Genomic DNA, 288,358 nt, shown 5'->3' with positions numbered 1-288,358 from the left:
CACATAACTGTTCATATTAACCTTGTTCACATTTGCATACAAATCATATATATGAATGAGTTAATGGATGGCTGATATGCAACAGAATGCAATATATAATCAGATGAGATGAAATGACGATCCATAGTGCTCTATTTTTATCATTGAGCTTTAAAATGTTGTAAGAATATACAAGCAACTTGACATAATGATTCAAGATGACCTGAGTAATTCTTACATGGATTTTGATATAGCAAGTTAATACAAATGACTTGATATAAGGGTCAAGTCGACCAGAGTATTGCTTGCGGAACGGACAAGGATCATCCTCCTTGATCTTGAATTGATCATATCCTAAGACAAGTTCATACCTTAATATGGGACAAAAACCTTTATCCAAATTGGATGAGGAGGAACCAAAGAAGGAGCATTGTTCGTGTAAGCAAACAGTATGTACATAGAGAATAAATAATATGGATCCTTGGTAATGGTTCATGCTCATATGGTCGAGGTATACACTGTAGTCAGCAAGCCGTAGTGATCTATGACTTCATTTTGCATAAGATCATGTAGCTTAGTGAGCTTCCCACGTAGACACCATTAGGACATGCCCTAGAACTTCATTAGAATAATGCGCCAAAGATACACAAACAATGTTGTAAGAACCTAATACAGATAAACGAATGAATTAATCACAAATCAACCAAGTATTTGATAGCTTAACACAATTTTCTTGTCAAAGAAAACGTCATTTTGTCTTTGTTTTGGTAAGGAAGGATGCATCCTTGTTGAAGACAGTTTGATTGTTGATATTGATTGTTTTAGTCAATTTGAGAACTGATCATCGTGCGAGTATTTTTCAATGCTTGTTTGGTATCTGCGCGGATGAGTATGTACAAGGTGTTGCCATGTTTTTGTTTGATTTTTGATGTTTTTTGATGTTTTTCGATTTTGTGATGATTGGTTTTGAATGTTTTTTGGATTTTGTGAGATAGTTTTCCAATATTGATTTCAATGAATCATATGACAATGTAGAATCCACTTCCATCAATAGGTTAAGGGCATTGCCCCCAGTTTAGACATGACTATGCAAAAGTGGGATGCAAGACACATGGAGTACTTTCTCAATTGCAGATTAATAACAAGCCATGGTTTTGGACGTATGGACGTATGTATGTAATGAATGTGATCGCAACAAATCTGAAAGACAATGGAGCCATAGCCTTTACGAGTGGTTCCTGTTTGCCAGGTTTTCACCATCGTACTTACCCAAGGTGCCATCGGAGTGGTTGTTCACTGTTTGGATGCATGATTTTTCTTTACTATTTTGATGTTTTTGTATTTTCTTCAGGACATTTATCTAAATGTTTTTGGTATTTTTGCCAGTATATGTGGGAGCCTGATGCTCTGTGCAGCTTATGTATAAAACCATTTGAGGTGCATGCTATTGACCAGATCTGCTAGTGGTTCGCCTTCTAACGTAGCCAACTGATATGCCCCAGACCCAAATACAGTAGTGACAACATATGGACCCAGCCAATTTGATTCAAACTTTCCTTGATGATCTCGGTTGGGTTAGTTATGAGGATTTTCTCGAAGAACAAGATCACCTACCTCGAATGTACGAGGCCTAACTCGATGATTATAACTTCTGCTCATGCGTTGTTGATAGGTTTTGAGGTGGTTGTATGCAACTTGTCACTTTTCATCAAGTAGCTCTAAGTCCTGAAGACGGGATACTCTGTATGCTTCATCATTGATGAGATTGTGCAAGGAAACCCGTAGGGATGGTATCTTGACCTCAATAGGTAGAATAGCTTCTGCACCATAGATCAATTAGTATGGAGTTGCACCTGTAGGGGTTTGAATGCTAGTTCGATATGCCTATAGTGCTGGATTCAATTGAACGTGCCAATCATGACCGACATCATTGACTGTCTTCTTTAGGATTCTTAATATGTTCTTGTTTGATGCTTCGACCTACCCATTGCCTTGTGGGTAATAGGGAGTGGAAAAGCGGTGTTGGATGTGAAATTTCTCACAGAGTTCACAGACATCTTATATTTTGAAAGGAAGACTGTTATCTGTGATGATGGACATGGGTACACCATACTAGCAGATGATGTAATTGAGGATGAATGAGGCAATTTGCTTGCTGGTAACTTGGGTAAGTGGAACAACTTCGATCCACTTTGTGAAGTATTTGGTGGTGGTAATAATGAATTTATGGCCATTGGATGAAGATGGATGGATTTTACCCACAAGGTCAGGGTCCCATTGACAAAAAGGCCATGGTGTTGTGATTGGTTGCAATTCTTATGCTGGTGCATGTATTAGGTCTCCATGAATTTGGCATTTCTTGCACTTCCTGACAAAGTAGTAGGAGTCTTTTTCCATAGATGGCCAATAGTATCCATTGCGTGGGAGTTTCTTGGCTAGTGACAGACTGCTTGCATGAGTTCCACAAATTCCTTCATGTACCTCTTCCAAGGCCTTTGTTATCTCATCTTGTTCCAGACATCAAAGGAGAGTACCATCAAGACTGCGTCGGTATAGGGTTTCGGCAATAATGGTATATCGAGCAGTTTGGCGAATGAAGGTTTTACGTTGGTTTTTCAATTGGTTAGGAGGAAGGGTGTGATCGCGGAGATAGGTGTAGAACTCTCCTTACCATGGGGATTTGGAACTGACAAGGCGATATATCATCTCGGATTCAGGGATATCATAAGCAAGGATCCAAAGCTGTTCAACCAAGAACTTGTAGCGTGTTGAATTCTGTGGAAGATCTAGGAGAGATGCAATAGTAGCCATAGCATCAGCAGCTCGATTTTGATCTCTTGGTATCTGCTCAAAGGTAATTGTAGTAAATGATGCCTTTAGACTATCCACCATTTGCTTCTATGGCATGAGTTTATCATCCTTGGTCTGATATTCATCTGTTGCTTGTCGAATGACTAGTTGGGAGTCGCCATAGACTTGTAGTTTTTGTAATTTCCATTGTACGACTAGCCTGAGTCCTATGATCAAGGCCTCATACTTTGCTATGTTGTTGGTGCATGGAAATGTGAGCCTATAAGACTTCGGGATGCCGTCACCTTGAGGTGTGATAAACAAAATGCCTGCCCTCGAGCCATGCCTAGTGTATGAACCATCAAAGTATAGTTTTCATGGTTGTGTTGTTGTGATCATGAATATCTCTTCATCTGGAAAATTGGAAATGAGAGGATGATCACCTATGAGTGGTGCATCGGCCAACTAATCTGCAATAACTTGACCTTTGATGGCCTTACGATCTACATACTCGATGTCAAATTCACTTAGAATCATCACCCATTTGGCTAAGCGACCTGTCAATGCTGCTTTGCTAAGTAAATACTTGAGTGGATCAATCTTTGCAATGAGCTGTACCTTGTGTGTTAACAAATAGTGCCTCAGTTTAGTGGCTGCCAAGATTACTGCTAGGCAAGCTCACTCAATAGGTGTGTAATTGAGTTCATAGCCCACCAGTGTACGAGAGATGTAGTAAACAGCGCACTCTTTCCCTTCTACATTATGCTGTGCTAATAGTACACCCAATGCTGTACTTGTTGCTGATATATAGAGTAGTAGAGGCTGACTTGGATCTGGTGGGATTAGCAATGGTGTATTCATGAGATAGTATTTGAGCATTTGGAATGCTTGCTGGCATCTGGCATCCCATTGAAAGCGGATGTTCTTGTGTAACAGGTGTGTAAAAGGATGACACTTATCTACCAGTTGTGCAATGAATCTTCAAATGGATTGTAGTCGTCCTTGTAATGTCCTTAGCTGACTGATATTCTTTGGTGGTGGCATGTCCATGATTGCTTTGACCTTTGCTGGGTCGACCTCAATACCTTTGCTTGAGACAATGTATCCTAGAATCTTCCCGGAGGTTACTCCAAAGACACATTTCTTTGGGTTGAGTCGAACATGGTATTATTCCAGTCTATCAAAGATTTTATCTAATATGTTGAGAAGCCCTTCTCTAGTGAGTGATTGGGCTAGTAAGTCATCAACATAATCTTCCATCATAGTATGCATCATGTCATGGAAGATGGTGGCCATTGCTCGTTGATAGGTTGCTCCTGCATTCTTTAGACTGAAAGGAATTACATTCCAACAATATGTGCCCCATGGACATGTGAAGGTTGTCTTATGTTGATCCTCTGGTACGATTTTTATCTGATTGTATCCTGAAAAGCCATCCATGGGTGAAAGCATGGCATGTCCTGCTGTCAGATCTACTATGATGTCGATATTTGGTAGGGGGAAGTCATCCTTAGGACATGCCTTATTCAAATCTCCGAAGTTAGTACAAATGCAGATGCCCCCTTTTGGTTTGCCGACAGTAACAATGTTGGAGATCCAATTTGCATAATCAATTGGTCTAATGAAACCAACATCTAGGAGTTTCTTGAGTTCTGTTTTGACTAGTACTGCAATCTGAGGATGAATCTTGCGAAGCTTCTGCTTGACAGGTTTGGCTCCTTCTGCTATGGTGAGGTGATGCATGACTAAATCAGGATCAAGTCCAGGCATGTCCGCATATGACCATGCAAAGTTGATCTGACGCTTTTGAAAGAACTCTACAAATTTAGGCTGTTCCTCTGGAGTGAGAAGAGATGCCAGATGTATGAGGTGAGGAGTTTCAGGAGTCCCCACATTGTATTCTTTGGTTTCTTCAATGAGAATCGTTGATCATTCCCACTATATGCTATAGGGAAAGATGTCAAACCTTTCATCCTCAGGCGCCTCAGAGAGGTTTTCACCATTGGATACGCTCTTTCTTTTTACTTTTGTTGAATCAAACAGTGCCACGGTGTGGTTTTCACTGGAAGATCCATGTTTTATTGTTATATTTTTGCAGCTAAAAGGTTTGGCATCCACCTCGAAGTATGTTGCGCTATTAAGTTCTATGGTGAATCCAACTTTGTGATCCTTGCTTGGCAGGTTATCCCTTAATTCCAAAAAGTCAATGATGGCCTCGTCGTTTTGGAACAGGTCAAGACATGGGGGATTTGGTTGGTTCCATTCGATGAGTTCAAGATGGATAATGGGCATTACTTCATCAATTAGGTTAAGTTCGTTAGATGTATTAGTGAGGGTTAAGACGTTATGGTGAAGGTCATTGATGGTACTCTCCCTGTCAAAATCAAGTGTAGGATGAGACGTAGGGTCTGTGGAAGATGTTTCCAGCTCAGGAACCCAAGAAGTCTTTATATGTGCTTCTTCGTAAACAGGGATGTCTTTGCGGGGTGGAGGTGGTGCTATGTCTTCCTCATCGGAAGTGTTAAGCTGTATGGAATCAAATTCCCATTCATGTGAGTCAGTTTTTGAATCACTTTCCAGCATCCGATTACTATACCATACTGGGATGTCCTTTGTGTTAAATACTGCAGGTGTGATCGGTTGATGTACCTTTGTAGAAGAAATGACCGGTGTTGTAGGAAGGATGATGGGGATCAATGAATCCGATACGGGGAGTATCGATAGTGTTGACTCAATTGCTTCTGCTGGAACTGCTAGTGTTGTAGATGTTGTTGTTGGTTCGGATGTAGTTGTTGCTGCTAATGGTGCTATTGATGTTATTGCTGCTGCTAATGGGATGACTGGTTTGATCGGTGGGATGAGTGGCATTGTAGATGGTTGTGTTGGGATTTTGAGCCTTGGTGGGGCAGTTGTGATGGTGTTTGATGTTGCTTTGATAATAAAAGGTGTCTTCTTTGCAATAGGTTGATATAGTGGTTTGCTGGGTTTTCCTTTGAATCGGAGCTTAGGAAAGATCTCATTTTCAAAGCCTAGGCCTGTATTACCTTTGGGCTTTAATTCTGGCCGCAGTGGTTCATGTCTTCCTTGTTTGCAAGATCTCAAAGCACTCTGACCATCATAACCCATTCTTTGCATAATGAGTAGGCCTTTGCCATATTGATCCGTGGGAAGTGTAGCTTGCGGCATATCAGTGGTGATAGGATCTTTATAGATCCATTCCGCTAAGTCCTCATCTTTGGTTTCTTCTTCTTGACTCTTCCCAAGGATGAAAGGCATCAAAGCACATGTTGGCATGATCAGTGGTTGCTGAAGTAACTGTTGCGGTTTGCCATGTGTTCTAAGAGAAGTGGGCATATGTCCCACACAAAAGAGTTGACTCAAATTGTATTCCCCAAGACCTTCCTTTGCTATTTTCATTTTAAGATTTTCTTGCTTGGTTATAGGGGTGTTTGAATTGGCAAGAGAGGCTGGACTTATATATGATGTATTATTAGGAATGGTAATCTCTGGTTGATGGCTAATATTATGACAATATGCAAAGGGATTTGCATCACCCAGGATTGTGATCTCTACACCGTTATGTGGGAACTTGATACATTGATGGTAGGTAGATGAAATGGCTTGCATGGCATGTATCCAAGGTCTTCCTAACAATAGATTATATGGTAGAGGAAGGTCCAAAACCTGACATATGATGTGCTTCACCACAAGGCCCACTCAGATTGGTAGTACAATAGCTCCTTTGGATGAATGCTTTGCATCAACATAAGCTTTGATTGTGATCTTCTTGTGAGGATCCACTGATTCAATGGAATGTCCTAAAGTTGTAACCAATTGCAGTGTACAAATATTTAAGCCTGCTCCATTGTTGATCAAGACTCGCTTGATCCTATATTGGTTGATAAAGCCTTCAATGTGTAGCGAAGCGTTATGAGGTTGCTGGAAGGAAGAGTTGTCGCTTTCGGAAAAAGTGAGACAAGGTGATGACTTTAGACTTCCAACCATGGCTTGAAATTGGTTTGTATTCAAGTTAGCAGGGACTAACACTTCTTGGAGAGCTTGATCCAAGATTGTTTTATGAGATGGAGACAGGTGCAATAGCTCTAAAATGTATATAAGTGCAGGTGTTTTATCTAATTGTTCCACAAGATTGTACTATATGGAGGTGGTGCCTTGTGGAGCTGCTTTTATGGTAACCTTACCGCGACGTGTAACAACATTGCAATTGGAGTTGGGATTTGTGATGGTTATAGTTGCAATTTGTTCACTGGCATCATACAGGTGATTTACAGTATAATTATACGCAGCCTGCGTATAATCAGTGGTATCAGTGCCTCTCCTAGAAGTAGAAGGACCCCTTTGATCTTGTGATGGAAGTGGATTTTTGAACATCAGATGATCATTGTTTGTTGTTTTTGGGTCATGCCCTTCAATTTCAATTTCACCTCGGTCAATAAGATCTTGAATAAGATCTTTTAATCTGTAACAATTACTTGTCTTGTGTCCTCTCCCTTGATGGAAATCACAATGTTTGGTATCCCTGCACCATGCAGGTTTGACTTGAGGCTCATAGTTTGATGTTTTAGGTAGAGTTACCAAATTTTGATAAACCAGTTGCTGCAACACTATTTCGATGGGTTCCCCTAAGGGAGTGTATGTTCATTTTTGTTTTTGTTGACAAGGTCTAGGTTCATCATGAGATGTGATACGACCTTGATTTGAATGAACAATTGTGTTAGTCTGAGGTGGAGAATTCTGCACTACAAATCGAACCACAGGTTGTGCACTTTTGATAGTTCTGGCATCCACAACCCCATCGTTGACGATATTCTTGTTTTTGTTCCAGAAGCTTGGTTTGTCACTATTGAAGCATGGGCGAGGACCATCCTTTGGTTCATTATAGATTTTGATAAGTCCTTTCTTGATGAGGGCCCGCTCACATTTCAAACCCTTAGTGATCATGTCATTAAAAGAGTCTGTGTCTTTGACATCCAGGTGAAACTCCATTTCTTCGTTTAAGTTAGAAATGAATATTTCCACTAGTTCTCGTTCAGGTAACTGAAGAGAACGTTTGCTAGACATTTGACGCCATCGTTGCAGGAATACTGAGAATAGTTCACCTGGTTTTTGTTTAGTGTTGCACAAATCAACCATGGTGATGTCGCGTTCAATGTTATGAGAGTAATGTGCCAAGAACTTCTGAATTAGTTCTTCAAAGGTCCTAATGCCACCTGGTAGCCAGGAAAACCATGATGTGGTTGTTCCTCCCAAGCTTTAGGGAAAAATTCACATTAGGTATGTGTCCTCATATGCCACTTCGAGGCAAGCTGAATGAAATTCTCTAACATGATTGCGACGATCTCCCTTTCCTCTATATTTTTTGAATTTGGGTGTTTCGAATCCTCATGGAAAGGGTGGCATATAAAGATTCCTATCAAAGGGATAGGGACAGATGTCATTGAGTGAGAATTGGTTAGTCTTTACACCACTATGAAGTTGTTGGGCGATATTTTCAACTTGTTGCCGCAACATCTCCATTTCATTTGGAGGAGGAGGTGGTGGGTTACCTCGAGGAATGTTATATCTAATGGGATCTCTACCTCTTTCTTCTTCATGGCGACTTTGTCGTTCTGATGCTTGTCTTAATTGGGCAAGATCAAAGTCAGAGGGGAGTTTGGCTCGTTCTTGAGTGAGCTTTAAAAAGTGAGCATCCGCATTGCTCCTGAGTATTTCGTCAAAAAGTCTGTTAAAGAGAGGGTTATGCTGGGCCCTTTCTATTGTTGCAGGAGTAGGAGTACTTGGGTTTTCATCATTTTCATTTCCTCCAAGTGCTTCTTGAAATTCATTGATATTTTCCTCCTCTTCTTCTTCAATTTCTACTTCTCGTTGCCTTGAGTGTGATCGGGTGTGAGCCATTTTGTTTACAAGTTTTTGTTGAAGTTGGGCGAAAATGATGATGAGTTGTTGACAAAATGAAAGATTGATGTTTGGTGAATTGTGTTGCATGTGGATCTCTAGCACTTTAAAGGTAGATGCGACCGAAATTATTTCTTTGAATTGCTTGTTTGTTTTTTATAAGGTTTGATGTGATAAGGTGTAGAGAAATCTGAGATGTGTTACAGATTTAACTACCTAGTAATGAGAGGATTCACTCATGAACTAGTTTTAACCTGCGGAGATGTGTCTCTTAGGATGAGCTTATCCCAGATGGAGAAACAATCTAAAAAGTGATGTGATGTGTTTGATTCAAGCAATATCTAAAAAGAGAACTTTAGGACAAGAACCTCTTAATGTTTTGAGAGTTGGAACAGATTGATGATGAAGTGATGATGTATGAATGAGGTAATGGATGAAATGTTTTAACTTCAATAAAAGCTTTGTGTCACAAATGGAACAAATTATACCTCTTCCCTTTCGGGTGTTGGTGGCATTTCTCGAGCTATGTTGTATTTGATACAGACGTTTGGGAAGAAGTTGGGATTAATCTTGCCTCCTTGGTTTTTGTGATAACTCAAAGCTCTATATTGCATAAAAGCTCTGCAGTTTAATGATTCTGAATCAAATTCATTTGTTTTGCCTTGAAGGTAGAGACGCATGTGATGTAGAAAAACTCTATGAGAGACAAAGATTTGTCTATTTAGATAGAAGAATTTCCTCCTTTTAATCAAAGCCTTTGAGCTCAATGGTCTTCTTTTCAAGTTGATGTTCTAATGACAATTCTTCTTTTGCAAGGTGTGAAGAATGGTCATAAAATTTGATACTTTTCTTTGTGTTTTTATCTTTTTGGTTGTTTTGAAGAATGTTTGGTTGAATGAATACTTGTTTTTGGAATTGATTTTTTGATTCTTCTTTGACAAGAAAACAAAGCAAACACAAGAATGTTGCCTTAGAGACACAAATGAGTATGGGTCTAGATAAACCCAATCTTTGGACTTTTTATGACCCTTTCCTTTAAGTGTATTTTAGGTGCTTTTCTTTCCAAAGCCTGAAGTTGGCTCAAATTTGTACTTGGTCTTGATTAAAACAAAGACAACTCAAACACTTTGTATCCCTAAGGTCAAATGGCTAGTTGTGATAAATTCAGCCCACATCTTGATATTTCTTCGACTTTGGTACTACATACCTTATGAATCCTGTCGTGGTAGGTAAGGATGTGATATACTAAGTCTTGCATGAGTATAACAAATAGATGATCCCTATGATGGGGGAGTCACCACTTTTATCAAGCCATAAGTGACTTTTCAAAAAGCTATGTTTCTAGTCAAGGAAATATGTATGGTATCTTGGGAGCAAAACCATTTATGCTCTTGCACTTAATTATATTGCAAATATTCTCAATCAATAGAATGTGTGGGCTACTACTTAAATGTGATTAGTCATTTTCGATGTCTTTGGACATAAGTTCATTCTGCAGTGACTCACTTAAGAGCCTTGTAACTTGTGGTGGGGCCCATTTGTCCTTTCGACAAGTTACACTGTAGGAACAACTATACCCAATGCTACAGCTTTTGCTCTCACCTGATTTCTATAGTGGCTCGAAGGATTTACCGCGCGAGGTCATTCCCAAGAGTGATGTGTCTCTTGGCAGGCCTCTCTTAAAAAGATAAAAATTTGAGTGTTACTAACACTTTTCTCTTGCACCTAGGACCATGAAAGCCAAGGGAGAGGATAGTGTGTGTTAGAAGTAAGACCACTCGACCAACTTTTTGCACAAGTGTGCCAAGCACGAAAAACACTTGTTCTTTTTAACTTGCCATTGCAATGTGTTCTAACTATTTGGAGATGTTGCTTCAACAATCATGGTGTTCTTTTTAACCTCAAATGCAGAATTTTAAGTAAACTAGAACTTTGAAAATCCTGGTCAACTTAATTTGGAGCATGTATGAAGGAAAAATTGCTTTGCAAAAATTTTGAAACAAGTGGATTGTAAGTTTTAATTGCACCAAAAATTGAAGTGTGGATTGTAAATTTTTGCTTAAGTTTTTGATGCTAGAAATGAATTTGTTTTGTTGATTTTAAGCACCAAATGAAAAGTTAAGCCTAAACTTGCAATAAACAAAGTTGTTTTGTTCAATTTTAGAGAACCAAACACAAATTTTGATCCTAAGCTTGCAAGAAAGCAAATTTTGTGTTGTTCAATTTTAAAACACCAAAAAGAAGTTTTTGATTTTTAAGGAGGTTGGTTTTTAGACCTACACAAGAGACAAATAGTTAGTAAAAACCGAACCTAGGGTGGGCTTCCACAAGCCTAAGAATTTTTCTTTTTTCGGTTACAGGGTCATTTTTACAACGTTCTATTACAATAGCACTACTCTGTGTTTAAACAAAAGTGCTATTTAACACAAACACGCTAAAAGAAGAAAAATGACAGGGAAAGCAAAAGCACTCAAACATGGTCAATAGCGCCAAAACAAGGTCAAAAGCGCTCAAACAATGTCAATAGCGCTAAACTTGGTACAATAGCGCTATTGTAAGAACAATAACACTAGAACAACAAGTTGCAATAGTGCTACAACATGATCAATAGCACTAAAGCGCAACCTGTGTGTCAAATTCAACATTCAAACATGTTATTGGGAAAAAATAAATAGTTTTTGGGTGTTTGGATTCACGTCGGGTTCACCAAATGATTCTTTGCAAAAAGGGAAGGTTAGTCAATGATAACAAAACACAAACAAGAAGTAAAGCCAAACTGTTAGTGTCAGAAATCACAAACAAAATACTTTCCTACACAAACATATCAAAAGAGATATCAAAAGCATGACAAAATATCTAACTAAGACGCTAAATATGATGAGGCATCGCCAAATGCCTCCTAACATGCTCTTGGTTTCTTCTCCTTTGTTCCTCTCCTCTCCAAGTTCCAAAATAGTGTAGCTCTCAGCAGCTTTTTGCATTATGGATGCTTATGGAGGTTTGAGATTGAAGTATTTGCTCTAAATATGAATAAAAAGCTAATACTATACTATTGATACTAAAATGATTTATTTTATCCAAAATGACAAGATATTAGTTGATTATGCTAAAATGCTCTCTTAAAATGCCTAGAGCTTAAATGCATACAAGTTTTCAAGATCTGGATTATGAAGAAATGAGCTCTATTTATAGGAAAAATGGAGCAATGGATGGTTGAGATTGAGTAATCTCAACAAGGGTCAGGATTGAACGATTTGAGATCCATGTGAGGGCTTTCAACCCAATGCCAAGATGACAATTGTCAATGTGAGATAGGTTGAGAGGAGAGGGAATAAGAATTAAATGCTTGACATGACCTTGGGAGTTAAGGTCAAGGTTAGGTTGAGTGAATAAACTCTTTATTCAAAGAATAAAGCTTTTATCCAATGGATTGATCCACTCAATTATTTACTCAACAAAGCAGCATTGATAGGCCGCTTGGCCAAATGGGTGATGATTCTAAGTGAATTTGACATCGAGTACGTAGACTGTAAAGCTATCAAAGGACAAGTTATTGTAGATCAGTTGGCCGATGCACCACTCATAGGCAATCATCCTCTCATTTCCAATTTTCCAGATGAAGAGATATTCATGATAACAACAACACAACCATGGAAACTATACTTTGATGGTTCATACACTAGGCATGGCTTGCGGGCAGGCATTCTGTTTATCACACCTCAAGGTGACAGCATCCCAAAGTCTTACAGGCTCACATTTCCCTGCACCAACAACATAGCAGAGTATGAGGCCTTGATCACAGAACTCAGGCTAGTCGTACAATGGAAATTACAAGAACTACAAGTATATGGCGACTCCCAATTGGTCATTCGACAAGAAACAGATGAATATCAGACCAAGGATGATAAACTCATGCCATAGAAGCAAATGGTGGACAGTCTAAAGGCATCATTTACTACAATTACCTTTGAGCAGATACCAATAGATCAGAATCGAGCTGCTAACGCTATGGCTACCATGACATCTCTCCTAGATCTTCCACAGAATTCAACACGCTACGAGTTCTTGGTAGAATAGCTTTGGATCCCCGCTTATGATATCACTAAATCTGAGATGATATGTCACCTTGTCGGTTCTGAATCCCCATGGTACAGTGAATTCTACACCTATCTCCATGATCACACCCTTCCTCCCAACCAATCGAATAACCAACGTAAAACCTTCATTCGCCAAACTGCTTGATATACCATTATTGCCGAAACCCTATACCGACGTAGTCTTGATGGTACTCTTCTTTGATGTCTAGAACAAGATGAGATAACAAAGGCCTTGGAAGAGGTACATGAAGGAATTTGTGGAACTCATGCAAGTGGTCCATCACTAGCCAAGAAACTCCTACGCACTGGATACTATTGGCCATCTATGGAAAAAGATTCCTACTACTTTGTCAGAAAATGCAAGAAATGTCAAGTTCATGGCGACTTGATACATGCACTAGCACAGGAACTGCAACCAATCATGACACCATGGCCTTTTTGTCAATGGGGCCTTAACCTTGTGGGTAAAATCCATCCATCTTCATCCAACGGCCACAAATTCATTATTACCATCACCGAATATTTGACAAAGTGGATCGAAGCTATACCACTTACCCAAGTCACCGGCAAGAAGATCGCCTCATTCATCCTCAATTACATCATCCACCGGTATGGTGTACCCATGTCCATCATCACAGATAACGGTCTTCCTTTCCAAAATCAGGATGTCTATGAACTTTGTGAGAAATTTCATATCCAACACCACTTTTCCACTCCCTATTACCCACAAGGCAATGGTCAGGCTGAAGAATCGAATAAGAACATATTAAGGATCCTCAAGAAGACAGTCAATGATGCTAGCCATGATTGGCATGTTCAACTGAATCCAGCGCTATGGGCATATCGAACTAGCATTCGAACCCCTACAGGTGCAACTCCTTATTCATTGGTCTATGGTGCAGAAGCTATCTTGCCTATTGAGGTCAAGATACCATCACTACGGGTTTCCTTGCATAATCTCATTGATGATGAAGCCTATAGAGTATCCCCTCTTCAGGACTTAGAGTTACTTGATGAGAAACGACAAGCTGCATACAATCATCTCAAGGCCTATCAACAACGCATGAGCAGAAGTTATAATCATCGAGTTAAACCTCGTACATTTGAGGTAGGTGATCTTGTTCTTCAAGAGAATCCTCGCAACCAACCAAACAAAGAACATCAGGGCAAGTTTGAATCAAACTAGCTAGGCCCATATGTTGTCACTGCTGTATTTGGGTCTGGGGCATATCAGTTGGCTACATCAGAAGGAGAACCGCTCGCAGATCCAATCAACAACATGCACCTCAAACAGTTTTATACCTAAGTTGTACATCAGGCTCCCTTACATACCGACAAAAATACCAAAAACATCCAGATAAATGACCTGAAGAAAACACACAAACGTCAAAAGAATAAAGAAAAATCATGCATCCAAACGGTGAACAAAAACTCCGGTGGCACCTTGGGTAAGTGCGATGGTGAAAACCTGGCAAAACAAGCGCCACTCGTAAAGACTATGGCTCCATTATCTTTCAGGCTCGTTGCAATCACATTCATACATACACACATCCATCCATCCAAACCATGGCTTGTTATTTAATCTGTAATCAAAGAAAGTACTTCATGCGTCTTGCATCCCGCTTTTTCATAGTCATGTCTAAAACTTGGGGGCAATGCCCTTAAATCTAGTTGATGGAAGTGGATTCTACATTATTGGTGATTCATTGGGTAAAACATTCAAAACTATCTCACAAAATCCAAAAACATTCAAAAATGTCTCACAAAATCCAAAACATTCAAAAATGTCTCACAAAAATCCAAAAACATTCAAAACAATACAAAAATCCAAAAACAACGGAAAACATCGGAAATCACACAAAAACATGGCAACACCTTGTAAATACTCATCCACGCAGATACAAAACAAACATTGACAAATACTCGCACAAATGATCACTTATCAAAATTGACCAAAACAATCGACATCAACAATCAAACTATCTTCAAAAAGGATGCATCTTTCCTTACCAAAAACAAAGACAAAAATGACGTTTTCTTTGACAAGAAAATTATGTTAAGTTATCAAATACTTGGTTGATTTATGAGTAATTCATTCGTTTATCTGTATCAGGATCTTTCAGCATTATTTTGTATCGTCTGCGCATTAATTGTCGATGAAGTACTAGGGCATGTACTAATGGTGTCTATGTGGGAAGTTCACCAAGCTACGTGATCTTATGCAAAATGCAGTCATAGATCATTACGGCTTGTTGACTACAACGTATACTTTGACCATATGAGCATGAACCATTACCAAGGATCCCTATTCTTTATTCTTTATGTATATACTATTTGTTTGCAGGTACAATGCTCTTCCTTTGGTTCCTTCCCCCTCATCCAAAATTGGATAAAGGGTTTTATCTCTTATTACAGTATGAACTTGTCTCAGGATATGATCAGCCTAAGATCAAGGAGGACGATCCAAGTCATGCATGAACAAAGATGATCCTTTTCTGTTCCGCAAGCAATACTCTGGTCGACTTGACCCTTATATCAAGTCGTTTGTATTAATTTACTATATAAAATCCATGTAAGGAATACTCAGGTCATCTTGAATCATTATGTCAAGATGCTTGTATTCTCTTCCAACATTTTAAAGCTCAATGATGAAAATAGAGCACTATGGATCGACATTTCATCTCATCTATTTATATATTGCATTCCATTGCATATCACCCATCCATTCACTCATTCATATGTAGGATTTATATGCGAATTTGACCATTAAGCTGGTCTTGGATACAATCGAGACCGAGTACTCTAATACATCATTAATGCATCATGCAAAGTCTCAAAAACCTTGCATTCCTCATGGTCATATTATCATTACATTTAGTTGCATTTTGCATTAAGTACATTCATGTCATTTTTAAATTAACATTGCATATAGTTCATTTTTGACATTAGTCTTCATTAATTATTTGCATCCTTGCATAATCATAAATAATTAGATTCATTCATGAGATCAAATTGTCCTTGAGTATATTAAGCCATTTACTATACATTCATTTAGTGTCAATTATCCATTATCATTTTATCATCCTTTATCATCCTTTATCATTTCATACATTCCTTTATCTATTCATTAGTTAAAAGGTGCATTCATTCATCCATTATTAAGTATCTTATTATGCTCATTTTAGGATTCATTCACATTGCATTCATTATCCTTTTTTAATTGCATTAAGGTGCGGTTATTAAACCATGAGTTGCATTATCATCACATCAATCATTTTTACTTAATCATATTTAAGCATTTAGAATCATAAAACCATTTGTTTCCAAAACACATTGGTTCATGTTATTTATATATCCATTATACATAGGCATTCACCTAGACATAATCATATAAACATTTGTACTTTACATTTTGTTTATCCATATTACATTCATCTAAAAACATCTAGATACATATCCATACATAACATCATTTATTCACACATTGCATTAACATCATCGCATAAATTATCTCATCATTTTATCAAAATAGGAAACACCAAAATCCTATTCATAAATCATCATAAGCATACATCATCATCATGGTATTACGTACATAAAGTATTACATCAAAATCAAACAAATCATACATATATAAACCTGCATTCATATGTCAGTATCCAACATCATAAATCATCATTTAAACATGCATATAAGAAACATCTCATCAATGCATACATATACACGTATCCATCTAAGCAATAACTCATCATCCTGTATAAACATCCATACATATCAAATGCATATCATCAAAATAGGGGATCTCCTCATATATCATCTCATATATCAGAGTACAATGAAGTCTACAAAATCGGCTACCAAGAGCCATCTAAGATACAGTCCAAAAATAAACAATAATACAATACATATATGCAAAAATGCTCTCTCAGATGCCACTCTGGCCAGATGCTGTACCACCATCGCCACCTACTCCCCCACTGGTCCCCGCACCATCCGATTTATCTCTCTGTGAAGGCTCCATCAAACCCCCACTCACTCCCACATCCCTTGATCTCTCCCTCCGTAGAGGACCCATCACGCCCCCACTTCTCTACACCCTCTATGATCGCTCTGATCTGGCCTGCCGCATCTATGAATAGCTAAGTGCTCACTGACTAGCTAGCACCACCTGCTCATATAATCCCCGCCAATAGTCTATCTCAGCCTGTGCTCATCGCCTCTCCCTCATCACCTCCCCCGTAGGCCCCTGTGCTCCTACTCCAACCCAGACTCTCTCCTGCAGCTCTACTAATCTCTCCACCGCACTATCCCTCTCCTGCAGTACTATAGCCAGCTTTGACTCCCGTGCACATAGCTACACATCTCTAGCCGCCACCTCCGCCTCCAAATCCTCTACTCGGGTCTACAAATGTGCTATCATATGATCCCTAAGATCTCCAATGGCTCCCTCCCCGGTATCCATAGCAGCCTCACCTATACCACCCTCTACAGTAGCTCTCTCCCCTCTGTCCATCGGGATCTCCCTCTCCATACCTCTACCACCCAGTCTAACTCCTCCCTGTATTAGCGGTCCCTGTGATATCCGTAGTGGCAGTCCACCTCTCCCTCTCCGCTGAATCTGAATCCCCAACCCACCACCTCCTCCACCACCTCCTCCTCCGTCTCCCCCATCTCCTCTCCCTCCTCCACCTGCCCTCAGTCCTCGACCTCCTCCCCTCCTCCGTCTTCATCCCCTCTCATCCTCAAAATCGAGCACCGACTTTGCTAGATCGGATATCCGTAGAATTGTATGCATCGCCTGGTACTGCCTATACTCATCTAATACCCCTGCATCCACGACCCTCGGTCATATGTCCTAAGGTCTCACTTGCAGCGTCCAAAACTCTGCTAGTGCCTAGTCATACGGTAGCACTGGCCCCCATGCATATCTCTCCCATATCACCCGAGCATACTCCCCTGATCCACTAGGCAGTCCCTGCTGCCGTCCAAACTGCCTCATCAGTCTCCCTGACACCTATCTCTCTACATGGTACGAGGTCCTCCCAATGAGAAATCAGGTCATGAACACATAGGGCAGTGCCCCTGCATCATCATCACAAGGCTCGCACTCTAGGTATGGTCGCCATATGACTGCATCCAGATCATCTAATGCCCGTCGCCACCACTCTAACTTCCCTAGGTGGTGCTGGCTCATCATACCGCTATACATAAACATATACGGCTGATCCACTGCGTGGAACCTAAGACTCACTGGTCGAGTCATTGGTAGGTGCTCCTAGGCCAAAATATGAAGCAGCATCACTCCCACTACTAAGGAACAAATCCCTCGGTAAACCACCTCATGAAGCTCCTGATACAGGTGCACCAGCATGCACGGCCCCCAAGCAAATTGGGTCCCCTCAGTAATCATCATCTCGATTACCTGCCCCCACCCCACGGCCAAACCATGTGATCGCCTGTCTGGACACAGTAGTCCTCCCACAATGCTTGATAGAACTGCTGGTAGAGGCTCGTATAATGCAGCTATCTCCTCCCACGCAATGGAGCCATCATCAATGAACACATCCTCATCAAAGAACCTCTAAACTGCTAGAGTCCCCCATGATCTGTCATACGTGACCAGCTCCCCCCAAATTGGAATACGCAAGATGCACCACACATCCTCTAGGGTCACTGTCATCTCCCCTGTGCCAGATGAAAGGTGCACGTCTCGCTGTGCCACCGCTCTGCTAATGCCGTAATCAATCCGTGATTCATCTAAATCACAAGCATGTGCATCACATCATATAATCTAGTTGCGGCAATACAATCGATCTCTGCCTCTGTCAACCAATTCTGCAACCCCTGTGTCACTGAATGTCTCTCGCGTAACTGCAACACGCCTAGATCTTCCTGCCCATGGGCATCCATCGATCATCATCAGTTGTTTTGTTTTAAACTTTCTTAAGTTTAAACCTAGATTATCAACAGATACTTTGATCAAGTATCTTCGGGTCTCAACAGGTAAGCAATCATGGCAACCTAGACTTCAAATAGGCATTTATCCTAGAAATGACCTAAGTCTCATCAGGCTACTATGGTTCAAAACAACTCCCACTTCACATCGCCATCCATCCATCCTTGGCATCAGAAGATTTTATTCACACAAACTGGGACATTTATTTATCCTAAAACAAAAGCGCTATTTTGCCAACAAAAGCGCTAGTTTATCAACAATAGCGCTAAACCCCTAACAAAAGCGTTCAATCAGCTATCCAACAACACTCAAACTACAAACGCACTAGAACAACCACACAATAGCGCTAATTCAGAACAATAGCATTCAATTAAGCACTTAATAATGCTTATTAATCAATAGGGCCTAAACATGAATGCAATAGCGCTAAAACATTTCAACAGCGTTCAAACAATAGGACAATAGCGCCATTGCGGCACAGTAGCGCTAGTTAATTGGGCAATAACGCCAAAACATAGTTTCAGTGCTATTGTTCTGACTCAACTTGGACTCAGCAAAAAGCGTATCAAAAATGCATAAAAATTCAAATTTCAAATTTGCATACCGATGGTCCATAGTCGTTTGGCCGTTGGAATCGACAGACTCGTTCAAATCGGTGCTCTGTAATAGGTACCGGCATCCTGACTGCTGCTCACTCCTCCAAAATGTCACTATCAGAGCTCTGGTTTCATACTGGTCGTAGTAACAAATGATCCTATTTTCACCCCTTTCACCCCATTTAAACCCTTCGTCGTCACCATAACTTCCCCCCCACTCACCGCCGTGGTCCCCGTGAACTTCCTGAGCCTCCCATTTCTCCATTTTCCCCCCGATTTCTTCTATTTTTCACCAGTATTGCTAACTTCTCCTCTTCTAACACCCTGCCAATTTTCATTCTTTTTGGAGAGATCGCCCGATTTTTCAAAAAAAATTGGCCCATCTCTCGAGGGGGCATACCACTTGATGCTCTGCAAAAAGGATTAGAAAATCTGTTTGATGACAACACACACAAGAGCACAAGAAACAAACATTAGTGTTAGCAACAAAAGATTATCCTAAACAGACATATCAAGAGAGATATTAAGCATGAAATAGAAAGCATATAAACAGAATAAAATAGCTAATCAAGATGCTCATAGTTGCTCCTCCCTTGTTCCTCTCCTCTCCAAGTTCCAAATGAGTGTAGCTCTCAGCTTTTAGCACTAGCCATGGATGCCATATGGAGATTCAAGATGGTTGAATATGATAAGCAAATGCTATGCAAGTGTAGATAGTGATGCTATGAAAAAGCTCTATGCTAATGCCAGTATAACAACAATACTCTAATGCTTCTCTTTTTTGCTTGAGGAGAAGGGTTCTATTTATAGAAGAAATGGGGAAATGAAGGGTTAAGATTGAGTAATCTTAACAAGGGTTAGGATTGAAAGATATTCAATCCATGTGAGACTTTCAACCCAATCCTATGTTGACAAGTGTCACTATGAGGAGGCTTGAGAGGAGTGATAAGGAGAATTAAATGCTTGAGGGGACATGATGGTTACCCTAGTCAAAGAAATAAATGCTTTGAAGAGACACATGGGTTACATGAGGGTTAAGTTAGGGGTCAAAGTCTTTAACCATGGGTGCAAGTGGAATTAACCATTAATGGTCATGTAAGAGCCATAAGTGGTTTGGAAGACTTTAGAGGTTAATTTATTGAACACACAAAGCATTAATTGCTTTTCAAAGACTTTGGAGTCTTTGAGAAGTGACTCCAATTTGCTTAGGAATGTGACAATATTTAGGGGATGGATTTAGGTTAATTAGGAAAGGTTTAGAAGAATCTAGAAGGGGTTTAGGCATGCAAGTGGATTTTGTAGGAAAATGCAAGTGGGAGGAATTTTGGTATTTTCAATTAAAATAAAATTATTTATTTCAATTACATGGTGTAATTTGCATTTGGATAAATATTCAAATAAATATTAATTTATTTAAATGAGAAAAAGGAAGATAAAGTATTAAAATGCTTGAAGACTTTGAGGGAAACCATTAAAGGCTTGAAGACTTTAAGGGAAGCAATTAAAGTCTTAAGAAGACTTTAAGGGAAGCCATTAAAGGCTTAAGAAGACTATAGAAGGAAGCCATCAAGTTTGAAAACTTTAAAGCCATCAAGTTTTGAAGACTTTAAGGGAAACCATTAAAGGTTTCAAGTGGGTGAGGATAAATAGGATTTTAAATGAATAATTTATTTAAAATAGTTGTGCAACTTGCTTTTGTAGGAAAATACAAGTGGGTGGAGGATAAAGGTCATTTAAATAAATTATTTATTTAAAATAATTGTGCAACTTGCTTTTGTAGGAAAATACAAGTGGGTAGAGGATAAAGGTGATTTAAATAAATGTTAATTTATTTAAATGTGAGAGGTGGGATTTTGGGGGATTTAAATAAATATTAATTTATTTAAATGTGAGAGAAGATTTAATTAAACAAATATGATTTATTTATTTAATTAATGGTCTGAATTTGGTTAAGTGAATTAAATCAAATAAATTGAATAATTTATTTAATTAATAAGAGAAGAAGGTTAAGATGAATTAATTAAATATTAATTTAATTAATTCATTAATTGATGGTTAAATAATCAAATAAATACTAAGTATTCATTTAATTAAGTGGACAGATTTATGTGACTACACCACCCATTAAATTAATATTTTATGGGGCATTTCTTCACACCAGTTTTTCTTTTTTTGAAACGACGCAATAAACCGCACCGTCTCAAAGAGGGGCAAATGTAGTCACACAAATCTTTCTAGCTTAATTAAATAAATATTTGCTATTTATTTGATTAAAAATCCACTAGCCATGAGTTAATTAATTAATATTTAATTACTTCATCTTCAAACATTCTCCTATTAATTAAGTAAATCATTCAATTTATTTTAATTAATTCATTAAACCAAATTCACAAATCAATTAAATAAATAAAATCTATTTATTTAATTAAATCCCCCTATTCCTCTTTTAAATAAATTAAATTAAACATTTATTTAAATCATTATACCCTCCACTTGCATTTTCCTACAAATGCAACTTGCACACATTTATTGAAATAAAATGAATTTTTATTTTTAATAAAATCCTATTTTCCCTCACCCACCAAATCCACTTGCAAATCTAATCCCCTTGTAGATTCTTCTAAACCCCTTCTTAATTAGCTTAATCCATCCCCTAATTATTGTCACATTCCTAAGCAAAATGGAGTCACTTCTCAAAGACTTCAAAAAGTCTTTGAAAAGCATTTAATGCTTTGCGTGTTCAACAATTTGACCTCCAAAGTCTTCCAAAAACCGCTAATGGCTCTTACATGACCATTAATGGCTCTTACATAACCATTTATAGTTATTTCAACTTGTCTCCTCAAACATTTATTGCTTTAACCATGTTTATCCCTCTTGCCTTTTGTACAAGAGTTTATCTATTGGATAAAAGCTTTATTCTTTGAATAAAGAGTTTATTCATTCAACTAACTTTGACCTTAACTCTCAAGGTCATGTCAAGCATTTAATGCTTATTCCCTCTCCTCTCAATCTATCTCATATTGACACTTGTCATCCTGGGATTGGGTTGAAAGCCCTCACATGGATTTGAAATCATTCAATCCTGACCCTTGTTGAGATTGTTCAATCTCAACCATCCATTGCTCCATTTTTCCTATAAATAGAGCTCATTTCTTCATAATCCAAATCTTGAAAACTTGTATGCATTTAACCTATAGGCATTTTAGAGAACATTTAGCATAGCAAACTAATATCTTGTTATTTTGGTTAAAATCAATCATTTTTAATAGCATCTAGTATTTTAGCTTTTCATTTTACATTTGGAGCAAAATACTCAAATCTCAATCCTCCATAAGCATCCATAGTGCAAAAAGCTGCTGAAAGCTACACTATTTTGGAACTTGGAGAGGAGAGGAACAAAGGAGAAGGAGCCAAGAGCATGTTAGGATGCATTTGGAGATGCCTTATCATATTTACTTTTGTAGTTAAATATTCTCTCATGTTTTTGGCATCTCTTTTGATATGCCTGTTTAGATTAGCTTTTGGTTAACTAACACTAACGATTTCTTGTGTCTTGTGTTGTTTGTCATTTGCTAACCTTGTCCATTTTCCAGAGCATCAGTTTGAATATTCACTTGATTGTTTGTAGAGCTTGATCCTGAAAATTTTTTTTGGGTCATACTATATTGGCATCAATAACACCATCGTTGACTGTGTTCTTGTTTTTATTCCAAAATCTTGGTTTATCTTTTCCTTTAAAGTCCTCTTTGTTTTCTTTGAATATCTTAATTACTACTTGTTCAATTAGGACCTTCTCTGTTGCTAAGTCTTTCTCAATGATGTCCTTAAAAGTAGACAAACAAGCTTTTCTTAGGTCATAACCAATGTCTTTGTTAACATTTTGGGTGAACATCTCTACCATTTGTTTTTTTGGAATTTCACAAGAGCATCTACTAGCTAGATTCCTCCATCTTTGTAAAAATGATGAAAAAGATTCTCCATCCTTTTGCTTAGTGTTGCACAAAGTAGTGATTGATATATCTATCTCTATATTGTATGAGAAATGTTGGATAAATGCCTATGCTAAGTCACCCCATGACTTAATTCCAGAAGGGAGTTGAGAGAACCATTCCATAGCTTGATCACCTAAGCTCCATGGGAATAATCTCATCAGATATTTCTCTTCTGCTGCTACCTCAATGCAGGCTATGAAAAATTATCTTATGTGTGCCTTAGGATCCCCTTTTCCTCTGTACTTATCAAACTTAGGTGTCATGAAATGTGTAGGAAATGGAGGCATTAGAATGCTTTTGTCAAATGGATAGGGACATATGTCTCTCATTGTGTAAGTTGGCTTCAGTGTATATATGTCCTCCATTTTCTTTTGTAAGTCCTTGATTTGTTGTTTCAAATTATTCTTAGGTGGAGACTGACTTCTTGGACCATACCCCATGCCTGAACCACAGGGTGGAGGAGGAGCATGTTGCATATATGGATGGTATTGATCATACACATGTTCATATGGAGGAGGTCTATAGTGATGTTGCGTATATGGAACACTTGGTATAGAGTCATGATGAGGAACGAAATATCTGCTTTGTCCATGCATACCATACTCTATAGGCATGTCATGAGTTTGTTCTAATGTGTTGCCCCCAAATTTGATGCGGGGTTTCCTTGTGTCCAAATTTTGATCATGCCTTTGGATATCCAATTGCTTTGGTGGCTGGTCCTTAGCATTGGCATGTGATTGAGTATATTTTTCTGCATAAGACCTCCATAATGGTCTGCAAAGGTGAGCATCATATGCTTGACCTTGTGTATGTAGGACCTCAGGTTTTTGAAACAAAGATGATGGTGATTCAAGAATAATATGTGGTCCTCCATTTCCTCCACTATTAGGCCTCCTTTGATCCATGTTGAGGTGAGGTTGTTGCAAAGGTTGATTTTCCATTATTTGAGACATGTCAAAATCATGAGGGATCTTGGCTCCACTTTGTGCCATCACTTGTAAGAAATATTGTCCATCTCTCCTCATTATTTCTTCAACCAATCGATTGAAACGGGGATCCATAATGGAGTGTTCCACTTCTATTGAATGTACATAAAATTTGTCCATATTGTCATTGTGTGTATCATTGTTGTTTGTAATGTCCATGTTCTCAATATTTGGAATGTTTCTATAGGCATCCATATCAGGTAATGTAGTATGATCAGAATTGAAAAAGACATCATTGTCATACTCATAGGTACTCATGTTTGCGGACTCTTGAGCCTCTTTAGCTTCTCTCCTAGATTTTTGGGAATGAGTTTCAACCATGAACTAGGTCTTGACCAAGATGTGTGAGACTAGATGAAAATGGAAAGAGTATGGAAGACCAAGAGTTGGATGGAATGTAAATGAATCTAAGGTTTACTTGCAATGTCCAAAGTGTAAGACCAAGTATGTATGTAGTAGAGTAGGTGTGACTTCCAAAGAGATAATAGTTTCTCTTGATGAGGTAAGTTGACTTTGACTCTAAGTAAGACCAAATGAGACCCAAAGGTGATAGACCTTGATGAGGGACCACTTAGAAAAAAGTTGTTGTATGTAGTGTGTTGAAAAAGTATGATGAGGACAAGCAAGTGATCTTTCAACTCCAGTTTAGACAAATGTTAATGTAATGCAAGATGTAAAGCAATGATGGACTTTGTGAGACCCAAAAATAGGCTAAATGCTATATGAAAATCTAGAGAAATAACTTAGGAAGTTCAAGAATTCTGAAACTGATTGCTCTTGTTTGTTGGACTGTAAATTTTTTCAATTTGTGAAGTTGTTTGTTGTGACCAAATTTGAATTTGTGACTATTTTTCTGTGACGAGATGACACAATGTTGATGAAGACTCAATGTTTGCAAGTGTTTAGACTCAAAATGACTCAAAGAAAAGTGTGATGTTTGATGTATAAATGTTTTGCAAACACTTGAAGACACAAAAGACACAATGTTTTGATGTTTGATTGTTTAAAATAAGACAAGCACAATTCTTATGGCTAGCCAGGACAATAGTTGTTGATCCCACATGAGGCTACGCTATTCAGAGTGGATACTTAGATGCTTGACCCCACTGGCTCCACCCTCGACACTCACTTTTTGGGGCAGCCAAGCGTCAGTCCCCATGAAAAGTCCCCATGGTGAACTTTGTATCTCTACTAAGAACCGTATGTGTGTGGGTCGCTCCAGAGGTCCGACCTCCTGCCCCAACAACTAGAAGAATTTTGGCTTCTAAAACAAAAAGGTGCTAGTAAGGGCATCTGCTTGTGTGACCATACATGCGGCCCTATCAGCTCTGTAAATACAAAAGGCTCCTAGCCGGTAGGGGTTATGCCCTACAACTGATCAAACAGGTTTATGGGGAGACATAGTGTCGATATGAACTAATCAGCACACATTATCCATAGTTTTCACCATGGATATAGTTGTTTATAATGGTTCAGAAAAGGTGGGTTTTCCTCTCTACCACTTGGGTCGTTCTCTCCTCACTAGTAGTCCTAATGACCACATGTGGAGACATGCCCTCTAAAGATTAAATAAAAAGAGCCTATTGCTCAAGACACAAAAGACACTGGTTCAATTTTCGTGCACCAATTGAAGTGTTTGCTAGTCTATGAAAACAAGGCACACAATAAAAATCAAAAACCCTTGCCAAGGTCCTGCAACAAAGATCTAAATTAGTAGTTTGGATTGTTTCAAATGATCACCCCTTCCTACAAGCATACAAGTTAGGTAAATTTTACATCCAAAAGACTTTGTGAAATAGAGACCTTCAACAAAACTATTTTGCTTTCAAGACAAACTCCACCAATTTTGTTAGCTAGATCAGAAGATGTTAGCTCAAAATAAACTAGATCTGAAGTCTGAATAACGAAATAAAACCCTAAAACTGGATAAAAGACCGAAATGCAAAAGCTGAAACACGGACGCACTTTTGCCCTACATAGACGTGATTTTGCAACACAGACACGTTTAAACACCGCACAGATGCATTTCTGCACAAAATGCAAAACAGTAAAATTTACAAAACACAAACGCAATTAAAATGATCATAGACGCAACTAAATATCGCAGACACGATTAAATTGCCCACAGACGCGTCTACAATGAAAACCTGCAATCTGAAAAATGAAAATACTGTCGGAAACACAGACGTGCTTCAGAGGTTCCCAGATGCGACAGGAAATCGAAAACGCGATCTCAAAATACGCAAATGCGGAAATTGTCGAAATGTTGTCAGAAATGTTAGATCTGTAACTTCAAAAACACAAAATTTGCAACAAAAGATGTTAAATGCAAAAGGGACAAGAGTCCCACTGGGCGTGCCAAAATGTTTATGGTGAAAATGGATAACAACAATATTGAAAGACTAAATGAATTCAACCACAAAACCCTAGCCTAACAACAACAAAGATCCACCATAACATATGAAGATTACCTAAGACAATGCAAATCAAATGAAATCACAAAGATTATACCATCACATGTCCAATAGGGTTTGAATCTCCATTCTTCTTATCTCCATTGATCTTGCTTGATATATTTGCTCTCAGATTTAATGTGTGCACAAGAGCTCAACAAAGAACGGAAATGTGGTTGCAAGTAGGCTTGATCGCATATGCAAGTTCTAAAGTGTAATGTAGTCGAGAAGTCAACTGATCAGGGTTGATAGTGAAGGAAGACACTATATGAAATGGAGGGATAAGATTAAGAGGTGTAAAAGATAAATGGTCGGCTATGATTAGAGGGTAGGTAGAGGGAATAAGAAAATAATGAGAGGGTAGATAGTGTAGGAATTAAGAGATGAATGACATGTGTCATGGGTAGAAAAGGTTAATGAATTAATTAATTAATTAAATAATTAATAGAAGAAGTGGGATCAATTAAATAAATAAGATATTTATTTAATTTAGGAAAAGGATAATTTAAATAAATTAAAGTATTTATTTAAATAAGAAATAAGGCTAGAAGAGGATAAATGAATGAATTAAATAAATAATGATTTATTTAATTAATAGAAGAATTAGGCTAAAAATATTAAATAAATAAAATATTTATTTAATTAGATAGGATAATTTTAGGTGTCTACAAATACAATTCAAAGGAGTAATCAACTCTAAATAAAGTCATTATCCTTTTTAAAACTCAAGGTTGAAAACACAATCATTCACAACGACAAGAGTTCTGACAACAAAATTTAGAAAATAAAAACATTGAATTGCAATTTCCCCCCAATCACTTTCCTTTACAATAAGAAATTTAAATTATGCAAATCTTGATTCCAAATTTCCCCAAAACATTTCAAGCAATATCAATCCACAATTTCATAGTCGCAGAGAATACAATCTTTTCGAAAACCAAAAATTTGAAGGAGAAATTCAAACTGACCCAATCCATAATTGGTTGAAAATCTGAAGTAGAAAATTCCTCAACAATCCAAAGCTCCAATCTAATCCTCAAATCGAAATCTCAATCTGAATCCAATCCCAGAAAACTGTCGAATGCTTCACTCGAGAAAATTTTGCACAAATTCCAATAAATAAAATCAAACATAAAACTATAGTGTAAGGTCGACTAATAAAAAAATTCCCAAAACCATATAATTTACCTATCTCGCATAGTTTCAATAAATATATTATTTACCCAATATAATTTACCTGCCAAATAAAAATCGACCAATCAGACGCAAGGGTAGGTAAACTATATTACATATGCAATCACCGATAATATAATATTTATATAAACACATTAAATAATAATCCATCAACCAATAAAATCAATTAAAGAAATTAAATGATAAGGCCTTAAAAATAGGATCCTCAAATAAAAATATAGAATCAAATCATTAACAATAATAAATAATTTAATAAAGCCAATAAATCAAAAACCAATAATAATTATCAATTAAATAAAGCAAAACAACAATAATTAAATAAATCATTCAACAATAAATAAATTATAAATCAAATAATAGATAAATCATTAAATAGATAATAAATAAACCATTAAACATCATACCAACATAATTCAATCTCAACAATAATTAATTAAATAAATAAATCATCAATAAATAAATAGATGATTAATAATTCGGAAATGTATAATGATTAAGTCAATTAATAAATCAATAAACCAACTAAATTAATCACAATTGGTTAAATACAATCTCACAATAACCATCATCCAAAAATAATCAAATAAATATCTATAATCAAATAATTAAACAATAACCACACTACACCAAATAAATAATCATCTTACGTCAAGGAAACGAACACAACACAACACTACACTCTAACCTCAACTTAGCCTTAGAGTATGCGAGGGAAACTATGTCATCTTTGACAACTTACCATTGGGATAAAGACACGTTCAAACTTATGAAGCTAAGTGGAGTTGATGCCTAGTACTTGCAAACCTGCATCAAACCCTAAACACAACATATATAATATATACATAATAATAAACAGACATGTGATAGAGAATCACGATGACATATCATGCTTGCAGTAAGTGATATGACATCGCCTCTACTCACGAAGACAGTCACACAATATAATGTCAAAACATCACATTGGTTCATATTCATGAAATAGGGTTAGTACCATCATACATCATAAGTCATATATTCCATATATGAATAATGAACACATAAGAATTTAGAAATCATATAAATCATCAGACATCATGAGTCATATCAAATAACATAAGTCCGCATAGAGTAACTAGCATCATCAATAGCATCTAAGATGGCAATAGAGTTGTAAGTAACCATCTAAGCATCATCTGTATGTCTAAATAGGTCTAGGTGTATATCAAAATGAAAGTTTAGGAGGGGCACTACACCTTAGGTGCTGACAAAACTGCTAAATATGGACTTGCCCTTCGTCCTTGAATCCACCAAATGACAAATGTCATTCTTGGGTGAAGTATCAGACAAAAGAATGTTGGCTATCTTAACTATGAGGCACCCACTGGTGTTGCATGTTGTTAAGGCAGTCATGGGACAAGAATTTATTAGGGCTTATCAAAGGCTCAAAGTTAATATTGATATCACAACAATGTTTCTTGCCATGATGTTATATATGGGTCTGTCGAAGGCTAGAGTAAAGATGTGCCAAATTCTCTTTAAGCATGTCGTCTTGGGGGAAATTGATGTTGCCTTAGACAATGTAGATTAAAACTTGTTTCTCCCTCTACCTTAAAATTATTATATTTATCGAGGCAAAGATGGGGGTGTGAAGAAATACCTAGTGGTTTGAACCTTGGAGCCAGATACATTGCAAGGAATATGTAACGACGTCGACTAGAGCCTCATATTCCTGCGAAGTTTGGTCGGGATCATGGTAGCCCTAATTGAGGGATGGGTGAAATAATACATGGAAATGGAAGGCCTATTGGAGGGGGATGGGGATGAGAGTGGAGAAGAGAGATGGGATTGAGGACTTGAACCTAGTGCTTGTGGTGTAGGGCAAAGAATGGCTAGAAAATGATGCACAAGATATTGATGAAGTTGCAATGAGCTTCACTCATGATGCCTGTGGCTCTAAATGTTTGATGTTGGCTAAGGCCTTGGCATTTCAAAAATTGAGAATGTTAGGTGAGGACTAGTTATGAATGCTCTTAGGTCATTATGTTAGGTTTTTCTCTATTTTTTATATGTATTTCTGCAAAACGACATCTTTTGTCACCATTTTCCTCTATGGTGACATAGACATGATATGGTCATGGTCTCCCATTTTTCTTAGAGGAGATGAGCATTAGAAGTATGAGTCTAGCTATATGTAGATATGTATGGAAGGTTGGGTTCACCTTTTGGAACCTGGTGAAAGTATCTAGTAGCCTAGAATAGAAGCATGGATGAAGAACATTGTCTAAAAGTGGCAATGAATTTAAAATCTTTTATAATTAATACAATGGGTGCTACCCCTTAGCAGCTATTTCATTATAAAAAAAAATTAATAATAACATATTATTATTATGTCGAAGGGATATTATACTCACATATGGAGGGAAAAATGTCTGTTAATAAAAATTAGAACCATTTAATTTGACAAGTTTTTTACACTTAAATGCATTAAAAGAAATCAATTTATGATTTTTTAATTTTATATTATTTTATCTTCACTTCCACCTTTCAAATTCCACTCACTTTAAGTGCAATTGATTAATCAATTTTGTCTATCTCCATCGGGGAATCTGTTAACTTCATAATTATCACAATCAATTCATCTCATAGAATCTTCTCATCGGATCTCCACCATTGATTGATATCAAATAATCTATAAAATTGTAGTATAATATTATATTGGAAATATTATTATTAATTATGAGGAATTGAAAGTGTCCCTACATAAAATCCACCCTTTTTTCAATGATAAGGATAAGAACGAATATAAAATAGAATATAATGATATGATAATATAATAATAATGATGATGATGTAGCCTTTGGTCAATAATTTAATAGAAATATAACAAGTGTCATGTAGTGGCGAGTACTTGCCTTCATAGTATTAGAATACAAACATTTGCTTAGTTCTTAAATATTGTAATTTCGAATTATTGTTATTTTTAAATTATATTATTTTAATTATATTTATGTAATATTAAAATTATAACTCTCACTTAAATAGAATAGTATTAATAATTATAATATAAATGTTTCTAAGAACATAGACCTAATTTAATTATAAATTTTATATAATTATAGTTATAATAATAAAACTAGCATACCTATATTTTATAAATAAGAGATATCAAATTTAAAAAATCTTTACCTTTAGCATAGATTCATATTTGCATGTAAAAAGAAAATAGAAGTTTCTTTTAAATCTATATTTAAAAACATAATTTCTTAAATTAGAAGTTTCGTTTAAATTACATTTAAAAATATAATTTTTTAAATTAGATGTTTTTTAAAAATCTACATTTAAAATATAATTTTTTCACATTTAATATATAATAATAATAGAAAGTCATTTTTTAATTTAAATTTGTTTCTTTCAAATGTAAATTTAATAAATAGATTTTTGTATTTAATAAATAATAAAAATAGAAAAGTTCTTTTTAATTTAGATTATAGTTTTAAACTTAATTTTAAATTATCCGTTCATAAATATTAATAATAATAAAAAGTTGATTTTTAATTTAGATTTTAGTCTATAGCTTATTTTTAAAGTATCCGCTCTTTATTATTAAAATTACATGGATAAAAAAGTTGGGTGGGTGCCATTGTAGTGTTACAATCTTAAATTTTAATTTTATTAATTATTAGTTTAAGATTATATGATTTTCTAAATGTATTAACAAATAGAATGATGTCAAAATTGTTTTATACAAATTGTTTTAATTATATTTATGTAATATTAAAATTATAACGCTCACTTCAATAGAATAGTACTAATACTATAATGTACATGTTTCTAAAGACATAGTCCTAATTTAGTTAAAAAATTTATATAACTATAGTTATAGTTGGTATGGATTCTTTGTCCTTTAATAGGCTTAAATTTTTGAAAGCTCAGCTTGATGAGGTTTTGGCTTGTGAGGAATCTTATTGGAGACAGAAGTCTAGGGATTTGTGGTTGTCAGAAGGTGATAGGAATACTAAGTTTTTTCACTCCTCAACCAAATTAAGGAGGTTGCGTAATAGGATATCTTGCATTCATGATTCTAATGGGAATTGTCTGTCTGATGAGGGTGAAATTGCCTATGAGGCTATTAGATTTTTTAAGTCCTTGCTTTCTGTTGATACAGTGGATTCAGATAGTAATTTTGTTAATTCAATTCCTCCTCTTGTTAAGGAGGAAGATAATAAGATGCTTATGGCTCCTTTTACCAGTCTTGAGTTAAGAGAGGTGGTCTTTTCCATGTCCCCGGAGAAGGCTTCGGGGCCTGATGGGTTCACTGCTTTGTTTTTTCAAAAATGTTGGGATTTTGTGGGGAATGATGTCCTATTAGCTCTTGAGGAGTCTAGGCGTAATAGAACCATACTTAAAGAGCTTAATACAACTCTTATTGCTATTATCCCTAAGGTGGAGAATCCTAATTCTTTTTCTGATTTCCATCCAATTGCTTTATGTAACACCTTGTAAAAAATCATCACTAAGGCAATTTCAGTTAGGCTGGCTAAACTCATTCCTAAGATTATTTCTGTTGGTCGGGGTGGTTTTGTACCTAGGAGAGAAACTTCAGAGGGTGCTATTGTTGCACATGAGGTTTTGCATTCCATCTCTTTACATAAGACTTCGACTATGATTCTTAAACTTGCAATAATCAAAGCTTATGATCAGGTGGACTGGCCCTCATTATTTTATGTTCTAAATCATTTTGGTTTTACTCATAGTTCGATTAAATGAGTTTTTTCCTACATCTCTTTTGCTCGATTTTCAGTATTACTTAATGGTTTCCCTTCTGGTTTTTTTGCTTCCTCTCGAGGTGTTAGGCAAGCTGATCCTTTGTCCCCTTTTCTGTTTATTCTTTTAGTTGAGGCTTTTAGTAGGGCTACTCATGCTACTAGATCATCAGGCATTTAGAAAGGAATGAAGATTGATGGTATCCGATATCCCAATCCCATTGTCTTTTTGCAGATGATACTTTTTTGTTTGGATTTGCTTCATTGGTAAAGGCAAAAGTCATCAAGAAAATTATTGTAGATTACTCTTCTTTTTCTGGTCAGAAAGTTAATAGCTCCAAATCTAAGATTTTTTTTCTGAATGTTCCCCCTTTAGTTCATAATAGGTTGACTCAATTTTGGGGTTTTGAGGTGGGATCTTTTCCTTGTAAGTATCCAGGCATTCCCTTTTTTGTTGGTTTGGATAAGACAATATTTTGGGACAAGGTGGTTCATGCGGTGTCTTCCAGAATTTCTTCTTGGAACCATAAATGATTTACTTTAGCTAGTAAGATTCTTCTGATCAAGTCAGTTCTTAATGCTATTCCTATTTATTTTATGTCTATTTTGAAAACTCCTCCCATGGTTGTTCATGAGCTTAAGTTGTCTTTAAGATCCTTCCTTTGGGATGACAATATTGGAGGCAAGGAGAAGATCCCTCTCTTGGCCTGGGATAAGGTTTGTCTTCCTAAGGATTTAGGGGGATCGGGTATCAGAGATTTAGTTTTTTAGAATAGAGCTTTGGGGGTGAAGTTAGTATGGTAGCTCTATAAGGATCCCTCAAGTAAATGGGCTTCACTTATGTTTGCTAAGTATTTGAGGGGGGCTCCTAGAGAGTGGTTATTCACAGCTTCATCTCTTCCAAAAGGGTCAGTTTTTTGGAATTTTATTACTAGTTGTAGATTGGTTATTCTTCCACACCTTTCTTGGGTAATTCATAATGGGAGAAAGGCTCTATTTTGGGATGAAGTTTGGAATGGCCATGCTGCCATGACTAGTATTCAGGATTACTCTCCTTTATTAGATATCCTCAAAGGTCATTGGGGTGTGTTTGTTACTGATTACTGTTATGTTGATGTTTCAGGTCCCTATCCTATTTTTCGTTGGAAATCCATAGATTCTGTGTTGGTAGACCAAGAACTTAAAGATGCATATGTGCGGGAACTTAAGAAGAGATTGCTAGTATTTCAGGACATGGAGGATGATTTAGTCTGGACTAAGAATGTGCCAGGTTCTTATACAGTAAAGGATGGCTATAAATTTGTCTCATCCCTCTTCTTTCTCCTCTCGGCCTTCTCAGCTCTTTTGGCATTCAGTTTGTCTTCCTAAAGCTGGTTCTTTTGCCTGGTTAGCAGTTTAAGATAGAGTTCTTACAAGGATGAGATTAGATAGACTTGGGATTACAATGGTGTTTCCTTGTGTGTTTTGTGGCTTCTTCAAGGAAACTTTGGATCATGTGTTTTTATATTGTCCTTTTGCATTGGATTGCTGGTATTGGCTATTTGGTAAGCTTGGATGGACATCTGCTATTTGTCCTAGTTTATTGTCTCAATTCTTGGCTTGGCCTATGTTGTATTTGACTTCGTTCTATTTATGTCTCTCGATGGTTGCTCTGTCTATTGTTATTTGGAATATCTGGCTTGAGAGGAATCATAGGATTTTCAAACAAAAATATGCTTCCTTGGTGGATGTGATAGGCATGATTGAATCTTCCATCTCTGAAGTGGTGCTCTCCTTTATTTATAAAAATTTGGATCATTTGCATTCCTTTTCTCATTGGGATAATTGGGTGACATGGAATTGGGAGGCTCTTCGAGTCATTCCCTCACATGGGGTTGTATCATTAGGTTTATCTTCTGTTGTCAAACGTAGGCTTGCTAAATGGTCCCCTCCTCCACAATTCTCTTTTAATTAAATTTTGATGGGGCTGCTAATGGAAATCCTGGCAAATCTAGGATTGGAGTTGTCATTTTATTTTATCATAGTTCAAAAATTGTCAAGGCTGCTTGTAAATATATTGGTATTGGTTGTAACAATTTTGCAGAATTCCATGCTTTATCATTTGGTCTAGATTTAGGTATTTCTCTGAACATTAAGGATATTGTAATTGAAGGTGATTCTATGTTGGCTTTTCATTTGGTCTCCAATAAGAAACGTGCCTCCTGGCAGTTACAATACCTTTTAGATCGAATTCTTGCTCAATTAAAGTTTTTTAGATCCTTTACAATCTCTCATTGTTATAGGAAAATTAAGTGTATTGCTGATTTTCTTTCTAACAAGGCAACAATCGAGCTTTTGGAGTACTTGGAGGTCTCTCCTACAGATATTCCCTCCTCTTGCATAATCATTTTATATTAACTTGGTTTGGTCGACATTTCTTGTTTGTTTTGTTGGCTAGTGGTCAAGGGGGTGCTTTTCAATTTTGAACTGATATGACATGTGTTTTGTAGTTCTTGAAGGTGTGACATTATGAGCTTAGACAATATGGTTTAATCATTAGGATTGATGGTGTCCTTTCAGAAAGGTTTAATGTCTTTATCCCTTCTTTCAAGTTTTTGCTCATGAAGTAATGACTATTCTATGTTGAGTATTTTTGTATTGGTTTTCTCTAATTATTTGTATGCTCTGTAATCATGACAGTTGATGGTTTGATATTTTTGCCATGCGTCCTTTTAGTAGTTGAAAATACTTGTATGTGTTACATTAGGGAGGGTGTTGTCCACTTGTTTACTTTGTGGTAACATTTTTGTCGATGCCATACATTCCAAGTGTTTTCTGTACGAAAGGTGTTGTCTTGTATGATCTTCCTATGATGGAGTTTATTTGTGCGGTCTGTCTTTTTCATGATTTCTCTGTCCTCATTCTTTTTCATTTGGATCGGGTTTTTGTGGTTGCATATTGGTAATTGATTGCTTATCATGCGTGATCTATTTCCTTCTCCATTTGGTACTACTGCAATCATTTTTGTTAATCGACTTCACTCATTAGTGTGGATCATGTCTTAGGAGCTTTGTTTTGTTAATTATGAATATGTGTGTTCTTTATCTCGACTACTGATCATATCTTGGGCTCATTGGTTTAATAATTATGATTGTGCGAGTTTTTTATCTTGGCTTCTGTGAGATTTCAAGCATCTCTTCAAGCTATACTTGTTATGATGCCATCTTTCATTTGGTTTGCGATATATACGAGTTTTTCATATCTCTAATCTTAGCATTTCATCCTCTTGTTGATTATTTCCTTCCAGGGGTTGTCATTCTCATGCCTTCTAAGATGAGGAACTTGGGTGGGATTGTAATCTACTTCATTTAGATGATTTTCATGAGGCTTGGAAGATGGTGGTTGAGTTTTGGATCATGGAAATTGCAGGTGTTACAGTATATGTTGTGGTTTCTTGTTTTTGTTTTGTTTGCATGTCTCTTCTTATGTTTACTCTTTTGGCTCAGCATCTTGTTGATTCCATCAGGGTTTCAACATCCTTCTATCCTTCTTATTTGGGTTATTCTCTATTTGATCACGATTTTAATTATGGCATGCTCCCTTACAATGGTTTCATTTCTTTTCTTGAGTTTTATGCTAATAAATGGATTGGAGAATTGTTCTGTGTAGCCAAGGGTGGTGCGAGGATGTTCAATTTTTTGCAGTTTCAAAGTTGTAATTGGCAATTGGTCTTCTATTCCATTGTTGCGGTGTTCTTCACAGTGAGCTAAAAGGATGAGCATTCATCTGATATCTTTTTGTATGCTATATATGGCAGCTTCTTTTGTATCTAATGGAATTGCTATGTAATATGAGTTTTTTTTTTTTGGATTATGCCTAGGAGGCCTCTTTGTAATGGGTAGGTAGGCCTTAAGTTTTTTGGAGCAATACTGGAGGGTTTTCTTACTGACTCTTTCCCTCCAGTGCTCATTGAACCAGACACCATGTAAAAATTAAAATATTAATATAATTTAGTGGTAAATCCACTTTTATAAAAAAAACAAAAACAAATAGAATGTTGTCAAAATTGTTTTATACAAAATTATAATTAAAAAGAATACATACAATAATTGAGTTTATTTATTTTTAATAGAAATATTTTTTGTGCAATAGTTAATTTTTTATTCAATAACTTAATTTAAAGAGTGAATCAAATCCCTTAACACTTTATTTACAATTGATATTATAAATAAATTTAAAATTTAAAATAGACATTTCTTTTATAAATATAAAGAATTTTTATTTTTTTTAATCATTTCTAATCATTTACTTCTATAACACCAATTTTTTAAAATATATCATAATGCAATATTTGGTTGGTACTTATTGTATTTGTATTGTTGTTTCTTCTTTTTTATTCAATTAAATTTTATCCCTTTTTTTCAAAATAAAATTGAAACTATTGTGATAGATTATGGGAATGTGCATTTTTGGTGAAGTTGTTGCTTGCGCGTGCTAGGGTTTGACCCTAGCCGTGTTTTCTCTCTGCTTCAGGGGTTTGTGGGGTTTGTTTTGGGCGTGTGTGGGGGATATTTGACACGTGGGATCTTCTGGGGTGTGGCGCTCAGATTTTGGGCTCTTTTGGGGTGTGCTACAATGCTTAGGGTTTGTGGTATAGGGTGGGGGTGTTTCGAGTTTGTGAGGAGTGTGGCATTCGTGTTGGTGTGGGGCTTGTGCAGGTTGTGAATGGTGAATATTATTATGGTTGGGCAAGCTTACTCTTCCAATTTGGTGATTGTTGATGTTGGGAGGCGCAATGGCTCCTCTTCGGGTGTGCATGTGAGTCCTCTAGAGTAATTTTATGTGGGGGAGGGGTCCAAGCTCAAGAAAGTGAATGGTTATTTGCCGCGATGTCAAGATCAACCAGTGCTGGTGATTCCTTTGGAATATGTGGTGGAGGATGTTTCATATTTGATCAACCATGCTTTGATCTGTAAATTTCTTGGGATTCACATTTCTCTCTTTGCTTTGAATTCATGGATTTGTCACTGTAGACACCTAAAATTGTCATGTCTAATTAAATAAATATTGTTATTTATTTAATTACTTTAGCCTAATTCTTCTATTAATTAAAATAAATCTTTATTTATTTAATTAATTCATTTATCCTCTTCTAGCCTTATTTCTTATTTAAATAAATACCTTTATTTATTTAAATTATCCTTTTCCTAAATTAAATAAATATTTTATTTATTTAATTAACCCCACTTCTTCTATTGATTAAATAAATCTTTATTTATTTAATTAATTCATTAACCTTTTCTACCTATGACACATGTCATTCATCTCTTAATTCATACACTACCTACCCTCTTATTATTTTCTTATTTCTTTTACCTACCCTCTAATCATAGCCGACCATTTATCTTTTACACCTCTCAATCTTATCCCTCCATTTCATATAGTGTTTTCTATATAAGGAGATGCTTCCTTCATTAACAACTTTAACTATTTACTTGATCAATTGACTACACTACGCCTTTGCACTTTCATATGCGATCCTACTTGCAACCACATTTCCGTTCTTTGCTGAGCTCTTGTGCACAGATAAAATCTGAGAGCAAATATATCAAGCAACATCAATGGAGATAGGAAGAATGGAGATTCAAACCCTGTTGGACATGTGATGGTATAATCTTTGTGATTTCATTTGATTTGCATTGCCTTAGGTAATCTTCATATGTTATGGTGGATCTTTGTTGTTGTTAGGCTAGGGTTTTGTGGTTGAATCTACTTAGTCTTTCAACATTGTTGTTATCCATTTTCACCGTATACATTTTAGCACGCCTGGTGGGACTCTTGTCCCTTTTGCATTTAACATCTTTTGTTGCAGATTTTGTGTTTTGAAGTTGCAGATCTAACATTTTCGACAAACTTTTGATATTTTCGTGTCTATGTGCTTTCGGATCGCATTTTTGGTTTTCTATCGCGTCTGTGACATCTGGAATCGCGTCTGCGCCCTCGACAGTATTTTTTTTTTTTTGTAGATTCTAGGAAACACGTCTATGTTCCCTAGTCGCATCTGTGAAGTCTTCAAAGACGTCTGTGTCCAGAAGCAACGTCTGTGTTCTGGAATGGCATCTGTGTTGGATCTAAGCGCGTCTGCGAAGTTATAAAGTGTTTGTGTCTCTGATAACCACACCTGTGTGAAATTGTTACATTTTGGGTTTCTTTGATTCGGTTTTTTGTCATTTGGGTTTTCTGATCTGGTTTATATTGAGCTAACATTTTCAGATCTAACTAACAAAAGTGGTGCAGCTTGTCTTGAAAGCAAAATCATTTTGTTGAAGGCCCCTATTTCACAAAGTCTTTTGGATCTAAAATTTACCTAACTTGTGTGCTTGCAGGAAGGGGTGATCATTTGAAACAATCCAAACTACTAATAGATCTTTGTTGTAGGACCTTAGCAAGGGTTTTTGATTTTTATTGTGTGCCTTATTTTTATAGATTATCAAACACTTCAATTGGTGCACTAAAATTGAACTAGTGTCTTTTGTGTCTTGAGCAATAGGCTCATTTTGTTTAATCTTTAGAGGCCTGTCTCCCCATGTGGTCATTAGGACTACTAGTGAGGAGAGAACGACCCAAGTGGTAGCAAGAAAAACCCACCTGTTTCGAACCACTATAAACAACTATATCCATGGTGAAAACTATAGATAACGTGTGCTAATTAGTTCATACCAACACTATGTCTCCCCATAAACCCGTTTGATCAAATTTATTTGATCAGTTGTAGGGTGTAACCCCTAACGGCTGGGAGCCTTCTATATTTACAAAGTTGAAAGTGCCGCATGTATGGCCACATGAACAGATGCCCTTACTAGCACCTTTTTGTTTTAGAAGCCAAAATCCTTCTAGTTGTTGGGGCAGGAGGTTGGACCTCTGGTAGTGGCCCACACACATACGGTTCTTACTAGAGATACAAAGTTTGCCACAAGGAGTTTTCATGGGAACTGATGCTTGGCTGCCCCGAGAAGTGAGTGCCGAGGATGGAGCCAGTGGGGTCAAGCATCTAAGTATCTGCTCTGAATAGCGTAGCCTCGGTGGAAACTTCATGTGGGATCAACAACTATTGTCTTTGTCAGCCATAAGAATTGTGCTTGACTTATTTTAAACAATCAAACATTCAAGACCAAACACCAAAACATTGTGTCTTTTGTGTCTTCAAGTGTATGCAAAACAATTTTATATCAAACAACACACTTTTCTTTGAGTCATTTTGAGTCTAAACACTTGCAAACATTGAGTCCTCATCAACACTGTGTTCTCTTGTCACGAAAAATAGTCAAACATTCATATTTGGTCACAACAAAACAACTTCACAGATTGGAAAAATTGCACAAAGTTTTCGGAAACGTGTCTATGTCTGACAGAACCGCGTCTGTGTCATCTAAACTCGTATGTGAAGGGCAGAAACACGTCTGTGTCTTTTGAGCAATATTACATTTACAACATCTTAGAAACGCGTCTGTGTCTGACAGAACCGCTTCTATGTCATTTAAACGTGTCTGTGTCCTTTAAGCACATCTGTGAAGTATACAGACACGTCTATGTTCAGAATTGAAAACTTTTATAATCCAGCAAACAAGGAACAATCAGTTTTAGACTTATTGAGCTTCCTAGGTATCTCTCTGAGTTTTCATCTAGAATTCAACCTGTCTTTTGGGTCTCACAAAGTCCATCATTGCTTTACACCTTACATTACATTCACATTTGTCTAAACTTGAGTCAAAAGGTCACTTGCTTGTCCTCATCATACTTTGGCAGCACATTACATCCAACAACATTTTACTGAGTGGTCCCTCATCAAGGTCTATCACCTTTGGGTCCCATTTGGTCTTACTTAGAGTTAAGGTTAACTTACCTCATCAAGAGAAACTATCATCTCTTTGGAAGCCACACCTACTCTAGTACATACATACTTGGTCTTACACTTTGGACATTGCAAGTACACTTCAGATTCATTTGCATTCCATCCAACTCTTGGTCTTCCACACTCTTTCCATTTTCATCTAATCTCACACATCTTGGTCAATACCTAGTTCATGGTTGAAACCCATTCCCAAAAATATAGGAGAGAAACTAAAGAGGCTCAAGAGTCTGCAAACATGAGTTCTTATGAATATGACAATGATATCTTTTTCAATTCTGATCATAACACATTACCTGACATGGATGCTTATAGAAACATTCCAAATGTTGAGAACATGGACAACACAAACCATAATGATACACAGAATGATAATATGGACAACTTTTCCATACATTCAACAGAAGTGGAAGACACTATTATGGATCCCCGTTTCAATAGATTGGTTGAGGAAAAAATGAAGAGAGATAGACAATATTTCTTACAAGTGATGGCACATAGTGGAGCCAAGATCCCTCATGATTTTGACATGTCTCAAATAATGGAAAATCGACCTTTGCAACAATCTCACTCCAACATGGATCAAAGGAGGCCTAATAGTGGAGGCAATAGAGGACCATATCTTGTGCCTGAATCACCATCATCTTTGTTTCAAAAACCAGAGGTCCCATACACACATGGTCAAGAATATGATACTCACCTTCGCAGACTATTATGGAGGTCTTATGCAGAAAAATATACTCAATCACATACCAATGCTAAGGACCAACCACCAAAGCAATTGGATATCCAAAGGCATGATCAAAATTTGGGCACAAGGAGACCCCGTGTCAAATTTGGGGGCAACACCCTAGAACAAACTCATGACATTCCTGTAGAGTATGGTATACATGGACAAAGCAGATATTCCATTCCTCATCATGACTCTATACCAAGTGGTCCATATACATAGCATCATTATAGACCTCCTCCATATGAACATGTGTATGATCAATACCATCCATATATGCAACATGCTCCTCCTCCACCTGGTGGTTCAGGCATGGGGTATGGTCCAAGAAGTTGATTTCCACCTAAGAACAATTTGGAACAACAAATTAAGGATTTACAAAAGAAAATGGAGGACATAAATACACCGAAGCCAACTTATACAATGAGAGACATATGTCCCTATCCATTTGACAAAAGCATTCCAATGCCTCCATTTCCTACACACTTTGTGACACCTAAGTTTGATAAGTACAGAGGAAAAGGGGTTCCTAAGGCACATATAAGACAATTTTTCATAGCTTGCATTGAGGTAGCAGCAGAAGAGACATATTTGATGAGATTATTCCCACAAAGCTTAGGTGATCAAGCTATGGAATGGTTCTCCCAACTCCCACCTGGAATTAAGTCTTGGGGTGACTTAGTAGAGGCATTTATCCAACATTTCTCATACAACATAGAGACAGACATATCAGTCACTACTTTGTGCAACACCAAGCAAAAGAATGGAGAATCTTTTTCATCATTTTTACAAAGATGGAGGAATTTAGCCAGCATATGCTCTTGTGAAATTCCATAAAAACAAATGATAGAAATGTTCACCCAAAATGTTAACAAAGACATTGGTTATGACTTAAGAAAAGCTTGTTTGTTTACCTTCAAGGACGTCATTGAAAAAGGCTTAGTGATAGAAAAGGTCCTAATTGAACAAGGAGTCATAAAGATATTCAAAGAAAACAAAGAGGACTTTAAAGGAAAAGACAAGCCAAGATTTTGGAATAAAAACAAGAACACAGTCAATGATGGTGTTGTGGATGCCAATACAGTATGACCCAAAATCATTTTTTCTGGATCAAGCTCTACAAACAATTAGGTGAATACTCAAACAACTTCCAAGTCACGAAGGAAGTACACTCCATTGGGAGAACCACTTGAGTCCATTTTCAAAAAGCTAGTGGCAAACAAGATAATCACAATTCCAGATTTTCCTCCACATGAGCCAAAGGTTAAACCAAATTGGTGGAATGATGATGAGTATTGTGAATTTCATAAGAGCAAGGGTCATAAGATAGGTAATTGTCATCGACTAAAGAACATCATACAAGATCTTATTGATAGAGGTGACATTGAGATTGAAGGACACTCATCCAATCAAGAACATGAAATGTTTAAGGAACCATTCCCAAAGCATGACAAGGGAAAAGCTACAGCCACAGATGACCAAACGAACTATACCAAAGCATCTTATAACTATGATTCAACTATCAATCACATCTTGATGGACAATTATGTCTCTACCATTATCATCAAGGACAAAACGCCTGAGAATTCTACCCAGAGACCCAAGATTGTCCTGAAAGGAATCAGCTCTTCTTCCGAACCTACCTCTAAATGTAATGTTACAACTTGTCGAGGTAAATTCACTTTGCAAGGTGCTCCAGCTAAAAACACCACTTCCTCATCAACCAAACCTGAATATGACCTTGTAGAATAGTTAGGGAAGACACCCGCGCTCATCTCCATCCTTGAGCTCTTACGCATATCCCCCGCGCATAAAGCTATCCTTGACAAAATCTTGAGAGACACTGTTGTCCCTACTGATCTGAATGTGGACCAGTTTCAAGCCATGGTGGGATACCTTTCTATTCCACACTCCCTTACATTCACAGAAGTTGATGACGCCTTTGTATGTTAGCCACATAATGCACCTTTACACATTGAAGCCTTCATACAGAAACATCAAATAAAACGAGTCCTGATAGATGGAGGAGAAGGTCTAAACATTTGTACATTGAGCAGTATTAAACAATTGGGATATTCTAATAAAGGTGTGAATTCTACAAACAAAATTACCATCACGACATATGATGAAGAAGAGCGTTCATCCAAAGGCACAATCACCTTGCCTCTTAGAGTTGGGCCAGTTACAAAGGATGTGGTTTGTCAAGTCCTAGACCTGGATCTCACATACAATATATTACAAGGACATCCTTGGATTAATGAAATGAGAGCAGTCCCATCTACATATCACCAATGCATTAAGTTTCCTCACAATGGAGTTGAGATAACAGTTAATGGTGATCCTAATCCATTCATATACTGCAATAACTTGAGACCAAAAACTGAGATGATTATTCCAAGTAATAGGGAAGTTGTCCCTTCTTCTGCATATGATCATCCTGGATCATTAAAACCTTTGACCTCAAAACAAGGTGAGCTTAAAGGGAAATTTCAGGACAAGGGCATGGGTGAATACACTTTGAATCAAACCGTGTGCTTACAACAAGTTATGAGTTCACCAAAAGAATATGGAAGACCACATCCTAATAAGCAGGTATCTATCATTATACTCAAATGAGACCCTACTATCTTTCAAAGGGGGTGAACTGGAAGAAGAAGACTTATACAAAATGCTTTACAAAGACCCTGAAAATGATACACAAGATCACATCAGCTTACCATGTGAAAAGTATGGCAAAGGATTCAAGATCCTACAAAAATTTGGGTATGATGGCAAAAGTCCCCTTGGCTTAAGAAAGGAAGGCATCATTGAACCTTTACAACCTGAATTGACATTCAAAAAGGAACACTCGAAAGGACTTGGTTTCATGACTTCCAAGGTAAACACTCAAAAGACAAGAGAAGCATTACAAATCAAAGCTGCCAATATTCAACAAGAAAATCGCTATTCTACAGACTCCAATGAATGGGAATGGGGTTCAGACAAATCCTCCAGTGACTATGAACTCACCGAGACATTTAGAGAACCAGGTGAACCCACAGAAGAAGAGGAATTTTATAGAAAATTCAAAGTTGGTCAAGAAACAACCCCTAAGGACCCCATACAGTCCTTGCCTCTAGGTTCTAGGTCGAAATCACATTGAATGAGAACACCTGTCCCAAAATGAGCTACTAGTGATGATAATTTGGATTCATTCACGATCAAGACAGATGAGGAGAGTGCCAATGATGAACTTGATGACTACCTCGACATACCTGAATATAACTACATTTTCATTCTTAGCCCTGCTAACTTCGAAGACATCAAAGGCCTTCCCCTTGTTCACCACCAACTCATTGACTGGGACCATGAAGGACCTGCACAGTTCGATACATTCCAAAATGATGAAGCCTTTATTGATTATCTAGGCATACGAGATGATCTTCCCCTTGGGGACCATAAGGCAGGATACACTATAGAACTCAACAGTGTGGCATATTTTGGCGAGGGTGTCGGGCCTTCCAATCGCAAAAACATAAAAATAAAAACAAATCAAGGGTCTTATGGCGAAAACCACGTTGTGGCGCTGTCTGACCCCAAAAAGTAAAAATAAAGGACGCATCTGAGGGCGAAAACCTCTCTGAGGCACCCAAAGATGGAAGGCTCGACATTCTCCCAGCATAATATGAGGAAAGGTCATCCATGTTGGTGGAGGAGACCATCAAAACAAACATTGGTACAGAAGAAATTCCACATAACATATTCCTGGCACAATCTCTGACAGAGACAAAAAGATCAAAGTTCATAAGTTTCTTCACAGAGCGACAAATCAATTTTGCATGGTCATATGCTAATATGCCTGGATTAGAAATGGATTTGGTAATGCATCATTTGACAGTTAAACCGGGGGCAAAACCAGTGAAACAAAAATTAAGAAAGATGCATCCACAAGTGGCATTATTAGTCAAGGCAGAGCTTGAAAAATTATTGGATGTCAGATTCATACGCCCAATTGATTATCCCGAGTGGATCTCCAACTTAGTGCCTGTCAGTAAACCAGATCGTAGCATCAAGATATGTATAGACTTCAGAGACATCAACAAAGCTTGTCCTAAGGATGACTTCCCATTACCAAACATAGATTTGATTGTAGATCTCACAACAGGTCATGAAATGTTATCTTTGATGGATGGATTCTCTGGTTACAATCAAATAAAATTCACATCCGAGGATCAGCACAAAAAAACATTCACTTGTCCTTGGGGAAATTTCTGTTGGAATGTCATGCCGTTTGGGTTAAAAAATGCAGGCGCTACATATCAAAGAGCTATGACTACTATCTTTCATGATCTCATGCACGTTACTGTGGAAGATTATGTTGACGACCTCTTGGGTAAATTAGTAGACAGAGATACACATTTGGACATACTTTCAGTCATCTTTGATCGGTTGGAAAAATATAAAGTAAGATTAAACCCCAAGAAATGTGTCTTTGGAGTAACCTCCGGGAAGCTCCTAGGATTCATTGTGTCAAAAAAAGGAATCAAAGCCGATCCAGCAAAAGTCAAGGCCATCCTAGAGATGCAACCACCATGAAACATCAGTCAACTTTGATCTTTGCAAGGGAGACTCCAGTCCATACGAAGATTCATAGCACAACTTGTAGATAAGTGTAATCCTTTTCAGCACTTGCTATATAAAAACATCAAATTCAAATGAGATGATAACTGCCAACAGGCTTTCTAGATACTGAAAGATTATCTTCTGAATCCACCAGTTTTGATGCCACCAGTTCCAGATCAACCTCTATTACTATACATATCAGCTACTTCAACAACACTGGGGGCAATCTTAGCATAACAGGTTGCTAAGGGCAAAGAAAAGGCAGTCTACTACATCCATCGCACCTTGGTGGGATATGAGCTAAATTACACACCAATTGAGTGTGCATGTCTCGCTGTGGTCTTTGATTCGCAAAAATTATGACATTACATGCTAACTCATAAAACTAAGTTGGTTGCAAGGATCGATCCATTGAAATACCTTCTCAATAAAGCAACACTTACTGGGCGACTAGCCAAATGGGTGATGCTCCTGAGTGAATTCGACATCGAGTATGTGGACAAAAAAACAATAAAAGGACAAGCTATCATAGATCAGTTAACAAATGCTCCCATGTTAGATGATGTTCCTCTAATTTCAAAATTTCCAGATGAATCCATTTTAACAGTGTCACATGCAAAGCCCTGGCAACTATACTTTTACAGCTCATACACACAGCATGGGGCAGGAGCTAGTATCTTCTTCATAACTCCTCAAGGGGATTCTATACCAAAATCGTATCCATTATCATTTCCCTGCACTAATAACATAGCAGAATATGAGGCATTAACAATTGGATTACGGATTGCAGTTCAGTGGAAGATCCAAGAACTTCATGTTTTTGGGGACTCTCAACTTGTAATTCGTCAAGCAAATAATGACTACAAAACAAAGGACAAGAAATTAATGCCCTATAAAAGAATGGTGGATGACTTGAAACAACATTTCACAAAGATAGACTTTGAGCGATACCAAGAGAGCAAAATAGAGTCGCGGATGCCATGGCTACAATTGCCTCACTAATTGATCTACAACAAGATGAGACCCGCTATGAGTTCTTGGTGGATAACCTTTTGGTTCCCTCATACGAAATCACTCCTAGTGAGATGATAGGTGTCGTCGGTCCCGAGTCCCAGTCATATGGTTCCATTTTCACATACCTTCATGACAATACCCTTCCTCCCGACCTATCCAATAACCAACGTCGCACTTTCATTCGCCAATCTTCTCGATACGTCATTTTAGCTGATATCCTATACCGTCGAGGTCTAGATGGCACTCTTCTTAGATGTTTAGAAAGAGACGAAGCTCAGATTGCATTACATAAGGTACATGAAGGGATATGTGGTCCACATTCTAGTGGTCCTACCTTAGCCAAGAAACTCATCAGGACTGGATATTACTGGCCCAACATGGAAAAAGACTCATATCAGTTTGTCAAGAAATGTAAGCAGTGTCAACTTAATGGAGACCTCATTCATGCACCAACGCAGGAACTTCAACCAATTGTGACTCCTTGGCCCTTTTGTCAGTGGGGACTCGATCTTATAGGCAAGATTCACCCTCCTTCTTCCAACGGTCATAAGTTTATTATCACTACCACAAAGTATTTCACAAAATGGATTGAAGTGGTGCCTCTTACACAAGTCACTGGAAAACAAATTGCTACATTCATTCTCAACTATATCATTTGTCGATACGGTATTCCTGTTTCCATCATCACAGATAATCGGCGTCCCTTAAAAAATCAGGATGTTCATGAACTCTGTGATCGCTTCCATATTACCCATCATTTTTCCACACCTTATTATCCCCAAGGTAACGGTCAAGCTGAGGCGTCTAATAAAACAATCCTTAAAATCTTGAAAAAGACAGTCGATGAGGTTGGCCACAATTGGCATATCCAACTTAATCCCACACTTTGGGCTTACCGCACAAGCGTCCGAACACCTATAGGAGCTACACCCTATTCACTTGTCTACGGCACTGAAGATATCTTGCCTATTGAGGTTGAGTTACCCTCTTTACTAGTCTCTTTGCAAAACATTATCAGTGATGAAGACTATAGGGTCTCTCGCTTACAAGAACTTGAACTATTCGATGAACGAAGACAAACTGCTTTTAATCATCTCAAGGCTTATCAACAACGAATGAGTCATAGCTACAATCATAAAGTCAAGCCTCACATATTTGAGGTAGGTGACTTAGTTCTCAGAGAAAATCCTAAAAATCAGCAAGACAAAGAGAGGAAGGGCAAGTTCGAATTGAACTAGCTTGGTCCTTACATCATCACAACAACATATGGATCTGGTGCATATCAACTCATAACCATAGAGGGAAAACCTTTGGATGATCCTATCAACAACATGCACCTTCACAGGTTTTACACATAGCTCTTCAGAGTATCCCAAATTTAAAAATTAAAAAAAAAAAAAAATCAATCAAAAAAAAAAAAAGTAAAGAAAAAACATTTCGTCCAACAGTGAAAACCACTTTGGTGGCGCCCTGGGCAAGTACCATGGTGAAAACCGGGTCACCGGTGCCATGTGTAGAGACATTGCTCCTCCCTCCTTCAGGATTCCATTTCATCCTTTCACTTTGCACACACTCACAACCTATCCATTCATAATAAACTTACCCATTCCCATCATGGCTTGTTATCGATCTACCCAAGATTGGTTAGCCATTCATAATAAACATTCATTTCCATCCCTTTCCATCCATAATAAATCAGATCCTATATGTGGCTAAGGCTAATCCTAAGTCTAGTAATGGGTGTGGAACTAAGAGCATCACATGTTTCGAGGAGTACAGTTTCTTCTACTTTTCTTCAGTCTATCTGCACACAATCCGCAATAAAGCAGCATTTGTATCATAGATCCACAATAAAGTTTTGTCTTCTTCGCAATAAAGTATCAGTTTCATGGATTCAGTCAATTTCAGGTGAGACACAACAGCAACAATGAGTTTCAACAAATCAAATATTTCAATAGACTCTAACAACATTATGGTTTAGTGCTATCTATCCGTTTGTGAAAGTAAACATTGTGACCACAATCAAATAGACTTATACAAGTGACAAGAGACACTAAATTTGAGGACTACAATGAATGCTTGTGTCGAGTCTTGGTTTTCTTTTGATTTTATCTTTTGGTGACATGTCTTTTAGCTTTTCCAGGATGTCTCTGACTAGAGATTCTATCTCCAGGATGTCTTTGACTAGAAAGGCGAGGATGGGGTATCGTCACCTATTTTTCTTTTTGCTGTCTATGGATTGTCTCTTAGTAATGCTATGACTTGTCCAAGGATATGAGGACACTGAGAGTCTCGTGTGAACTAGGGCATTCCTTGTTTAAGACTTTCTTATCTCCATGCAAACAGGTACAATGACTTTCTGGGTCAAACATATGCCTCGATTGTCATAACCTATTTTGTCATAATAAAGCTCAATGATGATAACGCACAAGAAGCTCTTTCACTTTCATATCTTCTATCTTCCATCCCCCGTTCTTGATTGACTTTCATCATCCTTCCTGAGTCCGTGTAGCCTGCTCTCACACGACTGAGTATAATGAAACGCCAAAAATATTTGCATTTCATACATACATATCGATATCACAATTGCATCACATCTTGCACACAACACATGTTAGCACATTTTACAGTTTCATCATGTAAATAATTATTTGCATTATCATATTCATCTGCATTTCATACATTCACATTTTCATTTTCATAACATATAAAACATAAAAGAACAAAAATATTGCATTTCCTCATGTACATATTTGCATCCATAACATAAACATCACATAGAAACATCTCATCACATAGATGCACATGCATATAGCTGCTGCAAGGATGAATAATCTCATATATATATAATCATAAGTGTCATAATACAATAATGTCAAAATCATATGGCTACAATCACCTGAAGGTGTCTACATCATCATACAAAATGGTACAAAACTGATAGAAAGGGAGCCCTCTAAGGCTATGATGAACTCCCTCCCTCAGAGCCGCCTAGCCTCAACAGAGTCTGAGCCCTGGAAGGACCCACCCTAGGATCATCTCTAATGTCCTCTCTATCTGGTGGTGGTGGAGGACCCATGACCCCACCACTAGACACCTATCTCTTGTGACTCCCTCCAGTGGTCGTTGCTATCCGTGATGGTCTGTGAAAGCTCCTAGCTCGCTGCTCTGATGGCATTGCCCCGTAGTATAGGTCTCACCAATAACCTATCTCCTCCCTTGCCAGCATAACATAGGTGTATCCAGCCCCTATGTCCTCTGTCGCCTGCCTCCTAGCTCTCAGTGTTGTCTCAGCCTCAGTGTAGCGTTGGATAGCCTGATCTCATTCCCACTCAGTATCCCTCAGCCGTCTCCTGAGCCTAGCTGTCTCCCTCTCCAGATCCAAGATCTCATCTTCTTGTCCCTAGAAGATCTCCCTCAGCTCTAATAGCTCATCCTCCTCCTCCTCGACCCCCTGTACCTATGGCTCTACCTGTCCCTGCCCCTGTACTAGTGGTTGTACCTATGCCAGTACCTGTGACTGCTCATGTGGATGTCCCTGTCCCTGCCCCTGTCTGGGACCCTGTGCTACTGGCACCTGTAATGGCAACCCACCGTGACCCCTCACCACCTAAGCCTATCTCTCCTCTCCACCCTCTCTCCGTGAAGCCACCCTCTTCTCTCCTACTGCACCCTACCTCCTCCGTTGGCCTCTACCCCCACCATCTCCATCATCATCCTCATCCCCTCCACCATCTCCATCTATCAGCTCTCTTGGATCTGTCAGGCATGGAAATGGATGCTCTACCCAATATGCAGTATACTCTGCATCCATCCCTGCATCCTCAATCTCAGGCCACATATCCAATGGCATGGGCACCATCTCTACCAGCTACATCACTGCCTGATCATATGATAACAAAGGCCCAAAGTGTGTCTGGTCTCTCACTGTCCGTGCATACATACCAAAACCCCGTGGCATCCACTGGATCCTGCCAAACTGCTTGCATACCCTGTCAACCAACTACCTCTCTAGTACATAGGGCATCCACCCAATCAGATATCTGCTCCTGAAGGTGTATGGCAGATCCAATGCATCATCCTCCCTCTACTCACACTCTCGATATGGCCTCCATATCACAGTGTCAACCTCATCAAGGACTCGACGCCAGTGCTCCAACCTGTCAATTCGTGGCTGTGAGGTAATCATATCATACAAGTGCACAAAGTTGCGTCCATGACCCCTGCCTCTGAAATGTATCGGTCGTGTCACTGGTAGATGCTCATATGCCCACACCTGAAATAATGTCACTCCGCAGCCCAATCCTACAGATCCATGATATACAAACTGATGAAACTCATAGTACAAGTGTGTCAACATACATAGTCCCCATGCATATCTGGTATGCTTTGTCACCAGTGTCTCCAAGGTGCTCCCCCAGCCCATAGCCAACCCTCGTGTTACCCTATCTAGACACAAGAACCCACTGATCACTCCTCCTAGCACTGCTAGTAGCGCCAATCCTATTGTTGTCATGGTGTCCCAGGCGACATGTCCTGCCCTCATCTCCTGTCCCGGATCCCGAAACACTCGTCTCAATGCCTCCCTGTCTCCATCTCGATCATAGGGTATCAAATCCCCATCGATCAGTATCCTCAGAATCCTATATACATCCTCTAAGGTGACTATCATCTCACCCATTGGCAAATGGAATGTGCATGTCTCAGAATGCCATCTCTCAGCAAGTGTAGTCAGCAAACCCATGTTCACCCGAAACTCAGGCACATACAAAATGTATCTCAAACCCATAACCTCAATAGTAGCTCGATCCTCAAATGTCAGCTCTAGTCATAACCTCTGAGTCGATGGGAATCTCTCTCGTGACTCCAGGATAGGTAGATACTCCTACAGTCAAGCAAATCAATATGTCAGTCATAGTGGCATTCCCTGTTCATCACAAAATGCTGTTTTTTATCCTGGTGCTTATATTTATCATATGGCACTCTATCCTAGTGACACTCGCTGTTCATCACAAAGTGTTGTTTTTTATCCTAGTGACATTCCCTGTTCATCACAAAATGCTGCTTATTATCCTAGTGACACTCACTGTTCATTACAAAGTGTTGCTTCTATCCTAGTGACACTCACTGTTCATCACAAAGTGTTGCTATGGATCCTAGTGGTACTCCCTGTTCATCACAAAGTGCTACGTGTTTTGCACTCCTTGTTCATCACAAAGTGCTGCTCTTTTTAGTACTCCCTATTCATCACAAAGTACTATGCCTTGGTACTCCCTGTTCATCACAAAGTGCCTCGATCTATCTTATCCTAGGGCTATACTTGAGTGTATCCTCTTGAGTAGTTTCCTAATTGGCAACGTATGTTCTAACACAGAATTCTCAATCCTAGCCCTATCTACTATTCTAGTCTTCCCTAGAGGACCTGCTTGAGTGTATCCTCTCAGCAACTTATCCAATCGACAGCGTATGTTCATCACAGAACTGCTGATTTTCCCTAGAAGACATAAATACACATTTTTGACACAAACGTGCCTTCATAACACAAACACGCTTACATACTGCATAAACGCGCCTGCTCTGCACAGACGCACCTGAAATACACAGACGTGCCTATGCTCTGCACAGACGCACCTGCTCTACACAGACGCGCCTACTCTACACAGACGTGCCCACATAGCACAGATGTGCCTGCACAATGCAGACGCACTCGCATTTGGCATAAATGCTTTTTTCGGCACAGACGTGCCTGAAACAAACACAAAGGTACCTAGCCAACCTAGACGCGTCTGGTACCAGCACAGACACGCCTCGACATTTTTGACCTTGTTTGACATATTCTAAAATGCATTTATTGCACTACCTAAGATGCATTAATGACAACATTTAATGCGATAAAGTACAAGGAGGTTTTGTGGTACTCACCGGCTCTCCTGCATCTGCTGGCCTCTGAAATCGGCGAATGCGATCGAATCTATGCACCAATGCCATCGCTGCTGACTGCTGCTGCTCTATTCTCGCTCTACACTCTAATCTCTTAGGTGTGTGGATGACAATGAGGATGTATTCCCCTCGTGGTCTATTTTATAGACTGCCCTAGCCCTAGCCCTAGCCCTTGTCTCCTGAGCCAGTCTTCGTTATCCCGTGACTCTATCACTCTATCCTATCCGGTCAGTCCATTCTAGCCTTTCTTTCTTATCGAGAGATTTTCTGCGATCTTTCTAGACATTTTCATCCAATCTCTTGAGGGGGCATATCATTCCCATCTTGGGGCAACTTTGTATCAGTTTATCTTATCTTCTTTGTAACAACGCGACAAGCTGCATTGTCTCAAAGAGGGGCAAAATGTAGACACCTAAATTTGTCATGTCTAATTAAATAAATATTGTTATTTATTTAATTGTTTTAGCTTAATTCTTCTATTAATTAAAATAAATCTTTATTTATTTAATTAATTCATTTATCCTCTTCTAGCCTTATTTCTTATTTAAATAAATACCTTTATTTATTTAAATTATCCTTTTCCTAAATTAAATAAAGATTTTATTTATTTAATTAACCCCACTTCTTCTATTAATTAAATAAATCTTTATTTATTTAATTAATTCATTAACCTTTTCTACCTATGACACATGTCATTCATCTCTTAATTCATACACTACCTACCCTCTTATTATATTCTTATTTCTTTTACCTACCCTCTAATCATAGCCGACCATTTATCTTTTACACCTCTCAATCCTATCCCTCCATTTCATATAGTGTCTTCTATATAAGGAGATGATTCCTTCATTATCAACCCTAACTATTTACTTGATCAATTGACTACACTACGCCTTTGCACTTTCATATGCGATCCTACTTGCAACCACATTTCCGTTCTTTGTTGAGCTCTTGTGCACACATAAAATCTGAGAGCAAATATATCAAGCAACATCAATGGAGATAGGAAGAATGGAGATTCAAACCCTATTGGACATGTGATGGTATAATCTTTGTGATTTCATTTGATTTGCATTGTCTTAGGTAATCTTCATATGTTATGGTGGATCTTTGTTGTCATTAGGCTAGGGTTTTTGTGGTTGAATCTATTTAATCTTTCAACTTTGTTGTTATCCATTTTCACCGTATACAGTCACACTTGGAAGATTGAGGGGGAAATGGAGCTCATGTTGGTGGCTAACAATTACTTTATGGTTGTTTTTTTCCAATATGGCTGATAGGAACCATGTTTTTTAGGGAAGAACATACTTTTATAATCATGTTGGTTTGTTCATTAGACCATGGCTCATGGGTTTTAATTCTATGGAGGATTTTCTCTTGAGGGTTCCTATTTGGGTACGTCTTTCGCATTTGTCTTTGGAATTTTGGCGAGATGATATCTTGCGACAAATTGTTGCATTACTTGGCAAGCCGGATGCAATTTCTCAACAAACCCTAGACAAAAGGAAATTTCATTCGCTTGTATTTGTGTTGAGGTTGATTTAAATAACCCTTTACCAAATTCATTGGAGATTTGTTTAGGGTCTGCGTCTTGGGTTCAACAGCTGGACTATGAATCTCTCCCTTTTAAGTGTAGAGTTTTTCATGAATATGGTCATCTTCAGCATCAGTGTCCCCGAGTTTCTAGACCTGTTGTTGATAATAATTCCTCTAGACCTACGATTTGTAATAATTCCTTTATTCCTCTGCATGCGTCGGGTGATAAAAAAGGCAAATGTATTGCTCATGTATCAGATGGGGGTTCTGCAAGGGATGGTTTTGAGCTAGTTAAACCTCGCACTAAGGGTCGGGAGCAAAAGAGGTCCTTAAAGGATTGATAAAATGAAGAGGATTTTAATCGTTTTGAGGTTTTAGCTTTGGAGAAAGCAATTCCACTGGAGGTATCTTTTGGGGCTATGGAGATGACTTTGCCGAAGGGGGTTGGTTAGGATATTCTGATCTCTCAGGCCCCTCAGATCCCCTAGGATAATTCTTCAAGTTAGATGGTGCAAGAGCCACCTGTTTATGATGTCATGCATGATGATGTGGTTTTGGCAGAATTAGCCAAACAGGTTTTGGTGTATGGCAAGGGTAGGGGTTCTTCCCAAGTTTTGGGTATAAGCTATCAACTTCATAAGAAAAGTTCATTGGATACTTCCAAAGGTGGTCTTAAAAAGGATCAAGAGAAGCTACAGTTAGCTAGGGATTTGTTGGTGGTGTCGGGGTTGGTGAAAGCAATTGACTCCCACTTTTCATAATCCCTCAAATGATCATTCTTTCATGGAATGTACGAGGGCTAAATGGCCCCTCCAAACAAAAAGCTATTCGTGAGTTGGCTGATGCTCATTCTTCGGATATTTTTGGTATCTAGGAGACTAAGATTTTGGTTGATCTTATGCTTTAGCGTGCTCTGGTTGTGTGGTGCCATGGCCAGTGTCAGTGTATTGGCTCTCTGGGTTGCTCAGGTGGATTGGCTCTCTTTTGGGACCCCACCAAGATTGTTCCTCTTTGATGGCTCTCTTTTCAGTCGTGTCTCTCTTTCGTTGCCTCTAGTCTGGAATCTGGTGAGATTATTTTAGTTACAAATGTCTATTCTCTCATTGATATTCGAGGTAAAGCCCAACTTTGATCACATCTTAGGTATGTTCGGTCATGTTCTCTTTACCTTCCTTGGGTCTTGCTTGTGACTTTAATCAATATCCCGAGCTTGGTTGAGAAGAGGGGAGGGCTAGCTAAATTGGGTCCTTCTTCTGTTCTCTTTTGAAGATAATGTGTATTTTCTTGGCCTGGTTGATGTCAAGCCATCTAATGGAGTCTTCCCTTGAACTAATTGAAGGTCTGGTGAGGATGCTATTTTAGAGAGATTGGACAGATTTTTGGTCTCAAGATACTAGGTTGGAGATAGGTTGCTTTCTATTTCAAAGATCCTTGACTGGCGAGGTTTTGATCATTGGCTAATCGATGAGTTTTTTGTTGGGCTGGTTAGAGGTCCTAAGAATCCTCCTTTCAGATTTCAACTCATGTGGCTTTGAGATAAATCTCTTCACGGTCTCATGGCTTAGTGTTGGCATGATGGGGACCCTGCCTATAGTACGACAATGTATACCTTTGTTAAGAAGTTGCTGTTTGTGAAATCCCGACTTAAAAAATGGAATAGGTTATGTTTTGGAAATCTTTCTCGAAGGAAACAAAGTGCTCAAGAGTGCTTGGATGTTATTACTCACAGAATTTGGGACTTTGGCTTCTCTAACGGGTTGGGAAAAGTTGAGTCCCAAGCCTTGAAGGATTTAGAGGAGTGGGAGCTTAGGGAAGAGATCTTCTAGAAACAAAATGCTCGGATAGATTGGCTTCAGGCAGAGGACCGTAATACAACTTTTCTCCATATGTTTATTCAAGCTTGTTGTCAAAAGAGTGTTATTTCTTCTTTGGTTAATCCTCAAGGTATTCAGTTGACCTCTCTCCAGACAATGATAGATGAGGCGATTCAGTTTTATTCTGCCCTTTTTTTTATGACGTGCCCCCTACTTCTGTGGAGGATAACCAAATTCTAGCATGCATCCCTTCTTTAGTCACTAATATGATAAATGAATCTCTCCTTCATTCGGTGACTATTTGAACTTGAAGAGGTTGTTTTTAGGATGGCCAAAGGCAAAGCTCCTGGACCAGATGGTTTTCCAATTGAATTTTTTTAAGAATTTTGGGAAATTATCAAGTTGAATTTGCTTGTGGTTGTTCAAGAATCTCATAATAACAAGTAGATGCTTCGAGCCTTGAATTCCACCTTCCTAGTTCTTATCCCCAAAAAGGAGGGTGCAAATCAACTGGATTTCTTTAGACCCATTGCCTTGTACAATGTTGTGTATAAAATTATCACTAAATTGATTGCATAAAGACTTAAAATTTGGCTTCCTTCATTGATCTCTAATGAGAAAGGGGGTTTTGTGGCTAACAGACAAATCTTGGATGGGGTTGTTATTGCTTCTGAAGTTATTCATTCCATGGTAGTGCCTAAGGAGAGATCTATGTTTATCAAATTGGACATGGCTAAATCTTACTATAGGGTTCAGTGGGTTTTTATGCATAAGATTCTCTTGGTCTTTGGGTTCAGATTGGAGTGGGTCAGTTGGGTAATGAGCTGTGTGACCTATGCTTCTTTCTCTTTTCTTATCAATGGCGAGCCTTCCCAGTTACTTGGAGCTTCCAAGGGTCTGTGACAAGGGGACCCTCTTTCTCCTCATTTGTTTATTATTATGGCTAAAAGCTTAGGTCAATTCATTAAGTCCTAGGTTTCTCAAGGCGTGATTTGAGGACGAAATTGGGGCATTGGATTACCCATAATTTCACATCTTCAGTTTGTGTATGATACTGCTCTTCTTGGGTTAGCTCGCCTTCATGAAGCTGAATCCTTTAGGCATATGCTAAATGTCTATTTAGCTACATCAAGACAATGGGTGAATGAGCACAATTCCTCTATCTATTTTTTAAATACCCCTGAAGCTCTTTAGAGAAGAATTGCCAGTATTCTGAGGTTTCAAATAGGATCTCTCCCTTTCATCTTTTTGGGTATTCCTCTTGTTGTTAGTCGACATATTAGGCCTTTCTGGCAGGACTTATTGGATAAGTTGTGTCCAAAGGTCAACCATTGGACTTATAGGTAGCTTTTTACAGCTGCTCGAGTTACTCTCCTTCAATCTGTGATTCAAGCTCTTCCTATTTACAGGGGTTTTGTTCAGGCTGCTCCAAGGTATTTCCTTGAGGAATTTGTTATTTTGTCTTGCCAATTCCTTTGGAGTTGAAACTTGCATTATTCCAAGTGGAGCTTGGTTAAATGGGATTCAGTTTACAGACTAAAACTGAGGGTGGCCTTGGCCTTCGATCTGTGATCTTGAATAGCCAGGTTCTTGCGGCTAAGATATACTGGTAGTGGTGTACCAACCAGCACTAGGTGTGGGCTCGTATTCTTACTCATAAATATTTGGGTTCCTTTAATAGTTGGAATGTTCCTCGATGTTAGCTGGAGGTCAGGGGCTCGGAGATCTAGCATACTTTGAAAATTAGAGCGCAACTTATTAAGGACAGGCTCTTTTGGATTTGTAATAAAGGCTCAAAGGCTCTTTTCTAGTTGGCCTCTTGGGATGGTAATCCTCATATTCTTTATATGTATCCTCATTTACAACCTCTTTATGATATCTTTGTGACTGCTGGTTGGACTAAGGTTGGTCATTACAAAATTATTCAGGAAATTTGGGGTTAGTTGTTGGGTATAGATGAAAGGGTCTTGGTGAGTGGCCACCTGGGGGTTTAGAGGACTCTCGACTAGAGTGGGCTCATATTCTTGCTTCTCGAGAGTGTAACTCCTTGGAGGGATATGATATTTGAGCTTGGGGTAGTGATTCTTTTGGGAAATATTCAGTTGTTGCAGGCTACATGAAGCTTGTTTGTAAAATTCATGGTGGTGAAGAGGTGCCTTGTTTGTCAAAATGTAACTTTTTTCTGTGGTTGGTGATTTGGAACCAGTGTCTTACTTGGGATAATTTGTGTAAGTGAGGTTTCTATGGGCCTTCTAGGTATGTTTTGTGGGATAATAGTGAGGAGATTGCCTCCCATATTTTCTTCCAGTGCTCCTTTGCTAGGTGGATTTGTCACTCTTGGTGGGATTGTTGGAACTGTACCTATTTGCATGCTTCTTCTCTTGTTGAGTTTTGGGGTCGTTGGGGCAAGGCTCCTGTGCACACTCATTTTCTTTAGGTTACTTAGTCTTTAGGACCCACTTTTATTATTTGGCACATTTGGTTGGAATGAAATCGTCAAATTCTCCATGATGTCAGGTTTGATGTTCAACACGTGTGGTTGAAAATTTTGTATTTGCTTCGGGAGACTGTTTTAGCTAAGCGTGACCTTGCTAAGGGTGTGGCTCCTGGGGAGATTGATATATATAACCGGTTTAATTTTTCTCTTTAGGGGGATGCTCCTGGTCCTAATGCGTAGGTGGCTCGACAACTTATGAGGAATAGGTTTTGCCATCCTTTACGAAGGATTTCTAGAATGGGTCATTGGAACCCTCCTCCTCTTAGTGTTTTGAGAATTAATACAGATGGGTCTTCTAGGGGCAATCTTGGGCATGCTAGTATTGGTGGAGTGAGGCGCGATAGTTCTAAGCAAGTTCATTTTCTTTTTCTATCTACAAAGGTTTTCATACGAATAACTATATGGAAGCCCTTGCTATTTTGATTGCGTTGGAGCGTTGTTATTCTCTTCCCTGGCAGTAGATTGTTGTTGAATCCGACTTTCAAGTAGTAGTGTCTTTGTTGAATCGACAACATTTTTGATGGTGTTAGTTGGCAGTTGTAGTTGGTTATTCGACAAGTTATTTTGTTTTGTGATTCTTTTGAGTTAGTCACTTTCCTTCATATTCCCAAAGAATGGAATGGGGTGGTTGATTGTCTTTCCAAATGGGCCTCTGAATTTATGAAGGGTTGGTCTATTGAGAATAGGGCTCAACTATCTCCTGAGTTGTCTCATATGCTGGATCAACTTATTAATCTAGATAACTCTGTGTAGTTCTCTTTGCTAGGCGGTTCGCCTTCTTTTGTTGTATTTCTTTTTTTGTTCTGAATAAATTTTTACCCTTCTTTATTGTTAAAAAATTCCTATAATATATTAAGTTTAAAAATATTAAAAATATAAATCTCAACTTTATAAAAATCAAGTTTATTTTGAAAATAAAAATAATAATCATTTTGAATGATACAAAACAATTCATTAATTAGGCTTGAGTGAATGCAATAGTATTGTCCACGACAATAATAATATAATAATATATATATATTTTAAGGAAAATAATAAACAAATATGATATCTTAATTGACCTATATTCCTCAAAAATAAATATACTAGTTTAAATAATATTAAGTGATTATTAAATATATTATATAATATTAATTATTAATTAAAATTATTTAATAATTATTAAATCATAGTTTAAATTATGAGATCACGATGCTCAATCTAGTCAATATATGGTTATTCAAATGGACCCCACTAAATGAACCCTTTTTAAGTTTTTGCATCATATCCATTTTTGAAGATGCATGGATTCAGTTAGATTCATATTAAAAAAAACTTTCCCAATTTCAATGTTCATATTTTTCATTATTAATGTGTTAGAAAACAATTATAACTATTTAACACTACTCAACAAATATAATATATGGACGAGGAACGAGCTCTGCAACCAAGGCCTTGCTGCACATGTGGAGCCTGCGGTGTAACCCTTGCTTGTTGAGGAGGTGGTAAGGCCTCCTCCACGAGGGTAATACTTTGTTGTTCATGTTTCTTTTTTATTTTTTCTACATTTATTACTTTGTGGTTTTGTGGCTCCCGTCTGCTCAGGTGAAGCGTGTGTGGGTTTATGCCCCGCCATGGGAGAGTCCTCTGCATGATGGGCACTTATTTCAAATATCCTGTCGACCTCGATGAATGGGACGTCAATTATCAATGATAAATCTTTGAAAAACGCCCTCATTGATTTGACTTTTCCTATATTTGGTGATGCAAAGTTTAATGTGATGAGTACTTTTGGTCCTGCAACTCATGGAGACGACGAAGAGCGAGTTAAGTCCCTGGACATATCCCTACCTAATTTATGTATCGTTCTCATTGATTTGACTTTTCCTATGTTTGGTGATGCAAAGTTTAATGTGATGAGTACTTTTGGTCCTGCAACTATGGAGACGACGAAGAGCGAGTTAAGTCCCTGGACATATCCCTACCTACTTTATCTATCGTTCCTAATGATTCTATGGTTAAAGGACTTAGAGCTTGAGAAAAATAGGTTGAAAGATAGTGGCAATTTTTCTTACGTCTGTGGACGTATCTAAGTGCCTGACCAAAAAATTCTTGGATGAATGGATTAAATATGTTTGGATAAATAAATTAGGGTTTCCTGTTTCCTTTTGTAGAATGGTTCAAAAAGTATTATATGTTATATTTTTTAAGGACGTCAAATCTCAGGTGGCAGTGGTTAAAAAGTAGTTTTGGTCTATCGGTAGTTGCTCGTTTAGAGCCATAAACTGGTCTTTCGATGTTGTCCATGATGAGATTCTTGCTTTGTCTTGCCCTAGGTGGGTTGAGATAAAAATCTCCCGCCTATCCTGTGGAATTTCATCCTGCAAATCCTTGAACCCATTGGGAAGGTTGTTAGGATTGACAACCCGTAATCTCTTGTTCCGCATCTTGATGCCCACGTTGTTGTGTCTCTCAATCTTGATCAAGATTTGCCAAGGTTCCTATAAATTAATATTGACGAGTCTTCTATTTGCTATCTGCATGAGCCCCTTGGCGGAATGAATGCATACTTTTTATGCAAGCGTGAAGGGCACGTCCGGAGGAATTGCCCTATTCTCGCTACTCGCAAGGCCATCGACTCAGTGAGAGATCAATCGACTAAGGATGTCGTTGTGAAGAACTATGAGAAATAGAACCCTCACTCAGTTGATGTTAGTTACCATAAAGGGGCTCCTATGTTAGAGAATCTTGAGGCCCTCTGTTCGACTGTCAAGAAGGCTCCTGCGACCATGGCCTCCAACCCGGGTTGTGATCTTCCTAAATTTGACCACTCTCTTGAGATTGGGCCCTTTATGGCGAAATCCCCCCCTCATTCGGTTGTTGTTGAGGCTATGGCCCAAATGTGAGAATCTCGTAACAAGAATGATCAATTTGTGGCTCCTAAATCTCGTAAGACTAGGAGGAACACCCAACAATTGGCTTTAGACAAGATTAAAGAAACCATAAGTTTAAATAGAGACAAGCATGGTTCTTTCTCTGTCCCAATGTAGGACGATTCTAGGGACGCCCCGCCTGAGATTAGGTTTGCCAGCTCTAAAAAAAGTTCATTTGTTAAAAATATTGTTAGAGGCTTCGAAGACAAGGAGAAGGCTATCAATAATGTGGCTGAGACCAAAGGAAGGCTCTCCCCCCCTTCTCTTGGGGTTGCAAATCCTGTTGTCATTTCTAATGCTTTTGATGCTCTGTTTGATAAGCAGAGCGAAGACCAAGCTCCAAGTAAAGTGACTAGGGATGTGGTCCCCCAAGGAGGAAGTTCTTCCCACCCTCCCTCCCAGATTATTGTTGATCATGCTTCTTGTTTATCTAGGCCCCAGGCTGTGGAGAATAAAGATTTTGCATTCTTTGAAATCACTACTGCTAATCCTAAATTTGTAGCCCCTTCCTCTGATCCCTGCCCAAAGCTTTCCATAGTACCACCAGGTACCATAATGGTTAAGAATGACAAGGAGCTATCTGAAGACCCTTGCCCTGAATCTAAAGGGGAGGCGGAGTTGGATTTCAATTACTGTCTCGAGTGGGGAACATGATTGTGATATTGATAGTTAAGTAGATCTTATATCTAGGGATGGAGAGGTTGTTATACCTAATGATGGAAGCTAAGCCAACAAACCCAGACAGAAGAGAGGTAGACCTAAGGGCTCGAAAGGGAAGATTTATCCTCTCCCTAGGAAGATGGATTCTAAAGTTGATCTACCCAAATGCTTCAACAACTTTAAAGCTGCCAAGAACTCATAATTTCCTAGTCTTGGATGATGGATTGCATTTCATGGAACATAAGGGGACTTGAGTCCCCTGATAGAAAACATGTTGTGAAAAGGTTCCTCTGTCAGCACAGAGATGTTGACCTGGTTATGCTCCAAGAGGTTAAAGAAATTAACTTCACATTGGAAGTAAATCTTAAATTTATATGGAAAGAGGCTCACCAAATTGTTACTCAGCATGAGAAAGGGAAAGGGGGAGCGGTGTTGCTCATTAATGGCAGAGGGAAAAAATTCATTGTGGACAGTGGGTCTTCACCATGCAACAAGGTAGTCTGGGCAACTCTTAATCTGAATAATACACTGATAGGGGTGTATTTGATTTACGCATTGAATGACTATAGGAAGAGAGTGGAATTATGGAAGTGGATGTCCTCTCTTTCGGATATCACGTGGTTCATTAGTGGTGATTTCAATCTGATTGAGCAACTGGAGGACAAGGTGGTTGGGATGAACATGGATTGAAAGGGGGAGGAGAAGATGCATTGGAGTAGGATGAAAAGCAAGTTGAGGTTGTTTGACCCTCTTGATGGGCGTAAAAGGGATTATAAGGGGATATGGTATACTTGGTGCAACTTTGAAAAGGGGCACAAGAGAATCTATTGTAGACTTGACATATTCTATGCTAACAAAGACTCACTCATTCAAGCAAGATATTAACGAGGTCTCTGTCAAAGTTTTTCCATTCACTCTAATTGATCATCACCCGATTCTAGCACAAGTGTATCTCAAGGACAGGGCCCCTGTGGTTAGGAAAAAGGAGGATAAGTTTATTCTTAACACCAGACTATTGGATGACCCCGATGTCTTAACTACTATCTATATGATCAATCAATTAAATAAATGGAACAATGGTCCTAGGTCTTGAATTAGTAGATGGATTTTAAATGTTTCTAGTTGGAGATGCCTGTTTAAAACTATTAGGAGGAAAAAAGATAAGGATTATAGGAGAATTGAAAGAGATCTCATTGATAATCTTCAGAGTATGGAGGAAGAGGTTTAGAAGAACTCGAGCAATCTCTCAAGTACACTCAGAATATGACTCTTTCTAGGGACCTCCTGAGGAATATTCAACATCATGGGATATCGGGAGCCAAAATTAGGGCTAGAATGAATTGGTTGTAGCTAGGGGACAAGGGCTCCAAGTTCTTCTTCAATATGTTATGCAGAAGGAATTTAAGGAGAAGATAGACAGATTATGGGTTGAGGGGAAAGAGGTGTTAAAGGAGGAGGAGATTAAGGGAGAATTCTTGAATTACTATCAGGAGTTGTTTGAGTCAGAAGATTGCCCTACTAGTGACTTTGCTAGGAATAAGTGTAAAGCATTGATTCCAAGACTAATATCCCCAAAGGATGCCCAAGCCCTGAGGAGGTCATTGTCCATTGATGAAACTAAGAATGTTGTTGATTCTGTGTGCAATGACAAGGCCTTAGAGCCTAATGGACTACCTACGAAATTCTATAAAACCAATATTGATTGGATTTGTGAAGACCTACACTCGACGCATTTGGAAGCGATTGATATGGGTTCTTTAGGTTCTGAGATAAATAAAGGTATCATTAAATTGTTGTATAAAGAAGGTGACAAATCTTTGATTAAAAATTGGAGACCTATCACCTTACTTAATGTCTCCTATAGGATCTTAGCTAAGTTGATGGCTCTCAAACTTGTGAGCTTTCTTCCAAGATTTATCTGCTCTATACAAACTAGGTTTATTAAGGGAAGATACATCCTTGAGAACCTCATCACGAGCTGGGAGGCCATGCACTGGGCTAATGTTAAAAGCAAAATGTGGCTATGTTCCTTCTTGATTTTGAGAAAGCATATGACTGGGTTGAGTGGAAGTTCCTTATTACGATGCTTGAAGCCTTTGGCTTCCCTAAGGAATTCTATCACATGGTTCAAATACTTCTTAAGGACTGGTTACTACATCCGCAGGGGGTGACGCAGCCCTCTGAAGCGCCTTACTACTCGGAGAACTCCCCTCCTCGAGATCAATGATATCTAAGGAATGCATGGCCCTGCCTGGAGATAGAGCTGCCTCCCCCACCGATGCCAGGAGTGCAAGCTGGTAATGGCTCAACCAGGCATTGAGGTCATCATGGAGAGCGCTTGCTTCCATCATTGCTTCCTACATATAACCTGGCACACCCGACACATCCGACACATCCTGACTTGGCACATCCGGCACTTCATGCACAACCTGCTCCATGGGAGCCCCTGCACTCGCCGAGATACCCGACCCATCCTAAACGGTCACCACTCCAAAGTTTATCCCTGCTGTGGTCTCGACCCTCGATGGTGCCATAGCTATCATCACACAAGGCTACCCAAAGCTAGGTACTAGCACCGTGGTGACTACACGGATCGTCCCGAATGACCGCGACACCGCCAACTGACAAGTCTGCGGCAGACGTGCTGGTGTAAAGTGGACTTGGTGCGACGCTAAAACGGACCCTTTTGCACCTGCCGATTCCACTACCTCTTCTTCAAGCAACTGGTCACTCCCTCTTCCTACCAACCGAAAGCTCCCTCCGCTCACCTGGGAGGTGTTTGCAGATTCCTCCCTACCGCTATCAACATCTTCCTCTGCGTCAGACTCTTCTGTGTCCGACTCTGTTTATGACATGGCGGGCTTCTTCCTTTTTGTGCCGAGACGTGCCTCCGCGCCATGTGCCAAGACATCCAAGTGAGACCAGTAGAATATGGGCGGTTGGTCCAGTGCACCACGTTGTTGTGGCTCCAATGGCTGTGAGCCTGGGGTGATCTGTGTGTGGACTGCATCGAGAAATAACCCAATGGCGTGATGCGGCATGTAAATTTCTTGTACTGTAGCGTCATGAACTCGTCCATCCTATCCGCCAACAGTGATGCCCAATCATACACCACCCCATTGTGCAGCCCATTCATCAACACTATTTGTGTGATAGCTATGTCAGACGCACGTCTGACACCTGTGAGGTGACTCTTCACCACGGACAACAGGCATCGCCATACTCCCTTGGCCAAAAATGTTTTCTTGACCCCCCTACTCTTGCCTGCACTTTTGAGGCTATCTCTTTCTCCCTGGGTGAGGTTATCGCGCAACATCAACTATAGCAATGTGGCACGATTTTCTGGAGTGGTTTTCTGTGAAGTGTCGATTTTTTTCCCTTTCAACCTCGGTATGCCAAACACCCTGCTGAACTCACATGTCGTGAAAGAAATAGTTATTAGCTGGTGCTAATAGTCAAATACAGACTGGTGGCTATGTCTATCATAACTGCCAATCATGGCACGCAAAACCACCTCAAAATCCTTTATGCAAAAAACTGGCATCTGGACGACCCAGTGTACTTGTGCCTGGCGAAGGTTTTTCTTTATCAGGTCATCGTGAGGTGTCTTCGCCCACCAGTTCCTACAGTCTATTCCATTAAGACCTTCGAACACAATATTATATGTTGTTACCTCGTCCCTGTCCTTTGTCGAGAGGGGTTTTGGACGATGCTTCTTGCTTTTCTGGGTGCTGCTCATCCCGAGGTTGCCTGCAATACGCACACCAGATAGCAAAAATCGTTTGCCTGCGTCTGCACTTGATTCTGAAGTTCTTCGCCCTCCCTGTAACTTATCTTCTAATGGCTGTAACCGTTTTCTCCAATCCGCCTTGTTCCTATTTGTGTCCACTGATTCTCAATTAATTTCTTTAATCGGCTTTTATAGCTTTAACCTTCTTGCACGTGCTGCCCTTCCTTCCAGATGTCAATTATGGTGTATGACTTGCGTGCGGTGTTCTTAGCATGCGGGTGTACTTGGGGTGCGGGTGTGCAATCTCCTTCCTCGCGATTTTACCTTGGCTTGTAATCTTCCTATGTCTTTTTTTGTTGTCCTCTTTGCTGCTGCGTGCGGTTATATACCCACCACACGATGGGCACACAGTGTCACCGCACGATGGACCTGCAGTGCCACCGCACGGTGACCCCACGGTTCCGCTGCACGGTGACACGCGGTGCCGCCGCACGGTGACCCCACAATGCCACCGCACGATGGTCTCGCGGTGCCACCACCATACAACGAGTGCCACTGTACGGTGTCTCCGTCGTATGCACACATTTTTTATTTATTTTTTAAAAAAATTTCAATCGTACGGTCAACTATCGTATGGAGCCGTGCGACCATACGATTTTTTTTTTTTTAATTGTTATTTCTTCTAGAGGGTCCGGGATCGGTCGCCCGTCTCTGTTCATGGTACTATTTTAATTTTGACCCATTGATGATGTCCGATATCTCCTTCCCGTCGAGCGTCCACAACTTAATCACTCCGTTTGCCTCGACTTTGAGAATTTTAAACCGACCCAGCCACTTTACCTTGAACTTGCCAGGCTTGATTTCATTGCGTCTGTTAAACTTCAGCACAAGTTGTCCAGGAGTAAACTGCATTCTTCACAGGTGTTTGTCATGCCACATTTTCCGCCTCTGTTGTACCGTCTCTATCGCCCACTGGGCCATCATTCGTTGCTCATCCAATTTGTTCAAGGCGTGCAACCTCTCTTGGAGGCTCTCCATGTCGCCTAATCTGTTGTCAATGGCAATGTGAAGGCTCAACACCATGAATTCTACTAGCACCACCGCTTCCTGCCCGAACATTAACTAGTAGGGGGTCTGTCTTGTGGTGACCTTATACGTAGTCCGATACGCCCATAGTACCGATGGTAGGCATTCCTCCCGATCTTCCTTCTCCACTCCGCAAGACTTGTAAATCACGGAGATGATTATTTTGTTCGTCGCCTCGACTTGCCTGTTTGCCCGAGGATAGTAGGGGCTTGATAAGGAGTGGAATATCTTGAACTCCGTCGTGAGCAACTGGATTATGTGATTGACAAAATGTCCTTCGTGGTCACTCGTCAATTGGATTGGAATCTCGTACCGTGTAATGATTTGCTCATAGATAAACCTTGCGGTACTGACGACCGAATTGTCCGGCAGAGCCCGTGCCTCGACCCATTTGGTCAAGTATTATGTGGCTACCACGATGTATCTGCACCGTCGGGTTCGACTTTCCTTCAAAGGTCCGATGAAATCCAGCCCCCATCGTTCAAACAATTCCTGAGCATTGGACGGGTTGAGGGGCATAAAATCTCTCTTCAGCAGCATCCTCGCCCATTGGCACATGTCACAACTAGTCACCCACTCCCAGGCGTCATTGTCCAGTGTTGGCCACCATAACCTTGCCAATAGAACTTTCCTAGCCATGGTGTCGGGCCCCATGTGCCCTCCTGTCGGGCCTTCATACGCTTCCCACAAAACACCTTCAATTTCTTCCTCTAGGACACATCGCCGTAGGACCTAGTCCGGTCCAATTTTATACAAAAGGCCATTAATGAGTTGAAACGTCCTACTCCTTAGTACAAGCTTCCTTTGCTCCCCTGGTGGCATCTCTCTAGGAAATTGTGATGTCGACAGATATTCCCTGATGCTTGTATACCACGTAGGAAGAATGACAATGCAAAATAAGTGGGCGTCCGAGAAGTCTTCATTTACTCCTTCCGCTAGTTCCCCTGACTTGATTCTGGATAGTTGGTTGGCTATCACATGGCTTTTCCTAGGTCATATAATAATGTTGAATGTGAACTCTTGTAGCAGCAGCAGCCATTGGCTGATTCGCCCCTAAATGATTGGCTTATTCACCAGGTACATTAACGCCAGGTGGTCCACATAGAATGTGAACGGTGTGGCCAGTAAGTAATGTCTGAACTTCTAGACGGAGTACACCATCCCGAGAGCTTCCCTTTTTGTCGTACTATAGTTTTTTTCTTCCTTCGACAGGAGTCTTCTCGCGAAGTACACCGGGTGATCCAACCCGTGATTGCCAACCTGCGCCAGTGTGGCCCCTATGACAAAATTTGATGCATCGACGTGTACATGGAACTCTTTGTCCCAATTCGGATATGTCAGGATTGGCGCACCTACCAACTGTGACTTCAGTTCTTAGAAGGCTTCTTCCTGAGCCGTCCCCCATACGTATCGTTCACCTCTCCTCGTCAGCTTGTCCAGAGGGCAGGATACTTGACCAAAATTTTTGATAAACCTCCTGTAATACCCTATTTGTCCTAGGAAGGATTTGACTCCCGTGACATCTGTGGGTGCCTCCATTTCCACTATCACCTGAATCTTGTCTGGGTCAGTCTTGAGTCCAACCTTACACACTATGTGTCCTAACAACTTCCCTTGAGGCACCATGATTCTGCATTTTTTGGGATTGAGTGCTAGGCGGGCTCGCTTGCATCTCTCCATGCATTCGCCAAGTGCAGCCAGATGTGTATCCTGGTTACTGTATATGGACCAATTGTCAAGGAATGCCCTGAAGTTCCCTACTGACATCTTGTCAAATATGTCGAGGATTATCCATTGGAATGTCGCTGGCGCATTGCATAACTCGAATGACATTCGGTTATACGCGTACACACCATCTTCCACTATGAAGGTCGTTTTTAATTTGTCCTCTTCGGCAATGGATATTTGGTTATACCTGAAAAATCCATCCATAAATGAATAAATTTCATGATCGACCACTTCCTCCAAAATACTATCTGTGAATGGTATTGGAAACGGGTCCTTTATGGTGACCGCATTAAGGCATCTGAAATCCATGCAAATTCGGATCTGGTTTGCCTCCTTTTTAAGGGATATCACTATGGGCAACACCCACTCGCTGGTCTGCACTTTAAAAATAATCCCCGCTTCGAGCATACACTCGATTTCATCATTCACTCTTGCAACATAGTTTTTGTTCATTCTATACGGCCTCTTCCGTACAGGTACGACCCCAGGTATGAGTGAAATTCTATGTACGCACAGTTTTGGCGACACCCCTTTGAGGTCCTTGTACGTCCAAGCGAATACATCCTTGTATTCCATGAATATTTTAAACGCAGTGGTTTTCAGGGCTGGATTCCAATCGTCGCCAACCAGGATGTTCCTTGACTCTGCTTCTGTGCCGAGGTTTGTAGGTTTTACGAACTCTTCGTACCGGATTGGTTTCGTCATGTCAAACCTATAGCCTGGTGTCTAGTTGGCAAGAGCATCCCCTTTCGTGTACTCCCCGTACGCTAGTGGAAATTCATTTTCATCCGGCTCCTCATCAACTTGCAACATGTTGCACCCATACAACAGCTTGTAGTCTTCCATTTGCCAGTGGAAGAGCCCGTTAAGGGAATCGGTCTCATCTTTCGAACATCCTTGGATTCTGAGGACGCCTTCCTCATCCGGCTCCCTTTTGTACTTTCCTTCGTCAACTCCGCCTTCGTCGTCTGATTCTGATTCTAACGCGAGTTCTTCACTCACGAGTTGTGTTTTCAGGTCGATAATGAATTTTCACCCCGCTTTCTCCATAGATAGCGTGTTACGCTTCCAGTTGTGATTCGCTCTGGCCGCCACCAACCACCCTCTGCCAAGAATGGCGTCGTATCCTTTCTTGGCAAGCGAAATCACCACGAAGTCGAGGACAAATGGTTGTATCCCGATGGTCACTTGTTGCACCATGAGCGTTCCAAGAGGTTTCATACCATGTTGATCCGCTCCGAGTAAGTTGAAGGTTGACGACCACAGTGTCTGCTTGCCCAGCTTCTTCCAAGTTTCTTTTGGAAGCACATTCACTCCCGACCCGTCATCGACAATGGTGTCAGTCAAAATGGTGCCAAGTATTCCCATTTCTATCACCACGAGGTGCCGCCCACTGTATAGTGTCAGGACCAATGGGTCTGTGGGTGTTCCGCTAGGAACATCCGTATTCCGGGTCATCCGACTCTGTGGGGTTACTTGCACCATACGTAGGAGTGTCGTACGTAATTATGGCATCGTTTCCAAGAGGTCCTTTATCTTCATAGGTACTTCAATCTGCAACATTTGATTAAGGATATTTTCCTCAGCCTCAGAGCAGAAAGTACTTGCCGCTTCCTGAGTGTTTCCTTGTGCCAACATTTCGTTCACCACTGCAGCGTTTGCCTCCAACACTTGTTGCTTCTCCGTGCAAGGGTATGGGTATGTGGCCTTCATTGACTGAGACTGTGCGAATGCCAATACCCATTCCTCCGTCCTGTTAATGATGAGGAGGTTCACTCCAGACTTTGGGCAAGTTCCATCATCGTGGTCTCCAAGCCCACACCACTTGCATAGTTTTTGTGGAGTTTCTTCTAAGGTGCATTCCCTGGCAAAGTGGCCCCATTGATTGCAGGCTCGACACTAGATCATTGGGCATCTCTTCACATCATACTAGATCCGACTCTTATTATTATTGGTCTTCCCTCCTCGTCGGTTGTTCCGGTATCCGCCAGATGATGCATTATTGTTGGTGGTTTGCGAAGTTCCGGTGGCCGGCTGCTCTTGCGTGAAGAGAACTTGTTGGCTCTTGGTTTTCATGTTGTAGGAACATTCCTTTGTCAAATGTCTGGCAAACTAACAAATGTCGCAGAAAGCCTTCTTGGGGCAGGACCCTTTGGTGTGTTCGTCACTCCTACACTCCGTACACCACGCGTCGTTTTCTTCAGTCTTACTTGTACTCCCCTTCATGGCTTTGAATTCCTTCACCATTCGCTCCATATCCTTTTGAAGTGTGTGCACCTTCTTACTCGATTCGCCATCACTGTTGCTTTCCTCGGCAAAGTCTTCATCATCGTCGGATGAGGATTTATTACTTTTCTTCTTATTTGACGACGTTTTGTGTTCGCTCTCCAGGTCCATCGCCCTATTATAGGCGTTGTCATATGATGTTCGGGGTACAATTTTCAATTTCTTCCATAAGGAGGATTTCAACCCTTCAACGAACCATCGTTTCTTCAGTCCATCTGTCGGTTGGCTTTCCATTTTACCTAGCAATTATTTCAGCCTCCAACTGTATGCCCGTACTGTCTCCCTGGTACCTTGTTTGGTACTGTATATCTCGGTTACGATTTCATTGTCATCACAGAGCAACCGAAACTCCTCCTTGAATTCCTTCTGTAGATTGGCCCATGTGGCCACTCTTTGCTTGTCAATACGGAGTACCAATCTATGGCAACTCCGCATAACGTGGCTGGGAACTGCTGCACCCAGTCATCCTGGTTGGTAACACCATTCGCTGACCATATGGTTTTGCAAGTGTGGCAATGGCGGATAGGATCTTCCTTTCCGTCGTCGTTGAACTTTGGTAGCTTCTGTTTACTTGCCATTAGTGGGGGTCGTGTCCCTGGAGGTGGTTGTCGTGCACCTGCGCCACTCCCTCCCCCGCTTCCTCCTTGAGTGGCTGGGGGTATGGTGTTTTGAACCCGTGTGTTTGGTGTGTTGGGTCCCAAAAGGTGGTCCGGTGTGGCGTGTGTACGTGCCTCCTCTACACGTACGGTCATACGGTTGCCCTCCCCTTCGTTCTCACCCGCGTCCTCCCTTCGATGGTCCTTCGTGCATGGCATAAGGGATAAGTTCTTGAATTGGTCCCTAGTCTCTTCGACCAGATTCCTTCGTAGCCTAGTTTCCTCGAAAAACTCTTCGTGGCTTCGCACCCTACGGTGTTCTGGCGACGCATAGAACTGATCTACGACTTCTGCACCCTCTATGACACCTCCTTGGATCCCTTCGGGCAACCCTTCGGCAGGTCATCCTTCGGCAAGTTGTCTCAGCCTCCGTCTACGTTCTACTTGCTGTTCCAGAATCAAGGCCCTCTGGGCGGCCTCCCACTCCTCACTTTTTGCTTTCTTATTTCTATCTTTGTTTAATAGGTTGGGCATTAATTCCCGTGCATTTCCATAAATAACAACACATAAAAACAGAACACTCCTTTATTAATTCATCTCATCAGATACAACTTGTGTAAATTTTATGACACCTTTATTCAATATAGAATGTTCTTTTCTCCCTCTAGGATTCAAAGTTCAATTTCCTCTTGGCCTCGTGCCATCTCGCTCGGCTTCCCCAGTGACGACTGTTTTCTTCGTACTGTTGGAGGACTTGTTGGCGTCGCTCCTCACGACCAATCTCCTCCAAGCGAGTTCGTTGGGCCAGTGATGCCTATGCAAGCAACCGGGGGAGGTGGTTCCTCAACCGATTCACTGCGGGGCTAACTTCCAGTGCGCTCCACACGGTACTTGTTGGAACTTTAGCCTCTGTGGCCTCTCTTCGAATGTAGGTCTCGATGGCTACCTAGAGCAAGATTGAAAATTCCCTCGTCGCAATGTCTTCTCCATCGTAGAGCTCTGTTTGCACGTCGTCGGCCTCTAGGTTAATCTCACCAACGGGTAGGTCCATCGTGTCCGTACGCCATCCGCTCCTTCCTTTCTCGAGTATGTCTAGGCAATGGTGCCAAATGTTTGCCACAGATGGGTAAACGATTAAACGCGGAAAGTAAATGCATAGAACATAATTGAAATATATTAAAAACCAGTTTCTGTATTAATTCAAAAGTCTATATATTAAGTGCTTACAACATCACATTACGACTATCATAATCATATGTGTCTTACAAGTTACCTTCTAAGGTATATAAAGGTACCCAGGGGGTGCAAGGGCCAACCGTCGCACCCGTAACTACCATCCTTCGGTTACCGAACTAACAAAGACAATTACAACTTAATTAACTAGTTTTATTCGTGTACAATATTGTTGCCAACCGATCTCTCACTAAGTCTTTCAAGCTTGGGAGATCCATTAGACAGGGGTGCCCCCTGGTGCCAACACTTTTTGTCATTGCCTCAGATGTTATCTTTTACTTGCTTGGGGATGAATCTTTGTCACTAAAAGTTAAAGGTATTAGCCTCCCTAACAAAGCCGACCTCCTTAACATTCAATTTGCGGAAGACACAACTCTTTTCTTAGAATTACATGAAGATAACATGGAGTCTCTAATGTTCAAACTCCGGATTTTTAGTGAAGCTTCTAGGGCCAAGATCTCGCAGGCCAAATCTATATTATTAGGGTGGAAAGACGACCCTCCTAGCTGGCTTTGTAAATTTGGGTATCAACGGGGTGGTTCAACCAAGCAAGTTAGATATTTGGGGATACCCTTTTCTATCTCCCCATGATTGAAGGATGTGGTTGTAGATTAAAGGAAAACTGGATTCTAAACTAAGTAAATGGAATAGACAATATCTCTCTCTTGCAAGGAGAGTGCAGGTTTGTCAAAAGATCTTATCGTCCTATAGCATATATTATGCTTTGGTCTGGATGTTCAACAAGTACCAAATCAATGACATACAAAAAAGTATTAGGCAGTTTATGTGGTTAGATGGGAAAGGAAGCAGAAAGAGGCACTCGGTTAAATGGGGGTGGTGTTGTATGGACAAGAGCCTGGGAGGCCTAGGCTTAAAGGGCCTCAGACTTCAAGGTATTTCTCTTGCTGCGAAATGGATTTTCCATGCTTTGAGTGGAAATGAACCTTGGAAAGTCCTTATTAGGAATAATATCAAGTTGGTTGTCCCTAAACAAACTAAAGCATGGAAAGATATCCCCTTTTGTGACCTAGTAGTTGGGACCTTCCCTATCTCCCCCTCAGGTTCAACTGTATTTAAAACCATATGGAAGGCGTGGGAAGTGATTAGGGCTTGGGTTTCCAATTGTAGGATCAACAACTGTGATTTTATCTGTGGTGAGAGATCTATATGGTGGAATCTCTTCCACAAGGGTAAACCTCTTGCTCTCACTCAAGGTTGCTGAGCTAAAAATTGGGTCGGTAAAGGTATTTGTTGTTTTAATGATATTATTGTTAATGAGCATCTTATTTCTTGAAATGATCTTTCTAAGAATTACAATATCCCGGCCTCCCATTGGAGGGCGTACTCTTTGATTAGGAATGCTTGTAATCTATTGCATCTCCCTAAGCAATGCATTGTTAATTATGATAGATTTCTTGCCTTCACATAGACGGATGGTACTCCCCTTGCGAATACTAAAGCTAAGATTATTTACAGTGTTTTGTCTCTAATAATGATATTATGATTCATATGAACTCAACTTAACACTGTGATTTTTCTTTCTAGCAATGGCAATCTACTCTTGACAAACTATGGAGTAGTATGATTCCACCAAAGATGAAATGTTTTAAATGCTTGTTTATTCTTAACAAGCTGCCTCTCAAGAATGAGAAGCAAGATGAGGATTTTTTTGCAATGTATGTAAAGTCACTGAAGATGCTAATCATTTGTTTTTCAAATGTCTGATTGCCAAGGAAATATGGTTAATGTTTGGAATTAGCATTCATGGTAATGTGAGTATTATGGATATTGTTACAGGCTCTATACTTGGTTTAAAAAAAGATAGTAAGATGTTTTGGCTTATTTTAGCTTGTGAAATCTTGTGGTTTATATGGAAAAAAAAAAAATGAGGATAAATATAAGGGTAATGTTAGGGTACTTACTGAGTCTTTTAGACGACTCACACTTCATCATGTTTAAATGCAGGTTACAATTGTGATGAGATTAGCAAAAATGAAATTTGGAAGGTTCCTTGAAGACGGGGTATACAAGGGTGTTCACTTCAGAAATCTCCCATGAATATACTTGGAGCAGACCCACCCAAGAAAGAACCCCCATTTGTTAACGCACTGACATCACTCATGAGTGAGATTAATTAAGGCAGAAAGATGGAAAGGGGGTACATGGCCCAACTGGTAGCACATGGAGCTATCTCGATTAGAGAAACTAAACAACTAATATGGATGGATGGCCCCCTGGGGTGAACTGCATGGATTGACCAGTGATCCCTTTGTTGCATTAGAGTGTCTTTTGTGCTTATCTTGCATATTGTAGACTCTATCTAGGATCAGTGAATATGTTATAGACTCTATGGTACAGTCTCCGACTGTTACTTGGTTTTTTTCTTTTTTGTTATGGTTTTGCATCAAACTGCTGTGAAAGCTGTTGATTATCCTTTTGTAATGTTTTCTTTTTATATTTAATATGTGTGTGTGTGCATGCACTCTTGAAAGAGAGGTCACAAGTTCAACAATTCCACAAAAAAGTAAAGTATGTATATCTCATTGGCTTTGGCCCATTACCATTAAAATATTAATAGTACATAATATTAATTGTTAGTCTATTTATATAATAATACATAAGTTATTTAATTTAAATATAATAATTTTATATTATTTAACTACTTATATTTTATAATTATTATTCAATAAATAAAATTTATATAATATTAATTTTTAATAATAATATATTATATATTATTAATTATTATAAATATTATTATTATTTTTTTTTTAAAACTATGTCTGGTAAACTTTTTAATGTGACCGGCGACGCTGGCACGACACACCCTCTAGCTCCATGTGAATGCTTTTGACCCGGAGCTATGAACCGGTGAGGCCACAAAGGGGGGACCTCATCCCCACACTTCACTTGTTCAAATCCGAGAGCACAATGACCCAGCGAAGGCACAAGGCCTTGCAACGAAGTGTTAAACCGCGACACTACATGTCCGAAGACCTATTATAAATATAATATAAATAGTAATGTCAGATAAAGTTTGCATGGATATCACTTCATTATCATGCACAATTTTAGTTTTAGATAACTTGTGTTAAATTAAAGTTTTAGATATCTATGGTGTTATAATGCACTTGTGGTGATCATAATAATGGATACTTATGAAGCATTTCATGATGACCAAGAATGTGATGCAAAATTTACAATTCTATTTTTATATTTGAAAATAAGACTTTGGATACTTATTAATATCTAGCATTTGACTATAACTAGACTTTGGAGGATCTACTCTTCACACACTTACGCAAGTTGTTCAATCATGTTGATATGTAGGAAAGGGCTTGATGTAGATTTAAATATTTTGGTTTTTGGGTGTTCTATATTTGTTTCCATTAGCATCGATCTATAATAATCAAATCACATTGTAATCAACAAAATCTTGAAGCTTATGTTTTAGTGCTACACGTACCTACATGTATATTTTATAATTGATAGTAGTCATTTGAACTTTACGAAGAATCTTTGTGACTAAAATAATATTATTTATTGTTGAAGTTGATGCACCTATCTTATTTAATCTTGTAAATTTTGTGAAATTATACTTAATATTTAGAAGATTGCGCTATTCTAAATTAAATTACAATGGTTGTGACATACTTGAAGTGGGTATCTTTATATCCTATCTTATAATCTTGAAAATATCTCAACTCGTTATTTCAATTTTTTTTTTAATAATATTGCAGTTCGCTTGGAGTGAGGATTTTGAAAAATATATAGTCATCAAAATTTCAATTTCCTTTTTAAAAAGTAAGGTCAAAAGGTTATCTAATTAGGCATGAAAATGTACTCATGCATTGATTTCAAAAATGATAAGCTCCTAGAACTAAAATTATAAAGTATTTTAAGGTTAAAAAGTAGGACATGTGACCATGATATTATGATGTATAGTTTAAATAAAATGTAACCAATTTTAGATTAATTAAAAAGGTACATGGCCATGACATTATAATACATAGGCTAGTTGTATTAGTAAGGCATAGAGATGATTTCATATTATTCAAGTAACATAAAATCTTATGCTAGTTGTAATAATACTAGACTTATTTATTTATTATTGGTCAATAAAGAATTATTGACTCTTCAGCCACAATATATTAATTCAACAAGAACTTGCCTAACAGTTCTTGATAGAATCAAACCTTGATCTTTGTTAACACGGACCAATTGCCACTGCACCAAAAGCTTGAATTATTAGTGAAATCACCACTGGAGAGGTTAGGGTGTTGAGAAGGGTTGAGGGTCTCACGTGACAACAGTTTAGCCCCTGTACTGGACACTGTCAACCACGAGGCAAGTAAGTTGTCACCATGGGAGTTGAACTCTCCCTAGGAGACTCGCCAATTTTGTTAACATATACCAGCTGCCACTACACCAAAAGCTCAAAGTGGTAGTGAGAGCACCATTAGAGAAGTTAAGGTGTCGAGAAGGGTTGCGGGTCCCACGTGACAACAATCTTCATGATGTTAATATTCCATCTTTACCACTCAATCATGCCCTCTAAACTAGATTATATATTATAACTCGAGAAGGAACAATATCATTTTTAATCATTACATGAAGAAATATAAGGTATTTTATTGAAGCATTTGCCTCCATGCCAGAGAATATAAGGAGCAGTTTATTTCACTAGAGATCATTGTATGTTTTCTGAGCTCAAGGGCATTGTTGAAGGTATTCAACATTTAGGTATAAAATGGACCTTTTTATATTGTTTTCGTGTATTTTCTTTCTATTTTCTGTCATGTACTCATCATTGATATGAAAGCAGCAATTCGGGTAAGACGATAGAATTTGTTAGTGACTCAAAAAGTTGCCCAGAGTTTTTAGTAAAAAACATCACAGCATTTGTAAATTCCTAATAAACCTAAACGATTTACTATCATTAAAGTGTTGAATGCATTCAATCAACCTCTGCTCAGGCCAACCCTACCCCCCAATAAGGTTATTCTCTTTCTCCCATTGAATAAGATTATAAGTGCAAAAATAAACAATCAAAAGAGACATTTCAGCAATCAAAAAACATAATTTACCAAATTAACATAATAAAATGATGCAAAAAGAATTTGGCCCATCTAATTCACTTTTATTGTTGGATTTTGAAGTATTGCAAGGTATCCAGTTTGCAAAACTACAGAGAGAACCTGTGGAGAAGAAAAACAGTCCACCGCATGTATATATAAAAACTACAAAAAAACACCATTTTAAGCATAATAAAGGTAATATTTTTGCTCATTTACTCCACATAAACAAAAGCAATAAAAGGAAATTTTACAATGTAACTGTTGTGCTTCTTGACTTTGACCATTTGCACCATTTGCTCATGAACAAAAACTTCTTTGGGTGCAGATATATTGAAATATTTGAATGTCCAAGCCGATTTTTTATGTAGTTCAAACTCAACGGAAGAAGAGTTTCCATGAAAAATACTAGATCAAATCTAGCCAAAAAACTATGAAACACCAAACTTTTCCAATGCCGATTGGAACAATACAGCAAAATCTTGTGACAACCTAGCTTCATCTGCTTTTACTTTTACATGGGCCTTTGAAGAGGAAGTATTTACAAGGCACTCAACAAGGAAAAAACCTGCACCAGAAGGTGCCTCCGAATTCTGTGCAAAGAAAAAGAATTTGAAGTTTGGAGGTTGACCTCCAGACGCAATGCATTGTATTAAATGCCCCTGCATATGGCGCAGGAGAACCTGAGGTGAAGTTAATGAAGCAACCCCTTGAGCTGTCAAAGAATAGTCCTGTACATGATACTTAAAGGGTTTAATATTTTGCAAATAAGTTCACACGTTGACAAGCATTCATATGCCTATGATTTATATACATGTCACATTGAAATAAAAGGAATCCAAGGACTAATTGAATTTTAATATATTTACTTATTTTCATGGTAATGCAAGTAAAGGACCAAGTTAAAATTTAAAAAGGTAGACAACAAAATAATCTGCAAAACTATGTTGCCAGTCCTGGTACGGCTACAGGTACAGGTTGGAGGTTTGGGTATGCCATTATGGCATTATGGCATTATTATTTTCCCATAGGTACAGGTTCACTCACGTACACATAATATTGTTTTTATATATATTAAAGTTATAAAAAACAGTGATACTCAAAATATTTAAATAGGTCATAATTTGTAAAAAAGACCATAAATTCATAATTCAGTGATTTGTCAAATGTTAAATACACACAGAAAATTACAATCTATATTCAATAATCTTTATATTGCTCTTCCTCAAGTACATCAAAGTAAATATTTGGTTCAATTTTATTTGAACCACAATGAGTTACAATGCCACTTCCACTGGCCATGACAAACGTAAAAGCTGCCTCGTCTAAGGAGATTTGGCAAGTTTTTCAACAACGACGCCTAAGTAAGCAGTCAAGAGTTAGATCCCAATTCCTCATCAGCCCCTCATTCTAACCAAATTTTTTGAAAATGATTTTTTTATTTTTTCTTTTGAGCACTTGGTTCCACTTGGGTTCGCCCAAATCCACTCTGAGTTCTCTGTGGGACCTTCCACAGGGAACCCAAGGTGCCTCTGGTGGACCTAGGTGAACCCCAGGCCATCTGAGACCTGGACAAGGCCCTCAACCAAACCCATAGGGTAAGGCAGGGATGGGTGGGGGTTGGGAGGGGTGGATGGTGTTGGATGCAAGAAATATGGAAGATCAGCAATGAAGATTTGAGTTTATTGTGAATATATTTCCATTCCAAGATGGAAAGCAATGAGCTCTAGGATAATTTAGCAAGAATTGCATATATACAGGATTTGAAATATTCATGGAGTTCTAAGACCAACCAAGCAAGTTCTTCAAACAAACAATTGAAATTGGATAATAGCTCCAACTAGGAGAAGAATACTTCAAGATTAATCACACAAAATGAGTACAAGAATACACAAGAGCATAACGAGTAATAATAACACTTTTTATGGGTTTTTAAAAGATTTTTAGTTAAGAAAATATTTCAATGGCTTATGGCTTGTATAAAAAGTAAAACAAACCCCAAGACAACTATGTTTTATATCTTGAGGGTAAGTAGGAATTTTCATCATGCTACATCCTCAATAAGGTTCTAGTAAGGTTGCAGTCCACACAATTCATCAAAATGGCTTGACATTGGCTAAAAGATATAATTGTTTTTATTACAATGTATATGCTTCCTATTTTATCCAAATAAAGAAAAAATAAATAAAATGTTTGATGTTGGATAGGTAAAATAATGAAAAATTCAACTGGCTGTGGGTTATAATTATAGTAAATTGAAATAGAACAAAAAAATCAAGCAAATACAATAATCAAGAAATGGATGGAGTTGCATGGCCACCAAATTAAAATTTCAATGTTTTTATAAAATTAATGGGATAGAACACCCCTTTGCTTGGAATGAGCACAATATGAATTTAATAGGACAGAAACACAGATTCTGAAAGGAAAGAAGTAATAATGAAATATGGAACATGCTGCATTCAGAAGGGATTGAGTGCTGATGCCTATGAAATCATGAATGGTAGCTTAAACTTCCTGTTACAATCTATCTCATCCAATCAGGTCTGCCACTATTTTTCAACTATTACCATGGGTTTCTGATGTAAAGGTGCTGGAAATGTGCAGGGAGAGGACAAAGGCTCTGGGAAGGGGGTGGAGGGGTAGTGTCCTATTTTCACCTTCTTTCTTCTCTTAATTCTTGAATGTGTTATAGGTTAACCTTACAGCCTTCAAATAAGAAACTAAGCTTGTGTACAATGTGCCAATGAAACCACAAGAAAACATTTTGAAAGATTTCTTAGGCCGCTTCCAAGGATTAGGCATGGGAATTTCCATCTAGATTCTGTTTTTATCATCAATGGGCTTAGTAACATTAAGTTTAAATGTACTACAAGAAGACTAAAGTGGGAAGGATGCCACCAAATTGTTCTTTGAGAATGTATCAGTACATTTTTGTTAGCTGTAATTTATTGTTTTCAATTGTGTCAGCAGATTTTATAGTTGCTTTTAGTTTTGAAAAAATTTCCTGGGAATGATGGACGTCAAGCTGAAACATCCTAGGAATTTTACCCACAGATCAGCCGGTGGCAGCAGTATATCAAATGCTAGTCCATCTACAAACAGGAGATAAAAATATACATTAAAAGGTTTGGTATGAGAATTAACCATATCTGCAATATTGCTACAATCAAACAATGTGTTGTTCAACCAACCAATACTTTTGATGCATGTTAGGATTTGTGCTTAAAGAACCGTTTAATTGGGAACATCGAGTGTAAAGGCACAACTAATTTTTAGGCTCCTGATAACCAACAAGAAGTGGCTAATATGTTCAAAATTGGTGGTATGGCTATAATTGAATAAGGAACAGTTCAAGGACAAATATTGGAAGTCGAGATCAATGTGGTCTATTCAATATCATACACTGGATTGAAAAGAATGCTTATAAGATTGATTTATCAAACTCAATGGGACTACAAATGATAGAAAATGCAAACAACATTACATTGTTTGAACATATGATGCTGAAAGGCAAAGATAAGTCTACCACCAGTTCTGATGCAATCCTGAAGCAGGATGTTAGAACTACCTGGCAGAGACTGATCAAGTCATACTAAATTGGGAGAATGGGAAAGTTTCCAATTATTGCATGATGGAATTTAAGATCAAGTTGAAAAAATGTTTTTTTATCTAAATGTGCATTTGAGATCCAATCAAATATATCCCTTCAAGACCAGCTATCTCTAACTACAGAACTGATTGTGAGCCAACCACACTAAAGAGGAGAGGTCTTAACCATAAAGGAATCCTAGGAAAATTCAATGTATTTGAGGCTTGGATAATTCTGTGTCAATAATGACATGGGTTTAAAACCAAAAACCATGGAAAGAACTAGCAATAAAAACCCAATCATAGCCTAATTGTTTAGGAAGACATCAATACCAAAGGCAATGTATGTAATAAAGGGAAAGTAAAACAAATCCATTGCCAAGAGAGGACCTACAACAAAAGACCATTGAGTGCAGGATCTGAAAGTATCTCCAAGAAAATGTTCCGCAATTTTTAATGACTGATTCCAATAAGTAATTCTCCACCAGAAATTGAACACTCATTGGGTCATAATCTCTTCCAAATTGTTTATACAGTCACGGTGCCAACTGTAATTGTAAATGTAGGAAGTTTACCTGCTACTGATACACAGTTAGGATCCAGTCCTTTTACAGAGATTTTTTTAAACAAAAAACTCTATAAAACGATAACAATATTTTTTGTGCAGGAAAAAAATTTAGTTTATTCCATGTTCATGTCTAATTATTATTTTTTATTATAAACTAGATTCAATCAAGTGAAAAAGAACATAAGTGCCAAAGTAGAAGACACGGGAATAGTGCAGTAAAGTTCTGTGGCTGGCTTGACCCTAATATACAGTTCATGATATTGTTAATTGCATATCGACTACTAATGAATCACTGAATTGTCATTATCTAGTTATTTTCTACTGACATTATCATTGTAGAAAGAAAAAAAAAATTATCAACTGGACCATCAATTAATGCTATCTTGCTATCATACAGAATTGGTTCAGCTTCCATGAACAGCCTAGAATTTGGTTATATTTTAAATTGCCAATCTTGTACAAATTATAGCTCAGAAAAGCTAAATATTATGGTTCAAACGATATAAGGATCAAATCATGTTGCGTTCTGATTGACTATATATTTAAAGTTTTACATAGGTAAAACGCAATGTCCCAGCATATAAATAAAAATCAATCCAAATTCCAAGTAATCAGTCTCAAAAAAAACGATAATTGCACTGCCTGAATTTTGGCTATTAAGTGTCAAAACAAAGCCTAAATTGGAATTAAAAGTAGAAAAAGCAAGTTATGATGGTATCAACTTCAACACCTGACAAAACAGAAGTCAACTGATCTGGAAATTAGTATTAACAAACATGCCATAGACTCAACGGATTGCAAAAACATTGGCTACCTTGTCTGACACTGGAAGTTTGACAGAGCCAAGAAGTTTTAATTGCTTTAACAGTTGTAGTAGAAAAATAGATAGGTATGCAAACAGGTATCATATAAAAAATGTTGTGCAGACAACTGCCAGGGATGATGCATATTTTGACAGATGACTGCATGCAAATGTAGAGTCTCTATAACAATAATTCCTAAGTTTATATACATACAATGCACACTATAAATGGCATAATACATAATAGAATTTTATCAGTCTGGTATGCAGCTAAGACTTGCAAGAAAACGAATATATTCAAATATGGAATGTATTGCTACTTTCTCTAGAGTATAAAATTAGTTAGATTTAATATATCAGAGTTAATTTGTATGACAGCCAATTTGTTATTGTCATTATGTAAGTTTAAAGACTATCGAGTTTCTCAAAATTAACTAGTTTAAGAATTTAGCACATTAATATCACCATCAACAATATATATAAAATATTCCAACAATATGAACATTATTGAAAGGAAACAAATAACATCTTTTGAGAATTTAATTAAATTAACTCCATCACATTTATTTATAATTCAGAATATCATTGATGATAATAAGTTTGGTACTTATTTGAATCAAAGCACTTGGAAAAGTCAATCTCACCCTAGAAAGATTGAGCGATCTTGGCCCTCATAGCTATGACACAGTCTAGGAGATAACAATCCTTACTTAGAACACAGCATGTAAAACATACACAACAGAGCAACCACTCAACAAGCCCTGGCTAGAACAATCCTGAGTGTACTATGTACCCTGAGTTGGACACACTCCATATGCCCCTTCTCAAATCTCCATACCACACCAAAACCACCACCTTCCTTGGGTTATCTCCATTCTCTTTCCAAGTCTCACTAAATTCTTTATATAATCCTTTAAGGGGTGGTTTTCAAACCATCACACCCTTTCACAAAGGGTTTTTTAAGTTTATTTAATAATCACTATTATTCCTCTCTTAAGAAATGGAATCAAGTATAAATATTCATTATTACCCCCTTTTAAGGAAAGGGTCATAATAACCTCCTTTTCTATCTCCATTTTAATTCTGAAGGGTTATTCATAGAAAAAATATTATTCCTCTCTTAAAAAAGGGAATCAAGTATAAATATTCATTATTACCCCCTTTTAAGGAAAGGGTCATAATAACCTCTTTTTCTATCTCCATTTTCATTCTGAAGGGTTATTCATAGAAAAAATAACTTCCTTTCACTTTGGCAAAAAGGTCCCATGACAGGGAAGATCACAGAATTCAAGAATTAGCCATCTAGAAATACAGAACATCTCATTCATCTGAGTGATTACTCATAGGTTATCCAGTTTGCACCAGAGCATATTTCTCTGTTGCTTCATCTCAATCAACATCATAGAGCAAAAGCAATTCCTTGGAAAGATGTGCATTATAATATGGATATTGGTATGAATTTTATGATAGAGATTACTATAGAAAAAACAAATCATTTAAAAAGTTCAAAATTTTAAAACTATTTTAAAGAAATAATAACACTGAAAAATGAAAACATGCATGTGTAGCTGACAGTAAACAGCAGCTGAATAAAAGGATTAAACAGCAAACCTGTGTTAAAGCAATTGGAAGTTGACCCCACTTCCGCTGAAATGTGGCAGGATCAAGTACTGTTTTGGAGTTAAGCTTTAATGCAGGAGTTGGTGTTGTAGTCATAACAGGGCCCAAGCCAAGTAAATCATCAATCTCTATAATTGGTTGTGAAATAGATGCTGTGGGCGGTGCACCTGATACTGCAGCAGTATTGACTGTAGAAGATGGAGAATGCGACACAAGTGCAGTGGAACTGCCATTGTAATCAGGAGCACTATAAGAAAGGGAACCATTTGTTGCAGTGCCTCTATTGTCCTCCTTCTCTGATGCACTTAGCAATAGATCATTGTCAGATGCTTCAACTCTTTGACTGGGGAGGACACTGTTATCAGGTGATGCTCCACTTGCCAGAGCTCCAATATCTTCAGAAAACTCAAATGGTCCACGATGTTCCTTATCAATAAACATGTATGAAGGCTGAATAGTGTCAAAGAACTCCAAGTTAGTGACCTATAACATTACCGCAAATAAATGGCTTGCATAAAGTCACACTACAAAAAATTTAGAATAATTATAAGTTATAACAATGAAGAGGAGAAAACCTTTTGAGAACTGCATTTCATAAAGAATTATGACGGAAACTAAACATTAAAGGAAGGGCATGTAACAGTTTAAGGCTTTGTTAATGATATATCAATTGGGGATAAAAATGAATATAAAATGACAACCATCTGACCAGTGAAAACATGGAAAAGGTATTCGCAAGTTGGTGCACTCCTTGAATTTACCTGTTAAATTCTCAAAATAATTCAAATTGCAGCAAACAGGCAAAGAACAGCATCCATATTACAATGCTGGATATGGTTTCTACCAGAAACAATAAATGCATGGACAAGTATAGAATGAAAGAATCTGCCAACTGAACTGGTACAACTGCAAGCAATGTAGTCGAACTGAACTTTGTATTTATGGTACTAGTGGCATCACATAACCCATCCTTAAAAACAGTATACCAAAAGATTAATGAAAACAAGGAATCGCAGTGTACCATAATCACTCATTCAAGTTAGCAAACAGAACATGTTATGTCCTATGACATCTCTGGTCATCTTCGTGGTATTGCAGCTTTCTACTTGGCCTATTTTGCCACATTTATGCATTGATGTATTCACAGCATCACAACTTGAAGCAACTTTCTTCATCAACTTTTTAGTGCTGAGTACAACCTAAGCCATCCATTGCAATGCATCTTACAATCTTTATTAGTCAATCTGATTCCTCAACTCCTCAGAATTGTTTTTTCAACAGTCAATCAAATACCATATCACGTATCCAAAATGGTCAAGCTTCATTAATATCATTCCACCTCAAGATAAGTCAATGAGAAAAAAAATGACGACTTCAAGCTTCTGGAAAAAATGCATTAAAATGATGGAAAATTTAATGTTTCAAACCACATTGTGGTTTGTCATCAGGATGAATGATAGGAAAGTGGATCTGGACTTTTTATGGAGATAAGCCTATTACAATGAAGAGCAGAGGTCATTAATTAGTTCTTCCAATCAAATTTACTATCCCCCAATAATTAAGGCTTATTACAGTATTAAATAAATGCATACAAAGGCATTGATTAGAATTATATTATTATTATTATTTTATTATATAGTGAGAGAACTATAGGGGCCCTTGCCTAGGTAAAGATAAAAGAATACAAAAACAAGAGTGAAAGGTCAGACTACAAAACAAAAGCTATCCAACAAAAAACTACCAGGTCACCACCACAAACACTTAGAAACAATCCAACAAGAAACATTGAACACAAAGTACCCCAACCAGTCAAATCACTAACTAGCAGCCATTTCCTCCCTTCCACCCAAACCACCCCCCAAGTTGAACCAGCACACACCTTATCCAAAACAGTGATTTGACACCAAGGAAAACATCCATCCATTGCTTCATGTGCACCAGACAACCTGAGTCCAATGATGGCATGGGGTAGGCACTCAAAACTTCCACAACCCAGCTCAATTGTGCAATAATAGTTCAGCTCATGATGAGCTCAGTAAGCCATACGTATTTCCTTTTAGACCAAGCTAACATCTTTGAAAGAAGCAGGAGATTTTGGCTCTATGGCCACTCAGCTAGTGATCCCTTCAACAAAAACATCAGCCCAAACTACATGGGTAGAAACATCTTGTGCAACCATAACCTTTGTTTTGTTGCCGACACCACCAAAGCAACTTTCAAAGTCATCCAAAGTAGTTGTAAAGACCCAGCACCACCAAATTAGAGCAATGAAAAAACAAAGCCAAATGTTTGGCAGAAACCTTGCCTTGTTAAAGGTGTCATAGGGTTTCAAAGTGTACTACTGCCCAGCCATCATTAAAACACTCCAAGCCAGCAAGAAACCACCCACTCAAACTCTCACACCCACCAGTAAAATCTATAAACCCAACTGTGCCACAAAAACTTGAAGGAATGGTGGCAACAACAAGCATTTCAATGGAAATAGCCACATTCCCATGCCACAGTAGTAAGTACGTGCTAGAATTCACACATACCACAATAATTAAAAAACTAGGCTAGTCCGACTACCACCTTTGAACACCGAAATGGAGATACAATAATCATGACAAGATATAAGCCAAAAGAGCTGCCAACAAGGGGGCAACATGTGGCCCAAAGAGAAGGCAGCATGAAGAGTTTGAGGCTTAAAAGCCAGGTGTTTCTTTAAACCCAACCAAAAACCAATTTGCTCACTGCACAGTGGCATAAGAAGATCTTGATCAACCCCCTTATTAGCTGAAAGATCCATCACTAAATTAACTTTTATAGCAGTACAAATGCATACCTCAACAAAAAAAAGAGATTAACTTACAAGCTTCTAAAAAACTCTGATAAAAAGGCTATTGATGATCAAAAGCAAATTTACTTCCAATATGGGTCATTTGCATCCAAGAGAAGAGGCTAGAGCCATCCCAGAAACAACTTCCCATTCAGCCTTGTAATTAGTTTGGTAACCAAGAAAAAGGGAGCCACATGACCAAACTCACCCTCTACAACCGATCACTGCACTAGCTCCTACTGAACTGTGATTGCCTCTAGACACTCCATCAAAATTCAACTTAAATAACTTCATCAGAGGTCACAACCAGACTTCCTTTTTCCTTCCAAACTATTTGTCTCTCAAACATTTAATTGGACCAAGAATATCATATTATTATTAAATAATATATCAATTAATCTAAGTTGCAGAGTTCGCCCCCCTAAACCCCTGGTACTGGTCTGGGGTCTTGGTTCGGTCCGCCTGTGGTCCGAACAGGGTCCGTGATTCACAGGCCTGGTTCAGACCAGGTCGAACCCGGGGGTCTGACGGCCCAAAAATGGTGTTTTTTTTGCAGAATTTAATTGTTTTTGAAATCCACCACATAAAAAATTAAAATATAACCCTAAAAGTGAGTTTTAAAACATTAACTTAGCTCATTTCATACAAGCAACATGACTACAAGCAAGGGGAAACGAAGATTTGGGATATAGAGCCAGAGCATACTGATTTGGATGCTTTCACTTCTCAGCTTGTTGCATTTGACGACTCAGATAGCGAGCAAACTTATAGTGCAAGTGAAAGTGTAACATTGGCATTGGTTCATCTAATGTCAATGTCAATGTCAATGATGAGGAGGAGAATGAGGATGATGAATTAGAGAATCCATTTGATGATCAAACTTTAAATTGTTGAAAGTTGATGCTATGTGACATGCTAATCTTAATTCATGCTTATAGGCTGTATATATATATATATATAATTTACATGTTTTTGTGCTAACGAACCCAAACCCCTTTTCAAAATTTTGCCGTACCGGCATACCAGTTCTTCAAACCCGAACCGGTGCCTGAACCCAAACCAGCAACTTAGCAATTAATCAATTTGCAATTCTGTGTTTTGACCATATAAATAATGGATAACCATAGAGCTGTCATGGCCCTGCCATGATTAGATTTAAGAACAAATCACAGCATAACTGCAAGCCTTGAATAGTGGCCTCCACTGCCCTTGTGAAACTGCATAGCAAACAAAAAATTGCCAGAAAACGTAATTGCAGTCCTTAGCAAATCACAGCACTAATTTCTGCCCACTATCTTGGACGGAGGAAATTAAAGGCCAGCGAAGCATTGAAAGGATTGTTAACAAAAGACTAGTGGGCAGCTATCCCTAAACAAAGATAATTAATTAATAGTGATTAGCATCACAATATCATTTAGAATATAAATATAATTATCTTGTTTAGTCAACAGCAGAGGTTGAAGAGGCAGTGGTTCTGTAGAGGAGATGCATCTTTTGAGAAGGGTTATCTTTGGCAAGGGTTGTGACTGTTTGTCCCCTCTTGAAGGTTTTACAAGGCAGATCCTCACTTGGAAAAAGGTAACGAACAAGATGAGACAAGAAATTCTGGAAACTGAGTTAAAATTCAGGAAAGGTATCTATAATAGATCATCAAATAGAAGAAGCATTTAATCTATAATCAGAATTGCAGATCTGATTTGAATGATAAGGCAATGTTAGTTTATTGTAACTTAGTGAGGAAAATAAATAAGGATTTGAATCCTTATAGGGCTGGGCCCTTCTTCTTGATGTAATGTGGAGACTCAGCTGGGTCCTATTCCCATGTAACGTGTAGATTAAGCAATTGATGTCTATAGGGCTGGGCCCAAATGTAACGTGTGGACAAGCAATAGGGCTGGGTCCAAAAGGTAACGTGGCACAAATTGCAAGTTATGTAGGCCCCGAATTGGGCGCCAAAGTGCAAAGTAAAATATGTAAAATAAAGAGAATTGGTTAAGGCAGACTTAGAAGACTTGAACATGAATCTTGTATATAAACAAGATTTATTCTACACAATAGATATTCATTTCTTATTCATTGCTAGCCTTATGTGAATAAGCCTTCAAAGAGAACCGAACTATCTTCTTGTGTCAGCGATTCATTCCTAGGAACAGCAAATTGTCTCAGTGGCAGCGAATCATATCCACAGTCAGCAAATTCACTCCTATGCTCTGTGAATGATCTGCATGACAACAAACAGCAAATCTCAATACTGCAGATAAGTCTATCAAGCTATTCCTTGTGCCCTAGTTTGGAATCTTCATTCTGTTGTTCTTATTTATATGTTGCTTCAAGTGCAGTAAGCAAAGTTGTATGCTGATATTGTCTAATATAAACTTGGATCTTGTTGCTGGGTTTTTCACCTCCAAGAGGGAGGTTTTCCCAGGGCAAACTTGTGTTGTGTGCCCTTTCTATTTGTGTGCTTTGATTCTTGTGACTACATTATTATTTCCTTCTCATTATTATTAATCTGATCTCGAAAATCAACAAGCAAGGAGGAGATATGATCCTTTGAATGAATGTCTCTTTCCAAAGAGATGTGTCTCCTCAATAAAATATTAAAGTATAAAAGAAATGGAATGAAAAAGGAAGATTATCTATCCATACAAGAGCAGATCTAGATCAAAGGAGATCAGATCATATATAAGTAATATGCATTCAGAAAACAGTAGTCTTGTGATCTAGCAAGTGTTGTGGTATGCAATATGATGATATTGATATTGTTTATCATATAATCTCTTATGTATTTTTAATCTAGTTAATAATGGGAATTACTAAATTATCTAGACTCTTATAATTATTTATTTAATCTATTTATTCTCCTACAAACAATCATGTAAGGGTTAGTAAGGAGAAGCGATTAGGAGAGGCAGTAGATGGGTTCCCCAATCTAAGTAGCCCACCCATGTTGGATGGATGAGGGTTCTTGCCAGTTGTGGGCCAAGGGGTGTTATATCATGTCCTTAGGCTTAGTTGCGGCGAATGATTTCCGGCCACCCTATTGTGCTTTCCTCCCCAATCCCTACAATGGTTGATTGTTGGAAGTGAAACAAAAGAATAGAAGCAATCATGTATAGGTTAGTAAAGAGACATGATTGGGAGGGCAGTAGACAGGTGCCCCAATCTAAGTAGCCCACCCCATGTTGGATGGATGAGAGTTCCTACCACTTGTGGGCCAAGGAGTGTTATATCACGCCCTTGGGCTTAGTTGCAGCGAATGATTTCTGGGCACCCTATCATGCTCTCCTCTCCAATCCCTACTAGGGTTGATTATTGGAAATGAAATTATAGATTAGATCCAAATAGGTGATGTAATTTAACTTGATTGCTTATTTATTTTAAAAAGTTCAATAGTATTATATGATTTAATTATAGAATACTATTTGTAATCAAATTATGTTGTAGAATTGTTACTTTGAGCAAAAATCAGGTATACCCCAATCAGGGGACATTACATGAGCTTTGTGCTTTGATCTTAATTGAGATTATTAGGATGTCTACAAATCTCAATAGCATCCCTTGTTTACTTTTTTGAATATGTAATATCCCCTTATAATTAAAACTTATGTAGGCCCAATTGTTATAAGTTATAACCCAATAAGCATAGGAAAATATTTTAATGATGAGGCCTTTAAACATTGGAAATTTGTAGTACAAATAAATAATAACAAAATAATGACTTAGTGGGTTGTGGGATGCTAGAAGTGGGTGATTGTAAAAACCCCAGGACACCTGCAGCTTCCTTGTGACAAATTTCTATGACAGCTTATTAATGAGGAGTTACAAGTTGGTATTCATGGCAAAGTAGGCATTATTTTGGGGATAGAATTTCATTAGTATTTTTCATTGCTATCTTTAAGAGGGAAAGTGGGTGTTGGAATTCGTGCCCTGCTAATGATACATATTGAGGTACTTGGTTGCCTTTGTGACATTTGCCAATTCATTTAGTTTTTTTCTGTCATAGTTTGAGCCTTGTGTTCAGCCATAGGATTTGAGGACCAAAAGCCCTTCTTTTCTAGAGATTAGAAAACAAAATCCCTTTGGTTTCCTAGAGATTGGAGGAATGCAAACCCTTTGATTTCCTGAAGGCAATCTCACACAAAGGATATATATGTACTTCAAAGCTTTGATTGGATTTCAGTTTTCAACATATATTTTGGTATCTACAGCAGATTTTGTATTTGTGAAGCTTCATCATATTCTGGAAGAATATGTTTTGTAATCAATAAAGAAACATTAGATTGTGCCGGAAGCTTTATTCATATTTGAGTGTTATTATTCAAGGCTTTATTTCATTATTTGTGCAATTCATTATTACATCTTTCTAGGCATTAATTCAAAGTACGCTCATCTTGCACTCACAAGATCTAGGTGATCAAAAGTGGTGAATAATAATAATAATTACTCACCATATGTTCTCACCTCACCCTCATGAGATCTTGGTGATGAGATAGTTGTACATATTTTATATTAAAATTTGTTGGGAATATTACAACATAGCCCTCCTTAATCACAACCATTGCTTTGTCAATGCAAATGTCATTTGAAGACTTGTGTGTGTGCTTTATTAAAGCAAATAACTTGGTTTGATCTTGACGGATATTTGAACCATGTTTCTTAAGGCTTAAAACTCACATGAAATGATCTTCCCTTCAATGTAGTGGGCCACCACACATAAGGTCAATCCATGTGTATGATCCACCCCCTATATTGGTCACCCCTTTCAAGTGAGGTTCAAAGAACATAGATTGGATATTCATAAGATCGGATGAATGAAGTCATTTTCTTTAGCAATGCAAGCACACATGTCCACATAAGACATTTGCATCGATAAGCAAATGATTTTGCTTAATGAGGAGCACAGCACAAAAAGGACGATTGATGAGGATATTGAGACTTGAAATCGTATTATCAATTTCAGCTGTGAAGATGGCATAGAGCTCAAATTTTCATGAAGATCCATGCTCAAAACACGTAAAGGTGTATATTAATTAATTAGGTAATTATAACTAATGCCTTTGTATGAATTTACTTAATATTATACTAGGGTATTAATTATTGAAGGATAGCATTAAATTTGGATGAAGTAAATAACTAATGACCTCTAGTACTCTTCATTATAATTGGATTACCTATATGATGAATTTGGAGCTTCTTTCTTATCTTTTATCTTGATGATGAACCAAAGTGTGGTTCAAGATGTCAAATTTTACATCATTTTGTATGCAATTTTTACCAAAGCTATTTTTAAGGAAAAAAATTATAGGCAGGAGTACTGAAGTCTCCAATATTACACATGTTTCGGCATATTTATTTTATGAGAAATTAGACCTAAATAGATTCTTTTGCAATAGTGACAAGAAGCTGTAGAGTTACTAACATTAGAAGTCATTCTCAAAGCATATGGTAACGGGGGAATCATATGTAGTCTATCTACCTATTGAGAGAAAATTATATGGAATCTATGCTGTGGCACTGACATTCTCAGGGGTCTCCTCACACGATGTTTGGACAGCCATATGTTTTTTTCTGAAATGTGTCTGCACCATTATATGCTCATGCAATATTATGCATGACCATTACATGCTCATAGCAATTAAGTAGGCTATATTCACACTAAATTTCTCATTCATGTCTCTTTTCATCATGCTTATCATGTGCAAAAAGATAGTCTATAACAATTTGTCCCATAATTTAATCCCCTATCCTCTTGTTAGGACCCTTAAGTTCTAACTGTTTGTTATTATGGAGTTAGGACCCTTATGTCCTAACCTCTCATTAAAAGCATTGCTATAATATAGTTGGTTATTTGATGTCATAAGTTCGTAGTAGATGTGTGGATTTATCCTATATTGGCTGTACCTCCTTGTCACTCTTTGAGAAGCCTTTACATTGAGGATGCAATGAAAGAGATCATCCCAGATTTTATATTCTATTGGGACATTGATCTTAAGGAGGTTGCACCCTCAAAGAAGCCAGCGATACTTCTTTCTGATATCTGAATAAAAACATATTTGTGGCTGTTCTTCAAGCATTGTGTTCATTTTCCAATGTTGCTTCTCTTTAATAATACTTTACAAGTGAGATCCTAACACGTCTCTTATGTTTCCAAGTGATCCTGATCTCATTCAGAAATTATTGCAGAATATGACTAAATAATATGGCTATCGACAAACTCTGTATAGCATCTTCTCATTTCCTAATATTGAATGGTTATAAGTATGTCCATTGTGTAGAAAGATAGGATCTATAGCTTTTTGTCCCATAAATTCATTCATTCTTTTATCTCTCATGTTTGCAAGTGACCCAGATCTCACTCAGTAACTCTTGCACGATATGGTTAATTAATAATTAATGAATGCCTACCGATAAAATCCATATACCAGTTTCTCTTGCAGTTTTCTATGAGTGATTCCATATCCAGTCACGGCGTGCAAAGATGGATAATATGCTAAACAGAAAGATATAACTCAAGGATTTGGGAAGGACAAAATGAGCATGGATAGCATGATAATGATACCCTTGAGAGACCTTCATTTAATTAAACTATAGCATAAAGGAATAACTCTGCCCCGAGATTAAATTCTTATTGTTTAGAGGGTCCCCCAAAAACAATTCAAAACTCATCTTGCAAATATGCAGGCACAATGCCTTAATTTTCACAGATTCACTAGGCTACTTGATCCAAAATCAATGACCAATACAAAATCTAATTATTAAGCTATAAGTTATAGAAAGTGGCAGATTATGTAAGGAATTGATATGCAAAGGAAGCCAATTCATTTAACTTTATGCATTTCCATAGCCATGAATGGTTTGCGTCATTGTTTATTCTTATAAACATCCTTTTATTGTCAGAAATAGGAAATTCTAGGCATATATCTGACCAGGCATGCACCCAATAACAGGATATACATATAACAGCAATGTCAGGTCAGGCTTCTCAATTATATTTAGAATGTGCACATGGGAAGCCTTGCCATGTTCTCCAAATGTGAATTAGATTCATATCCAGACAAACTTGTCCCTCTTCCCCTCAACAAGAATCTTTTATACTGTCTGTGTATTACTTCTCTTCTTTATGCCTAATGATTAGCTTCCACAATTGCACTGACGTTATTTCAACTTAGTTTCTTTACATCATTATTTTCTTTTAGTATTCAAGGTAAACCTTTTAGTCCTAGTTGGACAAACAATTAAGCAGTACGCTAGCAGAATTATAACAAAAAATAAACAGGATGCTACAAATGGACTTGCAAGGAGCATTCTCTGTACAACCTAAGCAAACTTGATGTGAAATGCATGTGTGCTTCAAGGATAAAGGAGACACATGTTCAATCTGGTGGCTGGAAGGGTTTATAACTTTACTTCATCAAATAATACACAAAGCAGATGGAAAACAATCTCTTTGCAATCCCTTTGTGGGCTTATATTACCAAATTGGTATCTTGTTGGGTGGTGACTTAAAAAGCTACTTTTACCTGTGCCTGTATTCATTAAAATACAAAGAAATAATTTCCATACAAATCTACAAACTAAGTATTTCCAATAAACAAAACTGGGATTAAAACTTGATAACATTTAATCTGAGTTCAGTATTGCAGGGGATAGCTTTTTTCCAACAGGTACATAACATGGCCTTTTGCACACCAGTAGAATTTTCATCTTATCCTTGAGACAAACATATGAACGCATTATCCATTTTTAGCAATATTGTCATAGTGGAACATTAGCATGAAGATTCAACAACTGATAGTCAAAACATACAAGACATGCATAAAAGAAATAAGTGTGTTCTGGGAAGAAAAACATCATGCATCCACCAGAAAACATGAAGGACAGATACAATAGAGAAGCTAGATATTCAAAAGATCACCTCTTGATATATGACAGAAAGGCTATTAAATTCATCAAAAATGCGGTCCTTGACTTCACTGCTTTGGGTATCAGCAAAGACTGAGACAGCTTGTTTAGGAGGATTTATTACACGTTCTGCAACACTCACATCGTGTTGCAAAAGCCTGTAGTAAAATAATGCCCTATCATGTACATCCTGCAACAAATTATGAGCATTAATAAAAAATATTCAGTATGCTGGAGACATTGAGTCAGATGCATTACAAATTAATCAAACCACAAGCATAGATAACATGAAAGTCTAAAAATATATGACATACTGTGCCCTGAAAATTCCCAAGTGAACCTGTATAATTTGTGGTAGAATTATGCTTCAGAGCAGGTGTTTATTTCAAATAAAGCTTGTTTCTGATTGGTCTGTTCTTTTTGCTTTATGTAAGATTTTTTTGGGTAAAGTACTCTATAATCTGATATTATAACTGCTGCTTCAGAGGGAAGCCCCTGATTTTGTACGGTACAGGCAGCTGATAATGGGACCGAGGATATGTATCATTTATAATTTACTGTAGGCCCTGCCTGTTATATTGTACTCATTTTGTCAACTATTATGCAAATTTTTTTTAAAAATTAAAAATAAAAAGCTTGTTTGGTTTTAACAGCATGTTATGGAACTTGATCACTGCAAAATCTCTTAAGCAAGGTTTCCAGAGTTCACAGAAAGGGAAGCACATTAAGGTACATAGTATTAAAACGAGAAGTCCAAGCCCATCCCGCCCTTTCTCATTCTCTCACATAATAATATTGATTCTAATTCATCCAATCCATCATCTAAATAATTTATCCTATTTACTTAAGATTCTAAGCAATTCTGTTCAAATGCAGAAGATACAGTCATGTTAAAAATTCATCACAGTAGAAGTGCTAAAAATTTAACAGCTATTCAAGGCAAATTAGTAGTTCCCTTTGAGTAAATAAAAAATCATTATTCCTTTATTTATAATCCTTTACAATTTTGAATTATACAAAGAGATACATGGTTATTTAATATTCAAGATTTAAGCGTTTATCATTCACTAAAAAGAATAAAAATCCCTTTAGTGTGTTGATAAAACAATCAATCTTAATGCATGATACAAGAAGTTGCAAGTATAATTACAGCATTAGTATTAACATCTTTTCAAATACTAAAAAATGTTTATTTCTAGTTACAAATATTTAAAGTCTCTTTTTACCAATTGTCCACTTCATACATGTACCTTGTCCATTCTCTGAAACCATACTACCTTTTTTCATGAAATTTGGTATTCTCATTTAAACAATACTAGCCACAAGTAACATACCAAATTAGATTAAGCTGAGAGGCACAATACCTGATGTGCATCAGCCAAGCCAGCAGCCAGTGCGGCACCTAAAGCCTTCTGGGTCTCTGGAGGCCTCTTGAAAAAGCACTTAGTAACTGCAGTCAGCAAATGCAGCCTAACCTGAGAAGTATCAAATTAAATTATTTTAGCAAAACGTTTTCGGTATCAACAAGTAAGATACAATAAAGGAGAATTGAAAAAATGTATAGTTCAAGCTCAAATTATATCATTTCACATAAGCAATGAAAAAAGTGGTTTCCATAAGACAAAAAAATCACAAAAAATATAGAAAGAAAATTGATGGATTTGGGCATACAAATAGAATTTGTTGAATTTCTTGGAGCCTATTGAACCACTGGAATGCCTTGTTTCAGGTTAAATAAATTACTGGTGGAAGCAAACCATCATACAGCTACAAATTATTTTAAGGCATACAATGAACTAACAAGTGGAAGATACAAGCACATGAAGACACCTAACATGAACTCTACTAATAGAGTATCTTATTATTCAGGAGAATGAAGTAATTAAGAAATGAAAAATCACCATTCATCAATAATATGGACAAAAATGAACAATGCAGAAGAGAAAGGTATATATTATCATCTATAATCAGTCATAAGTTCAGAATAAAGGCAAATAATTTAAGAATTAGTGCGCAAGTAAAATGGCATAGAAGAGCAATAATGCCATATACAATAATTTTTTTATGAAGATAGCTAACAAAAACAAGGGGAAAGCATGTGTGGATGCAGTGATTGAAATTCAAAATGGAACCTTTCTTGGTTCTCGGAAGAAAATTAATTTCCTTGTCTTTTCATGTTCACTATTTCCTGTGCTTACTCCCAAATGAGGCAGGATCTAAATTGTCAGTTCTAGTAAGGGGTCAGGTACAGGAATGAGGTTCTGGTACACCAGTATGGAAATTTATGACAGATGCCACTTTAATCCTGCATGTTCAAAGATCTGTCTAAATAATACTAATCTAAAAAAATCACATATTCATATATCTAGATAGAAGGAACTAGCTTCTTTACAAACTCCTCAAATTATCAAATAATATAGAATTGGGTTTTAATAAACCCATCACACAAGCCAAAATAAAGAAATCTCTTTTCTTAGTGCAAGTTAACAAGAAGTCAAAGACCAAAGATTGGATGGTTTCCTAAATAATATGCCTCAAATGTTTGAGCAATATAAATCAGTTTCATTATGAGATCAATTTACATGATCATAACTAAAATGATTGTTCATGGATTGCAGCCTGCCCTTATAATATTATCCAATCTGTCCAAGCAGGATATGTTTTTTCTATATTTTGTGTCTGTTCTTTTTGTTTTATTTAAAGAAATTAAGGGAGATGTCTATCTGTTCTCGTGGAAATTGAGGGGCATTACCTACCCACAAGCTCTGTTTCAAAGACATTTCCTATTGAAAGCTGGTTATAGGCGTCTCAATTGCTACTTCAGTTTGCTAAAGAATATCAAAGGACAAATACAAGAGTGAACAGCAACTTACCTTAAACTTCTGATGAAAACAGCAAACTATCAAGTCAAATCAGAAGGAATTCTAGTCAAAACAAAAAAATTGCAGCCATGGATATTGTCAACACAACATAATTTTGGTTGAACAACAATCCTTGCTCAAAATACTAATAAATAGGATCAAATGAACACTTGGGATCTTTAGGGAGTGCTTGGGTGTGCCCTAGGAGGCATACCCACAAATAAGATCAAATGAACCCTTGGGATATTTTCATTTTATCTAATGCCTCCTCTTGAAAGAATCAAGCCTTACTTATACTTCTACATCTTTGTCAGAGGTTGAAGGCATTATATTTTCCAAATCTCCAATACACATTACTAATCGGCACTTGGGACGAAGTCATGCACAATGTTGACACCCCAATAAATAACAGTATGCAACATCCTTCAAATACGTTGGGCCATTGTCATCCAACAGATGTTTCTACCAATCAGTACCATGGGCCAGGATTGTGCACCATCCCAAAACTACAATATCCCAAAATTCTTAAACTTCGACATGCACAAGGCAAAACACAAGTATGTGGAACATCCCCTAACACTGATACTTGGGACGGGATTGTGGGATCACCCCAAAACACCGAAAATTCTACAATACACAAGGAAAACACAAGTATGTTGGACATCCCCAAATGCTGATACCTAGGATAGGAACATTAACCACCGCGAAACTCCAATACTCTAACATATGCAAGGCAAACTCAAGTAAGTCATACATTACCAAACACCTATACCTAGGACAGTAACATTGACCACCTCAAAATCCAATAAGATAACATATGCAAGGCAAACTCAAGTATGTCAGACATCCCCAAATATTGCTACCTGGGACAGGAGTATGGAATATCCTAAAACTTCGATGAACACCATGGAAACACTTACACACACCTTTAGAGTTCTAATAACAAAAACTAAGATTTGCAAAGCAATTTTGGGAGGTGAAAATAGGAATTAACACAAAATAATAATTTTAATTTTTGACAAAGGCTCCAACAACCTACAACCTAAAAAGAACCTTCTGCACAAGAGATAAGCAATAGAAATGCTATGAAGCCAAAGAACTCATAAGATGCAAAAATGGAACTAGTTCAATATACAATGAGGAACCCATGGTATAAATACAAAACTGAAACCCTAAGATGAGCTAAGATCATGACAAGAATCTTAATCCTATGATAAGAGATACAAACAATAAATGACCCAAGTTAGCTTAAGCATGTAAGTGTGAATAGGACCTAATATTAAACTAATTAGGTAATATAACATGTTTGCACCGACAAGAAGACGATCGCATGGCTAATAGTAGTAGTCAAACATGTCAAATAAGCAACAAGGAAAGATAAAAGAGCATTGTAGAAGACCTAGTGAATACCGACAATATCTCATGGGCATTGTAGAGTGTTGTGGAATGTCCACAATGCATTTGAAGATTCAAACTGAGAAAATGGCTTGTGAATATTGCAAGATAATAGTGGCAATGAAGATGCACAACCTCATTATTTTGGAGCTTTCCCAGATTCAATTTCTCTAGGGTACATTCTATTGATATCTCGTTTCATGTGTGTTTGATTTGTTTACTTTATTTTCATTCTACAACTGCTCCCCACATTCGAGCACTTGAGCAAGCATATAAAGTTATAAACGATAAGTCCACTAATTACAAACATAATATGTAATCATAAAAGCAAATAGAAGTAAATTCAAATCCTATATAATATACACAACCAGAACATTGTGTTGTAGATTGCAAATGTCATATGTTAGTTGTAGCATAAAAGAAGTGTGAAGTATGTGAGTATCTACACAATTGCATTTTGAATACTAGATGTCATGGCAGCCCATCATTGCAGCTAGCATCAATTTACAGAATTACAGGTACTGATTTCAGCAGCATAGAACATTTGACTTGACTTTAATAGATGTAAATCTGTGTTGGTGAATTGTTATAGGAACAAATGGATCAACATTTGGGTGATTTTCTAGTAGATTTCAGCAAAATAACTCAAACTGCTCCACTAAGAAGGAACTACAACTTTGCCTCAGATGTTGCTTTCATATCACTTGTCAGGAACCAAATATACAATTTACAGAAAAAAAAACCAATATGTACCACACAAGATGTGGAGTGGACTAATATGCTCTAATATTCAATATATTTAGAAATAGAAATACACTTGAGGTAGGATTGCACCATAGAATATTCCTTCAAGAAAAACCCACTCCAAGCGATCTCTTGCTTTGAGATCAAAACCAGCTGCACTAGTCTAACCTTACCATTCAATGAAAGCAATTCATAACCAGTGATAGCTTTACAATAACCTATATATACCCATTTATCAAATAATCATGTGACATCCTTTACCCAAATGTTGCACTTTAACTGAATCATGTAGCTTAAGCCTTAATCTGAAAAGAATCATTTCATCCCATACAATTGACCAAGGTTTAAGTGTGACATAACTGCATACTCCATAGCCTCATATACATCATAATACAATGAACTAGATTTTCCCCTTATACCCTAGCAAATGACCAGTTGGTTAGATCTTGCTAATTTTGAGTCATTAGTTGATTTGGCTCTTTATCCAAACACTCTCAATGGCTGTACAGCAACAGGATGGTTGATTGCACCATTGAAAACTTGGCACGAGCTCACTACATGGATGAGCAAGCCTCAAAGAAGAAAGTCCCCTTGGCTCTTCAAAAACATCAGAATAAACATAGACATCAGATCTGATTGCATTAAGGGCAGTTTGTCAATATCATCTATTTTAGCTTTCCAAATGACACAAGAGTTAAGAATTTATACAAATTGACTTGTTTAACTGTTGGCCTACCAGAGAGCAAAGGACTAGCCGAAGACATCAATTATTCACTTTAGTATCTTCTCTAGGCTGATGATCTTGTGGAAACCCTCCAAGAACGCCATGTGTTCATAGTCATACTGACAAGATGATTCATGTTTCACATTGCAACAATTAATTGGACTGATAATGCAAACCAATTTTGTCTCAGAATGACTCAATGGAAAATGATATCAATCACTTCCAACATAGGACTGGATTGTCCATCCTTGAAGCATCCCAAGTGGTATGGGAATGGACACTTCTAATAAGCACAATCACAATCCCAAATGGAAGAGCTGAACCCTTAATGGGTCCACTTTGTTAAGAAATCACATTCTTCAATGATGAGTAGGCAAGGCTAAAGAAGCTAGCAAGAGAAAAATATTTGTTCCTTTCTGGATGCAAAAGAAGAATTGGGATTTGTAGGTCCTGTTGATGTGTTTTCTACGCACATGCGAACACAAAATAAAATACCCAAAAGTATCTTATCCTCTCTTGAACAAATTACTCAAATGCTGAAGATTGGTTTAAGGATCACTTGAGACAACTCCAAGGTTCATAAATGTCAGGTCTTGACGTGTGGATAAGCTCAATGGTTTGATGTGATTATGCTGGAATCACGAGGGGACTTGCATTGAATTGTCGAATGCTTGAATCGCTGGAACTCGATCATCTGATGTTGCAATTTTGTGATGCTTTTCTGTCCTAAACTAGCTTGAGTTGAGAAAAAAAGGGGACAAAAGATGAAGGGTTGAGAAAGTCTATTCTAAGGCCTAGAATGTAAGAAAATGGATGAATGATTAGATGGAATCCTACTGAGCGAGGTCTCACCATCAAATTGAACAATTTGACACAAGCTCAGTTCAATCTTCTAAGGGATAATTCGAAGATGTTCAAATCATTATCATCAAACATTGATCACCATCCAAGTCAATGCATAAACAATGGATGTATAGCAATTTGAAGTTAAGCGCATATCATTCCAGTTGACCACACAAGGCACACTTGCAATCAACAAGAGGCTAGTGGTATGGACTAAACGGATTCCACACAAATGCATTCAACAAATTCCTCCATCCAATCTAATCAACGTGAAAGTAAATTGAGAAGTAAAGACTATGAAAGTTGTTGAAGTAACAAATCAAATTCACCATAACTTCAATGAAATCAATTTTGCTCTTTACAACAAGGTTTGGCAATGATCTTTGCCTTCTCCTACTCTAACTCCTATTCCATTACTATTCTCCTAACTATCTATTAACTATTCACTACTCACTATTAACCTTTGCAAAATGAGGAGCTTGAGTTTTATATTGAGAGCTCATTACAATGAACGGTCGGGGATCAAATCTCCATCAACGGCCAAGATTTTACAATGAAAACCCTAATTAGGATTTGTTACAACAAACTCAATTTGGCCAATGAAATAATTACAACACTTTAGCATAACCAATAGATAATAAGGATAGGTGCCTCGAAGTTTGTGCCATCATGGGCGAGTCAAGTACATTGAATCCAGATGTGCTGATGTAGAGCTTCGATTGGTGGAGATAGTGATTGGGATGTGTTGTGACGTTTTCACACATCGCCCCATTGCAAATGGGGACCCATGTTTTTTGCTCGTTTTGCTCGTTTTCGCTTTGCTTTTTCTAGGGTTTTGTTAGTTTGTTAGTTGTCTGGATTTAGGGTCAAGCCTTAGGGTTTTAATTACCGTCTTTTCGGACCAAAATCCAGTCAGTTTTGGGAGCTTTTTGAATTTCCTTTTCTAGAACGCAAATTTTGAATGCAATGATTTCGCCAAAATGGTCTAATTTTCAATTGGAATGTTCATGCAGAGCTTAAATTTGTCTAAGTGTTGACCGTCAATGTGAATTTTTGTCCGATTGAATATTTTGACCAAATTTTGACATTTTTGAATTTTGATCCTGGGCATTGGAATTGATTTGTTTTCGCCTCGTGAAGTGTTAAAATGTGAAAAATCTTGTTATTTTGGCCTGTAGGAGTAAAATCGCTCCTGTCCCTCAGTGAAGGACGGGAGCTCATTTTCAAATATCTCATCATCCTTGCAGAGTCCAGACAAATTTCAAGTTGGAAGTGATGGAGAACGGCGAGATCTTTCCATTGAATATAAATTGAAGATTTTCGTGAGCACAGAAATGCCTCCAGGAGGAAAATCGCTCCTGTCCCTCAGTAAAGGACCGGAGCTACAATTCAAATTTCGTCTTGTCCTTGCAAGATTTTGAAAACTTAACAATTTGAAAGGGTCCGAAGGAAGATACTTTGCCAAATGAATATAATTTGAGATGCAAAAACGAAGGAGAATGACCTATATTGACCAAATCGCTCCTGTCCCTCTCCAAGGGACCAGGGCGAGGTACCTTGTAGCTCTCGTCCCTCTCCCAGGGACCAGAGCGATTTCCTTCATTATACAAAATCCACACAAAGGTCAAGGCAAGTTTACGTTCAAAAACAAGGAAAAACATGAGATAAATGCGTTGAATATAAATTGAAGATTTTTGGGACGTCCATAACAGTGCTAAATGCCTAGTTCGCTCCTGTCCCTCAGGAAGGGACCAGAGCGATTTTTGATATAATTGCTTTTCTTGCAAAGTTACAAATGATGTCAAGGCATGGACGAATAGAGTGAAGAAGGACGAGTCCGTTGAATATAAACTTGGAACCTGGCAAAGTGAGATAGTGGCCACAAGGGAAGGATCGCTCCTGTCCCTCTCCAAGGGACCAGGGCGATACAATGATGATAATACTCCCTACGCAAGTTCAAGGTCGTTCCTCCAAAGTTCAAGGTCGACACAAGTCAAGACAAGGTGGCGAGGGACATTTCAAGGCATCTTCATCATGCGCAAACACTCAAGGGACGTTAAAATGAAGAAATTGACACCATATAACATAGATCGCTCCTGTCCCTCAGGAAGGGACCAGGGCGATGTTAGATGTATTGATCATTTTGAGCAAGATTTACGTAAGGACAAGATTTCGCAAGGTCTTAGAGGGTCCACGGAAAGGTAGAAAGGTGATGCATGAAGATTTCAAACGTTAAATAATCACCAAAATGGACCTAGGGACCATATCGCTCCTGTCCCTCTCAAAGGGACCAGGGCGATTTGCTTTGGATTCCTTGTTTTGCTTCAAGATCAAGCTAAGTCAAGACGTCTTAAGATAGCATATGGTCCAAGGCATCGTTTGAAGATAATTTGCAAGAGTGTTGAACGTCCAAACATCGCCAAATAATGTAAAAGCCTCACATCGCTCCTGACCTTTGGACAAGGACCAGGGCGATCTTATCAAAACACTCACGTTCCTTCAAGATCAAAGCAAAGCGAGGTTAGGAAGAGCGAAGGACGGCGTCTAGAAGACATTGCAAAGGAGATCAAAGTGTAAAGTTGCCAAGGTCAAGGAAAAAGGACATGGATCGCTCCTGTCCCTCTCCAAGGGACAAGGGCGATGGTCCCTTTAATACGTCCAAACACATAATGAAGACAAATGGAATAAGCGCGAAAGGAATGAGCATAGATGTTATTCGCCTTACAATGGAAGTTCGAAGGTCAAAGATACAAGATGAACGTGAAGACATGGAGATCGCTCCTGTCCCTCTCCAAGGGACAAGGGCGATGTTAGGCAAAACACATGATATTCTTTGAAAATCACGTTAAGACAAGGACGCACAAGGTTTTAAATGGCATTTGGAAGATGATACAAGGAAAGGATCGTACCAAAATGGAGAATTTCAAGCAAAAACCTTAGGATCACTCCTGTCCCTCTCCAAGGGACCAAGGCGATAATGGTCATGAGATGCACTTGCTCGCACAAGAAAGAAATTCAAATTCGAAGGACCACCAGATGATCGATTTGGAACGTGGAAATGAAGGAGTTGGATGTAAGAAATGCAAAAATCGAGACCAAAGTCATGGATCGCTCCTGTCCCTCTCCAAGGGACCAGAGCGATGAGGTACGTCCTTTTGTTTTCCAGTTTTGGCGTCAAAATAAACAATTCGAATTTTCCTCAAATGCTAAATCGATTTAAAAATTGAATATCCATTTTATTTAGCATTTAATATGGCGTTATCTTTTATTAATTATTTTTTGCCTTTATTTAAAAATCGAAATTCACATTTAAAAATAAAGGCATTTAATAATTAATTATTAATTTAATAAAAATCAAAAGGGAGCGCTTGGTATTTTAGAGGTCGGCCTTTGTTATTTGTTTTAAAAATCATTTAAATTGCCTTATTTTTACACAAGTCGGCCTATATGGTGGTAAGAGGTATGAGCGCTATAAAGGGAGGGTGAAAATCTTCATTTTCACATCATCATTTTCATCTCTTACATGCGATTTGAGGAAGACAAAGGAGAAATGCGATTTGGAGTATACAAAGGAAGTGCGAAAGTATCATTCAAGAGGAGGAGCGAATTTCAAAGGGAAGGTGCAAGCATTATCAAAAGAGTTCGAGTTTCAAGTTAGGCAAACTTGCCAAGGGCATTAGAGATCACGTCCAAGACTTGAAGGGTGGCGAAGTTGATATGAGGAACGTTCTTTTGAAGATCACATCAAGACTATCGAATTTCAATTTTGCCTAGGCGATTTTATTCATTTTGCATTTTAGAGTTAAGCTCTCAAGTAAGGTATGGCAAGATCTCTTGTTTTAATTTCGAATTTTGATTGTCATTGCCTTAATTTTGAATTTTGAAAATTTTGTTTTTCCTTAGCTCAGTCTTTTTTAGGAAATGATTAATAAAGGACTTATCATTAAGTTTCCTAAAATTTGCTCTCTAATTTATGTTATGTATTGCAAAATCATGTTACTAATTTTGAAATGTTGTGTAGGCATCAAATGGAGGTCTCATCAAGGAAAATCAAGCCGGATCCAGGACGGTCTTCGCCAGGACGGTCTTCGTCGGGACGGTCTTAGCCAGGACATGGGTGACCTCTTTCAATCCAGCGTTCCAAGGCGAGGTACATCATCTTCCTGCACATCAAGGATGCAAGGAGTTAGAACAAGGGCTCGTTGAAGAAGCAAAATAGTTCTAGATGAATTAATTAAAGAAAGCTTCTCAACAACATCAAGTTGAATATTTACCAAAGTTACAAGTGTCAGATGAGGTGGCATCCTAGTCATCATTTCTCCAATCAGTGAGGTCCATCTCAGCATGTCCAGATTCAATGTACTTAACTCATGGAAGGTGACACAAACCCCAATGTACCTACCCCGGCTATCCATTGGTCGATTTTTCTAGAAGGGACATGTGTCCAAGCAATACAATTTTATCATTGGTCAAACATTAAATGTTATGTAATGGTTGTAACAAACCCTAATTAGGGTTTTCATTGTTGAATCTTGGCCATTGATCTTGAATTGATCTAAGCCATCAGATTGTATTGTGGGCACTATATAAGCCCAAACATTTCATTTGTAAAAGAGAATTAGAGTTAGAGAGATTAGAGGATTAGAGATAGTATAGAAATAGTTGAAAGTAGTTAGAGAGTAGAATAGGAGGACAAGGCAAGAAATTGTTGCCATTGATTGTAAACAAACTCCATTTTCATTGAAGTAATGGTGAAATATGTCGTTTTCTTGCAATTTGCATGGTTTCTTGTTGAAGTCTTCAATCTTAGATGGTAGATGATTAGATGAATGGAGGAAATGTGATTAATTGATGATGGAATTCGTATATCCATACTACTAGCAGTTTGTTGATTGCAGACTTGCCTTGTGTAGTCAACTGGAATCGTTCAGCTCAAGCTCAATTTCAATTTGTCGCTTCTTCATTGATATGCATCAACTTGGATGGTATCTATGCCTGCGGTGATGATTTGAACATCATAAAGCTTCCTTAGAAGATCGCACTAGCCTTGTGTAGATGTTCCATTGATGTCAAAACAAGACCTAGTTAGAGTTTCATCAAAAATCAAATCATTGCTCCTACATTCTTAGTATTAGGATTAGATCCTCTCTTCGCCCTTATCCTTTTTCCATTTCTTCAAATCTAAGTTAGTCAGAGCCTGTGTCCAGCAAAGCAGATCGGAAGTTCAATGTAAGTCCCCTTGTGATTCCAGCAAATCACATCGTACCACGAAGAGCTTATCCACACGTAGAGACCCTACATTAAGGAACCTTGGAGTCATCCTAACTGATCCTTCATGCGAATCTTCAGCAGTTAGAGGCTTTATTCAAGAGAGGATAAGATGCCCTTAGGTATTTTATTCTGTGTATGATGGTGTACAAAATACACGTCAACAGGATGCCACCTCAATTCGCTTGTAGACTTGGGAGATTTGATGCCCAACATTACAAGCTTGCTCGATGTTTAGTGTGATGATGGGAAGCATCATGCATTCATCCTTGCTTGCTTATCCTACCTTGAGATAGTTGTGTGCTATCTCTTTATACTTCAAGGTCTTGACCTTTTCATGTCATCTTGATGCGGTGAAAGTACTTGAGATTCTTCTCCCTTGATACTCTTGTGCTTGCTGATGGTTTTCTTCTTGAAGTTGCATGGTGGCAGAGTCTTGCAATCTTCCCTCTCTCATTTCTTCAAGGTGTTGCTTTGCAACTTGCATCATCTTCCTTTCACATCTGCAAAACAAAACAAGTATGGCATCAAATACACATAATATATGACCTTGATACTTCTTTTAACTTGATATATTCTTTGATTTTATGTGTTTTGCAGATCTGATAGGAGGATCTAGAGAAAATCCGCTCTCATGAAGGAGCACTTGAAGTTGTTTTTCGCTCCTCGAGAGGAGCATTTGAAGTTCGCTCCAACCCTGATGCTCATGAAGTTCGCTCCAACCTTGGTGCTCATGAAATTCGCTCAAACTTGTCTTTGAGCTTGCTTTGATTCATTTTCCTTCCTTCCATGGGTTCTAACATTGAGTCTTCCCACTATTTATTGATGCAAACATGATAAACTATCCTTAGGGAAGGCCTCTAGAGGAAATTCGCTCCACATGGCTTGAACATGAAGTTTGCTCCCCTCTCTCAATTCATGAAGTTCGCTCCCCTCTCTCCATTCATGCAGTTCACTCCTCCAACTTAACACATGAAGTTCGCTCCCCTCCTTTGATTCTTGAAGTTTTCTTTCAACTCAAAATCAGATCGTCTCAAGGTAAATACTCTCACATCATCGTTGGGCAAATGAAAGAAATTCGCTCTCACTTAGGAATACATGAAGTAAAATTCGATCTACTACCTTTGCACATGAATTTCGCTCTCCTACTTCAAGACATGAAGTTCACTCTCCTATGCCCAAACATGAAGTTTGCTCCTCTGTGTCTAAACATGACGTTTGCTCCCCTGAGCTTGAACATGAAGTTCGCTCCTCTATGCCCAAACATGAAGTTCGCTCCTGAGGGCTTGGAGATGAAGCTAATTTCAAACTAAAATTGAGCTTGCTCTTCTTTCACTTCATTGTTTCATCTACTCAATCCTTAGGTTTTTAAAGTTATCCTCATTCAAACGCTCAAATTCAACATCACACACTCAAACAAAGCTCCTAGGGGAAATTCAATCTCCATCCTCAAAACATGAAGTTCGCTCTCCCAGCTCAAAACTTGAAGTTCGCTCTCCTGGGCTTGAACATAAAGTGAATTTCGAATTGGAACTCTGACTTACCTTTGCTGCTTTCACTCGCTCTCTCAACTTCACTACGTCATAGCATGCTCAACATGAGGTCTTAGGATGAATTTTAGCTCTGTGGGAGAGGCACAAGAAGTTTACCTATCTAGCATTTTCTCATTCATTCTTCGTTTGAACTTATGATGGATTTAACTTCTCATGTGATCTGGATGTTACTGAAGGGTAACAAACCCACTTATTTCACACCTCACACAAGGCTATCCACTTGACTCCTGGCTTCCTCACCATCTATACTTTTTCGATGCAAAGGTCAATAGTTAAGAACTCCAACACTATCCTAGAAAGCAAAAAAGAGTGGGGCTCCCCATTTGCGATGGGGCGATGTGTGAATACCTCACAACAGGTCCCCTTTGTTTTCTGGCCTCCACCGTTTTTGCAAACTGGCAACCTTACTCTATTGAATTGATGTTGAAGGGCTCTAATATATTTTCTTTCTTCCTAACTCCTATTGAATATGAGAATGATCTCCAAAGACAAACTTTTTGTGAGGACCTAATCAATGCATTGTACCTCCAACTTGATGGAGAAGCAACTGAATTCATCAATATACTATTGAAGTTAGTGTGCAGATGCCTGACAAAGACGGAGCTAGCAAATAAAAATCTATTCTTTGAAGCAAAGAGGGTAGAGTACTTCCAGAAAGTCTCATTGAATACCATTCATGAGGCAATGGCCGACTGCTTTGTTGCAAGCATAAGTTGGACACCAAACTACCACCGAGCTCATTCATCTTAACTTCAATGCATTGTGGCTAGGGTTGTCTACTTACTGAAGTAAAACCACAAACTGCATATCTAAGAATGCAGATTATTCATGTCAATTATGTGTAGAAGGGAATCTGATATCTTGTTCACTTGAAAATAGGTTCTGTAATAGAGATGGCACTAAGAATATCGTTAGAGATTGGTTGTTGACTTATGAGTTGATAGAACCAGTGTTCCATGGGGACGCGTCCCCCCCTTTTTGGCCGCGTCTCGGAGACAAGGATGTCTCCAGAACGGGGGGATGGGGACGCGACGTTCTCTATTGTCCTACCACCGCCACCCAAGCGCCGCCGGAGACGGGGAGACGACTCCGTGTCTCCCAAGGAGACGTGTCCTTGGGAGACGTCTACACATCTCTCGAGGGAGGGGAGACAGTCAGACATCTCCCGTCGCCCCACGTATATGCAACGTTTTAAAATTAAATTGTTTTTAAAAAGTGACTTTTTTGGGCGTTAAGGGGTAACCCTAATTGGACGTGGGCCCCACCCTTTCCCCCAAAACAACACAAAACCATGTTTTTTGTTGATTTCACTCTCATTTTGAAAGACTGATTTTTTTTTCCAGCAAGCTGAAGAGGAGGAAAAACTTGTAGAAGATTGATTGAAGGGGTGAGAAAAGTGATTGCAAGTGTGATAGGAGCGAGAAGAAGCAAGAAGAAGAGGAAGAAGATTCTACTACATTTTGGAGAGAGTTTTCAGTTTTCAAGCACAAGGTAGGGTTTTTCTTGTTTTTTTGGTTTTATTTTCTGATTTTCATTGTCATTTTTGGTTCTTTGTTTGTTTAGCTTTAAATTTGTTTTTTTTTCCTATTCATCTCAAAATGAGATTTGATGTTGAATCTTGAGGGCAAAATGATGAATGATGAATTGAAAATAAAATTTACAATTTATGATTTTTTTTATTTAAAAATAAAAATAAAAATAATAAAAATTGAAAAACAAATTTGAAATTTCAATTTTGAAAATAAAATTTACAATTTATGATTTTTTTTATTTAAAAATAAAAATAAAAAATAATAAAATTTGATGTTGAATCTTGAGGGATTTATTCATCATTTTGCCCTCAAGATTCAACATCAAATCTCATTTTGAGATGAATAGGAAAATAAATTTATCTGTTGAACTAGGCTGATTTTATTTTTATTTTTATTTTGTGAAAAGCAGTGTCAATTTCACAATGAGCTCCCAAGGCATGAGTGAGGATGAGATGGAAATCCATTCTCATAGTGAGAATGATTCAGAATTTGAACCTGAAAAATAAGGGGGGTGACCATGGGGCTGATCCTGGAGCCCAATCTAGTTCTATGGCGAGTGCACCACCTAGTACAGGTTGCCCTTCAAAGTTGTTGGCACCGTATGTTAGGGGTCCTTTTGATCCTAAGTCTCCTCTCAAATAGTTTGCTTTAAGAATATCAGTACAAGGCACATCACATTCAAGTGGGGGAACAAGGAAGTGGAAGTGCAACATTGTGACACTGAATGGTCTGGTAGCATTAGTAGGGTGAATGCACACTTTCTTTTTTGGAGAGGAAAAGGTGTGAGACATTGTAAGTTTTTGGAGGAAGCTAAATATATAAAGTACAGAATTGAGTTTAGCAGGCTTTGGGGGGTTCCAGATGACACAAATATTTCAATGCCTACTACTTTGTCTGCTAGGGCAGCCCTTTAGCACAGCCAAAATCCGCCACATACTTCTCAAGCTTCACAGACAATGTAATGGTTACCCCAAAATCCACTTCTAAATGAAATCACAGCTATAAAGTAATTCCGTGAAACACTTTGCTTGCAGTCCCTAATTTCTTTGTTTTTGTGCTACAACCCTTATGACTCCGGAATGGTTTGTTGTATTGTTTTTTTGTGCTCTTTTAACAAGGATCTATGCATGTAACATGAATATGAAAATGAAAGCATAAACACACAACTGAAATAACCAGCACACTGTATTTATAATGATTTTCAGATTAAGTGCAATATTGGCAATGAAACAACTCACTAAATACTCCAGCATTAGAATGGCATGAATATTGTTTACTTCAAAGAGTGATGGCCTGGGCCATAGCATTAGGCTGTTGCTAACAAGATGCTATAGTACACAGCTGCTACAGTGACGCTATAGCTACAGTACGCAGCTGCTACAGTGACGTTGCTACAGTGACGCGGCTGCTACAGTGCGCCGCTGCTACAGTACGCGGCTGCTACAGTAATATTTTATCTTCAGTTAGTCCAATGTCTTCACATATCATCCCCTCAAAGTGGCATAAGCATCGGACAAATGGAGAAGAAGTTATGAGCAAGACATCCAATCTGCCTGTAGCTAGAAACGCACCCAAACTGCCTGATAATGAAGCTGGTAGCAATGGATTCCAAAGGCCAAACCCCAGGGGAATGACGTCTAGAATGTCACAAGAGAGGATAGACGTCCTCTGATGCCAAGAACGGATCTGCAACTCATGCATCAATTTGTTCTCATATTCAACATATCTAATGAAGCCACAAACGCTTTCTTTTATTCTTTTTCCAAGGGTCGACTCAACTCTCATCGGCAATGTGGGATAAAAGATGAGCAATATAAAACATATATTAAAATATTCACTTATGTCTCCCTTGGGTACAGATCCCCATAAAATAAATATTAGAGTAACACTTTAATATTTTACAATTAAATTAAATGTTACTTTAATAAAACTTCGGACATTAAAATGTATTAGCAATCGGACTCCGAATAATGCGAGTGATAGCTCGTCAGAAAGCTCACACCGAGGAGTATCAAATCCAAACACCAAAACTGGCCTCCACTATGTCCTGCTGACTTACTAAAAATAGTAAGTATGCCTGAAATTGAGTAAATCAACTTCGTTTTGGCCCAAACTGGAAATGACTAGGCCAAAACACTCCAGGAACCCCTTAAACCCTTCGTTAGCCCTCGGGACCATGTAGAACAAGGCTAATGTACACACACTTGGTCAACTGCTAAAGTGGGGACATTACAGACAAGAGGAATGATGTTTGGATCTCCATCCACTTCCACTTCTAGTGCCGCTAGGGCAGGGAAACGTAGGTTGCAGACACCAAAGAGTAACCCCATTGCTGATATGTTTAATGTGCAGCTAAGAGATGAGATAGATGAATCCATTGGCAAGTTCTTTTTTGCCAATGGCATTCCATTTCATGTTACACGGTCTCCTTATTATAGGGAGATGATGGCTATGGTGGCGAAGGGAGGACCATCTTATGTGCCACCAGGGGAGACGAAAATGAGGACCTCACTCTTTGATAAATGCTATTCCAAGATCAATATTTTGATGGAGAAGATGAAGGCATGTTGGGTGGCATCGGGGTGCAACATAGTTATGGATGGGTGGACGGACATTAGCCATCGTCCACTCATCAACATCATGGTCACATGTGTAGAGGGCCCATACTTCCTTAGAGCAGTTGATTGTATAGGGCATCGTAAAGATGCTGATTTCCAGTTTTAGGTCCTCAGGGAAGCTATTGAGGAGGTTGGGCCACAAAATGTGGTCCAAGTAGTGACAGATGCAGCCCATGTGTCTAGAACAGCAGGGAGACTCATTGAGGCAGCCTATAGACACATTTGGTGGACCCCATGTGTGCATGCCATGAACAATGCACTCAAGGACATGGGGAAGATTGATTGGATTAGAGGAGTGGTCACCGATGCGAGAGATGTGCAGATGTTTATCTACAACCACCACACTTCACATGCACTCTTCAGGACCTTCGCGAAGGAGTTCTTGAAACCAGTTGAGACCAGATATGCATCCTATTTCATTCTCTTGGAGAGAATGATTGAGTTGCAAGAGGCATTGCAACTCATGGTTATGACTAATGAGTGGAAAAGGTGGGTTGAGGCCAAGACAGAGCAGGGGAGAAGGGTGAAGGAGATAGTGAAGAGTGATGTGTTTTGGACTGATGCGAAATACATTGTCTCCATCATTCTCCAGTATTCCAGGTGATCAGATATGGGGATGGGGATGCACCTAACCTTGGAGAGGTGTATGAGTGCATTGACTCTATGCTTGACCAGATGAGGCTTGCTGTGTGAGTGAAGCACCCCTCTCTAGCATTCTACAATGAGCAAATTAGGCCTATCATTCAGCGTAGATGGGACAAGTTGAACACTCCTTTGCATATGGCTACCTTTGCCTTAAATCCTAAGTGGTACAAGGCTAGACAAGGGAGAGTGACACATATTCAGGATGATGAGGTGAAGGCAGGTTTCTTTATGTGCGTGGAGAAGATGTTTGATTCCAGAGATGCCGGCACAATTCGCATTAGGGGGGGACAATTTGCCACTCTTAGAGGTTATTGAGATGCGGCAAAGATGGATATAGTTGCATACTATTGTGTTGAAATCTTGAAACTTGTTTTATTGATTTCATCAATCACGTAGCTCATAAAAAATAGCTAATAACATCTAACAATATAATTTGACTTTCCTGCTTTTATAGTGAAAAATGGAATAAAAAAGGAATCAAGACAAAACGTCAAAGCCAAACAACACAAAAACGAGACTTTTTTTTATCTTTGTTGTACATCAACCTTTTTGTATAAATCAAATGGCAAGAAGGTGTCTAAAGGGGGAAACTCCTTCAAAGAGACCCTTGTCTAACAATGTAGAAAAGGAACCAAACTGATAGCTGATAGTTACAGTCTTTAGAACAATTCACAGAACGAGATTACAAATAGGTAAAGAAAGCAGAACAGTATGATAGAATAAAAATAGAGCCAACTGACATAAACCTAATGAAACGTGCAGCAAAGAATAAAGACTAAAGTAGAGAGTACACAATTAAAAGAAGAATCGCATAGTATGATAGAATAATAAATTGCATCTGAACAACTGATGTTGAACAATCTTTATTAGCATGGTTCAAAAAAATTACAAAGTTAAGGATGTGTGCTGGGCCACTAGCTCAATAAGGTTAAGCAAATGCACAGTGCCCTAGAACTAGTCATGCAAAATACATTTTGTTAGTCTGGATGAGAATGTATGCTGAACGAAATAAAAATTGCAAAAAAATCCAGCAAATGATGGAGGAAGAACAGCAGGTAATCATAAAGGATGAATTGCAACTTATAATAAAAGGGAATCATCTTTAATGATCAAGGAAAGCTGTTCAATTAGTCAGCAAAGAATTAAGCTGTCGTGCAAAGCCGAGGTCAAAATATTGTCTCTTTCACAATTAAGATCAAAGAAAGAGTATATTGAGCTGAACAAAACTAACTGCATAACTGCAAGTATGACGAACAGACAAATTAATCTACAGCCTCAAAATTGTCTTAATTTCAGTTTCCAACTAGCCAGAAAAATCTAAAGATCTAATTGACAACTTACAAATTGAAATCAAATCCAGAAATATATTATATTTGGTAAAAAGCTACACAAAAATAAATCATAGCAGAAGACAGTCAGAGTAATAACATGATGTTGAAACAGGTGTAAAGAGTTTGGCCAAAATTCGTAATCCATTACATAGTGCAATATACAAAATCAGAACAGAATAACAGAAGCAAGAAAGTAGTATATAATATAATAATATAACCACATGGGTGGACAGAATTTGTCCAAAAATGGATATCAGAATGACTCGTCTTCATACCTCTGCAGAGTCTTCTTCATCCCAGCTGTCAATCAGGCTTTCAAGAATATAAGGAGCATCAAGCATATCCTGAGAATACTCTCCTAGCATCCATACCAGCGCAGCTTTGGCCTTGGGCTCTTCAACATTTTTGCTGCTAACATTACCAACAACTGCTATACAGTCCTGACTCCACTGTGGATACTTCCTTAGCAGGTCCTTCACGAGTACCTGCATTGAACAATTCAAAAAGGAACATGGAATGACATAGGAGGCAGCCCAATTGAATAAAAGCAAACACTATTCGAAGATTAAAATAATATCAACATTCCAAATTGAATTTCAGCAAAGACTGAAGAACAACTGCTCTGTGGGATAATACTGGACAGAAAAACCATAATTCTACACCCACTGACCAGAGTTTCTGCAGTTACATAGTCCTTTTCCATCTCTAGGAACTGAAGCAGACGATCAACAATAGCATTGACATCATACTGCTGCAATGCAATTTTTCCAACTGCACGGATAGACTCTCTTGCAATGAGCACATCAACATTTGCAGCATACTCACTGAGCTCCGTTACTGACATTCAAACAAAGAGTTCAGAGCAAGTCCAAAAGCAAATAACAAAATAATGCAGGTATTGATCTAACTGAATTTGAAACCAAATTCCAGATACATACAGCCAGGCCTTACCAATCTCATATGTATTACTCTCATTTGCCACAGCTGTAAGCATCTCAAGTTTCAATTTCTTCACATATGATGGATCACTGTAGCGGCAATAGAAATGCTTATAATCTGATGAAAACAATATTGGAGCACGCATCACCAGTAGATGTAGATGGCTTAGCACAGCATATGACTGTTCTGAACTACCTGAACCCACCAAAGTAAGCAAAGGAGCTTTGATTCGTTCATATACCTGTTAAAAGGAAAGATGCGTCAAATAACCAATGCCCAAATATAACTTGCCAATGCATTTTTTCTATCTCCTTTGTAGGAATAACTTCCACATAAAATTGTAAAACAGGATAAGATCTCCAATTGTAATGAACTTCGGAAAGAGATGTAAAAGGAAGTGAAAACAAAACAAAATAGTAAATACATATTGCATACCTTATGCTTCAGTGACAGCAAGAATAAAATAAATGCATGAAAATTTTATCATTGCTTAAACACTTGCTAAAAAAAGTTGGAGAGTTGGTTAAAGGGTTCCACTCCATATTTATACGGAAGAATCTTGCAATGTTATGGGATTTTATTTAAAAGTAAACAGAACCAGAATTGTGACATACAAATCTCAAACATAATGAATAGCCATGTTTACTATGATTTTAATTTTTCTCCTGCAATCATGCTGAAGATTAGCTATTCTTCTTGGTGTACATGGGTTGTCTAGGTTTGGTTTACTTCTAAGCTTTGTTGTGAGATCAAAATCCAGGGGTGCCAAAGTTGAACAATATGTAATCTACAAATGGAAAGAAATCCCCATGTAGGCTTTAATAAGGGAAGTATCATACCAAAACAGACTAGAAAGATGTCTCTGAGCTCGCAACTGTTTTTTCATGTTTTGGAAGCCCAAACAGATGAATTTCAGGCTCCTTTTTGTGAAAAATTAGATAGTGTCAAGTTTCTTCAGTTGAAAATTCAGCTCATGTCAACATTGCAATGTATAACCATGACAGACTGATTTTCATTCATTTGAAGGGCCAAACTGATGACTACTGTACTGAAGCCTGGCAGATTGCTGTGAAGGGATGTAAGTATGTTGAATAACAATTTTATTACTTCTGCACTTCTCTCACTTATTTTTGTGATACCCGCTGACTAGTTTAATCACCCTTTGCCATCCCTTGAACCCAAGTTGAATGACATCTTGAACTCATGAATGATAATATGTATTGGGGAAACAATATCAAATCACCTTTGCATTATGGCCTGAAGAATACAATATTGCATCAACATGTGAATGCAACAGCCAATAATATGGCCAGGGGAAACAATAGTCAAATCTAGTTTTCATTTAGATTTGAATTAAAAAAGAGTACAATATTGCATCAACATGTGAATGCAACAGCCAATAATATGATATGAACCCCATGATGATAAAAAATAATCATCAAAAATTACAATTTCAGAAAAGTTACAATATTTTACATTTCTCTCTTCCCATTAAACATCCTGGTGATGTTTGGGGTCCTACTCCTCCATGTCGGTTGCAGTGTCGACTCTACCCTCAATCTACAATGTAATAACTCCTTAGGGAAATCCTTAACCATGATCTACTCCAATCCAGTGCCTCCCACTTTTACTTCTATTGCACCCTCCTCTACTTGTCTCTCAAATTTAACAATCTGATTTTCTATAAACATGGGTTCTCATCAAAGGCAATCCAATTGCTATATGGATCAATATTCCCCAAGAAAATTGCCTAATATCTAATCAAGCCCTCAAACTTTTTTGACAAAAGACAAAGGTTGTATTGCATGAAAACAAGATCATTGAGACAATTTTGTGTCAAACTATTGTTTTTTTCATGTGAACGAAAATAAATAAATTACAATTGCACTCACATTCAAAAGCACTACAAGGTTGGGGCAAAACTTGAAGGGCTAGGGCTAGCCTCTAAGATTTGGAATTTTTCTACCTCGATCTTCCCACCAAGCAACTGCAAAAGAAATAATTCACAAGTTTGCAAGTAAGCATTAATTGCACACATCAAAGATTTGTGAAGGTTGAAATTTTTTGTTACGTCGTGATTAGATGTTTCTTCCTCTAATAGCTAGTGCTGAAGCAAAGAGCCTTCTCCCAACTTGCTTGTATCTCTACAACTCTTCAATGACTAGGTCTTGACCTCAACATCAAGTGACATCTTCCAAATGCATGTAGAGAGGACCTCCATAACCTCTCTATTAACATCCCTAAAGACCTCTCAAAGTAAAAATTGGGGCTTCAAGTAGTATGCCAATGCATGAACGAGATGGTGGAATTGATTATTCCACCTCCTATCAATAATGTACCAAAAGGGTTGGAACTTTGTCAAATCTCCCTATTGTAGTGTAGGATGGCCTAATTGACCTTGTCCATGGCCTTATATAGATAGCCAATTTAATTTTTCTTCCCATCCACCACGCACCAAAATCCTGACTAAAGGCACCAACACCTACAAACAAAATAAAGTTGCAATTAAAAAAAATCTTGAAATATTAAACAATATCCAATAATTACTCTTTACAAATGTGAACGGACACAATTTACAATTTAAATGTAATTTTTAAGTTGCCTTGACAATCTCATTAGTGCTCTTCACAAAAACATCATGAAAAATTGTCTTCACAACCTTTTTCCATCTACCTTCTTGAATAGAAGAATTTATCCATACTTTGCTCATAAACATCTACTTCAATCGTTTTATCAAACTATGAATACAAGGTGATGGAGTCAATTGCACACCTTGTGGTACCCAGCAACAAAAATTGTTTGGGGGAAAAATCGGCAAACCTCAAGTATAAAATTTTTTGAAAAAATAAGGAAAAGATAGTGAAAAAATTGGATTAAGAAAAAATGGTATATTATTATTATATTGTTATTAATTTTGTATTATTATTTATAATATAATTGTAATACAACAATGGTATAATTATAATATATTATTGTATTATAATTATATTTATGATTATAATGGTATATTCATGGATACATGATCAATATTTATAAGAAAAAAAGAGGATAAATCTATGCCAGTGCTTTATGCACAAGAACTATCACCAAGATCGTAAGGAGATGTATGAAGTCGAGGGGAGCTGATCATTGCTCTATCTTTTTATCCACATGGAGAAGATAACTCACAGGATAAAATTCTAACAAATCATTGATCAGCAATAGGTGAGTCGGATTAAGAATATGAAAAGTTGGCTTAAAGAGTTTTGTGCATTACTGCTGATCAGCACTTTCTGTTCTATGATCTGGTAGAGAGAAATGAAGGTAAATGTGATTCAAGGATTAGCAAACAGCTTATAGGTTTCAATGAGAAAGTAGTGGACTAGAAGTTCGTTGGAGAAACGGAGAACTTCCTTGCAGTGGCAAGAAATTCAGAACAGCTAAGTTGCACATAGTACCATTCATCAAAGCCTAGATATCGATTTGATGGTGCATTGCAAATGCAGGCCGTACAAGACACTAATTTGGATTAAAAAAATGTAGTGGATCACCTGAAAATGCAATACAATCTAATGTCAAACTTGTAGTTCCAGAATCATTGAAAGCGCTGCTATTAAAATAACTAAACAGCTCTATGATTTGATAATTATCCTGCAATAAGACAGGAGTTGTTTGTAGCATTGAAAATCTGACAGAAAAAGTTGACAATATAGTCATCAAAATGCATAAGAAGCATGACACGTCAAGAAGGGTGATAGTCTTCAAGTCAAGGTGTCATGACCCACAAAGCGAACTTACATCTGCATGATCCAAGTAGGGCAGACGCAAGGAAGGAAAGGATATGTCATATGCGCATTACCTAGGGGATAAGTAATGAAGCAAATACATTAACTGTGGTTGTTAAAACAAATGAAATAATTAGGGCATCAGTTATGTGGGAAGTAAAGACACCACCTTTCAAAAGGGAGGCTCTTCCCCAAGGGACACATCAGTTCAAATGATGGAAGAGAATATCAGAATAGAGGAAGGCATTGATGAGAAAGGGATTAGTAGAGATTGGAGTCCAAAACAGCAGCTGTAAAGATCAGCAAGTCCATGATCATTTTCCAGATCAAGCATCAGCATTTAACTCCATAAACAAAGACTGCAGGCATCAAATAGGAGGGCAGCCTTTTAAGCAGGAAACTAACCATCAGACCCCTAACACCAAATTATAACAGACCTCAGATTATTTCAGTCCATATTACCAGCACTTTATGAACATACTAATTATTCTGTGGTATAATTATCGCTTACATATTATCTGCCAATCATTATTTGCATAGGTATACACTGATTATATATAATAAAGGCCACTTGAATGTATTCTTGCTGATGATAGAATGATAGAAATGTTTATTTGTCTGAAAACTACCCTCTAGGATGGGACTGGGGTGTAAGCAGTGAAGGATGCACTGGCATTGGTAAGATGCTGTTCTAGAACGGATCAAAGGGATCCCTAGAACCAGAGGGCACTCACAACCCCCACCCAATCCCACAAGATGGCAAGTGTGTTTTTGGGAGATAAGATGAGGATGGGAAAGGAAGATACAAGCTACCAAGGGAGAGGGCTGTGGTATACACCCTCTTAGGCTTGGTATAGAAAAGTGCTTCAGGCGGACCCTTCATGATCTTTCTCCTAACCTCAATATGTGCATGCTTATAAATAGGAAGAGCTATCTAAATTTTCAAAATATCTAGGTGTATGTTTGTATTTGTTGTTTCAATTTCGATTGCAGATTTCAGACCTTGGTTTGCACCTTTCAAGGACATTTATTGGTGAGTTGGCATTCTAATATTGCTTAATGACAAATGTGATTTTAGGGCAATAGAGTGAGGGGACATTACCATAGTATCAGAGCATCTTTCCTGCCATCCTATGAAAGATAGTGGATGCAAACCAGCCAAAGGGCTCTAAGGGCTTTAGAAAGAGAAAGAAAATGGACTGCATCTACCAACCATCCTACACCAAACAACATGGGTGAGCGTTTGAGCAATGAGTTGAGGGCCTTCATGGAGTGAACCGCTCAAACCACCCAAGCCCTCATGGATCAAGACGAGAGAAATGAAAGGACCAACCAGCTCCTCCTTCAAGACATTCAAAACATGAGCAGCAACAATGGAAGGGAAACCAATTCTAATCACTCCGAGAATAATAATATCACTCCAAGGGCATCCAATCCTAGGCCAACAAGACCACACTTCCTACCTGTTGGCGTGTTTTTTATGACTATGTCGAACACAGAATAAAGTTGCCTAACGATCACTTCACTCTCTCTTGATCAAAGTGCGATTGCATGCTAAGATTGCAAGAAGTTCAAACAATCGACTCCAAGGTTCCTTTATGCTACAGACGTGACTCAGTTGGCTAATGTGATTGTTGGTAATCCAAGGGGCCTTACGTATTCACTATTCTTTCACTTCTTTGTTGTGGCTAGAACTCCATCATCGGATATGGCAATTTTGCAATGCTGCTGCTTCGAACGGACTAAAATGAACTGAAAGTAAAAGTGAAAGGGTTTAGAAGGATCTAAATCTACTCCTAAGGGCAGTGATAACAATGAATAGTGCTCTAGTGGACAAATTCCAAATAAACCAAGCTTTGCTTCGCCAAGATCAACTACAACTCCGAAAGAACCAATGCAATCTTTTGGGGATGATGAAGGATTTTAATATTGAGAAAGTGCATTTGAATACCCAACACGGCGCAATCCAAACGACTGTCCACAACCGAACTTAGCACAAGTTTAGTGGCTCAGGCTAACTTTACACTACAACTTACAATCAGCAAGATGCAAAAGGTATGAACCATGGAAATTCATCAGACACCATTACATTCTCCATTGAAATCAAAGCAGTTTACTATTTCTAATCTAAGTGAGGAAGGTGAAACCATGCAAGCTTTGAAAAAATAACTTAAGTGGACACCCATCAGAGAACAATGTTTCACTGTTATTATCTCAAAACTTATCGCAACAATTTCATACAAGGCTCCCTCCTCACAAATGAGGGAGGTCACCCCTTTATATAGGCCTCAGGCCATGATTACATGCAAAACCCTAATTAGGGTTTCAACCTAGAAGATTCCCCACTCAAGATGCAACAAGGTGGGAATCAGCAATAAATACCCCATAAAGCCCATATACAATTCATTACAATCCTTCCAAAAATGGCACCCATGAAACATTGATTAACCATTACATTCAAAAGGTGCCCACTATGCAATGACTGTACCCTCATGCAAAAATCGCCCATGATGCCATAAATGCACCATCATCTCCTGAACGTGATGGTTGCATGCAAAAGGAATCTGCCATAATGCCATAAATGTGACAGCTGCATGCAAAGAGATGCTTCATTAATTCAACGTGCGTGGACTCCACTGCCACTTGGCGAGAAAACCTTGGAGAGAGAAAACTTCAGGAGAGAAGAATTTGATCCATGAAGAATTTTCTTAAAGTTTCTCGAACTTTCCTTGCTTTGGAGGGGAGATTTTTAATGATTTTCCACCATCTCCTATTTTTAAGGAATTTTCCACAAATTAGGGTTTCAAGTCCAAGAGAGAGAGAATTCTCCTACGAATCCAAATCTACCATCATTTTCAAATTCGGATGATCTTGATGCTCGAGAATGGATTTTTCAAATTTTTCCCTGGGGGGGAAATTTCTTGTTCAATTCATCCTTGATTTCTTCCTTGCCTTAGAAATTGTTTTTTCCACCTTCAATTCATCCCGACATGGAATTCATGTTGTGAAGGAATTCTCCTTTGGAAAGAAATTTGTTCCTTACCCCTGAGGAAGGAAATTCTTCATGCCTTGGCCAATTTTCATGATTTCCAAGAACCATGTCCTGAAGGAAGAAATTTCAAACACTTAGTCAATTTTTCACCTTTCCTAGAATTATGTCCTAAAGGAAGGAATTTCTGACACTTTAGCCAAATTTCACCTTTCCTGGAATTTCTTCTTCTTGGGCGCAATTCTTCCTTGAGGAAGGAATTTTTTGTGCTCTTTAAATTCATCATGTTTGCAGGGAGCTTTTCGACCAATTTTCACATCTCCTATTTTTTAGGAAATTTCCTAAAATTTAGGACCCGGGTCCAGGAGAGAGAATTCTCCCACGAGTCCAAATCTGCAAAAAAATTCGGATTCTAATAAAGATTTGGTGTCTAAAAGTGGAAATTTCAAAAAAAAATCTTGAGGGGATTTCTGCTTTTCATTCTTCCTTGACCCTTGGATTTTCATGCCTTGGACAAATTTTCAATTTTCAAGCTTAAGCATGGAATTCACCATGTCTTAGAATTTGGTCATTTTCCATGCCTCCAAGCACCCCTCAATTTGGCGCTTGCCATTAGTCTAGGGCGCTATTTCCATGTGCAGAGGAATTCATCAACTTTTGATTTCTCCATGACCCCTCTCTTTTGGCGCTTTGATCATGGCTTGGGCGAAATTTTGACTTTTTCTGAATCATCCATGACCCCTCCATTTTGGCACCCTACTGAGTGCTTGGGCAGAATTACACTGTGGAGGAGGAATTTCATCAAATGTTGAATCCTCCATGACCCCTCCATTTTGGCGCCCTACTGAGTGTTTGGGTGGAATTTCACTATGGAGGAGGAATTTGATGTTTTCTACCAATTCAAGACATGTATATATATGAAATATAACATTTAAGTATAAGTGGCATCTTCAATATGTCTTTTTCCTTTCTTATACTTTAAGTTATATTTCATATATGTATTGTCAGGATGTTTGAGATGTTGTTTATAACTAGGGTTATGTATGGGTTCGGATTGCCTTAAGGCAACATCTGAACCCCTTTACGTCCGGGCCCTATCCTAGGGTAACGTGACCCTAATATATGCCCAGCCCAATATCCACGCTATGCTAAATACACGCCACCTAATATATTGGTGCCAAAACTCAAGGAGGCCGACTTGCAATTAAGGAGTAAAGATGTGTATAAATAAGAGACATTTGCAAGTCAATATACACCAATTCATTCTGCAAGCAAATGCGAAAACAGCTCTGCTAATAAGGTGCGAATTCATAAGGGAGAAAGCGAAATCATCCAGACTTGTGCGAATTTGTTCAAGAGGACATAGGTGGTGCTGTACAAACTAGGAGAACTTAGAAAGAGCAAATCTGCTATACAAAAAGGATCAGATCTGACAGAGAAGCTAAGTATTGTACTTGTGATTTTAGAGGAGAATATATAATCTGACCTGTGGGTCTTTAATGCTGGGTTTTTCCTCCTTGGAGGTTTTCCCAGGGTATTTGTGTTTGTCTCTTGTTTACTTCATTTCTGAGTTTACTGAATTATGATTTACTAAAATGTTACAAATCTGATTAACAAACTAGGGCATAATTAAAAGACATAAATCTGATTACTAATCTAGGGCACAAAATTACATGAGTGGTTTCAAGTTCCTAGGAATCATAACGCAAATTCTGGATTTTGGAAGATCTTTCAAATTTTCAGACTTAGTCAAATTTCAGGCCATTTTCGAATCAGGATGACATTGGTGGATTGATGTGAATTTCCAGACTTGCATGATTTTGCATGCTTTCCACTGCTGGAATAGGAGTTCCAAACTTAACCATTTTTTTGATCCAACTTGTCTGCCTTCTGACTCTTTCGGATTTAGAAATGATCTTCAGGAGCATTTAGTCTTCAGCGTCTTCAGGGATGTTCAGTTTTTCGGTGTTTTCCTATGAAGAACCTGCCAAAAATAGATTTTCTCAAATAGTAAGTGTTTCAAAATGGCAAGGTTTGGGCAAAATAGGTCAGGAAAGCACTTACTAAAAATAGAAATTACTAAAAATAGTAAGTTTGATTTTTGGCAGTGAAACTTACTAAAAATATTAAGTTCTCAGAATTCGCTCAAATTTTACTGGGAGGTTCCTTGAAGGGTCTTGATTTCAGTTCTGCATTCAGTTTTTCCAAAACCCTAAAAGAAACCCCTAAAATCTAGGACTAAAGACAAAAACCCTAAAATTGACAAAACGAGCCCTAGACTTCATCAAATTTGCTCAAACGAAAAGCAAACTTAATCAATATTCCCCCAAACACTTGCAAAGCAGAGAGACTGACGATACTGTTGTGACAAGAACCAAGAACGAAGCCAAAAGACCGGAAAGGCCTAAAAATTAGGGGGTCTCCATTTGCAATGGGGCGATGTGTGGAAACATCACAACACTACCTAGGGAAGAAAATGTGGAAGAAGAAGAAGCAAGCGAATCACACAGAGATAATGTTGACGAGATTGTGAAAGCATATCATAGACTCGATCCAAAATTTAGGAGAAGTGTTTCCTTTAAAGATTACTGCAGTGCCAAAATGAGAGCTGCCCCTAATAAGAAAAGGAAAAGACATCATGATAAAGACCTAAAGGGGAGAGTGAGCAAGATGACCCAACCTAGTTTTGATGGATCCAGGATATTCATAGCACACTCTTGGGTCCAAAAATTGGACAGTTATCTTTCACTAAGCCATATGACAAAGGAGAATGCTATCAAATTTGTTGTGTTACACTTGATAGGAATAGCCCATGATTGGTGGCATCATGGCCTTGTTACCCAAGGTCATCACCTATGATGAATTTACAAAGAAAATCATCAAAAGGTTTGATCAAAAGCACCCAGAATGGTATTTCAAAGATCTGACACAACTTAAATAGCAAGGAACAGTGGAGGAGCTTGCCACCGAATTCCAAAAGTTGGCTGTCATGGTACCAAAAATTTCTCAAAGGAGGCTCACCTATTTAATTATGGAAGGATTGAAAGAATCAATAAGAAATATAGTAAGTGCCTTAGATCCAACCAACCTAGAAGAGGCAGTCCAAACAGCAATGAAGTTTGAAGGTAACCCATCGAAGGACAGTCCCAAAAGCTTTAACACACATTCCAAGTAACCTCCTAAAGATGAAAGGCCTAAGAGGGAGCTTCAAGGACAACCATGTCGTCATTGTAATGAGAAGTGGGAACGAGGACATGTATGTAAACAATGGGAAGAACTAGGAAGGAAGAATTTGTGTTTCAAGTGCAAGGAACCATGGGAATGTGGACACATATACAAAAGGGGAGGCCGAGCCCATATGATAGAGGCGACCACCAACAAGGAAATTGAAGATGGCCCTAGCAAGAAAGCAAGAAAAAAAGATGAAGAATGTGACACCATTTCTCAAACTTCCAAGCATCATTCATTCTGAATGAAAAGCACCCTAAAGGGGCAAAAAGTTATCACTCTCGTGGATAGTGGGGCATCCCACAACTTTATTGACAAGAAACTAGTTGCAAAAATGAAGTTGGGAACCAAGAACTTTAAAGGATTTACAACAGCCACTGCTACAAGAGACATGGTCCAATGTACTAACTACTAAGTTAGTTCCCTAACTAGAAATGACTTTAGGAAAACACCCCATTAAGGAAGATTTTTATGTGGTACCTCTAGTTGCTGATGTAATAAACCTGACCATTTTCTTTTAGAACCAAGGACAAGAAGTCACTTTGAAAGGATAACCTAATGGATCCTCAAATGGAAAGGATCTTTAAACACGAGCAAGGGGAGTGGGTTGCAGAATGTATGATCCTTAACTAAATCTCCACACATGGTCAGTCAATTCACATTGACATCCAACCAATTTTGAGAAAACATTAGGTCTTTGATGACATTCCCCTAGGACTACCCTAAAAAGAGGGTTTGAGCACACCATAGAATTAGAAGATGGGGCAAAACCTATAATCACCACCCCTCTACTGACACCTTCACAAATTCAAGGAAGAGATTGAAAGAACCATTAAGGAACTACTAGAAATGGGACATATTCGACCAAGTTCCAGTCCCTTCGCATCATCTCTAGTACTAGTGAAGAAAAGGGATGGTACCATGAGAATGTGTATTGACTATAGAGCTTTAAACAAGAAAACAATCAAAAACTATTATCCTATACCCAAAATTGATGAGTTAATTGATGAATTGCATAGAGCCAAATACTTCTCCAAAATTGATTTGTGTTCCAGTTATCATCAAAATAAGGATGAGAAAAGAAGACATTCTAAAAAACGCTTTCCGATGTCATTATGGACATTTTGAGTTCTTAGTCCTACCTTTTGTGCTAACTAATGCAACAGCAACATTTCAATCATGTATGAATCATATTTTCTGGAAGCAACTAAGAAGGTTTTTACTCATTTTTTGATGATATTCGTATCTACAGCAGGACGTGGGAAGAACATCTCAAGCACATTGAGGAAGTCCTAAAAATCTTGGAGCAAGAATCTTTGTATGCCAAATCTTCAAAATGTGAGTTTGGTTTAGAAGAAATCCTCTACCTTGGCAACAAGATCAATGCCCAAGGGGTGAGTGTAGATGAAGAGAAGATTAAAGCCATCAAGGAATGGCCAAAACCCTAATGCAACTAAGGGGTTTTGTGGGGCTATGCAATTCCAATAGACGCTTTGTAAAAGTATTCTCCAAAATTGCCACCCCACTCACAGATTTGACCAGGAAGGGGGCTTTTGCATGGAGTGATGTATCTCAACAAGCTTTTGAAAGGCTAAAGGAAGTAATGAGTTCATGTCCTATTTCAGCTATTCTTGATTTCTCCTTTCCCTTTGAGTTGCAATGTGATGTGTCCGGGGAAGGAATTGGAGTCGTACTTATGCAAAATAAGTGCCCCATTGCATTTGAAAGTTGCAAGCTCACCGAAGTTGAAAGACACTATTCAATTTATGATAAAGAGATGCTAGCTATCATGCACACCCTAGCAAAGTTTAGGCAATATTTGGTTTGAGGAATATTCCATGTCAAAACCAATCACAATAGCTTGAGGTACTTTATGAATCAAAGGGACCTAAATGACAGACAGCAAAAGTGGGTAAGCAATATACAAGCTTATGATTTTGATATTGAGTATATGAAAAGAACAAATAATGTTGTAGCAACTGCCTTATCCAGACGACCCTATTTAAACGCTCTAACGAGCATAGCGGCAAATTGGAAGAATGACATCATTGCCGAATATGTCCAAAGATTCGTAAGCTAATGATATCTCGGAAGGACATTTATCCAATGAAGAATGCAAAGTAGTAAAAGAGCTCATCCTACATAAAAATAGGATATTCCTTGTGCCCAACTCAAAAAATGAAGGAGAAAATCCTTAAGGAGTACCATGACAATCCCTTGGCAAGGCATCAAGGGTATTATAAAACTTACAAATAGCTGCGGGAGAGATACTCATGGAAGGGCCTCAAGAAAGATGTCCTTAAGTATGTACAAGAAATTAGAATACATGACCTATCAAAGAAACAAAACGGAGCAAAGCCATCCTGTGATGTCTCCAAACAAGGTTCCGTCTAGTGGGGCCATCCATATGACAATGATCTCCGTAAAAACTAAAGCAGCGATCTCCAATATGCAGTGATGATATTTGATATGAGCAGCAGTGACACTTAAATAAGGAGAACAGAAACTCATATGTTTAAAGATGGAAACAACTACAAAGTATATGACAGACGACTACAAAGGCCAATTTAAATATATCATAAAGAGACTAACCATAGGTGATCTGATTGGAGTAAAGTCTTACAGCCAACTTCAAGATGATATAGCTGACTTCAAGATGGGCGAGTTAGACAAAGAAGCAATGTAAGTTATATCATGCATTTGGTTGAGGATGAAATATTCTAGGAGTGACAACAAAAGCAAGCAATTGAACAAAGCAGAGAACAACATGCTGCAGACCTTATAGAGCAAAACAGACTCATCAGAATGTTACATAATAAGCAATGTTTGACTTCAATTTGTATTAAAAACGCAGATTAACACTAGCAAAGAAGAGTGTATTTATGAAGCGCTTTGTCTATTAAAGGCAAACAACCATTACACGTGACATTTATTGGTGAGTTGACATTCGAATATTGCTTAATGACAAATTTGATTTTAAGGCAATACAGCGAGGGGACATTACACAAGGATAGCTACCTACAGTGATAAAGAGACAATGAATCATTCATAAACTCAAAGAATATTGTCAAACATGATGAAGAGGAAGGTTATAACATAATAATGCTTCAATGTACAAGGCTAAAAATCAAATAAGGAAGATCATGTGCGACTGTCATAGAGATGAAAGACAGAATACACTCCATATGGGTTGGTGCCTAAAAATCACTGAAGAGGGGATAGAGGAGATTGGTATCTCCTATGGGTTGGTGCCTGTGAATTTTGTAAGACAAGTTTTATAAGCAATATTTTGTTGTGGTTTTCTCCCATGAGGGTTTCCACGTAAAATCATGTCTCTCTCATGTGTTCCTCTTGTATTGCATAATTGCTAAATTTTGTGTGGTTGCTATTGTTGTGGTTGTTTATAGTTGAAAAAGTTAAAATAGACTTGTACTGACTCGCACACCCCCCCCCGCCCTTCAGTACAAGCATGCGTGCGTCTTTAAAGCTTGTATCATAATGGCCTCTGAAGCTGTAGATACTTTTTCTAGATATTTAAAAGTAAACGAATGGTTATAGGGGAAAAATGCAGTGAACCACGGGGACGCGTCCCCCCCATTTTTGGGCGCGTCCCCCCGTTAGAGACGTCTCGGGGACGCGGGGACGGGGACGCGACATCCCCCGCCGTCCCGCCACCGCCACCCAAACTCGGCCGGGACGGGGAGACGTCCCCGACGCGGAGACGTCTGGGCGTCTCCGTGGGAGACGCCTGGGCATCTCCCTGTCCCTCAAGAGACGTCCAGGCGTCTCTCGAGGGACGGGGGGACGCCCAGGCGTCTCCCGCGTTCCCACGGGATTAAAAGCGCATTTTTCATTTTTTTTTAAAGTTTTTATGACATGTGCTTTTTGGGGGGGGTTAAGGGGTAACCCTAATTGGACGTGGGCCCCACCCTACCCCCCAAAACAACACAAAAACATGTTTAGTTTGGATTTCACTCTCATTATGCAAAACTGATTTTTTTTCCAGCAGCTTGAAGAGGAGGAACAGCTTGAAGAAGATTGATTGAAGGGGTGAGAAAAGTGACTACAAGCGTGATAGGAGCTAGAAGAAGCAAGAAGAAGAGGAAGAAGAAGATTCTTCTACATTTTGGAGAGATTTTTCAAGCACAAGGTAGGGTTTTTCAACTTCTTCTTGTTTTTTTTTTGTTTTACTTTCTGATTTTCATTGTTCTATGTCATTTTTGGTTTTTTTAATTTTTTTTCCCTATTCATCTTAAGACTCAAAATGAGATTTGATGTTGAATCTTGAGGGCAAAATGATTCATCATTTTGCCCTCAAGATTCAACATCAAATCTCATTTTGAGATGAATAGGAAAAAAATTTAAAAATATATTGTTAAACAAAGCTGATTTTATTTTTATTTTTATTTTTATTTTGTGAAATGCAGTGTCAATTTGAAAATTTCACAATGAGCTCCCAAGGCACGAGTGAAGATAACATGGAAATCCATTCTCATAGTGAGAATGATTCAGAATTTGAACCTGAAAATGAGGGGGGTGACCATGGGGCTGATCCTGAAGCCCAATCTAGTTCTATGGCAAGTGCAGCAGCTAGTACAGGTTGCCCTTCAGAGTTGTTGGCACCATATGCTAGGGGTCATTTTGATCCTAAGTCTCCTCTAAAACAGTTTGCTTCACAAATATCAGTACAAGGCACTGCATCACATTCAAGTGGGGGAACAAGGAAGTGGAAGTGCAATATTTGTGACAGAGAATGGTTCGGTAGCATTAGCAGGGTGAATGCACACTTTCTATTTTGGAGAGGAAAAGGCGTGAAACATTGTAAGTTTTTGGAGGAACCCAAAAATATACATTACAGAATTGAGTTTAACAGGCTTTGGGGGGTTCCAGATGACACAAATATTTCAATGCCTACTACTTTGTCTGCTAGGGCATCACTTCACGACAGCCAGAATGTGCCAGTGCCACATACTTATCATGCTTCGCAGGCGGGAGGAATGATGTTTGGATCTCCATCTACTTCCACTTCTACTGCTGCCAGGGCTGGGAAACGTAAGTTGCATACACCACAGAGCAACCCCATTGCTGATATGTTTAATGTGCAGCTGAGAGATGAGATAGATGAATCCATTGGCAATTTCTTCTTTGCCAATGGCATTCCATTTCATGTTTCACGGTCTCCTTATTATAGGAAGATGATAGATATGGTGGCCAAGGGAGGACCATCTTATGTGCCACCAGGGGAGACGAAAATGAGGACCTCGATCTTGGATAAAAGCTATTCCAAGATCAATATTTTGATGGAGAAGATGAAGGCATGTTGGGTGGCATCGGGGTGCAGCATAGTTATGGATGGGTGGACGAACATTAGCCATCGTCCACTCATCAACGTCATGGTCACATGTGCAGAGGGCCCATACTTCCTTAGAGCAGTTGATTGTACAGGGCATCGTAAAGATGCTGATTTCCAGTTTCAGGTCCTCAGGGAGGCTATTGAGGAGGTTGGGCCACAAAATGTGGTCCAAGTAGTGACAGATGCAGCCTATGTGTGTAGAGCAGCAGGGAGACTCGTTGAGGCAGCCTATAGACACATTTGGTGGACCCCATGTTGTGTGCATGCCATGAACAATGCACTCAAGGACATGGGGAAGATTGACTGGATTAGAGGAGTGGTCACCGATGCGAGAGATGTGCAGATGTTTATCTGCAACCACCACATTTCACATGCACTCTTCAGGACCTTCGCGAAGAAGGAGTTCTTGAAACCAGTTGAGACTAGATATGCATCCTATTTCATTCTCTTGGAGAGAATGATTGAGTTGCAAGAGGCATTGCAACTCATGGTTATGACTAATGAGTGGAATAGGTGGGCTGAGGCCAAGACAGAGCAGGGGAGAAGGGTGAAGGAGATAGTGAAGAGTGATGTGTTTTGGACTGATGCGAAATACATTGTCTCCATCATTTCTCCAGTATTCCAGGTGATCAGATATGGGGATGGGGATGCACCTAACCTTGGAGAGGTGTATGAGTGCATTGACTCTATGCTTGGCCAGATGAGGGCTGCTGTGCGAGTGAAGGACCCCTCTCTAGCATTCTACAATGAGAAAATCCGGCCTATCATTCAGAGTAGATGGGACAAGTTGAACACTCCTTTGCATATGGCTGCCTTTGCCTTGAATCCTAAGTGGTACAAGGCTAGACCGGGTAGAACGACACCGATTGAGGATGATGAGGTGAAGGCAGGTTTCTTTAGGTGCATAGAGAAGATGTTTGATTCCAGAGATGCCGGCACAATGCGCACTAAGTGGGGAAGATTTGCCACTCTTAGAGGTTATTCAGATGCAGCAAAGATGGATATAGACATTATGGCACAGGAGGACCCATTTTCGTGGTGGAAATGTCATGGCCCGAAATCTTTGACCACCACTCTAGCCATCCGTCTGCTATCCCAGGTTTCCAGTTCTTCAGCTGCTGAGAGGAACTGGTCTACATATAGCTTCATCCACTCTCTTAAGAGGAACAGACTTACCTCTAAGAGAGCAGAGAAGCTTGTGGCTGTACACAGTGCTTTGCGTCTCATTGACCGCAAGACACTTATGTACAAGGAGAGTCCAGCGGCACGATGGGATGTAGAGCCAGAGGAGCCTTCACAGATTGATGAGGATGATCCTACCACTTCAGATGCAGGGCTAGTTGGTGTGAGCTTGAGGGACCTTGATCCTCAGGAGTCCAGCAGTTCCAGTGAGGAGGAGTTTGCAGATGATTAGAGGCCTCCATTAGCTACAGTTTGAGTTTTCACTTTTCAGTTTTGTCATTTTGTATTTGACTCGTCTCTTTTGTAATGCTATTGCTACACGTATTTGTATTTGGCTACTCATTGTAATGATGAATCATGTAATCATCTTTATTATTATAGACTTTGCAATGGCATCAGATATTCATATTTTTCGTTTTCCTTTTTCGATATTCATATGATAGAAATGAGAAATCTCCAATTTGACAATTTCATTTGTCAAATTTTATTTACTTTTAGTTTTAGCAATTAGCAATTAGTTATGTATCACTAATCTAAGTAATCTTGGTATTTCCTATAGTTTCATTTGAAATCTAATTCTTATACTGTTATACTGTTATACATCTTTTCAAAACTAGTTTTTCAAGTACTATATGTATATATATGAGCACCACCACCCCGCCACCCCCCCGCCGCCGTCCCCCCCGCCGTCCCCAAATTTAGGTCCTTGGTCCCCCCGTCCCCGAGACGCGTCCCCCTTGTCCCCCCGTCCCCCTGTCCCGAACGCCCGTGGAACACTGGAAAAATGTTCTATAGGAAAAACATGTGCTGGTGAGAACTGAAGAATAAATGTAGGAAAACTTATAGAACCATGTTCAGAAAACAAGAAAAAAATGACCGAAGACACCTTTGAAAATTAATCAATAAAATGAAAAACATGTAAAAATGTGTGATTCTCATTCACCATTTCCAGTGGCTATGTTTTAAGATATATCCCAATAGTATTTGAAATAATCAGAAGGGTAAGGTAGCAAACAAACAAATGCTTATATGGAAAAACATTCCATGGGACTTTCAAGGTTTTGGGATGATAAATGACCACAAAAAATGCATCCTTGACCTAGAAATTAAAACTTGAGAGCTTCAGTTTGCCAAAACTATTCCAGAGAATAAATCTGCAACTTACACATCTAAGGGTTTAAATGCTTGGTATCACCATTTGATTTTCTTTCTAAGAATGTCATTTTGTTGCCAAATCTGTTTGTACAACATTAACATCATTAAAAAAACATTTGATTGGATAAAAATATTGCAATTCTTCAGCAGTTCACATTAATTTTGCAAAGGACTCTTCATAAGTATACAATATTGTTGCATTTATTTCAAAAAGCATTTATAAACCTAAAAAGACTATTACTAATTTTTATGTTGTCTCCCTTTTGCTAGGTTCTATTCCTATTTTTCTAAAAGAAAATGGCTACAACAATTAGAACTAGTGGCAGAAAAAGGGATCCTTGCTGGAAACATTGGACATTGGGTGCACTACAAGGAGAGGTTATTTGTATCCATTGCACTAAGCCTATGACCTAAGATACCGGATTCATGGGTTTTGGGGCCCAAATGCAAACCGGGTCCGCATTGGGTTCTCATAAGGTTCACCATTTCCCTGTGGATTCGCCTTAGCGAACCCACGGAGAACCCACAAGGAAAATGGTGAACCCTGTGAGGACCCGAATGAACCCAGGCACGGACCTGAGCGAACCCACTGGCTGGGCAGGTCAAGTCACTAAAGAGTCCCTGTGAGGACCCGAATGAACCCAGGCGCGGACCTGAGCGAACCCAGTGGCTGGGCGGGTCAAGTCACTAAAGAGTCACAGGACCCGAATGAACCCAGGCGTGGACCTGAGCGAACCCACTGGCTGGGCGGGTCAAGTCACTAAAGAGTCTCTTTAGTGACTTGACCCGCCCAGCCAGTGGGTTCGCTCAGGTCCACGCCTGGGTTCATTCGGGTCCTCACAGGGTTCACCATTTTCCCTGTGGATTCGCCTTAGCGAACACAGAGAGAACCCACAAGGAAAATGGCGAACCCTATGAGGACCCGAATGAACCCAGGCGCGGACCTGAGCGAACCCACTAGCTGGGCGGGTCAAGTCACTAAAAAGTGACTTTTTTAGATTAAAAAAGTACTTTTTCTTTTGCCTTTTTTTGCCTTTTTTTTTGGATGCAACTATTGATGATCTAGTTAGAGTCACTTTAAATGATGATGATGAGATACCTACAGTTGATGGAGCTAGTGGGAGTGGCACTTGTTTGGGTTCAAATGATTTTGAATTTCAACTCGGAGCAAATGATGATGATCTTGATCTAGATCCTTTTGATGATTGATGAACATTGAACTTTGAAGATAGAAGACAATTATTATTTTTGATTGTCAATTTTGTAATTGTAATGATTTTCATTCGAGTCATGAACCTGGACATATATGAATCTATGAAACATTGATATATATTTTAAGGCATATGAGTATATTACATAATATGATATTATTGAAATTCTGAACTATCAATTGAAATGGCATTTGGCATTGATCAATGATGAAGTAGCATACAATTAAATGCGTTTAGATTTGTAATTTTGCATATTTCTTTAAATTTTTGCATATAATATGTATATAATATATATATATATGGACAAACCCAACCACGAACCCAAAAGGCAAAAAAAATTTCCCCGAACCCACGAATCCGATCCCGAACCCAAACCGGTAACTTAGCCCATGACAGATGGCATAAATCAACTCAACTATCACCTTACACAGATACCTTGTTGAGATGTTACACCATGTAACGATTGTAGTTGTACTAAAAAGGTTGAGAGAGAGATGAGAGCAATGCTTGCAGCATATGACCCAAGGAAGGCAGATAAAACGAGAATAGAGACAATGACAACCCGAATGGCAGATTTCAATTCTATAGGGTCACAAGGAAATATGGGCACCCCCTCTTCCATTAGGCTACGCATATGAGGATCAGGAAGTGTGGGCAGCCCTATGTCTAACTTTCCCGTTCCCTGTAACACTCTTGGTGCACAACCTAGATTGCAAGGTACTGTATGGAATAAAGAATTGCAACGTGAGGCAAAGTTGGCATGTGCAAGATTTTGCTATTAGAACAATCTTTTGTTCAATGTTGCTTCCAGTCTATATTGGTAGCAATTGGTCACTGCATTGACCGTGGCAGGTAAGAGGTTTACCGTTTAAGACATTTAAGGCCCCAAGTCGTCATGATTTTAATGGGCCATTATTGCAAGATGAGGTCCAAAATATTGTCGACTAGAGGAAGAACAAAGGAGGTTTCGGGAAAAGAAAAGCTGCACCATTTTATCTGTGGGTGGATGGATGGCCAAAATAGGATACTCGTCAACTTTTTAGTTGCTTCAGGGGGTAATTGGTATTTTTAAAATTAGTTGATGCCTCCAACGAAGTAAAAAAAGCAGAGACTGTGTGCTGTTGGATGAGGTGGTGATGGAACTAGGAGTGCAAAATGTTATTCAAATTGTGACTAACAATGCAACTGCATATGTGGAAGTCAACAAACTTCTACAAGTGAGGCGCCCAACATTATTTTGGAGCCCTTGTGCTACCCATTGTCTTGACTTGCTCCTTGAGGGCATAGGGAAACTAAGTTGGAAAAAGAATATGGTTGAAAATGGAAGGAATATCACAAAGTACATCTACAACCACACATGGGTCCTGTTGTGACGTTTTCACACATCGCCCCATTGCAAATGGGGACCCCCTTCTTTTTAGGCCCTCCCGGTTTTTTGGCTTGCATTTTTGTGGTCTTTTCACAGCAGTCTTGTCAATCTCTTTGCTTTGCAAGTGTTTGGGGGTCATATTGATTAAATCTGCTTTTTGTTTGAGTGAATTTGGCTAAGCCTAGGACTCGTTTTGTAAATTTTAGGGTTTTTGCCTTTTGTCCTAGATTTTAGGGGTTTCTGTTAGGGTTTTGGAAAAACTGAACATACAACTGGAATCAGGACCCTTCAAGGAACCTCCCAGTAAAATTTGAGCCAAAACGGAGCAACTTTCTATTTTTAGAAAGTTCCTATTTTTTAGGGATTTTACTGAGTCCCGGATTGGTCTAATTTTGCCAAAAATTAAACTTATTATTTTTATTAAGTTTTTATTTTTAGTAAGTGCTTTTCTGACCTATTTTGCCCAAACCTTGACATTTTGAAACACTTACTATCTGGGAAAATCTATTTTTGGCAGGATCTTCACAGGAAAACACTGAAAGTTGAATATCTCTGAAGACGCTGAAGGCTAAACGTTCCTGAAGACCATTTCAAAATCTGGAAGAGTCAGAAGGCAGACAATTTGGGTCAAAAAATGGTTAGGTTTGGAACTCCTATTCCAGAAGAGGAAAGCATACAAAATCATCCAAGTCCAGAAATTCACATCAATCCACCAATGTCATCCTGATCCGAAAATGGCCTGAAATTTGACTAAGTCTGGAAATTTGGAAGATCTTCCAAAATCCAGAATTTGCATTATGATTCCTATGGACCTGAAACCAATCTCAAACATCCTAAAAATATATATGAAATATAACTTAAAGTATAAGAACGATGTCTTATACTTAAATGTTATATTTCATATCTATATCCTGACGAAGAGCTTGGAACTAGTGGAAAAATTCATATATCCATGGACAAAGCCAAAATGCGCCCAAGACTGGGTTGGGGTGCCAAAACCAAGAAGGCATTCACAAGTGGGAAAATCCGCAAGTCCATGGACAGAGTGAAAATGCACCCAAGGCTGGTCTGGGGCACCAAAACCAAGATGCCATTCACAAGTGGAAAAATCCGTCAGTCCATGGATAAAGCCAAAATGCGCCCAAGGCTGGACTGGGGCACCAAAACCAAGAAGGCATTCACGGGTGGAAAAATCCGTCAGTCCATGGACAAAGTGAAAATGCGCCCAAGGCTGGGCTGGGGCGCCAAAACCAAGAAGGCATTCACAGGTGGAAAAATTCGTCAGTCCATGGACAAAGTGAAAATGCGCCCAAGGCTTGACTAGGGCGCCAAAACCAAGATGCCATTCACAAGTGGCAAAATCCGTCAGTCCATGGACAAAGCCAAAATGTGCCCAAGGCTGGGCTGGGGAGCTGAATTCAAGAAGGCATTCACAAGTGGAAAAATCCATGAATCCATGGACATGATGAAAATTCCACCCAAGCTAAAAAATTGAAATTTTGCTTAAGGCATGGAATCCAAGGAGTCGAGAAATAAATAAATAAATAAATTCCACTTCGGCAAATTTTTGAATTTGCTATTTTTAGACACCGAATCTCGACAGAGTGTGGAAAATTTTATAGATTCGTAATCGTGGCAGAATTCTCCATCCAATGAATTGACTCCTAAATTTTAGGAGGATCCCTAAAAATAGGGATGTTGAAAAGGAGACATGGACAATTCACAAAGTAATGGAAATTCCTTCCTTCAGGACATAATTCCAGGAAAGGTGAAAAATTGACTAAGTGTTGGAAATTCCTTCCTTCATGATAGAGTTGCTGAAAAAGGTGAAAATTTGGCTTAAGTGTTGGAAATTCCTTCCTTCACGACGGAATTCTTGGAAATGTGAAAATTTGGCTAAATGTTGGAAATTCCTTCCTTCAAGACAGAATTCCAGGAAAGATGAAAATTTGGCTAAGTATTGGAAATTCCTTCCTTCAGGACAAAATTCCAAGCAAGGAAGAAATACACACAAGGATGAATTGAACATTAAAATTCTAAGGCAAGGAAGGAATCAAGGATGAACTGAAGAAGAAATTTCCCCTCCAGGGAAAAAATTTGAAAAATCCATTCTCGAGCATCAAATCACATCCAAATTTCAAAAGTTTTACAGATTTGGATTCGTAAGAAAATTTTCTCTCTCCTGGACCGTGGAACCCTAATTTGGAAATTTTCCTAAAAAAACAGGAAATGTGCAGAATTGATGAAAAACCTTCTTCAAGCAAGGAAAGTTGAGGAGACTTCAAGAAAATTCTTCCTGAATCGAATTTTCCCTCTCCAACAATTCCAGATGTGCAGGAGCGGATATACGACGACAAAGTCCGTTTGCATGGTGAGGATCTATTGAACGCATGGCAGTATGATGGCGCATTCATTGCCGGAATATTTGACCAAATGGCAACCTGGTCATTGCATGTTGAATTTATGGCAGATTCCTTTTGCATGCAGCCGCCGCATGTGGAAATGATGGAGCATTTATGACATAAAGGGGTGATTTTTGCATGGATGAATATTCAACACATGTTGGGCGAATTTGAAGGAGGTGGTGCATTTAATGTGTAATGGATGCTATTTTGGGTACTTTTGAATTAATTGTATATGGGCATGATGGGTTATTAATTGGAGATTCCCACCTTGTTGCATCTTGAGTGGAGAATCTTTTAGGGAAAACTCTAATTAGGGTTTGCATGTAATCATGGCCTGAGGCCTATATAAAGGGATGACCCCCCTCATTTGTAAGGGGGAGGGAGCTTTGTATGAAATTGTTGCGATAAGCTTTGAGATAATAACAGTGAAACATTGTTCTTTGATGGTGTCCACTTAAGTTATTTTTTTAAAGCTTGCATGGTTTCACCTTCCTCACTTAGATTAGAATTAGTTTAGTGCTTTGATTCCAATGGAGAATGTAATGGTGTTTGATGAATTTCCATGGTTCATACTTTTTGCATCTTGCTGATTGTAAGTTGCAATGTAAAGTTAGCCTGAACCTCCAAATTTGTGCTAAGTTCAATTGTGAATAGTCGTTTGGATTGCATCGTGTTGGGTATTCAGATGCACTTTTCTCAATATGAAAATCCTCCAACATCCTCAGAAGATTGCACCGGTTCCTGCGGAGTTGTAGTTTATCTTGGCGAAGTAGAGCTTGGTTTATTTGGAATCTGTCCACCAAAGCACTATCCATTGTTATCATTGCCCTTAGGAGTAGATTTAGATCCTTTTAAACCCTTTCCCTTTTACTTTCAGTTCATTTTAGTCCATTTGAAGCAATAGCATCGCAGAATTGCCATATCCAATGATGGAGTTCCAGCCACAGCAAAGAAGTGAAAGAACAATGCACACGTAAGGCCCCTTGGATTACCAGCAATCACATCAGCCAACTGAGTCACGTCCACGCATTGAAGGAACCTTGGAGTCGATTGTTTGAACTTCTTGCAATCTGAGGATGCAATCATACTTTGATCAAGAGAGAGTGAAGTGACCATTAGGCAACTTTATTCTGTGTTAGACGCTGTCCTAAAAAACACGTCAACAGGTCCTAAATCTTATGAGAAAGCACACTAATGGAAAAGATCTTGAACAAGAGTCACACGCTTTGCTACTAATTTCCTCACTTTGCAGAGCATATAAACTATACCCAACCTTGAGTGGATGTTTGTGCATGAAAGATGGTGGGAGAGTTCTTATCGTAGGAAGCCTGAAGCAGACAAGGCCACAAAGGCCATTTTTGATAATATATTTGCCAAAATCATGGAGGCAGACTCTATCTCTTCCTTCCGTGAACTGCAATAGCCTTGGCATGAGTTACTGTTACCATGGTGTGATCACTGATATGCGGGAAAGATAGGTGAAGGGAATATTTGTTGATCTGCTGTCATTGACGTGAGAACCCATATCTATTGAGTGGAAGATTTAGTGCCTAACGTGATGAAAGAAACAGTGCTCTTGTATATTGCTGACGGCTCCTTAATTGTCTTGCGAAGAGTTCTTTGATATAGTGTTGTCTTCTGCAAACGTGTGCATCCTTCTACAAGAGTGAGACCTCTAGCAGTGACATAAGAAATCTGTATTTTGCTTTCCTTAGCTCATGACATATGGAGAAATTGTTGTTTATTAAGGGAATATTATATTGCCACTGCCTTATCATTGAATACCATTTGGAGTCTTCTACTGGGCTTAGTATCTCTGATACAAGGGACGTGGTGTTGAAAAGTACTCCATTTCTGAACAAAGCAGTGATAAGACATTTCTGAATGTTACAACCTTACTTGCAGATTATCATATATAATCACTATCAGATTGGTTTTGTAAAGAATGTCAGCCCCTTTTGTAATACTGTAATTCATCTGCTTTTAAAACTGAAAGAACATTGTTACTTCAGTTATGTGCACATGAGTATTTTATTAGTCAGTCAAGTTTTGTTCCTTAATCTCTGATGCAACACACTCATATCAAAGAAAACATTTACTTGCATACTAAAATGACACAATTACATTCGCAAGCAAACTGTTTGACTAATCATCCTCAACTGGAAAAGTGAAAAAAATTTAGGTTAGATTCCTTTGGGGATCTTACAAATTTTACATCCTTTCATTCACAAATTGACGGTCAACCCAAAGTAGTTAGCCATACTTCAGTTCAAGCTCTCTGCTCTAATCATCAGCAAAATAGCTAATTAGATACATATCTTCCTGTGTTGCAGTATGTTTACAAATTACAATAAATCTACTCATGTCTCTAAAGACATTTCCATTTGAGATCTTCAATGGACATCAGCCCCTTTGTCCCTATGAGATTTGGGCAGTTCTCTTCACAGCTGCTTCGTCTCATTAACAAAAGGAGCAATATAAGGCATCTTGCTTTGTTCAACTTTGGCTAAAGTCCATGCATAACTTCATGATATCTTATTGACAACTTGAACCAAATATAAAAATCTTCATGATCAATGAAATTTATCCACATTTTCAGGTTGGCAAAAACATTTGTCTCTACTTGAGCAATCAAAGAATTTAGATCTATGCAACATCATAAAACCAAACCTATAATGCATGAGACTTATACAGCTATACCATTTGCTAGAGATTGGACAAAAAGCTATTCAACTAGATCTTCCTTCTCGGATTGGTATTTATGTTGTAAATGTGAGTCAGCTTAAACTCTATGAGCCACCAAATTTAGAAGAGATTGTCTCCTGTCCCAAAGACACAATTCCAAGTTTTTAACCCTCCTTTGAATAAAACCACTCCCCTTGATGTCCATAAATCTAGTACTGATTTTTTGCTTGGTCAGAACAGCTCATCAACCTTTGAGTAGCATTTTCCAAATATAAAACAAAATTTGAGGGTAGTTTCCTTTAAGCAAGGGGAAATTGATGAGAGTCGAGACAGTCATATGGGCTAGTTAACAATGTAACTAATATATATCTTTGATTGACTTTATGTAAATTTTGTGAAGCGTACATGTACACTTACATTTCTTCTTTTAGAAGCTTCCTTGTACCTATTTTTCATTTTAGAAGTTTTCAATTTCATGTGTTGTCTTTCATGTTACTTCAATTGTGGTGATATTACAGTAACTATTCAAATAGAATATATAAAGAATGCAGATCATATTTTCTACTATAGTTAGAAGATGACACTTTCAAATTATATGGTACTTTCATTTTCTTCTCTGAAACTCTGTAAAATAAAAATAAGCAAATTAGAAGATTAGTGAATGGAATGCATATATTCATCTTGTGGGTTCTGGGTAAAGTGCCTTGGTATTTTTAGTTCAGACATTTTGAGTGATTTAACTTACTCATCTTCAAAGAGACATCCTAGGTGTGTAATTGTCGATCTTAACTTAGTAAATGAAATAATTTTACAAGATATAGAAAATATATAATATCTTGATTTTGAAATCCCCAATCCTGGGTTTAAAAACATTTCTGGAACTGCCTTCAGTAATTGAAAAATATTAACAAATTAATTTTGTGATCCTAGATGATTAACACGGTTAAACAAGATTATATGTCATCAAATTCATTATATATTTAAATGCAATGAAACTCAAAGAAGGAAGATATCATATATTACAAAACTTAAAATGCTTGTCAAATTGTGCCCCTATATCTTTCTAAAATTTTCAATAAAATGAGAGAAGAGTCAACTAAAATCAGAAGATCTAGTAAATACGACTACGCTTGCAGTAAGGTTTTCCATTTCCAGCTGCTAAAGAAAATAATACATTATTTACATTGAATTCCTTTTCAAAACTTACCTGCTGGTGCACATCAGCCATGGAAATTGTCAAATGAAGAAATACATTAATTGTAGCCAAGACGACAGCACTGTTTGCATGCTGTAGCCTATCCTCGAGAAGATTCATTATGTCAAAAATCTCACTGCTTTCAGAAGGAACATACTTAGAAACCAAGTCAAGGACAAGGCATTGAGCCCACTCACTAAATTCCCTGATCCTGCAATATTTTTCAAAAGAAGTTAAGAAACTTTAACATGAGATTTCCACATTAGAATCTGTGTGCACCCTACAAGCTTCTCCATACAGTGCATATGTTAAAATACAAAGTTCTCACAGTACCTTGTTCTTAATCAAAGTAGCTCATTTGGATAGCTGCTTAACATGAATAACAATTAATAGAAATAAAAATCAACCCATGCTATAAAATAAGAGAATGTTCATTATCTGTCTCTTATTTCAAAGCATGTGAATTGGCACATCAATTGGTGTCTTCTTAAGCCCACTTTTATCTAGGTTTTTGTTTATCAAGCAACTAAGCTACCAGATACGCATATCAAGTATGTCCTTCGAATACAGGCATCAATATAGAATCTAGATAGATTTTGGTTTTATGCAGATATGTCATGCTGTATCCTGATAAGAAATTGCCTTATCCAGACCATAATTGGACAGGTCATAGCAAATTACGTCATATTCTGATATAGCTGACACTCAGCGATATTAGAAAAAAATAGAAGATCTAGCCTAATTACTTTACTAAGCAAATGCAACCTTACTATTTTGCTACTTACTGGATTCTTTAGGTAGGCATAAATATGTGCAGCAGACATGGATTTTAAATTTTCAATTTTTCATGGAAATGTATACAGAATGTTTATGTGAAAGTTGTAATGCATTATTTTATGTGTAGATATAAATGGAGCATCATCCCTCACGTTTCACAGCATGCTCTTTGAATGTTATTTACTTTTAGTGCACATATGAATGCATTGTACTAGAAAAACAGCAAGTAAAGATAAAATATAATGCATAACAAACAACATAAGATATATTTCCATTAGATGACAGGAAGCACTGCCTCTATTTCACCCAGCTTACTCTCTGATTTGATGAATGTTATCTCCGGTAGTAATTGATGGATGATAATGCCTCTCTTGGTTTGATTCCATTAAAACCAATCTATTGAATGAGCTTGACAAACATAATCAGCTGATGACTAGATTCTACAAGGGCAGAAGAACAAAAAGAATTGCCACATCAAACAACAAAAAAGCTAAATATCATCCAAGAAACCCTACAATATTTTTGCCTTGGTTTTCACTCATCTATAAACTAATTTACAAGATTTATCCAGGAAGGGTGTACACTCGTATATCTAGCATACCCAATATCATGTGAGCATGAATTGTTCAGCTTCCCATTGGAGAGGCCCAGATACATTATCAGAATACAGCACTATAGTGTCCAGATCAAAGAAACGGGACTCGGGACTCGGACCCGACTCAGCGAGGCCTACTCATCTCGGGATTCGAGACTCGGAGTCGAAACTCGGCTGGACTTGGCAAAGTGAAAAACTCAAGAAATTTAGAGATTTTTAAAGATTTTGGACTGTCTGGCCGAGTTTGGCCAAGTCTAGCCGAGTCTGACCAAGTCTGGTGAGTCTGGCTGAGCCCAGGCGAGTTTGGACCCCAAACTCGGCCGAGTCCGAGTCCGAGTCCGAGCCCACTGGACTCGGCCAACATGACTCAACTTGGAAATCTCCCAAACTCGGCGATTTTGGGCAATTCCCGTTTCTCTCCAGATACAGCTACAATGCACAATGACGCTTGAAAAAGAACAAAATATTAACAAAACCAAAAAATTAAAACCAAAACAAATTAATAAAATAACTTAATGTACTTTAGTAATCTCACCTACCACTAAGCCACTATTCCTTGGATTTTAAGGTACATGCAAATCTGTATTGAATTCATACATTATATTTTTTCATGGAAATGTTTAAAGAATTCTTGTGTTATGTTAAATACATAATGCATTATTTCAAAAAATGTATCAATAGAACATCAACCTTCCCATTTACCAGTTTGTTATTTAAAACTAAATTAGTAAACATTTAATGCATTGTTTCCCAAATACTAGAAAGGGCCAATTCCCCTAAAGATTTATATAGCATTAAATTCAAACACTTGACACATTTTCATTCAAAACTGGTTCTACATTGTAAACTTTATTACTTATATTCTTAAACTTTTAAATTAATTTAAACAGTGATTGGAGCTTCTCTGGACATTTCTAATCTTTGTACAATTGATCATTGTTGTTTCTGGATTAGACTGTGTAAGATTTTCTTGCATCAACATTTCAGATCACACTCTATGATCCATCACTAGGATGATAGAGAGCTACAAGAGACATAAAAATGCTTAGTTGCAGACCATGAAAGAGAGGGGAGCAGTGAGAGGTGGTACAAAGATCAAGGCAAGAAAGATGGCTCAAGAAAGACAAAAAAATATAAACAAACTATGAAAATAAGTAGCTCAATACATTGAACCAAAAAAACCTCTCTCTCTCTATATATATATTACACAAAAAAAAGTGATTCTAAAGATGACCTATAAATGTTATAAAAGGAAAGAAAGAGAGAAAAACAAGTATAAATTAACAATATATGTAGCTCTAGGATGTCTAGTTCGCTGCCCTGGGCCCCTGGTTCTAGTTCGGTTCATTTTGGGTTCAGGTCTTGGTTCGGTTTGCCTTTGGGTTCGGCCAAGATTTGTACCCAGGCAAGCTGGTTCGTCCAGGGCAAACCCGGGTCGAACCCAGGGCAAACCTGGACACTTGGGTGCCCAAATTTACATTATTTTTAGCAAAATTTTATAAAATTTATAGCAATGAGTTCAGACTTGCAAATTTGTGTGATGTTTTGCGAGTTATCATGCAGGTTTAAGACTTAAAATTATTAAGAACAATAACAAACAATTGATAGATTTATTCAGATTTTTTATGTCTGAAGCAAGATAAAACAGAACAGCACACAATTGAGTTCTGACCTCTTACTTGTTAACCTTATACAATGTACTAGAGCAATGCTCAATCACAACAACAAAATACCCATGCATTAGCTCATTCTGATTTACAATCCCCGGCTTATGAAAAGCAACAAAAATATTTAGTTTCCTGAGCTCACTTTCTTGACAGCTCATTCTTCTTCTTCATCATCTTCAATGGCATTAGTTGTTTTTTGATGAAAGACTTTTGCTGTTACTCTTGACTGCTATTGCATTTATTCTTGACTTGCAATTAGTCTTTCATCTTCTTAGTGCTATTCTTGACTGCTATTGCAAGAAGAAGAAGAATCCATTAGATGATTTAAACTTAGTATAAAGTTCCAAATGTTGCAAGTTGAATTTTGCAACAATGATACTTGAACTTGATATTATCATTTTAATATTTTGTTGTTGAACTTAAGTATATGATGCTATGATGGTATGAACTATGATCATGATGCTATGATTACAAGTTTATGGTGTTTTTGTTGTTTATATGATATTATGTTGCATTCTAATCTTAATTCATGCTCATATATGTGTGTGTGTGTGTGTGTGTGCTAACGAACCCAAAATCCATTTCAAAATTTTGTCATACTAGTGAACCGGTTCTTTGGACCCGAACTTGAACTCCAACCCGAACCAGCAACTTAGATGTAGCTATATAGAGTAATATATAAGCAACCTATAAATATAATAAAAAATATTAGCATTTACATACATAATGAATAAATATAATTTAACTATATGATGCAGGAGCATCCCCGGTTCACAGCAATCTTGCATCAACCAAAAACATTTTCCTTTCTGTTTTGTTTGCAGTTTCAGTTTTCTTTCTCTGTGTCCTAGTTTTGGCTCACCGGATCCTATGGAGTTGGATTCTACTTGAAGACTTGGTCATCTTTCTTGCTTTCAAACCACATCTCTTTTGGATCATTTTCCGGCAAGATATCGCTATCGGTTTCCATGAAAGTTTCTTGTTAACAGTTGCTTTGTTACCGGTTGCCTGAGACCTATTCTGGTGATCTACCGGAATCCATTCCGAAGCTTGCGGAGCCTTGTGCGTTGATCTCGATGTTTCTTGGCGTATGGCCGACCTTCTTCGTTTCATCCTTTGAATTTTCCGGAGGAATCTCTTGGCGGTCATTTTGCACGTTAGGTCTTGTTCTTCGAGTTTTGATCCCTTTTGGACCAACTGGATCCTTTGGATCGATATATATATATTTGTAATCATGCTTTAGAATGCAATCAATTAGAATCAATTAGACTATCACATAGATAAACTGTGCCTAGAAGATAGATCTTTCGATTCAAGGTCCCGGTTGTGACCTATTCTACCAAGCCTGTATGCCAATATGTTGTTACCGGTTGGATGTAATCAAATTTCATGCAATAAACCAATCTATTATGCATTGCCTCCATCATATCTGTGTGTTTCCGTTGTGTTTACTCTTGCTGACCGGTCCAAACTGATCTCCTTGAGGTCCCTCCTCACCGGTGACTGCTTCAAGTGGTACCAGAGTGAAGTTTCGCCCCGGAGGTTGCGTGTCCTGAATTTTGTTGTAGGATGGCGGATTGTGGATCCGACCTGCAATTGCAGAGGACTAGCGTGAATCAATGGCGCAAAGAGAAACTAGGAATGGTGGAGCACGTGGGAATGCAGACCCTGTTGTGATGGAGATGTTGCGAGGAATAGCAGCCCGGTTAGAAGCCGTAAAAACAGCCTAGAGAAGAGGCCGACATATTGAAGATGTAAGCGAAGATGAAGGAGAAGAAGCCCCGACAAAACAAGTAAACCTACCGACAATTGATCCGGGTGAAGAAAGGTTTTTAAGGGTTTTGAGTAGGGCGAACACTAAACCTCATTTCACCCCACCGGAATATGATGGGAAGTTAGATTGAGATGAATTGATGGATTGGATCTCGGAGATGGAGAAGCATTTTGATTTTGAAAACACTGCAAAAGAGAGGAAGGTGAAATATGCTTGTACCCGGTTGAAAGGTCATGCATCTCTTTGGTGGGAGCATTTGCAAGTTGATAGACAAAGAAGATGTAAAGAGAAGATTAAGACATGGGATCGGATGATTGCTAAGTTGAAATCAAAGTTTGTCCCGGCGAATTATCAAGTGGATTTGTTCCAAAAGTTGCAGAATCTGAGACAGAAAATATCTAATGTGAAGGAGTACACCAAAGCATTTTACAAGTTGAACATCAGATCCGGACATGTTGATGATGAAGTTGAACAAATTGCAAGATATTTGAATGGATTGTGGATGTCTATACAAGATGAACTCAGTATAATCAAATTGGAGAGTGTTGAAGAAGCTTACCAGTATGCACTAAAGGCTAAAGAAAAATTGAACAAAAGACATGAGCAGAGACAGAGAGGTAGAGGTGGAAGGTTTACTGGAGGAAGATTTCAAGGAGGAAGAGGATATACTGGAGGAAAAGGAACCAGTACAAATCAAAACAAGGACAAGGAAGTGAGCAAAGAAGGTAATTCATACCGGAAGGATGATAGAAATTTCTACCGAAGGAGAGAACCGAATGGTTACCGAAATGAGAACTTTGGAAGACAAGACAAGAGGACATTTAGAGGAACTTGCTTTAAGTGTGGAGGACACTGTGCATTTGAATGTAAGAAGACAGAGGCTACCAGAAGAGCAGCAGTGGTGGAAGAAAACCCCATCAGATCAGACAATAAACCGAAAGATGGAGAACTGTTGATGATGAGGAGAGCTTTGTGTCATACCGAAGGAGATGAAGAACCCTTGCAGAGGAAGAATCTGTTCAAGACCAGATGTAAGGTATCTGGTAAGTGTTGTAAAATTGTTATTGATAGTGGTAGTTCAGATCATCTTGTTTCAGAAGAGATGGTGAATAAGTTGAAATTGGAAAGATTGAAACACCCTAAGCCTTATGAAATAGCATGGATTCAGGATGAACATAAGTTGTTAGTAAGTGAACAATGTTTGGTGAAATTGAAAATTGGGAATTATCACGATGAAGTTCTGTGTGATGTTATGCCTATGGATATTTGTCATCTTTTATTGGGAAGACCTTGGCAGTTTGATAGATAGGCAATACATGATGGGAGAAAGAATACATACACTATTGTGGCCAATAGGATGAAGCAAACCTTGTTACCTTTGGAGGAACCTTTGAAGAATGAAGTCTGTACAAATACCAGAATCTGTTTAGTAGATGGAAGGAAATTCATGGATGGACTGAAACATGAGAATGTGTGTTTTGCCTTAATTCCTAAGAGGACTGAGAGACCAGAACTGGAAGGAGAACACCCAACAAAGATAAGAGATTTGCTGACAGAATATGAGGACATCATTTTAGATAATGATTGCCACCGGTTAGAAGTATTAGTCATTGCATGGACTTGGTTCCCGGAGCTAGTTTGCCTAACAAAGCTGCACACCAGATGACACTGACAGAGAATGACGAATTGAATAGACAAGTGCAGGAGTTGTTGAAGAGAGGTTTGATTAGGGAGAGTCTGAGCCCTTGTGCAGTACCAGCAGTAAAAGCACCTAAGAAGAATGGAGAATGGAGGATGTGTACCGATTCAAGAGCAATAAACAAGATCATAGTGAAATATCGGTTTCCTTTGCCTAGGATGGATGACATAATGGACTATTTGGGTGGAGCAAAATACTTTACAAAGATCGATTTGAAGAGTGGATATCATCATATCAGGATCAGAGAAGGTGATGAGTGGAAGACAGCATTTAAGACAAATGAAGGACTATATGAATGGTTGGTGATGCCTTTTGGATTGACTAATGCACCGAGTACGTTCATGAGGCTGATGAATGAGGTATTGAAGAAATTCTTGGGTAAGTTTGTTATTGTGTATTTGGATGACATCCTGATTTTCAGTAGAACAAAAGAGGAGCATTTGTTGCAGTTAAGACAATTTTTACAGAGGTTGAGAGAAGAAAGTTGTTGATCAATATCAAGAAGTGTACTTTCATGAAGGATGAGTTCGTCTATTTAGGATTTGTGATATCTAAAGATGGTTTGAAGATGGACCCTGAGAAAGTGAAAGCCATTGTTGAGTGGCCTACATCGAAAAGCATTCGAGAGGTAAGATCATTTCATGGATTGGCTAGTTTTTACCAGAAGTTTATCAAAAATTTCAGATCAGTTTGTAACCCTATGACTCAGACCATGAGGGGAGATCGAAAAGAATTCAAGTGGACCACTGGAGCAAACAAAAGTTTTGAATTGTTAAAGAAGAAAGTGACAGAGCAGCCTGTGTTAACTTTACCGGATTTCAATAAGGTATTTCAAGTGGATTGTGATGCAAGTGGAACAGCAATAGGAGCATTTTTGAGTCAAGAAGGGAAAGCAGTAGCCTCTTTCAGTGAGAAAATAAATGATGCCCAGAAGAGATATTCAATGTATGATCAGGAATTTTATGCCATAGTTCAAGCCTTGAAGAAAAGGAGACTACTTGTTGCCTAAGGAGTTTGTGTTGTATACAGATCATCAAGATTTGCAGTATTTGAACAGTCAGAGTAAGTTGAATCAGAGACATATGAGATGGGTAGAATTCTTGCAGAGTTACACCTTTGTGTTGAAGCATAGAAGTGGGAAATCTAACAAAGTTGTTAATGCATTGAGTAGGAGAAGGAATTTGCTGACAGAGATGAGAGTGACAGTATTAGGTTTTGAAGATTTGAAGACCTTGTATGATGAAGGACCCGGATTTTGCAGAACCTTGGAAAGCATGTAGAGAACTGGTTATGGTTGATAGGAGCAAATGGTTGGATTATTTCATTCGGGATGGGATGTTATTCAAGGGAGTTCAGTTGTGCATACATAAGAGTTTCATGAGAGAGAACCTAATAAAAGAGAAACACGGTGGAGGATTAGCTGGACATTTTGGCATTGACAAAACAGTTGCATTGGTGAGTGAGCCGTACTTTTGGCCCCAAATTCATAAGGATGTTAAGAGATATGTGCAGAGTTATAGAGTTTGTCAAGTTGCAAAAGGTAGCAGTCAGAATGTGGGATTGTATAAATCTTTGACAGTACAGGTAAGACCTTGGGAGGATATAAGCACGGATTTTGTACTTGGATTGCCTAAGACATCAAGAGGGAATGATTCTATATTTGTGGTAGTGGATAGATTTTCAAAGATGGCTCATTTCATACCTTGTAAGAAAACATCAGATGCATTACATGTAGCAGATCTATTTTTCAAGGAAGTGGTGAGATTGCATGGATTACCTAAGAGCATAGTTTCAGACAAAGACACTAAGTTTGTTGGCTATTTTTGGAGAACACTTCAGAAGAAGATGAAGACAAATTTGAAGTTCAGTTCTACTTTTCATCTACAAACTGATGGACAGACATAAGTAGTTAACCGGCAATTGGGAAACTTGTTGAAATGTTTAGTGGGAGATAAAACCGGAAGTTGGGATTTGATCCTTACACAAGCAGAGTTTGCCTACAACAATTCAGTGAATAGAAGTACCGGAAAAACACCTTTTGAGATTGTTACCAGAGTGCATCCTAGAGGAATATCAGAATTGAGAGACATTAGCAGTGAAGACTAGAAGAGTTCAGAAGCAGAAGATTTTGCAAATCACATGGCAGCATTGCACATTCAGGTTGAACAGCATTTGGAAGACATGAACAACAAATATAAGGAGAAGGCTGATAAGAAGAGGAGACATAAGGAATTTGAAGTTGGCGATGAAGTGATGGTATATTTGAGAAAAGAGAGATTCCTGGTTGGAACTTATAATAACTTGTAGATGAAAGAAGTTTGGACCCTGTAAGATTTTGAGGAAGTTCAGTTCTGGAAATGCCTATGAAGTGGAGTTACCGGATAATCTAAGTATTTCACCTATATTCAACATTGCCCAGAATTCAGTGAGGACAGTGTTGCACACTTGCAGAAACAATTGCCCCGGAAGGAACTAGATCAGATTGAAGAGATTTTGGACAGTAGGATTGGGCGTAGTACCCGATACAGTCAGTACAAAGAATATCTTGTGAAGTGGAAGAGCAGACCAGTTGAAGATTCATCTTGGATTTCTCAGGCAGAGGTAGACCGCCTTGGTTTCCCTCTGACCCCAGCAAAGTGAGAGGCTCACTTTCATTAACCCCGAATGTCTGATGCAGGAGCATCCCCGGTTCACAGCAATCTTGCATCAACCAAAAATATTTTCCTTTCTGTTTTATTTGCAGTTTCAGTTTTCTTTCTATGTCTCCTGGTTTTGGCTCACCGGATCCTGTGGAGTTGGATTCTACTTGAAGACTTTTTTTAGTCCTAAATGTATGGTTGGTGAATGAACAGATAACACAATGTTTTCCACACGTACCAAATATTCATGTAACTAGACATTCATACTTCACAGCGTAAATGACAATGATATTAGTTAGACCAGAAGAGTTATATCTTTATTCAAGTGTCCCGAATGTCCATACATAATCTCCCCTTCCAAGGTTCCAACCAAACAATATAAAGACCCGACGGTTGGTCAAGTTGCCAACCGTCACCAACTCCCAACTACCTGACGAGAACCTCTCGGCGACAAACATAAACATAAACACAACATAACACACTTATAAATATTATTCTTACTAACATACGTTATTTGCCCCTAACAGACTTGATCATCTTTCTTTCTTTCAAACCGCATCTCTTTTGGATCATTTTCTATCGGTTTCCATGATAGTTTCTTGTTACTAGTTGCTTTGTTGTCGGTTGCCTGAGAACTATGCTTTAGAATGCAATCAATTAGAATCAATTAGAGTATCAGATAGATAGATTGTGCCTACAAGATAGATCTTTCGATTCAAGGTCTCGGTTGTGACCTATTCTACCAGGCCTGTATGCCGGTATGTTGTAACCCGGTTGTTACTAGTTGGATGTAATCAAATTTCATGCAATAAATCAATCTGTTCCGCATTGCCTCCATATCTGTGTGTTTCTGTTGTGTTTACTCTTGCTGACCAGTCCGGACTGATCTCCTTGAGGTCCCTCCTCATCGATGACTGCTTCACTATATATATAAAAGCTCTATGCAAAGAACAATTTGCTAACTAAAGAACTACTCAATATATGAATATATAGGTGAAATAGACAAAAAAGGTAAGTGAATGAATGAATAATAGTATGAAGACAAAAGTAGAAAAAATTAAGTATGAAAGAGAAGAAAAGACATACCTAAGACGAAAAAGAAGTCAATCAATGAAAATGAATAAAAATTAACTAAATAAATGTGTAAATGTATTTTTAAGAGAAGCAAAATAATTATGGGAGATAATTGAAGGTGATGTTATGTCACATGTGGATCTTCCTACAAAACGTTTGTTTCAGTCCCAATTGGCTTTATCTGTTAATGCAGATATATTTAATAAAAAGAAGAATAATTAAGGGCGACACTAATAATTGAAATTGATATCGATATCATGCCATCTATAGACTTGCAAATAGTCAAGGATAATAACTGAAGAAGATGTCATAGGAATAATGACTCAATTTTATCAGCCAATTAAAATGGAGATAAACCATCTTAGTATATTAATTGTTAAAGATTGAGCAAGTTCATCTTTTTAAGCACAATCAACTAACATTATTTTTTTAACTAATAATCACCACTTGACGGATTGTGAAAGCAATAGTTCCATTCAGAAAGGATCTTCAAGCTTCATTTAATTGCTCAAATGCACTGTTATGCCTTCTGGACCTTTTCTATCTTATATTTGTTCAATCCATGTAGTGCTCATAGTTTACAATACCATTATTTGTTGTAGAAGTGCCTATGATTGAAGTACCACATAAATACTTGTAAGTTTCCTCTAAAAGAGAAACCTGTGGTAATATCTATAGTTGGACAGGGTCATGCTAAAAAGATGATAATAGTACACATCTCATGAGACAATAAATAGCATATCTAAGGCACTTATGGGCATCTAAGAAGAATCGAGTCCTTTAACACTTTGAATTGATGGCATGCTTAGCATTGCTTCCCTAATGCCAAATTCTTCGATTTCCCCTTAAACAAACAAAATTGTTGTTTTCTTGTGAATTATAATATAAGACTAGTAAAACGTTATCTAACCACACAGACCTTCAAGGTGCACACCATTTCATATTTTTTGTAAATCTTAGATGGGCATGTCAAAAACCAAACAGGAATCAAAAGGTTGTAAGTTTGTTTCTAAAAGTGACTAAAATGTGTCTGGGTACAGTAAGGGATGCCTAGCTGTCCCCGCGACAATTGGGGGACATCTGGACATCCTTTGGCCATCCCCTAGCATACCCAGATATCCCCGAAAAATATTTGTGTGCACTGAGGACGGTTTCAATTTTTTTCACAAAATAAAGGATGGGGTGAGGAGGTTTCCTACCCATGCCCCACCATCCAAAACGTTCCCTATGAGGGACGGGATCATATTTGCCAGGGGACACAGCCCTGGGAGTTTTGACTGGTAGAAAATTGACATAATAATCACTAGTTAATGGAAAAGTGAAAGTAACAATTTCCTTCAAAAATAATAAAAGCGTCCAATAATTGATATATGATAACCTCATAAATCACATATACACAAACATATGCATGTCCCTATTGTAAGGTTAGTTTGAGGCCAAAGTTGTTACAAATATAAGGCCGGCAATTATACCAAGTTTTGTATTCAAGGGCAGGCTGTATGAATCCATGAATGCAAGCTGTCATTCTGGGGCACAAAACTATAATCTCCTCTTACCCTATCATGTCTCTTCAATTTCGGTAGGCATCAATATATAAACAAAAAAAATGCTATATGTGTGAATTTTAGCCAGCTGACGAACCTATGTTTTATAATTAAAAGAGGAGAGTATATCAATAGTAAAAAGAGTTACAAAATGCCTTCCAAGTGCATGCTTGTGCTGACAGATTATGAAGCCCATATACAGGAAACAAGGACATTAAAGCCATTCAAAATAAAGTACATAATTGAGAACTACAGAATGGAAGATACAATCTGGTATTTAAAAAAGAGCAAGATAGAGATCAAAAAGGCATTAGCTGGTAGCTTTAGTGCAGTGTATCTCTCTGGTATCTTGACCAATGGCACATGGCCCTTGGGTTCTGTTGTGACGTATTCACACATCGCCCCATTCCAAATGGGGACCCCCACTTTTTTCTTTCTGGGGTTAGCCCTTTTGGTTTTGTTGTTAGTCGTTTTAGTGTCTTAGCCTTTGCATTGAAGGGATTGAGTCAAGTGGATCTCCTCAAGAGGTCAGGTCAATTGAGTGATTAGGGGTTATTTAGATCATTCCTAGGGTGTTTTTTGTGTACTATCCGGTCGCACTTCAAGTTGCTAAATCAAACCTTGGTTGAATGCATAATGTCCTCCTAGGTCACATCCCTTACATCAAGGACAGAGCGAATTCGCCTTAAGGAGTCTGGAATGTCAACCTGATCCTCAAATGTCCTGAAATTTGGCTAAGTCTGGAATGTCATCCTGATCCTAAAATTTGACACAGTCTGGAAAATTGAAGAATCCTCCAAAAACTAGATTTTGCATTATAACTCTTGGAGGTCCCAAACCACTCTCAAACATCCTGGCAATATATATGGAATATAACTTAGAGTATAAGAAAGAAGAAAGATATAAGGAAATGTCACTTATACTAATGTTATATTCCATATATGAATCTCCCTAACATGTCAATTTTCGCTCCTGACCCTTCCAAAGGGTCCAGAGCGAATTGCCTTATATCTCCCTTCTTGGTCCTAATTTGCGTCATAAAACTTATCCCTATGGCGTGGTTGAGAGAGTATTGAGGTGTGACACAAAGTGAAGTGATGAAAAGTGAAGGATTTGAGCATAATTGCAAATTTCGCTCCTGACCCTTCCAAGGGTCCAAAGCGAAATCCTCCTAATAGCTTATTTCTTCACTAGGGACATTGAATGGTGGTCATGCATGGCAGAGAAAAGGATCAAGGATCAAGTCTAAAGAAAAGATGAGTGAAGAAGGATGAGAATTGAGCCTAATTGAGCAAATTCGCTCTTGACCCTTCCAAAGGGTCCAGAGCGAATTTCTTCATAAAACACTATATCTTGCTCAAACCTACTAACTATATCGTAGGTTTGAGCAAGATATAGTGTTTTATGAAGAAATTCACTCCTGACCCTTCCAAAGGGTCCAAAGCGAATTTCTTCATAAAACACTATATCTTGCTCAAAGGGTCCATAGCAAATTTCTTCATAAAACACTATATCTTGCTTAAACCTACGAACTAACTCATTCCCAAGCAATTTTGAAGGCAAAAGACTTGTTTCTAATGATTAGAGGATGAGAAATGGAGTTTTGTGAAGGAAAATCAAGCAAAATGTAAATTTCACTCCTGACCCTTCCAAAGGGTCCAGAGCGAAATTCCTAGCAAGACTCTCTATTTTGCCTAATGCACTAGAAGGGCCTTGTTTTAAGCTAAATAGATGGCGAATTGACTTGATTATGGTAAGAGAAGATTTGATAAGTCAAGTTTGAGGTGAGTTGAGAGGGGAAAAAGTGTGAATTAAGCCTAAAGACAAATTTCGCTCCTAATCCTCAAAGGGTCCATAGCGAAATTTCTTGAACACCTATTTTCTCCTTGTTTGAGGTCAAAATCTTAGTTCCTAAGGCATGGTTGAGAGAAGACGGATATATACTTGCCTAAAGAAGTGAATGGAAGTAAAAGGCAATGATGGATTTGAGGTCAAAAGACAAAATTCGCTCCTAACCCTTCCAAAGGGTCTAGAGCGAAATCCTTAGGAGGACTCCTTATTTCATCTAATGCACCCAGAAGATCTTGTTTTAGGCCAAATTGAGGGTGAATTCACTTACTGATGATAGAGGAAGATTTGAAAAGAAGAAGAATGGTGTCAAAATGCAAATTTCGCTCCTGACCCTTCCAAAGGGTCCAGAGCGAAATTTTCTAAAAACTATATTTTGTTCCTTGTTGAGATCAAGATCTTGATTCCTAAGGCATTGTTGGGAGAGAATTGTTAAGTCTTTCCTTGAGAAGTGATTTGGAGCAAAGGAAATGATAGAATTGAGGATAAATCACAAATTTCGCTCCTGACCCTTCCAAAGGGTCCAGAGCAAATTTTCTTGAAACCTCTTTTGCTCCCAATTTTGTGTCAAGCCTAGCATTGATTAAGGTGGATTGAACTTAGAAGCATCCTTAGGCATGCATTTAAGTGAGTCGTGGTCACAAAATGTGAAGAATTTATCCAAAAATGCCAATTTCGCTCCTGACCCTTCCAAAGGGTCCAGAGCGAATTTCATTATAGGTCATGTCCTTGGCCAAGGTCCAAAGCGAAATCCTTCTTTTAGGCCTTTTGGGGGTCAAATCAATGATGTCTTCAGGAGAGAGGGATTGAAAGGTCAAGTCTAAGACAAGGCTAAGTGAAAAGGAGTATGAATTGAACTTAGAGGATCAAATTCGCTCCTAACCCTTCCAAACAAGAGCGAAATTCTTTCAAAATCTGCATCTCACCTCCAGTTTGGGTGGAATCCTTGGTTCAAGAACCTTGCATAAGGAAGAATGACCTCATCCAAGCCTTAAGGACCTATAATCATGGTTTGAGCTAGTAGATATGAGTAAACTTGATGAATTTGAACACAAATGTCAAATTCGCTCCTGACCCTCTCTAAGGTACAGAAGCGAATTTCTTCTAAAAGTGTGTCTTTTCCTCTAGCTTCAAGGGAAATTGATTCAAATATCTTCTTATTGATGATTTAAGGTAAGAAATGCCATGTTAGAATGAATATATATCATGTATTCTTAATCATCCTTTGTTTGTTTTGCAGATTAATAAAATCAAGATGGAGGAGGATCAGGCCAGGACAAGGAAGACCTACTCAAGTTCCATCACCATCAAGGACACTTCAAATGCGTGAGCGAGGACTCAAGGTGCTTCAAAGTTGGAGGACTTCAAGTGTTCAAGGAGTTACACGTAATAGACCAAGTTATCCTCAAGGACCTCATTTTGCCATATAGAGAAACAACATGATATCAGAAGAAAGATCCTGTAAGCATTTCAAGGCGAAGTGGGCTACTAAGGAGTGATCTGACCATAAGGAGGCTTCATCAAACATATGAGAGTCAAGGGGTTACATCATTCACTAAGTACATCAAGGATGAAGGAAGATCAATCAAGGTCAATGCAAGGGCAAACGCAAGACAAGGTGGCATCCCAGTCACTGTTCCTCTAGTCAGATAGCTCCACCTTAGCATGTCCAAATTCAATGTACCTGACTCACGGATGATGGCACAAACTTCGAGGCACCTACCCCTGACATCATTGGTCCACATTCATGGAATGTAATTTTCTCATTGGCTAAGGAGAGTTTCTTGTAACAAATCCTAATTAGGGTTTTCATTGTAAAATCTTGGCCATTGATCTCAAATTGATCTGAGCCATTGGATTGTATTGAGAGCATTATAAAAGGCTCAAGCTCTTCATTTGTAAAGGTTAATAGTTGGTTAATAGAGGTTAATAGCTAGGAGTTAGTAGCTAGAATAGTGAATAGAATAGCAATTAGAGTAGATTAGGAAGAGAAGGCAAGAAATTGTTGCCTTGATTGTAAATGAACTCCATTTTCATTGAAGTTATGGTGAAATGTGTCGTTTCTTTGCAATATGCATGGTCTCTTGTTGAATCTTCATTTTAGATGATGGTTAATTAGATTGAATGAAGGAAGTTATTGAATGCACTCGCGTGGAATCCGCCTAGTCCAGGCCACTAGCCTCTTGCTAATTGTAAGGGCACCCTGCGTGGTCAACTGACATAAAATAAGCTTAATCTCGAGTCGTTACACGTCTATTGTTCATGCATCAACTTGAATGGTGATCAGTGTCTGATGGTGTAACGATTTGAACATCTTCAAAATTCCCTTAGAAGATCGCATTGAATTGGTGTTGGATTGTTCAACCTAATGGTGAGACCCAGCCCAGCAGGACTCCACCTAGTCGTTCATCCATCTTCTTGCATTCTAGGTCTTAGATTAGATTCTTCAAACCCTATATCTTTTGATATTTCTTTATCTTCCAGCCAGTAGTTAGGACTCAATTTCCAGCTAATCAAGCATTCAGGCATTCAAATGTAAGTCCCCTTGTGATTCTAGCAAAATCACATCACACCAACAGAGCTTATCCACACCTAGAGACCCTACATAACAGAACCTTGGAGTTATTTCGGTTGATCCTTAGGCAAATCTTCAGCATTCGAATAACTTTGTTCAAGAGAGGATAAGATACCTTGGTATTTTATTCTGTGTTCGCATGTGCATTAAAAAACACATCAACAGGTTCCAAATCCATCTAAACTGCATATATCCTTGGTTTCTTTGATGCATGTTCCAACACTCGGAGGCAACAAGTTCACTCAATGAAATTTGTTGCTAATTGGTGTTGTTTGTAACTAGGGCTATGTATGGATTCGAATTGCCTTAAGGCAACATCCAAACCCCTTTAGGTCTGAGCCCTATCCTAGGGTAACGTGACCCCTAATCTATGCCCAGCCCAATCTCCATGCTATCCTAAATACACATGCCACCTAATATTTTGGCGCCAAAACCTAAAGGAGGCTGACTTGCAATTAAGGGTTAAAGGCATGTATAAATAAGAGACATTTTGTAAGTCAAACTCACTCATTTCATTCTGCAAGAAAGGTGAAACAGCTCTGCTTAATAAGGTGCGAATTCACAAGGAAGAAAGCAAATTTATCCAGACTTGTGCAAAATTGTCCAAGAGGACATAAGCTATTTTTGTACAGACTTGGAGAACTTAGAAGTGCAGATCTGCTATGCAAAAGGATCAGATCTGACAGAGAAGCTAAGTATTGTACTTGTGATTTAAGAGGAGAATATATAATCTGACCTGTGGGTCTTTAATGCTGGGTTTTTCCTCCTTGGAGGTTTTCCCAGGGTATGTGTGTTTGTCTACTAGTTACTTACTTTATTTCTGATTTTACTGAATGTTAACTTATTAACAAACCTAGGGTATAAAATTACATGGTATCAGAGCTAAGGTTTCACTAACTTCTGATTTTAGCAAATCAATTGTTGCATATAGTTGTTGTTTGTTTTCAGATTAAAATGTCAGGTTTGAAGGCTGAAGATAGACTTGAGGGAGCCATTGATTTTGCTGCTTGGAAAGTCCGTATTCTATTGATCCTTGAAGAGAATGATCTACTGAAATTTGTAGAAGAAGAAAGTCTGTCTCCTCCAAAAGATGCTGAAGAGCTGAAACAGTTCAAGAAAGATTCCCTCAAGGCTAGAAGGATCATAATTGAGTCCGTCAAGAATCATCTTGTCACTGTCATATCAAAGTTCGTATCTGCCAGGGAAATGATCAAACACTTGGAAGGGATGTATGAGGTCAACAACCTCAGCAGGGCCCTTGCTCTAAGACAGCAGCTTCTTCACATGAAAATGAAAGAAGAAGACTCAAGCATAGTCTACTTCATGAAGATTAATGAACTAAAGGACAAGCTGAGCACTCTTGATTGCCAAATCTCGGATAAAGATCTTGTTATGATTGCATTAAATGGTCTACCTGATGAATGGGAACCATTCATTCCTAGCATTGGTGGAAGAGCCGATTGTCCCAACTTTGAACGTCTTCAATCTGATTGCATCGAAGAGGAATCTCGAATTGAGGTAAGAGGAAAACTCAAGAACTCTCACAAAGATAATCATGTTCTCTTGGCTAAATCTAGGAAAGGTGGACATTGGAAAAAAGAAAAGAGAAGCAAAGATTTTAGATCCTCATCCTATGATCCAAGGAAAAAGTCAAGAGATTCCTCTCACATTCGTTGCTTCAGATGTGATAAGTATGGTCACTATGCCAGAGATTGTCAGAATGACCCAAAGGAAGGGGAAGCCAACTTAAATGAAGTTGCCGAACAAAGTGAAGATTATCTTCTTATCTCTGCTCTATCTAGCAATGTTCCTATGGACAGCAATACGTGGATACTTGACAGTGGTGCCTCCAGACACATCTCAGGATTTCGTGAGCATCTCTCAGATCCGATTGAAAAGACACCAACCTTCATGTAGTAATCGGTGATGATGCTCGATACTCGGTAAAAGGTTCTGGCACTACCTCTTTAAAACTAGATTCTGGTATTTCCTTACAACTCTGTGATATTCTCTTTGTACCTGGTATTAAACGAAATCTGATTTCCATTTCTGCCTTAGAAGATAAGGGTTTGCAAATAGCATTTTTTGAAGGGAAAGTACTCGCTTGGCCTAAGAAATCTAATTTCAAATCTGCTCGTATTATTGGAAATAGATGTGATAGTTTATATAAGCTTGCACCTAACCCAATTCAAGCTCTCATTCATGAGACCCCTGAATCATGCGAACTATGGCATAGAAGATTGGGTCACTTACACTTCCAAGCACTTCCCACTCTCGGTAAAATGGTTAAAGGTATGCCTAAACTCAGTTTATCTCATGATGATTCTTGTAAAGGTTGTGCAATGGGTAAAAATGTAAAGAATCCCTTTCATAAAAGCGATAGTAGGGCTAAAGAAAGGTTAGAACTTATTCATTCAAATTTATGTGGTCCTATGTCTGTAGCATCTCCTAGTGGTTTCCTATATTATGTTATCTTCATAGATGATTTTTCTAGGAAAACATGGATCTATTTTCTCAAATGTAAAGAGTCTGAAGAAGTCCTAAATAGATTTAAAGAATTCAAAGCCTTAGTCGAAAATACTACAGGAAATTGAATTAAATGTTTGAGGTCTGACAATGGAGGTGAATACACCTCAGGTAGTTTCTATGACTTTTGTGTTAAAGGGGGAATTAAGAGGGAGTTCTGTGTTCCCTACAATCCTCAGCAAAATGGAGTTGCTGAAAGAAAGAACAGGACCATTGTTGAAGCTGCAAGGGCCATGATCCATGATCAGGACCTGCAACCTTTTCTATGGGCGGAAGCATCCAAAACAGCAGTTTACATTCAGAATAGATGTCCTCATCGCGCCCTAAAGGATGTGACTCCTGAAGAAGCCTTTACAGGAATCAAACCTGACATCAGTCACTTAAGGATTCTCAGGAGCCCGGTGTATGTTCATGTGCCTAAAGAAAAACGAACCAAGTTGGATCCATCTGGAAAGAAAGGCATCTTAGTGGGTTACAGCGAATCTTCCAAAGCCTTCAAGATTTACATTCCAGGTCAAAAGTATGTTGAGATAAACAGAGATGTAAGTTTTGAAGAAGATATTGCTTTCAAAAGATCTAAAAGTTCATTAACCAACAATAATGATATGATGATTGAAAATCAAGATTCAATAGTTGATGCTAACCCTGAGACATAGGAGGAGTCTACTGACCTTCCAGATCAAGAAGTTCAGAATGACCCATCAGAACCTATGCACTCTACCGATATACCTCAGGATATTGTGGTCTCCAAGAAGAGACCACTTTGGGTTAGAAACACGACTCAAGATGCTGAAGGATTTGCTGCTCCCAGAGGAACCTTTAGAGATAGCAAGAGATTCCAAAATCACACCAACTACATCTCTGTGATGTGCAATATCATTGAGTCTGAACCTCACAATGTCGAAGAAGCTATGTCCCATCATGCTTGGAAACTAGCCATGGATGAAGAGTATGGGTCTATCATCAAGAATGATGTCTGGGACATTGTACCCAGACCCAAAGGTAAGTCTGTTGTTTCCTCTAAATGGTTGTTTAAAATTAAACATAATGCTGATGGTAGTATTGAAAAATATAAAGCTAAGTTTGTAGCTCGTGGCTTTTCTCAAAAAGAAGGAATAGATTATGAAGAAACCTTTGCCCTTGTTGCTAGATATACTTCTATTAGATCTATAATAGCTATTGCTGCAGCCAAAGGTTGGGAGCTTCACAAAATGGATGTTAAGACAGCCTTCCTCAATGGAGTCATTGAAGAGGAAGCCTATATTGAGCAACCAGAAGGTTATGTAATCCATAAAAGAGATTCTCATGTTTGCAGGTTGAAGAGAGCCTTATATGGGCTCAAACAGGCTCCTCGTGCTTGGTATAAAAGAATTGATGAGTACTTACTAAGCTTAGGATTTTGCAAGAATGATGCTGATGCTAATATTTACTTGAAAGTTTATAATGGTGAGATGCTTATTTTAGTTCTGTATGTGGATGATTTATTTCTCACTGGTTAAAGTAAATTAATCAGAAAATGTAAGAAGGAATTAGCCTCAGAATTTGAAATGAAGGCCTTAGGTTTAATGCATTACTTCCTAGGGTTAGAAGTATGGCAAAGATCCAATGAAATTTTTCTAAGTCAAGGAAAATATACTATTGATATTTTGAAAAGATTTAGGATGATAGATTGTAAACCTATGCATACTCCTATGGAATCTAACTTAAAAAAGTTAAGTGTTTTTGCAGCTAACTCTGGTTTTGCAGATCCATCTGAGTACAAGCAGTTGATTGGCTCCCTGATGTACCTAGTCAATACTAGGCCAGATATCTGTTATGCTGTGAATGCTCTCAGTCAGTTCATGAGCGTACTTAAACTTGTTCACCTGGTTGCTGCCAAGCACATTCTAAGATACCTGCGTGGCACGATTGGCTATGGGCTGAAGTATTCACTTAATACCTCAATCCTCTTGGAAGGCTACTTAGATTCAGATTGAGCGAAAAGTGTCAAGGATAGGAAAAGTACTTCAAGTATCTGCTTCAACTTGGGCTCTGCAGTGATCTCTTGGGCATGTAGAAAGCAATCTTCGGTAGCATTAAGCATTGCAGAAGCTGAGTACATTGCCGCATCTATTGCATCCAGAGAAGCAGTGTGGCTTCGTAAGCTCCTTGTTGGACTATTTGGTCAAGCTAGTGGTCCTACCACCATTCATTGTGATAATCAAAGTTGTATAAAGATGTTGGTAAATCTTGTATTCCATGATCGGTCCAAACATGTGGAAACACACTATCATTTCATTCGGGATATGGTGCAAAGAGGCGCCATTCACCTAAAGTACATCAGCACAGATGAACAGAATGCAGACATCCTCACCAAACCTTTATCCAGAGTGAAGTTTGAATACTTTAGAGACAGACTTGGTGTTGTGGAAAACGGAACCCTGATTGAGAGGGAGCTTCAATCTCAATGACTCTATCTGTAGCACTTTGAATCATTCCTTGCTTGTGTGCAAGAATGAATTATATCCAATCTATGCTTGTGTGCTAGATGGATAATTGTAATAATGTAAAGACCCACTGGTGTATTACCTTTCTATGCTTGTGTGCTAGAACCATCCTATGCTTGTGTGCTAGGTGGAAGATGTAATTCTATGCTTGTGTGCTAGATCCATTCTATGTTTGTGTGCTAAATGGAACTTTAAAGGTTCAGATTATGTATTCTCCTCTTCCCTAGTTAAGAGGGAGTGTTGTTTGTAACTAGGGCTATGTATGGGTTCGGATTGCCTTAAGGTAACATCCGAACCCCTTTAGGTCTGGGCCCTATCCTAGGGTAACGTGACCCCTGATCTATGCCCAACCCAATCTCCACGCTATCCTAAATACACACGCCACCTAATATATTGGCGCCAAAACCTAAAGGAGGCTGACTTGCAATTAAGGGTTAAAGGCATGTATAAATAAGAGGCATTTTGTAAGTCAAACTCACTCATTTCATTCTGCAAGAAAGGTGAAACAGCTCTGCTTAATAAGGTGTGAATTCACAAGGAAGAAAGCGAATTTATCCAGACTTGTGTGAAATTGTCCAAGAGGACATAGGCTGTTTTTCTACAGACTTGGAGAACTTAGAAGTGCAGATCTGCTATGCAAAAGGATCAGATCTGACAGAGAAGCTAAGTATTGTACTTGTGATTTAAGAGGAGAATATATAATCTGACCTGTGGGTCTTTAATGCTGGGTTTTTCCTCCTTGGAGGTTTTCCCAGGGTATGTGTGTTTGTCTACTGGTTACTTACTTTATTTCTGATTTTACTGAATGTTAACTTATTTGCCACAAATCTGATTACAATCTAGGGCATAAGCAAAAGGATATAAGTCTGATTAACAAACCTAGGGTATAAAATTACAATTGGGAACTTGTTTTGTTGTGTGAATATGCTACTGTTGCTGTTGTAGTAAATCATTTTCTCTTGTTATTTAATCAGCATTCAAGATTCACTACGTTACATCAGCTCTATTCTGAACAGTTTGGTAGCAATTTTCATATAAGTGGTGTCTTCTTGGTTTATCAAATATTGTGATAATTTATTGGAATTCAACCTCATAGTTTCAAGTCAATCTTCATCAACCCATATTTCATGAATAGAGGGTTCAAATTTGAAAAGAATACATCCATTGTGACCATGAATGGTCCACAGGGGCAAAACACCAAGGATTCCCTAGAAGTAAACCATCCTGGTACTACTCTAGCTTATGGGTGCTTAACCATGGAGTTCCCCCAAAATCAAGCTCACATAGCTTGCTACCTCATTATAAAACCTTACTTTGTGTTGGTTGAAAATTTTGTACACCTGGGGGATGTGCAAAATTGTGGTTTCAGCCACAGCGTGTGAGTATGATACTCTCCTAATTAAGGGAAGGCTCCCCCTATCTATAAACTATTCTTAAACTAACAATGGATGAGACAATAGTTTTTTCTTCTTCCTTCAAGAAAAACTATATCCTTTTCTCTTCACAGAAAAGTGATAGCAATTGAAAATAACAAAAGCAACAACTTATAAAACAAAGTGAGAGAAAGGAAATGAAGTTTCCTGAAAGCACAAAGACTTCCGTCACTTCCTTCAGAACGGAACAGCAATATCAAGCTCAAAGTCTTGAATATGTGAAATCCTATCTACCCTTTTCTATATTAATGATAACAAGAACAAAGTATGGCAGCACAAAGTCTGAAATATCTTATTCTTTTCTACATAAAACAGCAAGAACTAGTGTGAGCTCAAAGTCTCCCAACTATTCCTTATCACAAAATCTACTTCTACTTTCTCTCAAGAACAAGTGTAGACACAAAGTCCTACAGCTTCTCTCAACAGAATATCTACTCTAACTGATATTAATCTCCAATACTTGCAACACAAAGTCTGCAAATCAAATTTGATTAAGCTCTTATAGAAACACTAGCAAGAAAGATAATATGAACACAAACTCAAAGTATTTAGCACAAAGTCTCAATCCTTGAGCAATCTTCTTCTATTTCTTTCAACTTCAATTTACACATGAAAAGAACAAAGTCTTTTTTGCTATAAATTTAGCAGAGTTTATTTGCTTGCTTTCCAAAACATCCATTTTACAAAAGACCCTCTCAAGTATTTATAGGAGATGAGTCTTGAGAAAAAGGTGGGAGGGTCTCAACTAGCTTGAGAAATTCTCTCAACCACCATGACTTATTCAACTACTAGCTAAGACTTATTCAGAATTACAAGTCCTATTCTAAATTGACTTATAATCAGCCTACTTGTAATTACAAAAATGCAAGTAATGACTTAACTTGCAATTTACAAAATTGCTTTTACAAGTAAGCTTGTCAGAAAGGAAAATACAATACTGAAATTACAAATTTGAAATTACAACTAAGTGTTGAAAAACACTTATGTTACAGCATGTTTAACCATGAATCCTTCAAACATCTGGATGATCATTTGCAGTTCATCAAGATTCGGTTCGTGAGTATTCTTCGCAACGATCATGGTCTTCACAATAACATCACTGCAACAAACGATTGTAATGTTGTTCTTGTCAAGAGAAGACTAAATTTCCTACAAGAAGATTTGGTATTTCACCAAAGCTTCAATTGATACAGCTGAAAATTGTTCATTCCTCCATTCATGGTGAATCTTCATCTACAGATCTAAGAGAACTTCTTCTTCTGGCAACAATTCTCCATTCTGATCCATAATATTACAAGAAGCTTTCTCACAACGAAAAACATCTTGCAACACTTCAATAAGTAATCTCAGGCATCATCAATATCCTCAATGAGTGATTTGAGAACAAGGACTTTGTTCTCCAAGAGTTCTTCGAATTCTAAATACATGACTCTGGAAGGAATAATGTCATGTTTTTGAAGAACATTTAACTTTTCTTGAGGCATCTTTTGCCAAACTATCAAATTGCCTTCAACTCTTTTTAGGTTCTATTTGAAAACCTCAGAAGCCTGGCTCAATTTTTCTTCAATGGTCTCCAACTTTACCATCATTTGGAACACATCTTTCAACACTTGGGTACATAAATCATGAAGCTGATCTACCCAAGAATCCAGCACTTGTACCTTTTGAGCAGCTCTTTCAACTCCTTGGACTGATTCTTTTGCATTTGACAAAGTTGAAGGTTCATCCCCTTCATTAGAAAACTTAGTGATCTTTTGAATTGCCGCAACAAGTTGCACATTTTCCTCTTCTAGCTTATCCTTCTTCGCTAGAAGTTCATCATACCACTGCACCAATGAGACTACAGAATGTTGAGCATCATGCTTGACCACTTCATGTGTTTGTTTGCCCAACTCCACCCTCGTGATCCTGTAATCAGCAGCTTGCATCTCTTCATGTGGCTTGTCTACAATTGGCTCAACAATTTCAGCCACCTTCATTCTATTACTATCCACTGTTACCCTTAAAATCGTCTTAGCTCTTTTGGCAACCTTGGGTTTTGATTGCTTGAGATGCTGGAAATCAAAGATGTCGGGAGATATTTCTTGCATCTTTCTTTTAGGAGTAAAAGAACTAAGCCATGGAGGTAAAGCCATCAATTCTCCTTGAGCAACAGCTGAAAGTGAGGGAGAAGCAATTTCTATTTGAACGATAGTCGTCATCCTAGGAGAAGTTATTGTTTGAACAGCAACTATAGACTGCTCATTAATCAAAGGACGTAATGACTGCATCATGAACTCATCAAAACTGGAAGCAGAAGTATCAATCTCTGACAAAGGGGCATACGCAAGATTATCCTCAAAGGTATTCATCAAATTCTCTTGAGGATGATCAAGAGATGGCTCTGCTGCTGAAATCGGAATGACCCTTTGAGGAGATTCACCTGTTGAAACATGAACAATATGAAAAGTGGAAAAAGCATCCACAGTCGCGTCAAGAGAACACATATGTAATTCTAAAAGAATCTGAGGGGGAACTTCATGAGGCGACTCCAAAATGGGTGACTCGGGAGCATTATCTGATTGTAGTTCCTCCTCTAGATCTTCAACATCAATTACATGAATATGAAGCTGAGGCTTTTCTTTCCCTCGAACTGTCACTTCTTCAGGAGAAAGTACCATTGCTCTGCTAACTCTCAACTTGATTCTCATGCTTGAAGATGATGCACTTTCCTTGTTGTCTATTTTGATTTCAGTCTTGAGTCTGACAGGTCCTGTAGAATCATATTCTTTTCCAATCTTGATCTTGATGAGTCTAACACCGTTGCTCTTGAGCCAAGTATTGGTGTTAGCTAAGACAGGCTGAAATCTATAAAGAATGGAAGTACATTCCTTATGTGACCATTGAATTGATGGAAGTGGTGCTTCATCAACTCTCTTTTCAACATATTTAGGATCAAGTATCACTCCATCATCAATCATTCCTTCAAAAATGTTCACCAAGTTCAGATCAACAATCTACTCAAGAGTGAGTCTGTAATAATCCATCTTACGAACCTCCTTTTCTGTACAAAGATCAACCCAGATGTCTTCTATCCGATGCACATGCGTGAAGGACTTTTTGATCTTCTCCTTCATGCCTCGGTAATCAAAATCTACTCTTGGCTTGAACCTTTTGAGCTTTATTTCCTGCATTTCGATCTCCATGGCCTTTTTTAGAAATAATGGCCAATTTTTAATGGGTTATTTGTAGAAATTCTCATTCCAACCTTATGCTTAACAAATTGATGTGCATGAACAGCCATGATCTGTCTTCCCAATCCCATAAGAATGATCTTATCAATTGGATATCTAGGAAGCATATATGGCTGGCCGCTATAACATCCAACTCTCATGTAAGTGAAAGCTGGAAATTGAAAGAATAAGCAACCACATTCATTCACCTTCTCCCATGCGGCATCTGACACTCTTTTGTTTTTCATTGTCTTGTTAAACAGGCACATATAATGACCAAAGAAGGCGTCCTGGACCCTCCTGTAGTGCAATCTGTTGGGTCTTAAAGGCAATTGGTCATAGTAATCCCATACGAGTATAAGCGAACGATCACCCTTGGTAGAAAGACCAGGAAAATGTCTGAGTGATGCTGCTATATACACTAAATATGAGTTCATGTAGAATATCATAGTGGAAGGAACTGCTGCAAGTTGTTCACAAAAGGTATCACTGATGATTTCGCCCCAAGAGATGTGTTTAGACTGCCTTATGAGCATGATGAACTTATACATCCATGGTTCAAAAACATTAGAATGTTCCAAACCCATCATCCTGCTGAGAAGAGTGATTGTGTCTCCAATCTCCCACTTGAAATCACAATGGTACAACCTAGCCCACCGTGTAAAAGCAGCCCGTGGCCCATCTATTGATATGGCGTTTGCAATCTTTTTCTCTTGAAACATAGTACTCAGCTGCACTATCTCTAGAGATTTCTATGTACACAGGTGCTGGTGGTAATCTGAAAACCTTCTCAATAGTGTCCATATCAAGACAGATTATCACTTCCCCGTCATCATTCCTGATAGTTCTTGTCTCTTTGTCAAAATGATTGGCACAAGCAAGAACAAACTCAGGTTGTAGGGCAGCCACTGGAAAGGAAGAAGCATGATGAATGTGGCTGTCCAACAGGCGCTGCATATTATTATCCTTGGGATCCTCCACCCATTTAACGAACTCTGACATGTCAACATGCCCTATTTCCGCATCTTTGATGTGCTCCATGGGAGTGGAAACTTGGGATGGAGAGATCTCATTTTGGTACTTATCATATTTATATTTCATCTTCTTTTGAGAGGAAGATGACGGTAAATCAGTCATTGAACAAGAGCCTACCGCGCTGCAACGAAGATCTAGAAGCATCAAAGCAACATCAAGATCAACCGAATGAAACATATTTCTTCTTTTCAATGGGGAAAAACTCTTATCTCTCTTGAGAGGAAAATGGTGAATAAATAGGAATGCTTGAAACTTGGCTTTTAGCCAATTTCAGATCTTGGGAGATGTGTTACAAGTATGCAAGTGAGGTAGAACATATTTGCAGTCGGGTTTCTATTTGCAATAAGAAAAATGAAGGAATGTGCGAAAATGGGATTTTGACATGAGAAAAATGATGGGAATGAAGTTTGTGAACAAGGTCAATGAATGTGGATGGATATGAATTGAATTTTTGGAAGACCAACTTCATTTTAGTCACATGAGAATGGGAAAAACCTCTACTTGAAATCAGGTTCTTAAAACCCAAAATTAGAAAGACAAGCTTTTGACAACTTTGAAACTTGAAGTTTTGGCAAAAGAAGATTAAATCTTTTCAACCAAAGGGGAAAAACTAACATTTTCATCTTACTTCGGATTTTAAAAACCCGAATGCAAGTAAAGAGGGAAAAATGTGAAGGGAAAGACAACGCAATTCTCAAATTGCATTCAAGACTAGGATAGAAATAGGAAGATCTCTCTCAAACCCGAATTGAAACAAGAACAAAACAAACAACTTATCATGATCAATCAAGGAATTTCAAAACAACAAAAAAATAAATAAAGACAAAACTGAAAACAAAACATACCTTGCTTGATTAAGATGCCCTTCAAAGAGATGAAATAACTTTAAAAGAAACAATCAGCTCCTTAAATAGAAGGCAAAACCAAAACGTTGAAACCCTTGCCATGTTTTTAACTCAGATTTCAACCAAAATCACCAAAAACAGCATCCAAAGAGGAAGAAGATCGGGTCAATACACCCAGCAAACCACATATGGAAGCAAGGAAACCAAAAACGCCTCCATTAATGCTGTAAAAACGGATTGATGGGGTGCCAAAAACGTGGCAAGAAGGAGCAAAACGCCTTCCATTTAGCAAAAAAAAACGTGGCCCAAGATGCAACAAAAATGGCTCAAGGATGACACGCCTTCCTTATCCCATAGATTCTCCCACAAAAATCAGTTTGAAACTCCTCCAAAATTCAAACTCCTAGGAGAAAAACGCAGGTCGGGTTCTTGGAGAGAAGGAGCAAGTTTAATGTAATGTCCCCATTTAAGACTTACCATAATTTAATACTGAGACATCAATTTCAAATTAAAGTGAGAATGATAATATATTAATAAACATAAAATTATTAAAAAAAACACATTTCATTAAAATATTGAATTTAAAAGAGTAGTACTTATCTTGGCACTCTCCCAAGCAAAATTCTTCAGCATGTTGTTGACTCCTCTTAAACATTTGTTAACCCTTTGGCTCAAATCACAAACAAAAATTTCCAGATTCCTTGTAAAAGCTTAAGTGGTGTTGAAATTGAAAACACAAACAATATCTCCAAATATTACAAGTGGGCCCCATTCCCTATAGTGGAGCTGCTGCTAAAACACACAACAAAAGTTGTGAAATCTTCAACCTTTTCTACAAATACTATTGGAAGATTCTTTTATTATAATATTCTGAATAATTATTGGGTGGGCCCACAAAGCACTTTGGCAAGCTCCTTCTAATATTAATTAACTTAAATTTTTGTTGAAGTCTTTTTCCTTAAATTCTGATTTCTCTGTCAGATCAGAGGCCTCCCACGTGGTACTTCTTCCTTTATAATAAGACATGGTGTTCTCCCGGACTGCTGACTTTGTTCCTTATGCAATTGATAGTATGCCCAAGGTAATTGCTCACAAGGAGCGATCCAAAATGGATCACTAATAAGAGACAAACTTCCCACGATCTATATGTATATATTCACGTATACAGTATATTATTGACTTGTTGATGTCCTCCTCCCCTTTTTTTTCCAAAAGAGATATATCATACTTATATATGAAACTTAAAGTCTTCCTAAGAGCTTGTGACTCTTTACCAAGAGACCGATGGCTTTTGAAGACAAACCGATTCATAAATGTAATCGGAATAATAACCAAACCGATACAGATATAATCGGTTATGTATAATTAATAACAAACAACCATAAATGATATTAACCAATACGTCTCCCCCCACTTAGAACGGTCAAGCATTAACACGTCTAGAAGACTCAGTTAACACGTTTTAACAAAGAGTCAATTCATATTTAATCATAACATAGAACTGATTTATATATTAACCAATTCATATATATTAAGCATTACATAGAATCAATTCATATATTAATCGATTCATATTAATTATCTCATAGAATCGAATCATATAATAGTTGATTCATATACATAATACAATGTATATTAATTAGTGAACTAAGTTGACTCGGTCAGTGTAATATATTCAATATATCTATTTTATGTTTTAATGGTAAAACTTCTTTAATAGTTAATATAATATTAATAATTGAAATATGAACGTTACATTAAAATAAAACAATAATAATAAATAGTAATCATAACAAATAATAAATATTAATAATCATATATTAAAGAAAAATCGTGAAGTCTCATAAATGAGACGATTTTCCAATATTATTAAATGTTAATTAATAAATGTTTTCATTATCGTATTTATTTAATCCAATGTCCAAAGAGGGGTTATGACATTTAAAATGCAAGCAAAAGACATGTAATCGGGTTTTCAAATCCCCTTTACAAGTTTTAATTGCTTGATTTTTTCACTCCTAAGGCAAATTCGGGTTTGTGAGAGGAAAGAGCAAAAACAAATGTCATAATAACTTGTAATAGGGAAATAAAATCCCCTTTACAAGTATAAAACAACTTTAAAGGACATAAAATATGTAATAAGGAAATAAAAACCCTATTACAAGTAAAAAGAACATTAAAACTTGTAATAGAGAAAAAGAATCCCTGCCACAACTTAAAATCACTTAAGTAGGAATTTTTATTAGAAATTACAGGTTCATTTAAACTTATAATTTTAAATTCACTTGTAATTTGTCCAAAAAGTTCCTACAACAACTTAAAAGACATAAAAAGCAAGGGGGAAATAAAAAGTAAGTTACAAGTGACAAGTTTTAAATAAAGTGCACTTGTAATTGTTTTAAAATTTCCCTACAACACTATAACAAGAGAAAAATAAAACTTGCAATCAAAGGGAAATTTCTCAGTTGCAATCAGGAAGAAAAAACCCGAAACTGAAGAAAAAACATAGCAAACGAAATCGAAACGCGATGAAATTTGAAACGTAGATCGAGGATGGACTAACGATTAAGCCAATCCAAGGGTGAAGCAAAATTTTGCCTCGGTAAGTGTGCCTTAGAGTAAAAATTTTAGAGGGGTTGTTTATTTTTGTGAATACAAAAATATGGACAACACTTTGTTAGCAATATCTAAGTATTTTTACTTTACTTGTTTATAAAAGCAGGTAATGACACCTCTCTGATTGTTTTTAATCTCTGGCAGATCCTGTACCAGCACCTGTGGTTTTCCTGATTAAGAGCATGATGTTTGTGTGGGAGTTCAATGATGCACATCAGCACATTAAGGGTGTCATTGATATTGGCTAAAACCAGATATATGGGAGTTTTTGAATAGGAACACCGATTTGCAGGTTGTTCTTCAAGGATTTTGGGTGTTGCCTCTTTCCTGGGATTGGAGGGGCACCCATTGTGGGATGGCAAATCACAAAGCTTCAATTTAGGGCCAACCTCCAAATTTTAAGGATGGAAAAAAGTGGAGCAGATTCTAGTATGAGGGGTCTGGAAATCATGGAAAGGTGAATGGACAACTGAGAGATGGTGTAGAAAGCTGATTTGGCAATCAAATCAAGAGTGTTAGTTACACTACAAGGCTGCACAATCAATGAGCTAATCTTCTTAGATATCAAAGTGAATGCAGAATGGGCATTCTATGGGAGCTTACCCATATGAATAGTGTAAGGGGTTGTTGTCTCGGGGAGATCAGTAGGCTTCTAGGGTTATAAGTCCCCTCTAATTCTTAGCAGGTGGAAGTTGTGGTGATTGACAAAAGGTTAATGCCAAGCTACAGTTGTAGGAGAATTGGACGAAAAACTTATGTATGGGGGTCGGTTGAAAGAATAGCAGAGTGCCAGGAGTGCACCAAGGTGGTCTGAGGCAGACACCTCCTCCTAGGGGTGAAGAAGAGTAACCCTACCCTCTAGTCTCAGGGAGATAGAGGTCCTACATGGACATTAGGGGTGAAGTAGAGTAACCCTGTCGTATCATTAGATGGTGAGGTTTACTGGTGGATGCATTCTCATGGTCCCTATCTCAGTGAAGCGGAGTAGCTGAGCCAATGTTGGGGATGACTCCCGGGGAGTTGTCTATGACCCGAGGACTAGGGAAGCAGAGTAACTAGGCCCTTGCGAGGAGGATGATCATGCAATGGATTGTCCCGGTTGGGGAAATGGAGTACCCAAAATCTTGTAAGGGGGATGGCCGTGTAATGCGCTATCTGTGTCAGAATGTTGGAGCTCGAGAGTTGGGTGAGCTATGTGGGTAGAGTTGCAGAGTCAGAAGTCCATGTGTCTTGTAGAACAAGTGGGGTGATGTGCTGGGCACGCACCTAGGTTACCTAAAGTGGGATTTGCATTGAGATCCGAGATCTCAAGGCCCTAGAGTTGGGGTCGGATATGGCGACAGGGACAGGGTTCCGAAAGTGTGCTCATGTTGAGCCGAGCCATGAGGCGAGTCCAAGAGGGTGACGAAGATGGTTGAGTTGCATGACCGAAAAGAGAACATGGTCCATAGGCGAGTTGTTCTGGGAGCACAGCCGAGTTGAAGAAGAGTTCAGCGACCAAGGATATTGGATTGGATCATGGAGCGAAGAGCTTGGTGCCCAAGTAGGAGTGCAAGGTGTTTTGTCAGTCTAAGGGACTTAGACTGGGTGTTTGCATGGAACTAGTTATTGTGCACAGGATGTACAGGGAACCGGGTTCACCAGCGAAGCCATGTAGGCATAGGCCAGGGGCCCAAAGCAGTGTGACTTGGAGTCCTCATTCAAGAAGGGGGTCTGAGTCGTGTACTGGGTAAGCCGTCGCAGGCTCATGAGAGAGTCAGTGGTGCGCCAGGTTGAGTTCCAAAGGAGACAGGGTCTTTGTGGATTTGGAGCCTACGTGTGAAGCTACAGCCAGGGGCGAGGTGCAGCGCAATCTGTACCAGTGCTTCAAGAGTAGTCGCAGATCTAGGGGCAGGAACTTGTAATCGGGTGCTTGGGGAGTACTCAGGGTAGTGACCAATGACAGTGTTGGAATTGTTTGTAGACCGGGCCATGGGCCATTTCTTCATAACAATAAAGCTATCTTATTGCCCCAGTGTTGTGTTCATTGTGTGGAGATGGACGGACAAGAAGCTAGCTCAGGGAGTCTAGTTGTCCCATGGGATATGTTTGGTGCTTGAGGGTTCTAAGGAGCTGAGGGAGGCCAACATGTGGCGCCAGTGCTGTGGGAGTACTGGGCATGCTCAAGGAGTGTGCAGAGTTGGAGTCGGAGGACTTAAGGAGTTCCGGATGGGGTCAATGTTAGTAGTCAGGGTCTTATGGGGGACTCAGTAGATGAAGACATGGAGGTGACCTGTAAGCTTGTACCGAGGGTGCAAGGGCGGTGCGACAAGACAGTGCTAGAGTAGAGTCAAGGACTTGAAGGGAGTGCTAGGAGCATCAGGATAAAGGAGACCCGTGAGAGGGTTGCCATGCACTTCTATTCCGCATGGGTGTGTGTTAATGTGGTCAGGTGGTGGACACTTGAAAAGGGATGGCGTAGTCTGGGAGCAAGAAAGGACTTGTCCGCAATGGAAGTCATGAGTAAGGTTTGCCAGTGCCGCATGAGGTTGTGTTGACGTGTATTTTGTACACCATCATACACGGACTTTTCACTGATCACAGCTTCGCCTGTAAACCATAATGACTCGGAGATTATAAGTGTGTGAAAATATAATAACTGGAGGACAAAAATACGTAAGTTCAATAAGCTAATCTACTTCAATGCAAATACGCCCTGACTCAAAGCTTTATTAAAAGAAACTCCCTTTGCTATTCCAAAAGACCTCATGATTTTCCAAATGCAACCAACAATCTAGTGGGAAGTCAGAGCATTATATAACAAAATCACCCACTGTCAAATGGATACCCCTCAAAACAAAACAACTAACCTAAAACAAAACACCTAAACTAAGAACGAAAACAAAAGGCAAACCAAAGCGAAACAAAAAAACAAACAAACGGAAAACAACGAAAACAAACTAAACTAGCTATGTACAAGGGAAGGCCTTGGGCATTTCAGGACTGGAAATAATGTTTGAGATACCTCCCATTGACAGGCAACCGGATGTCTTCTCCAGTTAAAGTCTGCAACCTAAATGCGTTTTCTCCCAATATCTCTGAAATTTGATAAGGGCCTTTCCAAAGCTTATCAAACTTATCATGTTCACCTCGTTTTTCATGTGCTTTGTCCCAATACAGGACGAGATCCGAAATTCGAAATGCCTTGACTCTTGCTTGGCGATCAAACCATCTCTTCACCACTCCTTGGTGTTTCGCAAAGTTCTCTAATGCTTGATCTCTCTTTTCTTCCAGGTTCATTAACTGCGTTAGTCGGGCTTGTACTGCATCAGTGTCTTCCATGTACTCCTGAATAAATTTCAAAGTCGGGATCCTGAGTTGCATGGGGAAGACTGGGTCTTGGCCATAAACTAGAAAATAAGGCGAAATGCCTAATGCGTTCTTTGTCCTGATTCTATCCGCCCATAAAGCGAATCTTAACTGGGTGTGCCATTCTCTTGGACTTCTCTCTAGTAATTTCTTGATGACGCTGAGTAAATCCTTGTTGGTGGATTCAGCTAACCCATTACCCTGAGGATAATAATTTGATGAGAATTTGAGGGTTATTCCGTACTCAAAAGCCCAATTTGAGAATCTCAATGATGCGAATGCCGATCCATTGTCGCAAACCAACGCATAGGGACATCCAAACCTTGTGATTATATTTTCCTCCAGAAATTTGATTACAATTTCAGTAGAGCAAACTTTAAGCGCTTGTGCCTCTGACCATCTGGTACAATAATCTGTAGCTGTAATGATGTACTTGTGTTGTGCTGAGGATGCGGGGTTAATGACACCAATAAAATCCATTCCCCATTTGGCAAATGGTCTAGCCTCAATCACTGGATTCAGTGGCATGGCAGGATTCCTTTCTCTAAAAGCTGCGACTTGACATGTGTGGCAAGTCCTGATATGATTAAATGTATCTTTGAAAAGCGTAGGCCAGTAATATCCTGCTCTCAGTATCTGGTGAGTTGTAGCAAGGTTGGCTCCATGTCCGGTTCCAAATTTAGAATGGAAATGTTCAATTATCTGCTTTGCTTCATCTTTGCCAACACACCTCAAATATACTCCCTCGTGATTTCTGCGATACAAAACAGATCCTTGAAGCATGTAGTGCTGACACTTCATCCTTAGTGCTCTCTTCTGTGTAGATGTCATGCGGGCAGGACATCTGTGATTAAGTAAGTATGTCACAATATCTTTGTACCATTCATCGTGTGTGACGTCTTCTAATTCATAAATTTGCTGGACTAATCCTGGTCCATCAACTGCCAATGTTTGCGCCAAAGCTTGCCCTCGGACAAGTTTCATGGGTTGTATCTCAATATCAAACTCTTGGATAATGGCGACCCACTTACCTCTTCTTTCTCCTAATTCGTTTTGCATGAGAAGAGTCTTGACGGCTGCATCAGGCACTATTGCATAAATCTTGGCTCTCAGGAGGTAATGTCTGAATTTCTTTACTGCCTTTACTAAGGCGTATGCTTGCTTTTCAATGTTAGGATATCTGAGTTCTGCATCTTTCAATGGGGTGCTCATGAATGCAATCGGATTTTCATCCCTTTCTTCACTTCTCTGGGTCAGAATAGCGGCACAAGTGTAGTCAGAAGCGAAGGAATATAAATAAAAGGGCTTGAGATAATCAGGACTTATCAATACTGGTGCCTCTGAGATGGCAGTCTTTATTTCTTCAAACGCCCTTTTAGCTTGTGGAGTCCATTCAATTTTGGCGTCCTTCTTCAGCATCTCATTCAAAGGTCTAACGATTTCTGCAAATCCGGTGATGAACTTTCGGACAAAGTTGATCTTGCCAAAAAATGACTTGAGTTTCTTCTTGCTAGCCGGCAAATTGATAGTGGATATGGCCTTCACTCTTTCAGGATCAATAGATATTCCTTTTTCTGAAATGACATGTCCTAAAAGCTTTCCTTTTGTGACTCCAAATATGCATTTCTTTGGATTGAGGGAGACACCGTATCTTCTGCATCTTTGGAAAACTCTTCTTAAGTCGTCCACATGATCTTCTCTCTGCCTAGAGAAAACTGTGATGTCATCCATATATATGATAATGCATTTACCAATTAAATCTCTGAAAGCGATATCCATAGCTCTCTGGAACGTGGCCCCGGCGTTTATAAGTCCAAAAGGCATCCTCTTGTAAGCAAATGTTCCCCACTTGGTGGTGAAAGCAGTCTTTAGTCGATCTTCAGGTTCGACTAGAACTTGGTTATATCCTGAATATCCATCTAGAAAAGACATCATCTGCGATCCATTGACAATCTGCAACACTTCATCTAATGATGGTAGCGGATAATTATCTTTCTCTGATGCTCGGTTGAGATTTCTGAAATCAACACACAATCTGATCTCTCCATTTTTCTTTCTAACAGGTACCAAGTTGGCGACCCACGTCGAGTGTCTCACTGGGAAGATGATCTTGGCTGTGAGTAACTTCTTCACTTCTTGGTATATCAGTGGTTCCAATAAAGGATTGACGGGTCTTTGTCTTTGCTTGAATGGCTTGCTTCCTGGCTTCAACGGGATTGTGTGAGTGATAATTGCAGTATCGTAGGTCTTAAGATCTTCATAACTCCATGCGATGACATCTGGGAAGTCCCTCATATTTTTCAGGATTCCATCTCTTTCAGTCGCTGTGCAGGACTTTCCAATGAAGACATTCTTAACTTGTGTCTCATCACCTAGATTGATCGTATCACACATGTTTCCTTCCGAACTGTGGTTCTTCTTTTCTTTCAACTTGTCAGGGTCAAAAATCCTTTCTAATTCAACCATTCCTTTTGGAATAGTATTTGTCTTTAAATTTAGGACACCTTCAGCATCGAATTCTGCTTCACCCACTTCATCTTCATCTATGATTTGTGTTAAGAAGACGTCTGTGTTGGTTAGGAAGTCTAGAATATGCTTGTCATCTTCGAAAACTTGGAAATTGGTAATGGTGTCTGGGACTGAAGGGACTGATACTAACTCAACTGTGAACTTCTTCAATCCTTCCATTGCTAATGGTATCAATGAACTGGCGGCCTGTGCAAGGGAATTAGCCACTTGATTCTGGTATCTATATATAGAATTGATATTGAAAGCCTCAAAACTTTCAATGAGATCCCAGACTCGATTTCTGTATTTAGTCAATCTTTTATCATGGCAAACATACTGCTTCCTGATTTGCCTTACAGCAATTTCTGAGTCTCCATATACTTGCAGTACTTTCGCCCCCTTTTGGATGGCTAATAATAATCCATGAATCAAGGATTCATATTCAGCTACGTTGTTGGTACAAGGAAACTGCAATCTGTGAGCGGCAAGGTAAGTTTCTCCTGTTGGACTAATTAATTCATACCCAGCCCCAGATCCTTGTTTAGACTTAGATCCATCGAACCTTAATGTCCATATTTGATTTTCTTGTCTTTCTGTTTCTGGGCCTTCCTGACTTTCAGATGATGTATCAAATAAGACTTCGTCTTTCACAGAACTTTCATTTTCTGAACCTTGAATTTCTTCTAAGACCAATGTCTGTGGGGCTCTTTTGTATACTTGCTCCAATGCGGTCCGGCATAAAGCACAGGATAATTCTGAGTGGACGGCATTATGAATTCTACACCAATTCAGAAGAAGCAAATCTCGGACGGATGCTAGGTTGCCAAGTTGCACGCTTTGCTGGATGTTTCTATGTACGAACCTTCTGAAATTTTCAAACATCCCTTCATCCTCTTGGTCGGATCCTTGATCGCTTTCAATGACTATCTTCGTAGATTCTATCACCTCTTGCTGGGTATCTTCATCTTGCACGTTTTGCATCATTAAAACTTCCTCCACTTTAGGCTTGTACGTCCCCAAGTCAGATTCTAAAAACAGGACTTCATTGTCTTCCCCATATTCAGTTATCATCAGTCTCAACCTTGGAGTGCTATCAATCTTGATTTGATTCGGGACTCCTCTCCATGGGAGCCACATATGCGCGAAATCAGTCGATACATATCCATTCAATTTTCGTGACCAATCTCAACTTAGGAGCATCCCATATGAATCTGGAATATCCACTACTGATATATCTATGAAATTCTGGACTCTTGGGTCTGCGGCCAATTGCATATGAATGTTGTTTAATTCACCCATGACTGGAACTTCCGTCTTGTCAAGCTGAGTGACTTTTCTCTTGGTAGGAGCGGGAGTTATACCTAGTCTTTGACAGACAGCCAGGGGCATCACGTTACTGGAAGCTCTTGAATCATAAAGGCAATTGTGCAATAACTTTCCAAATATTCTAACTGATAGCAGGAACGGGGCCGGTTCGTCTTTTCCTTGAGAAGGAGCTGAAGAATCGCCATTGTGTTCTTGATTTTTGACTTCATTAATCTTTGAATGATCATCCTTTGTTAGACTCTCCTCTTTTGAGTGATCGGCTTTGTTTGTGGATTTTCCTTTCTTGATCACATCTTTCTTAGTTGTGACTTCCTTTTCTGGAAGAGTCTGATTAGTAGCGAGGCCTTCCATGATGGTAGGCTGAGTCTTCCTAGTTTCGCCCCTTTTGAGTAATATTTTTCCTTCCAACATATCTTCCTTTTTGGCTGGGAAGGTTATGGTCTGGACCATGCACTCATTTTGTTCGGGTTGTCCTTGGGGATCGGCTTCTTCTTGGGTCACATTGATAGTAGCTTGAACATTTGACCTAGCTGTACTAGACTCACTTAGGCTATTGATCACTGCATCTTTGATTTCTGAAACTTTGAGCAACTCATAGAGTGGTAGACTCACTTTAACTTTTTTAAGTTCATCCAACACCAGCGCGGCCAATCTTTTCATTTCATTTCCCGCGGGAGGTGCAATATTCCTTGGTCTGTATTCTTGTGTGTTCTGCGGGTACTCTGGAACCTTGCTGGCTTGGGGATCCGGCGGAGTTGAGAAATTGTTTGGAGGGATAGACGTAGTTAGAGGTTCTTGATTCCTCTAATTTCTGTGATAAACTCTTTGATTCACACCTCCTGATGATTGGTGAAATACCTCCTTTATTCCTTCTACTAGGACACTGTCGTTTAATGGTGGAAAATAATACTCTGAATCCTCTACAGGTCCATTTGCAGATGCAGGTGGGAATTGAGATCCTGGTGGTACCATCGGTCCATTAGCTGACTCTGGCAGAAATCTTCCATTTTGTACTTGACTAATCTTCTCTGGTGAATACTTGCAGGTTTCCACAATCATGGCTTGACCATATTGCGTGGTTGGAACAATTTCGTATCCTGTCGTGGGAGGATTTTCAGGTGGATTAGTGGTGCGCATCTCCTGTTGGAAAATGTCAGCCGCAATCTTGAACTCAGGACACTGCAACTCGGAATGTTGATTCGTGTTGTGGAGTCTACACCAACTGGACAAGGCTGCTTCGGCTAAAAACACTTTGCTTGTAGAAGGATTTTCTTGATTTTACGAATTTGGTGGGTTGTCTAGAGGCGTCACCACATTTCCATTGTTGGGAGCCGTATTCCATGGTCTCCTTTGGAAGCCTTGACTATTGTTTCCTTGATAGTTATTTCTAAATCATTGATTATTGTTCCCTTGGAAATTTTGATTGTTCGTGTGTTGGCCATGGTTGGCCCTCTGCATGCTTTGGAGCTGGTTATTCTGGTTCCTCAGGTGGGTCACCTCGGTCGATAGCCTCTTGACTTGTTCAATCAGTTCTTTCATTTCGTCTTTTTCTTCTTGTGTCCTTGACGAGCTTGTGGCATTTTGCAAGTACACAAGTTGTGCGGGTGGAGCTTGAGAAATTGGGGCTCCAGGGTGAAGGACCAACTGATTTGTCGGTTGTACGCTCGGATGAGTTGCCTGCGGAATTGGATTCATGACTGGAGCTTGGTTGGCCAAGGCCGTACCAACTGCCTGCATCTGGTTCGGTGCCGCGACAGGTCCCATGTGTAGTAATGGCCCAGTGATATTCTGCCCCATGTGCTTACTTACTTCAATGGCTTTTGCATAGGCTGCATTTAGATCATTCGGAGTAGGATGCGTCCTTACGAACATAGCTGTGAGATGATCTAAGGCTCCATAGTAAATTTCTCTTGGATCTGCAATGAGATAAGGAGGACGCAACATTGTGTATGCGCGGTGAAATCTGTTGTTGAAGGAAGTAATAGGTTCATGCTCTCTTCTTCGAACCTCCACAAATTGTCTATATAACTCAGCTGGTGTAGTTGGGATACCAAATTTAGCAATGAATGCATCTTTCATCGCGTCCCAAGTCCTGATGGACCCTGTAGGCAAATGAATGAACCAAAAATATGCCTCTTCTCCCAATGAGTAGGGAAAAAGCCTACATGCTACATCTCCATATTCAATTTGTCTGTTGCGAAGAAGGTCCTCGAACATCTTGATATGATCTTCTGCTGTGCGATGGAAATCACTGACATTGAACTTGGAACAAAAGTGCTCTGGATTCTTCGGCATATCATGATAAATTGCGAATTCCAACGGTGATGGATTGTTGACTAGCCAAGTCGCACCATTAAGTATATGCGGAGGAGGAGGTGGAGGTGGAGCACGTTGAGCCATCGTACCTTTTGAAGCTGAACTTGATGAACTAGCTTGGCCTTTTGTTTGAGAAATTGCCTGGATACTGGATTGGATCGCCGCTTGTACTTGCTCTTGAAGAATTTGTGATGACTCAGGAGATCCTTCCAATCTTAATTCGAACTCTTTGGGAGTGTCTTCTCTTTTAACTCGCTTTGCTTTGGAAGTAAACTGAAGTTCACTTAGATCCTTGATGCCTGGTGTGGACCTCAACAACCTTTGATGTTTCTCGGGCGAGAATGAACCAATGCGATCCAGCGTGAAATCTTGTGAAGATTATTGTGGGTTCCTTTGATTGCGAAGTTCTCTAGCTATGACCCTTCGATGTTCTTCGGCTCTATCTTCCTCTTGTTCCAAAATAACTCTGACTCTGCTATACTCAACTTGACTTCTCCTTGCGTTCCACGCTACTTGATTCAACCCTGAAATGATATCTTCTTGAGTGTTACCTATCTGCAAATTTGGTTGCACTACTTGATTCAATCCTTCATGTGGCAACACCATCGTACTTCATGATCACTCTTGCAATGTGTTCCTTTTCAAAATCTTCGGACTTTCGGACTTTCGGAAACTAAAGGGCCCTCCTTCTAGCGCCAATTCTGTTGACGTGTATTTTGTACACCATCATACACAGAATAAAATACCAATAGGCATCTTATCCTCTCTTGAGAAAATAGTCTCTAACTGCTGAAGATTCGCGTAAAGGATCAATTAGGTAGACTCCAAGGTTCTTTTAGTAGGGTCTCTACGTGTGGACAAGCTTCCAGCGGTATGATGTGATTTGCTGTTTCCTCCAAGGGGCCTTACGTATTCCGAAAGCTCAAGATTTTACTAAACTTAAGAAACTTTTCAAAAATAACAAAAAAAGAGTAGGGTTTGAAAGAGGTCTAATCTAATCCAACCCTAAGGATGACTTAGTATGGACAAGACTTGGCAAGATTCAACCAACTTCAATTTTGCCATAAGATAACAACTCAATTGAAATTAGTGCGATCTTCTAAGGTAATAAAATGATATTCAATGCATCAAAGATCAAGGACACTACCACGAAGGTACATACCCAAGATGCAATAATGATTGAAGATTAAGGGATTCAAAGTATTCTCCAGTCGACCACGCAAGGCGTTCCTACAATCAGCAAGAAGCTAGTGGTTTGGATTACGAATCCTACCAAAGATCAAGTCTCACACAATGTCCTTCAAATTAACAAGCTACTTTGATTGAGCATGATTCAAGTAAGTTAAACAACCATGAAGATAACTTAAGAAAGTTGCAACAAAACACCATAACTTCAATATTTTATTGATTTCCAAGTCATCATATACAACAATTGCTTGAATTTCTCTCTTCAAACTCAATCTTGCTACAAAATAAAATTGCTTCTAACTCTAATCTCTCTTCTCTATTACATCAACTATTGACTTTTACACTATTAACTATTACCAAATGAAATGAAAAATGGGGGTATAAATAGCATCCCCAGTTACAATGAAAGGTCCAGATTGAAAGTAGATCAACGGTCAAGATCATGACACCTAAACCCTAATTAGGGTTTGTTACAAATGGCCTCCTTTTTACTGAACAATATTAAATACATAGCCAAATATTAAATTTGGCACAAAAACCTAGGAGACATAAACCAATGAGAAATAAGATGTCATGTCATCTGTAACAACCTTTCATCTAGAATCTTATTCCCTTTCCAATTCTCTTTCTTAGCATATGCAATGAATCTTGAAACGATTCCTTCGATTTCTGCAATTGGAATCTCGGGAAGATTCTTCATACTCTCCTCTAAGTGGATGACCTGATCAAATGCATCTAGAAGAGCTGCGTCCCATGAAGGTTCAAGTTCCTTCGTCTTTTCAATCAGGAGCATGGTGGCAAACATCTGATCATACTGCTCATCTGTAACATTTGCGTCCTTGCAAAAGATGATCTTGATTCTATCCTCTAGTTCCTACATATCCACATCTGTCTCGACCTCGATCCTTCTGCCAAGAATGGTACGAAGTACCTCAAATACTCTGTCCTGGATCGGATTGATCACCTCCTCAACTTGGCCACATCTAGTATTGATGTCTTCGAAGAAAACATTCTTCATATGGAGTAAGGTTGACCAATGAAACAAACTGTGAGGTTCTCCATCCAAGATCTTCTCCTGCGCTAAAATCTTCCTTGATGTGTGTCTAATAACTTTCAAGACAGGAATGATAACATCCTTGGTATGGGCGAATGCAGCTACTGTTATCATCAAATTGTGGATCATCTCAAGAATCTGGATAGCTTGATGAATAATCTTCATCATCCTTGTTACAAACTCCATAGCCACTGTATGAGATCTATCCATCCAATTACTTGTACGTTGGACCATGTTCTTGAATCTTTCTGCTTCATTGATTGATTGAAGCGGCAATGCTTGCACTGGTGATCTAACTGGATCCTGACGTCCCAAAGGTTCATTGATGTGACTGAAATACGTCCTCCATGCACCGACCTCTCTCTCAAGCTTTCTATTCTTCTCCATTTCTTCTCTAAGCTTGTCTTTCAATGCTTCAAATGAATCGGTAGCATCATCTAAAGTCTTCTCTGCTGTGGATGGTCCTAACTCAAAAGTCTGTATATCATATTCCTCTGCTAGGATCTCACCTTCATATTTGTCTGCTGCCGGTGTAGCTATCTGCAGTTTTCTGGATCCAGTCTCATCTCGAATCATCTTGGACATCTTGGTAGCCTTCTTCTTTTCTGTGACTTCACGTGAGCGTCCAACAAGGCTCTCTAAATCAATTGCATTGTCCTCGTCCTCTATTACGATCACCTTAGTCAATCTTTCTTTCAACCAATCAGGGATATTCGATCTTGTCTCTTGAACTTGTATTTCTTTATGCACTATTTCTTCTTCTCTGGGAGGAGATGTCATTTCATTATCTTCTTCTAACTCATAGTCCTGGAGAGATCCATCTGGTGATCCTTGCTGTGCCTGTCCTTCTTCCTGCCTGTCGTTTTGTACCATCGACTCCATGGATTCTTCCACTTGAATTGTTCTCTTCTCAGGTCTAGAAGAAGTACCGGATGATCGATCTCTGTTAGCCTCTTGTTTCTTCTTGGAAGACTCTCTCTTTCCAGGTCTCTCTTTCCTCTTCGAACCTCTTGAATGGAGATTGCCCTCACTGGCACATCGAAGGTTACCTTCACCTGAATTCCTAGGATTAGGATTGCCCTCACTCACACTAGCTTCACCTTCGGCTGGTTTCTCTTCCAAAGTGAAAGTCATGGCTATGCCTTGTTCTCTCAACTTCTGATGCTGAATGTCAACCCATCTGCGAGTACAAGACAAGACTGGTGCCATCAAAGTATCTAAATCCATGACCTCGGGCTCATTCCAATCCAACCTTATTGATTTGCTTTCTCGATCATAGGAAGACTGGATATGTCTGCCACTGTCCTGAGCTTGGTCGGCCACTCTGTAAATCCTGCATTTCCTGATGAAATCCAAAGGCAATCTAGAATGCATTTTCCGTTTCACTTCAAGATCATCTAAGAGATTCATCATAAAATCTTCAATCTGGTACTCATGCCTAAACTTCCTGCCGACTGTCTCCTCTAAATGTCCATGTGGATCAAAGCTTTCTCTCAAAGCAAAAGATGAAAAAGAATACAAGGCTAACTCCTTCTCTGCGTCATCCATAGCTAAAGCATTAGGACATACCTCAACTGAATTACCCAAAATGATAGGTACTGGAACTCCATTCTGATGTTTGTGTCTGAATGCCTTCACATATGCTGCCAACTGTCTTGTTACTTCAAGTAACACAATTCTGTCTGTCGGATATCTCGGCAACATGTATGGAGGTAAAGGACATCCATGCACTCTAATATAAGTGAACTTGGGAAACTGAATGAACCAAGCACCGTACCTCTTTATGAATTCCTGGGCATCCTGAGATAACCTGTTGTGAATCCCACCTTGCAACGTCCTGGTGATGTTCATCGTGAAAGTATCGTTAACCAACTTATAGTTGCTCCCTGGCGGATGATGCAAGTAGGCATAGGAATCACAAGCTCTGACCTCGCCGGGTCCTCTTCCAATCACTCCTCTGTGAGGTAGTCCTGCGTACTCAACGCTCCTGATCAAGGCATAGATGACATATGAACTCATGTGGAAGGACTTAGTAGCCTTGAGTCTCCTCAACTGTACGTCCAAGCAATGGCTAATCATCCTAGCCCAATGTATCGTACCTTTCCCTTGAACAATCACCTGGATGAAGTAAAACATCCACTTCTCAAAATAGAAGGCATGAGGGGCTCCTGTAACTCGGTTGAGCATGGTAATTAAGTCTCTGTACTCCTCCTGGAAATCAATCCTGTGCGGTGTGTTCGGGACCTTGCTCAGACGGGGACGGCTTTTGAGTAGCCAGTTCTTATTGATAATGCTTAGACAAGCATCTGGATCATCTTCGTACATTGATCTGGCTCCTTCTATGCTCTTGTATATCATGTCCCTGTGCTCTGGAAGATGGAAAGCTTCACTTATAGCTTCCTCTGAAAGGTATGCCAAAGTGTTTCCCTCATTGGACACTATCGTTCTGGACTGTGGATCATAGTGACGAGCACATTCAATCATCAACTCATGGCACTGAACAGCTGGAGGAAAGCCGGCCGCCTTAATGATGCCACTCTCGATTATTCTCCGGGCGACAGGTGATGGCTTGCCAATGTAAGGGACCTCTCGAAACTTCTTCGAGCTAAAGTTGCCTAAGTTTGTATCTCCAATGTGGCTCCACTTCGACACGATCTTGGTCTCCACTTCTTCGGTCTTCTGATCTTCTTTCATGAGAGCTGAACGACTGGTGGATGCTCCCGCCTTCGGGGTCGCCATACCTACACAACATTTCATAATGAGAAGCTAGATTTTGCAATAAATAACATAGATTAGAGGATAAATTTTAGGAAACTTCATGATAAGTCTTTGAGTTATCATTTCCTAAAATAAAACGATTGAGCTAGGAATTCAAAATTTAAAATAACTCAAAATTTAAAATATGACGATGAATAAATAAAACAATAAAATCAAATCGCCATACCTCAATAGAGAGCTAACTCTAGAATGCAAAAAGAACAAAATTCGCCTAGGCAAAATTGAGGTATAGATGATCTTCAACGTGATCTCCTCAAGAAATCAATTTCGCCACCTTTGTCCTTGACGTGATCTTCAAATATCGCACCACCTTGGAAGTATTAGCGCCACCTTTGGATGATATTAGCACTTCTTCAAACACAATTTCGCGCCACCTTTGATTGGGATGAAAGCTCGCACTTGAATGATAAAATAATGATGTAAAAATGATAGTTTTCACTCTCCTTTTATAGCGCTCACCTCTTCCATTCATTAAGGCCGACTTGGTGATATAAATCAATTTTTAAACGATTTTAATTAGATAATAAAGGCTGACCTCCATGTTAAAGCGCTCCATTCGATTTTTTTTATCTTTTTTAATTAATTAATTATTAAATGCCTTTGATTTTTAATTAATAAATTTCGATTTTTAAACAAGGCAAAATAATTAATAAATGCCAAACGCAACTTTTTTAAATGCTAATTTAATAGGATTTTCAAACTCATCGATCTTAGCATTTAAGGTAAATTTAAAATGTTCATTTGAGCGCCAAATTTTGAAAATGGAGTAGACATACCTCATCGCCCTGGTCCCTTGGAGAGGGACAGGAGCGATTCACCATTTTTGTCATGATTTTTTGCATTTTTGACGTTCAACTTCTTCATTTCCACGTTCAAATCACCAATTTTGTCTGGTCCTTCAAGTTAGATCGCCTTACACGTGCGCATAAGTGGCTTTGGATGTATCATCGCCCTTGTCCCTTGGAGAGGGACAGGAGCGATCCTAAGGTTTTTGCTTGAAATTCTCCATCTTGATATGAACTTTCCTTGTATCATCTTCCAAATGCAATTTAAAACCTTGTGTGTCTTTATCTTAACGTGATTTTCAAAGGATATCATGTGTTTTGGCTAACATCGCCCTTGTCCCTTGGAGAGGGACAGGAGCGATCTCCATGTCCTAGCTTAGATTCGTAAACATCTAACCTTTGTTCATCGTTTATTGCCTTCCAAATAGCGCCTTTTACCTTGTCCATCCTCGCCTTGTCTTGACTTTGAAGGAGTATGAGTGTTTTTGATGAAATCGCTTTGGTCCTTGTCCAAAGGACAGGAGCGATATGAGCTTTTTAGCTTGTTTGACAACATTTGGACGTTCCAAACTTTGATATATCACCTTCAAAAGACGCCTTGAACCTTGTATGACCTCGTGAAGCCTTGTCTTAACGTCATTTTTGCATAAATTGATCAATATACCCAATATCGCTCTGGTCCCTTCTTGAGGGACAGGAGCGAAGTTCAACATTGTGAGCTTGTTCTTGTTTTCTTCAACTTGCAATTATCTTCAATGCGTGAAATGACGTCCCTTTGATTCTCTTGGTAGCTTGACACTTGCTTGTCTTTTGAAATTCATGTCTTTATGGAAATATCGCTCTGGTCCCTTCCTGAGGGACAGGAGCGAACTGGGTCTTAGAGTGCAAATTCCTTCAATGTGATGACCTTGGTAACTTGTGCTTGATTGAAATGCCTTGAAACGTCCTTGCCTCCTTGTTCCTCATCTTGGGAGGTCTTGATCTTGGAGGAACAGTTTTAAACTTGAATAAGAAGCAAGATCACCATCATATCGCCCTGGTCCCTTGGAGAGGGACAGGAGCGATTCTAGCTCTTGTGGTCTTCATTTCACTTTATCACCTTCAAAGTTATATTCAACGGGTTCGTAATGCGCCCTTCCATTCATCCATGCCTTGGGATCGATTGAAACTGGACAAGAAAATCATGCATAACAAAAATCGCTCTGGTCCCTTCCTGAGGGACAGGAGCGAACTAGGCATTTTGGGTCCTTGCTGACGTTTCAAAATCTTCAATTTGTCTTCAATGAGTTCATTTCATCGTTTTCCTTGCCATCAAACACAAACTTGCCTTGATCTTTGCCTGAATTTTGTCCTATGAAGAATATCGCTCTGGTCCCTTGGAGAGGGACGGGAGCTATAATGTACTTCGCCCTGGTCCCTTCCTGAGGGACAGGAGCAATTTTAGCATTCTGGACCATTTTTCTTCATGTTTGCTCTTCAAGTTATATTCATATGATAAAACACCTTCCCTTAGACATCTTCAAGTCGTCAAGTCGTCAAAATCTTGCAAGGACAAAACAAAATTTGATTTGTAGCTCCGGTCCTTCACTGAGGGACAGGAGCGATTTTGCTCCTGGAGGCATTTCTGTGTTCATGAAAATCTTCAATTTATATTCAATGGAAAGATCTCGCCTTTCGCCATCACTTAAAATTCGAAATTCATCTTGACTCTGCAGGAATAGTAAGATATTTGAAAACGAGCTCCCGTCCTTCACTGAGGGACAGGAGCGATTTTGCTCCTACAGGCCAAAATAACATGATTTTACAAGTTTAATCAATTCACGAGGCGAAAACAAATCATTCTCAATGCCCGGGATCAAAAATCAAAAAAAGTCAAAATTTGGTCAAAAATATTCAATTGGACAAAAATTCACATTTCACCTTCAATACTTAGACAAATTTAAGCTCTGCATTCAAAATTCCAATTGAAAATAGACCATTTTGGCGAAATCATTGCATTCAAAGTTTGCATCCTAGAAAAGGAAGCTCAAAAGCTCTCAAAACTGACTGGATTCTGGCTTGAAAAGACGTTAATTAAAACCCTAAGGCTTAACCCTAAATCCAGACAACTGACTGACTAACAAAATCCTAAAAGCGAAGCGAAAAGCGAGCGAAAAAAGGGGGTCCCCATTTGCAATGGGGCGATGTGTGAAATGGTCACAACAGGTTGGACCTCCAAAGGAAGGAAAAAGCTTGTTTGGGCAGCAGGTCAGTCTAGCCCCATGACAAATAGCACCATAATTGTTGTTCACCATATTATGGTAGCAACTATGCAGAAAGGGATGACATCTTGCCCTCATTCTCAGACTATTGGGTGTTCATATCAGCAGAACTCATTGAAGAAAAAGAAGGGAAAACAAGGTTTTTACTTTTCCAATTATAAGTCCTTGAAGGTTTGATGCTTGAATATAAACAATTGAGAAGAGAAAAAAGCAGAGCAGTATTAATAGCCTCCTCAAGCAATTTAGAGCTTCTTCTATAATCCATGTGATAAATAATTTTGCCTTGTAAACTTGAAACATCAACTTTGTCACTCCTATTGAATCTGCTGCACTTTTCAAATAAATCTATTTTCCCAGCAAAACTGTAAGCTGTTGGAGTCCTTGTTAGATTTCATATCTGAAAAAAATGGCATCAGCTTGTCATTAATATCATTAGTGAGAGCTTGTACACCAACATAGGCATGAAAAATGTTAATCCCTTCCTCAGGGTTGAGAGGAGGCCAGTGCTCCTTGTTTTCCATAAAGATGGAGTAGGTGGTAGGTTAGATCATCCAGTTAAAGTAGCAGTGTGTACAATGAAAAGAATGCCTTTGACAATGACGTGTCAATCAGCTAAAATCTTCTGTCTCATATGCATTAAACATTCTATGACAATCTTGGAACTGGTGTTTAAGACAACCTTTGGATAGCGCAAAACTCAAATTGCATGCCAGTTTTGAGGAATGTAAACACTTGTATAGACTAGCCATATCCAGATGTTAGTGACAGACTTATTCAGTGAAATACACTGCTCTAAAGTAGACCCATATGCATTGTTTGCATGTACTTTTGGTAAGGTAAGTGTTTGAAACAATGTTTTGTTGAACCAACAATGGAATTCTCATAAAAGAGGGAAGTTTTATAACAGCTCTAATATCAATGGGTCCTGATTGGTAGCCATGATCTTGTCAACTAGTGTCTTGAATTTTATAACAGAGTTTGGAATCTTTGGATGTAGGAGGCTAAGTTGGATGAAATATCAAAGAATTAAAATGCAGGTCAGCACTCAAAGCCAACATGCTAGTATCAAATCAGTATACATAAAATAGGATCAATAACAAAACTGTGCAACATAAAGATCATTGGATGATGAGCGTGCACCAAAGGAAACAGTTTTTCCCAAAAGACCCTATATTACTGCTATACTTTGAATTTAATATTTATATACATATTTCAATAGGAAAAGAAGATGCATTGTTTTCACAAAAGCTCAACTTACCAACTCATTACCCTATCCTTATCTCCCAGTTAAATCTGAACATCAAGGGATATGCAGTCATCATCTACATATTTTCTTCCCTCTAACTGATTCCAAACATTTAAGTTAAGTCAAACACAATGGTGTCAACTACAACATAAACGAAAACAAAATAGCATCACATGTAGCTAAACTTCAAGCACAACTAACAAAATTTAACCCTCTGATTTGTGATAGTCAATTGCTATGTTTGAATCTTTTGTATTGCTATTTTGTATCATATTTGTTGTGTTCAGTACCTTTCCTTTTGTATTTATCCTCAACACACCAAATGTTCATGTTGTACTATCAAGTTTCTCAAAAGGTATTTCACAACACTGTTCCAATGTGTTCCTCTATGCATAGTACCACATACAAGTCCAATACCAGGAAAATTCTGCATATTTCCTCAAGCCTTCAATCTTGAAAACATAAATGGTATAACATCCTAAGGACACACCTCAACTTCATCTCAAGTTTTTTCTTGCAAGAAGGATATGTAAATCCAATCACAATCAAAGAAACTCTTTACAACTGAATAGATGAATTATACCTGTTCAAAAGGAAATAGATAACTGGCTTGCTAAGAAGTAGTTCCCTCTCTTTGGATGCTTCTTCTGAAGCACTCCCTTCCAATGTTAAGATTTCTTGAAGTGAAGACAAGCAGCTTGCAACAACCTGTTGCATATATCAGATCCAAATAAAGCATTTCAATTCCAATACAAACAAAAGCTCATGTGAGAAATCATTATCAAAGTATTCCCTTACAGATGACAGATCAATATGAATTTCATCCAGACATCCTGATTGAGATTGTGATGTGGAACCCAGCAATTATGTTAATCAGAAAACAAAGAAAAAAATGATTGATTTGATGAGGGAATAGCAAAATCTCATATCCATGTTTTTTAAAAACAATGCATAAACAACTCAAAGTCAAAACCCAGGTTACAGAAATTCATAAAGTAACAAAAGGAATGAGCATGGCAATTTCTAGATATATGATATTACCACTAGCACTAAAACGTGAAAATAAAGTCATTGAGGTTGGTAACACCATCTCCTGCTTAAGGACAGAAATGAGAGAAAAGAAAGAGCAAACAGATATGTGAAAATCAATGCGTGTTGTTATCACAAAGCCTTAAAAGTTCAAAACACAAACATGAGCAGATGATAGAGTTGCAATATACTTGCAGAATAAGGGCTAAGGAATGAATTCTAACATTTGGGCTTCAAGAATTACCAATTCTTCAAGGCCTGTAAACAGGTTTCTCAAGAGATTTGATGAGCCTCTTAATTGAAAGGCTCTCATCTGCTACTGTCAATATTATAAAAGACGTCAGAAATAGTTATGGTTGGAAACTACCAGATATAACAGTTGAATACACAGATAAGGGTTAAATGTTAACCTCAAACACAACTAGCGGAAATGATAAAATTGCAAACTGACAAGCCCGAGTAGCTGCCAATCTTAATGATAACAGGCTGTTGTAATTATCATGTACAAGGGAGCTTCACAGATAAGACTAAACAACTAATGCATTGCTTGGTCATATTTGATAGGTGGGAACATCAGAAATGACTGAGGGTGTGTAAAAGTAGGTCACTCCAAAGAATATGATAGCAATCATGTCTCTAACGGAAAATCTCAAATGTTCCAGAAGTACAAAAACTCAGTGGCACTCCTCCAGAAAAAGAAGGAAAAAGAAAAGAGGCAGACTACAAAACAAGACAGCAATAGACCTTACAGTTCTGGTGCATTCTGATCCATGTTTTGAATGGATACTCCACAGCTAACTCATCAAAAAGAATCTTAGCTTGTACATAATTATCTTAGAGAATTATGTTTGTCATTCTCTAAGTACTTTACTTAAGAGAATAGTGTATTGCCTTGATGTAAGCAGTTGCATATATGAGCTGCAAGCAAGCAAGAAATAAAACATGCAAGAACAGAAATAACATGAGATTATACTGAAGAAACCTGATCCGAGAAAACTCCAAGGACCAAACCATTAGGATTCTACCTCCTTGTGCCACCATCTCCATGCAAAATTTGCAATATAATCCATCTTCTTAAGGTGGGATTTGACAACACTTTCCAAGGCCCCTAAGATTGCCTTGTATTCTAAATTGCTTCCACAATTTATTCTCCAATTCTACTCAAACGCACATACATGTTGAAACTCCAAAACACTGTATCTAAGATGAATTGTATGACCCTCAAGTGGTGTATTTATACACGAACTCATAAAACGGACTGAATACAGATCCCAATTAGCAAAAGCCTTCAGAAAAAATAATTTTCCAAGCACTTGAGCTGCCAAGGATTCATCTGGGTCTGCCAATTTCTCTTACATGGACAGGTTTAAGGTTTAAATAAGTATGAACTTTTTTGTATAACCCATTTTCTGGTGTGCCTGTTTATCTTTAGCCAAACCCATGTTTGTCTTACATATTTGTATTAAGCCAAGCCCAACAAGCATCAATTATTTTCAGCTGCTCATATCTCCTGGGTGTTCAGATCACCTTAGAACCTCTCTGCATCCTCTATTTATTCTGGATTTGACCTACATTTCTTTGTTCTTGCTAAATAGTTTCTTAGAAATGACTGATTCTCTTAGATTGCATAACTTGGTCATACAAATTAGTATGTGCAATTAATGTCATCAATTGCACTGAATTCAAAATATTCTGTGGTTCAATTCAGATCACATCCTGAATTAATAAAAATATTTCATAATGCAGAGGAAATAATACAAAAGGCGCGTAGCATATTTAAGGAAACCTAGAACAAAGCTGTATAAAATATTGAAATACTTGTGAGAGAACTACTCAAAACTACCACCCACATTATCAATTATAAAAAGCTCAAAACAGGTTCAGAAAAATAAATTAATTAAAGAAGCATCATCGTAAACAAATAACAACACCATAGTTGTTGCAGAGCCTGAAGCGTGGGATGGTATTCTTCGAGCAAGAATCAGCTTTAAAGACAAAGAAACCAACTTTCTAATTTCAAAGTTCACAGAAATTTCATCAATATAAAATTGACCAAAAACAAGGATATGGAACTCACCTAATAAATGGCTTCCCCCAGCTTATATATATGATGATATTATCTAACACAGAATTATGAAAGTAATATTGTAATATTAGTTTATAATGGTCAATTAAGTTGTTAGGATAGACTTTAGAAATATTCTTTAGTCTTTTAGTTGTCATTTGCTTTCTTAGTCGTTGATGTTGTCCTTATCAGATAAATCATTTGTAACTCTTATTTTAGGAGACTTTTGCTCCTTTGTTAATAACAAATATCTTGGTAATCATTCTCTCTGTTATTACTTTCCCTAATATAGTTTCAAAGCTTGGGTTTTGAAAATTCTCGAAATCGGTAAGCGCATGAATTCCACAAACTGTGGCAGTGACGAATTATACTTAAGACACATAGAGGATTGTGCCAAAGGAAGCTGTACGGATTCATACAAGGATTTTTGGTGGATTTTTTACGAAATTTGTAGGTATTTTTCTTTCATAAAATCACGACCACGATTTTTAAGAAGTTCATTAGTGATTTTTTTGTCAAGAATTGTGCCAATTTTGGTGAAAAATGCAGCATCTTTTCTCTGCAAAATTGCAGCTAGGGTACAGGAAAAAATTGCAACCTATTTCTGAGCATAATCGCAGTGATTTCATCAAATGTGTGACGACCCATGACACCAGTTTTTCTAAACTCTGATGGGATTTATTAGAATCTTTTTATGGTTACTAAAAATCATGGGTTTTGTGATGTTTTTCTGAGCTGTTCAAAAAACACCTAGGGTTTGCAAACCTTTATTGTTGTTTTTGGCAATTTTTTTGAAAATCATATTTTATTTTTGACAAATAGGTTTTACCCCATTGTTCAACATTTTCCTAAAAAAATTCCTTGCAGATTTTTTTATAAAATTGTGGGTGTTGTTCGCTGCTAGGGTTTCGAAATTTTTTCCTAAAGATTTTATCTAGTTTTCTTTCAAAAGTAACAAGTTTTTTGTTTTTTATGATTTTGTATCGATGGAGGGATGGCTTCATTGACCAACATCATGTTGGAAGGTAGTGTTGTGACGTTTTCACACATTGCCCCATTGCAAATGGGGACCCCCACTTTTCTTCGCTTTTTCGATTAGTTGTCTTAGTTTAGTTGTCTGGTAGTGTCTTTAGCTATTAACCTTTAACTTGTAGGAGGTGCAGTGCCCCAAGTTGTCAGGAAGTGATCAAGTCCTCTCTCTCTCTTTAAGTTGGAATGAGGAAAGTTTAACTCTCAAGGCCTTAGGAAATGAAACATATGTGATGATCATTTCATTTGATCATCAGCATGATGTGCCTTCAAAATCAGAGATGGAATGCTGAGTCTAAGTATGGAGAGTTATCAAACAAAGTGAAATGCTTGGTAAGAGGGTAGTCAGGGCAATAGAAACTATGAAGAAGCCTTGTAGAGATGAGGTTGCTTTCATGAGATGAATGGAGAACCCTTGGAATGGATGAAATAAGTGATAGAAGCAACAAAAGGGGCAAACCAAGTCACTTCCAGTAGGGGTCAAAATCCCCGACACTGTCAGTGACAACCAAAATCCCTGACACTGTCAGTGACACCCAAACTCCCTAACACTGTCAGTGACACCCTAGATCTCTGACCTGCCTCTTCAAGCACTGCCAGTTGATGGTCAAATCTCTGACCTGCTTGGCGTCATTTGCAGTTGCTTGTCAAAAGTCCGATCAAACTGAACAAGTCTTTATACTTGGTGAGTTGAATGCTGATTGAGGTGAATCCTTAAGATTTTGAAGGTTAATAATGTTGCTTAAGGTTGGTAAGTTTGCTAAGAGTAAGTAGAAAACACATGAAATGCTGATTGAGCAGGTTACATGCATGCTTTCGAGGTCACTTCCAGTTGATCCTCAAATCTCTGACCTGCTGGATGCCACTTCCAGTTGGAGGTGAAATCCATGATCACCTTGTGCTACTTCCACTTACTAGTGAAATCTCCGATCTGCATGAATTTACTTCCACTCGCACCTAAAAATCAAGACTTAATTCTTGATCACTTCCATTGGATAGTGAAATCTCCGACCTGCCTTAGTGACTTCCAGTTCGTACCCAAATTCCCACCTAAGGTCATAAACATGTGTTTTATGCAGCTAAGAGATGAATAATTTCCAGTCTTCAAGCAAGTGGGTGATCAAAATTGATGGAGAGATGCAAATGAATAAGGATAAAGCTATCATTTCTAGTTGCTGCTCAAAACCACGATCAGCCCTTTGTCACTGTCAGTAACTGCTCAAAACCCTGACCACCGTCAGTAAGTGCCCAAATCCCTGACCAAGCTCAGTGCACTTCCAGTGGGACTTGAAAAGTCCAACCTAAAGTGTAGAAGAGAGGGCAACTTCAAGATGATCAAATTAGTAATCAAAGGATGTAGATGACAAAAGTTGAATCTTTACTTCCACTTGAAGATGAAATCCACGACCTCCTATCACCACTGTCAGTGCCCTTTAAAAAGTCCGATCCCTGACCTGCTTATGGTCACTGTCAGTGACACTTCAAAAACCTGACCTACTCTAAGTGACTTCCAGTAGGAGCTGAAAACCCGACCTGCTATAGAACATTTCCAGTTGCTCCTAGAAACTGTGATCAGGCTCAGAAGAATGGAATCAGCAAGTCAAACCTATAAGCAACCAAATCAGACCTGCAAACACTTTGAATCAGACCTTAAAAGTTAAAGATCAGACCTGAAAACATAGATCAGTTTTATTGATTTTCATTGTTTATGATGCATTCTTATGTTTTTCTTTCTCTTAGGTTATGGGGACTTCACCAGATACATCAACCCATCGAGTGCAGTATATCAGAGCAGCAGGACAAGAGAGCAAACTTGCTCATTTCAGCATGATTAAGGCAATTCAAACCATGAACAAGCAGATTCATGCATGACTGAAGAAAGGGATAAAGGAGCAGACTGCATTTCAACATCAAGACCCACCAGTGCAAGGGAATCAAGGAATCAGGGTCAAGAGTATTCCAAGAATGTAGATGAAAGACTCAGCAGCGTACAAGGTGAACATAAAGACATACAAAGGCAAGCACGGATGGAGGACTCTACAGTGCAGTGAAGAATAGTACAATCACATAGAAGATAAATTACACAAAGCGGCAAAATCAAGAACTAAGAAATGAAAGGATGCTGAGACAATCTTGAATTTCCTCTAGAAATCCAAAAAATCATTGCCAATACACAAAGTATTCAAGTTAGGGCTACAAAGAAGGGATCATGATCAGGCCCATTGTGAACAAAGGAAGGATCAAGCATAAGCATCACAGGGTCTACCTCAAATGCAACACTAAGACTGAATTCTCAAACAAGATAAAAAGTGAGATGATCAAGAAGAATTGCAATCATCTACATTTGTGATGAGTTACAAGGAGCAAGTAGCCGAGGTGGCGCCTAGTCATCACCTATGCAATCACATCATTCCAAGTTAAGGCATCTAAATTCAATGCATCTGACTCATCCAATGAGGCAGATAACTACCACGTGGTCACAAAGTTCGATGCACCTACCCTCATCATCTATTGGTCAATCATTCAAGGAATGACATGCATCCATTATATTGTAATTTTATCATTGGTATTAAATGCTATGTAATGGGTGTAACAAACCCTACTTAGGGTTTTCATCTTTCAATCTTGGCCATTGATGTGGATTTAATCCTGGCCATTCAATTGTAATGAGAGCACTATATAAGGCTCAATTTTCTCATTTGAAAAGGTTAATAATGAATAGTCAATAGTTCAGTAGCAGACAATAGTCAATAGTTAGATAGCAGCTAGAGTAGAGTAGGAGAAAAGGGAGATTGTTGTCGAGACTTTGTTGCAAGAAGCATGTTAATTTCATTGAAGATATGGTGAACTTCATGTGTTGATTCAACATTTTGCATGGTCTCTACTTCTCATTTGTTTTCATGTTAATTAGATATTTGGAAGCTATTATGGATGATTAATGGTGAAGTTCTTATGTTCACACTACCAATATTTCATTGATTGTGAAGTATCTTGTGTAGTCAATTGAACTCATTTAGTCAAGCTTAACTTCAATTGCTACTTCTTCATTGATATGCATCGTCTTGATGGTATCTATATCCTTGGTAGTGATTTGAACATCATTTTGCTCTCCTTAGAAGATCGCACTAAACTTTGTGGAGTTGTTGATTTGCATGGTAAAGCAAAGTCTAGTTGAATTTCACTAAGTCATTCATAGTCTCTTACATTCTGGGATTAGACTAGCTTCCTAAACCCTATCTCTTTTTCCTTTTGTTTTTAAGTTAAGTGAATTTTCACGTTCTAGCAACATTCAAACATTCAAGTATCAACATAAGCCCCCCTTGTGATCCCAGCAATATCACATCATACACACTAAGTCTATCCAAGAGCACATCTAAACCTGACATTCGGAACCTTGGAGTCATCCCATTTGATCATGTAATTTAACACTTGGGAGGATTTTATTCAAGAGAGGATAGAATACTTAAAATTTTATTGTGTTGCATTGTGCAAAAAAAGTCTTATGTTACCCCAAGTTTCCGGGACCGGGACGACAGGAGACGACGGGACGCATTTCTAGGACGACAATTTTTTTTGCCAAATTTGGGGACGACGGGGGACGGCAAAGGGGACGGCTATATAAAATATAGGAAAAATTTAAAATATATAGGAAAATTTCAAAATTCATAATGTTCATATGAAAACATGGATAAAGCATGCATATATACATTATATTCATATGAAAACATGGATATAGCATGTGTATGATACTATGAAAAGTTGAAAACATTTTAGAATGTAAATTCTGAACATACAACATTGTTAATACTCAATAGACAATATGCAATTATGCATTCATAAATCAGAATTTCAATTCATTCACATTGTCAATATGCATATCATAATATTTATTAATTTTCAATTTTTAAATGTTTAACAATTTGTCAATTTAATATTTATATTTATAATAAGAATTAATTAAAATTTTAAACGTTTGATATAAAATTATGAATTAAATTAATAAATTTAAAATTTAATTAATGTTATCTTTTAATTTTTTTTATTTTTAATAACAATTTGAATTAATAAAGGGTCTACATTAGAAAATTGAAAATACAACTTTTTTATTTTTTTAATATTTTTTAATGGCCTTAGATATGGGGGACGTCTGGCCGTCCCCGGGACAGATTGGGGACATCCCCGCCGTCCCCGGGATGTACAGACACCCCCCAAAGCTAGGGCAGGCGTCCCCCTATTTCGCGGACGTCCCCTCAAAATGCAAAACAATTTGGGGACGGGGGGAAACGTCCCCTGGCCATCCCCGAGATGGGGACGAGGGTTTTCAGGTCGGGGACGCGTCCCCAGGTAACGTAGAAAAAAACACATCATCAAGTAGCCAAAGGTTCACTAGAAAAAATTACAACACCTAGAAATACAGGATGCTCACAATTTTCGAATATAGTGCCTTGATTTAATCGTCCTTGGCATAGTTGAACTACTCGTAAAGGCCCGAAAAAAAAACTTGAGAAAAACTGAGCCAATACTCAGCAAAAAACTCAAGAACTTAAAAATTTGCTTAAATTTAATTAGAAATGCATTTTTTTTGCATAATTCAATGAGAAGATGCATCCCATGAGTCAATAAATGAGAACACAAAAGAAACAAGCTGAGTCTAGATATATTTAAAAGCAAAGTGGGTGCAAAATCGATTCCTCATGAGGAATGTTGACGGTTGGAAGCAAAATAGTAAATAGTTTTTGTAGAACTAAAAGTAAATAAATCAACACAATTACATCTTCCTCTTCCCAACTCTAGTAAAAACTAGGGGAGAGGTAGAACTAGAGGGTCTAGTCCTAGAAGTTTGTTGTGGGTGTGATTGTGCCTCCTCGCACGGTATGACTGGCTCAGGTAGTGGCTCATCCTCCATCCTGGATGTAGCTCTGCCTCTAGTTGCACCTGGCACTAGCAATGACTCCTCATCCTCCTCGATGTCATCCAGTGTGAAACCAAATCCACCCCCCTCCTCCATAGCCTGCTTCTCCAAATCATTGATGTCATCCTTTGTAAACAATGGAGGCTGCTCCTACAATGTCAATTCATTGAAAGGATCTATATCATCCAAATCAATTGGACCAACTAGTGCTTCCTCTACCTTCCTTATGCACAACCGAAGATTATATTGCACAAAGACAAGGTCATTGAAGCGTTTTTGAGCTAACTTGCTCCTCTTCTTTGTGTGGATTGTCTCAAACAAGCTCCAATTGTGCTCACAACTGAATGAACTACAAGGTTCACATAAGATTTTGAGGGCAATTTTTTTGAGATTTGAGGTATTTCCACCCCAACTTTGCCACCAAGCATCTACAAAATAGAATTAGGTTGAGGGTAGCACCCCTCACGAGGGTCTAAGGGTGAGAAAGAGAAGGGTAGAGAGATAGATCTAGATCTTGTGGGAGAGAGGAGAGAGTGAGATGGAGAGTGGTAGAGAGGGGGATAGAGGAAGAGTGATAGGGAGATAGATAGGTCTAAAATTCAAGGCAAATAAAGTGAGTGAGATAGAGAGAGCATGAGAATGTTGATAGGAGCATACTGATTACTAAAATTTGACAGTCTGAAAAATTTAAAAGATATTCTAAAACCTAGAATTTGCATTATAACTCCTAAAGATTTGAAACCACTCTCAAACATCCTGCCAATACATACATGAAATATAACTTAAAGTATAAGTTTACTTAAATGTTATATTTCATGTATATATTCTGATGAAGAGAATGAGAATGACTTGAAAAAAAAATAGATAATTTTTGGACATGTTTGGGCCTCTTTTCCTAATGCAGCCAAGTTTTTTCTAGAAACTTGTCGAGCTTTTGTGAAAAACTCGACAAGTTTTTCCCAAGAACTTAGCGAGTTTCTTCTGTGAGTCAATGCATTACTACTCACCAACCAAAAAAACTTGTGAGCCGAGTTTTCAGCGAAAAGTCCAACCATGGTCCTTGGTACTGGCACCTGGCTAGCAATTACCTACTATTGGTTGCACAACAAAAGAAGAGATGGCAATTATCACACTAAAAAGCTTACCACGATTATATGAGCATTTCATAGAAACACTCAACATCACATCTGCCAGTGTTGACCTAAAGTTTGATGATTTGTGCAACATACTCTTGCAACAGAACAAATGGTAGAAGCAATTTGGTAGCAGCAATGATTCACTGGGTGTAGAGCAAGCCTTTGCAACCAAGGACAAGGATGAAATCAATTGGTCTCAAAAGAAAGGTCAAGGACAAAATAAAGATAATTTGAAGAATCTAAAGATTATCACATGTCATAATTGTGGTAAATTGGGTCACATGAAGAAGCATTGCAAAAAGACATTGGTCGATCAAAAATCCAACGAGGGAGGGCCTCCACCAAAGGCTCATGCCACAGAGCATTTTGAGTAGGAGTCAACCTTCTGCACTTTTATGGCCAAACAACCAGCAGATCACACCAAGTCTTCGGCACGATAATCAATTCTAGAGCATCTAGACATTTTACACATAAGAAGGCTAAATTCATTGTGTATACGGCTTGCTCAAATTCTATTATCTTCAGTGGTGGTAAGGAGTGTACTTTTGTTGGCAAAGGCAATGTTCAAATAATCTCTCTAGTGAAAAATCTCATTATTCTCGATGAATACTATGTTCCAAGCATGGAGCTCAACTCTCAATGAGTCAAATTATGTGCCACTATCCCAAGTTGGACGTCATTTTCAGCATAAGAAAGTTCCAAATTGTTGACAAGGAGTCCAAGAAAACCATCGCACTTGACCTTTAAGATCATGATTTGTATTAGCTTGTTGATACTAGAGAAGTTCAAGAGTGTGCATTGCAGCAAAAAGTTCATCTGCTATGATTACTCTTTGCCATCAACGTTATGGGCATCTCAACCTTTCTTATCTCTCTCAGATGGCTCGAAAGAATATGGTTGAAGGTTTACCTGAAATCTAACAACAGATACAAGCTGTTTGCAGAGCTTTCCAAGCAAGAAAGCAACATAGAAATCCATTTTTAGAAGGACAGGCTTGAAGAGCACAGAATTCAGCTAGTTCATGTAGATGTATGTGGACCAATCAATACTGCATCGGTCATTGCTGTCAAGTATTTTCTATTGTTTGTAGATGATTACAATAGGAAGTGGGTGCTTTTCCTAAAGGCAAAATCAAAAGCGTTCAAAGAATTTCAGAAGTTCACATCATAAGTAGAATAAAACTTTATTCAATAATCACTCTTAGGTCTAATAATGGGGGTGAATTATGTTCAAACGAATTCACAAGCATTTGTGCTAAACACGGCATCAAATGCCAATTCAGAACACCTATATGCCTCAATAGAATGGAGTAGTTGAGAGGGAGAACCATACTATTATGGAGATGGTCTGAAGTAAGCTAGAGAACAAGAGTGTTCCCAAGAAGTTTTGGGCTGAGGCAATTTACACTGCAGTTTATCTTCTTAACAAGTATATGACATAGGCAATGAAGGAGAAGACCCCAAAGGAAGCTTGGTCTAGGAGGAAACCAAAGGTGAGTAATCTAAAGGTTTTGTATCTACTGCATATGTTTACATTCCAGATGCAAAAAGAACCAAGTTCGATTCAAAGAGTCACAAGTTGATGCTCACAGGCTATAGTGACAATTAGCCTACAAGATGATTGATGTGGACATTGACCACTTGACATTCAGCAAGGATGTGGTGATTGATGAAGGTGTGCCTTTTCAACTCTCTTCTAACATCAAGAGTACTAAAGATCAGCCTCTAAAGGCTAAAGATTTAGGTGTCATTAGCTACACCTAAGGGGAGAATTCTGATGATTCTAAACAAGTGGAATCTCCTACATTGGTATAGTACTAGTACTAGAAGATTTTCTTCAAGAAAACCTGAATCAGAATCTAGGTGATATAGTACCAAGCAGCCCAAGTCATGATGGGTACACTGATTGGGATGGAGAGGCTTCTACAAAGTGACGTAAGTGGTGGGAAAAACTTGTTGGTGATGTTTGAGATGATGATATGATCGAGGGTAAATCATCTAGCAGCAAAAGCAAGCAAAACATAGTTAATTTTGCTCTTAAGGCTTACATTCAAGTGTTTATGAACCCCAAGGTTTTGCAAAGGTGAAAGGTAAACCTCAATGGACAAAGGCCATGGAGACCAAAGGGTTCTTTCAGATCATCCACAAGGGACGAAACCCATTGGCTGCAAATAAGTCTACAAAGTCAAGTACAAAGCTAATGGTACACTTGACAAGTACAAAGCACGGTTGGTGGCTAAGAAATTCTCATAGAGAGAAGATATTGATTATGAGGAGACTTTTGCTCCTACAGCAAAGATGAGCACCATTCGTCTAGTTCTAGCCATAGCAACACAATTTGGTTGGAAAGTCAATCAAATGAACGTGAAGAGTGCCTTCCTCAATGGTAATTTAGAGGAAGAGGTGTACATGACTCAGCCATAGGTTTTTCAGGTTGTAGGAAGGGAGCATCGGGTATGCATACAGACAAAGGCACTTTATGGCCTAAAGCAAGCTCTTAGAGCATGGTACATAAATATTGATAGGTATTTGGTTCAAGCAGCATTCCAAAAAAGTCCTTTCAGATCCAAATTTATATGTCAAAAGTGTTGACAATGATGCCCTTCTACTAGTCATTTATGTAGATCATATCATCATTACAAGTAGTGAGACACATTTGATTGAACAAATCAAATGTAATTTAAGTACATCGTTTGACATGACGAACTTAAGCCTCCTACATTATTGCCTCACTGTAGAGGTTTGGCAGACAAGCAATGGTATTTTTATATCTCAATCTAAATACGCCAAGAGGTGCTAGACAAGTTCAGATTCCAGAATGACAAATTGCAAAATCTCGTCTACACATATAGAGAAAGGGGTCAAGTTTTCAGCCAAAACAAACTCACATGTCATTAATGAGTCCACATTTAGGCAACTAGTGGGCAGCCTTATCTATCTTATAGCCACTAGACCTGATTTAAGCTATGTTGCGAGTTACATTTCCATATTCGTGATAGCACCTAAGGCATAACATTGGGTTGCAACAAAGAGGGTGCTGAGATATGTGAAAGGGACACTCGACTTTGGCATTTTGTATAGTAGAAGCAAAGATCCTAGCTGGTTGGGTTCACAAATTCAGATTGGGCAAGTTCTATTGACGATAGGAAATCCACTTCTAGATATGTTCTTAGTCTTAGTATAGGCACAGTCACATGGACCAATAAGTAGTAGATAGTAGCTCTTTCCTTGATAGAAAGAACTGGGGAACAATCAAAGTAGCATGTGTGACAGTATGGCTTCAAAGGATACTTTTAGACATGCATAGTCTCAAGAAAGGCCTTCACCCTTGTTTGTGGTAACCAAGGGGTCCTAAAGCTTGCCAAGAATCCTATCTTCCACAAGCGTACAAAAAATGTGGAGCTTCATTGTCATTTCATCTGGCAACTTGCAGAGTATGAAAGGTTGATGTAGTATTGTCCAACTAAGGACAAAACTCCAAACATTCTTACCAAGTCTTTGATTCTTAACAAAATTGTAAAATTTTGAGATAACTTGGTGTAGTTGGTAGATTGACCATTAAGGGAGGGTATTAAAATAATATTGTAATATTAGTTTATAATGGTCGATTAAGTTGTTAGGATAAACTTTAAGAATATTCTCTATTCTTTTAGTTGTCGTCTACTTTCTAAGTTATCAATCTTATCCTTATCGGATAAATCTTTTGTAACTCTTATTTAAGGAGACTTTCACTTCTTTGTTAATAATATCTTGGTAATCATTCTATGTGTTATTACTTTTTGTAATAGAAATTGTGATACTAGGTGTCAATTACTTCCTGAGGTAGAGCAATCATCCATACATTGTGCCCAAACAAATAGCACTCTGATCTATTTGAGAAACAAAATGACTTTGTTCATCAAAACTTGTTTTGTACAAACAATCTAAGCAAATCAATGTACAGCAATAAGGTTATTCAACATACTTAAAGACATTTTTAAACTCTTGCACATGTATCTCTCCCACTAAAACACATGAAATAAATTATCATCTTATGTTATTTATGGATCCTTCAACTCATATACTTGTATCAATCTTCTAGCTATCAACATATTATTTATTGGTACATTAACTTTTTTTCAAAATTCAGATATAACATAAAGTAGATATATCACATGAGCTATTAGAGATTTTTGGCTCCTTTGCCTAAAAATCTTTGCAATCTCTCTTGCCTTTGACAAATCATTCTTATCACCTACCTTATACCACTTAACAAGATTTGAATGACATTTCTTCCATCATTTTTGCTTTTTCAATCCTATTGCCATCAATCTCATTACTGTCTTTATCTATTACCATTCCCTTGGGTCAATATCCTTGGTTTGTTTCCAATAGTCTCCGTTGTATGCATTTTGTCTTATGATTTCATTCACATATCAAGAGTTGTCTTCCTACACCAACCCTCTACATGAAATTTAAAATGGTGGCATCATCACTTCGTTTTCCTTTTTCTTCAATAATGTCCCATACCATGATGTAGGCCATACATATGCCCCAAATCATCTCTTCCACCCTTCTTTTTCGATTCGTCTCACCTATTGCCACTTTATCCGATGTTTATCCCTTCACTCCAAATTTCAAATGACAAAAACTGTCTCAAGAATGTGAATTATATTGATAGACAAGAGGAATATGCTTGCATGGACCGGCCGATTCTCTAGCCTTCCCTTCGTTTGAATTCATCCTTCGATTTTGGCTCTTTCTTTGTTGGTCCTAGATTTATGAGCCATGCATGGAGGGGATCATCTCTCCCCACCACCCAGCCACACCACTCCATCTCTGTCAAATAGATTCTTGCAAGGACTACCACCACTGTTTGAGTAAGTGGTAGTAATTATAGTGGCTATTGGCAAAAAGAAAATCCCTTGGGAGGAGATCTAGTCAACTCTAGAGGAAGATTCAATAATTAACTTGGATGTTTCAAAACTCAAGAGGAATGAGTCAACTCTAGAGGAAGATCCAATCATTAACTTGGATGTTTCAAAAATCATGAGGAATGTGACTACTTGGTCAAAGCCTTGTCTATAGATTCATGGGGGCCCAACTTCCTAGGGAAGATTTGCTTGCACATGTTGTAGAAATTGGAAAACAAATGGTGAATTTGAGATCAGATTGTGTGTCCAAGATAGTTCACTACTATCTTCACCAATGAATTTGATCAAGGCAAAGTCTTTAGAGGAGGGCCATACTTCTTTAGGAACATGGGAGTCCAATACTCTTCATGAAATATTAGCATTTGGATTTCAAACCATCAAAGGAGTTGCCTACCACAGCCCTTGTCTAAATAAGGTTGCATTATTTTTGAGACCATAGCAAAATCAATGGAAAACCCAATTGATACTTCCAAGTCATGCCACAAATTTGTGTGGATTTAGATTTGTTCAAGGTTCTCAAGCCAATGCAAAAAAGTATCACTCTAAAAGTTGGGGAGATAAAGTGGATCCAAACTTAGGATTATGTTAGCAATCCCTTTAGATGTAGAAATTGTCATAACTACAAGCACATGCTAAGAGAATGCCCCTATTTACCCAAAGAAAACGATCAAACAATGTCTCAAGAGCACAATAAACAAGATAGTGATAGCTTTTCCCTATCTAAAAGAAAGAATACAAGAAGAAAGAAAGGTATCCAAAAGGCTGGATTCTAGAATACAAGACGAAATGAAAAAGAAAATAAAAGTTGTGCTAGAGGTAGACCCCATTGAGGAGAAGGTGCGGAGATCCAACTTCCAACAAGGAAGATGGTAAGGATGACACTATCCTTTTTTATTATGGCTCAAGTGAGGTTTGAAGGAGATAACTAAGGAACATAGCAAGAACAAAAATTTGGATCAAAATAGAAGATTTTGGAGCAATGCAAACACCAAACCCCTATCCATCGAAGGAAGAAAGGCCAATAAACCTAGAAATAGCCCTTGACTCCAAGAGAATTATATCACTAACTAGGGAGGAAATGAAAAAACTGAGAGAACATTAAACAAAAAAAGTAAAGGGTATTCAACAATAACAAAGTTGGAAGGCTAACCAAACACGACTTTCTTTGATGGAAGGAAATCAATCTTGACTAGATGACAAACCGGCAGGCACCAAGAGATCCAAACCTTCCTCATGAAGAACTTGTCATGGAACTTTCACAACCTTAATGCCCCTACCAAGAAGAGACTCTTCGATAAGCATAATCCTAATGTTGTTCTAGTGCAAGAAACTAAGGTGGGACCTCCCCAAATCTCTCTCTCAAGGAAAAATAGAAATAAGAGGTAATGAGGGAAAAAGATCCTCTAGGGGCTTGGTAATCTTGTGGAGTCCTCAAGTGCTGGAAATAACAAATATCTTTATCCATGAATAATGGATGGCTAGTCACACCAATGGTAGTTGTTATGTTTAATGATCAGATTAGATAGAAGATAATTCACACAAAATGCACAGAATGTACCCTGGGAAAACCTTCCAACTTGAAGGTGAAAAACCCAGCAACAAAGTTCCTTATTATATTTATTAATACACAAGATGTCTTTACAATAGATTCACTTCACTCCTTGAAGCAGAATCAAACACTTGATTACACAATCTGATCTGAAAGTATTAATTGATGATCATAATGCAAACCACAAACTGTAGAAGATATGTTCGATTTGTTGTGTATATGTAATGCGATTTGCTTGTTGTGTATGATGCAAATTGTTGAAGGACGATATATTGATTGCCAAGAGAGGAAGATATTGTCTTCCTTTAGACCTATTGAGGGTGACTCTTCTCCAAGAGTCGGCACCCTCCAAGAGGTTACGTCCCAATGTAAAGGTGGCGGACTTTCAAGTCGGCCATGTTGTGATTAATATACATGATAGTTACATAAGCTAATCGACTTATTAATACATCGGTGCATTACAATATTTATAACTTGAACCTATATAAAGAATGTCTAAGGCGGATAGGCCAATTAGACATTTAGATTAGCTAGGTCAGCCATAGAAGGAATCCGACCAAAGCTATAAACATCAACACTCCCTCTTAGCTAGGGAGGAATCCTTCTCGATATCTGAGTCACATAGTGACATCCACCATGGCTACTCCTACAGGGTGGGTCCATCATGGCTACTCCCATGTATGGAAATGCAAATGAACACGAGAGCTCATCATGGAGTCACTCGACGTGATGAAGTTCACCATGGCTACTCCCAGAGGGTGAATACCCACAAGTGCTAAGTCATGGAGTCTCTCACATGACATCCACCATGGCTACTCCCAGAGGGTGGAACAAGGGCTTTCACCTCAAACTTCTCTCTCACAGAGGAGAATGCATTAACAAGAGCTTGCACCTCAAACTTCTCCCACACAGAGAAGAATGCATTAACAAGGGCTTGCACCTCAAACTTCTCCCACACAGAGAAGAATGCATTATAGTACATCTCATGAAATCACTGATGCTAAGACTCCCTCTCAGCAAGTGCTTCATTCTCCACAACTCCAAGCTTGTCTCGAAAATGCACAAACTTCACTTTGGCAAGGGGCTTGGTGATAATATCAATTGTTTGTTCCTCAATACAAATGTATGTCAACTGAACAGCATTCCTCTGTACCATCTCTGATGTAGTGGTACTGGATCTCAACTTGTTTTGTTCTATCATAGAATACTGAATTGACAGATAGCTTCACAAAGCTTTGGTTATCACAATGAATAACTGTAGGCTCCAACGATTGTCCAAACAATCCTGCAAGGAGTTTTCGAAGCCACACTGCTTCGCGAGTTGCCACACATGCTGCAATGTGTTCTGCCTCTGCGGTGCTCAATGCCACTGAAGACTGCTTCTTGCTACACCAGAAAATCATAGCGGATCCCAAACTGAAGCAACAACTAGAGGTGCTCTTCCGATCAGTAACACTCCTTGCCCAATCAGAATCAGAATAGCCTTGTAGATTCAGATCCACACTAAGAGAATATTTCAATCCATATCCAACTGTGCCACGCAAGTATCTCAAGATATGCTTGGCTGCAACTAGATGTATCTGTCTTCGTTCACACATGAACTGACTAAGTGCACTCACTGCATAACAAATATCCGATCTAGTGTTAACTAGATACATCAAGGATCCAATCAACTGCCTATACATAGTAGGATCCACAAGATCTGAACTAGCTATATATTCCCTCAATTTTTTTAAGTTAGTTTCCATCGGTGTAGATATAGACTTGCAATCTAACATTCCAAATCTCTTCAAGATGTCAATGGTGTATTTCCCTTTACTCGGGATAATCTCATTAGGCCTCTACCATACTTCCAAACCTAGAAAGAAATGCATGAGTCATAGGTCCTTCATCTCAGATTCTGAAGTCAACTCCTTGCATCTAAGGATGAGATGATCTTCCCCCAGTAAGAAATAAGTCATCAGCATATAGAACCAAGATAAAAACTTCACCATTGAATACCTTGAAGTAGAGATTCGGATCAGCATAATTTTTGTAGAAACCCAAACTCACCAAGTATTTGTCCATCCTTTCATACCATGCACGACGAGCCTGCTTAAGACCATATAATGCTTTCTTCAATTTGCATACATGAGACTCTTTCCCATGAATTACGAAACCTTCAAGTTGCTCAATGTAGACCTCTTCCTCAATTACACTATTGAGAAAAGATGTCTTCACATCCATCTGATGTAGCTTCCATCCCTTAGCTGTTGCAATGGCAATGACGGTCCTGATGAAAGTATAACGAGCAACAAGAGCAAATATTTCTTCATAGTCTATTCCTTCTTCCTGAGAGAAACCACGAGCCACAAACCTAGCCTTGTACTTCTCAATGCTTCCATCAGCTGCATGCTTAATCTTGTATAGCCACTTGGAAGATACAACTAACTTTCCTTCAGGTCTAGGTACAATATCCCAAACATCATTTTTAATAATGGATTGATATTCTTCATCCATAGCATCTTTCCATACTTGCTGCTTTGAGGCTTCCTCAACACTGGAAGGTTCAGTCTCAATAAGATTACACATCAATGTAACATAGCTACAGAATCTATGTGATCTTTTACTTTCTCTGAATGTGCCTCTAGGAGTCACGAACTTTTCTGCCTCCTGCATAGTGTTCCTTGCCCAAAGAGGTCTCTTTCGATTCACAACAATATCTCTAGGCTCATCAGTAGGATCCAACGGTTCAATTGGATCATCATCTGTTACAGGTTCAGTAGACTCCTTCTGAATCTCAAGAGTATGATCAATGTCCATGTCTTGAGGAGTCTCATGATCTTCATCATCTATCTCCATGCATGAACCTTTAGATTTTCCGAATGCAACATCTTCCTCAAATATAACATCTTTGCTTTCTTCTATTTCCTTCTATCCTGGAATGTAAATTCGATAGGCTTTAGAGGTTTCACTGTAGCCCACAAATATTCCTCTTGCCAAAAGGTTCCAACTTGGTTCTTTTGTCTTTGGGTATATGAACATACACAGGACAACCAAAGATCCTCAAGTGACTGATATCAGGCTTAATCCCTGAAAAGGCTTCTTCTGGAGTCATATTCTGTAATATCCGATGAGGACATCTATTCTGAACATACACAATTGTTCTAGAAGCTTCTACCCAAAGAAAGGTTTGAAGGTCTTGATCATCGATTAAGGCTTTTGCAGCTTCAACAATGGATGTGTTCTTTCTTTTTGCAACCCCATTTTGTTGTGGGTTGTAAGGGACACAAAACTCCCTCTTGATCCCTGCCTCAATACAGAAATCACGAAAGCTACCAGAGGTGTATTCACCTCCATTATTAGACCTTAAAACTTTAATTCTCTTTCTAGATTAGTTTTCTACTTGAGCCTTAAACTCTTTAAATCTACCTAGGACTTCATCAGACTCTTTAGACCTTAAGAAATAAATCCAAGTCTTCCTAGAGTAGTCATCTATGAAAGTTACATAGTACAAAAATCCACTTAGGGATGCTATAGACATTGGACCACATAAATCAGAATGTACAGGATCTAAAATTTCTTTTGACCTACTTTCACTGCTATGAAATGGACTCTTAATATTTTTACCCATAGCACAACCTTTACAAGTACCATCATTTACATGACTAAGTTTAGGAATATCTTTAACCATCTTCTCCATTGATGGAAGAGCCCTAAAATGTAGATGCCCAAGTCTTCTATACCATAGTTCGTTAGAACTGGAAGAGTCATGTAGAAGGGCTTGAACTGGATGAGTGGAAAGCTTATACAAACTCTCATGTCGATTCCCGATCACACGAGCAGTCTTGATGCTGGAGTTCTTTGGCCATGCAAGAACTCTCCCTTCAAAAAATGCTATTCGATAGCCCTTATCCTCCGAGGCTGAAATAGACACAAGATTTCTCTTGATTCCTAGCACGAATAAGACATCACTTAGATGAAGAGAAATTCCAAATTCTAGGTTGAGTGATGTGGCACCAAATCCTTTCATTGAATAGCGTGCATCATCTCCAATGATTACTTGGAGATTAGACTCCCTTTCCACCAAATCTGAAAGATGTTCTCAATAGCCTATGATGTGTCGAGAAGCACCACTATCAATTAGCCAAGTGTCACTATCTGTGGGAACATTACTTGATAAGGCTGATATGAAGAGGAATCCATTAGAGTTGTCTTCTGCTTCCTTTTGAGTTGAGACTTCATTAATGTTCGCCATTTGTTGCTTAGGCCTTGTCAAGCAATCCCTTGCATAGTGACCAAACTTGTCACATCTAAAGCACTAAATGTGAGAGAGATCTTTCTTCTTCTTTTTTGAATCAAGTGTAGAATCTGATCTTTGATCTCTATTCCTCTTGAAGTTGCCCTTCTTCCAATTTCTTCCTTTCTTGGTAGATTGAGTGGCAAGAACATGAGTGTCTTCATTTTGAGAACCTTTGACAATTCCCCTAGCAACCAATCTAGATTCTTCTTGAATGCAATCCGCATGAAGACGATCAAACTTAGGTAATTTGGATCTCCCACTTATACTTTGAATAAATGGCTCCCAAGAATGAGGAAGGCCATTCAATGCCAACATAACAAGATCTTTATCAACCACTAGATCTCCAATAGCACTTACTTGATCCCTCTGTTCGGAGATCTTCACGAAGAATGACATGACTGATTCTCCTTTCGCCATCTTGACTTGATGAAGTTGTTGCCTCAATGCTAGAGCCCTACTTGTGTTGTTGATCTCATATAGGCCTTCCAAGGTCTTGAACATGTCTCTTGCAATTGTCATCTTGGAAATGAGAGGCACTAAGTGATCCCTCACGGAGTCAATCAATATCTTTTTCGCTTTTATGGAATTCTTCTTGAATTGAAGTTTCTCCTCTTGATCTTTTGGCTCGGATAAGTCTTTTTCCTCCACAAACTGAAGAAGATCATTTTCTTCAAGTGCAATAAGCACTCTAAACTTCCACGAAGTGAAGTTTGATGCGCCTTCAAGCCTATCCTCGACTTTAAGACCGTTCACCATTTTTGAGGCTTTGATGTTCCTTCTTGAAGGTGAGAGATGAAAGAGAACTTTGCTGTTATAGGGAAATCTGATCATGATCTACTTCACCGTGGCTTTGATACCATGTTAAGTTTAATGATCAGATTAGATAGTAGATAATTCATACAAAATGCACCGAATGTACCCTGGGAAAACCTTCCAACTTGAAGGTGAAAAACCCAGCAACAAAGTTCCTTATTATATTTATTAATACACAAGATGTCTTTACAATAGATTCGCTTCACTCCTTGAAGCAGAATCAAACACTTGATTACACAATCTAATCTAAAAGTATTAATTGATGATCACAATGCAAACCACAAACTGTAGAAGATATGTTCGATCTGTTGTGTATATGTAATGCGATTTGCTTGTTGTGTATGATGCAAACTGCTGAAGGACGATATATTGATTGCCAAGAGAGGAAGATATTGTCTTCCTTTATACCTATCGAGGGTGACTCTTCTCCAAGAGTCGGCACCCTTCAAGAGGTTATGTCCTGTTGGTGTCTGTTTTATCATCTACCAAACATTAGGATAGGATACTCGAAGGCATTCTATCCTCTCCTGAAAAATCACTACTGATTCCAAGGTCTATATGTGCGAACAAGCGACTTTAGTGGAATAGCTTCTTGGGTAGTGTATGCTGAAAATCTCAAGGGGGACTTACGTTTGACAAATATCTTGAACTGCTGGACTTAGATGGATTTGGCAATTTTAAGCTCTTCTTTTTTGGGGGGGATTTTCTGGGGATTTAGACTTTCAAAAGAAAGGAGAAAAGGATAGGGTTTAGGGAGGCTAATCTAATCCTACGAACTCCGAAGACAGTATCAACTAGGTGCTCTCGAGAAACCAAACTCTACTTCACCACACTAGGGACAACTACACAAAGCCGGTGCAATCTTCAGTGGGTTGTGCTTATGATCGAGATATCGAGATGCACATGGGATAAGCTCAGACTAACTTTGCACGGTAGAATGGAAATCATCCATTTACCACAAGTATGAGCGGAGATACACAATCAATTGATACTTATCAAATCCTTCACTCAAATTAACAACAATGAAAGTAAATCTATATTAACTTTAACTAGGTGTTGAGGAGATTGAAACCATGCAAATCGTTCAAACAATAGTGATTACAAAGCAACGCACATGCAATATATTATCTGGAAATGACCTTAAGCAACAATATATCAAAAACCTCACACTCTCCAAATGATAGGAGGCAACCTTATATAATTTTTCGAAAATCAATGAATGGCCGAGATCGAACAGTGATCAAGGGACAAGATTGATCACTACAAACCCTAATTAGGGTTTCCCCAAATACTACTAGTTCAAATGAATAAGAAGGCGACAAGTGGCATAGTTGCTAATCTGACTGTGGTGAGTGTCCACTTTGCTCTTTTAGAGATTCGACATATCTGGACACAATTAGCTTGACCTCCTCCATGGCGACACTTGGCAAGCTGCTAATTTGGAAGTTGATGATATCCACATCATCGGTACAGGTGGCGAAGATGCTCTCCCACTCAACGGCTTGGGCGAGGAAATTTCCATCAATGAAGAGAAAATTTGCAATTCTTGAGAAATCGCCTTTGTCAATCATCCCTGAATCCTTGAAGAAGCTAGACTGGATTCTGGCTCTTAGATTTTCTACCTGCAGATGCTTCTCCCTTATGCTTTCCTTCTTCCAGATCTCTGACGCCACATGGAATACCTTGCCCAGGATCTCTCTAACACTTCCCTCTCTCTCTGAGCACTTGGTCTTGGATTTCTTTAGAACTTCAATTCGAGTGACCAAGGCATGGTACCATGTGCTGAAGTCGTACCTATCTTCGGTCTGTATGATACCTGCATCCACTAGGCTTCTCTTCGACAAGCCCCAGATAACCTTCAGGTGTGGAAGTATTTCATTCTGAATTTCGTTCATATCCTCCCAATTGGTGGCCAGATCTTGGATACGATTGATCAAGAAAAAGGTCGAGTCATGTGTCGATACCAAATTCTCTACTAGTGTGTCAGCACATGTCGAAACGTCTGAAATCCACTCCTTTGCTTGAGTGTATGAGCCCTTCATATCATCATAATCTTTCTTCGATCCCTGCTGAAGAAGAGGCTGTGGCGGAGTAACTAGGATCTCATGGTCAAGTGGTCTGGTAAGATGGAGAACGTACCTTCTCCATTGTTGGTTCTCCTCTTCGACCTTCTTCCTCTTTTCCTTTTCATTGGCTAGACTTGCCTTTAGAACACTGCAAGAGTCATCAAAATACTGGACCTCTTGGTCTTGGGTGGGCTTACCCAGCTCTATGGTAGTGACCTTGAGTCATCTGCAGCGACATTGTCCCTAGTCTTTCCTTCTTTGGGTACTACTATCTGGACTATCCTGAACCCTGCACTGTCTATTTGAATTAAGGAAAACTTTCTGGCGAGCTTGGGTGGTTTAGTTATAGTGGGCTCATTTACCCTCTCCAGAAATGTTGCAGTGACCTCTTCGAAACAGGCCTTCTTGGGGACCTTAGCCTTTATTCTTTCCCTTAGCCAATTCGGGACAGTTGATTGCTCGACAGTATTATGGTCAAATTCATCATTTGCCTCTCTTGGGTTTGTTGGTATGCCGTCTAAGAAGACTGTAGGTGTTCCCATTCGCCCTCTGTCTGGACTTTGGATAGCTTCTTTCATTACTTCTTCAACTGAAGGAGAAGGCATTCTCCCTTCATCATCAACTACACAGATGTTCAACTCCCGTTCTTTAACTGCATTCTGATCAGGCATGATAGAAGCAGCACTCAGAATGGATTGGCCTTCGCTGGACTCCCTTCTTTCTCCTATGATCTTCTTCCCTGTGATTTTCACCGAGCTCCCCACTAACTCCTTCCTCTTCCGAGACTCAACACTTTCTGGATTTCGGGCATCACCTGCAGAGGTACAAGGATCGATGGATAGCGTATCATCTACTCCCATTGATTTTTAGGTCAGGGTCACACCTTTGGCTTTCAACTGCTTTGTCTTTTCAGACTGCATTCTGATCAGGCATGATAGAAGCGGCACTCAGAATGGATTGGCCTTCGCTGGACTCCCTTCTTTCTCCTATGATCGTCTTCCTTGTGATTTTCACTGAGCTCCCCACTAACTCCTTCCTCTTCCGAGACCCAACACTTTCTGGATTTCGGGCATCACCTGCAGAGGTACAAGGATCGATGGATAGCGTATCATCTACTCCCATTGATTCGTAGGTCAGGGTCACACCTTTGGCTTTCAACTGCTTTGTCTTTTCAGACGTCCACCACCTTGAATACTCAACCACTGACCTCATGAGTTCTGCCAGATCTGATTTCTCCCCCTCTGTCCAATCTATCAAAACTAGGGGTTCGCTTTTCATCTTTTCGAAGCCCGGCTGATGAAGCTCTAAGCTTTATTCCACTTGATCGGTAACTTTGAATACCTCTATTGCTCTCAACATGCTTAAAGGAATTCTCGACCAGAATCTCTTCCTGATCTCGAAGTTATCGGCTATGTTAGCCCAGTAGTCCTCTAGGTCTGGTCTGTGCTCAAACGTTGTTCCTTCGATCTTCTTTATCCTGTGGAATGGATCAAAATTCCTTCTTGTCATGTATTGATAGAGGGGATACCAGGCTAGCTCCTTCTCAGCGGTCGTAGAAGCTTGGGATGACGGACATGTTTCCAGCCCATTACCTATTGTAAGTGAGGACGTCCCTGCCTTCTTTTGCCTATCCCTTTGAATTACTATATACTCCTCCAATTGTCTCACAACCTCGAGCAACACCACTCGGTTGGTAGGATAAGCTGGAAGCTTGTATGGAGGTCCGGAGAATCCCGGGATTCGGAGGTAAGTGAACTTCGGGTATTGGATGTACCAACATCCAAACCGACTGATGAAGTCCATAGACTCTTAAGAGAGTCTCTGGTGCAGCCCGCTTTGCAATGTCTGAGTGATGTGCATAAGGAAAGTATCATTCACTCTCTTGTAATGGAATTTCTCTTCCATGTGGAGTTGAGGATAGCAATCATATACTGGAAACTGATTCTCCTTGCTCCCTACTTCCCCTCTACAAGTGAGACCTCTATACCTGTAGGTCTTGGCCAAGGAATAGAACAAGAACTCATGAAGAAAGTTCTATTCGCCTCTAGGTTCCTTAGCTAGCTGTCTAGGTTCTCGCTAATCATCCTGGCCCAGTCTATCATCTTTACTCCATTGATTATTTCATTAATGAAATAATACATCCAGGGTTCGAATGGGGCTCCTTGAGGGCTTCCCATTATTCTGTTGAGCAGGTCGATCATATCTCCGATGTCTTCCTTGAAGTATGCTCACACTAGGCTCTTCCTCTGAAGTTTGGAGGCGCCCTTCCTTGGCTTGTCTAGCCAAGAATGGTTGACTATGGCGTCATATTCTTCCAGGTGGTTCTGATACAGACTGTCTGCTTCGTCCTTTGCCATATACACTATGTTGTGATACTCCAGGATCCTGAAGGCCTCTCTGATGGCCTCATCACTGATGTTCGCCAGTATCCTCCCATCAGGTGCAACAATGTCCTTGCTAATGGGGTTGTAATGTTTGGCACACTCGACTACTAGTTCATTACACTGCACGGTGGGAAGGAAGCCAGCAGCATGTACAATACCGCTCTTCATCATCTTTCGCGCAATGGTGGTAGGCACAAGGTTGTCCAGACCAAACATTCGCTTTTTGAATTCCCTCAGATTGATGTGTCTGAGGTTGGTGTCGCTAACGTTCTTCCATTTTGAAGTCATCCTTGACTCTAGAGGAGCATCTTTATCCACCTGGAATTTCATGGTATCTAGGACTTGCAGATGAACGATGAAAATTTTAAGTTAGAAAATATTTCGCAAAATTTCGAAAAAAATAACGGGGCCACGAAATGGCTAAGTGTTGGAAAATTTTCCATTTTTATTCTCATACTTAGCCATAAAAATAGAATTTTCACCTCAAAACCCTCAGTCTTGAGGCTGGTTGTGGTTACCATCAAGTGTTAAAACTTTCAAAAAGAAATTCATACTCAACCAAAAAAAAAAAAACCTTTCCAAAAATTTTGAAAAAAAAATTTCTCAAGTTCTTGAAAATATTCAGAAAAAATCCATAAATCTGCATCATGAATTTGGTTTCACCTTCGAATGGGCAGAAATAGGGCTAGAAATTCTCTCAAGAATACTCAAAAAATTCAGTAAAGGTTAAATAATCTTCTCGTATTTGATTGCCTTCCAAAAATCTGCGAAACTTTGGTCAAAAGTGATTATCCAATTTCCAGAAATGTCAAAATCTTTCTCCAGATGATCTTTGAACTGAACTAATTTACTAAGCTCTCCTTAGTAATTTCGAAATTGTTGGTGTAATAATGAAGTTGATAATGAAGTATTTGTAGGCAAGGTTAAATCCTCAAGTAGAAACCCTCAAGATCTTCCAAATCATACTTCTAATTCCATCTTCAGTCCTTTTGGAAAGTGTTTGCCATGTTTCCAAGTTTGAAAAATATCTTCCAAAAGTTTCTAATTTGGTTTATAAGTTCGAAATATCTATTAATCTTCCAATATTCTTCTTTGGAAAACTTTCTATTTTGGTTTAGGTTCGAAAATATCTTCTAATCCTCGAATTTTCCTTTTAGAAACTTTCCATTTTGGCTTTCAAGTTCGAAATCTTTGTTAATCTTCCAATATTCTCTTTTGGAAAACTTTCTATTTTGGTCTTCGAATTCGAAATTTTGGAGGCGTTTTATGACATTATGTTGATTTTGTTTGACTTTTCAATGTGTAGGTGGACTTTTGAATTTTATCTCCATCTTCTTCAAATTTTGGCGGACTTTGGATACCTCTCCAAGGTATGGCGGACTTTAGAGATCTCTCCTCATGGCTCTCTTTACCCTTGGCAGACTTTGGAGGTCTCTCCTACATGGCCTCCATCAAGGCGAATTTTTAGCTAAGGCATGAGGCGGACTTTGAAGGCCTCTCCTCATGACTCTCCTAAGGCATGGCAGACTTTGGACAAGGCTCCTTCATGACCTCCCAAGGTATGGCGGACTTTGAAGGGTCTTCAACACATGGTCCCCCGTGTCGTGGTGGAGTTTGAACCTGCAACAATACTTCAAAACCCTTGTTAGCCAGACTTAGAAGAATTTTTAGAGAAATTTCAAAATTTCACAGTTTAATCTAATTTAACCGGATTAACTTGAAATTTGAAATCCATGCTTAGGTGGATCATCTGAGGCATCACGCCCCCTAAAATCTAGGGATTTGGCCTTTTAGGTCAAAAATTGGAATTTTTGAGTTCCGGTCGGAGCTAGTCAGTGGTGCAAGTGTAAACCCTAGGTTCGCATCCCGAAAAAGCAAAAAGCCTAAAATCTAGGGATTTAGCTCTTTTAGGTCAAAACTTGGAATTTTTTAGTTCCGGTCGAAGCAGGTCAATGGCGGAAGTGCAAACCCTGAGTACCTATTCTGAAAAAGCCAAAAAGCGGACTTTCTAAAAATAGAAAGAAAACTTTCTAAAAATAGACATACCGAGGATTGGGCTAGAAATGCCAAAAACGAAACTTCCTAAAAAATAGGAAAAAGCAAAAAAACAAACTTTCTATAATAGAAAGTTGTTAAAATTGATCCAAATCAATTGCGATCTTCGTCCTTTGGCGTCCCTAAGCGCTTTGAAGGTGTTTATACTCTGGAATCACATGATTTGCAAAAACTAACTTTCAACCGTCCGGGCTTGAACTGTTCGAAACTGAGCAAGGCTTGGTAAAACTGAAGCGAAAGGTCATGGGCGCTAGCAGAAACCCTAGAAAGCATGAAAAGAGAGGATCCCCATTGGCAATGGGGCGATGTGTGAAAAAGGTCACAACATGTCCCAATGCAAAGGTGGCGGACTTTCAAGTCAGCCATGTTGTGATTAATATACATGATAGTTACATAAGCTAATCAACTTATTAATACATTGGTGCATTACAATATTTATAACTCGAACCTATATAAAAAATGTCTAAGGCTGATGACCAATTAGACATTTAGATTAGCTAGGTCGGCCATAGAAGGAATCCGACCAAAGCTATAAACATCAACAGTAGGCAATCTAATATGGACTTTCTTTAGTTTAATATTTATGAAACACAAAGTGGTCCTAATAAAGAGAAGTGTTGGAACTAAATCCTTCAACAAAAGAAAAACTTTGGAGGGTTTCAAGGGTATTGCAGTGGGAGATTTCAATGCTCGACTTGATTCCTCTTAAGAAAAAAGGTGGGATTTGCTTTCTTAAGGAAAGAGAAGGTTGATCTTTGAGATATTAAGTTGATCGATAGTTGGTTTACCTGGTCCAACGAAGGAAATGACAATCCACATAGTTGCTCACCTTGAAAGACGCAAAACTAATACAGAGAGGGGGGTGTGAATCAGTATTAGAGATTTTGCTAACTTAAAAACTCATGAAAATTATGTAAAACAGATATATAGCAGTAGAGACAAAACTCAAGAGCCAAGACACAAGAATTTCTCGTGGAAAACCCTATCGAGTAAAAAACCACGGCATAACAAGGTTCTATTAAAAACTTTGAGCACCAACCCTTTCTCAAGTACTAACAATAGTAGTGAAGCACCCACTCCACTAGTTGGGGACCAACCCGATTCCAAGTTTACCAAATCTGAAAGACAAACTGTTCTGACGCAGAATCTCCTTCTCAAGGAAAATCTATTAGTAATTAAGATAAAAACATATAACGCACAGAGATCTTCCCTTTCAGATTGGCAGCTACAACACTTGAATACTCACAGCAAAAACTTTCACTCCAGCTCAACTTGGAATCAAAAATAACTCCCACTCCACACGATAGCACTTCAATCTCAGCACCAACACAATATTTTTCTTTTTGCATAAAAATCACCTTAGAATAATAACTCACACTTTTAAAAGGAATTTTTTGTTGATTGGATATCAAAACGATACACAATCACTCCCACTTCAATCCAAGGTATATTCATGCAGATTTTGTTTATTACACCACACTAAATAACATCATCCCCACAAATTTAGATAATTTCAGCGATAAATACCATAACCACGACAACTAACTGCGCCCATGCTCCACCTGAAGAATAGCGACAGGCAAAAATTTGAAGAACACTTCCCGTAACACAAAAAACAATTACTTCTTCGATCATTACATAAAATAATTCTTTATTACTTCACACTTAACACCAAGACATAAAAAACAATTACATCGCGCTGCTAAGAAGACTGCGTGAGTTTTTTTTGAAATGGAATCCATCATCCCGTTGAAGAAAAACGGCAACATTTCCAGAATATGTGACTGCAATTCCACACACAAAAATCAATTTGCCGAATTATTAATCTCAAACCCAAAAAGAATATCGAAGATGAGATATCTAGTGCCCAGTCCCCAATTTCAAAATCGTGATACTTCCATCTTTAGCAAACCAGCCATCAAAAATTAAAATCGACACCTCTCCAGAAATTGTCTGCACTATGTCCACTTCGAACATGCTCCCCAAATTGAAAAAGATCCGATTCTTCAAAAATGGCATGCATAGAAAGTTATAATTTTTTAAAAGAAAACTCTTCACAAATAGAATCCACGAATTCAAGAATCGGCAGCTATAGAGAAAAAAAAAACTGACATCGAAAATAAATTCCAATAACTCCAAGCCTCCACACACGATGTCTTCAGAGGAAGAAGAAATGATTCGGAGTTGACCAAAGCTTCATTCATTTCCTTTCTCTAAAAAAAACACCACACAGATATACACACGACATTCACCATCAAGAAGTGCACTAAAATTTAAAAAGATTCCCCCAAAAAACAAAACGCCAGCATTAATCGATTCAATTAGAATCGAACAATAAAGCCACTCTAAGAGAAAGAAACCTCCGCCAAAATCCACTACCCATTCCAAATCGAGTCCCACAAAGAATTAACTTTATAGGAATAAAAAAATGCTGACCTGGCATAGAATATTCAAAGCTAATTTGGCTGGCTAATGATGTGGCAAAAGAGCTGATGCAATTGCTGACATATTGACAAATAGGCATCCAACCAGCTGAAGCATACAAATAAGTACCTTAAACAACTAAGCTAGCAGCTCAAGCTGCTCAACCAGCTTAATCGAATCAAACATATACTAAGCCTCTAAGCCTCTTTACACACACAGACATTAATGACAAAAATTCCAACACACCTAGATAGGTTCCTTACTTCTGCTATCTAGGTGGGTGTTCGTGTAACATATGCCTAGTTTTTTATTGAGGTAGGGTTAGATCATTGGCCCATTGGTTGTTGATGAGGACTAAATTCCAAATAGGTTCCATTTATATTTGAGAAGATGTTGGAACATCCTAATTTGGAGAGGCCAGTGGTTAAGTCTTGGCTGGCTCCTCCTAAGAGCCAAGAGGTATAGAACAAAGATATTTTTATTCTTCCATAAACTTTGGGACTTGAAGACTACCCTTAAGGAATGGAATGTTAACATGTTTAAGAAACATTTCCACCTAAAGGCAAATTTGGAAAGACAAATAGAAGAAATTCATCATATTTCACTCTCTCAAAGACATTGAGAGTCTCTAAGAGCTAAATCAAAGGAGTTGGCTTCTAACCTAGATGGAATTTTGTGAAAATCAGATTCACTAGTAAAATATCTTAGTCATATTAACTGAGAACAAATTACAATATATGGGCATATAAAATACTGTAGATATTTAATATGCCAACTAACCCAACTAACTACCTACACACTACAAAAGGTAATTAAGATATCACCTAACTAAATACATTATTGATCATTAACAGAGTAAATAAATATTATTCTAACACCCTCCCTTAATGGTCAATCTATCAAAAAAATCAAGTTGCCCCCTGAATTTTACAAATTTATCCGAGCTCAAAGACTTGGTGAGAATATCCGCAATCTGATCCGCTATCGTAACATACTGCAACTGAACTGATCCGTCTTCTACCAGCTTGCAGATGTAGTGACAATGAAGTTCGACATGCTTGGTACGTTCATGGAAGACTGGATTTTTGGCCAGTTTGAGCACCCCTTGATTATCGATATACAAAGGAGAAGGCCCTGTCTGTGGCATCTGCATGTTAGAGAGCATCCTTCGGAGCCAAACTGCCTCACATGCAGCCTTGACTGTTCCCCGATATTTGGCTTCGATCGAGGAAAGAGCCACGGCCTGTTGCTTCTTGCTGCTCCAAGTGACGGCACTAGTACCCAAACTGAATACGTACCCAGAAGTGGATTTTCTATCATCCACTGATCCTGCCCAATCTGAGTCAGTATAACCAATCAGCTTTGGATCGTTGGACCTGCCATACAGAATGCCATAGTCAAAAGTGCCTTTCACATATCGCAGTACCCACTTCGATGCAATCCAATGATCAGCTTTTGGCGCTGTCATGAAGCGAGAGATGTAGCTGACAGGAAAACAGATGTCAAGTCTAGTGGTAGTGAGGTAGATGAGGCTGCCTACCAGTTGCTTGAATTCGGTTTCATCTACTGCAGGTGAATCAGACTTAGCTAATAACTTCAACCCTTTCTCCATAGGTGTGGAAGTAGGTTTACAATTCTGAATTCGAAACTTATCCAGCAAAACTGCGGGCATACTTGGACTCCGAAATAAAGATATTGTCATTAGTCTGCCACACTTCAACACCTAAGCAATAATGGAGAAGCCCCAAATCTGTCATGTCAAAAGCTTGGCACAAGTCCTGTTTGATGGTTGTAATCAAATGTGTTGAATTGCCAGTAATGATCAAGTCATCCACATAGACAACAAGAAAAAGGATACCATCACCGAAGAGTTTGACATACAAATTAGTGTCAGAGGGACTGCACTGAAAACCATGTTCAACCAAGTAATGATCAATCTTGAAGTACCAAGCCCGAGGGGCTTGCTTCAGGCCATAGAGGGCTTTTACCAATCTGCAAACCTGATGTTCCTTACCAGGAACCTTGAAGCCAGGAGGTTGAGTCATATAAACTTCTTCTTGCAACTCACCGTTGAGGAATGCACTCTTAACGTCCATCTGGTGAAGTTTCCATCCAAACTGAGCTGCAATGGCGAGAAGAAGACGAATGGTAGTCATCTTGGCAGTAGGAGCAAAGGTCTCCTCATAGTCAATGCCCTCCCGCTGTGTAAAACCCTGAGCAACCAATCTGGCCTTGTACTTATCCAAAGTACCATCAGCATGATACTTGACTTTGTAAACCCATTTACAGCTAATAGGTTTCTTCCCAGGAGGCAAATCAAAAAGAACCCAAGTGTTATTCTTCAGAAGACTATGATATTCTGTCTCCATAGCCTTTTCCCACTCAAGAATGCCTTTAGCCTCAGAATACGTTTGGGGCTCATGGGTGTTGTGGATGTTGGGACATAAGTGCAAGCTTGACTGTATTTTGCTGCTTTCTCTTATGGCAAATTGATCTATCCTCAAGAAGTTCATCATCACGAAGATCTCTTATAGTCTTGGCCCACCATTTAGGCCTGAGGGTACAAGTACCAACATCTGGCATTGGAGGAACCACTTCCCCTAGAGTTGTTGGAACAAAGTCATCTGGATGCGAATCCTATGAAAAATCAGGTGGTGCTAGATAAGTAGATTCCTCGTCTTCAGAGTCAGAATGCTTTGAAGCCCTCCCATCATGGGAACCAAGAGGAAGACGAACACCAACATCAGGAGTCTTCAAAGATTGAGCCACAGGACTAGGAGTAGTAGAAGGCATAAATGGACCAGTAGTCTCATCAACCACAACATCATGACTGAAAATGAGACGATTTGTCTCTACATCAATCAACCTGTAGGCCTTGTGGTTGTCATTGTAACCAGTAAACATAAGTGTTTGGCTCTTTGAATCCAGATTAGCACATTTGGCATCCGGAATCCATACATGAGCGGTAGAACCGAAGACTTTCAAATGGCCCACTTTAGGCTTGCGTCCTGACCAGACTTCTTCAGGAGTCATCTTCTTGACGGCATGTGTAGGTGACTAATTCCGAAGGTAGACTGCAGTGTAAACTACTTCAGCCCAGTATTTCTTAGGAACATTTTGATGCTCTATCATAGAACGAGCCATTTCAGTAATGGTGTGATTCCTACGTTCAACGAAACCATTCTGCTGAGGGGTGTATGGTGTGGTGAGTTGGCGCTTAATGCCATGTGTAGCACAAAATGTAGAGAAGTCATTGGAACAAAACTCCCCCCCATTATCTGACCTTAGAGTGACAATCTGAGAACCAGATTCTTTCTCAACTAAGGCCTTAAATTGCTGAAATGTACTGAACACATCTGATTTATTTTTCAGAAAATACACCCACATTTTACAACTGAAATCGTCAACAAATAACAAGAAGTACCTACAACCAGTAACAGATGGAGTGTTCATTGGCCCACATACATCAGCATGAACCAATTGAAGGACCTTGGAGGCTCGCCAAGAATCACCATCCGAAAATGGTGTCCGATGTTGCTTCCCAGCTTGACAGGCTCCACAAACTCCATGATTTTGGGGTTGGATCTCAGGTAGACCAATCACCAAACCCTCCCGATATAACTGAGAGATAGTGCACATTTAAATGCCCATAACGTTGATGCCAAAGTGTTCTAATGGATGTACTCCTAGCAACCAAAGCGTGATCATGAGAATCGTCGAAATCAGCAAGTCTATACAAACCATGTTCCTCAAGTCCCATAGCGATTGTAGTGCGAGTCTCCCTATCAACAATGTTGTAGATGGACGAACTGAAGATAACATCTAATTGAGGAGAATGCCTCGTGATCTGACTGACGGAGAGGAGATTGTGTTCCATGCCTGGAACATAGTGGACATCAAGAAAAATTAAATTTCTACCTCCTGAGTGAATCTGGACAGTGCCCTTACTAGCAACTGTGTACTCTTCTCCTACTCCGAATATTATTGAATCTGAGAAGGGTTCAAATTTCGTGAACCAATCCCGACGATGAGTAAAATGCCGCGATGTTCCTAAATCGATGTACCAAGCAGAAGAGTGTATGGGATCTGCTGTCTGCTTAGCCATAAAAGCATAGAATGCAGATTCTTTCTGCTCTTGAGTGTTCTGCGACATTTGCCTTCTGTTGAGACCCTCCCTACTTCTTCTATTCAGAAGCCAAACGAATTCGACACTCGGCCTTCATGTGACCAAACTTGTGACAATAATTGCATTGAACGTTCTTCTTCTTCTTGTTGTCCTGACAAGAACCAGAGCCTTTCGGTTGAGAAGATTGAGCCTTCCCTTTGTTCTTAGTAGAAGATTTGGCAGAGAACGCTTGCTCGGTCGAGGGAGAACTGGTACTGCTTCCAAACTACTGGCGCCACCGATCTTGCTGTAAAAGCTTGTTACAAAGATCAGAAAACTTTAAATCGACGTCAACGAAAGTGATATTGAGCGTTTCAATGAAATGCTCATAAGATTTGGGCAAACTCTTCAGTGTAATGACAACCATGTCCTCTTCCTCCATTGTATGACCAATCGCATCAAGTTGGTCACGGATGTCCTTGATCTTGGTCAAGTGATCCTGCAAAGGTGTCCTTTTGTCCATCATAATCGAAAAGAGCATGTTCTTCAAAAAGAATGCTCTGCTCTTGTCAGAGGTTTCATGGAGACTCTTCAAATGATCACATAACTCCTTCGCAGTTTTGTCGGACGGTACCTGAGGTAGTTGCTCATCGGTGACGGAGAGTTTGATGAGCATGACTGCTTCCCGGTTGCGCTCATCCCATTTGTCCCGATCTTTTCCGGCAGTGGTTGGACATTCAGACATGCCTAGAACAACTGCATCAAGACATCGGTACTCAAAAATTGTTAAAATGCGCTGCTTCCAGGTGTTGTAGTTGCGGTCGTTGAATTTCTGGCTGCTTTTGAGTATTATATTCGTCAGAGACGCCATCACGTACCCTGAGGTCGAACTGATGAAGGCACGAAAAACCAGCAAATGAAAAATGAGGGTTTTTAAAAATTCTACAAGTTGGATTCGAAGGCATAAACTGAAACCCTGGCACGTTTTTTGAGGCAAAAAAATCAGAAGGCCCCAAAAAAAATCGACGAAGACCCAAAAGAGCACTCAAAAAACCCACAAGGAATCTATAATCAAAATTTTTTCTGACCGGAAACAAAGGAGATAATTACAAAACCCTAGCACAGTTTTCGAGGTAAAATTTTCTAAAGACCCAAAAAAACCGTCGACAACCCGGTTCAGATCTCAAAAAACCCACCAAGAATCTGAAATCGAAAAAAATATGCTGACCCAGAAAAATCTGATGGTGACCCAGTTGAGGATTCGAAAAACCCACCAAGAATCTACGATCGGAAAAAAAATTCGCCTTACAATAAAGGGTCAAAACCCTAGGCGAAATTGCAGAAACCCTAGGTGAAAAAAAAATATGCAAATTTTCTTAAAAAAACAAGTTTCGTGCCCTAGCTCTGATACCATGTGAAAATCCGATTCACTAGTAAAACATCTTAGTCATATTAACTGAGAACAAATTACAATATATAGGCATATAAAATACTGTAGATATTTAATATGCCAACTAACCCAACTAACTACCTACACACTGCAAAAGGTAATTAAGATATCACCTAACTAAATACATTATTGACCATTAACATAGTAAATAAATATTATTCTAACAAATTTGTCAAAAGAGAAAATTATTTTGGAGACAAATCTAGAAACAAATGGCTAAAGGAAGGGGATTGCAACACCAAATCCTTTCATTTGTCTTGCAAAATGAGGAGATTAAGAAATATGAAATATCATAACCAAAAGATTTACTAGATTGGAGTTTTGGAAGATCCTTTGGAAATCAAATCCTCCTGTTTCCTTTTGGAGATCCATGTTCACTAAGAATGATGTTCCCAAAGAAAAGAAGCAAAATCTCTTCCTAGCCAACATCAATATGGTTGTTAATCAAGCTCAAAATTGTTTATTGCTATATTTGATAGATTAAATACATGAATTAATAATAAAGATGACAATGCATACCAAATATATGAGTAAAATAGGTCTTTATTCGCACATGAAATTATTACAAGAGAAGACCATAGATGGTCATCCAAGGATCAAAGTTTGTTCGACCAGATCATACTACTTTCCTTGATGATAAACAAAAAATTTAAAAGACCTAATGATTGCTAAGAGGAACACAACCATCAACCAACTAACGCTTATAACTACCTGATGCTTATAACTAGCCAACACTGACAATTAATACAAACAATAAATACATAGTCGGATAAGCAATACTATTGAACATAACAATAGACATTGTACGCTAACTACATCATCACCCCCAAAAGAAAAGGTCATCTTCTAGACCAAAAGGAAATATCAAGAAATATTCGGGAAGGCTAATAGCAATATTGTAGACGAATACTTATATGCAAACTTGGACTTGTAGTGTACTTGGCAATTCAAATGAGTGCAGTAGAGGTCTAGGAGCAACATCCCCGACATGGTCAAGGGGCAGTGATACTGTACAAAACTATCTCCAAGATGATTGTTAATTGGCTCAAACAACTTCTACCTTCTATTACTCGTAAAGAGCAAGGGGGTTTTGAAAGAGGAGGCAGATCACAAATGGTATTGTTGCAGTTCATGAGATTATTCACTCTCTTCAAACAAGAGGAAAGAAATCTTGATCAAGCTTGATATTGCTAAGGCCTATGAAATACTGAACTAGAGCTTCCTGGGCAAGGTACCAGAGAAAATTGGTTTTGGAAACATATGGAGAGATTGGGTCAAAAATTATTATTCCTCTTCTCATTTTTCAAGTCTTAAAGTTTTTTTCCTTGAATACTAAAAAATTAGAAGCTACAATTCTATGCAAATGAAAGATGTTGCTTGGAATTTCGCACAATCTTATATGTTTTTCTGAACTTGATTTCTTTGACCAGCAATTGGAATTTTGGTTTTTTGATGTGGTTTTTAGTGGTTTTATGCTTTTTAGGTGTTTTTGAGGGTTTTTGAATGATGCACCATAAAACAATCACAAATAGAAAAATAAAATAATTCTGAAAACTGGAAATCAGAACTCTGATTTTTATTACAGCAATACAATTCGACAAAGAATGACAATTTATTTTGCTCAAGGTGCAAATTTGCATAACAGGAGTCCTAAGCTTGCCTGGTTGAGCCTCCTTATTTGACTGATATTCAATATATGCTGATGTAATAGCTTGTTGAGTGTGGAATCAAATCCAAATGACTTTATTGACTCTAGAATGAATTACTAAAAACAATTGGAGAAGAACTAAGCAGACCCAGATGGAATTCTGATTTCTTGTCAGGTAAACCCTTCCAAGAATGAAGAATTTCCCTATATTATTGAATATGCTGATCACATATGACCTTATTTCTCCAAAATAACTTCTTATTTGCTGATCCTAATTGCCAACAATGAATTTTAGTGCAATTAGCTGAGTTAAAACCCTTGTAATTATTTTCTACAAACTCCAGGCAAGAATTCGATGTATGGCTCAGCTAGGAATGGTACGATCTGCTGGAATAATGTCTGAATTGCTAGTAAGATCATCCCAATATGCTCAGACCTGATGTAAAAGCCCTGTAATTGTTGTCTAACCCTGCCAACTTCTGATTTTTGGCCCCTAATGGCCTGAAATGAAGTTCTTTGTGTGTCCAAATGCTGAATTAGTGAAAAGGGTTACATCATGTCACCAAAGACGGAGGTTTTCGTCTCCAATCTTCTCTTAGATCTCTGTCAACCACGTTGCAGACCTGCTGATGAGAAGTAATCTCCAAAAAAATGAATAACAATAATGCCAAAATGAACCTCCACAATGTCTTTTTAACATGCCTCAAACCCTAATTCGAATTTGGGGTTAGGGTTGTACTTTTGGCATCATAAAACATGTTAAAATGTTTCTTTTTATTAAAAAATAACTTCCTTTAAATGGTTTGACCCATTGAGGGTCTAATTCCTCATTAAAAGTGGCCATATTATTAAGTTATAACTTCTAGGAAAATGTGCCAAGGGGCCACTTTATTAATATAAAGTCATTATATTATTTCACTTTATTATTATTTATTTAATCCAACTTAGTTTCATATTTCTTAATTTATTCATAAAATGCAATGTGGGACTCAGATCTGAATTCCGTCAGAAGCATTGTGATCACTGATGTGACCTGAATCCTACAAGGCAACTGACAGTTCCTCCTAAAAAGTAGGGGCTTGCCCTAAAAAATAGGAGTCTATCTCCAAACACTTGTAATTGCTCAAAAGGATCTTGCTCTACTCCCTGATCCTCCAGGGGGTCATCCAATCAACTGCCAGTTCTCCCTAAAAAATAGACCTCCCTAAAAAGTAGGAATTGTCGTCTAAAGGTCCACAACAGCTCACAGAGCCCCTGCAAAGCTCCATGACCCTCAGAATGAGTCACCTAACAATACTGTTGACCTACGGGAACTTGAATGATAGGTCAACCCCTGCTCATCTCCTATTGCCTAGAAAGGGGACATTGCAGCAAAAAAATGTCCTTTGAGAAAGCAAAGCTCCAAATATCCTATTTGGACTTCTCTCTTTTCTCAAGAAGCAATAAGAAAAACCTGAAGAGTTCATTTCTACAATCTTTCAAACAAAAGCTGTAAGGATCAAAAGGAAAATGGCTATCTTTAGTAGGTAGGCTCACCTCCTCAAGGCAGTGCTTCAAGCTGCTCTAATTTTTTGGTTCTCTATCTTGATTGCCCCTAAAAGTATCATCACTGAGATCAAGACCATTATGAGAACTTTCTTCTAGCAAGGTCTTAGGGAGCAATTTAAATTCCCATTTGCTTTCTTGGACCAAAGTGTGCAAGAGTATTCAAGAGGGTGGTTTTGACCTTAAAAAAAAATAAACAAATTTAACTTAGTCACGGTGTTTAAACTGGTTTAGATATTTCTGATAGACTTCTCCCAAACCAAGATCAATATTATAACAGAAAAACATTTTAAAAATGAAGACAATCCAATCAGGTTTTTCCATCCTCTATAGATCTACCAAAAGGATCTGCAACATAGAACACGTGAAGGTAGGAAAAGATCTTATCTCCAATCATGTTCTCTAGAATAATTAGAATGGTAGGAGGATGGACTTTTGGAGGGACATCTAGCTCCTAGACAAATGCCTCTGGGAGCTTCAAAAGTTGAATAATACTCAAATCCAAATGGTCAAAATCTAAGGAAGCAAGGTAAGAGACTACTGGATTGAGGGGGAGTTTAGCTTTGGGACTGGAGAACAGAAAACCATTACCCAATTACCATGGTCCAATGAAGGGTCATTGAAACCCAAATATCCTCCTTAAGAGCTACATGCCCATTTGAGGAGGACTGTATGGGATAGAATAGAGGAGAAGGTATCTACTCAGTGAAAGTTTATTATGATAAGCTCACACCATTGTCATGGATAATACTATGCCTCATTTTAAATGGTAGAGAATACGGCATTTCAAAGCCTGGCACATAGCCAAAGTTTGTTTGGGGATGGCCTGCCATCACAATCTTCTCACCTAGGAGCATATTAAAATGAAAGGCTTCGAAAGTCTTAGAAATTGCACATTTTGCTTTACACAGTAGGAAGAAGTCAACCACCTTCTACTCACTGCACAATAGCTAATGAGATGTGGATCCACTTAGTTTCCAAGTTTAAGCTTTAGTGAACCTTTAGTCAAAGTCTGAAAGATCATACAAATCTTGGTATTGTCCTTTTAACCTTGAGATTCTTAGAGATTATTGAAACATTGCCCAAGTATGATCACTGGAAGCTTTGGCTCCAAAGAAACAACAAGATCTTCAATAAAACGGCACAACAGCCAAGACCAACTGGCTGATAAAATTGAGAGGAGTGGAATCCATTTTATCATGATGAATGATCAAGACAAGAAAAAGGAATGCAATCCCCAAGAGATAAAGGTTCTATGGCTACCATCCTCTTTGACAGAAAGAAACCTAAGATCAAGAAGTGAATGGAGGAGGTTTGGACTCCCCTAAATCACAGTTGAATTAAGAAGAATTTTGAAGGGCATCCATAGACGATGTGAGGATGATAAAAGGCAGAATATTAACTTTAGGTAAACTTATTATAGGTAAAAAGAGCTGAAGATCTACTCTTGCATTTGAAGCTAGCTCTCAATTGCACAAGTGAAAAACTATGGCTAGATGAGGAGCAATTGATTATTAATAAAGCAATGAAAACAGTTCAATCATCAAATTGACGGCTCCAAAATCTCCTAACAGAGGCAAAAAGAATGGCTATTTTATTTGAAAAGATACAGGTACACCATATTATTAGAAGAATTCATGATAAGATGGCAGATTGGTCAGCCAGCCTAAGCCTGAAAGCCCCTTTCTTCCAACTTGTGGAAAATCAACCAGATTTTGAATAAGGAGGAGTCTGTGAAACTTCTTAGTATTTTGGATGACGATCTTGCAGTCACACCTCAGTGATTTTCAGCTTTTTCCATCTTTATCTACAATTTCTTTTTCCCAGGCTAGCCTTTTGTCTTTTTCCTTCTTGTCTTCCTGCTTTGAGCTTTTCCCATTATTGTGCAGAGCTGATACTCACCCAGCACCTTCTTTCTTGGCCTGTTTACCTTGTGACTGCTTCTCTATTAGATTTGCACTCCCTTGAGTGCCTTTTTCCTTTCCAATGTTCCAACACCAGCTTGCAATCAGCATTATTTTTACTTCTTGCTGATTTGGATATCCTTCCATGGGCACTCTGCTGTCACTGGTCACTCTTTCATATGAAATGTGTGTTTGAGTTTTTACTTGTCTGCACTCACTTTATGGTTTTTAACTTGTCAGTACTCTCATTGTTTTCTATTTGTCTGCACCTCCCTTCCTCAGCTCTCATTGGTGCAGGCCTGCTGTTTTGAAATCCCTGGCACCTCTTCTCTTACCCATGGACAGGCTGCTCACCACCACACTGGTAATTGTGCTGGGCTGCACCTTTTCAGCCTTCTTCTTTAGCTTTTTGTCCCTCACTAACGGTCAACACTGAAACTCTTCAGGTGGTGTGTTTATTTTAATGAAGAATGGGATGGATACGGGGATAAAGGTTTCTGATCCCCTTTTTCTATGGTCCTGTGCATCCTGTTTCTGGTCTCTTTGCTCTCTTTGCCATTAGCAAGCGTGATCGCTAAGTAAAGATCTTGTAATAATTGCTACCTTTCACATTTGACACAAAAAAATTATTCATCAAAAAGTAAAAACATTTAAAATGAGAAAGAAGGCACAGCAAAGCTGAATATAAACATAGATATATTTGCAATCAAATCCAGAAAAACAAAGCACTAAACTTCATCTATTATTCCATCATATACAAGGACATACTTAAACTGTTAATGACAACCATAAATATATACTATAATAATAAGACTGAAAGCATATCTACTATACTAGCTGATAAGCCAGAAGGACAATAGCGACAAAAAATTGATTCATAATCTTAAACAGCATAATCATGAAAATAGTCCAAGGGAACGAGAGAAAATATCTGAAAAATCACTGACCAAAATTTGGTGGATTATCACCATATTGACTAGTATCTTCATCCTTGTCCTAAAATGTGGGGCTCTGAAATTCAGGAGATAAATTAATCAATACTTTCTGAAAAATTTCATCCAGTTCTGCACCATGTAAAATTAAATCATTTCATCCTTTTGGCTTTTCCTTGTGATGTAGATGGTCAAGGCTATCTTCAAATTCAGAATTTGTGTAAGAAGGTAGTGTTGTGGTGTTTTCACACATCGCCCCATTGCAAATGGGGACCCCCACTTTTTGCTTATATTAGGTGTCTTGGTTGGGTTGTCTCAGCTTGGCAATAGTTCAAGTCTTTAGCCTTTGCTTACGAGAAGGTTTGGTTTTGCAAGTCCAAGGTGGAACAGGTCTTAGGAGTCTCAGGTAGTCTAGCATCAATCAGGTGTCCCACTGGGCTAGTTTGGATTTTTCTCAGCTCTAGTGCTTAGGTGTTAGATAGGAGTCAAAGTATTCATCGAGCGAAGCTTCACAATGCAATCTTTAGGTCATGTCAATGCATGAGTTCCATGATAAATAAGTAATCAAGCAACTAGAGTACCTTAAGGACAAGATGAGGAGGCAAGAACCGATCCAGACTAAGTGGATGAAAAATTGATGTCAAAGAGATTATAAGTGAGGATGAGAGATGGATGCAAAGAAATATAAGTGGAGTACCAATTGTTTTCCTTAGATTTACGAAAGGAAATTCAAGGGTAAAACCCTCACCAAAGGCAAAATCAACATCATGATGAGACAAAGTGTGGATGCAATTGAAATCCATGAAGTGGAGAAATCCACGACTTGCTACCATCCACAATCTCATCAAATCCATGACTGGGTGAAATGCATGACCTTGAGGTGAGGTGAAGAAATTTGTCCATAGCTTGCTCAAATCAACGACTTGAAAGGTTCAATGCTCAAGATAGGCGAGAGGTGGAATCATCAATTTATCCATGACCTTCACAAATCCACGAATTCAGTGCCTAGATGCCTAAGAGGAGGTGATCAATTCTTCAAAAGGTTGGGTGAAATGCATGATTTTGATGACTTAATACTTAGAATGGCTATGACAAGGAGAGAGTTAACATCAAGTCAGCCTTGCAACAATTGTATCCTTCACTTAGCGAAATTGATGAATTGAGGAGGTGAGATCAAATTTATCCATGAGTCCACAAAATCCATGACCTCCTATTATCCACACCCAAGCAAAATCCACAACTCGGAGGTCTTGAGAGTGATGTTGAGTGAAAGTTGCACTAATCAGATTTATACTTGAATCTTCAAAATTTCCAAAGAATGTGCTTTTAATGATCAAGACAAGGAAGAACTGAAATGATCAACTTTATCCATGACTTGAGGTGAAGATCAACATTCTCCATGAGGTTGAAGAATCCACGACTTAGGGAATGAAAGATGAACTTTTGCCTTGGCTGAATCCACAATATGAAAGTGAAGAGTGCAACTTGTCCTTGACAATGTGAAATCCACGACCTTGAAGGTGGAAGGAGAGATTTGTCAATGGAATGAAAAATTTGTCCATGCCTTTGGAAAATCCACAATTTATCAAGGAATTATCCATGCCAAGAAGGTGAAGAGCAAACCCACTTATACTCCTAAAATCCATGAAATTGTGGAGTTGATAGCAAGTTTGAATCAATGAGGGAAGAAAATCCATCACAAGGTGATCAAAGATCAAATTTTTCCTTACAGCTTCAAAATCCACAAAAAAACATGATGAGCATTTTTCCATGAGGTAAAATCCACAAAAAAGTGATGCAAAAAAGCAAATTTTTCCTTGAGTGCAAGAAATCCACGCCCTCATGAAATCCACAACTTGCTCAAATCCACAACTTGGAGAAATCCGCAACTTTGAGGTGAGATGAAAAATTTGTCCATAACATGATCAAATCCACGACTTTCATGAGGCAAGTGAGGCGCATGCTTAATAAAGTGGGATGTGTTGATTCAAGACCTAAGTTGACCCTCCATAAAGACAAAAGTGTTTCAAAATTAAATTTATATAAAAGGTTGGCATGCTTTGGGAATTGAAAGGCCACGGAATGTGACTCATGTTTGAGCGCCTATATAGAGGGGTGAGCATTTCATTTGCTCACCAAATCCAAATCAATTCAAATCACAAGCAATCAAGTGCATAACTAAAATTTGAATTGCATAACAACATAGCCTCAAACATTCAAATAAAATATTTCAATCATTAAGGCAAGCTAAACAAGATCACCATTGAAGGTGACTTCCTTCAGCAGTAAGGGGAGAAAATTTCATTAAGTACTCAAGGTGAATCCAATCAACATCATAACAAATCTATCAACCCTTAGATTGAGTTCAAGGAGCAAATTTCAATCAAACCTTGCCAATATTGAATCTGAATTTGATCATCAACAATCGCTGCAAGTTTGACAATCAATATTAAGGGTGAATTGACCTGAAAAGTCTCATTTCCAGATTTAAAAAGAGGGTTCTTGAACAAGGTTTGATGAAATTATTAATGCTATTATTGAGCAAAGGTGATTGATGTAAGGAGTGGATAGAAGAGGTTGACAAGGACTTTCAAGATTAAGGACTCCACCACGTGAGGCAAAGCAAGTCATACAATGAAGTACTTCAATGAGATAGCAAGGCGAAACTTCACAACAAATCCAAGATATCAAGTCATACAAGAAGAGGGAATGTTGGGGACAAGATCCATACATTCAAGGTGATTGCAACGGATGAGAGGTTACGATGAAGAAAGTGTAAAGTGAAGGTGAATGCAAAGCACTACAAAATGGAAAGAAGGCTACACATGGATTACTCTACACAAGGAGGCATGACGAAGAACATCTCCACATCAAGATTCAAGTTAGTTTCAAGGCATATCCATGAGATGAAGAAATTTTGCGAATATCTTGAATTTCCTCCAAAAATCCAAGATCCTAAGCCAATACATCGTGGAGATATCTCTACATCAAGTGAAGGAATTCAAGTCTAATGCAAGGTTCGAGGTAAAATACTACACGAAGGTGAATTCCCAAGTACGACAAAAGATAGGTGAAAGAGATCAAATCAAATAAGATGATGCAATTCGGGAATGTCTCCCACTATCATCACATCCATCATGAAGCAATTGGAAATATTGAGTATCAAGAGATATTGCTTAACCACAAACACTTGGGATAATCTACAAGGTGTAAACTGAGGTGGTGTTGCGACGTATTCACACATCGCCCATTGCAAATGGGGACCCCTACTTTTTGCTTTCTAGGGTTAGTTTTATTGGCTTAATCTTTTAAGTTTGTGCTATTAATCTTTGCATTGGAGAGTTTCTAGAGAGTTCACTAGGATAGGATGGTCTGCTTAGGCTCAAGTGGGTCAGTAGGTGGTCCAGGTCAGGGTTTTTGTTGAAAGCTTCCTCTTGGTTGGGCATGGGACTTGCTTCTAGGGTTAAGTCTTGATTGAGTTTGAGGAAGTCATTGTATCATGTTAGGAGTCTTGCCTTTTGAGACCTATGTCATTGAGTTAAGGAAGTGAATGGAGGTATGTGAGCATGTGTTCTCAAGGATTCTTCCCTTTGAGGGTTTGAGATTGGTCCAGTTGATGAATGATGAAGTTATTTTACTTCTAGGCATTGATTGATATGAAACTGACCTATTTATCCTTAGAAAATGCCTATCGACCAAGCCTAGACTTGAAAACTTGAGAGTTGAATGAGGAATTTGAGTGATAGTGTCGAATTCGCTCCTGATCCTCTCTAGGGTACAGGAGCGAATTCTTCCTTAGCTCTCTTTGCCCTCCTATTTTGGACAAAACCTTGTTCCCATGGCATGAATGAGAGAGGAAATGATGTGTGCATGCCTTTGAAGTGAGTTCCAACCAAGTGAGATGAGGAAAATGAGGGAAATTTGAGCCAAGAAGCAAATTTCGCTTCTGACCCTTCCAAAGGGTCCAAAGCGAATTTCACCTAAGCTCCTGACCCTTCCAAGGAGTCCAGAGCGAAATCCTTAGAAAGGCTTAATTTCACACCAAAAGCATTTAGTGGACATCACTTTGAAGGCAAATGGACTTGATTGAGATGGAGGAAGGACCCAAAAGCTAAGTCTAAGAGCAAAGTTGAAGGAAATGATGAGAGTTTGAGTGCAAATAGCTATTTCGCTCCTGACCCTTCCAAAGGGTCCAGAGCGAATTTTCTTGAAACCTCCTTTTGCCCCCAATTTACATCAAGCCTAGCGTTGATTGAGGTTGATTGAACTTAGAGGCATCCTTAGGCATGCATTTGAGTGAGTTGTGGTCACAAAGGCAAAGAATTTATACAAATTTGAGAAATTCGCTCATGACCCTTCCAAAGGGTCCAGAGCGAAATCCTCCAAAGGACCTAATTCCTCATTAGAGACATTGAATAGTTGTCATGCATGGCAAGAAATGGATTCAAAAGCCAAGTCTAGGATAAAGCTAAGAGAAACGAGGTGTGAATTGAGCCTGAAGGAGGAATTTCGCTCCTGACCCTTCCAAAGGGTCCAGAGCGAATTTTCTTAAAACACCTATTTGCTCCTTGTTTGGGTCGAACTCTTTGTTCCTATAGTGTGATTGAGGGAGGATTAATGACTTAAAGTCAATTGAGACCTAGATGAATGCCCTTAGCCCTTGAAAGAGTTAGGAATTTGACCAAGATTGCCAAATTCGCTCGACCCTTCCAAAGGGACAGGAGCGAATTTCCTTAGATCTCCTAACTTAGATCAAAAAGCTTACTCCAAAGTTTTGATTGAGGAGAAATTAACTTATCCATGCCTTTGAAGAAGTATAAACATCCTGTTTGAGCTAGCAAATGGGAGAAGTGATGAAGAATTTGAGAACAAATGCAAAATTCGCTCCTAACCCTTACAAAGGGACAGGAGCGAATTTCCTTACTCTTCTCTTGCACCCCAGTTTGGATCATGAACCTTCTTCCCATGGTTTGAGTGAGAATGCTAAGGCCTTGTGAATGAGTTGCAACAATATTGGATGAGGAATTTGAGCAAAATGCCAAATTTCGCTCTTGACCCTTCCAAAGGGTCCAAAGCGAATTTCTTCAAGAAACCTTGTACCTTGCTCAAACCTTTGAACCAATCCATTCCTAAGCATTTTTTAAGGCAAATGACTTGATCTTGATAAGGTAAGGGTGAAAGATGAAATTCTATAAAGGAAAAATTGGGCAAAATAGCTATTTCGCTCCTGACCTTTCCAAATGACTTGATCTTGATAAGGTAAGGGTGAGAGATGAAATTCTATAAAGGAAGAATTGAGCGAAAATTTCATTATAGGTCTTGTACCTTCCAAAGGGTCCAGAGCGAAATTGATTATAATGCCTTCTGGTTGATGGTTTGAAGTGAGAAATGCTATGTTAGAATGAATAGATTATGTATACTTAATCATCTTTTGTTTGTTTTGCAGATCAACAAGACCAAGTTGGAGGAAGATCACGCGAGGACAAGAAGGACTTCTTCAAGCTTCATCCACATCAAGGACGCCTTAGATGCATGAGAAAGTACCCAAGGTGTTGCTAAAATCAAAGGACTTCAAGTGTTAGAACTATCCTCAAGGAGATCACAAGATATCAGAAGAAGGGTTTTACAAACACTTCAAGGCGAGATAAGCTACTAGAGAAGAAGGATGACTTGATCGTGAAGAAGCTTCATCAAACACAAGAGGGTCAAGAAAGGGTACATCATTCATCAAGTATATCAAGGACGAAGGAGGATTAACCAAAGACATCACAAGGGTACGTTGAACATGATCGAAGAAGCAGATAGTTTCAGAAAAGTTAATCAAAGTCCTCTTCTCTTCATCATCACATTGAATATCAAGAAATACAAAGTTCCTTGACCAAGCACAAACACAAGACAAGGTGGCATCCCAGTCACTGTTCCTCCAGTCAGATAGGTCCACATCATCATTTCCAGATTCAGTGGACCACACTTATACATGAAGACACAAATATTGAATGTAATTTTATCATTTTATTCTATTTACTCGATTCTAGCACTTTGTCCCAGACCCAGTTTAAAGCAAAAATATTGGTTCTCTACTTCTATTTTGTTGCTATTACTATGTTCACAAACCACACCATCTGGATGATTTATCACCGACATCAGTTATGATAAGCTTATTTAAGAGAAACCAAAACATGTCCCAAAAAATTGAACAGGAGGAGTTCATTCAGTGATGTAAAACAAAACTGGATGTTTTAGAAAGAGTCAAAAGCATTCCCCCGGTAGAGCAATTTCATCAGTAACTAAGCCCCAGTACTGAAAGAATCCAACTATCTCAGTCCACCCTCTGAGCCCATGCGATCACTACCTCCACAAGTTCCTCGATATTACTGTCCAATAACACCAGTCCATGGGATTATGATCTTGATTGAGATATCTAAGTACCAAAAAATAGCTACAAAAATTCAAAATCCTGGATTCAATCTTCACCCTTCACAGCTACATATCTCAGAATCTTATTTGAATTGCTTCCAAGATTTGAATCTAGAAATGCTTTTAGATTTTTTGGTTGATAGAGTCACTTTAGAACTCTTTATTAGCTCTTTTCACTGCTTCTGTACTTTTCAATCTAACCTACACTGATCATTTGTTGACATTAATGATATATTCTTCTTACTAGCACCTTAGTGGAGTTGGTATTTAATATTTCTCTAGAAATTTGCGTTCTGATTTTTGTTGACTCTTTACAGTTGTTGTTTTTGGGCCATTGTGGAATTGATGTGGTAACAGCCAACAGGTATAGGATCAACATCTTCAAACACTCGCCCTAGATTGATGTCAGTTTTAACTTTGTAGTCATTGAGCTAAAAGCTAAAACCTGTTACCAAACCAATCCCCCAAATTCCCAAACACGCCAAAAGTACCCCAGCTCGTAATTCAAACCTTTAAGAAATGCAAAAAACACGAATAACAAAACAAAATGCATTTGATCCACATAATAGCCAATGCTTTTGAAACACCAACAGAAACAAGAACATCGACCAGCTCAGGCTTACCTCTTCTAAACTGATCACACTTTAATTATAAACCAAAAAATAACCAAGTAGTTTACCTTGGCATCAGGATCATGCATCATAAGTGCCTTCAGGGCCACAGGGAAATCAGAATCAATGCACGTGGATGGAGAGATGTGATAGAGCTTTAATGCCCCGATGGCTGCCACTGTCCTAACATAGCTATTGCTGTCCTGAAGCCCTGTTCTCAAAGGACCCACAAGATATTCTACCAGGTTTTTCACTCTGAGGGAACAAAGGCTCCTGAGAGCAAGCCCTCTGATCATGGGATCTTCATCCTGGCAATCCTTTTGGAGAAAATTGATGGTCAGAAGAGCCAAATCTGGATGAACCTTTGCATAATTGCCCACGTAGAGATAACACATCTTCTTCAACACAATGTCTGATGTTGCAGAGCACATGACCATTTCACTGAAGAGGGAAGAGACATCGATCCCTATGGTCATGTAGGATATGACCTTCTTGTATAGTTCCCGTTTCAAGTCCTCGGCTCCCGGTGCTCTGCTCCCAGCTAATTGCCTCAGTTGGGTTTTCAATTCTCCCACTTCACCCTTTCTGCCAAAAATTAAAATAAAAATTCGAATATGCAAATTTAGGATTCGATTGGAAAAACGATCATGAAATCAAATAATGCAGAATTGAATCGATTTTTTGTACCTTTTTTACGAAGTGAGTGTTTAAGATTTGACTGAGAAAACACCAAGGAAAAAAAATCCTAAGAAATCTGAAATTAACATACCCAGATGGCTGAGAGGGAGGTGGGAGACGTTGAGATTGAACAGGAGGAGCCATTAATGTTTCTTTCGATCCAACTGAGGAGCAGCGGTAATGGAGAAATTTAAAAGAATGTAAAGAAGGTTACCATGTGGTACATACAGGAGAGGTCGAATAATAAAGCCTAAGATCAAATTTTGTACACGAGCAAAAAACCAATTAAGTCCTTGTGAGATCTGGTGGCTCTTGTCGTGGAAATTATATTTTCGTATTGCAAATTGGGTAGATTAGATCCTTTATATTTGAATACCCATGCGCTTTTCTTTATGTTTTAAGGTTCATTTTAGTGTTGCAATATAATATTCAATTGGTTCATGGTATTTTTATTTTTATCATTAATTTTATATTTGTATTTTTAATTCTTGGATTTATTATTTGTTGTTTTAAATTAGATTTGTGAGGGTAGACTTGATTCAACGGCATTGGTTTAAATATTTTACTGTTAAAATTTAAAATTTGAATTCTCTTCTTAGTAACTTTTTCATTATTGTTATGAGTTTATGAATACATATTATTTTTTATGCATATGCTTGTTTGTCATATTTAGGAGCATTCACTCACTCATTTAAAATCAATTAAGAAATATCAAGGAGCAAGCTAGGATTTTATGAATAAAATATTTATGAGAGCATTTTAGTAGCATTTATCAAAGCATTATTCAAAGCACATCAACATATGTCTATTGCAAGCTTGGTTGATATTATTGATGATATGATTTGAGTGTGAGATGATAATCAAAAGATAATTCATAACTTATATAAGTGATTGGAAATGCCTAAATAGTATTATGAAATTAAAATACATAATGAAATTCACAAAACAAGATGTGAAGAACCATAATACATTCATATAAAATGAGATTAGTAGAAACACTATTTTCATGTGTAGTGTCATGAATTGCATACCTTTACGATTTTACTTATATTTTCTATCCACTTGGGTGTCCATTCTCTTAGTATTTTTGTAGGCTTGTTTCAACCCTGCATCATCCATTTTCCATCTCAAGGTTTCTATACTTCCTTTTTAGTGGTCACCTTTTTGTATCACTTTTTGTTATCACTATGATTTTCTCATCTCTCATCATTTTTTAGTGTAAATTATCTAGGCATCAGCACTTAGCATGGACGTTTGCATGTAGTGTGCATGCACGCACATGCGCACACACACACATACACACAAATATCTATGATGATTTTTCATTCAACTTGGCTAATTTTGAGCAATTTCCACTCACTAGTCACCTTGAAAATGGTTTGAAATGACTTGTAATGACGTGTGAGCCCCTTTCCTTATCACACTTCTTATTTTTAGATTTATATTTCATTTGATATTCTCTATCTCTTGGTTCTCTTATATTCTCAAGCTCACACACAACTTTATAGAGGTTGTGTCACTTTTTTGTTATCATTATAAGTTTCTCATCTCTCATCTTTTTAAGTGTAAATTGTTTGGGCATTAGCCCTTAGCGTGGACATTCGCATGTAGCACATATATAGCTTTCTATAATAATTTGTCATTCAAAGGCTAATTTTAAGTGTTTTCCACTAGTCACCTTCACAAGTCAATGAAAACAACTCGAAATGATTTGTGATGACTCGTTAGTCCCTTCTATTTCCCTCTTCTTATTTTAAATTTATCTTCCATTCAATATTCTCTCTATTTTGTCTCTCTTGCATTCTCAACCTTGTGAATAGCTCTATAAAATTTGTTATAGCACTCTCCCTATATTCTCTCATAGCTTTGTTTTCCGCTTTGGCTTTATCAAGTCTTGTAGGTAATATTGTTCTTTTTTATTTTATGTCTATAAGAACCTTGATATTATTGCATCCCTTATCGATACATTTTATTTTATTATTTTTCTTATTTTTAGATGCACTTATAATAAGAATGCACAATCTCACTTTTTATCTATCTATGTTAGCTATTATGAAGGTGAAAATACCAAAGTAGGGATTACTTAGGCAAATCCCCAAACACTTTTCTTATTTTTTCCTGCAAGCAAGTATCTTGAGAGTGTTCAACTGCATGGAGCTTCACATGTTTTTGTTCATTGTTTATTTCTCTTACTTGAATCATTTGCATGTTGCTATTTACTTTACTTCTTTATATTTTGTTGTATAATATTTGCTAGTGTTTTTTTTGTTTTTGGGTCTTGTAGGTTAGATAAGTCATGAAGTTTAAAACTCGCATTTTTATGTGTCTTTCTATCTAAAATTTATACAAGATGATAGCACTACATGTAGACGTCCATAGATGCATCGGTATCCTTGGTCGAGACTCTCAAATTTCAATCGCAAGTTCTTCGTTGTCTATATTTTTCATTTTTATTATCAAAAGGTCGTTTTTTTTTTTGTATATATATTTTTACCATTTTATTTGCAATTAAGCATTTAGCTAGTTAATTATATTCGAGTGTAATTATTGAAGTTTACTTTCAAAAGGACCTATCTTTCCTTTCGTCAAGGTTAAATTTTACACATTATACTATTCAATATCACAATAGGGATAAATACATAAGAGTGTTAATTACATAAAAGGCTAAGAATGAGAATTGCTATGATGAAAAAGGGGACAAAAAATCTCTTCTAGTTTTCCTAAACTATGTTGAGAAAATTATCATATGCATAGAGAATTTTAATATGAGAATTGATTTAGAGCATTGGGCTCACTAAATTTGAGTGTGAAATTGCCAAATCAAATGCATAAAAAGCTCTTATTTGATGAATTTTGGTTGTATAATCTGTACAATGCAAATATTTATAGTTTGAGATAATAATGATGTATATGCTAACAAGTGTCGTGCACATATAATTGCATCACACTATATGTAGATAGGATGCATGGTGCCAAGTGTCATATGGAACCACTTCTTATGAAACGTGATCTAACAAGTGTCACATACATATGGATAACATATGGATATTTATTTTTCAAGTGTTGCATACACAATGTCTATTACGAAGTTACAAATATAGAGTATTTGTTCTGATTAATAAGAAAAACAGGTTTTTAGGACCCAAAACCTTTACCATAGGAGATTAAGAAGTATCATCATAGAGTATCCAGACCATAAAAACTGCTTACAAAACGACTGGCAAAAAAGCCAGTAAACGAAAAGGATAGCAAAAGAAAGAAACAATAAAACAACAAAAACCAGGAAAACACTGCACAGTTAAAGAGTCTTCAAGAGGTCCTCCGCCTTAATCACCAACTGGTCATAGGTGGCCGCAACAGCTTTGAGATCATCTAGGTCCTTATTAGGCTTCTTCTCCTTCTTTTTACCTCTGGTTCTTGTTCTGGGTCCTTGAACATCTCTTGTACCTTCAGTGTCAAGGTCAATTTCCAGGATGTCCTCCTCATCCAATTTGCTGATGAGAGTTTTGGTATTGCCAACAGAGACCTTCAAAATGTTTAAGCTTTTCTCTGTGATACTTTTGAGACATTCCTCAATTTTGTTGACTTTACTGACAGTTCCTGACATGGTTTGATCCATAGCATTAGCATTCGCTTTCGTCTCCAACAAGTCTTTCTCTATTTGCTCGAATCTGGGGTTGAAGGAGTCTCTTATATTTTCAGCTTTAGCAACAGTATTTGTCAAATCCTCCATATAATCTGCCATAGTCTTCCCTTCACTCGTGTTGATAGTTTTCAGAATCTGGATTCTGTGGCTGAGCTTCTTGTTGTCATCCACAGCTTTCTTGTAACTGGTGATTAACCAATCCATGGTGTCCATAAAACCTTTCAAACCCTCAGGAGGAGGGTTTGAGGGGGGATCTATCTTACCGGAGTTGTCATGTTCCTTATTTGGGGTGTCACCAACAGTAGATTTATCTTCAGCCCTGTGAACTTCTCTAGTGGTCACCTCCTCCAAGTTCTGGTCAACATCCGAAATCTTTTTCTGCTTATTATCCTCCAACTCCTTCACATTCTCATCTTTTCTCTTTTTCTTGTTGATCTGAATATGGGCTTTAGTTTTCTTTTTCAGAGAACCCTGGGGTTTCTCCTTCTCTGAATATTCAGAGCCCTTCGGAGGAGGAGGAGGAGCTTATCTGGAGAATTTCGCCTTTAGATTTCTTGCCCTTGGAGGAGGAAGGCCTGGTTTTCAAATGTTTCCTCTTCTTACCTACTTGAGCTTTCGAGTCATTTGTACTCTCCTCAAATTCGCTCATTGGATCACTGTTAGAACCCTCATCCAAAGAAAAAACAGAGTCTGACCCATCCCCCTCAGACTCTGAAATAGAGGGTTATGGGCGAGCTATTTGGTTAGCCTTGAGGCGGCCATAAATAAGAACCATTAAGCCTTGATGCATGGCAGTGTCACCCGTAGGGTTCTCTTTATAGGCCTTAATGGTGGCATTCATAGAACACAATAGAAAATATGGAATGTTAACCTTCTCGTCATGAAGATTAATGTTATGACAGTTAACCTTCTCGTCATGAAAATATAGAGTATTTGTTGTAACACACAAAGTGAAGATGTATAAATCATGTGAAATCAAGATGCTTGATTATTTTTATGAGATTTTTTAAGTTTGAATGCAAATAACTCCCAATGTTGTGTGGTTGTATGTAAAATCACTAAGGTCAATGTATATTAGATATGTATTTATATGCAAGACAACCAAGGGTAAGGTTGGTGTGCAAGTGGTTTCGTGCAAGATGAAGAGAAATTAATGTTGTTAATGGTCCAATGCACAATATTATGCTTGGATCATAAGCCTTCTCCTAAGGAAATATGGTCATCACCATGTTCTAGCACATACATTGAAGAAGTGTGTAGAAAGTTGATGATGGTCTAATGAATTAATGTACATAGATACGTTCAAATTATTTTCCCTTTCTTAAGGAGTGATTATACCCCAATGCATTCTAATTTACCTAGATATAAAAATAGGGTGTGATTACACGAGCAATATGTGCAAGTCAACATGAGATGCATAATTATGTATGACTAATAGTGCATATATTTGCTAATTATTTGCGTAGAGGTGATGCATGATAAAAACATGTTTGTGTATGAGAATTATTGAATAAAAATGTGTATAACTAGGATTTGATTATTCATTATTTCTTGAAGATGGATATTTCACACCACTACTCATCAACAACAAATACTCTTATCATAAATAATACATGAAATCAAATATGCAACATGCAACACAATTACTAATGGAAATGATGGAATTTTATAATCCACTTACAGAAAACCAGCCAAACAACCTTATTAAAAACCTAGAACATCTCTCGTGTCATAACACATGGCATAACTAATAAGAAGCTAGAAAAATGCTCTAACTTACAAATGAACTAAAACAACCAAATACATCATAACAACATTAGGGAACTATGACACAATTATTCAACTTGGAGAAACCTAATGTGGGAAGAAGAATCCAACAATAAATCCACTAAAATGCAAATTTACTTGATTAATAACCCCCCTATGATTTAGTGGGATGTCAAATGAATCTAGATAATCCCAAAACCTTGTAAACATCCTAATGCAATAACATCCCAAGATGTAAGCACATTCTTGCATCACTCAATAATATTCTATTTTTACTTTATTTATTTGTATTTGTTTGCAAGCTTTCAATAACATTCTAGTCATCATAAATTCTACATAGTACACCACACTAGCATATTTCACCTCACTGTTAGGAATACATGGTCTACATTGAGCCTATAACATCACATCCAATTTCAAGGATATCATAGTCACCACAAAGGTAAATGTTAATTTTTGTCTTATTGGTAAGCATAACAAAGTAATAATTAGTTTCATTGTTCGAGGATTGTGGTAATAAAGGAACACATCTCTAGAGTCATTAGACCCAAGAGAACTTATAGTATGAAACATGTCAAGTTTCATTGATCCATCGTCACTACATCCATTTCAAAATATTCTTTGACATGTTTTTCAAAATATTCTTTGACATGTTTGATTGACTGCATGTTACACTTGACTTAAATATTTGTATTTAAGTATGAAACAAGTAACTAGAAGTGAAATATTTATGTGTGTGACTGAAAGCAAGAAGCTATTAGTGGTGGATATATTAGAAATAACTTATATTGATAGTATGAATGTTGTAACTATTTGTTCATAATGATAGAAGCCACTAAAAAAGTGACTATGCATGTGGATACATCATAATCAGTGACATATGTTATGTGTTGACATCATGTTATATGGTTAGATTATAGATATGTGAATCTTGAGATTTCCCAAGTAGGTCGAATAGTTGGATGGTTGGTATTCCTATGTGCATGTATACGTTTATCATCTCATGTGAAGGCACTAAGGATAGATGGTTGTGCATGATAAAAGGTTAGCATTGGATTAAACATTATTGATTTTTAACTATAAAGTGATTATATGAGAGTATGTTTTAGACCATCATACCTATATTTTAAAATATATATGTAAACACAATGAAGGATATAAATTTTTTAACATTCATAAACATAATTAAATCAATAGACATGAATCTAATAAAAAAATTGTCAAGAATCTCAATAGATCTCAGGGAGTTAGCAAAGTTGCACCCAACTCATACATTGATGCAATAAAAAACTACAAATCTCATCTTCACAATATAAGCCACAAGAGAATTAATCATTGTTAGAAACCATTCAAACGATAATTTTTGCATAAATGTGATCTCACGGTGTTCCATGATTGCAAGATAAGTCTACAAGTTATATAAATTAAAATTTTATAATATATGAAATTTTAATCAAATAAAAAATAAAAACATGTCTATATTTACAATTCTTTTTTTGATTTATTAGTATTAATATAAAAAAACAATAAAACCTATAGTAAAAATTAGATAACTAATTAATATATGTTGGGAATGTGAAGCCCAATGGTCATATAACCCTTCGCGTTCTTCCAACTGTTCATTTCATATTTGAATATGATTATATAATGGTTGTGTGCAGCACATGTATGTGAGATTGATTAATAGAAGTTATTCCCTGCTTTGAGTGTGGATGTAGGCAAATTTGCGAAACCACGATAAATCGTGTGTTGTTTGCTTTTTCTGTTTTTGTTATCATTTTCTCTGCTCGTTCTAATCCTTACAATATAGTGGTAATCATAAAACTTATTGTAAAAATCAACTTATACTACAAATACAAACATTAACTTAAATTGATAATTAACTATAAACATCAAAACAAGTTTTTTATAATTATTAACCACTAAAAACTAAAAACTTCTTGATATTGAAAAATATTCTATCAATAAAAATATGAATAAATAGATTAATTATAATCTTAACTAAGTTATATCAAAAATCCCATCTTTCATGTATTAGTCTCCCTCATATACATAAATACAATCATGAGAATTAGCCTCGCTAAAGAATAGAGTTAAAATATTGTGTTCATATAAAATCTAATGTCATGTTTAATACAATGATTAAATTTAAAGTGATTTATTTTAACATTTTTTTTATTTAAGTTCATAGTTATTCATCAAATATTCAGATAAGGCAATTTTTTATTGTCATAAATTATATTATTTTATATGTAGAAAAATAGATTGAATTTAATAATTTAATACAATGCAAAAATAAAAATAAATTTAAATTAAAATAAAATTCAAATTCAAACAATTTTCGCTTTTATTTTTTAATCATAACTATATGTTATATTATCCTCATCCCAAAATGAGTGAATCTTTATTTTTCACTATTTAAAGCTTAGGACACCATGGATCTTTGATTATTTTGTAATCCACAAATTCTTAAAACAATTAAATCTTGCATACACATGAAAATTTTGTCCAAAGAAAAACATAAAAACCATCATAAAAAAAGAGGAGCTTAAAAGGTTTGTTATCATTGCATAAAGATGTTATAGGGACATGACTAAACTGGCTCCAAAAAGTGGTTATAAAACTCGTGTTATTGACTTTTTCAAATATTTTCCAAAAATCAAAGTCGCAGCTAGTTCTGCTGATCACGATCAACGATTTGTATTTTTTGACAAATTTTGTGTTATTGACTTTTTGGAGCCAGTTTAGTCGTGGTTGATGTTATTGTTACCTATTTTCGCTAACAAGATCAATCAGGTAGAGCTTTTATGTTTTGATAAACAGAAAGATACATTTTTATTATGGTGTGTTACATTCATGTGTTTTAACAAGATCAATCAGGTAGAGCTTTTATGTTTTGATAAACAGAAAGATACATTTTTATTATGTTGTGTTATATTCATGTGTATAAAGAAAGAATAAAAGATTATTATCACATTGTAGATGCAGATGCATAGGAGAAAATATACACATTTTCTGAGAAAAAGTAATCTTTATTAATATTAATGTACTATGTCTCACACAAGCCGTGAGACTAACTCTTATGGCACAGATGAAGAAAATATTATATATTTGTAGATGCAAAATAAATGTAAAATGCACATAAAGAAGGGTGACTCGTCATTGCCTAAATGACGAGTCCTCTTTGAGTGACCTTGTGTCACTTAACTTACATCCAATTGTTGTCTCCTTGTTGCCGTTGAGTACCTGCATTTGAGGAAAACAATGTTGTTAGAGCAATGAAGGTCATCATTCCTTATCTGCACATGCACCTACAAACATATAATCCATACCTCATGTGCATCATAACAATTAGTATGTCATATAGGTCCAGAAAACAAGTGTCAGATCAAATCATCAAGAATGAATCAGATATGCTCATTTTTATCTAACTTGTTTGCTTCATGTGCAGATACAGGACAAGTAACATGGTTGTTTGTCAATTTCACATGAGTGGTGGAAAATGTGGCTCCCACAAGGGTTGAGCCCATCTCATTTAAATGTTTTATAGTAGACCTTAAGTGTGTCAGTGTCAAAGAGATGGCATACCAATGTTTCAGATCATGAGTGTTTCAAAGAAGTGTCCAGATTTTGTCTTAGCATGGATAGTTATCTAGAGCAATCAACTTCGTAGAGTAAGTAGCCCTGTAGTGAGTAATAGTAGTGCTCTGATAACCGTCTTGTGCTAAGATAGAACCTCAACACTTCAATCAAAAAGAGTACTTCTCAGTACACTTGTATTGTAGCTACAATCATCTTCAATGGTGGAATTCAATGAATGACAAGGTGTAGTGGAAGAGATCATTGTGTATGAGCAATGCAACAAAGAAAAGAAATTGTGAAGGGACTAAAAATGACAAAAGGCTAGAGATCTAGTTAAAGTCAAAGAGTAGAAAACAGTGATCTATGGAGAAAGGCTAGAGATAAAACATGAGCAGAATTATCAAAGACAGTAATCAAAAGTGCTTCACAAGCAGTGCAAATCACAGTCAAGTATCTTTGAATAATACTTAAAAGTTAATGCATGGAGTAGCACTAAACAAAGGTCAAGGGCAGGGATGTATACCTCATCCTACAATCATCACAAAGCCTTCATAAAAATAGTCATATATGCATATCATAAGCACAAGATCAATCATGCAATCACAAGGAATGACTGACACATGAGAGGCCATTTTCCATCAGATAGTCATAATTTTGTGACAATAAGGAAGATGATTGTTTAAAGGTTAAGGACATATCATATTTTCAAATTTGATGGCCTCCATGCACTTGACAACAATTACAATCAAACCTTTAGAACATCATGACAGTGAATAGTCAATCATGAGAGAGCATCTAAGAACAAATAAGCCAATAATGGTAAATAATTATCCTAAAGTCTTTATAGCAGCAATCAATGCCAAAGATATACAAAGGAGCATGCAAGCCTTATAGTAAAGTGATCAAATCAGTGGTCATGTGATAAGCAAGACAATATATAGGGAAAACTTTGAGCAATCAAGAAAAGTGCAGTTCATAGATCATACATAGTTATCATGAAGCTACAAAGATACAATGGACAATACACTCATTAGATAGTAAGCTCATTTCTTAGACAAGGAGTGTAATATAAGGCATAAGGATATATAGCAGCCATAAGGAAAAGATTTTTGTGCCTAAAATGAGTGATCAAACCATAAGAATGATAATAAAAGCTCCAAAGCACTGTATATGGCAATGGTTTAGGATCTAGAGCACCTAAATTAAAGTGATTTTATTCATTACCATGATCAGCTTCAAAGATCAGATGCAACCTGTAGTAGCATATTAGGTACAAAATAGTGATATATTCAATCTATTTGGCACATATCATGAGCAAATAGTGGTATGCTACAAGTAGGGTATAGAGAAGCATTCAAGGGGAAACGGTACAGTTGAAAGAGGACAACAAGTATAATGAGCATATAGCTGTCTAAAGTCTAAATACAGTCACAACTGTCCAAAAGCAGAGATATAGAGCATGAGCTCCATTACTACAAGAGTGAGAAGATATGATAAAAAAGATTCCATAGAGCCTACAAAATAGACAGAGATAAGAATACAAATCTCATCAAAGCATGATCCCAGTTGAAAAAACAATCCTCTCAAAGCTTCCATGGAGTCATCAAAGAACAGTACAATCAAGATCCAATGATTGAAAGGAGCCCCAACAGTAATATGTATGAGAAAATATATTATTCATATAGTAGCATTTATAAAGTATAGATTCAAATGCAACCTCAAGCCAGTGAAAAGGAAATACAATGAGCTTGGTATAAGAGAAGAGCATCTAGCAGTTAAAGGCTCAAAAATCAATCTTGTATTCATTGTCAAGTCAAAACCTATTGAGGGCATGACCATATGGATAAAACAATGTCTCAAATTTGTGAAAGTGTCTCAATCTAAACAATGAATTAGAAATCCATATGGATGGAAAGAGGAGTCTCAATATAAGAAAATGATGGTCTCATATGAAGACAATCATGCATGAAAATCAAAGCAACATTCACAATTTTTATTGGGAAGACATAAAAGATAATGCACCTGATCACAACCAAAGTATAGTAAATTGAGGTTCTAAACCATGAAAAGGTATAAATCACATGAACATTTATGAGAAACCTACACAAAGGTGAGGCAAATACAAACCCTGATCCAAAGGAGGTTACAAAGCAGAAAATACAATAAAAAACAATGAATGCATTCATGAAGAATATCGAAGTACAACAGCCAATGACAACAACATTCAGTCAAATCCATTCAATGATGATCTTAAAGCCATTACCAGCATATAATATAGTAAGAGAACCAGTTTGAAGCAAATCCTAGGGTTATGTCAAAAGCACAATGGAAGCACACAGTCACCATTTTCAAGTTAATGCAAGGAGTAAGCACGATTATAAAGCTATGCATAGTTTAGGGATCATGCATAAATCAAGGGTATAATGATGAATCACAGAGACAACCTTGAGGGTATAATCATAAATCGCTTTAGATAAATGATATTTTTTGAAAAGCAAGTAGAGTGTCATTAGGTGTTGTGTGAGATAGTTAGAAGTAAAGGCTTATTTACCTTTGGAATTCTAGCTTGAGTTTAGGAGATAATTGAGATGATTTGCAAACATGTGAAGCAAATTTAGGTGATTGGACACCTAATTGTGAGTTTGACTTTAGTTAGAGAGTCCAAGTGGGTGGAGTTTTAGTCAAGGGAGAGTTTTGAGGGTACTAACTATTTGATTCTTTCAGTTACATCCCTTTTTGATGGGATTTTTAGTTGCATTCGACCCCATGAGTTTGTTTGCAAATTGACAACTCTTGATGCAGTTTTGAGGAGTTTTCTTTTAGTTAGATACCTGATTTGGAGGAGACATGACAACACATCTGGTTTAGGAGCCAAAATTTGAATTTGAATTTTTGGAGGCCTTTTTATATACGTCTCTTTTCGTCGCTCTTTTTTCTCTAGTTCTAAGTTTGGACCTATTGTGGCAGTAGACATTCACACTTTTGTAACTCATTTCTTATGAGCTTTTCTAGATCTTTGCAAGCAATATTCAAATTTGTCATGAAAAAGACTACTTTTCAATAAAAAATTGTTTCCTTGTCTTATATCTCTGTTCGAAGTGTTAAATGTGAATTCTTTTGATGAAATTGTTGTGATTTTTATTCAATAATCTTTCATTTTATCTAGTTCCCTGAATGTTGAGTTCATGGTATAACATGCTATAGTGTAGATTAGTGATTGTGTTATGCTATCTGATGAATGAAATTGTGAAAACTATATTATTTTCCTTTACACAAATATCATAAAGACTTAAACCTTTCATTTGAGACATTTATGCAAAGCATGCATTATTGAGTTGTGAGTTGTTTCAATTTCATTGTTGGATTTTTGTGAGTTCAATATCAAAGCAAGTCATTTTCAGTCATTGGTGTATCACCTTTTAAGCAGTAGTTTTCAGTTTCTGCACATCTTTCTATCCCTTTTCCAATCAGAATTTCAATTAGTTTTAGGTGACCAAAAAAGAGCCAACCCATAATTTGGAGGTCTACTCTCGCCATAGGATACCCACAACCTAAGAGTAGTCCCATGTTTCATGGGATTGTAGAGTTTTAAAACTTGGCATCGGGTGCAAATCCCTATGACAACAGTTATACGGATATCATTGAAGACCATAAGAATCTAAAATTCAAAATTTTGATAATATATAAGAGTCTTTTCTCTAATACTAATCTTCCTACCATGATGACACTCGTGTTCCCAACTTCATATCATTCTAAAAATTTCACCCCTCTTTAAGAGTCGAATATGTAGCTCTTCAATATATGCTTTTATTCATAATAAGCATATTCAATCAGATACATATTTAGTTTATGTGAGCCTCAAATCAAGAAATATCACAAATAGATAATACCAAAAGGTGGGTTACAATTTCACATTTTCAATTTAGAGTCCCACTTTTTGTTTATTTGCTTTATGATAGATAGCTCATAAGGAAGATCCAAATCCAAAAGTTTGGCTTCATTCCTAGCGGTGCATGAGACTATTTCAAATCCCTTAGATCAATGATGACCAAGTGTTTCTTTAATCATTCCTTTTATATTTCTCATTCGTCTCTTTGAAGGTAAATCTCATTTTTAAATTTTGCTACTCTTGAATAAAATATCCAAATTAAACTATCTCATATAAACTACAAAAATATAGTGTTAAAATGTAGAAGAAAATGCAAGAAACCACAAATCGAAAGGCAATAAGAAAAAATAAATAGAAATGCAAAGGGTAGGGACCACTTTCTAGATCTCCATGCTGAAAATGGTGGAGACGCATTATTTCAGAGGTTGGGAGTCATTACAAGAAACACTAATCTTCTATAATCTCAATCTCAATCATAAAAGAACAAATTCATTCATTAATGGTTTTCACCAATTCTCTATATCGACCTTTTAGTATGCTAAATAGAATGAGGCATATGGTTAATTTATAGTATACTATAAAAAAATCTAGAATTTTCAAAATAAATGCTTCATGAAAGAAGTAGTTCATAACAAATAAACTACAAATCTATTCAAATATAGGAAGCCATTTCAACTATGTTGCTTGTTTGTAATGTTAGGTTCTATTGATTTGTAACTATGACAGGTTTGAAAACGTCAATTTAAAATTGAAATCTATAAATTGACACAGGTGTTTGATGTCATTGTAGATGCCTCTTGACATAATAAATACTTTATTAAACATTATTGTATTGAAAATTTATTGACTGTGAATAATAGAATTGTGAATTTATTTTGGTAGTGGGTTGTCTCTTGTAAGTGATCCACACATAAATATTTGAGTCTTGTGTAATATTTTGGATTCTTGTTGTTTCGTTTACTTCTATATTTTTTTGATAGATTTTTTAAGTAAGATTATGTATTAATAAATAGTCAATAGACAACACCATCATGGTTCTCTAATAGTTATTTAATTTCGTCTTGAAAAGGATGGGACACAAGTTGCATTAATGAACTATGAAAACATCCAAGCATCTAATCCACTTCTAAGTTAATAAGAGACAATTAAATGAAAATGAGTTTAAAATAAAAACCTTCTAGATTGATGTCTAGTCTACTAGAAAACTAAGTCAAAGTTGAGAAAGTTGAAGAGAGTACACTTACAAATCATCAATGATGTTGTAATTGCATGCATACATAAATAAATAAAAAGTATATAAATAATTAAAAAAAATTCAACCATCCATCATAGAACAATAGTAGTCCATTAATACGAGAAAATATCATTAAAAACCAATTCACAAAGTATTAAAATATTATCATAAAGTTGTTTAATTCTCATTACAACATCCCATAAAGTGTATCAAAAAATATTGGACTAGACTTAAACATCTTTGGAAAAGTTATAGAACACCATAAAAACATTTAGCTGTAGATAATTCCTTGGTTGTAATATTCTTCATTTTGTTTACAAAAGTTTCTTCAAACCATTACCTACCTAGATTTTCATTATTTGATCCTTAAAACAAACTAATACTCTTACAATTAAGGAATTAACTCTACGACCAACCATAGTACTAATTACCTTTCTTTATGTATAGCAAGACATTTTAAATACATTAAACTTTTGGGGTAGATTTGTAAGGTCCACGTGCAATAAAACATATTCATCCGTACAACCATCTTAATAATAAATCTCCCTTTGATCTATTGATAAAACCTAGAGTGGAGGAAACCTCCCTTTGATCTATTGATAAAACCTAGAGTGGAGGAAACCTCTTTTTGATGCTAAAAAAAGTCACTAGATTCTAATTTGTTGGCCTAAAAGTGAGAGCATTTGGTAGTCATTTCTAGGTTTCCCATGTAAATTTGGTTATCAACACACAATCTTATAAAGAAATCTTTATCATTAGGGATTCTATCAAAATGTAGGCATGGTTTGGACATTTTTAGAGTTCTATTTTTATTTTTTATTTAATAAAATGCAAAAAGAATTACAAAAAGACAACCAATAGACTGTTAGAGAGAAAGAAAGAATAACATAACAACATCATAACAACTAACAACAAAGTCAAACAACAATTAAAGACCATACATTTGCAACACATACACTGTCTTAAACATGAGATATCAAGACTGAGCTAGGAAGGTACAATACAAGAATGCAAATACAATAGCCTAGTAGCTGAAAAGATACCATAACAATGAGCATCAATCATAGTTGCAAAAGAGGCTTAAGACCTTGGGCAAGACAAACCATGTCATTCTTGAGCAACTGATCTATTTGGCATTTGATGCGTTGGATTTGAAGTTCCATCTTCAAACACTTCTTGGAATTTGCCTGCAACTGCGAGAAAAGAGATGTAAGACAAAGAAAAATGTCAGAGTAAAGTTTTAGAACTGCAAATTCTTGATGAGAATTATGGTTATTAAAAACTGCTTTACATTAGACTCTCCAAACATGTAACAAAATAGTCTATCGAACTCCATTATCTATAACATTATTTTGAAGCCCAATACCAAGTAAGGCTTCTTTCCAAGTTGGAATGTGATAAAAAATAGAAGGTAAATAGTGAAACACAAAATTCCATAACTTCTTAGCAAACTAACATCCCCAAAAGGTAACATCCCCAAAAGGTGTGTCTCATAGATTCAGGCTTCTAGTAAAAAGGACAAATGGTGGATTGGATCATAATACATTTCAACCTGCCACCAATAGGCAACTTGCAATGTAATATCTTCCAAGCCATCGATTGAGCTTCTAAGTTAATTTTTGAATTCCAAATTTGAGCAAAAAATTTTGGCCAATATTTTTCACTGAATTTGGAATGCCATTTAATGTTTAGGTGAGCCTTCATGGGCAAAGAAGGAAGCAACTGCAAATAAGCCTTTTTCAAGGGAAAACATAAGAAAGAGCAAGATGAAGGCCATTACCAATTCTTGAAAAAGTTGCAATGGAGTGGCGTATAAAGCTTCATAGTAAGATCCAACAACACCAAAGATTCTACAAAAAATTAAAAAAGATCTATATTTGTTGTTCAAGTTGAATTGCTATTTAACAAGTTGCCATGGTAACCAGTCTAGTGTATTAAAATCCCAGAGATCTCCAACTTGATTAATGCCTTTTTTGAATAGAAAATGTGACTGCTTTGGAAAGCTGAGAGCTAAAGGACGCCCATGATATAATCTATATGTTTGTTCCACCAAATAGAGAAAGTGGAGAAGCTGAAGCCATGTTGAAGTGAACAATCTCTCCATCTTAGTAGATGACTAATCTTTTTCCAAGCTTTACAACCTACCATTTACATTTAGTTGAGGCAAGATTAATTCTGTGTCGAACAAGAATTTTCCAAGGCTTTTCCCCTTTAACAACTCTGATTATCCATTTAGCTACAAGATAGATCCCTTGAGATTTGGGGTTGATTAACCCTAGATCACCTTTATTCTTAAGCTAAATGCAATGAGTCCAAGAAGTGGCTATGAACCCCTTGCTGCCATCCCATTTTGTCCATAAGAAACAACGAATAATTTTAATTAACTCTTTGTAACCTTTAGTGGATGGAAACCAGCAAGACGAGTAATAGAAATGAGTGGTGAGGAAGATTTTGTTAGCAACTTGGATTCTTCCAGCCAAGGAGAGGAATTTGTTTCCCCAATTAAATAGCTTAGTTTTGATTCTATTGAGATACTAGCTCCACATATCAGATAAAGAAACACCTAAACCAAAGGGTATACCAAAATACCTTATGATTTCACCATCTTTAATCTGTTTCCAATCACGTGGTATCCAATGAGGAATAGGCACATCCTATATTATCAAGAATTCATTCTTATCATGGGCAAGATTGGATCCAAAAACAACACAATATAGATCCAAGATTTCCATAGTATTAGAAATGTCTTTCTCAAAATTTTGCAAAAATTACAAACTATCATCAGCATAATGTGAACTAGTGACAACAACATTGTGAGGAATGGATATGCCTGAAATGAGATTCATTTTGTTTGCACTCTTTAGCATATAGACCAAAGCATCAACAATAAGAACATAAAGATAGGAAGTTAAAGGGAAACCTTGACGTATGGATCTCTATAAAGGAAAGGGATCACTCATCATATTGTTAATAATAATCTAAGAATTAGCATCTTGAAACAACATATGAACATGAGATCGGATCTTAGGACCAAAACCTAACCATTGGAGCATGTTAATGATAAAATTGTACCGGATCCTATCATAAGCCTTATCAAAACCAGGCTTGATAAGGATAGCATTATGACAAGACTGTTGGGCCCATTCACAAGTTTCCCAAGCCAAAACTAGGTTGTCAAGGATATATCTACCAACAATAAAACCATTTTGTTCAGCTCGAACAATCCCTTGCACCATAGGCTTAATCCTATTAGCTAGAGCTTTTGCAATGATTTTATAAGAAGTATAAAGCAACGTGATAGGACGCCAACTGGAGATAGCATCCTCCTTTTTCCTTTGGGCAAAAGTTTGATTATTCCACCATTAATGATAGGACCCAAAGATCCTTTTTCAAAGGCTTCCAAGTATAAGCAATAAAAATCCTCTTTAATGTGGGGCCATATTGCCCGGTAAAACTCCATAGGGAGCCCATCATTGCCAAGACTTTTATAAGGGGCCACAAAAAAGAGAGCAACCTCAATCTCATCTAAAGAAAGAATTATGTTTAGATATCTGTTGTATTCAAAATCTATACGATTAGGAATATGAGCTTTAACAACATCTTCAAGAGCCTCTTGAATATCTTGTCATTGATCATATTTGAAGAGATATTCATAAAATTGTTTGAAAGTGTTGCATATGTCAATAGGATTAGTAAGTAGAGCTCCAGAATCGTGCCTTATATCTCAAATTCTTTTTATTTTGTGTTTTTAATTAAGATTGTTAAAAAAAATATTTAGTGCCTTTATTTCCTTCTTTTATCCAATGCAATCTGGATCTGATTTTAGCCCCTTACCCTTTGTAGAAGTCAAGTTTGCCCAACTGGTTTTCAATAGCAGCAATAGAAGTTTGAAGATTAATATTGCTAGGATCAGCACAAATAAGTTTCCTAGAATTATCAAGTTTTCTTTGAAGATATTTTTCCTTGCGTTTTCGTTGCCAGGCCATCTTTCTACCAAACGAGTGAAGGAAATTAATGCATTGAGAAATGGTAGCACACCACCAATCAATCCACGAATCACCTTCACTAGGTTTGGGAAGAGAATTCCAAATCCCTCCAAGAGAAACTAGGCAAATAGGATTACGCACATGAGAAACAAATTTAGCTTAAAAGGGAGAGGATTCTCAATGGGAGAGTTTTGGGAAAGGCCACAACTACACACAATGGGAAAGTGATTTGAAAGGGTAGAGAAATGATCCACTTGAACATACGAACCCATAGAATCATAAATCATGGAGATGGTAAAAGAAACATAAAATTTGTCCAAACTACTTAATTTTCTATTTTCTCCCATTCTGCAATTGGACCATGTGTACCAATTTGTAGAATGACTGGCACATCTATCATGAATAGGGTCAATCACACCCAAAGAGATGATAGAATAACCAACTGTCAAATTCATTCTTACTGAGATTTGGAAGTTTACTCCAACTGTGATCTTGTGGTAGTTCTACCATATTAAAGTCACCACCTAAGATCCAATCAGCATTGGGTAAGTTATTGGCCATCCAATCCCAGAGTTGAACTCACTCTTTAGAGAAATTAGGAGCATAAATAGAACATAATCCAATGAACCGACCTTTGATAATTGTAAGAACCCATACACAATTGTGAGAGGGATCTTCTCCTTTGTTAATGATAAATTTTGAAACCCAAATTGAAATTCCAAGAACAACACCACCTTTGCCATCCAAATGAGTGTTATGAAAAAAGGCAACATCTTTCCAAACATTGTGCAAGGCAGCTTTAAGTCTAATATCACCAATTTTAACTTATTGAAGAAATAAAACATCAGGTTTCAATTTCATAATCATCTCTCTAACTCTATATTTGTGATGAGGGAGGGAAATCCCTTGACATTCCAGGAAAAGACTTCAAAGTTCATGAAGCGGGTTAGAAGAGACATCACCCTAGGCCAACACACTGAAACTATTATCAAGAGTGAGGTCTTGTTCCTTGACTTCTTGACTCCTACATAAGGAAGAAGGGGATTTAGATCTTTGACGAGCATGAGATGAAGGAGATGAGGAGTCGCCTGTGCAAGGTGGAGGGAGGAATGATGGGAAGGGGAAGTGTATGGTTTAGGAGGAGGAGGAGGAGGAGGAGGAGGAGGAGGAGAGATAACTTGAGGAGGAGAATGAGAGATGGGGGTGGAGGAAGAAGCCAGAGGGTCCTTTCACTTACGTACCAGTCTCCAACCGCCAGAACTAATAGCGTCCTTATACAAAGGGGTAGACTCAAAAGGAACATGAGAAGGGGTGGATGAATTGGAAGGAGAAGGGGATACGTTTCTAGGAGCAGGAGAAACACGAGGGCCCCCCTGAATGTTAGACAGTGAATGTTGAGGTGTCTGAATCAGTTTGCTTTTTATGATGGGACAATCTCGAATCAGGTGGCCTTCCTTTCTACAATAAAAACATGCATTCGGTTTATTCAAATAAACAATTGGCTGGTCTAGTTCAAACGATGGACCAATGAGTTTGATGCTATCAGGAAGGGGGTTATTAAGATCAACTTCAATGCAAGCCTGGGGATGAACTCTCAAACTTGAGAATTTGTCAGAACTATGTTTACATCATATAATTATGCCTAACTATGCCACAATGTCCTTCAAGAACGGTCTAAATGCGAGATTAAGGAAGGGCAGTTCAAATCACATAGGGTAATGAGAGAAGGAAAGTTAAAAATCCAAGTTTGCAGATAACAAATTTGCCCACAAATTACCCAGGTGTCATATTGTAAAACAACTTGAGAATGGTCTGTCGATTTAAACATACACGAGACATACCCTTTTACAAGGCCTCATAAGGCATCTATTTCCCAACCCCGATTTTACTAGATAAGTCTAGCCCATTTGTAAAAATTTGCTTCAGAAGGGATGCCTTTAACAAAAAATAAAATTACAGTTCGATTTTGGCATTCATTAATAATGCCAACAACATCATCGGGAAGTTGTATTTCTAAAACCTTAACAGAGTAGGCTTCTTGTTGTTTCTCTGGTGAAGCATCCTCCATTCATTTGCCCGTACCATCAATCTTTGGTGAAGCTTCCTCCATTTCTTTTCCCGAACCATCAACTCCAGCCGCCTTCTCATCATGAAGCATTCCCATCTCCTCTTGAAATTTTCCATTTTAGTCCATGGTTTCCTCTATCTCCGGGATAGCATTGCTCCCAGTCATCCTCGCCGCAGTTTTGAGGCGCATTGAAACTGCTTACCAATGCAACCTCACACAGTAGAAATGCTAGATTTTCGGACTTCGTCAAAAAATTAGGGCTCGTTCGCTTCCATGCCAGGGTTTTCATTTTTCTCGTCTCTCATTGCTTGCTCTTTTCCGGTTTACCATATATTCTTTAGACCTCCATTTCATTGATATTAGGTCATGTGTGCCAACATGTGTGGGGGAGTAGGTAAATTTTTTATTTCAAATGATGAAACTATAAGGTGGAAATGATATTGTGATTTAGAAATTGCATGAAAAGTACCCAAAATATATAATATTAATGTATGGTACAAAAGAGGATATTGAGTATAGTAGAATAGTTAGTTGGAAGTGTAAAGTCTAAAGAGATAAGTCATTGGAGTTTAGGGTTAGATATGTAGGATACAATACATTAGGAGTTAGGAATTCTATTAGTTAGATTTAAGATAAGGAGATAAAAAAGGGGAACTTGGGAAGAAATTTGAAAAAAAAAAAGAAGTTATGTTAGAAGTCAAAAATTTTACAATGTAAGTGAATGGAAAAGGTTAGATTTTAAAAAAATATTTGCAAAAATTATAGATTGCATTGGAGCTTTTAAATCTTTTGGAGAAAGAGCATGGAGGGATGGTAGAGGTCTAACATTGATAAGAAATTGTTGCAAGTTGTGCAAGTGCCATAAATTCTTATAACAAAAGTGATGTGTAGGGGATAGTTGTGTTTGAGCAATTAAAAAATTGATCAACTTTAAAAATTCTACATGAATATAAATCAAGGAAAAAAGTGAAGGTGTAGGAGAATTTTACAAAATTTCTCAGCTACACTGGGACTCTAAATTTTTTCTTGTCATTGTAGAGTCGTAAATAATCACTGGGCCAATTTACACCTTATGTTTGTATCCCTACTCTAGCATGTTCTATCCTCATCACCTTTATAGGTCTGTTTTGTACCTATTCTCCAGCTTTGAGGCAATGAACAACCTTTTGTGGGTCCTACCATGGGATATCCACATCATTTTACCTTTATTTGGGCCCTGATTAGAGAGGGACCATGGCATGGATTTCCCTGGTTTGGACCATGGCACCCCACAACATCATGGTCCCTCCTAATCCAGCCCCAATTTAAAATGGGGTAGATGTTATATCTCCTCGGTAAGATTTGATCTTGTGGCTTTGCATGACCATTGGAGATTGGCCTAATCGGTAATTTAACTAGAACCCCCTATATAAGACATTATATCAATTCATTTTAATCTAAATATCGACCTACATTTGACCTAAAATTATTCTTACATATGTGAAAAATTCATTATCGAGCATTTTCAAAGATCTTCAAGGCTACATATTCATCATTCAACCATTGTGGGGCAAAATTGCATCATTCCTATGCAAGCATGTGTGTGTGTGATTATAGTTTTGTCATGTTCATGCCATTTCAAATAACATATATGATTACATTCAAAGAACAAAGCTTCATCATCAACAATTGTAGATCTAAGGTATATCTTTCTAGTATTTACAATATTTCATTCAATATTAATTCCTAAGCCAGGGTTTGATTTAGGCAAAACCTTATTCGCAACAATTTTCCCCTTATTTATCTGTGTAGGAAACAAGTACAAAGTTGTGTTCGGGAGGATCGACGGGATTCGCAGAGACAAACAGGTTCACCTTTTGACATTGAGAAAATCAAGTCAACTGAACTTCTAGGAATAGATCTGAATCATCTCTTTCTAATTAGATCTAGGTTGGTGTCTTTGTATGGCATCTATAGCTCACTATTGATGCTCGATATCTTCAATATTCACCCATTTACACTAATTTCAACATTTTCACAATTCAACTTAGAAAGAGGGAATCAAAACCCTAACCCAGGTGGAACCTAAACAGAATTTCAAAGCTTTTTTCCTTATAGAGATTAAGCCTAGATCTATTAGGTCCATCCCTCTTTCAGTGTGATAACATTAAGAAAAATTAGCGGTTTTGTTACCTTAATCGGTGAAACCTTAATTTTCACCATTACATTTTGGTGAACCCAACTTCTTACATCACTATTTCTTATTTATGTCCTCAGATCTGATTTGTGAGCATGTTAGTTTTTAAATTTACACTCATAAATTATATTTTTAATCAAAACACATAAATTTAGAGGTTAAATTCATAAAAACCCTAATTTATTTTGGTTAAATTGCTTTGTGGGTTGTATAAATTTATTGCATTCTCAAGTCTAATATTTAATTTATTTATTGCATACATTGAGTGAACATTTCTTAAGTACATTGAATAAATGGAGTTGTTATTTTGCTTTGCATAATCAATTTTAGGTTTAATTCAAGATCTCAATAATGTTCCCTTTTGTGCATATGATGATAGCTCGTGTTTTTCTTTCATGCATAATTATGATTTGCCCTCTCCTAAGGATTTTCCTTCCTACGAGGACATTCTGGTGCAAGAAGAGAATATTAATGCTTCTTTTAAAACCCTCTCTCCTAAAGGGAAATTTTTGATGAATTATGTTGATATTTCTCTCTCCCATACATATATCTTAGTGGAAGAGGATGATATCATAAACACCTTTCTTAATGTTACCTTACCCTCCGTACATGGTAGTCCTTCTAGAGATTAAGCATTAATGAGTTTTTGTACTCCTAAAATACCTTTTGATCATGAGGAAAGAGTCAATACTCCTTTAAATGATCTCTCTAATGGAGAAGAAACATTGAAGAGCAACATGACACAATCCTCTTGTCATAAGGGTACTTTAATACAAGGAGTCGAAGATCAAAATGTTGGTTTACCAATTCATCTAGATCCCCCTTATTCTCCTAGAGCTTATCTTACCCATCAAAACATTTTTAGAGAAGATGATGTCACACATTTCATTTATGATCTATCTTCCCACATAACATTAAGTAAATATGAGGCCTTAAATGATAAGGATCTTCCTTCCCAACCTATCAAAGAGGATGTGAATAATGATGATAGAAAGGAAAATCTCCCTGCAAGGGATATTTCTTCTTCATTCATTTATCCCTTTGACCCTTCAAAATATCACAACAATATTCTCCCATTAATTGCTACATCTATTCCTGACTTTTCATCACAACAAGAGGATATTCTACATGAAATCCTTACAGCCAACTTAATTACTCTACCTTTAAAAAATTGAAGAAAGAATTGTAACAAATATCTTGACAATTCTTCTTTTTGCAAGTATCATCAAATACATGGCCATTATACCAATGAGTGTCATAACTTGGGGAATCAAATTTGACAACTTGCCAAAGCTCATATCGTTCAAATATTAAATGATGATGGGATGACATATCATCTTACTTCTCCCCTGTAACATATGCTTGCCTTCTCATATTTCTCCTCACCCTATGACATTAGTAGTTAACTTAATTGGGGGCTCTTAACTTCATAAGAGGTGATGCTTTTTCAATATCAATCATCTTAGGGAAGAAACATAGTCCATTATTTCCTCTATTCTTAAGGGGTAAGAATATTATCCTATTTCTTCTCTCTATCTAAAGTTTCACTATTCCCTTTAGGGGTTGCATTTTTTATACCTGGGTGTCCTTTCTTGCTTGAAACAGTACGTCTATTATGGATAATCTTTCCTTAGGGGAGTATGTGATCCTTCATCTTAATCTTTCCTTCTTTGAAGATTGCCTCTTATTTGGAGTTTCATTTTACATATTTTAATGTCTTTTCTTGCATTGAATATTGCTTCATGTGAGTACATTGTGCATTTTTTTATGTCTAATCTCTCCTTAGAGGTTGCGTGATTCTTCTCATTGTCTCTATGATTGGGGGTATTGATCTCTTCTACCCTTCCTAAGGATCCACTTTTCCTTTGTTTAGCGGTGTTTGCTTGTAATTTGATGTCATTCCTTGTGTGAATATGTTTGCTTTCTCAAGGATTCCCTTTGATGAAAAAGGCGTGTATCTTTGACTACAAGCTATTTACACTTGGCAATGCATATCTATTATAAAAAACCCTTCACTTTGGGTCAAAAGTGTGTCATCTATCATCACAAATCCCCTTTAGAGGTAGCAATAGGAGGAAGGTAGGTATTAATTTTCTCCTTCTTTGGTAGAAGATGTTATGTTTGTTCAAGAAACTCCTTTTGGAGGTAGATGTCTTTGAGCAAAGATATCTTCTCCTTCAAGGATTCCCTTTACACTTGTTGCAAGATATCTCTTTTTCAACTATCTTATACTTGTTTGTAAGAGTATTGCCTCTTTAGCTTGGATTTATAAATATTGTTTCCTAAAAGGATATCTCCTTGGTGTTGAAGGTGGGTATACTTGTTTCTAGCTTCCTTAAGACATCAACATAAGCCTATGTTGACATCTTAAGGGGGGCATACATATCACCCTCTTTGTACTATATTTTACTATATTTTTGCATGTTTTAAATAGTGTGTTCATTCTTGAAACTAGATTAAAAAAAATCTCACACAAGATGCTTCATTCTCGAAACTAGATGCAACATTTATATATGTCTTATATAGTGTGCACATTCTCAAAACTTGAGCAAACAAACTCTTACATGAGATGTCCTCAAAACCAGACATATATTTGTCTTACATGGGGTTATATATTCTCAAAACCAAAGCAAACAAACTCTTACATGAGATGTTCCTAATACTAGACACACATTTTAATTTTCATTTCACGTCTTACACAGGTTGTTGCATGCTCGAAACTAGAGAAAACAAACTCTTATATGAGATGCTTAACACTTGAAACGAAACACCAGTTGCACACATAACATGATGAGCGAAACTAGCAAAACAAAGTTAGACTGTTCCTACTCTCCTCCCCAACATGGATCACCTAGAAAAACACAACTAGAATGTACATACATGTCCTCTCCCACTCTTCTTCTCATGGATCACCTATAAAAACACATCTAGAATGTGTATCCATGCTTCCCCTTTTCTTCTCATGATCTCATATCTTTGCTATTTGTAGTTCATGGATGATGCACGCTCTTGTTCTTTTTATGTGGTCACTTGTGATCTTGAGATGGTATTTTCAAGAGTGATATTAGTGGTTGAAACATTTGATATCAAGGTTTCTTCGGCTAATTGACTTGAGGTCTTGTTTTTGGTTTTTAACTTTTGCGTGTTGTGTGTCTTTTGTCTTTTTGCCTTTGTCTGTCTTTGTTTGCCTTTTTTTTAATCTTGTTTTGTATGTCCTTGCATGCGATTGAGTGAGTTAAGATCCTAAGATTGGGGGCTTGGTTCCTCAAGATTCTAGTGATGTCAAGTATACTCCTTGTGATTGTGTTTCTAATTGCTCCTCTCCTTCATCTTTCATCTACTTTACCGTGAGTATTTGCATAGGCTCATAATCCCGTTTAAGTGGGGGCTAAATGTAGCATTATAAATTGTCACCGGGCCAATTTACACCTCATGTTTGTGCCCTTATTTTAGCATGTCCTATCCTTACTACCTTTCTAGGTCTATTTTGTGCCTATTCTCCAACTTTGAGGCCATGAACACCTTTTGTGGGTCCTACCATGGGATATCCACCTCATTTTAGCTTTGTTTAGGCCCCGATTGGAGAGGGACCAAAGCATGGAGCACTCTGGTTTGGACCATGGCAGCCTAAAGTGCCATGGTCCCCCCTAATCTGGGCCCAATTTAAAATAGGCTAGGTGTTATATCTCCTTGGCAAGATTTGATCCATGCGGATTTTCATGACTATTGCAGGTTAGCCTAATTGATAATTTACCTAGAACCCCCTTTATAAAGACATAATATTGATTCATTTTAATCTAAATCTCCATCTACATTTGACCTAAAAGTATTCTTGCATTCGTGAAGCATTCATTATCAAGCATTTCAAAGATCTTCAAGGCTGCATATTCATCTTTCAACCATTGTGGAGAAAAATTGCATCATTCCTATGCAAGCATGTGTGTGTGATTAGGGTTTTGTCATGTTCATGTCATTTCATACATATGTGATTACATTAAAAGAGCAAAGCATCATCATCAACAATTGTAGGTCTGAGGTATATCTTTCTAGTATTTATTTTAGTATTTTTAAATTATTTCATTCAAGGTTAATTCCTAAACCGAGGTTTGACTTAGGCAAACTCCTATTCCTAACAATTTCCCCCTTCTTTATGTGTGTAAGAAACTGATATAGAGTTGTGTTCAGGAGGATCGACACGATTCTTAGAGATGAACAAGTTCACCTTTTGACGACGAGAAATTCAAAGGACCAGGGCATGGGGAAAAACGGTCCCAAAAAATCAAGTTGAACTTCTGGGAACGGATCTGAATCATCTTCTTCTACTTAGATCCAAGTTTGTGTCTCCATACGACAACTGTAGCTCACTGTTTATGTCCAATCTCTTCAATATTCACCCATTCACCTTGATTTTAGCATTTTCACAATTCTACTTACATAGAGTGAATCAAAGCCCTAAGCCAAGTGGAACCTAATTAGAATTTCAATGCTTTTTTCCTTAGAGAGATCAAGCCTAGATCTATTAGGTCCATCCCTCTTTCAATGTGATGATTAATCAAAATTAGTGGTTTTGTTACCTTAATTGGTGAAAACCTAATTTTCACCATTACAATGACTACATAATGATCCATAATTCCTTAATTTTTTTTATACTTTGGCTCATTGAAATGATTTTAAGTGGTCTAAAACATAATATGAAGAACAATTTTATAGGTGCTCATTATAGATCTTAGATTAGTTATAAGTTTTGGGAATAATAGAGAAGGGGAAAAAATAAAAGAAGGTTTTATAAAAAAAAATCTAAGAACAAGGCCAACAAAAAACTCCATACCAACCTTCTCCAAACACAACCAATAGACTACCAAATAATGATATCTCAAATCCAAACTTTAGAACCTAAGTTGTCACCATATTATCATTTTCTAAATTTTTAATTCCTAATGAGCTTGATGCGATGCAATATTTGGTTATAACTCTGATTTTAAGTTCATTATCCTTGGAAGATAGTAGAATATCCAAGGCCTCAAACTGTTAAATAACCATAACCCTTAAATGTAACAATGCAATTCACATGGAAATCAAGGTTACATGATTTTTAAGAATTATTATGGCTACTAATATAGGACTACATTTCAAAATATATTAAAAAACTCTTAGTCAACAGAGAACAAGTTAGTTCATTTTGAGATTCCTCTTCAATAAGTTTATACACATCCCCAACAAAGAGTTATTCACTATGTAAAATAACTATGTTGATGGCGGATTGTTTAAGACAGTCATAAAATTGTCAAGTCTGTGGTTGATAATATGAGAATTGTGGTGGCTAAGCTAGAAAAGTTTCACCAGGACAGGGTTTTGGTCAACCTGGACCAGGATAAGGACCTAGGAATTGAGGACACTTTAGGTCCGAGCAAGAGAACCAGGGCTAGCACAAAAAAGAGGTCTGCTAATCTGCCCCAGGATATCCTAGACTTGAAGGATATGACCCAAAAGATGGATCGACTCGAAGCTAAAGTTGATGAAACTTTAAAGAACCTGGGTTAGTGTTGTCCATTTTATTGGTGTTGCTTGGCTTCTTTGTTGGCTTTTTGCTGTTGTTGAGCAGTGTTTCTCTGTTTGTCTTATTTTCCTGTCTGTCTTGTTGTCTTTTTGGTCTACTCTGTTTTGAGGGGCTTAAATGAAATCTCATATGTAACTTCTCTGTAAAGGGTTTCGGGTCCTTTCAAAACCTGTTTTTACCATAATAAAAAACTATGTTGAGAAAGCTACCTTTGGTGCTATTCTTTATATCTCTATATTCTAGCCAGAAGACCTAAAAAATATAAATCAAATGTTGATATTCTTCCCAACCGATCTCATTATAAGTACTTTGTCCCTCAATTGAGTATTGGACAAAAGTACATGAGCTATAAGGATAGTGTGATAGTTAATTGTAATCTAAGAGATATAATTATTCTCCTATTTGAGTTAAAATATTAGTTGTAATAGAACTCATGTAGGAAGGTGGAGTATGGAAAAGTTTGCTGCAAATTTATTAGAGTTCATTAACACCACTTTGTCATTCTTAGGTGCTACGAGAGAGAGTACAAAATATTCTCTAATATTTTCATATTTAACATGTGAAAATATTCTCTAATATTTTCAGATCATGTGACACTTTTTGTAGAGTGTTAGAATCAAGTGAGGTGGCAATAGATGCTCAACATGGTGCTATTTTGTATTCATGGATGCATTGGTTTGTCACATGCGGGCATTGGTTTATCATACCATGGTTTTAGATAGTCATGGTTTTAGGAATCTACTTGTGGTTTCCTCCTAAATTCTTATCTATTAATTTTATGTGTTGGATGCTATTATATTGGAGAGAATTTGTTTCATTATGTACTCTTGGTTTAAAGATTAAATAAAACTTGTGCTCTTTGAATGTGGAGTTTAATAGGAAGGGTTTCTCCATACACACATCTAGCATCATGTGTTTATATACTATTATTTTATAATTTCTTATTTCTTAATTTATATTTTTTCACAATCATTTTATGGTCAATCAAATGATTGAATATGTAATGTTTCAAATTTGATGATCAAATGGTTACATAATTGGTATTTTATTTACATACTCTATCAACAAAATATTTGTAATAATTTACTTTGTTTTAAGACATGGCCACCTAATGTGGGGTAATAAATTAAATCATAGAGTACTTTAAATTGTTGATCAATTATATTAGTCTATAGTAAGTGTATCGCTTTATACATTTATTGCTATCCTAGAGAAAATGATATTATTAGAATAAAACTTGAGGAAGAAAAATGCATAAGACAAACAAAGAATCCAACTATATTTAAATGGTAAGAAGGAAGAGGCAAAGGATTGAACCTATGGATTCTTTATTCATCAACAACTCATTATTATTACATTCAATGGCTTTATATAGTCATACAACCTATAACTACCCAACTACTTACCAACAAATAACTAATAACTAATCTCTACTAACTAAAGTGATTATTATATAATCACTCGCATTACTAATTCTTATTCAATAATATATATTAAGCACTAATTTTTAACACCCCCTTTTAGTGCTAACATAGGAATTTTTTGTTTTGGTGTTGTAGTATCAATGATGAGCTTGACTCAAATTTGCCCTCCTTTAATTAAATATTTTCTTCGAATGTTAGTTTATACTAATAAGGCATCTAGTTATAATGTACATATGAAAGTCTATTGCACCCTTATGGCTCCAAAATCCAATACACAAAATTAAAAATTGAAAAAATAAATTAAATTGCTAGTAACCATTTCAAAATACATATGGCTTTTGATCCAACTAGAAATACTAATTAAATTCTCAAATTCTTTTAGAGTTTTGAGCTAATTAAATTTCTTAATTTTGTAAAAAATGAGAGAGATGTTGTAATTTTAGTGAGACTGTATTAAACTACAATTTAAAATCACAACAATGTACCAATAATAGAATGATGTACCCGATCCCCTCATTGATGAGGCAAATGGAATTGATTCCTGACTCCAATGTTCCATGGAAACCTCCTTAAAGCAAGTGACATAAATTGAATTTCGATGGTGCAAGAGACATAACTTGAGATAAACACTAGGGTTGATTACATCTTGTGGAATTCACAAAGTTGATCTCTTATCAAATCTCCTCTTCATTTAGTCCAAGGTGTTGATTCCATCTTATGACTCATTTTATGATATTTTTATAAGGCTTTTATACTTAATTTGCTACAGAATTTCATCTTAGAACCTATTCTTTCCATTGTTAAGACTTTTTTATAAGCATTATAGTATGTTTGTCTATGCATGATTATGTATGAAATTGTGTTCAGTTTTTATGATTATCATTATGTGGGATGTTCTTGTGCACTAATCTATTTTGCAACATTCACTTGAGTTTCCTAACACAATTCTTGTAGTTGAAGATAGCAAAACTAGAAGCAACTCCTACAACCAAAGGGGTGTAATGTAGTTTGAATGATTCAATGCTATTTTTTCATCCAATAACCCTTAGAAGGATTCATATTAGTTGTAGAAATCTTTAGCACACATGATACTTCATGATGATTATTTTTATTAAGAAGTCTATTGAAATTTTGCACTATGGATATTTATGTTTTATAATGGTTGGTTGTACACTCTAAATAGGACTATAAGTCTATTAGTGATTTCTTAGAATTAATAATCGTCTTTCTTAATTATTGAAATGAGTGACAACTAGTCCTATTTAGTTAGTCTAAGTCGGTATATATATGAATTGAGAGAAGACCGATGTAATCAACAACTCTCTAGTTACGTTTGTCATTTTGCAACAATTTTTCAATATGTTTTATATATGATGAATTTTCATTAATGAATAAGCATATGAGGAGTTAGAAATTTTATCTTACCAATAGTTTGAGAGTGTATTTACCCCAAGATAGGGCCCACTTGAGATAAACACTACTCTGCATTTCAATTTTGCACATTAGTTAGCGATTTTAATTTAATTTGTTTATGTTTAATTATGTCATTATGTAGCTTAGAATTATTGTTATATCTTTATAGTTCCTAAAGTAGTATGATTTATAAATAAGCACAACATAGATTCATTATTGTTTTAATTATTGTTTGTTATTACTACAAGCTAATTTCCTTTTATAATTGCAATTTACTTTACATGAGTATTTCCTTTTGAATTTAATTAAGTTAGTTATTTTAGGAATCAGTAGCATAGATGGGTGTTAGGGTTTATGTAGATCCATAACAAATACAAATTAACAATTATATGCAGATACAAACACAAAAGATGAAGAAAAATACATAACACAGATAACACAGAGATTTAACGTGGTTCACCCAAGATTAGCTACATCCACAGAACACAACCATCCAATATTTTCTTAGTATCCAGTAAATCAGTACAACATCATTACAATGCCTTTTTACATTCCAGCTACTTATAACAAGCAATTTTTAGGGCAACACTCAATGTCAGATATTTTTAGGGTTTTTTCAATAAAAAATAATAATAAAATTTCCTTGGGGGCTATCGCCCCTGAACCCTCGCTCGACGCCCAGCTTGGCCCCAAACCTCAGTGCAAATGCATAACAAGTGTATAGTACTTGTATGATTAGTTTCCATATATCAACAACCTCCCACTTGGAGACTGATTAGGCTCCACACCAATACAATCTCCCACTTGGAGACTGATTCCGGATGACACAACTGAACTTGTAGCTCCCACTGGATAAAACTCCTGAACTTGGTTGTTCCTTAATTCTATGATTTTCAGTCAAGAAGGCTGAGAGAAATTGAGGAGGAAATCATTTTCTCTCGTGGGACTACCTTCATGAACATATCTATAGGATTGCCACTTGTGTGAATCTTCTCAAGTTGTAATTGGCCATCCTTCAAAACAAACTGTATGAAGTGGTACCTGAGTTGAATGTGTTTTGTCCTTGAATGAAGAGAAAGATTCTTTGCAAGATGAATGACACTCTAGCTATCTGAAGCAGTCACCGGTTAGGAGGGACCTCAAACAGATCAATCCAAACTGGTCAACAAGAGTAAACACAATGGAAACACAAATATATGATGGAGGCAATGTAAAATAGATAGAATTATTTCATGAAAACTAATTACAACCAACCGGTAACAATCTAGGTTATAGAAAACCAACTCATAGGCTTGCTAGAACATGCTCAAAATACAGAATAGGTCACAATCAGGACCTCAAATCTCAAGATCTATCTTCTATGTTCTATCTTCCACCTTTGATTTTATTCTAATGCACAATTGCAAAGATATATACGATCCAAGGGGATCCGGTCGGCCCAAAAAGGGATCAAAACTTGAAGAACAAGACCTAACATGTAAAACCAACAAGGTCGGCCTCCGCCAAAAGATTCCTCCAGAAAATCCAAAGGATGAAGTGTAGATCATGGGAAAAGGTTAGTCACATGCCAAGGAACATCAAAATTAATGTCCAAGGCTCCGCAAGCTTTGGAAGGGGTTCTGGTATATCACCAAAATAGGTCCAGGCAACCGGTAACAAGAAACTATCAACCAGTAACAAGGAAGTTGTCAAGGAAATCGATAATGATATCTTGCTGAAAAATTATCCAAATGTGATGCGGTTTGGAAATAAGAAAGAAATCAAGTCTTCAAGTAGAATCCAACTCCACATGATCTGGTGAGCCTAAACTGGTACACAGAGAAAGAAATGTTGATATTGCAAATAAAAGCAAATAGAAAGAAAATGTTTTTGGTTGATGCAAGATTGCCATGAACCGGGGATGCTCCTGCATCAGACATCTGGGGTTATCGAAAAAGTGATCCTCTCACTTTGTTGGGGTTAGAGGGAAACCAAGGTGATCTACCTCTTCCTGAGAAATCCAAGATGAATCTTCAATTGGTCTATCCTTCCACTTCATAAGATACTCCTTATACTGACTGCTCCGTGTACTACGCCCAATCCTACTGTCCAAAATGTTTTCAATCTGATCTGGTTCCTTTTGAGGCAACTGTTTCTCCAAGTCTGTAATACCGTCTTCACTAAATTTTGGTTCACTATACTCATGAAGATCTGCAATGTTAAACACGGGTGAAATACTCAAACTATTTGATAACTCCACTTCATATGCATTTCTAGAACTGAACTTTCTCAAAATCTTGCAAGGTCTAAACTTTCTCATCTGCAACTTGTTATAAGCTCCAACTGGGAATCTCTATTTTCTCAGATTTATCATCACTTCATCACCAATTTCAAATTCCTTATGTCTCCTCTTTGCATCTTCCTTCTCTTTATACTTGTTGTTCATGTCCTCCACATGTTTCTTAGCCTGAATATGCAAGGCTTCCATGTGATCTGCAAAATCTTCTGCTTCTGAACTTCTCTGATCTTCACTACTAATATATCTTGATTCTGATATACCTCTAGGATGCACTCCGGTAACAATCTCAAAAGGTTTTCTTCCGATACTCTTGTTTACTGAATTATTGTAGGCAAACTCTGGTTGTGCAAGAATCAAATCCCAACATCTGATTTTATCTCCAACTAAACATCTCAACAAATTTTCCAAGCTTCGGTTAACTACTTTTGTCTATCCATTAGTTTATGGATGAAAATTAGAACCGAACTTCAAATCTATCTTCATCTTCTTCCAAAATGTTCTAAAAAAATAGCCAACAAACTTAGTGTGTCTATCTGAAACTATGCTCTTAGGTAATCCATGTAATCTTACCACTTCCTTGAAAAATAGGTCTGCTACATGTAATGCATCTGATGTCTTCTTACAAGGTATGAAATGAGCCATCTTCGAGAATCTATCCACTACCACAAATATAGAATCAGTCCCTCTCAGTGTTTTAGGTAGTCCAAGTATGGAATCCATGCTTATATCCTTCCAAGGTCTTACCGATACTGTCAAAGGTTTATACAATCCCACATTCTGACTACTACCCTTTCCTACCTGACAAACTCTACAACTTTGCACATATTTCTTAACATCATTATGAATCTAGGGCCAAAAGTACTGCTCACTCACCAATGCTACCGTTTTGTCAATACCAAAATGTCCAGCCAATCCTCCACTATGTATCTCCTTTATCAGATCTCCTTCATAGAACTATTAGGTATGCACAACTGAACTCCTTTGAATGACATCCCATCCCGAATGAAGTAATCTAACCACTTGCTTTTATCTACCACAACTGGTTCTCTACATGCTTTCCAAGGTTCTACAAAATCTGGCTCATCATCATACATGCTATTCAATTCCTCAAATCCTAATACTGTCAGCCTCATCTCTATCAACAAAATTCTTCTCCTACTCAATGCATCAACAACTTTGTTATATTTCCCACTCCTATTCTTCAACACAAAGGTGTAACTCTGCAAAAATTCTACCCATCTCATATGTTTCTGATTCAACTTACTATGATTGTTCAAATACTGCAAAGCTTGATGATCTGCATACAACACAAACTCCTTAGGCAACAAGTAATGTCTCCACTTATTCAAGGCTTGAACTATGACATAAAAATCCTGATCATATACTAAATATCTCCTCTAGGCATCATTCAATTTCTCACTAAAATAAGCTATTGCTCTCCCTTTCTGACTCAAGACTGCTCCTATTGTTGTTCCACTTGCATCACAATCCACTTGAAACACTTTGTTGAAATCCGGTAAAGCCAAAACAGGCTGCTTAGTCACCTTTTGCTTCAATAGTTCAAAACTTTTGTTTGCTCTGGTGGTCCACTTGAATTCCTTCTTATCTCCTCTCATGGTCTCAGTCATAGGGTTACAAACTAAACTGAAATTTGTGATGAACTTATGGTAAAAACTAGCCAAACTTTCTCTAATCAACCTTTCTTCAAAAACTCCTACAGTTGTCTATTCAGTTCTTCATTCTCCACTGGTGTGATCCAGTGTGCAACTTTGTAAGGCAAACTAGCTCCAGGAACCAGGTCCATGCAATGACTAATGCTTCTCATAGGTGGTAATCCATCAGGCACATTATCTAAAATGACGTCTTCATATTTTGTTAGCAAATCTCTAATCTCTTCCGCTTGTTCCTCTTCTAGTTCCGGTTTCTCAGTCTTCTTAGGAATTAAGGCTTCTCATGTCTTAATCCATCTAGGAATTTCCTTCCATCCACCAAATAGATTCTAGCATTTGTACAAACTTCATTATTCAAAGGTTCCTCCAAGGGAAACAAGGTTTGTTTCATCCCATTGGCCACAATAGTGTATGTATTCTTCCTCCCATCATGTATTACCTGTATATCAAACTGCCAAGGTCTACCCAGTAAAATATGATAAATATCCATAGGCATAATATCACATAAGACTTCATCATGATAGTTCCCAATTTTCAATTTCACCAAACATTGCTCACTTACTAACAACTTATGTTCATCCTGGATCCATGCTATCTGATAAGGCTTAGGGTGTTTCAATCTTTCCAAATTCAACTTAGTCACCATCTCTTCTGAAATAAGATTATCTGAACTAACACTATCAATAACAACTTTACAACACCTATTGGATACCTTACATCTGCTCTTGAACAAATTCTTCCTCTACATGGGCTCTTCATCTATCCCGATATGACACAAAGCTCTCCTCAACATCAATAGTTCTTCATCTTCCGGTTTGTTATCTGATCCGGTGGGGTTTTCTTCCACCACTGCTGCTCTTTTGGTATTCTCTATCTTCTTACACTTGAAAGCACGATGTCCCTCTCCACACGTATAGCGATTTCCTCTAAATTCCCTCTTGTCTTGTCTTCCTAAATTCTCATTTCGATAGCCATCCAGTTCTCTCCTTCGGTAAAAATTTATATCATCTTTCCGATATGAATTACCTTCTTTGCTTACTTCCTTGTCATTTCTGATCTGTACAGGTACCTCTTCCTTCTTGAAATTTACCTCCAGTAAACCTTCCACCTCCGCCTCTCTGCCTCTGCTCATGTCTATTGTTTAACTTCTTTTCAACCTTCAGGGCATACTTCAACACTCTTCAATTTGACCAAACTAAGCTCATCTTGTATAGACATATGCAATCCATTCAAATATCTTGCAACTTCAACTTCATCAACAACATGTCCAGATTTGATATTCAACTTGTAAAATGCTTCGGTGTACTCTTTCACACTAGATTCCTTCTGTCTCAAATTCTGCAACTTCCGGAACAAATCCACTTGATAATTCACCGGCATAAAATTTGATTTCAACTTAGCAACCATTTGATCCCAAGTCTTGATCTTCTCTTTACCTCTCCTTTGTCTATCAACTTGCAAATGTTCCCACCAAAGAGATGCATGACCTTTCAACCGGGTACAAACATATTTTACCTTCCTTTTTTCTGTAGTGTTTTCAAAATTAAAATATTTCTCCATCTCCGAGATCCAATCCATCAATTCATCTGAATCCAAATTTCATTCATATTCTAATGGGGTAAAATGAGGTTTAGTATTAGCCCTACTCAAAACCCTCAAAAAACTTTCCTCATCCGGATCAACTGTCAGTGGGTTTGCTTGTTTTGTCGGGGCTTCTTCTCCCTCATCTTCACTTACATCTTCAATATGTCAGCCTCTTCTCTGGGTTGTCTCCACAACTTCCAACCAAGCTACTATACCTCACAATATTTCCATCATAGAATGCATTCCCACACCCTCCACCATTCCTAGTTCCTCTTCACTCCATCTTTTATGCTGGTCCTCCACAGTTGCAAGTCGGATCCTTAGTCTTCCACCCTACAACAAAAATTTTAGGACACACAATCTCCAGAATGAAGCTAGTTGTGATACCACTTGAAGCAGTCACCAGTTAGGAGGGACCTCAAAGAGATCAATCTAGACCGGTTAGCAAGAGTAAACACACTAGAAACACAAAGATATGATGGAGGCAATGTAAAACATATATAATTATTTCATGAAAACCGATTACAACCAACCAGTAATAATCCAAGTTACAAAAAACTAGCTCACAGGCCTACTAGAACATGCTCAAAATACATAATAGGTCACAACCGGGCCCTCAAATCTCAAGATCTATCTTTTATGTTCTATCTTCCACCTTTGATTTCATTCTAATGCACAATTACAATGATATATACGATCCAAGGGGATCCAGTCAGCCCAAAAAGGGATCAAAACCCGAAGAACAAGACCTAACATGTAAAACCAACAAGGTCGGCCTCCACCAAGAGATTCCTCCAGAAAATTCAAAGGATGAAGTGTAGATCGTGGGAAAAGGTCGGCCACACGCCAAGGAACATTAGAATCAATGTCCAAGGCTCTGCAAGCTTCAGAAGGGGTTCCAATAGATCACCAAAATAGGTCCAGGCAACCGGTAACAAGAAACTGTCAATCGGTAATAGGGAAGCTGTAAAGGAAATCGATAACGATATCTTGTCGAAAAATGATCCAAATGCGATGCAGTTTGGAAATAAAAAAGACGATCAAATATTCAAGTAGAATCCAACTCCACAGGATCTGGTGAGCCAAAACCGATACACACATAAATAAATTTTGATACTGAAAACAAAAGCAAAACAGAAAGAAAATGTTTTTGGTTAATGCAAGATTGGCATGATCCAGGGATGCTCCTTCATCACTATCACTATACAATGGGCTATCCACCTGCATCTGGTCAATTCCTCCAAAAAGTGTTGTAACCAAATCATCTCCTTGCTAGCTTCAATAGAAATTACATCCTTAGCTTCAATGGTTAAAAGAACAACAACCTTTTGTAGTCTAGAAATCCAACTAATTGCAGTTCCCCCTACAGTAAAAACATACCCTATAGTACTCCTCTTTATATCAATATCACTTGCCAGATCAGAGTCAACATATCCTCATAGAGAAACATTTAATCCTTTGAAACATAATGCCTTGCTAGTATTACCTCTCAAATACCCAAGAATCCATTTGGAAACATTTCAATGTTCAATTCCTAGATTACTCATACCCCTGCTCACAACTCCCACTACATGTGCAATATTTGGTCGTGTGCATACCATCACATACATCAGATTGCCAATAGCTAATGACTACGAGATGTTAGACATTTTATTTACCTTTTCCTGTGTCTGTAGACACATCTCCTTAGTCAATTTGAAATGACTAGACAAAGGTGTACCAACTTCTTTTGCATTCTGCATGTTAAATCCTTTCAACACCTTCTTTATATACTCACTTTGGGAGAAAGTTAATGTTCTATTTTTCCTATCCCGTGAAATCCTCACACCAAGGATTTTCTTAGCTGCATCCAAATCCTTCATAGAAAATGACTTTGCTAATTTATGTTTAAGTTCATTTATATGCTACATGTTAGACCCAATTGTTGGCATTGAGGTTGTCATTGATGTCAACATGTGTGTATGTAGAGCTGAGTTGATGGAGATGTAGAGAGACATACAAGACACTCAATGGATGAAAATGTAGTAGACATGTAGAGTTGATTGATTTCAACAAGAGAACAATTGCAGATAGGTGAAGCGCATAACATGCGGGTTATGCAGTCATGCATAACACGTCTCGTTATGTTACACAAATGTTGTAGGCTACATAAAAGATTAAATTAAATGGAATGAAGGAAAGATTGAGTTGAAAAGGTGATATTTTATGGAATTCATGTGCTTCAGTGTTGGGATCATATTCCACATTGATATCATAGTGTGCTTCATCCATCAGATTTGATCTAAGTGAGTTGCAGAGTGAAATATGCAAAAATCCATTGTTTAGAAGTTTTTCGGCATGACTATGTTTTTGTCTGAGTGACATCATCTATATTGGTGTAGCTTGGTCTATCATTGTGACTCATTTTTGGGCTATGCAGTCATTTATATGCTATACTGATAGAGTTCCCTTTTCAGTGAGACAAGGTTTCTGTCTTGGCAAAGTTGTCTTTTTCGATATGATTGTGAAGGTTTCTGGGCAACATGTTTTGGTTTTCGGTGTAACCTCTTTGTTTGGCATGACTACTATCGACCTTCGCAAACATCAAGCCTTATATCGATAGGCTTCCCTTTTGGTGTGATATGCCTTTGGTCTTAGCGACATCCTTTTTTTTGGTGTAAGGAGCCTTTTCGGTGAAACCTTTTCCCCTCTTTGCGATCTTGTTTGCTACACTAAAACCATTCTTTCTTTCCGGTAGGGCCCTCTCTCTTTAGGCTCAAGTGTGCACATGGTGACCATAGGTTGGTTGTATTTCGAATGTGTGGGCCTTGTGTTGGAAAGCCTCTTATCGATATATCACGACCTGCTAGAAATATTGAAGTCTGTTGGTTCTCTGTTCTGACTTCTGGGTGATCTCTTACCTCTGATAGTCAAGCCCACGATGTTTGACTGAAGGCTCTAATATGAAACGTTTACTATCACATCAACAATTAAATGTTTACATGGAGAGGTCATGTCAGTTATGCAACAAGTGACAGATGATTGTTGGCTTCATACAAGACCCACTGGATTTCGGTGTAACTTTCCATTTCAATAAGACCTCTTTGGACCATGAGAGAATGGTAAAGTCTTTCTGAAATTCGATCTCTGGCAGTTGTCATGGTTGATGATTTGGGTGTCATGCTGAATCCTTATGTGATGTGGCAACTAAGTGGCATCCGTCTATTCATCCAAGTTGGCAGTGTGGGTTCGATGTCTTGGTGATGGTGGCATACTGTGACATGATGGAGGAGAGAAATGAGATATTGCAGAGTAACTTCAGAGCAAAGCGGATAGTGTCCCCTCTCTATCCCGCCAAGTCAAAGATAGTAAAGATGAAGGTGTGCGGGGTAACAAGAAGACATAAGTTAAAGGCTCCCACCATCCTGCACTACATAGAGTCAAGGTGGAATGATCATGTGGGCTAACAAGGATAAAGGCAAGAGACATTTCCTGCTATCCCGCAACAGTGACGACATAAAGGAGAAGGTCATGTGAGGTAAGAATCAGGATTTCTGGGCTTGCATCTCTTTATCCCACGACAATAGAGGGTGAAGGAAAAGGTGTGTGCAGGGCATGTAGAAGAAAGAAGCAGTGGCTCCCCGCTATCTTGTAGGATGGAAAAGTGAAATGTGATGGTCGCTCGGGACAAGCAAAAATAAAGAAACTAAAGGCTCCCGCTATCCCACAACGTCAAAGACTAAAGTCTGGATTCTCTATGGGGAAAGTTAAATAAACAAGAGAGGTGCTCCCCACTATCCCACAACTGGGAAACGTAGATGAGGAGTCTATGAGGCATCAAGATCTAGGATGTTTGAAGCATCCCGCTAGCTCACATTGGTAAAGTGGGTTTGTAAATGACGATGCAGGGTAAAATAAAAAGGAAGATGATGTGTATCCCACCATCTCATAGTGATAGAGTTTGAAGTCAATATGTTCAATTGTGATGACTCTGTGGACATGTTGGCAGGCCGAAAGAAATGAGGATCCATATGATAGTTGACTGACGTTGACTGAGTGACTTGGATGACTATTTTGAAGACATTTGGCATCCATGCTGGTTGAAGAAGAAATCTGATACGCATAAGTTGGTGATGATAAATTTAAATGAGGCAATTGTCAATCTTTTTAGGGCAGGTCAAGAGAGAGAAAATAATGCATTAATGGCGACCAAGCTACAGATTATTTGTGTGGATCGAGGAAGGATATCATATCCCATCAAATAGATGAAGACTTCTAAAGCTAGTAATCAGAGTACATCACAGACTGAGAAGAACAAAGCAACATTTAATGGCGATCACATTGTAGAGGAATTTGTTGAGCATTTTGAGGCTCAGGGAAATCTACCAGGTTGAAGGTTACTAAGTATAGTAATACAATTTCAAAAGCATGATCTCAATACATATGGTTTTCAAAAAAATACATTTATTATGAGAAACTATCTATCTGAGTGGTGTGTACAAATAATCTTACTAGTTTGTAGACATGATCTCTTAGAGGCCAAGGAGATCAGATTTGAATCTATTCTAGGAGGGAAACCATTATTGGTACAAAATTGATTGAATAGAGGAGTGGTTGATGATATTTGATAGTTGTAGATGAGGCAACTAAGTTTACAGATGTACACACATGGATGGAAATTAAAAAATAGAGTAGTTCATTCAGCCCTATGGTGTAGAGTGTAGATGGGAACAAAGATAGAGAGCTACAATGACCTAAGACTAGAGAAGTGAAGAGCTGAGGTAGACAACACAATATATGGAGGAATGAATTGATCGGAAAGTAGAGAGCTAGTTGCAGAGAAGATAAGCTTGAACAAAAGGTTGGCAGAAGGGACTGATAGCAGAAGATAGAGAACAAAGAACAAAGATTGAGAGCAAAGAATAATCACACAATCATAAGTGCAGATAACACAGTGAGCCAACAACAATACAATAAGGTGTTACAACACAGATTTGTAACGAGGCATTTCATTGTAACAATTTAATTTACAGAGTCATTGTAAATCTCTGAGTGGGTGCTCAGTGAAGGGGTAGGTGATCCTTTGAGTAGGTGCTCATAAAGCTAGGGGTTGGTGCTCCTTTGGGTTGGTGCCCATAAAGCTAGGGTTTTGGTGCTCCTTTGGGTTGGTGCCCATAAACTATAGGGGTTGGTGCTCCTTGGGTTGGTTCCCTAAACTTTTAATCAGTGATTTACTTGTGAGGCTAGATTGGAGCAATAGAATCCATCAACATTTCTCACCGAGGTTTTTCCCTACCGTGGGTTTTTCTCGTATATTCTTGTGTTATGAGTTTTCTATGTGTGTGTGTGTGTATTAATGCATTTTATATCTCTACTCATAGCATTATATTTATTGTGATTAAAGTTTAGACCTTTTATAGGTTCAATATTTTGATTACCATTGATTCACCCCCCTCTCACTGGTCCATTGTGTTCTTTCACCAACAAAAAACATGTCATGAACATTAAGTAAGAGGATAATATAACTACCATTATCAAATCTCTTAAAATAAACACAATGATCAGAATGACATCTATGGTAACCTTGTTCAGCCATGAAACTATCAAATTTTGAATACCATTGTCAGGGTGCTTGCTTTAGGCCATACAGACTCTTCTTCAACCTGCACACTAATAGCTCCTTACCTTTGATCTCATATCCCTATGGTTGTTGCATGTAGATTTCCTCCTCCAAATCCCCATGGATAAAAGTTGTTTTAACATCTAGTTGTTCAAGATGCAAGTCTTCTGCAACCACAAGACTTAGAATAGTTCTGATTGAAGTCATTTTTACAACTGGAGAAAATATTTCATCAAAATCTATACCCCTTTTTTGTGCAAAACCTTTAACCATGAGTTTTCCCTTATATCTTTTATGTCCTCCATCCTCTTCCTTTAGCCTATAAACCCTTTTATTTAGCAAGGCTCTTTTTCCTATAGGTAATGGGACTAAGTCCCAAGTCTGATTCTTCATCAAGGAATCCATTTCCTCTTTCATGCCTACCTCCCACTGTTGTTTGACATCCACCTGCATTGCTTCTTTATGCCCTTCTAGTTCACCAGAATCAGTTAATAAAATAGAATACAAAGAAGGAGAAAATATTTCAGGAGGTCTACTTAACCTTGTAGAACATCTAACACTTGCAAGAGTTTGTGGGATATTTTGTTGTTGCTGAGCATCAGGTACCAATGGAATTTTATTTTTAGGATCTCATCCAACACCACATATTACTTTTTGACCTGTCTATGCTTATTTTCCTGCATTTGTTCTTTATACATGACCTTCTCATTGAATATAACATCTCTACTTTTAATTATTTTCATATTTTCAAAATCCCATAACTGATAACCAAAGTCATCCATTCCATATCCAATGAAGGTACATTTTTTAGATTTAGCATCAAGCTTGATTATGTTTTCTTTATCAACATGGACAAAAGCTTCACAACCAAAGGTTTTTAGAAAAGAATAGTTTACCTTTTTACCAGTCCATGCCTCCTCTGGAATGCCACCATCCAAAGGATTTGAAGGTCCTTTATTTATCAAATAAACCCTAGTATGTATAGCATTTGCCCAAAATTGTAGAGGCAGTCCAACATGCAATCTCATGCTCCTTGCACACTCGATGATGGTCCTATTCATTCTCTTAGACATACCATTTTTTGTGGGGTTCCTAAAACTATTTTTTATCTTAGGATTCCATTGAAAGAACAATGTTCTTCAAATGATTTCCTGCAATACTCACCTCCATTATCAGATTTGAGACACTTCAACTTTTTTCCTATCTCATTCTCAACCAAAGCTTTCCATTTCTTAAAAGTTTCAAAAACATCTGATTTTTGTTTTAGGAATATACCCATGTTTTCTTGGTTGCATCGTCTATAAAAATAACATAATAAAAAGAGCCACCTAGAGATGATACCTGAGTCCGTCCCCATATATCTTAATTCACAAGCTCTAATTTCTCACTCTTCTTCTCTTTCTTAACCTTGAAAAATTTGACTCTTTTTTGTTTACCATAAACACTATTTTCACATAATTCTAAATCAATCTACTTCAATCTTGGCAAAAAAAATTTAGACTGAAGGATTTTCATCCCTTTCTCACTCATGTGCCCAAGTCTATGATGCCATAGTTTTGAATCTGTCCTTGCAACATCTATTGTAGTTATCCTTGTAGCAACTTTTCATGTAGAAGCTAAGGTAGAATAAGTATTACCAGTACACAAATACAATGTGCCTACCTTTTCACCTTTAGCTACTACTAATGCACCTTTAATGACCTTCCAGACATTGTCTGTAAAGGTAACTATGCATCCTTCACTGCCCAGTTGTCCTGCAGAAATTAAATTTCTTCTTAAATTAGGAACATGTCTTACCTCCTACAACAACTAGTCATTTCCATTCTACAACTTGATCTCTATCTTTCCTTTTCCGACAATCTGACAGGGCTCAACATCACCCAAATATGTCTCTCCAAAATCACCTTGAACATAATCTAGAGAAAATATTTTCTATGGGGTATAGCATGAAATGAAGCCCCTAAATCTATTACCCAAGAATCATTAACATTATCTAAACACAGAATCAAGGCATCTTGTAAAGTATTACTTGCAACATTACCTTCCTTACTATCATCTTCATTTATGTCTCCTTGTTTGTTTTTCCATGACCAATAATCTTTCTTTAAATGTCCTGGCTTTTCGCAGTACTAGCATTCTTCCTCTGAATTGAGAGCGTCCTTTCTTTGACTTTCCTCATGACTTCTCACGTCCAGGGCCTTTTCCTCTTTTCTTTGATCTTCCCCTATTCTCTACATTCAAAACAATATCCAATGATGTTGAAGTATCACTTGTGGTTTTTCATCGCATTTCCTCACTTAGGATAACACCAACAACATCATCAAATTTTAAAGTATTTGTAGCAGAGACAAAGTTACTTACAACCATAACCAAGCTATTCTAACTTTTTGGCAAAGAACATAAAATTAAGAGAGACCTAACCTCATCATCAAAGTTAATTTTTATAAAAGTCAATTGGTTGGTAACTGTATTAAATTCAATTAAATGATCTACTACAGATCCTCCCTCACTCATTTTCATATTAAACAAATGCTTCATAAGAAATACCTTATTTAAAACTGAAGGTTTCTCATATAGTTTAGCTAGTGCTGACATCAAATTTGCAGTCGTTGTTGCTTTTGATATATTGAATGCTACAAATGGTGCAAGGCACAACCTAATGGTTCTTAGTGCCTTTCTATGCAGAATATCCCAATCTTCATCTGACATCGTAGTTGGTTTCTTTGTCTTTCCTTCCAATGCTCGCCATAGATCCTTTTGATACGGGTAATCCTCCATCTGTATTTTCCATAACTTATAATTCTGGCCCTTGAACTTCTCGACCTTGAATTTGGTTTCTTCGATTGCTCCCACTCAAATTTGAAAATCCCTACCAATTTACAAAAATACATGACTTTGATACCAATTTTTAAGGTTTAGACAGATCCAGAGAAAATACAAAAGATGAAGAAAAATACATGACATAGATAACACAAAGATTTAACGTGGTTCACCCAAGATGGGCTACATCCATATGACACAACCATCCAATCTTTTCTTATTATCCAATAAATCAATACAACACCATTACAATGACTTTTTACATTCCAACCACTTATAATAAGCAATTTTTAGGGCAACACTCAAAGTCGATTATTTTTTAGGGTTTTTTCAATGTTGATTTTTTAACAAAAAATGACAAAAAAATTTCCTCTGGGGTGCAACCCTCGAGATAGTACTTGCATGATCAGTCGCCACATATCAACAATGGGTTCATTATGCACATATGGTGTTTACCCATTTCAAGTCTGCATCCTTAAGTTGACAAATAAAGACATCTTATTGTCCATTAGGGGTTTCTCAGTATAGGATGGTTTATCCCTGTGTCATAGAAGCTAATTTATTTAGCTTGAATAATCATGTGCATATAATGAATGCTACACTTATGGGGATACTGCAGGGTTATCAAAAAGAAAAAAGAAAAAAAAAGGAATGCTATACAAAGAACTAATAATGAGATCAAATTTTAGGTTCTTATCTATGGTCTCAAATTATCCTTAGTATTAAATTTAAATAATCTGAAATTGAAGGTGATTCTTCAATAGTCATCAATACTATCCAACAAAATGACATTTCTTGTTGGTGGCTGATGAGGCTCTACTTCTCATGGAAAGGATACCAAGAACTATGGCTAACCATGTGTATCACAAAGAAAATAGTGAGATAGATAAATATGGTGTGACCCTTTTAGACTTGGTCCCACAATGAATGAGGTGGCAAGATAGTGCCAACTTAGATTTTATGTGGTATCAGTCTTGTATGATGGTGTGGAGTACAAAATTTTAGGTATCATTAACTAACGATGTTGTGTGAGGTTTATTTTCTCTTTATTATCATTCATATCAACCATTTGTTGTCTTAGGAAGGGATGTCCTTTCCGTAAACATACATATCTTAAAATGGACATGTGGCAAAGGGAACCGATATGTAGAATAAATCCTATCTTTTCAATCAACATTTATCACAATATCAAAGTAGGTATAATATTTAAATTGGTACAAAGCTTGTCTATCCTACATATGAAATCACATTTCTATAACAGTTTTTATTATCTCCACTTTAGTGGGCTTGTGTGGCTTGCTCAACTCGTGCAACATGTAGAGGAAATTGGTTTTAAAATCCCTCTATTGCAAGGGTCTTGGTATGAAAAAAATTTCATTAGAAAAAATTAGTTTAGTGGTGGAAATGGATACTCCCATTTGGCTTCAAAGTCCTTGGTGACAAATGGCCTTCCTAGGCTTTATATATTATCGATGCTTAAATGTGGTATTTCTAGCCTCAAATGGTTTGATGCTAGAAGCCACTAAGATGGTGCTCAAGGATGAAATGCAAAGGAGTTCGGTCATGTCAACATAGATATTCCATTGTATTTTCTTGTGTCTTTGCTGGATTCGAGCAAGCCGAAGTATTTTTTTTTTTAATTTGGTGTGTGTTTTGATGTTGAAAGACTTCTTTGGGAACTTAGAGATAGTTGTTGCAACCACTCTCATGATGTTGCATCAACCAAGTTTTAGGTTTCATCAACCAATGATGTTGTGTGAGATTTATTTTCCTTTATTCCCATTCATATCAACCATTTTTTTGTCTTAGGAAGGGATGCCCTTTTCATACACAACTTAAAATGCATGTGTTAAAGGGAACCAATCTCTAAAATAACTCCTATATTTTCAATCAACATTTATCACAATATCAAAGTAGGTATAAGATTTAAATTGGTACAAAGATTGTCTATCGTACATATAAAATCATATTTTTATAACGGTTTTATTATCCTCACTCTAGCGGGCTTGCCTAGCTTTCTCAACTCATGCAACATGTAGAGGAAACTAGATTTAAAATCCCTCTATCGCAAGGGTCTTGGTATAGTTTAGTGGTGGAAATGGATACTCCCATTTGGCTTCAAATCCCTTGGTGACAAATGACCTTCCTAGGCTTTATAATTGATCAGTTCTTGAACGTGGTATTTCTATCCCCAAATGGTTTGATGCTAGAAGCCATTAAGATGGTGCTTAAGGATGAAATAT

The 288,358-nt window shown here is 37.9% G+C and overlaps 1 protein-coding gene across 1 annotated transcript; it reads right to left on the bottom strand.

Annotated features, from left to right (window-relative positions):
- Positions 1 to 78,212: 78,212 nt before the first annotated feature.
- LOC131030118 (beta-adaptin-like protein A) lies at positions 78,213 to 241,760 on the bottom strand. Its single transcript, XM_057960804.2, has 11 exons — positions 241,514 to 241,760; positions 240,813 to 241,329; positions 192,060 to 192,184; positions 142,334 to 142,532; positions 115,798 to 116,026; positions 115,517 to 115,683; positions 115,122 to 115,331; positions 96,697 to 96,807; positions 95,346 to 95,522; positions 84,604 to 85,062; positions 78,213 to 78,762 (listed from the first exon to the last, which is right to left on the bottom strand). The coding sequence occupies exons 1-11, from the start codon at positions 241,564 to 241,566 to the stop codon at positions 78,463 to 78,465; spliced, it is 2,547 nt and encodes an 848-aa protein (XP_057816787.1). The 5' UTR covers positions 241,567 to 241,760; the 3' UTR covers positions 78,213 to 78,462.
- Between the last annotated feature and the right edge of the window lie 46,598 nt (positions 241,761 to 288,358).

The sequence above is a fragment of the Cryptomeria japonica genome, chromosome 6 (assembly GCF_030272615.1).
Source record: "Cryptomeria japonica chromosome 6, Sugi_1.0, whole genome shotgun sequence".
In the NCBI taxonomy this organism is placed as follows: Eukaryota; Viridiplantae; Streptophyta; class Pinopsida; order Cupressales; family Cupressaceae; genus Cryptomeria; species Cryptomeria japonica.
This window is presented reverse-complemented; position numbering and strand designations above follow the sequence as displayed.

Excerpts from the sequence above, each read along its gene's own strand:
- LOC131030118 (XM_057960804.2), bottom strand. The coding sequence starts at position 241,566 with ATGGCTCCTCCTGTTCAATCTCAACGTCTCCCACCTCCCTCTCAGCCA. Across the intron at positions 116,027-142,333 it reads TGGCTGATGTGCACCAGCAG|GTATATGAACGAATCAAAGC; the intron begins GTAAGTTTTGAA and ends TCCTTTTAACAG. Across the intron at positions 95,523-96,696 it reads GCTTGGCTGATGCACATCAG|GATGTACATGATAGGGCATT; the intron begins GTATTGTGCCTC and ends AATTTGTTGCAG.